Source organism: Dromiciops gliroides, chromosome 2, assembly GCF_019393635.1.
Source record: "Dromiciops gliroides isolate mDroGli1 chromosome 2, mDroGli1.pri, whole genome shotgun sequence".
Taxonomy (NCBI): Eukaryota; Metazoa; Chordata; class Mammalia; order Microbiotheria; family Microbiotheriidae; genus Dromiciops; species Dromiciops gliroides.
Window position 1 is genome coordinate 621489173 of NC_057862.1, and position 288358 is coordinate 621777530.

Here is a 288358-nt window from a genome sequence, read left to right on the forward strand (position 1 = left end):
ACTAAGGGAGAAAATAGTGTTTAAGAAGAACGAGTGGTCAATAACATGAGAAGCAGAAAGGAAGAATCAGAAGGAGGAAGATAGTTGAAAAAAAGACAGTGAACTTGTCTGAAAGTAGTTTCAGTCAAATGGTGTAGACTACTTTCTAGGGGGTTAGAAGTGAAAGAGAGGAAAGATTATAGGATGATGACTTGAGCAGAGGACAAGGAACCAGTAGATATTGAGAATTTGAAAAGGATTGGGAGAGGGAAGAGGAGTGAGAAGAGGAGAAGTGAAGAGAAGAAAGGAGAAAAGAGAAGAGGGAAGGGGAGAAGAGGAGAGAAGAGGAGAGGAGAGAAATGGGAGGTGATGGGAACAAGGACATGTAAAAGGATTAACTCTTGTCAAGGAAAGGAGACATACCACCTTATACTCTGAAACTGGAACAACGGAGCAGGGAAGAGATGTAGAGAGGTATTGAAGTATTGGAGAAAGGGAAATGGAAAGTTTATAACTTGAGCTGAATCATTTCAGTCAAGGCTGGAGGTGAGGTTATGTGTTAGGGGGTGGGGTAGAACATTAGTTTCTTATAATTCTGTGATTTTCTACATTTGGGGTTCTTAGATTGCTTCTACCTCCAAAACTCTCTGTTCTAAGGTCTTTCCCAAATTTAAATTCTATGTGTAGAAAGTTTACCTAGGTATTTTGTGTCATTTTGGGAGATTCTCACCTAACTTGCTCTCTCTTTCCAGGCAGTATCTGGGAGCTTCAGTATTTGTCACTCCTCCAATGGTTCCCAACAATTCTACTCTAGGGCATCCAGTAGAGGTCCCTCATTTGAACTACTTCATATTTATCTTCTACATTCCCGTTTATGTATCTGCCATCTTTCCCGCTAGAATATAAATTCATCATGGGTAGGGACTGTGTTTTTGTTTTTTCTTTGTATGCCCAGTGCTCAGCACAGTGAGTGATGGCACATGGTAAGGGTTTAATAAACGTTTGTGGACTTGTTGACCTGACAGATGAAGAAAAAGAGCCCTATCCAGGATAAGTAACTTAGTAATAATAGCCAAGGGTGTGCTGGAACCTGCTCACAAGGGCTGATTATTCAATTTTCAGTGTGAGCATTTATCTTTTTGGTCAACGGTCGCTATTTATCAGCACACCACTGATGAGAGCTATTATTCGCATAGCACCTTAATATTCACAACATTCTTCCCAAACTTTCTCTTTGATCCTCCAAAAGTCCTCATCAGGATACTGAGGTGACCCTGGGGTTACTGAAGTCCAATGCTAACAGAACACAAGCTCTGGCAGGTTCTACTATGTTGAAAAAGCATTGAGAATGGTTCTGGTAACAGACAGAATGTCTTCTAAGGACCAATCTAGTCAAACATGGAGAGGCACGTCTTCAACAATCTAGCCACCTAGTGATGTAATACTTTTGGCCATGGCAATGCATGAAACAAAGAAAAATTTAAAACAGCCCTTGGTTCACTTTTGATTATCTGTGTACCCCATTTTCACTTATACAGTGGTGGTAAAAGAGAAAAAGGGAATAAACATTTAAATAACATCTACTATGTGCCAGCCATTGTCTTAAGCACCTTTTCTTTTTTTAAACAAATATTATCTCATTTGATCCTCAACAACCCTGTCAGGTATGTACTATTATTATTCCCATTTTACATTTGAGGGAACTGAAGCAAACAGAGGTTAAATGACCCTATCTTGTAACCTGAAGAGGTTGGATTAGAAGATTTTTATGGTCCCTTTCATCTTTAATGTTCTCAGTATTCCTTGATATATTTCAAGGAAATTCTATCTGACTGACATCCTTTACATATATCTGTGGAGCTGACCCTAGTTTTTCAAAATTTATGCCTATTGAGCAGTCAGGCAATGAAGATTTATGTAAGCACTTCCCATATGCCAGGCACTATTCTAAGCACCGGGATACAAGATACAAGCAACGTAAGATATACTAAATAGCTGGAAGTTCATCTCAGAGGGAAAACTTTGGAGTAGGGTAGAGGTGGTGAAGAAAGGCCCCTGCAAAGGATGAAAGCACAAGTTTGGTAGCTGGGATCTATCAAGATGGAAAATCTCTGATTTCAGGCCTGATCTTGGATTATATGTCTGTTGTACAAGGATCAGCCTAGCAAAGTTGGGGAAGGCTCATCATCAAAGGGCTGTTGGATAGGAGACTGTATCTTTTTGGTCACAACTTTTGAAATCATCCCCTAAGGTGAGGAAGGATCACAACAGGAATCATTGGATAGAGCTTGGGATTTTTTCTTTCTTTCTTTTTTTTTTCTTTTTTTGCAGGGCAATGAGGGTTAAGTGACTTGACCAGGGTCACACAGCTAGTAAGTGTTAAGTGTCTGAGGTCAGCTTTGAACTCAGGTCCTCCTGAATCCAGGGCTGGTGCTTTATCCACTGCTCCACCTAGCTGCCCCCATGGGATCTTTTAAATGATCAAAGTACAAAATTCTATCACAACAGAGTTAAATTAATTTTATGAATGATTCTCCCCCTCTAATTTTAACTTATGCTAATATAGTAGTGAGGAGAATAACAGGTTAAGGGACCATTATGCAGAGATATTCCTAAAGACATTGGCTGAAGCATCTGTCCCATAAGACAAATTTCACTGATTCCTAGAAATATTTTTTATTTCTAAATTACTAGTGTAAGTTTCAAGTTTTAAAATTTATGAGATTATGAAATTCTTTTTCCTTCTCGCCAGGTTTCTATGAAGATGGAAATGTTTTCCTAATTTTTCTGAGCATTTAGTCCAATGCGAAAGAGGGATGAAAACTAGAAGGGGCCTTGGAAGTCTTCTGAATCAAATTTCTTTATTTTACAGATGAGTAAGTTGAGGCTCAGAAAGGGAAAGTGACTATGGCGCCCAAGTCCACATAGGTACAAGTAGGAATCTCAATTCATATTCTGACTTCAAATTCAGCCCTCCTTTTATACTTTTTCTGCTTAGCCGGATGGCTGAAGTCAGGATGGGTGAATAGGAGGAAGCAACAAAGAGACAGATTGCATTCCAACTTAAGGAAAAGTTTCCTAACATTCAAAGTCAAAAGAGTTCTCTGGATTTCTTCCTGTGGATGTTATAGGAGAGCTTCCTACTTAAGGATAACTTGGACTAGATGCTTTTTAAACTTTTTCCACTTGTGACCCCCTTTTGTCCAAGAAATATTTATGCAACTCCAGGTATATAGGTACATAAAATAGGTATACATAACTTTTTACTGTTGTCAAGTTTTTTACAACCTCCACATTCAATTATGTGACCCCATAAGGGGTCATGACCCACAGTTTAGGATGCTTTAGAGGTTTCTTCTACCTATGAGATCCCATAATTCTGTGTGGGAAAAAAAATGATTCTATGTGAATAGTCATTAAGTTCCAAATAAAAATTTGTACTATTTTGAAAAATCTTATTCAAGACTCAAAATTGAAAGGCAGCATAGTTTAGTGGAGAGAGGGCTAGACTTGCAACCAGGAAGATCTTGGTTCAGATCCCACCTCTTATATTTACTCTGTAACCATGGTCAAGCCATGAGACCCGAGTCTCAGTTTCCTCATCTGTAAAATAGGGATTATAATATTTATAGGATGTTGTGAGGCTTCAGTGAGGTAATACAGGTAAAGTGTGATCAATGCATGTCAATTATTATTTTTATTATTCCCATCATAGGAAATATCCCAACACTTCAAAGGATCTGCAGATTGCGGTGTATTCCCTCCATGATTTTATAATGTTTGTTAGTTCTTTGGTTTGAAAAAGTTCATTCCTAGGTGGTCAACAATCTGGGAATTTTAAAGCTATTTTGGTGCTGGATGCCTTGACTTCCAAGCCAAGATGGCAGCCAATGGAAAATTCCTGTTGTGGGAGTAGTTGGGAGATAGATTCTGGGTGTGCATGATGGTTGTAGCTTACTTCATAGAAATGTCTGGCAAGTGTAATACAAGGAAAGTGGATGCTGCTCTGCCCAGGAGAATGGAGAAGATGGATTCCTTCTGCGGTTTCTATGAGCTAGCTAAGTGACCTGGGTAAGCCATTTATCCTTTCTGAACCTCAGATTCTACATAAGGAAAATGAGGATAATAATATTTGCATTATAGAAACAGGAGCTGTTTTTGTTCTTGTTGTTGCAGTTGCTGCCTCTGCTCCTCCTCCTCCTTCTACTATTACTACCACTACTACTACTGCTGTTGCCACTACCACTCCTCCTTCTGCTGGATATTTCTCAATTCAGGAGTTACTTTCTCCATGAAGCTTTCCCTGGTTCTTCCCTTCCCCCTCCTTGCGCATCCCACAGAATGAATCTCTCTCTCTCTCTCTCTCTCTCTCTCAACATTCACTATGTTTATCACTTTACCTCCATAACATTTTCCCTCAGATCATACTGATTTTGTCATTGTTCAGTTGTATTCGACTCTTCATGACCCCATGAACCATGCTGTCCATGGGGTTTTCTGACAAAGATTCTGGAGTGGTTTGCCATGTCCTTGTCCAGTGGGTTAAGGCAAATAGGGATTAAATGACTTGACCAGGGTCACGCAGCTAGTAAATATCTAGGGCTAAATTTGAACCTCAGGTTCTCCTGACTTCAGGTCCAGTGGTCTACCTACTGAGCCATCTGCCTGCCTCTATGTGCCTAGCACATAATAGGTGCTTGTTAGATTTATTTTTTGGTGAGGCAGTTGGGGTTAAGTGACTTACCCAGGGTCACATAGCCAGTAAGTGTCAAGTGTCTGAGGCTGGATTTGAACTCAGGTCCTCCTGGATCCAGGATCAGTGCTCTATCCACTGCACCACCTAGCTAACCTGCTTATTAGATTTTTAATGAAGTTAGAGTGGGAAGAGTACAGGACTCAGAGGACCTGGGTTCAAATCTTGCCTCTGATTGCTTACTCCTTGTGTGACCATGGGTAAGTTACTTAACATTCTTGAGCCTCAGTTTCCTCATCCACAAAATAAAAGAGTTGGACTAGATGGCCTTCAAAGTCCCTTCCAGTTCTAGATATTGATAGGAAAGGAGAAGCAACTTGATGGTGTTCATACAGCTCAGTGTTGGAGGTGGAGGCTGAAGCTAGTTCCTCTGGTGCCAAGTCTTGGATTCTTTCCCTGCAATCTATTACCTCTGATACAAGTTGAATTAAATCCCCTATTCAGATGTGGGATATGGAATAAAGATGCAGATAAACTGGACTGAACTCCTAGGCATCCAGCAAGCCAAGGGAAGGTTGGAAGGAGAGCATTACTGAGTGAGGAGAGGGTAGAATAAACAAGCCAGACTAGAGCAGTCTGAGATGGACAGCTTGTGGTGCCCATCTGAGTGAGTGTAAGCTCAGCATTTATGGGGCTGTCTGTCCTAGCCCTTTGTAATGTGGGTATATAGCCATGGGCACTCCTGCCCTAGAAAAACATGTTGCCCATTCCCTAACTTCCCGAGTACACACTATATTTAAGCTATGAAAGATCTCTCCACAACATGATTACAGATTTCAATGGGTGCTGTCCAAAGGGACATAAATTCTAAAACCAACATCTGAAAGTTTCCCTAATGTTGAAATTGTTATAATAAAAGATGCTTTTTAAAAAAATAGACAATAGAAAACACATGTCTTATTGGGCAAAATTGATTGCACATGTTCTTTAATCGGTCTACAGGATCATTTAAAACCAATCAGATCCATCCAACACTCTTTCCTATTTCTTCCATGCGTTGGCCTTTTTTTTTTCTTAAAATCTATACTTTATGAGGAATATAGGATCTGGATCAGGAAGGGGCTTTTGGCATCATTCAATAACAGTCCCCTCATTTTATAGTTGGGGAAACTGAAGCACCAACAAGGGAAAGGACTTGCCCAGAGCGATATTGTTAATAAATAACAGAGGCAGGATTCAAAACCGAATTAAGTGATTCCAAATTCAGGGCTTTCCTCTCTATGGATTGCAGGAGAGCACACGTTATGTGATGTCTTAACACATACAAACAAATGACAAAGTGATAGGCTAGATTTCATTGAATATTAAGGCTATTTGTTAGCATTTATAAAGCACTTTAAAAGATGCAAAGCATCTTATGTATCTCATGACTTTTTTTTTTAGTCGTTTTAGTAGTGTATGACTCTTTGTCATACACTACTAAAACTCCATTTGGGGTTTTCTTGGCAGAGATACTGGAGTGGTTTGCCATTTCCTTTGCCAGCTCATTTTACAGATGAGGAAACTGAGATAAATAGGGTTAAGTGATTTGCTCAGGGTCTCACAGCTAGTAAGTGTTTGAGGCTTTGTTTGAACTCAGGATGATGAATCTTCCTGACTTCAGGCCCAGAACTTTATCCACTGTGTCACCTCACTGCCCCTAAATGTTATGATTACAAGTGAGGAAATTGAGGGAAACAGGTTATCTGACTTGCCCAGAGTCACACTGCTAATAAATGTCTGAAACAGGATTTGAACTCAGGTCTCACTGACTCCAAGCCCAGAAGTCCGTCTATATTATGGTCTGTCTATATTATCTATCTATCTATCTATCTATCTATCTATCTATCTATCTATTCATTTAACATATCCTAAATTATAATCCCAATAATGATAATAACATGGCACTCTCTCCACAGCTACCTTATAAGGTAGGAAATGCAAGCATTGTTATCCCTATCACACAGATAGTGAATGACAGAGCCAATATTCAAACCCAGATCTCTTGACTCGAATTGCAGTGTTATTTCTACCACTTGTGTTTATATAGACATATCTGTATATATGTAAAATTATTCCTCTTTATATATGTGAGAGGCACAATGGTGCCATAGAAATAACATGTGCGTGTGTTTAGGTATAAATGCTTCCTTTGATGTCTCTACCAGTAACACTAGGAACTAGACTCAGTTCTTATTGTCCCCTCTCCTCTCTGCTATTTTCTCTGTAGCCTGGCTCTTGTCCACTGACTTTTTTCATCTGAGTCCCTGACCAGTGATTTTAAAATTCCTGATCTGGGAGCACTCATTACCTCGAATGTTGGTGAAGTTTCCATGTTTCTGAATCTCACACAGACTTCTAGGGAATGAAGTTCCTAAAGAGATGCAGAATTTCTGATCCTTCCCAACCACATCCTTTTGAGTGCCTCTCCATAAAAACATGTGAAGTAGATGCAGATTAAATGGGACACACTGGTACATCTTTAATCTGACATACCAAACATTCATCAATCTGCATATAACCATAGGCAATTGTCCTGACTACACAGTACTCATTCATGCCACTAGGACATTGAATTCACATTAAAATTGCATGTGTCAAACAGGGCACAGGGAAAAACATACCAAATTCCATGAAAACATGAAGTGCATTTTTACTTTGCATATGATTCTAATAGGTAAGGGCAGTTTTCTCCCATGATTTGTTGAAATATGGTCTCCAGGGCGGCTAGGTGGAGCAGTGGATAGAGCACTGGCCCTGGAGTCAGGAGGACCTGAGTTCAAATCCGGCCTCAGACACTTAACACTTACTAGCTGTGTGACCCTGGGCAAGTCACTTAACCCCAATTGCCTCACTAAAAAAAAATATATATATATATATATATATGGTCTCCAGGCCTTTTCTTAGGTCATGATTTTTAGGGATTCTGATAATTCTTAAACTATTTCTTCCCAATCTATTTTCCAGGTCAGTTGTTTATGAGGGTTCATAGGAGAGATCATTAGGATAGATTTACATGTTCTATTTTTTCAGTCTTTTGACTTTGTTTTACTATTATTTTTTTTGTTGTTGTCTTATAGACATCCTATTGGCTCAGTTTTCAGGGATTCCACTATTTGGTTAAGGTTTTCCACTTTCTGTTCTAAGCTACTTATTCTCCTTCCATTTTCCCCCTCAACAACTCTAATTTCATTAAAAAAAATATCTTGTTTCATTTCTTTTAGCCACTCTTGGAATCCTTGTGGCCAAGTCACTCTTTTTTCTGATGTTCTACTTCTACGTGTAGAATTACTCTATTCTTCTGGCTTAACATCTTGGACTTCTCTTAACCCAACTATTTCTTTATGGTGTTCTATGTTTTCCTTTGTTTGCTCATGTCTCCAAACTCATTATCTGTATTGAGACTTTGTGTTAAGGACAGGGTCCTCCTCCGATGGGCAGGTCTTGTTTGTTTATATTACTGGATATGGTTCCAGTGCCATTTTGATGAGGCATCTGAGGCCAGGCTCCACCCTCTCCTACAATCTCTGGTTTCAGGGAAGGATTGTGAGTGGGACCATAAGGAAGCTGAGGCAAACTGAGGTTAAGTGACTTGTTCAGAATGATACAGCTAGTAAGTGTCTGGGGTTAGATTTGAATCCTGATTTTTCTTATTCCAGGTCTGGCAGTTCTAGCCACTGTGCCAGTCTTTATCTCTTTCTCTTTCCAAGGTCCTTGACAAGGACTCAATTCCATTCCCTGATGTGGCCCTGGTAGGCCCTAATCATATGTTGGAGATTGAACTAGCTTCTCACCTTTTGTAAAGATCCCTTTGCAAGTGTGTTAGGTTATTGGGCTGGGCTGGTTCAGAGGCATGCATAATCCTAAAGACTGGCTCCATCCCTTGCTCCTTCTTTGTCTCTCCAGGGCCCAAATCCCCTCTGGCTTCAGGTCCCTATTACTGGAGCTTACTCTTTTATCTCACTTGGCAAGTCCTCACTCAGAGCATCCGAAAGCTTCAGGCCCTGCAGGATAAGGTGAGGTTCATATCCCACTAGACAATCCCTACTTGGAGAGCCTACAGGTTTTGGCTCTTGACTATAGCTTGGGTTGGCTGCAGCTTCCTTTGTTGCAAATCCTTTTCGGGTGCCCAGAAGCTTCTGGTCTCCTGGGCAATCTGAAACTGTATAGAGGAAGCAGTTCTTTGCTTTTCTTGATCACTGATCTTTCTGTTGTCCTTTTTGGTATTTTCTGGAGTGTGCATGGGAAAGCTGGGTTCTCCTATGACCTTTTCATTTTGACAATCTATTTATTTATTCATTTATTTGTTTGCTTTTTTTGTGGGGCAATGATGGTTAAGTGACTTGCCCAGGGTCACACAGCTAGTAAGTGTCAAGTGTCTGAGGCCAGATTTGAACTCAGGTCCTTCTGAATACAGGGCCAGTGCTTTATCTACTGTGCCACCTAGCTGCCCCTCATTTTGACAATATTTAACCTGTACTAGAAAAGTCTTTTCAATACCTTCTTCATCACCATCAGAAGGTACTCCCATGAGTGGTAATGTTGCCTATGGTAATTAAAAAATGTGATGTGCTCATCGTTTCATAACGTCATTCTTAACTATCATCTATGTCACTTCAACATAAATCAGTATAATATTGATTTTTAAATCAACTGTTGTGTCCTACAAAAGTCAAATCTGAAAACTTTAATATCCTTGTCCTCGATAGGGTAAAAAATAAGAAAAAAAATATCTTGAATGAATCCCTAAGGGAAAGTTCAAATAAGCACCCCAAAATATAGCTTAGGTCCCCCTGAAAGCTGTACCTATAGTTCATAGTATTCAGGGGACAATCATGAATGAATAAATTAATGATTGAAAAAATATTTATTAAGTATTTCCTATGTGCTAAGCACAGTGCTAACTGCTAGGGATACAAACTCAAAAAGCAAGCCAGTACCTTTTCTCAAAGAGATCACACTCTAATTGAGGAAGACAACACATAAAACATGGAAAGGCCTGGAAATCTCAAGGGTTCAGCAGTAGGGAAGAGGGCAAGGCCTAGGCCCATAAGTTATATAAATAGGTAAGATGACAGGTTCAGTGGCCCTACATTTAATTGGAGTTAATGGGGCTGTTGATTCCCTTCTCATTCAAGTCTTATGAGTAGTCAAGCAATCCAGGTGAAATTGGAAGGATGTCCTGAGTGTTGGAGGGTCCTCCTACTGATTGGTCCTGTTGAATGGATTCTAAAATGGTCTGGGGCCATGAGAGAGGGTAAGGGGGGAACATACTTTAATCCACTGCTCACAAACCCCCATTTCCACTAAATTTCCCCCAATTAAGCCAGAATGAGACAAATGACGTGCATAAATAAATTAGAAAACATTTATTAAGCACTTATTATGTGACAAAATTTTTTAAAATATAAAAGCAAAGAAATTTTCTGCCTTCAGGGATCCTACATTCTAATGGGTGAACCAAAGCACACAGGGGATTGTTGGACAAGATGAGGCTTTGGTAAAAAAAGTAACAGGGAAGGATTGTGAGTGGGACCATAAGGAAGCTGAGGCAAACTGAGGTTAAGTGACTTGTTCAGAATGATACAGCTTGTAAGTGTCTGGGGTTAGATTTGAATCCTGGGGCAGCTAGATGGCGCAGTGGATAGAGCACCCGCCCTGGATTCAGGAGTACCTGAGTTCAAATCCGGCTTCAGACACTTAACACTTACTAGCTGTGTGACCCTGGGCAAGTCACTTAACCGCAATTGCCCCTCAAAAAAACCAAAAAAACAAACAAACAAAAGATTTGAATCCTGATTTTTCTTACTCCAGGTCTGGCAGTTCTAGCCACCGTGCCACCTAGCTGCTCCACAAGATCCCTACTCCAGATCTTTGTAATTTTCTGTGCTAGGAATATTCTATTCCCTGGAGTCAGGATGATATCTCCAAGCCCAGAGATCTCTCTACTCTATCATTTATCTGCCTCATCTGATTAGGATGATTATAGATGGGAGTTGGGAAAAACCGTCAGGAATCAATAGCACAAGCAGTTGGCAACATGGTTTAATACGAGAGTAAGGAAAGCATTTTGTTATCCTTAAAAAGCTATGAAAACATGAACTGTTGTTAGTTTGGAAAAGCAAGGAAATGGTATTTATTGAGTAAATTGTCAGATTTGTATTATAGGAAGATACACATGATACTTTATACAGGTTGGATTTGTTAAGGAGTAGAGACAGAGAAAGAGGTTTGACATGGCATCTTATAGATACGGGAACTTAGAGATTTCTGTTCTGTCTATGAGACAACTGGGCAACTGAGAGGAGTGTGTGCCTAATGGTTTGATTCCTGCTAGATTAATGTATAAACTTTAAATTTTCCCTGAGGCAATTGGGGTTAAGTGACTTAACCAGGGTCACATAGTTAGTAAGTGTCTGAGACTGGTTTTGAATTCAATTCCTCTTGACTCCAGGACCAGTGCTCTATCCCCTGCACCACCAAGCTTAAATTCTTTAAGCCAAATCTGACAGTAAGAACTGGATCTGAATATCTGGGTAACTGTACAGTCACAGTCCATAATCAGCTTCTTTCTTTCAGTCTAATTCTAGACAGACCATGGTATTCCCCCCCACCCCATGAACTGAACCATGATCTAAACACGATATGTTATCATTTTAATGGCTGTGGTTGAAGTCTCGAATATAGTGACAAAAACCCAGGACACGTGACAAATTGTCTATGGTCAAGGACTATATTGAGAATGTGGTTAGGGATAGATTACATTAATTGGATCCAGGGTAATGTGGCATATGAAATATTTCAGTCAAGTTCCTAATTGTATTTACAGCACTCACTCAGAATGTAGTTTTTGTGCTACATGGGATAGAAGGGGAATGAGATTAATTTTCTAAAGTAATGAGATAATTAACAGAGGAAAAGATCCAGAGAAATTTATGTTGATGGTGATGATTGCAACAGATGTATTCATAGGTTAATGGCATTTAGAGCTGGAAGGAACTTTAGAAATACTATGTAAAAACATCGAACAGCAACCAATCAATTAATCTCACATTCAGACCGTCTATTCCTCAGCTGGTGAAGTGATGTACCTAAAGTACTGGTCGATTGCATCACTCCCCTGCTCAGTAAATTATATTGGTTCCCTATTTCCTCTGCCACAAGCAAACTCCCTTGATCGGCATTTAAGTTATGATCTCTTTACTTTTCACAACTTTTCTCCAATCTACCTTTCTAGACGTATTGTACATTACTCCTGTTAATTCTTGGGAGGCCAGACAGACTGACTTTCTTGCTGTCCTTCACATGTGACAATCTATAACCCCCAATACCTAGAATGGAATCTTCCCTCACCTCCACCTTTTAGAAACTGTTGTTTACTTCAAAGTTCAGCTTACCTATATGATGTCTTTCCTGATTCTCTTCGTCCCTAGAGTTTTGTCTCACAAATCACCTTGTGTTTATTTTTGTCTGTATTTATATGTGTACATGTTGTCTCTCCTGTTGGAATATAAGTTCCTTGAGTACAGGAACTGTTTATATTTGTATCTTTGGCATCTATGACTATGTTCAACACATAGTAGGTGCTTAATAAATTCTTCTTGATTGATTAGAGTAGGAGAAATTATGAAAAGTCATAGAGAGGCAGATTTTTTCTTGATAAAATGGTGGGGAGAAACTTCTAATGATTACAGCTCTTCAAAACTGAAATTGACTGATTTAGTAGGTAATGAGTTTCCCATCACTGGAGGTCTTCAAGAAATTCAGCAAATTAAGTTAAGGAACATTTATTAAGTGCCAATCATGTGCCAGACTCTGTGTTAAGAGCTGAGATAAGCAGGGACTAGATGTCTAATTGTGGGAAATGTTAAGGCAACCATTCTTGTTCCATGTAAAGTTAGGACTAGATTAAAAAATCAAGTCCAGGCTGGTGCCATCTTGCAACATACTTGGTCTGGACCCCTGTCAATTGATGGATATACTGAGGCTCAGTAACTTGCCTAAAGTTACATAGTCAGTAAGTATTAAAGTCAAACTTCAAACCCAGGTTTTCAATTTTCACATCCATCATATTTTCTACTATATCACACTGTCTAATAATCAACCACTTCTAGATGTACTTGTCCTAGTAGTCCATACCAGTGTAATTTTGACCACAAAACTAATATGAGAGATGATGTCAATAATTGTTGAAATCCATTTGTGTATTTCTAGTATCTTTTTGCTTTCTTCAAGTCTGAGAGTCCTATTATTAAGGAAAAAAATCGTTGCTAAAAGGATAGTGTGAGATTATTGTCCAGTCAAAGATGGCTTAGAAGGTCGGCAGGAGGAGTCTGCTGTGCTGGGGTGGGAGTGGAACCCAACCCCATGGCCAAGCTGACACAGATCCAGTCCCAGGCAGGCTGAGCCAGAGAAAGAGACCTCCAGAGCCTCTGAATTGGCTGCAGTGCTGGCATCTTCTGGAACTAAGCTCATGGTCTGGTGAGAGGGCTGAGTGGTTGGCTGGGAGGAGATTAAAGGGGTCTTTGCTGGCACTGAGGTGGAACTCGGTTGTTTTACCCCTGCTGGGAACCAGAAAGCAACTTTGAGTGTTGGTGGTCCAGGTGGGAGAGGGGCGCAGGCTCACTGGAGATATCAACCCAGTGAAACAAAAATTTTGTTTTCTGGTTGAAGAGCAAGTAGGTCTGGGGTTATTTTTAGACCAAAGCACAGGCTAGGTGAGTGCAGAATGTGCCTCTCCTTCAACTGTACTACCTGGGACCCCCTGAAGCTTGGGACAGTACAGCAAGGAAACAGTGCCCCACTTTAAGAAGGAGTTAAAAGTCAAGTAAAAGACAGGCAAGATGAGCAGACAGAGAAAGATGTGGACCAAAGAAGGTTTCTTTAGTGACAAGGAAAATCGAGGTGTACCCTCAGGAGAGGATAGCAACATTAGGGCTCCTATATCTAAAGTTTCCAAGAAAAATATGAATTGGTCTCAGGCCTTAGAAGATAGGTAGACAGGTAGAGGAAAAAAATGGGAGTGATGCAAGAAAGTCATGAGAAAAAAGTCAACAACTTGAAAAGCCAAATGGAAAAGCTCTCTGAAGAAAATAATTGACTAAGAATTAGGATTGAACAAATGGAAGTTAGTGACTTTATGAGAAACCAAAATCACATCCAAATTCAACAGATATTTATTAAGCATGTACTGTGTGTAGAGCATTGTTCTAGCTAGTAGATGATCTCCAAGGTTTCTTACAAATCAGGGATCCTAGGATTGCATGATTCTGTTGCAATAAGTCACCATGATTACAATGTTTTGTCACTAGGTTGATGCTGCTATGAAATAAAGAAGAAATTCTTGAGGAAATAGGAACATAATGGATAGGAAGAAAAATTTTCAGTTTTTATCAACAAATCATCATTTTTCATAGACAAAATTATTAATGTCAAGCAGGACATAAAACAATGATTCATGCTCACCGAAGGTGTTGGTCACTATCTTTTAGAATGTCCTGTACAAAATCCAAATGCAATGATTCCTTATAGATGACAAGGCCCTCCAGATGCTCCTGTTTTTGTATTACTAGGCTGATCAAAATTAGGAGTAAGAAATGAGAAAGACCAAAGACTTGTAGACTATGTAGAAGCCTCATGCCTAGGAATCATGATTAATTTTTAAAAGAAAAGAATAGGAAGGCAATGGATATGACAAATACCATAACATCACACACATAAAAATTAAATTGATTATATCTTGGAGCAATCATGTCATGAGTTCAAGAGCTCACTGCCTTTCCTCTGCCATCTTGGCTCTGCCCAGAAGTTGATTGTATCTTAACAAACAAGAAATGATATATTTTGGATCACATTACTAAGGTAGCTCTCTCTTTCACCACAAACTTGGTAGCACACAGATCAAAACCAATGCAGTGGGTGAAAAAATGATAAAAATGGGGAAAATGTGTGTAATTAAAACAGTTCCATACTCATCTATGTAAACAACTTATTAATGAATGAGATGGGATATGGAAAAGAGAAAGGACATGGGAACAGACTACAATACTTTCATGAGAAGTTTAACTGATATACAGCAATTGTCTTAAGTAAGAAGATCAATAGAGACCCCAAACCATCTATTTATTCAGCAAACATTGACTAACTTGCCAAATAGAGAAGTATGAAAGCTAACTTTAGAATATGAACTTGTTTGTAAATCTTGTGGATAATTATAGTGAAGACTACAAGCCATATAGTAAACAGAAAGACAATGGAAGACTATATTTGTATTGCATGTATGTATAATAAACCACAAAGAAACAGTGGAGTATAAAGTCAATTTAAAGAAAGATTGGAGAGACTCATTTAAGGAAAGTCATCCTTAAGCACTTAAAGATGAAAGTGGAGGGAGCAAAACAATCAGGGAAAAAACCAGAAAAGATCTGCAAAGATTTTTATACCAATTTTTTTCACCAACATTGACATGGAAGCCTCCAAATGCATGAATTGCAACATTAAAGTTCTGGATAGAAGATAAAGAATGGCTTTAAAAAGAACAAAGGTGGAGAAAGTGCTAGATTTTACCAATGAAAATTGTGTTGGGAAGTGATATAATTGTGAAGAGGTTGAAGGATCAATTCACAAGGTATCTAAAAGCATGGAAGAAAAAAACACCTCAGACATCATATTAGTTTCAAAAAATTGGTGACTGAGATATCAATTACTAACTTCTTTGTCTACTTCCAATTTACATATTTTGTTCTGGGAATAGTCTTTACATGCATTGAGGGTATCTTTAATGAAGGTATTAGCAGGAAATGGACAGGCTTTCAAACTGTCATTCCACAATTGACTATATCTTCACTAAAAGATTGAGAATGCAAGATTCTGCTATGCTTTTTTTTTCTGTTGACTATAATAAAACATTTAATTCCTTAAATTGTTGGTTTAAAGGCTTTCTTCCTAAAAAAAACCACCTCCCATGCATACATTGAATGTTGTTAAATAACCATCTAAAGATCATTAATGTCAGATGAGGTATAAAACAAGAGAGATGTATGCTCACCAAAGGTGTTCGCCAATGTCATGGAGGAGAGCCAGCCAAGAGATTGGTTTGAAGAGGAATGCCTTATGCATGATTCAATCCTACAGCTGTTCCTGTTTGTGAACAACACCATGATGGCTGCATCAAATCTCAGAATGCTGAAGATTCCTGGACTAAATCTATAGTTACTCAAAAGAATTTGACCTAAAAATTCATACAAAACAAAAAAGTAAAGAACGTCTTTTGTCGAGATTATGACAATTGATATGACAGTTAGACAATTTATGGAGTTCTTCCATAAGTATTTTAGACACATACTACAAATGTACAACTATTTTGGCCCAGAGTCAAGGAAAATAAGCAGAATGGGCAGTATTTGGGGAAATTTGGGAAATTACAAAGGTCCTTTAATGACTCCAAACTTCTCCCAGAAACAAAGACCCATCTTTTTATATCAATATTCTATCAGAATTATTGCGTGCCTATGAATCATAGATCACTTACACTCTCAGAAGAATTAAAAAAAATAAGTGTCAATCAAAGGGAGATGGAGAGGCTGTTAGGTGTGTACAGATAACAATGCATAACCAAAAAGAAACAATGGAGAAAAATGGGGAAAAGATATCATCAAAGAAACCCATTGTTAGAAATGGAGATGAACTGTTAACAAGGTGAGAACAAAGGATAAGCACTGCTCTGCTGGAATTCTTTCAATATGAAGAATTAAGGAAGGTCTTTGGTTCCTTGGGTCTACTCTCCCCTCCTCCCCAACAGACTTATGGGAGAACATAAACAAAAACTACATAGGATGAACAGATGTACATGGGTTGTGATCTACATTGTTGGAGGAAACATCCACATCAATGAAATCACAGATCAATTTAATTATTTCACTGATTAATATAAAATCCTAGAATGTTTCAGGGCTTCTTCAATGAGTCCATAAGCACTCAAAAGAATCCAGCCTAACAATTCATGCAGAAAAAATAAAATGTATGAAAAATGCCTCTTGTCTGGATTGCAACATATATTTGCATGGTTGGTTCACCAAGTTAGATTATTATTGCCATATATCTTGGACAGAAGATGTGTGTAGACATGATCTGGTTCCAGAACTGAATATAAAGAATAGAACATCAGGCTAGATTGAATCTGAAAAATTGTGCAGGACTTTAATGATCCTCAAATGCTCCTCAGCTCAACTTTTTAGGACCACTGGAAAAGGAAGAGAAGGAGAATAAAGAAGAGGAGAAGGATTCAAGCCTATCAGGGAGATCCTCCTTGTAGGTTCTGTGGCAAAATGTAGATAAGAATCACACAAGACACGAAGTTATAGATACATTGTGATCTACCATAGTGGAGAAAATCAATGCAAATCTAGACCAACTGTATTAGAATAGCAATATACAGCACTAGATGTCTCTGTAGAGTAAGGTTTGGGAGATCAGCGTGGAAGATAGTCAATAAACATTTATTAAGCACCTACTATGTTAAGTATTGAGACTACAAAGAAAGGCAAAAGACAGTCCTGTTCACAAGGTAATTATAGTCTAATGGGTAAGACAATATGAAAAACAACCATTGTATTGGTTAATGTGGGAATTTGTTTTGCTTGAATATAATCATTTATATCAGTTGTTTTTCTTGCTTGAGGAGGGAAAGGTGGGAGAAAGTGAATTAGGAGCTAAAAATAAATTAAACTGTACAAATAAGATATTTACAGGATAAATTGGAGATGATCAGCAGAGGGAAGGCAGTAGCATTAAGGGGACAGGTGGGACTTCTTGTAGGAGGTGGGATTTTAGCTGGTACTGGGTACTTTAGCTGGGAAGAGGAGGTGGAGATGGAGAAGGAAAGAATTAGTCATGGAGAATAGTCACTTTAAATACCCAGAGTTAGAGGATGGTGTGACAGCAAGAAAGCCAGTATCACTGTTTCACATAGTGCATGGGGGTGAGTAAGGTGTAAGAAGACTGAAAAGGTTGGAGTGTGCCAAAATGCCAAACAGAGAATTTCATATTTGGTCTTAGAGTAGATAGGAAGCTATTGGAGTTGACTGGACAGCGGGGTGACAATATGGTCAGACACTCTAGGAAGATTAATTTGACAGCTGAGTGGGGAAGTTGGATTGGAGCAGAGAGGGACTTAAGGCAGGAAGAAGAGGAGGAGGAGGATGAAGAGGAAGAAGAAGACCATGCATTTTGATGGTTAAATTTTACAAAATACCTTTCTCACAAAATCCATGTGAGGTAGATAGCAGATGAATTATTCTTTCCATTTTTACACAAAGGAAGTCTTTTACACAAGGAAAACTAAGGTTCAGAGAAATTAAGGGGTCTGCTTGTGGTTACATGGCTAGAAATCATTTGAGCCTGGACTTGAGCCCAGGTTACCTAAGTCCAGTTCCAGAGAGATCTCTCTATTACATCAGGCTGAAACTGGTAGAGCCAGAAAATGGGTCCCAATTTCAATCCTACAAAGAGGAAACTGAGCATTGTAGCAAATGATCCCATTGCCAAGGTCAGCTATTTTTCTGCCCTCTAGGCATGCAAATCGTGGAATGGAGTTTTTGAAATTGTACACATTCATAAATATTGATAGGCTCACAAAGAATTTTAATTTTTAGATGTCTGCCTCTGATTGTCCTGGATTGTAAACACCTTTTACTTCCCCCGCCCCCAGGCCAAAGATCAAACTTCTCTTGTCATCTACCAGATAAGGCATCTGGCTTTAGGATGTACCCTTGATTTAAAGGCATCTGTGCTCATAGAAATTAACCATTCCTCTGGCAAAGAAAGGAAAAGCCTGAGCTTTGCTTAGAGGAATATCCCTGTTTCTTTCCTTGTTTGTATTCTGTATCTCTGATAGGTAGAGAACACTGTTCTTTTCAAAGTGTGTTCACATCTCTAATCTCACTCAGTCTTTATAGAGGTAGGCAAGGAAAAAAAGTATTAGCCACATTTTATATATCTGCAGTGGAAAGAACACCAGATTTGGAGTCAGAAGACCTGAATTCAAGGTCTAGCACCATTATTTACTTGCTGTATAATTTTGAGGATGGCATTTCCTCTTTCTGGGTCTAAAAGGACCATAAAAGTGAGTGAGGGTTGATTTTTCTTTTTAGTAACAATAATAGTGACAATAGCTCACATCTAAACAGCACTTTATGGTAATAAAACCCTTTGTCTCCCTTTCTTCCTTACAAGAAACTTGTGAGTAGATAATACAATGTATATACTATATTACATATATATATATATGTGTGTATATATATATATACACATACCCATGCATACACAGTGCATGTATATTATATAGTATTTCTATTGTGTGTTTGTGTGTATATATATACATACATACATGCTATGTATATATGTATATACACAATATATACTATATAACATATAAATACATACACGTGCATATATTATACATGTATATAAATATTCACACATATACACAATATGTGAATATATGCACACTATATGTACAATGTATATACATGTGCTTGTGTGCATACATGTATATATGTTTGTGGCAACTCTTTTGTGTGGTGGCAAAGAAATGGAAATTGAGGAGATCCCTATCAGTTGGGAAATGACTGAATAAGCAATGGTATATGATTCCTTCACTTTTAGGGGTCCAAGCACCCCAAATCCTTTTAACTTTTTGACAGATTAGTTTTTACAAAATCACATTGACTTCAAAGATACATACATATACATACACATACACATGTACCTACACCTACACATATACATATACAACTTCCTTTTCCTTTTAAAAAAATCTCTTTGGGATACAGACCTAGTAGTGGTATTGCTGGATCAAAGGATAAATGCACTTTTATAGTCATTTGGGCATAGTTCTGAAGTATTTTCCAGAATAGTTAGATCAGTTTACAACTCCACCAACAGTGCATTAGTGTTTCAATTTTTCCACATCCCTTCCGACATTTATTATTTTCTGTTTTTGTCATATTAGCCAATCTGATTGGTGTGAAGTGGTACCTCAGAGTTGTTTTAATTTGCATTTCTTTAATCAATAGTGATTTAGAACATTTTTATATGACTATAGATAACTTTAATTTCTTTGAAAAGTTCCTGTTTGTATCCTTTGACCATTTAACAATTGGGGAATGACCGGTATTCTTATAGATTTGACTCAGTTCTCTATATATTTGAGAAATGAGACCTTTATCAGAGAAACTTGCTGTAAAAATGTTTTCCCAGCTATCCTGTAAGGATATTCTTATACTCGTCTACCATATCGTTAGGTGTAACCTCTTGCTGTAGGATGTGTAGCATCTTTTTTTGGCGGGGGGGGGGGTAAGGCAATTGGGGTTAAGTGACTTACCCAGGGTCACACAGCTAGTAAGTATAAAGTATTTGAGGCCATATTTGAACTCAGGTCTTCTTGACTCCAGGGACAGCGCTTTATCCACTACGCCACCTAGCTGCCCCAGATGTGTAGCATCTTTAAAACTACCTAATTCTCTGTCTCTCTGTCTCTCTGTCTCTGTCTCTCTTCCTCTTTCTCTCTCCCCCCCTACCCCATGCAGTAAACTCACAACAGATGACATCATTTGGTAAGAGGAGGGAGGGACAACAGGCCCTGATGGCCAGTACCCTCCCACATTTGTCCTTTCAGTTCTAGGTACAGAAAGTGGAGTCCCTAACACAGTAGTTTGCATCATGAGGATCTTGGAACCCAGGATTCTAGACCCAATAGATGTTACCATTAGCCCAGCAGGGAAGTCTTGAAAGAAGTCAGGGTCCCAAACAGAGCTGGGGAATGGGGAATGGTTGAGATTGAATTTGGTGGGAATAATGCTATGTAGGAATTAAATTAAGTTGTGAATCTAATCTCCCTCCCCTTCCAGGGCCTGAGGATTTAAGGTAAGGAGGATTATACCCCAGCCACAAGGTGTTATGGCAAAATGTTTAATCTTATTATATCTTTGAAGCCAATATGATTTTATCAAAACTAATCTGTCAAATAGTTAAAGGGAATTGAGATGCTTGGACCCCCAAAAGTAAAGGAATAAAATCAGTGAGAGCTCTGGCCAATGGCAGAGAAGAGAGACCCCCTCCTAACTCTGCTTTGGGTATTAGAGAACCATGAGGGAGGGTGAAATGTAACATGCCTGGCTTTTATGTAGTGGGAAAAGGGCAGAGAAGCCATTTCATTCTCAGATCACTAAAAGGTTAAGTGACTCACTTGCCCAGTGTCATATAGCTAATATGAGTCAGAGGAGAGACTTGAACATAGAACTTCTGACTTAGAAGTCCGCTCTCTACCCACCACACCATTCTGCTGTGTTCATTAATAACAAGCAACATTTACATAGCATCGTAAGGTTTGCAATATGCTTTATAAGCAATTATATTATCTCACTCGGGCCTCACAGCCATCCAGTGGGACGGATACTGCAGATGTTATTATCCCCATCTTACAAATGGGACCATTTAAGTGACTCAATGGCTGGTGTCTGAGTCAGAACCTCCTTGGACTTCCTCTGAGCTCTCTAGGAAGCCTACTACCATACCCGTCCCACCTCACACTAATTATTCACACTCATTTCACACTTGGGCAGTTAGTGCCTCTACTAGGAAATTTGCAGAACTCGGAGCCAAAGGTAGAAGTTGCAAGGAGGCATATTTCAGCTTGGCGTGAGGAAAGACTTTCTACCCATTAGAAGTGTCCCGAAGTGGAATGGTGTGCCTCAGGGAGCCGATGTGTCCTCCCTCACTTCAGGGGAAACTGGAGGCCCACTTCTCAGCCCTGGTAAAACCATTTCAACCAACTGGCTAAAGCTGTCAGTGAGTTAGGGGGATGTCTACCCAAGCATGCGGGGGCTTCCCCTGGCAGAATGCTCAGATGAGAACAATTTGTCCCAATGGCAATGAAGGCAATGGAGCACTTAGAGCTTGGTCAGACATTGAAACATTGAAGACATCAAAGTCACCCACTGCCTCCCAGGCCACCACCAGTCGTCCTGACTTTTGTCTTACAAATGGCGCGTGCTCTCTCTCTCTCTCTCTCTCTCTCTCTCTCTCTCTCTCTCTCTCTCTCTCTCTCTCTCTCTCTTTTTGCGGGGCAATGGGGGTTAAGTGACTTGCCCAGGGTCACACAGCTAGTAAGTGTCAAGTGTTTGAGGCTGGATTTGAACTCAGGTCCTCTCGAATGCATGGACTGGTGCTTTATCCACTGAGCCACCTAGCTGCCCCTGCTTACTACTTTATTTCAATGACTCTGGAAGAAAGCATGAGGCTGATGACTCTTCAACTACCTAAATCTGATTCATGCACAAGTCAAGGCATCACCCATGTTGTCATTGGTGCTATTAGGAATGAAGGATGAACTCTGTGTGTGTGTATATATCTCCACACACATATATACATATATATATGCACATACATATATACACATGTTAATATATGCCTATATACTTAAATACTATAAGCTTTTATAATAAGTATCATTTTATTTGTGTTGTCTCTGCCTCCTTCTCCCATTAGAATGAGAGTTCTTCAAGAGCAGGGACTTACTTTTCTTATTTGTGTCTCTAGTGCTTAGCATACTTCTTTGGTGTGTTTTTTAGCATGCTTCTTTGCACCTACTAAGCACTTAATCAATGCTTTATTCATTTATTCATTATATTTCTCATAGGGGACTACCCCCCATCAAAACACAGAACCAAAAGGAATATACTCACCATTTGGTTTTGGGAGGTTCTGCTGAGTGGGAATATTACAGTGGGTGAAAGTTCCTTTCTGTTGCTACAAGTAATTCAAGGATAACTGCCCCCACCCCAGCAATAGCTTTGGAGAATCACTAACAGCTCCTATTTCTATGTCCCTGTCAAATATACAAAGTGCTTTCACCACAACATCCTGGTGGTGGAGGGAATGAAAGAATTATTGTCCCCATTTTGCAGATAAGGAGACTCGCTTAGAAGGGTCAGTCCCTTTTCCCAGCTGGTCTTCATTCCACTGATTTCCAGCTTCTCAAGCTACTTCCCCACCTCCTCTCATGCTGGCCAGCGTGGGGAGAAAAACAATCAAGCCATCACCAAGAGAGTGAATAATTAGAGGTCAGAGCCAGCAGGTTATAGCTCAGTGTGGTCTGGTTTATTATTACACTCGCGCCCCAGACTTGTTTTACTCAGGAATAAGTAGTAAGCAGTGAGGTCAGATCCCATTCATCATCCTGCAAACATGGCTGGTCTTGGCCCTGAGGTCTCCTCCTTATTATCTTTTCTTGCACCAAGCTAATGAGACCTCTGAAAAAAGGTAGGATAAGAATGTTTGTGGAAGAGAAGAAAATTAAGCAAACTTTCTCTCTATCTCTCTCTCATTTCCCTCTCTCAAGTCGGACGTCTTCCTCATCCAAGCCTGACTGTGTGTTCTTACAAAGAAGCTGCCAACACAGAGGGAAATTTTTTTCTTAACCTCTTGTTCTGTTGTCTTCCTTTTAGCATTGGATGTAGTCAGGACCTTAATTGCACAGAACAAATGGGCCAAAAAGACTTTGGGTTTGGGCTGGCCATGATTCCATTGTGTCACCACCTCCTGGAACAAGGCTTTCCCATCTCTGGGGGAAGGTAGTCATGGGCTTTTTGGAGAGTAGCCACCCCTGGCTGGCCTTTTTCCATTTAGGATTTTAAAGGAAGTTGGCAACCAGGTAATGAATTTGTTTCAGCTGAAGCATGAGGAAGGCAACACCGACATAGGAAAAGGACTGCATCTGGCACCAAAGGACCTCGATTAGAATCCACTTTCTACCACATGTTATCTGGGTGATACTGCCAAGTAGCTGTCTCTCTTGGGGCCTTTGTTCCCTCATTCGTTAGATTAGATTACCTCTATCTCTGATGTTTTGCAATGCACTATATGGTATTGATTGATTGTAAACTGAGAAAGACTGTCTACAGGGGTCTAGGATTGTGAATTTAGAGTCCAAAGGGACCTCAGAGTCCACCTAGGCCAACTCCTTGGTTTTGCAGATGAGAAATCTGAGGCCCAAGGAGGTTGTGATTCTCCTGAAGCCACAGGGGTTGCAAGTGTCAGATGTGAGATTTGAACCCATTTGGGAATCACTCTGCATAGAGATGATAACTATGGCTTCAGTTATCATCTCCAGGCAGAGTGATTCCCAGATGGATCTCTCTCCCTCTCTCTCTCTCTCTCTCTCTCTCTCTCTCTCTCTCTCTCTCTCTCTCTCTCTCTCGCTCTCTCTCTCGCTCTCTCTCTCGCTCTCTCTCTCGCTCTCTCTCTCTCTCGCTCCATATCTCTCTCTCTCTCCATATCTCTAACGCCTCTTCTGAGCTCCAGCTGTGAAACTTCAGCTGCCCCTTGAACATCTCCTACTTGGTGCCCCATAAATATCTCAAACTCAATGGGCTCACTATCTCCCTCCAGTCCCAAGTGCTCCCCTCTTCCAAATTTCCCTGTCACTGTTGAGGACACCGTTGTCCTCCCAGTTACCCAGGCTCACAATCTCAGTGTCGTTCTCGACTTCTCTCTCACACTCGCCTCATACACACACACACACACACACACACATGCAGACAATCTGTTGCCAATTCTTGTTATTCCACCTTTCACAGTTTCTCTTCTCTTTACTCACACAGTTGTCTCCTTAGTATTGGTCCTCATCACATCATACTGGACTTTGGCCATAGCCTTCTAATTGGTCATTGCCTCAAGTCTATTCCTGCTCCAATCTAGGCTCCACTCAGCTATGAAAGTGATTTTCTTTATTTTTTCTTTTCTTTTCTTTTTGTAGGACAATGAGGGTTAAGTGGCTTACCCAAGGTCACACATCTAGTAAGTGTCAAGTATCTGAGGCCGGATTTGAACTTAAGTCCTGACTCCAGGGCAGGTGCTTTATCCACTGTGCTGCCTAGCTGCCCCAAAGTGATTTTCTTAAAATACAAATCTAACCATGTCATTCCTCTGCTCTATAAATCACAGGGGCCCTCAATTACCTCCAGGATCAAGCATGAAACCCTCTGTTTGGCTTTTAAAGTCCCTCACAACCTTGCCCCTTCCTAACTTTCCAATCCTGGTCCTCTTTAGTTCTTTCCAAATACTCTACTTTGCAGGGTGACACGAGCACAATACTCCATCTCACAACTCCTGGCATCTTCACTAGCTGTCTAACAAGCCTGGTGTCCTCAGCTTCCTTCGAGACTCAGTTCAGACCCCACCTTCTACAGATGTCCTTTCCCCACCCAGCATACCCCAGCCCAGAGCCTCCCATCTGCTGCCTTCCATCTGCTCATTATAATCTTATATGTACATTGCTGTTTGCCCGATGTCTCCCTCCATTAGACTGTGAGCTTCTTGAAGGCAGGGACTGTTTTGCTTCTCTTTATGGCACAGTGCCCTGCATATAGTAAGTGATTAATAAATGCTTGTTTATGAATTGAATGATAGGGAGATATAGTAACATAACTATATTTATCTGAAAAAGATCTAGGGATTGTCATGACAGCTAAGTCCAAACATCACCCATGAGTCAATATAGTGTGACACATCATTTAAGAAAAGACCATCTTAGGCTGCATCAACACAGGCAGAGTCTCCAAAATTGAAGTGGCAATGGTCCCTCTGAGCTCCGCCCTACTCTGACCTCATGTGGGCCATTGTTTTCGGATCTGGTTCACCAAACTTGAGGAAGCATTCTGATGGAGAGCAACTAGAGGAAAGTATACAGGATAGAGAAGGGGCTACTCACAATGAGACCTCCTAAAGTCCTGAATCTTACATTGATTGATACCAACTTGGGCCAATTTCTCCCCCTCCCATGGACCTCAGTGGGGCAGCTAGGTGGCACAGTGAAGAGAGCAGTGGGCTTGGAATCAGGGAGGCATCTTCCTGGTTTCAAATCCAGCTTCACACACTCACTAGCTGTGTGACCCTGAGCAAGTCACTTGACCCTGTTTGCCTCAGTTTCCTCATCTGTAAAATGAGCTTGACAAGGAAATGGCAAACCATTCTAGTATCTTTGCCAAGAAAACCCTAAAAAGGGGGTCGTGAAGAGTCAGAGATGACTTAAAAACACCTGAACAACAACCACCACAACATGAACCTCAGTCTCCTTCACTATAAAATGAGAGGCTATGAGAGAGCCTCTAACTGTCTAAATATTTTAATCTGATGATCCTCATTTAATGATCATGTGCTGTCAGGAAGCAGAGGAAGGAAGAGATTGGCCCAGTCAATGGACAGAAGTGGCAGATGGCTTCCTCCCATTTTATGACCTAACCAAAAATGTCTAGGAAAGGAGTCAGAGACAGGAGGTCATTCCATATGAGGCTCAATTGAAGGAACTGGAGATGATTAGCTCAGAGAAGAAAAGAAAGGGTGACATGCTATCTTGAAATATTTGGAAGTGGGATGTGAGCTTGTCCATCTTGGCTCCAGAAGGCAGAACCAGGAGTAAAGGATTGAAATTATAAAAAGGCAAATTCAGGCTTGATGAAGGCTACTTTGCAAGGCAGTGAGTTCTCTCCAGGGAGGTGGGCTGCTCAATTTTTAACAAGTGGTTCCCCGACTACCACCACCAAAAAAAGTACCCACAACACATTTCTTTTCTTTCTTTTTTTTTAAGTGAGGCAATTGGGGTTAAGTGACTTGCCCAGGGTCACACAGCTAGTAAATGTTAAGTGTCTGAGGCCGGATATGAACTCAGGTACTCCTGATGCCAGGGCCAGTGCTCTATCCACTGTGCCACCTAGCTGCCCCCTGCCACAACACATTTCTAAGTTTATTCTATATTATTAATAAGTTCTCCATCACTTTGTCAAGTCTAGACAATCAGCAAAACAATAAATCCAACCATGATTTATAGCATTTGCTGATTTCCGAGGTATAAATACTCACATTGAAAATTTAACAGTCAGCTCTTGGAAGCTTTTCTGAACTAAATCAAGCACACCACTGGTTCTCCCTCATTTAAAATTCTAAGCAAAGGTTGAGTGAATCCTGACCGTTAGTACTTAATAAATGCTTATTGATGTGTTGTTCAAATGGTTATTTGGGGGATGTGGGTTGGACTAGTTGGTGTCTGAGATTCCTTCCAACAATGAGATGATGCAATTCTGTAATCCAGGCCTGGATGGGGAAGGAATCCCAAGGCTTCTTCTGCCCACGATTTTCCCCTCCAAACTCATCTGCCCCTTCCAATGCCTCTCTTTCTGCCAATTATACTCAGGCTTGAAAGTTTGGAGTCATCCCTCATTCTTTCTGTCACACACCCACATCCCATCAGCTGTAAAGTCCTTTTGGTTCTGGCTGAACATCTCTGGAGTCAATCCCCTTATCTCCCTCAAACACCACCTTCCTTCAGAGCCTCATTATTTCTCCCCTGGGCTATTGTAATAGCCTCCTAACAAGTTTTCCTGAATCTGGTCCCTGACCTATATCATACATCTTGCACATTTTCCTTAATGCCCTGCTTTGATCAAGTCACTCCTCTGATTAAAACCTAACTTATAGGGGCAGCTAAGTAATGCAATGGATAGAGTACCCAGCCTGAAGTCAACAAGACTCATCTTTTGTTCCAGTCTGACCTCAGATATTTACTAGCTATGTGATCCTGGGTGAGTCACTTAATCTCTATTTGCCTCAGTTTCCTCATCTGTAAAATGAGCTGGAGAGGGGGCAGCTAGGTGGCACAGTGGATAAAGCACTGGCCTTGGATTCAGGAGGACCTGAGTTCAAATCCAGCCTCAGACACTTGACGCTTAACTAGCTGTGTGACCCTGGGCAGGTCACTTAACCCTTATTGCCCTGCCAAAAAAAAAAATGAGCTGGAGAAGGAAATGGCAAACCACTCTAGTATCTTTGCCAAGAAAACCTCAAATGGGTTCATGAAGAGTCAAACACTACTGAAACGACTGAACAACAACAGCAAAATAGTCTGAAATACAAACTCCTTAGCTTAGCATTCAAGGCCTTCTACAATCTGCTTCCAACTTAATTTCCAGCCACAACTCCCCCAGTTTCCTTTCTCAGAAACTTCCTCAGTTTCCACATATGCTATACTGTGTCTGGGTCAGGAAGACCTGAGTTCAAATCCAGTTTTAGACATTACATAGTGTGTGACCCGGGGCAAGTCACTTAATTTCTGTCTGCTTCAGCTTCCTCCATGGTGAAATGCGGATAATAATATCACCTATTTCCCAGGGCTGTTGTCAGGATCAAATGAGACATTTGTAATATGTTTAGCTCAGTGCCTGATACACAGTGGGAACTTAATAAATGCTTGTTCCCTTCCCCTCCTCTCTTCCCCTATAGATGCCTTGTGCTTTCCTACCTTCTGTCCTTTGCTCAGGTTATTTCCTGTGACTGGAGTATCCTCCCTCCTCCTCTTCACCTGCCTTTGCACTTCAACTCAAATTCTACCTCCTCCAGGAAGCTTCCCTGATTGCTGACATCCATAAGGACCTTCCCTTTTGCCCCAAATAGCCCTTTGTTTGTACCTCTCTAACATACTTATGTAACACTACATATTAGAGTTGCAGAGTTTGTTTCTTATTTTTCTACATGAAAACAGGGGCCATCTCTTATTTCAACTTTGTGTCTCCTTTGGCGCCTAGCATAGTGCTTGGTATACCATAGACACTTAATAAATTTGGGCAGTATTAATGCTATGGGCTAAGATGGAAGGAGCAGCAGGTCTCAAGTCAGAAGACCTGGGTTCATATCCTAGCTTTGGTGCTTACTAACTGTGGGGGTCCTTGGGCAAGTTCCTTCCTCTCTCTAGAAATCAGTTTTCCCATACATGAGATGATGAGATTGTTCTAGGTGATTTCTAAGGTCTCTTCCAATACTGCATCCAAAGACCTCTCCCCTGGAAACAGACACCTTCGAAATTCTCTCCTGAGGAACATGGTCATTGCCTCTATCACCTAGGGACCATCAATTTCTACCCATACCAGTCTTCTTCTAGCTCCATCCAGTACTGAAGAGGACCCATCCCTTTGTAGTAGGGTACAGGCAGGAGTATGCTGGAGCCTTCTCTGACTGGTTCATGAGAATCAATTGTTCAATTTTCAATGTGAGCATTTATACCTTAAACATCAGCAAATGCTACAAATCAGGACTTGACTTAGTGTGTTGTTGATTGTGTAGACTTAAGAAAGTGAGGAAGAAAATATAAATAATGCAGATTAAACTGAAAGATGTATCCTGAGTACATTGTTTTTGGGGGAGAGCCTCTTGTTAAACATTTACCAGCAGACTCCAGGGGTACAGGAGGCCCCCTCTTAGTGAGGCCTCTCTAAAGTTTTGAGTCTTAAATAGACTCCAGATATATCCAACATAATACCCGTCACCACGGGGAAAACATTCTGACTTTGCTTATTACTACTACTGTGTGACAACCTTGAGATAGTTTCTTCCCTTCTCTGAACCTCAGGTTTTGTGGCTATAAAACAAGATGGTTGGATGAGATGGTCTAGAAAAGTCCCTTTCAGCTGTAAGTCTTTCATCTGAGATGATCTTAGGTACTGATCATGTGCCATCAGGAAGACAAGGAAGGGATGGATTGGCCCAGTCAATTGATGGAAGTGGCAGATGGCTTCCTCCCATTTTGTAATTTACTCTGGAATGCCTAGCAAGGCAATCAGAGGCAAGAGCCAATTAGTGCTGGTGTGACCTGCTGCTTCCTGTGTCTGCACACAGAAGCAGAAAGGTAGGAGAGAAAGCCCTGGGCTGAAAGTTAGGAGACCTGAATTCTGGGCCTGGCTCTGCCCCGTATCAATGTTGGGGCCCTCAGTAAGTTGATGAATCTTCCACTATCCCACACTGCCTTGGTAGTACTGACAGATTCCAGCTGGATAGAAGGAAGATGTATTTCTCTAAATACTAATTGTGTTCCCTAGGCCTTATTGACCTTTCTGATAGTGACAGAGAGTAACAGCCGTTCTCAGTGCTCATTAGTGAATAAGAAAACATTCTGTCATTGTTCTCAGGGACCGAGTTGTTGTTTTCAAATATCTGAAGGCCTGTCATGTAGAAGTGGGATCAGGCCTATTCTGTTTTGTTCCAGAGGACAGAACCAGGTTGGGATCAGGGGAAGTTAGCGGGACCTGAATTTCAACTCAAGATTGGAGCTATTCCACAATGCAATAGGCTGGCATTATAGAGTAAGTTCCCTGTCACTGGAGGCATCTAAGCCAGGTATCCACTTGTCAAAATTGCTGGTGTGATAGGTAGTAAGTTCCCAGTTGGGGCAGCTAGGTGGCACGGCAGATAGTGCATTGGCCCTGAAGTTGGGGGGACCTGATTTCAAATCTCTCCTCAGACACTTACTAGTTGTGTGACCCTGGGTAAACCTCTGTTTGCCTCAGTTTCATCATCTATAAAACGAGGATAATAATATCATCTACCTCCTACAGTTGGGAGGATCAAATGAAACAGTAATTGTAAAGCTCTTAGTACAGTGCTAGGACATAGTGAAATTCTATATAAATGTTGGCTCTTATAATTATTACTTTCAGTGTTACTCCTGGTCACAAGACTTTCCATACTTAGCTAGGCTTGTTCTTGTATAATAGACACAGAATGTACTGAAGACTTTCCAGATTGGAGGGACATGCCAAAAACAACAACAACAACAACAACAACAAAAAACCCAACAGTGTTTTGGCAGAGCCAGTGGCATACCTAGGCTATTGGATATCTGGAGCAGATAGATTTTTAACACCACCCTCAATTATTTTCAGTAAAAATCATGAAATGAGGAGGACCTGAGTTCAAATGTGGCCTCAGACATTTCATACTTACTAGCTGTGTGACCCTGGGCAAGTCACTTAACCCTGCAAAAAAAAATCATGAAATTAATAATAATAATAATAACAAGCTAATACAATGAAATTTTCCTTCATTGAACTTCATATATGTGATACTAGTAAAAATTCTGAAAAATAAAATAAATATTATAACACAAAAGGAAAAAAAGTAATGGATTGAAGAATACTTTATTTTAATTTCAAAAAGTTTCTTTCACATGAAGCAAAAGATCTCAAATATAAAGATGTTTGGAAGGATTCATATAAATCACATTTCAGCAGTGAGTTGTAATAAAATTGAAATGTCGGCAAAAAGGAAAATCTAGACAACTGTAAATCACACCACTTGGGTAATCTTTTGTCTTATTGGTTTGTTCTTTCATTTTAAAACAAGAATTGAAAAAATAAATTTCACTTTAAAAATACCCAATTCAGTAAAGTATTTCATATATGAACTAAAATTTGTGCTTACTAAATAAAAGTATTATACCTCCCACTTCACATTGTTTCACTGTTTTAAATTATAAGTACAATGAAAAACTCCAAGTGGTTAGTCACGTAGAATGACAGAATTGAAGTAACCCAAATTCTCATTTCCATCTTTTTTATTATTTATTATTCAGTGCTATAATTTTTAAAATTTCAGATGTACTTTTAAAATCTCAGAATACATAATATCACCGAGGTTGAAGACATTGAACTTTGTTCTAAGTGAGCTTGAATAGTTCAAATCATTTTGAATTTACTCTTGAAACAAGACATGTAGCTGAGTCTGCATATGTGGGGGGGCTGACTGTATAACTGGGAGTTCTCTAAATCAACTTCCATGTAGAATACAATGTTTATTAAAAGATGAGTAATAAAAATGTGCTAATTTGAAGCTTACATACATTTTATTAAAACTCAACAGTGAATGCAGAAATTGTTTAGAACTTGGTCCAGCAAAAGATTTTTTGGGGGAGGAGTTTTTTATCACTGACATTGTTTAGAATTGCATGGTGCGTGGTGATAATAAAAAGCAGACCAACTTTTAGTCGTTTTTATTGTTGTTGTTAAATTCTCCATAGACAATGCACCTCCTTATTTCCTGCTCAGGGACAGACCATCCACTCCACCCATGGTACACCAGGGGTAAGTACACACCAGAATGATGAATGGCATTCCATCCACCATCCCTCTATTTCCCATGCTCCCCTCCTCAGCTCTTGAAATTCCCAGTCCCCTTCAAGACTCAGTTCAAGGGCCATCAATACATTTACTAATGCTCTTCTCTTGAAATTACTTTGGATCCATTTTGGATTCATTTTGTACCAATTTATATAAATGTTGTTAGCTCAGTGCCTGGAACATAACAGGTACTTATTACGTGCCCTTTGAATGGAATGATGCATTGGAGGAATACATTAGTGATGGTATTATTAAAAGAGAAAAACTATATTTCATTTTCAGTATGAATAAGACCAGCTTATAACAGGATCATGGATTTAGAAATGAAAGGGAATTTAGTCATCTGGTTCAAACTCCCCACCCCCACGCCCCCACCATTTTAAAGATTAAGGAAACTGAGGCCAAGTGATTTCCCCAAGGTCACATAGATAATAAGGAGCAAAGCTGGGATTTGAACCAGGTCATCTGATTCTAAATCCAGTATTGCTTTTGTTGTTCTCTATTACACCATATGACTGCTGACAATGATGGAATCCTTCTTTCTGTTGGCAGTGCTTGGCCATCAATTATGGAAGGCAGAAATGATTTTCTTTAAATTGTTTCCAACAGTGTGCCAGGACTGGCACACTGGTAGACAGCAGGTTTATATATGGAATCAGACTTTTCATATCATGAAGAAACACAACAGGAAGGTTCTACCTGTTGGTTCTCATAGAGGATGGAAGGGCAGAAGGTTTTAATTACCAAGGGAATAGAATCTCCCTGTGAGACAACTTGACAAATGGAGAGCTTTGAAAAATAATAGGGGGCAATATGTCCTAGGTATAGGTTATTACCTCAAAGGAAGTGGCAGGTCAAATAGCTAGAATAAGAGATGGTAGATGGATCAGCCTGATGTGTCTCAGATTCAGAAGCCCTGGATTCCAAACCTGGCATAACAGGTTTGGAATCCTGGTAGTACTACTACCTAGGTGACCTCAGTCAATTACCTAAACTTGCTGGCTCTCATTTTCTTCAGGAAAATGAAGGGGTTGTGTTAGAAGTTCCTTCTAATTCTGACATTGTGTGATCCTATGCTTTCCTCAGCCGATTCCAATTAGGACGAGAAGTTGCCAATGTTTATTTATTTGTACAAATCCAACGTAGGAAAACCTATTAATTCTGGATTATGTCGGTCAGGCTGATGAAATGATAAAAGCAACCTTGCCTCTGGACTACTCTTAGGCTCATACACAACCATGTGTGTGACAGTGTAAGAGCAAATGGGATTTTTCTCTAAGCTCTCTATTTATAATTTAAACCAAATATGGGCCCTCTTCCCAACCCCCGCCTTCCCCCAGATGAATTTGGCTCAAGTAGTCACACCCTTTACAACTGAGCAAAGAATTAAATATGAATAACATACATTTCCAAAGCACTTGAAGGCTTACAAAGCATTTTCTTCTAACCATCTCTCTAGGTTCCACAAATATTGTTATCACTATATTTTTTTTCAAGGGGAAGATGTGATTCAGAGAGGGGATTTTACTTATATTGGTCAAACAGCTAGTAAGTGTTAGGAGCCAAACCTTGACCTTTTGACTCCAAGAGAAGCATTTATTGACTCCCATTGCTCTCCTGTCCGTTTCCTCTGTATTCCCGTGAGATCCTCTAATGGATGATGAGAATCAGAAGCTGAAGAATGACCCTTCTGAACCCCAAGAACTGATGGGCACGCTGGTGAGATTGTAAAGTTGCCGGAAGGAGTTTTGCTTCCCCACTGTTAAAGGAGCTCAAAGCTTCTAACTCTGTTAGGGTGGTCATTGATTTCTTCCTTTTTTATTCCTTTGCAAGATGTTCTCTTGACACTCAACTCTCTCTGGCATGCCACAGAAACCTCTTCATCTTGGAAGTTCACCCTATCCCTGGACTTTTCACACTGGAAGTACCCTCTGTCTTTGTGGCCTCTTCCTGTTATTGATTCCTTACAGAAATCCCATTTTAGGGAGAGTACTGGTGCCAGCCACATCTTCATTTTTCTCTAGGCTGTACATTTGACTCTTCAGACTTTAACCTATACCCCTTCCAGCTTCCTTGTATCTGTATTCTTCCCCCATGAGAACATAAATTCCTCGAGTATGTTTGTATTTATATTTTCAGTGCTTAACACAGTACTTGGCACAATATTAAGCACTTAATATTTGTGGACTTTACTTGATTTCTTGGACCCTCCTTGCCACCAGAGAGGTCAAAGTTGAGGGAAAGAAGTGAATTCTAAATCCTCTTGAAGTCAATTATTTCCTTACAAATTATTTGTTCCTCAACTGTTTATCATTATTGTTATTACTTATGAATTTGTCCTATCTCCCCACATATATATGTGTATGCATGTACATATATATGTGTCTATATATGTATACATGTACATGTATGTGTGTCTATATATGTACACATATGTGTATATGTACATATATTCAGGAAGAGGTTTTGATCTCTATAGAAATATTGTAGATACTTCCCAAATTCTGAGAAATGAGGAAGGAAGAACAGATATTTATCCCATAAGGAAATTCCATAAACAAAAGAGCTATATTAATGTCATATCCTTAAGAAAGTGGGAATTTTCATAAACAAAAACACTTATAGAGAACATTTTATCTGTCTATAAATATCTATACATAGATTGTGTGTATATATATATATATGTATATGTGAGAGGTGTACACATGTGTATGTGTGTGCATAGGATCAGCTCCCCAACAGAGATACAAACAAACCATTGGCTAGATAGAGTAGGGGGAATGCTTAGAAAAACCACAAAGAACATATTGATTTTTTTTCTTGACATATATAGATATAGATATAGATATAGATATAGATATAGATATAGATATAGATATAGATATAGATATAGATATAGATATAGATACATATATATTTTGGCGAGGCAATTGGGGTTAAGTGACTTGCCCAGGGTCACACAGCTAGTAAGTGTCAAGTGTCTGAGGCCGGATTTGAACTCAGGTCCTCCTGACTCCAGGATCAGTGCTCTATCCACTGCATCACCTCGCTGCCCCAACATTTTTTTTTAAAAAAAGGTTTTGCAACTCTGTCACTATGAAAGAACATATAATAATAGTATCTAGAGTTTCCATGGTGCCTTGGGCTGGGTTTACAATCTTGGATCTCCTCATCTTAGTATATGTTCTTTTATTGTAAAGAAATGTATTTAAAGAAATTATATAATTTCTTTTCATATTGCCTAAATTCCTTCCTTTTATTTTTTGCGTCTTTTAAAAATAATATTTTTATCAATTTGTTTTGTTTCTAATTCACTTGTGTGTATATTCTTAATATGCAATGCTACTTTGCTCCCTCTGAATAGTTTCTATTTCTTTTGAATAAGGCATATCCTCTTCTGCATCATATTCATCACGAGCTCTATCCCACCAAATCTCAGTTAGACCCATGAGATCTAATTTGCTTCCTTGCATCCATATTTCTAATTTACCCTGCTTATTATTTGTACTATGTGAATTTGTCAGGCAGCATCTGTGATCCTGAGTTTTATTGCTGACTCTCTTTTTGGATCTTTTCTCTCTTGAATTACTGGTCCTTTCAATGAAATCATAGATCTTTGAAGCACTAAGTTTTATGCATTGTTATTTTTTACCCTATTAATAAGTATTATTGAACCCACATTCATGTAAAAATAGAGAATTGAGAGGCAGAGTGTTGGTGGTAGGGGGGCAATTCCTCTTTGTTTAATTCATGAGTCAATCTATTTATTTATTTATTTATTTGTTTGTTTGTTTGTTTATTTGTTTGCTTATTTATTTATTTATTTATTTTTGCGGGGCAATGGGGGTTAAGTGACTTGCCTAGGGTCACACAGCTAGTAAGTGTCAAGTGTCTGAGGCTGGATTCAGGTACTCCTGAATCCAGGGCCGGTGCTTTATCCACTGTGCCACCTAGCCGCCCCCCCCCCCCCCATGAGTCAATCTGATCCCTTTACATTAGACAAAAGTTGAAGAGGAAGCTTTCAGAAATTGTCCTTGAACTGTCTCCACATTATTTTTTAAAATATTTTTTATTCTGAATTTAACATAAACTCTAATCTGAGCATTTCTATATAGAGAGTAGAACACACACAGAGGATTATATATGAAACTGTGAATCTCTATTGCATACTGCTTACTTTTTTAAAAAGTATATAATAAATTCAACCTGTTATTTTCAAAAGTGTCCTGTTTGTGATTCCTTCTGAGCTAACTCTTAAATTATTTTACATTTACATATCTGTATATACCATGTACCCTTCCTGGATCATTGCCTTGTCATGGTGGAGAGGCTTGCATAGCACAATGAAGCTATGAGTTATGTCATGCAGAATTACCTAAGACAGACAGGTCATAGTGGAGAGTTATGACAAAAGGTGATTCACTGGAGAAGGAAATGGCAAACTAACCCAGTATCTTTGCCAAGGAAACCCCATGGACAATATTTTGTGGTATATGGGGTCACTAAGAGTAGGACACAATTGAACAACTGAACAACAATATACCATGTAACCCTCAATAGAATGTCTTAGCTTATATTTGAAAGGAAAAAGATCAATAATCAATGCCTTGAGTGCTTTGCTTTGTATTGCCTTGCTAATCTTCTATCAGCTATAATCATTAGGATAGGAAATAACTGTGATTTATAAAGTGTGGCTCTTAAGTATGTGACTATAATAATCATGCCTATATATTATTTATCTTTATATTAAAATGATTAAGAAAGTTCTGTAAAGGGCTGATTGAGACATTTTGGAAACTACAAGTTAGGATGTCACAAAATTAGGACATAGTGACCTATAAAATGCAGTCTTACATGAATCAGCTTCTAGAAGACATTGTTGCAGCATACATGAATGAAGAGACCTCTAAATGTCTATGAATTATATATCTCTGGGTCTCAGACTGTACAGGGTGGACTGTAGACCATATCTTTGTTTCTTTTAATGAAGGTTGGTTTCTTTGCTTCCCAGTTTCTTTTCCTTTCTTTCTTTCTTTCTTTCTTTCTTTCTTTCTTTCTTTCTTTCTTTCTTTCTTTCTTTCTTTCTTTCTTTCTTTCTTTCTTTCTTTCTTTCTTTCTTTCTTTCTTTCTTTCTTTCTTTCTTTCTTTCTTTCTTTCTTTCCATATTCCACCTTCTGCTTTAGGACTTTCCTAGTCTTTGGCTTCTTACTCCCTCCTCTACCCCACTTCCCTCTGATGTTACTACATATTTATCCCGTATATATCTTGTGTGTAAATAGTTATCTGTATGTCATCTTCCATGTTAGAGAGGACTGATTTTGTACCTTTATATATCCAGTGTTTAGTATAGTACCTTGCATGTAGTAAACACTTAATGCTTGTTGATTTGACTTCTTGACTTAAGAGAAGGAACTGCTTTTCATTTTTATCTTTAGATCCCTGGTGCTTATTACAATGCCTTTGCTCATAGTAGACACTTAATAAATGTATATTTTAAAATTGAATTAAATTGAATATGTTTTACTGGCCCTTGTTCATTGTACTCCATCCCTTGCCAGTTGCCCATCATTCTTATTTCTAGAGCTATGATTCAGAAATCCAAATGCTATTTTTAAGATCATCTTCCCAAATCTACCTCTGTCTTCTAAATCTCCTATATTCAATTGCAGCAGTGATGAAATTACAGCTGTGCCCTTAAAGTGACATGCTATTATTGCTTTGTTTTTGCTTTTGGGGGGGCATTTGGTCAGGATTTAGTAATGCTTTTTAGATTCCTCACATTGGTATCATTAGTCACCAACCTGTATCACCAGAATTAGGTAATGGTTGTCAGGTGTGACAGTTTTTGAGAAGTTCTTCATCATATCTCAGATGCATACTTTGCAACTCAATAATATTTTGAGTTATCCATTAGTTCCTAGGTATGGCTCCTTCTTTGCCAGATAATAAGCATTTATTAAGCCACTAGGTGCTAAGTACTATTCTAAATATTTGGATACAAAGAAAGGCAAGGGACAATCTCTGCTCTTGAGATGGCCACAGTCTAGAGGAGAAGACAATATGCAAATATGTACAGATAAGATACATACAGAATAAGTAGATAATAATCAACACAGAGAAGACACTAGAACTCTACCCACACACTTCAAAATACTTCCCTCTTACTTGTGGGGCATTCATCCATATTTTCCCATAAATCTTCCATAGAAGAATGATGTCTGTGACCCAAACCTGTCTCCTGACTTTTTTCTATTATTCCACACTTTTTTATTGTAGGTTACTTTGTCTACCTGATGGTGAAAAAATGTTTGCTGATGAAGGAGGAAAACAAATTGCTCATTATCCATGGACATGGTGGTGTTATTCTATTAAGATCTGGAAGTGATTTGCCCAGTGTCACATGAATTATAAATAACTGGGCTGGGATCAGAACTCAAAGACTTCAGACTCTAAATCCAGTGCCTATTCCATGCTGCGATAGTAGGAAGGGAAGAGGTGTGACAGTCCTAGGCATGTGCTGGAACCAGATCCTACCAGGTGGTTGTTAAATTTTCGATGTGAGCATTTATATCTTGGAAATTGGCAAACATTACAAATCAAGGCTTGATTTATTGTTTTGATGGAGTTTAAAAAGTGATGGAGAAGAGCAGCTGGGTGGCGCAGTGGATAGAGCACCAGCCCTGGAGTCAAGAGTACCTGAGTTCAAATCCGGCCTCAGACATTTAACACTTACTGGCTGTGTGACCCTGGGCAAGTCACTTAACCCCAATTGCATCACTAAAAAAAAAAGTGATGGAGAAAATGTTAATAATGCAGATCTAACTTAACAGTGTGTGATACATATATGTGAACACACATACATATTATACACACACACACACACACACACACACATTTTTTCCCCAGCCAGTTGTTAAACATTTCCCAGCACATACCTGCCTAGGCCTTGTCAACCTTTTGAGAAAGATGACATGAAGGTGTTGCCAAAGGGCAACAGGACAACAAGATTCTCTCTGAGCCCCTTGTCCTTAGCCATGGGCAGGAACAAAGGTTCTTTCAAAATTAAAGTGTCAACTCTCTGCCGAGTAAATCCTATTGATTGTACTCCAGTTGGCAGCCATCCTGCACACAAGCTTTGTCCTCTGAAATTTTCTACAAGAGCAAGAACCAACATGTCTCAGAGGCAGTAACAGGCACAGGACAAAACCCTTCCATTCGCTCAGGGTTCTTTTGTCTCCTTAACCCGAACAAAGCCAAAAAGTGCCATCGTCGGAAATGCTCGGGGAGGGGGAGCTCATGCCCACGTTATGGGATACGATCAGTCAAAAAGCTGTCTAACTGGTCTCCTGCTGCCTTCTGGACTTGCCACTGGGTGAATCGCCCGGGAGAAGCAGCACAGATAGTGGGAAAAGAAGCAGTTCTGGAGGACTGAATGAATTTCAGTCCTAGTACTGGTACTTACCAACAGGCAAGTCATTACCTTTCTGAAGTCCAGTTCCTCAACTGTAAAATGCACATGATGACATTTGCAGTACCTGTCTCCTGGGGTCTTAGAAAGAAAACGTGTTTTAAATCTTCAATGCCCATGAGAATGGGAGGCATTGTTGTTATCATTGTTCCTAATTCCTGCTCTGGTCAGTTGGTCAACCAGCATTTATTAAGTGGTTATTATATGCTCAGTTCTGGGGATTCAAAGAAAAGAAAAATTAGGTCCTGGCCTCTAGGAGCTCACATTCTAGTTGAGGAGCAACATTCAAAGAATTGTACATACAAGATTCATACAGCATGGGTGGAAGGTAATCTCAGAGGGAAGGTTCTGGAAGGGGGAGGACACCAGTAAAGGCCTTCTGCAGAAGGTACAATTTGAGCTTAGTTTTTTTGTTTGTTTGTTTTTGTTTTTTTTAGTGAGGCAATTGGGGTTTAGGGACTTGCCCAGGGTCACACAGCTAGTAAGTGTTAAGTGTCTGAGGCCAGATTTGAACTCAGGTACTCCTGACTCCAGGGCCGGTGCTCTATCCACCGCGCCACCTAGCTGCCCCTGAGCTTAGTTTTTAAGGAAGCTAGGTAGCTGAAGTGAAGGAGGTAGCTTGTTCCAGGCATGACAGGTGGGGGTGAGTGGGAGGAGTGCAGCTCCTAAAAAGACAGGATACATCATCACTTCACTCAAAATCCTTCTGTGGCTCCCTATTACCAAACAAATAAAAGTCCAAACACAAAATCACAGAATCTGAGTTGTAAGGGATCTCTCAGCCTATCTAGTCTAAAATAAACCTCAATTCTTCTCTACAATATTCCTAACAAAGGAGGGCAATTGGCCTTTTCCCAGAGATCTCTAGTGAGTAGCACTTAGTAAATGTTTATTAACTAACTGATTGTGATGAATTCATTACCACTCGAGGTTTTTCCTTACATCAAGCTTAAACCTATCTTTCTACAGCTTCAACCTAAGCAAAACCACTCTCATCTTTTCCCCTCATGACAGTCCTTCAAACAAATACTTGAGGGGAGCTAAGTCTTCTCTTCTTACATATTATTATGTTATTATATTAAAAGACCCCAGTTCCTTTTAGTCTTTCTTGTATGGTATAGTCTTGTTTTGTTTTTTGGGGTTTTTTTTTGGTGAGGCAATTGGGGTTAAGTGACTTGCCCAGGGTCACATAGCTAATAAGTGTTAAGTGTCTGAGGCTGGATTTGAACTCAGGTCCTCCTGACTTCAGGGCTGGTGCTCTATCCACTGCACCACCTACCTGCCCCTGTATGGTATAGTCTTAAGGCCTCTCCCTATCCTGATCGCTCTCCTCTGGATTCTCTCCAGCTCTCATGTTCTATTGTTAAGTTGTACTGGGCTTGTGGTTCACTAAAACCCCCAGATCATTTTCCAGAGGAGCTGTTTTTTAGCCTTATCTCTCCTGTTTGGGGCTCATTTGGTTTTTGATTCATCACTTTATGTTTATCCCAATCTTAATTTCATCCTGTTACATGGTCCTCTACTATCTGGCAGCAGTCTACCTTTCCAGCCCCTTCTTGCATCTATGTCCCTTCACTAATCTATGCTCCAACTAGACAGGACTATTCATCCTTCTCCTTTTTTAATCTTCATTTCTTCATTCCCAGGATGTCCACTATCACTTGGATGGTCTTATCCCCTCTATCTTTATGTGTTGGATTCTTATCTATCCTTTTAGGTACAGCAATGCCACCTCTTCTGGGAAGCCTTCCCTGATCAGATCAGGGTTATGACATATGAATGTAATGTACTATAAGAAATGGTGAACTGGATACCTGAAAGACTTGTGTGAACTGATGCAGAGTGAAGCAAGCAGAATCAGCAAAATAATTTCTACAATAGCAGCATTGTAAAGAAAAATAACTTTGAAAGACTTGAAAACTCTGATCAGGGCAATGACCAATGATAATTCCAAAGAACTGATAATAAAGCATGAAGCCCACCTCTCAACATAGAGGCGATGAACTCAAACACTAACCAATTAGTAAACACCTACTATGTGCCAGGTACTGTGCCAAGTTCTGGGGATACAAAAAGAGGCAAAAGACTGTCCCTGACCTCAAGGAGCTTATAATCTAATGGGGGAGATAACATGAAAAGCACATATATACACACACATATATACACATGCATACACATATGCATGTGCACATGCAAATACACACATATATAAATATATATACATATATATAAACATATACTATATATACACACAGAGAGAATGAGCTAACTACATAAAGGATAAATAGGAAATAATTAAGAGAGAGAAGGCATTGGGTTGGGGAAGTCTTCTGTAGAAGGTAGGATTTTAGTTGAGGTTTAAAGGAAGTTATGGAAGTTGAAAGATGCAGAATGAGACATTTCCCCCCCACAGCTAGTATGGAAATTAATTTTGCTTGACTATGTATATTTGCTACAACAGCTATGGGTTTTTTTCTTGTTTTTTTCAGTGGTAAGGGATGAGGTGGGGTAAGGGTAGATGGGAAGAAAGTAGCAAAAGTAAAAAAAAAAGGAAAGGAAAAGAAAATGAAAGAAAAGAAAGAGGGGCAGCTAGGTGGTGCAGTGGATAGAGCACCGGCCCTGGAGTCAGGAGGACCTGAGTTCAAATATGACCTCAGACACTTGACACTTCGTAGCTGTGTGACCCTGGGCAAGTCACTTAATCCCAATTGCCTCACCAAAAAAAAGAAAAAGAAGAAAGAAAAGAGGATCATTGAGACTTTTTTTTTTTTTTTAGTGAGGCAATTGGGGTTAAGTGACTTGCCCAGGGTCACATAGCTAGTAAGTGTTAAGTGTCTGAGGCCGGATTTGAACTCAGGTACCCCTGACTCCAGGGCTGGTGCTCTATCCACTGTGCCACCTAGCTGCCCCAAGAGACATTTTTAATAAACATTTTTATTGAGTTCCAAATTCTATTCCTCCCTCCCCTTTCCCCCTCCCTCCTCCCTGAGGCAGTAAGCAATCAGATATAGGTTATACATGTACAATTATGTAAAACATTACCATACTATTTATTTTGTATAAGAAGATTCAAATAAAAGAAAAAAAATGAAAGAAAGAAAATGAAAAATAAGAGACCTTTTAAACAAAGATAAAAGAATAGAAGGAAGACCAGAAGAGGACAGCTTTGAAAGCTGCAGATTGATCTTATGATGAACCTTAAAAGAAAAGTAAGTTGTATATAATGGAGACCTGAGGTTTCATTCTACTTGGCATTTGATAAGTTCAGAATAAAAATTAAATTAATTTTAAAAATAAAAAAAAGATTCAGGGTGGGCTTTCAGAAAAACTGTAAGGGCTCTTCCCCATCAACTATCTATCCAAGTACAGTCCCCTCTTGCTCTCTTTGTTCCCTCCCTTCTGTCATAGTATCAACCTGTTGTCCAACCTCTCCAATCCTTACCTGAATAGAAATGTCCTCTAAATATCCCAGACAAGTAGTAATTCAGCTTCTGCCCAAAGATCTCCAGGAACAGGGAGCTCAAGACACATGAAGGAAGCTAATTCTACTTTTGGATAACTTTAATTATCGGCAAGTTCTTCCTTATACAAAGCTAAAATCTGCTTCCTACAACTCTTCTCCATCAGCCCATCCTTAAGTATTTTTAAGTAGAGGATTTGAGATAAGTAATTCTCCCCTGGGTGGGAACATCTACTCCTGGCACACGCCCCCTGACAGATTTACACTGAAATCCCATTTCTCCTTGTTTGCCTCCAGCCTAGAATTTCAGGTCTCATTAAGCAGTTTATGATATTCTATAATTATGGCAGGGGTAAGGGACAAGGCCTATGTGCAGACTGCATTTGAAGACTCATCCTGGCCCAATGGGCACACAGAGCAATAGCGATAACAACAATTCCTAATTTACTTGCAGCTTTACAAAACATTTTCTCAAAACAGTCATGTTTGCTACTATTGGGTAGTGCAAATGATCCCCATTTTATACAAAAAGTATTTTATTCAATCTTTCATTCTTTTAGAGGAATGTGCTTTGTGATCTTAGAGTAAAGGGATTTTGGGGGGGTTCAATAGCGGGTGTTTTATGTGAGGAGAAAATTGCATTAGGATAATAAAACAATTGGAACATAACAAAGCAACAAATCATGATGTCATTTTTCTTTCTTTGGTTTCCAGAGTATCCAATAAAGACCTTTGTGTTTTCCTTAGCATTCAGCAAGAACCTTCACTCATCCGGCCTTTAACAGTTCTTGAAGGACCAAGGCTTGGTTTTTGTGTTTATCCTCTCACCCTTGCTGCCAGCTCTCCTGGATATCCTTTGTAAATGTGAGTTCAGAGATGAGCAGTGTGTGGTCATATCACTCTTTAAATACCCTTTTCCAAGCCAGAAGAAAGTCTTCCATTAAGACGCCCAATTCTAGGATTAATATCCCAGTGTCTACAAGGGGAAAGAGGCAACATGGAACCAAGTGCTTAGGTGAATCAGAGAGAAGAAGAAGAGAGGAAAGATAGGAAGAAAAAAAGCAAAGGAATCCAGTCAGTGTAATGAAAAGAACACTGGTCAGAAGACATTAGCTGTGGGACCTCAGGTAACTCACTTCTTTTAGTTTCCTTCTTTGTGAAGTGGATAAACAGACGGATATATAGAACATGTTTTAAGGGAAGATAATAATACCAGCTCTATCTCAGAGGAAGAAAGCACATTGTAAACTTTAAATTGTTATAGACATTTTTGTTGTCATTCAGTCATTTCAGTTGTGTCCAACTCTTCTTGACCACATTTGGGTTTGTTTGGGTTTTTTGGTCAATTTTTGCCATTTCCTTTTCCGGCACGTTTTACAGATGAGGAAACTGAGGCAAACAAGGTTAAGTGACTTGTCCAGGGTCACACAGATAGTAAGTGTCTGAGGCAGACTTGAGCTTGGGTCATCCTGACTCCAGGCCTGGCACTTTAGCCACTGTTCCACCTAGCTGCCTCCCTGTTATATTGTAGACATGCAAGTTATTAATATTAGGATCATAGGATTTTGAGCTACCAGTGGCCTTGCAGATGATCTAATCCAATCCTATCATTTTATTATTGAGAAAACTCAGGCCAGAAAGGCAAAATTACTTTTCCAAGGTTACCTAGGCAATAAATAAGTGGCAGAGCTGGATTACTGTTATTGTTATCATTAACACTAGAAGGACCAGACGCATAATTGATTTATAACTTTACTTTGAAATCCAACTTCTCAATTTTCTTTTTTATGGATCAAAAAATGTACTGCATCAATTGACTCAGCTTGGTCCTTCAAGGTACTCTTCAATTCCAGACCTTCTATTAACAAAAGTGATGTTAATAAAGAACTATGTGAGCCAAGAGTGGTTTGTTGGGGACCCCAAGGCTCTGGTGAATCTGTGCTTAATCCCTGGCCTCTACACAAAGGAGGGCTGGAAATGCCAAAATCATAGCCAAAGGCATCAGCCTCTGTTAATTCCTGAGAAGCCAGACTCAAACAGAGAGTTGCCTTTCTACAAATCTTCATTCCGGAAGGGACAAAAAACAACAACCCACGATCTTCCTAGCTATTTGCTTGTCCCAACTCGTATTTAAGGAACGTTTTTCTCTGAGAGGCCAAAAGCCCTTTTGCAGGCCCCAATGTCAATTCCATTTGGAAGCTGTTGGAGTGTGGGTGAGACAGCAGGAAAAAAACCCGAACCCAAAGTGACTTTTCTCCTCCTGGGACACAGTTAAGGATATTAGAATCTCAGATTTAGAAGGGACATTTGGTGGTTGTGGGGGCTACTTGTCTGAGGAGTAATGTGATTTCCTATTCAGATATGAGTCGAACTATAGCCCCTGAGGTCACTATGCATTCCAAGATTCTTTGAACTTATACCTAAATTATGAAATCTTTTTTTGCATATCACCAACAAATGGTCATCCATTTGCATCTTTCCATCCACAAATTTCTTTTTTTTTTTTTAAACACTTCCAGTAATGGGAAACTCCCTCACACTAGTAATAGCAAAAACAATAATAATAGCTTACTATGATGTAGTGAGTTAAGGTTTGCAGAATGTTGTAGTTAATCTCATTTGATCCTTACAAACTCCCTGTGAGGTAGGTAGTACAGGTATTATAATCCTCCCTTTACAAAAGAGGAAAATGACTAGCTGTGTGACCCTGGGCAAGTCACTTAACTCCCATTGCCCCGCAAAAAAAAAAATAATAATAAAAAAGAGGAAAATGAGCGTCAAGGAGGTTAAATGGTCTATCCACATTTAAGTAGCTAGTAAGTTCCATAGGCAGGATTCACACTGAGGTCTCTCCTGATTCCAGGTCTAAGATTCTTTCCATTAGAGCATTCTGACTCCGGAGGCATCTTGGGATATCCTTCCTCTTTTGAGCCTGGCAGAAAACTAGTCTTTCATCAGTCTGTTAATTTTTGTACCCTACAACATCAAACTTTCTTAGCAAACTATGTCTCTTTGTTTTATGTCTTGACAACAAATGATCATCATATCATCATTTGTTTGAGCTGGAGCTGTTGCAAGGTGGTATGCTACTGCCTGCTTTTCTCTCACTCATGAGGCACTGTTAGTGAGAAGCTGCATTTTCTTTATTCTCAGAGACTCCAAAACACAAGTCAACACTTAGGTGTGGTTTCATCCAAGCACCAACTGACTAGCATCATTCCTGTGGAGTTGTACAACCTGTCCTAGAAACAGTGTGTGTTCACACCACTGAAATAACTTTTATGCATTAGGGGGTGGGCATTTGATTCCCTTGGCCGGTGGGTGGGTGGGGGGGTCAGATAAGGATTATAAGGAACATCAGTGACCACCTAGTCCAAAACTCTCTTTTTTTTTTTTTCACTTTTTGCAGGGCAGTGAGGGTTAAGTGACTTGCCCAGGGTCACACAGCTAGTAAGTGTCAAGTGTCTGAGGTCCTATTTGAACTCAGGTCCTTCTGAATCCAGGGCCGGTGCTTCATCCACTGTGCCACCTAGCTGCCCCCAAAACTCTCTTTTTACACAGATAAAAAAACTAAGGCTCAGGGAATTTAAATGACTCTCCTGAAGTCACACATATAGAAAGCATCAGAAGACAGTGTAGCCCGCTGCCTCTCCTCCCCTTGCCCCTCTTTGAGAGTGGTAAGAGACATTCTAGCTTTCCTGATGCCAGCCTATGCTTAAACTTCTTTGAGTCCTGTGCTTTCAAAGTTTCTGCCTGGGTCTGACTGGATCCTGAAGACCACAATGCTTCTCCCTCAGTGCTTTAGCAACTGTGGAAGCTTTCTGCTTTGGGGCTGGGTGTTCCTATGAGAATCTTGTGAAATGGAAAATCACTGCCAAGGTTAATGGTTTATGTTCCTACTATCTCCTTCCAGAGATAGAGAGCTAATACAGACAAGTTCCATGGGTTTGTTAGCTCTTATTTTCTCCCATTATGCGGCATGAGTTGGGAGTACTTTTATTTGTCCCTAAATATAAGTTTCTTAGTGATGTCTACAACCTTAGTGGCTTTTTCTTACTAGCTCAAGGGTCCTCTTTTGACTCATATATCCAAAGTCATCATTATTGTGAGTCTTGGCTCTTCCATGGCATTTCTGGGCAGCACCAGCTTTGTGCTTCTGTGTGTGGATTCAGTGATGGTCTGGTACGTACTCTGCCCTACAACTCCAACTTCTGTCATTGTGTTAATGATAGGGGGGACTGGAATTTGAGTCCGCTAACATCATTGTCCTGTTTCTTGGCTTTTTTACTTCTTGCTGTCTTTCATCAGCCACCCACCATGCTTTCGCAGACAACTAAGGGAAGAAAGATTAGGTCAATGAGAAAATGTTAGTAGCTGTTGCTGATATTCTGGTGGCGAACTATGCTGTATGGATGCAGGCTGGCTTCTGGGAGTGGGGAGGGATTGCCTCCTAACCTAATCTGGCTGTGTATCTAACAAGAAGGTGCTATGTATTAATATATTCGGATCAGAAGCCCAGCATGGGAAAGAACCTCCAGGGTCATCTAATTTAACCTATATCTGAGCATGGATCTATTTCACAACATACCCAAAGAATGGTCAAGCTGCCTTGGTTTGAAGATGTCTAGGGAGGCTAAACTCCCTACCCCTGAAGCAACCCATTACACTTTCAGATAACACGAATTTTTAGGTAGTTTTTTTTTTCTAACATCAAACTTATACTTAACTTGTTGCAACTTCTCTACCTTTTGCTACTGGTTCTACCCTATAAAGCCAAACAAAATTAACTCACTTTCTCTCCTACATTATAGCCCTTCAAATACTTGAAGAGAGATGATCACTGAGGCTTCTCTAGGCTAAATATCTCCAAGTTCTTCAACCAATTCTTATACAGAATGATCTCTAAGCAACTCTTCAGCCTCTTTAGAAATGTTCTTTATAAAATGTGGTGAACAATGTGGTCTGACTGTGGAAGAGTATGGCAGAATTGTCACGTTCCTAGTTCTGGACTCTGCCTTTCTTAATACAGCCTGGATCTTCTAAGCATTTGGGGTTACCCAATAACACTATTGACTCACATTAAAACCCCCAGACTTGGGGGCAGCTAGATGGTGCAGTGGTTAAAGCACTGGCCCTGGATTCAGGAGTACCTGAGTTCAAATCCGGCCTCAGACACTTGACACTTACTAGCTATGTGACCCTGGGCAAGTCACTTAACCCCCATTGCCTGCAAAAAGACCCCCCCCCCACACACAAAACCAGACTTTTTCAAGTGAACTACGACTGTCTAGCAAGTCCCTTCCCTGGCCCATCTTGAATTGATAAAATTGATTTTTTTTGAGCCCAAATATAAGACCGAATTTTTGTGGTTGTTCAGTCATTTCAGTCATGTCTGACTCTTCCTTCTCTTTCACCTCCATATCCAATCAGTTGCCAACTCCTGCCAATTCTACCTCCATAACATCTCTGCTATTTTCCCCTTCTGTCCACTCATATCATGTGTCCATCACCCCAGTTCAGACTTTCAGCACATCCTGCCTGTATTTTCATAATGATACATAATTGGCCAACAATTTATAATCCCTTGCTGGCTATAACTAGGTTAGTTTAGACAATACAACTGGAATCCTTCTACTCCCTCTGCCCCTATTCAGTTGGTTGATAGGATGGTCCATTTACTTTCCTTCATCCTTTCCACATCTTCCAAATATGTCCCCCAAGACCATGTGATACCCATCCAACAGTGTAGTATGGTATGATGGAAAAACTTTAAGCTTAAGAGTTAGAAGAGCTAGGTCCCAGGCATGACACTCTTATTTACTAACTGTATGACCCGAGACAAAATTACTTTCCCTCTCTGGATTCATTTCTTCCTTCGCAAAATGAGAGAGTTTGATTCAATAAACTTTAGGAGTCCTTCTGGTCCTGATGTTCAGACTTATAAGGCATAGCCACACTCTGAAATTCCATATGGTTCCCTTGAAATTTTAATATCCTATGTTCTAAAGTTTCTTTCAATTTTGACATAATTTTATTCTTCAACATGTCCCGTATTCTGGTCATGTCCTAGTAAACATATATACTTGGTCTTCTCATGGATTAACTCTCAAACAGTTGATACATTTCCTTAATAGAAAGGATAGGAAAGATAGAAAGAAATGAAACGAGGGGAACTTAAATATTGGGAAGAAGACTGAAGTCAATACATTGCAACATCAGTATATTTATCCCTTATGCCAGGTACAGAGAGGCACTTTGAATGCCATGGATTTAGATGAATCTATAGACTCTTAGATCTGTAAAAGCCTTTAGAGGGGCAGCTTGGTGGCGCAGTGGATAGAGCACCGGATAGAGCACCTGCCCGGGAGTCAGGAGTACCTGAGTTCAAATACGGCCTCAGACATTTGACTAGCTGTGTGACCCTTGGCAAGTCACTTAACCCCAGTTGCCTCACCAAAAAAAAAAAAAAAAAAAGCTTTTAGAGACCATCCAACCTAACCCAAACCTGAGTAGGCATCTTTTCTGTACCTTTTCTGACAAGTGATCATTCAACCTTTGGTGTAAAACTGCAGTGGCCAGCAGCTTGCTATCTCCTGAAGAAATTCCTACTCTTAAGACAATTGTAATTATTAAAAGATTTGTACATACATAGAACCCAAATCTGTCCCTTGCTGACTTCCACCTGTTCTATTTCTAGTCTTTGGGGCCAAATCCTGGCTTTTCTTCTTATTAACAATGTGCTAGGGGGCAGCTAGGGGGCAGCTAGGTGGCGCAGTGGATAGAGCACCGGCCCTGGAGTCAGGAGTACCTGAGTTTGAATCCGGCCTCAGACACTTAATACTTAACTAGCTGTGTGACCCTGGGCAAGTCACTTAACCCCAATTGCCTCACTAAAAAAAAAAAAAAAAAAAAGTGATCTACAACAATGTGCTCTTGGGCAGGTTACTTCTCTCAGGGTCTCAGTTTCCTTTTCTAGAAAATAACATATTTGACCTACGTGGTCTCTAAGGTCTCATTCAGCTCTAAATCCTTTAAATCTAATATTTCTTCTACATGACAGGAAGCACTTGAAGAAAGTGATCATGTTTTTCTTGATAGGTTGGTAAATACTACAATGATAAATCAAAATCCTCCCCCCACCAGGGCCTTAAAAATACAGGTCCCATTCCCTCCTTTCTTACAAGCAAACAATTTAAATTCACCTAGGATTATAGGATCTGGAAATACAAGAAAACTTAGAGATCTTCTTTTCCAAGCCTTTCATACGATAGAGGAAGAAACCAAGGCCAAAATAGACCCAAGATCACACTTCCTGTTAATAGAATATCTCAGACTATTATACCAGATCTTTTCACTGCTAGTCCAGAGCTCTTTTCGCAACCTCATGGCTGCCTCTAGGAACCTGTTCAACTTATAGCCAGTACTGGCCTGTTTCCTCAATGTGGGTGTATCCTTGATTATTCAAATAATTTTAACAAGATTCAAATATAAGGAAACAGAGTCCTTTATTGTTAAACTTAACAGAAGAATTAAATACCATGCCTAAATGTTGATTTTTTTTCCCATTCCATAACATTGTTTTATTCAACATTTCTCTTTCTAATTAACATCACCCACTTTAGGAAGCAAGTGCAAACATAGGACAGGTTATGAGTTAATAAATTATTTTTACATCAAGTAATAAAATAGTAATTATGAAAATAATTTTACTGGGGATAGGGGAGAAATACAATATGCATTGTTTTTGTTTTTAAATAATACAACCATTTGTACTTCAAATCGAGTCCAGGAGATAATTATCATTTCTTGGATAATATGAAAAAACCCCAACAAACCCAAACCCAGTTCCCATTTGGAGAGTTACAAAGGGAACTGTTAATTTCAGTGACCACTGTCTAGCTGGCTATGCTGAACTAGCCAGTCTTTATTTGAACTGGTGCCTTTGAGGCAGAGAACTGTAGCAACATTCATTTTTTTTTAAAGTTGTGGGATGAAGTAGAACATAAACACATATCCTTTGAACAAAACCTCCAAAAATTACAGATGGACACAGGCCTGCCCGCTTTCTTGGTTTGGGCGACTAGGCTGGTATGCTTCCAGCTGAAGACTATTTTAAGGAAAGCCTCTCCACCATGGATACGTCTTCCTGGCAAGGAGGCGATAGCTCCATTGCCAACTTGACAGTTTGGATTGGCAAACCCTGGAAGGTGCCACAAAACTGGAGAGGCATCAGGTAGCGGCAAACGACAGACTGTCTAGCTCAGTTCTGAAGGACTCAGTAGTGGATCTGGCCACCTAGGAATGGATTTCTTGGCCACAGAGACACAAGAAACAACTTTAAAAGGTGTGGAGGGGCTTGGGGACCTTTGATGGTAGAGAAGCACCCAATGACAAAACAAACAGACAAATAAACAAAAACATGTATCAGCTTAAGCACCAAACCCAGTTCTCTGGGTAAAAGAGATAATTCACTAAATGGTTGTTGAATTAATTTGAAATTGAATTTGTCCCTAGATAGGCTCCTTTGAAGATGACCCTGGACCTGTGGAAACCTGGGTAGAGGTGGTATAGTCTTGTGAGGGGAATGTTACAAAATTGGAATATTTTCTCTGTTGACATTCATTTATTTAAATGTAAGTACTTGTTGAATAAGTATACTATTAAACAAACTGAATTCAACTCAGATAAGGGGCTTTAAGACTACATCATGTGAATATCAGTTGGAAGAACTGGAAATAGTTAAGCTGGAGAAGAAAAGACTAGGGAGAACATAGTAGCTATCTTCAAGAATCTTGTATTTCAGGGACTGTTATGTGGAAGGGAAATTAGATTCATTCTGGTTGGTCACAAAAGACAGAACCAAGAGAAACGGGTGGAAGTTATAGGGAAGCAGACTTAGGTTGGATTTAAGAAAAAAACAATCTTAACAAGAGCTTAACAAATATTTTTAAATCTTTTTAAAAAAATCTTAAGAAAGGGGCATCTAGGTGGCACAGTGGGTAGAGCACTGGCCCTGGATTCAGAAGGACCTGAGTTCAAATCCGACCTCTGACACTTAACAATTACCAGCTGTGTGACCCTGGGCAAGTCACTTAACCCCAATTGCCTCACACACACACACACACACACAAAAAAAACCCCTTAAGAAAAGTGGGATGGGCTGCCTCAGGCAAGAGCTGAAGGGAATTTGTGTATTCATGAGTAAATGGCTTTGAGGTCACTTTTGGCTCTGACATTCTAGGATTCTGAATTGAATATGTCACATATCCCTCCTGGAAATTAATGTCCATGGGGGCTGGAATTTTTGTATTTAAAATTCATATATCTCCCATTGCTCAGAACATTGTTCTACACACAGGGAAAGTTTACTATTAAACTATTAGACTGCAAAGTTCTCAAGGATGGAGACTGTTAGAGGGAGACATAAGTATGGTGGAAAGAGTACTAGATTTTTACTTAAAACACCTGAGTCTGGATCCCAGCCCTGACACTTATTAACTATTTGACCTTGGTTAAGTTATATGACCTCATGGGCCTCATCTTATCCTGTATAAAATAATGGAGTTGATCAAGATGATCACTAAGATCCCTTCCAGGAATAAATATTGAACAATTATTTAAAGAATAATTCTGTGTAGGAGGGATTCTATTTCTTCAGTATTGCACTAGAATCCAGAATGTTTGAGAGGGGTCAAGCGTAGCTGGGATCCATAGATGGAAGTTATGGGGAGGCAGATTTTAATCCATCATATAAGTAAAAATTTCCTAACAATAAGAGCTATGCAAAAATGGGAATGCACTGCCTTGTGAGGTAGTGAGTTCCCAGTCACTTGAAGCTTCCAAAGAGAGACCAAATAACCCTGTTGGGGAGGCTGCCAAGGGGAGTCATGCATGGTGCAGGTGGTTGTACTAGATCGTCTCTAAGGTCCCTTCTAACTAATCATGACATGATGACTTAGCTTGCTTTCTTCCTCAGAACTGAGCCAGAGTTCCCATGTTGAAGGTGCTTAATAAATATCGAATTCAATTATTTCAAATGTGGAACTATCTTGAGATGACATGGGTGTGGGGGGGCAGTGAAGGCTTTCTATTTATAACTTATTCAAAGTGCAAAGTTCAATCGACCGATTGTCCTAAATGGTCTGCATACCCTGTTTCCAGAATGTTTTTAGAAAATGCTTCCCAGATTACCGTTAGTATGCTTGAGCCTTGAAACAGGCAGAATATATACTTCAAAACCACCTAAACAGTCCAACAGGAAGCCCCAAGAGAAATAATAGATCCCTTGTGAGGACAGCTAAGTGACGCAGTGGATAAAGCACCGGCCCTGGATTCAGGAGGACCTGAGTTCAAATCAGGCCTCAGACACTTGACACTTACTAGCTGTGTGACCCTGGGCAAGTCACTTAACCCTCATTGCCCCTCCCTACCCCCCAAATAGGTCCCTTGTAAAGTTTTGTGATCAGGATGTTCTCCTGCTCCAGTTAGTAGAAGTGTTAAATCCAGGGCCCATAAAACCCCGACCAAGTTTCAGGCCGACAAATCCCAAGGTTCTTATTCCAGCAGAAGGCTGTCCTGGCTCTGACATTCACTTGCTGTGTGATCTTGAACAAGCCCCTTCATCTCTATATACCTGAGTCTTCTCAGCTGCAAAATGAAGGAGCTGGAGTTCACCTTGATCCGATGACATCTGGAATAGTGTGTTCAGCCCTGGGTACCACATTTTAGGAAGGATAGTGACAAGCTAGATCACAGTGTGACCAAGATGGAAAGGGGACTGGAGACTAAGCTATCCAAAGATCACCTGGAGGAATTGAGGGTGAAGAAAAGAAGACACCTAATTGCTGTTTTCAGGTGTCTGAAGGATAATCATGTAGAAGAGGGTTGGGCTTGTTCTTCTTGGTCTCAAAGGATAGAACTGGGAGCATTCAATGTAAGATGCATCCAAGCAGATTTAAGCTTGATGGAAAGAAAATCTTTACAACAATTTAGAACTGTCCCAAAGTGGAAATGGCTGTCTTAGGAGGTAGTGAGCTCCCCATCACTGGGGGTCTTCTAAGCACAGACTGGATAACCACGTGTGGGGAAACCTGTAGTGTGACTTTCTGCTCAGGTAGGGGTTGAACTACATGACAACTGAGATCCATTCCAACTCTGAGATTTTGTGGCTCAATGATACCTTTCAACTCTGTCTATGACTTAGTGAATCTACAAGAAGAGGAGGTTTCTCAGTTGACTCAATGTATCCTTTTGACACTTGTAGAAATGGCTAAATGTCTGGGTTCTGGTCAGTAACTCAGCACATATTGGTCTGATAGAACTGTATGTTCAAAGGACAGCTCAGGCTGAAGGGATTTCATGAAAGGGGATCCAACATGGCATCTCGTGTCCAAAGGCTCTGAAGTGGACATGGTTTATCAACATGAACAATTTCTTGTCCGTTATGCACTTCACTATGGCCACACTCCTATAGCCCAGTTCTCCACTTGCTTGGTGAGTACTGTGAGTGACCCAGGGTAGAGGTGTTCCCTATAGGTAAAAGGGGAGACCAATCCCACCCCAATCTCCAAGAGACATTTAAAAAAATTCAAGAGGCAGAACAATGTAGTGGTAAGAATAATGGATCTGGAGCCAGATGACTTGGATTTGAATTTGCTAGTCTTGTGATTTTGGTCAAGTCACCTCTCCTCTTCTTCTCCAGGCCTTAGATTCTTCTTCTCAGAAATGGGGATAATAATTCTTGCACTACCTACCTCACAGGGCTGTTTTGGGGAAAGCGGTTGTAAACTTTAAAGCACTAGAGAAATATGAGTTGTTATCATCATCATCATCGATTCTTCCTTGAGCATGACTTGCAGCACTGTTTGCCATAAAACTTGTGGTTGCAGACGCCATGTTGGGGAACCAGATGGCACCAACTGAAGAAATCCACACAAGGTGGCTCATCTAAAATGAGAAAGTGCCAGTTAAATTATTGCCAGGGGTCTCTGGTCATTTTTCTTAGAGACAAACTCGTACTTGTAATTATTGGGACCTAGTTTTGATTGTGATGCCCCAAATCTCCACCCTTCTAGAGAGGCAACTATATTCCAGTAGAAATATTTCTGTCCTCAGAATCAGAAATATTGGATTACAATCTCAGCTTTGCCACAAACTTGCTGTGTGGGTTTGAGATATATGGTGACTAGGGTACCTTCCATTCTGTGTTCTAAGGTTGTTTCCAACTGTGACATTCAAGGTCCCTTTTACTTTGGGTATTGTTAAGTTCTAAAGTGTCATCTATCTTATTAGGTCACTTTGTTTCTGACCTTCTCTGGTCCAAGGTCTCTTCCAGCTGGGACATTCTATACCCTAAGGTTTATAAGTTCCAAGATGTGTTGTCCCTCTTATCAGATCATTTTATTTCTGATCCCTCATCTAAGGTCTCTCCCAGCTGTGACATTCTATGGCCTGATGTTTTCTCTAACTCTGAGGCATTGTGTTCCAAGTTCTGAGGTCTCTGACAACTTTCCAAGCCCTTCATAACCTGACCCCTTCTTACCTTTCCAGTCTTCTTATACATTCTATGATGCAGCAACACTGACCTTTGCACTAGACCCACTCCCCAGGGTAACATAGGTATTTAGATAGTTCTGGTACTACAAAATGTAAGTTGCGGTTATTATCATTCCAATAAAGTCTTCCTTTTGTGCCATGTCATGGTGAAGAAGGCACTCTAAGTTCTCCAAAGTTAAGCTAGAGCAAGTGAGGGACTTTTTTTAAGGATGGAAGAGACATGGGCATGACTATAGGCAAGAGGGAAGCAGCCAGTAGAAAGGAAGAAATTAAAAATTATTGAGAGAGAAGGGATGATAGATGGGGCAATTTCCACACATACAATATATTCTTAATGTTTGATCAGTGAAAAAGGGCAAAGTTTTAAATAGACTAACAGAATTCTAGAACATATTGATACAAATCAAATTATCCTGAGAAATATTTTCTTCTAAAATAATGAACTAGCCCAATTCAAGTGCAGGGTTTGTTACCTCTATTCATAGGTAGAGGGCAAAAATTTGTATTACAGGCTCTGACTGCTGATGGCTTTTGGTGAATCAGACAACTGGCTGTAGGCCGACCTTGCTGGAGACACTGCACTGTTCGGGTCTGTAGGCCACCTCCACATGTCACTGTGCACTGTAAAAGGGGAAAAAAAACCATGGAGAGTCAGTAGAAGTAAAATGATGATCTCTCTGGATGATTAGCAGGGGGAGAATGATTAGGAAAAGGAGATAAAGAAGAGGATGAAGAAGAGGAGGAGAAAGAAGACATGGAGGAGGAGAGGAGGAGGAGAAAGAAGAGAAGGTAGAAGAGGAGGAGGAGAAGGAAAAGGGAAGGAAGAAGAGGAGAAAGTAAAAGAGGAGAAAGAGAAGGAAAAGAGGAGAAGAGAAGGTAAAAGAGGAAGAGGAGGAGGAAGGAAAGGAGGAAGAAAAGGAAAAGAAGCAGCAGAAGGAAGAAGAGAAGGAAGAAAAGGAGGAGGAAAAGGAAGAGAGAAGGAAGATGAGGAGGAAGAAAAGGAGGGGGAAGAGAAAAAGAAGCAGCAGAAGGAAGAGGAGAAGGAGGAGGAGAAGGAAAAGAGAAGGAAGAAGGGAAGGTAAAAGAGGAAGAGGAGGAGGAAGGAAAGAAGGAGGAGAAAAAAAAATTTTGGAATGCTTAAAATATCAAAGGTTAAAGGCCCCAGAGAAAATAAAATGTCAGAGCTGAAAGGGCACTGTTGTGGGCAGTTAAAATGTGCAAACAGGGAGACTTGAGCTAACTTCCCAGACTCCTTCAGCACTGGCCAGGACTGCTATAGTCCCAGCTCATGGCAGTTTGAATTAACTTTGTCCTCAGATGGATTGATTGGGTCCTTGCTGTGGGGGCCCTTTGGGCAAGCAGGTTAAAGAGGCTCTAAGACTCTGGCAATGAGTTCTGGAGGCTCCAGGGAACTTCCTTGCACATTGCTCTTAACCTCCTAGCCAGGGCTTTTATTTGCTTTTATCTTCTTGTGACCTGCTTTTTAACTGCCCTGGGAACTGCTTTTACCTGAGGGCAGTTGAATTTCTTTTTATTAAATGGATTGTTTATTTAAACCCTCAGGCTCTGAGCTATCCATTATTTGAGACTATAAGCCAGGAGCAAGACAGGCCCTTAGAACATGGAGTGTCAGAAATAGTAGATGGGACCTTCAGAACTCACAACCTAACATTTTAGTGCTGGGTGGCAGGCAGTCAGACCTTTAGGGGCTTTTAGAATATGAATTGATCATCTATAATATAAATGGGTAGGATCTTAGGGATCATCTGGTCTAGCCCCTTCATTTTATAAAGAAACTGGGATGCCAAGAGGGGAAGTTACTTGCCTAATGTCAGCTCTTATTTATTTTTGTACACTCTGGAATGGCCTAGTACATTGCTTTTCCCATCCTATCATTAGGCTATGGTCCTCCTCAAATGCTGGTCTCTTGGATGACTAAGAGGAGAAGAAGGAGGAGAAGGAGGAGAAATAATGATGTGTTTACATGAGCCATTTTATAATAGCTAGGCATATCTGTCCCATTACTATTGTTCCAAACAGAGAATGTTTTTCAAAGATTTATGATCAATTCCACAAGTGACATAGCCTAGCAAAAAGAACCCTGGATTTGGATTCAGAAAACCTGTTTCTTATCAATTATGTGACCCCTGGCAAGTTGTTTTCCCCTGAGTTGCAATTTCTCCATCAGTAAGATGAGGCAGTTGGACTAGATGGCTTCTGTCTAGTCTAACCCTAAAGAAAAGGATGAAATTTTAAATGTCTTGGCCAAACGCAATATGTCTGCTGTCTAGAGGGATGGGCATCCCATTCCTGTTCTCAGGAATGTAGAGACAACTGCAGGTACAACTAGTAATTAATCACACCGGATTAAAATAAACCCAGGTAATCCTTGCACATGCAACAGCCCGACTCCTCACTGAGAAAAAAAAATTGGGGGTGCTCTGAAGCGGAGGAGGTGATGAGGTGCCCAGACTGTGAGCTCTCATTGTCAACCCCGGTAGTTCCTTCTGAGAGCCACAAACATCCCCAAGAAGACCCTCCTTGACTGTCTAAGGCTGGAGGTAGAAGCGATGGGAGGGGAGCCACTCAGTGCCAGAATCCAGTCCATTTTCTCAGAATAGTTCTGTCACACAGAACCCATCTGTCAGGGTATTTCTCCTCCTCCTCCTCCTCTTTTTTTTTTTTTTTGGCAGGGCAATGAGGGTTAAGTGACTTGCCCAAGGTCACACAGCTAGTAAGTGTCAAGTGTCTGAGGTTGGATTTGAATTTAGTCATCCTGAATCCAGGGCCGGTGCTTTATTCACTGTTCCACCTAGCTGCCCCCTGCTGTGAGTGAGATTTTCCCCATCCCTTAGTTATGAGATTTAATATAGTTATAAGTGATTTAATTAAGAATAATCAGAATATTAACTAAAATTGTGATTTATTATATTTCGATATCTTATTTTAATTGTATTAGTAGATTGTCTCTCTTCTTACCACTTAGTAATGTCAGATGATACTTTCCACTGTTAAGCATTAAGTAATATCACAAGATACAATAGTCCATAATACTATATTTTAGAAACCACAAGTGTTATTCTTGACTCAGGGGGGTCATCCAGCTCACTAGTGATATATTTGATTAGAAGTGATCATGCAGGGGTAGCTAGGTGGCACAGTGGATAGAGCACTAGCACTGGAGTCAGGAGGACCTGAGTTCAAATCTGGCCTCAGACACTTAACACTTACTAGCTGTATGACCCTGGGCAAGTCACTTAACCCTAATTGTCTCACCAAAAAAAAAAAAACAAAAAAGAAGAAGAAGAAGTGATCATGCAGCTTATGACCCTGTTGCCACAAGAAGGCTGATATGAGTAATGGAAAATGCTGACATTTGTCATGTAGGCAGTTCCTCTATTTCCTAATAAGATGCTTTAATTTTAGATACTTTTTAATTACGATTGTACAGAAGCATTCAAGCTCTGGGAGGGGTATAAAACCCGTTGATTTTGTAATTCAGGGTCTTTCAGGTCCAACCCCTAACTGATCAGCTTTGTTGTGAGACGAGGCCTTCTCTCAATAAACCTATTTTCTATGGCTTGGAGACTTTGTTGTTTCTGTTCCTCCATTGGACTTAGAAATTTTCCTGACACTGCCAGGGTATTTCTAGGAGCAAGTCTTAGCCTGGTGGTGCTCTTTCCTCTGTCACTGCCAAGTATTTTCAGTGAGGCCCAGCACTGTCACTAGCTGTGCAACCTGAAGCATTATTTTATTCCTGGACGACAGGATTTGACTCTAAGTCTGGCTCCTCTTTCTTCAAATGCAGGTTGAATAGGTGTCCTGTAAGGTCTCTTTCAGCTCTGATATTCTTGGATTCTAGGAACCCATTAGCCCTGGCTTGGGAATTAGGAGAAGCGACCTTCAATTCTGGGTTTGCTACTCACCACCTGTGTGACCACTAGCAAGTCAATTCCACTGTCTAGGTCTCAGGATCCTCATGTATAAAATGAGGCAGATGGCACAGAGCAGGGGGTTCTTAACCTTTCATGTACTGTGGACCTCTTTGGCAGTCTGAGGAAGCCTAGGGGCCCCTTCTTAGATGAATGTTCTTAAATAATTGAAAGAAATGTTTGAGGCTAGTGAAAATAAGGATGTATTTTTCCCCCATCCAAGTTTACAAACCACCTGAAACCTATCCATAGACTACTTATGGGTTAATTACCCCTGGATTAAATCATCTTTAAGAAGTCTTCTAATGGTGTATGAGAACCTAATCACAGCTCTACCTTTTGTGCTTTGCACACAGTAGGCAATTAATAAATGTTTGTTATATTCAACTGAATAGCTCTTTCTGATATAGGCCTCTCCCAGCAGTCCCCAACCTTGCTATATAGCCTTACCCACAAGCTGCTGGATGGTCAGTATGACTATTTCTGAGGGAGGAATAATGATCCTTATGAGAGAGAAGGAAGGAATCCTTCAACAAGCTTCTAAAAGTCCTTGGCTATAAGCTGAAAGACTAGTTTAACCGAGAAAGTCTGAGGAGGTGAGATCTCTAGACTGGCAGTTAGAAGAAGAGGCTTTGAGTCCTGGCCCTGTCGTTAATTTGCTATATTACCTTCTAGGAGTCTCATCCCCTCTCCGGGCCTCGGGATCCACATCCACAGTAGAACTTGTTGAATCAAAGCTGGGATTCAAACCTATAGGTATCTTGTAACATCCAATTCCCTACCCTTCCTGTTCCACCAGGCTGCCCCTCCAACCCGTATCTATATCAACATAATGTACTATTTATTAGACATGGAAAAGGGTGACCTACCTGTTGCCAAGGGGAAGAATACCACCGGGCTACCAGGGTGGACCTAATGGCCACTGGGCAAGCTCCTTGGTGACAAGCCTCCTCCAGGTCTACCTCTGGTTTCTTGATGTGACGACATCTGCGCTCAGGGAAAGTCATCAGTTTTCCTGGCAGGCCTTTCTCGCTGCACTGGACCACCCTCTTCTTTATGCCCGGACCACAGGATGCAGAGCACTAGAGGACAAGAGTAGGGGGTGAGAAAATGATAGTCCCACTCAACTATTATTCCCCAATGAACTGGAATGATTTGGTTTCACCCCATGTTTGTATTGTGGTAAAAATTATTTTTTGTAAAGATTAATATTGGAAGTTTTAGGTGAATCATTTGAGAGATTGCGCATGCTACTGAAGCAGCTTTTGAAGGACCTTCCTTTTGGGGAAGAGAACTCAAGGAACTTCCGGGAAGCCAATTTAAAAGTGAGGGCAGGAACGGAAGTTCGGTCTCTCTGGTGGCGAATTTAGCAGCGACAGAGTGGGATTGAAAGGAGTGCATGTGGTTTGGTGTTCAGTCTTTTCATGGGTTCGCGGTCTGGCAGGCAGTTTGGGATTTGGTGAGTTTTATAAAGGAATAGACTAAGCTTAGATCTAAGATTATTCATTTGTATTTCTCTTTCCTTATTTCCCTAATTGGTTTCAGCTCTTGTTGTCTAATTAATTCCCAAGCAATAAAAAAAAAAAAAAACTGATCCCTCACAGATTAAAGCTCAGGGGCTCCTTTTTCTTATTGGTTTGTGATATATATATATATATATATATATGTGTGTGTGTGTGTGTGTGTGTGTGTGAGTGTGTATAAAAGGGAAAGTTTAAAGGGGGAGATTAATGCTCTGTATATCCAATTTGGCTCTCACAGTATAATTCAAGGAGGTAAAAGATTCAGAGAGCTTTCTATAAGAAAGCCTTTCCTGACCCCACCCCCACCCCAAACTGCTAGTATCCTGCCTCTCAAACTACCTTGCATTTATCTAATTGCATTGTAGATATTGATCTTTATGTGCATTACAAGTATGTTGTATTCATTTATTTTTATATAAAATGAATTTTTTTCATTTTATATAAAATTAATGAAGCATAAAAGATGTCTGAGCTACACAGCATCTTAGAAAAAAGCTAGTCCAGCCTTCTCAATTTTAGATGAGGAAACAGGTTTTAATGAACTTGCTCAGGGTCAAATGCCATTAGTAAGTAGGTCTCCTATATCCCAGTTTAACTTTACTCTACGTGACATGATATACAAGTAGATATTGTAACAGCAAATGTAGGATTAGCATGATGCTGATCACTGGAAGATAAGCAAGAACAGCTGCCTGTCACTTATTGGGACAGGAAAGAAGGGAGTTGGCATGGAAGCCTCCAGTCCACCAGACTTTTATAAGCCTTTCCCAGAAATAAAAATGAAGTCCAAGATCCTACCTCACTCCAAGAGGAAACCACCCACTGAAGACGGTCATTCCTGGGGCAGCGGCCTAGCACACAGCCTTCATGGGCTTCTGGCTTTGGGGCAGAGCCACACATGTTGTCTGGTAGGACATCACCTCTGGCAGGACTTTGACAATAGACTTCCCGCTTCTTCACCCCTCGCCCACAGGTCTTGGAACACTTTGAAGAGATAATTGCACATTCAACAGGCTCTAGTGTGTACGGGTTAAAATAGTGTCACAATATATGTGACCCCCAAACTCCAAGTATATTAGTGTTATGGGGTTGGGACATATCAAGGAATCTGGGACTATTAAAGTTTAAACTGGCCAGCTAAACTAAAGGACATGGGTCTGGGGTAACACTCCTTGAGAAGCCAAGCTATCAGGAGGGACACACCAAACAAGTAAGGAAGATAAGCCCATGAGGGGTGGCTGCTGCCTGATCAGCACCAGAGACAGAGACAACTCCAGAAGTCAGGACCACCACCCCTCCCTCAAGCTTCCCCCCCCCAAAGGGAACTTTACATTGTCAGGTGGTCACCCCATCAGCCCACCCCATCTACCATCTATAAAAGCTTTTGCCTTTCTTCTGTTTGAGGAGATAGGTATCTCAGAGAATCATGTCTCTGAACCATCTCCCCTTGAGAGAAGTCCTTGACTTCTCTCTTGGTTCCTTTATCTAGCTCCTAAATAAAAGATTATTTTATTCTAATTGGATTTGTGTGTGAGAGGGTGTAATTTTTTAAAGAGGAATACCTAAGGACCCCCCATCACCAATTCCCTGTGACATTAGGAACTCCACCCCCAACAGAAGTCTCTTAATCAACAAATTCAATGCTTTGAACAAAATTATTGGGGAGAAAATACAACACATTTTTTCTTGGCTGAGATTTAATATCAACATATGCAAAGATTCGTGATCTCAAGACTATTGAAGAACCAGCCCTAGAATCTAGGTCTTCTGATGCTCAATCCAGCGCTTTGGCCTTTATATGATGCAGTCACTAGCTTCAGTGCTCGTGGGAAATTTCTGAGACCTTGTGATTTTTAAGAAATTGAGCATTTTGAGACTAAAATGGGGATATCCTTTACAAGGTCAAACCATCAGACATCAGTAGGAGTTTGGATAAGAGGGCATGGGGAGGATTTTCCAGCTATCTCTGGGAGCTCCTGCAGCTTTGTCTCCCACCCTTCCCCCATAGGAATGAGAAGAATTCAAATCCAGCGATCCCTCAGGGAGGAACGGTCCACACTGGTGCCTGCTTGCTGGCAAGAAGCCAAAAGAAAGTTTTGTATGCTCTGAGGCTTTTTTTTTTTTTCCTGAAGCACAAACCATGGTCTTGTCAGTGAATAGATCTTTAGCTAAGAAGATAGGACACCTATTCTCCAGACATGACTCTGCTATTGATTAGCTGTGTGACCTTGGCTAAGTCCCTTGCCTGCTTTGAGGCCTCAGCATCCTCCTCTATAAGTTGAGGTACATGGACTAAATGATATCTAAGGTCCTTCCCAGTTTTTCATACTCTATATTCCATCATCCCCTGTACTGTAATTAATGACTGGCATTGCTATAGCTTATAAGCAGTAAAGTGCTTAAAGCACATGCATTATAGCATGACCCTTCTTTACCCTGTATCTGTGGTCTTTTCAGGTGCCATCCTCCATGCCTGGAATGCTCTCACTCCTCATCTCTTCCTCCTACCTTCTTCAACTTCCTTTAAGACTCAGGTCTTTGCAGACACTTCATATCCCTCCTCCCCCACAACTAGTGCCTTCTCTCTGGGACTCTGAGATGACCTTCCATTGACACTATAGGTATCTTTTTATGTACCACTTTTTGCATGTTGCTTCCCTCTTTAGAATGTGAATCACTTGAAGGTAAGGACTTTCCTTTGCCTTTTTGCTGTATCGCCAGCGCTTAGCACAGTGCCTGACATATGATAAGCTCTTAATAAACGCTTATTGACTTGATTCGACGATGGTCTATTTCTTAAGGTTTCTTCCTACTCTTATAGTCTAGGAGTCTAAGAGATTTAATAAGTCAAGAAGTAATAGGATATAACAATTCCCTGGTGCTCAGGATTTTCAAAAGAAATGCCTTTATTTCCAACATCATAAGCTGATGTTGCATTGAAACATAGCATATGTGTGGTCCAATTTTATTGAAATATTCATAGGCTCTATAGAGTTTGATTTAAATGCCAACCACCATGTAGCAGAATTGGCTGACTTTATACTGCATACCAGAGTGGGTGCCTAGATGTGTCTGAGGTGACCTATATAATAAAGAGTGTCCTGGACTGTCAGGCAATCTGGGTTCTGTTCATGACCCTGTCATTGATTGTCTTACCTCAAGCAAGCCCTTTACCTTCTCTGAGCCTCGGCTTTTCCCTGTATAAAGGCATTAGGACTAAGGAGTCATTGTGGTATAGTAGAAAGAACACTGGCTCTGGATTCAGAGGACACGGGTACAAATTCTGCCTCATACTTTTTACCTGCGTGTCATTGAGGAAGTCATTTAGTCTCCCTGAGCCTCTATTTCCCTCATCTCTAAAATGAGAGGGTTGGACTAGGTGGTGTTTGAAGTCCTTTTAGATCTATAATTCTGGGACTGTAAGATCTTCAAGGTCCCTTAGTATATGCTTTAAGAAGTAGACTTGGAGGGGCAGCTAGGTGGCACAGTGGATAAAGCACCGGCCCTGGATTCAGGAGGACCTGAGTTCAAATCTGGCCTCAGACACTTGACACTTACTAGCTGTGTGGCTCTGGGCAAGTCACTTAACCCCCATTGCCCCACAAAAAACAAAAAAAAAAAGAAAACCAAAAACCAAAGCAAACAAACAAAAAAAGAAGTAGACTTGGGAAGTTCCCTCCTCTCATTGACTGCAGATGATCAAAGATTGTAGATACCTGATATAGCTTTGAAATTGGGGACTAGGGCATAATCCATACTGCCTGCTCTGGGTTAGTGATTCCTCTGTTCCTGACCTTTCTTCCCCTGAGTCCTCAGAAACATCAAAAAGATTCATTAATTGGCTGTTGACTCCAGACTAGGTGCCTCCTCCTCTCTCCAACAAGCAGCAACCTGATATATCCCCCCGCCTTTTACCTTCCCCAAGGTCAAACTCCATATAACTTCCTGTGTAAGCTCAAGGACTCTCACTGAATCACAGAATTTAGCACTAGAAAAGAATGTAGAGGTTATCTTGTTCAACTCTTTCATTTTTCATTTCACACAGATGAGGAAATTGATCCTGAGAGGATGTGATTTACACAAGAGCCAACCATCATTAGTGAAAAACAGAGCTGAGATCCCAAACCTGATCATCCCACCCAAATCCACTTCTCTTTCAATACCATGTTATCTTGCTGCAGAATGCAAGAGCCAGGAGGATATTAGAACATAAGCCAGCAGAACTGGAAGAGACCCTCACCTCTCCCTTACTTGGAGAGAGGAATGCCCTCAATGCAAGATGCCTGGCAAGTGGTCTTCCAGTCAATAGATCAATTTCAGTTTTGTCTTTGTATACAGAGTGCATAATTGGTGCTTATTACATGATGATGATAACTATTTTCTTGTCCAGTCAAGTCAGTCAGTCAGTCAGTCAGTCAACTAGCATTAAGTACCTACTATGTGTCACACACTAGAGATACAAAGAAAGCCCCCCCAAGGTCAAATATTCTTCAAATGTTTTTCATCTGTTCTAATTTTGGAGCCTCACCATGCTCCTGATCTTCCTTTGAAGTGCCCGAAGTTGGACACATTTTTTTCTTTCTTCCCTCTTTCCTTACTGTGTCCTTGGTGCTTCTGGTGGTGGTGGAGAAATATAAGGCAACAAATGCTTATTTCTTACCTGAGACCAGGGACCAAGGCTCCATTCTGGGGGACAGGCATGGTTATTGCAGACTTGGATCTGGGATGGGGTGCTCACTGGGCACCGAGAATGTACTACAACCTCTTCCTTTTGGAAACTCCTTTTTTGGACACACTGAATAAGCCGGCTTTGCTGGCCTCCCCCACAGGATTTGCTGCAGGAACTCCATTCACCTGGGGCCCAACTATCAAGGGAAAAAGGCATTTGGGGATTAAGAAATTAAATCTATGAGAAGTCCAACAAAACTTCCTTAACATGAAAATGTAATCAATTCAACAAATATATATATGACTAGAAAAGGAAGTGATCCAGGCATGTAGCAACAGGAAGCATGAACAGTGTTGCAATGGCACCCAAGGGGTCTGTGATACACAGAAGGGTAAGAACTTCTGCTCTATGATAATTTGTTGAAAGATATGGATAAGGAATTTACTACATGAAATGATATGGAGGAATTGTTATTAGCATTGGTAAAAAAAAATCATTTATCCATTGAAATAAATGCTCTGTTGAACTGGGACACAAATATGATGACACAATCCCTGCCCTCAGAGAACTTACAATCTAATAAGGGATATGAAATGTGCACAGATAAGTATGTCACAAGGTAGAATAGAGCAAAGAGTAAAGAAGACATCTAGATATATTCTAAGAAATGTGAGAGGGGCAGCTAGGTGGTTCAGTGGATATTCATATTCATTGGCCCATGGATTCGGGAGGACCTGAGTTCAAATCTGGCCTCAGACACTTGACACTTACTAGCTGTGTGACCTTGGGCAAGTTACTTAACCCTCATTGCCCTTCAAAAAAAAAAGAAATGTGAGAGAAAAGGTAGGAGAGAGAAAGAGGTTTTTTGAAGAAGAGAAGATTCCATTTCTGTGCCACACAGACAATGAGCTAGGTCCAGAAGTGAACTGGAAGAGTTCAGGCTGTATCACAATTAGGAAACTGTGTGGCACTTTCAAACATTCTAAGCTGCCAAAGCCCATGTCTTTAATGCCTATATTCTCTCGCTGATACAACATGGCTGCAGATTATGAAATACCATAAACTCAGAGGAGTCAAGATTGGAGGTGACCAAAAGAGAAAGTTGTTGTCTGTTCTAGAAGAGGATCATGACACTGGGGAGATATAATGACTTATAGTGAATTGGATATAAGTGAAGGAGGGCTGTGCAAGGTCACCAACCTTACTCTCTCTTCCAGAGCCATCTGGGTCCAGTGGCAAGATATATATTGGCTCCAGATGTTTAAGGCAATTGGGGTTAAGTGACTTGCCCAGGGTCACACAGTTAGTAAGTATCTGAGATGAGATCTGAATTCAAGTCCTCCCAACTTCAGGGCCAGTACTCTTCCATTGAGCTTTTGGATTTGGAGTTATGGGAACGGATCTCCACTATTTACTACCTGTACAACCTTGGGTAAGTCAATTAACCCAAGTATCTAGAAAAGAAAGTGGTGATCACAAAGAGTCTACAGGTCATTCTGGAATAGCCTTTTTAATTTCTTTGAGGGGTCACTAAAATGGTAGATCAAGGGAATATCACAGACATTGTTAAAACAGATTTTAGCAAAGCAACTTATAATGTCTCTCATGTCATTCTTGTGAAACTTATGAGTTGGACAAGAGGACAATTAGATGCATTTAAATCAAGGGTTTGATTTCAATGTAAGAGGAAGTCTCTATTGGAGTAGCTTTGCCCTGGACTTGGATAAAGGAATAGTTGTTATACTTAACAAATTTGCAGGTGACACAAAGCTGGTGTCATCATATCACCAGGTCAAGATTTTGAAAGATCTCAGTAGGCTGGAATATTGAGTCAAATCCAGTAAGTTAGCATATAATGGGGACAAATATAAAGTGGCTTCAAAGAAATCAACTTCACAAGTTGAGATGGGAGAGGCACATCTAGTCGAGCATTCATCTAAAACAGATCTATGAGTCTGCAAATGCATAGAGGTTAGCTTCAGATACTAGAGCAAAAGGAAAGAGTAAGAAAAAAGAAAAGGTATGGTGGTTTTTTAAAGTATGGAATAGAGAGAAGAGGGGATGGTATTAGATGTTCCCAAATTATGTATGTGTATTTCTCTCTCTCTCTCTCTCCATATATATACATATGCATGTATATATACACATACATATATATACACACACACACATATATATATATACACCCATATTCTGTATATACATATGTAATATTTTATCTAATAGAATGTAAGCTCTTTGAGATCAGGGATTGTTTTTGGTTTTGTCTTTGTATGTTCAGGCCCAGCACAGTGTCTGACCCCATAGTAAGTGCTTAATAAATGCTTGCTGGCTGACTGATTGATTCCAAGGTCTCCCCATCAATGACATCCATCGATCCAGAAAAAGGACCAAAGAAGGCAGATATTGGAGGCTACATTAACAAAGCTTGAAGAATACCTGGAGGACATGGGAATAAGGGATTCAGGGACTTCGGTTCAAATTCTATCTCTGTCACTTAAGTATCTGTGTAACCTTGGACAAATCACTTAGAGCTGTGTCTTTTCAGTATTCTAGATGAATCTCAGAGCTGGAGGGACTGCAGAGGTCATCTTATTCGAACCAGGAATCCCCTCAAATAAAGACCCTGGAGGAGGCTTGGCTGAAGTTGTGCTTTCATACTACATGGTGCTCTCAAAGTAAACAACTTTTAGCACCCGAAGATAAAGAGCCTCTACGCAAGTTTTCCTCTGTTGCCTTGCCATGGTTTAGATGTGAGCCTGGCTCTCAAAAGCTATGTCAGTGTTTCATCAGTTTCCTCATCTGTAAGATAAGGGAGTTTGACTAGATGAACTTTAAGGTCACTTCCAGCTCAAAATCCATGAGCCTGTGAATCAAAGGTCTATTTACAGTCATAGTTGAATTGTGGGATCAAGAATCAAAAGGGAAGAAGGGGAGGCCATAGCCATGATAATGGATTGGGAGAACAATGGATGGTGATGAGACTATAAGCCATGGAGAGGATGAAAAATGGGTTTATGAGGCATACAACAGAGGGAGAGATGGCAGGGAGAGTTTAATCAGACAGGGAAATTTCAGATTTTAATATTGTGCAGGTGTCACAATTATGAATGATGGTGAGACTAAGGCATGGCCACTCCTGTGTGTGACTGAGACAGAAAAATGAGTTCATCAAGAGTTGGACCAGATGCTCTGAAAGTCTCTTTCAGCTCTCTAGATCATATAGTAGAAAACAATTAGGGTGGGGGCAGGATTTAAAATAACTTCTTCATTGAGGTTTTAAAGCTGGTGCAAATGAAATTGATATAGTAAAAATAAAAAAAAGTTTCCATATTTTTAAGAATAAAATTTGTTAACAAATACATTCCAAAAGCAACAGAAAAAATTAGCTTTCCTGTGTCTCTCTGTAGTAACTTAGGAATTTTTTTTTAAAAAAGTCATCCTCTGAGTTCTTGGTTTCCCAAAAGGGCTTTCCCCTTTATGATGTGCAAGTATGCAATAAATATATACACATACATTCTTGGAGTGTATCTAAAAATGAGGATAATAACAGCATCTACCTCCCAGAGTAGTTGTGAGGACAAAATGAGATAATGTTTGTAAAATGCTTTGTAAACTTCAAAACACCATATAAATACTATCTACTTAACTTCCTTTGCTTTAATCCTTTGATCATCAAGTAACTCTTTGATGCATAATTTGCATTTCCACCTGGTAGGAAGATTTCAAAGATTCAGCTGTTTTTTTTCCTCCCAATTGAATCAACAGAATTATCTTTTGATATAAATTGGCCCCATATGAGTTTCATTTAAATTCAGTTCAACTCAGGCACTGTTGTGCTAGGTGCTGGATATTCAGAGATAGCTCCTTGAAGGAGCATACATTCTGTGGCTGACTGGTGAAGGTTGTAGTGGTGCAGTCTACTATGTATACAGAAAAACTGTACTAGGTAATCTGAAGAGAGGGGGGGGGGGAGAGAAACAGAGAGACAGAGACAGACAGACAAAGACAGAGAGAGAACAACAGAGAGACAGAGAAGCAGAGACAGAGACAGAGACAGACAGACAGAGAACAACGGAGAGACAGACATAGAGAGACAGAGAAGCAGAGACAGAGATAGACAGACAGACAGACAGATAAACAAACAGAGACATAGAGAGAAGAAAGAGGAGGAGAAAAAGGAGGAGTAGGAAAAGTGGGAGATGGGGTAGGGGGAGGAATTGAGTCTTGAAGGAAGATTAGGGTGGAAAGAGTGCTAAACCTGGAATCAGAAGATCTGGGTCTGAATTTTGGCTTTACCACTGACTCAATTTGTGATCTTAGATAAGTCACTTCAGTTTCTTCCTCTGTAAAATTCAGGGTTTGGGCCAGCTGCTCTTTAAAAAACAAAACAAAACAAGAAAAACCCAACCTTATGAAGTCCCCCAGCTATAGGAATTTTTAAATGACAGTACACCACAGACCATGAAACCCAAACTGCAAATTATACAGTAGTAGGATACTCAGACTCCCCAGAAACAGACAAGGCCTGGAGGTGGTGCTTGGCTCAGGGTAGAGGACCACATGCCTCTTTCAGCAGTTTTTCTGAATTGCCCTTGGCTACACTATTGTTGGAGAACTCACTAGGATTAATTTTTCTTGCCAAGCAGAGCCCTTTTCTGCATGACTTTCTCAGTAATTTGATAAAGACTCTTGTAAGGCAGCACTGTGTCCTTCAGTGTTCCAAATGAATCTCAGAGCTGGAGGAACTGTGAAGGTCTTCTCAGCCTAACCTAAACCTGAGCAGGAAATCCCTCACATATATAAGTAGCTTACAAGATGTTGGGTTGACATCAGTACTTTTGTGGTGCATGGTGCTCTTTCCAAAGCTAACCATTATCACATTCTGATACCACTCTCCATACCACTCAAGTCTTCATGGTATGAAGGTGACCCTGGACTCTCCAAAGACTATATTAGTGTATCATGAATTCTCCCTTGGATTGCCTTAGCACACTACAAGTGCTTCAGAGTTCCAGCCTGACAACTAGCCAAGTGCAGTCTGAGGACTAGCCTAGCTAAGCTGGCAGAGGATCATCACCAAAGGGTTGGCCACCAGGGGATGAAATTTTCTGGCCATGGCAACTCATGAAAGCATTTGCAAGTAACAAAGGGGCTGCAGTCTACAGCAGTCATGGGGAAAGGGAGTATCCACACTGATGATGAAAGATGGATCCATTGGTGTCCTGAGCTGGCATGTATAGGCTTAGAGAGCTGATTGCTAAATATCCAGCATGAACACTTACACATTGGGGATAAAAAAAACACTAAAAAGGCTTAATTTATTGTTTGTTCATTGTCTAGAGATTCTAGACATAAGAAAGTGATGGAGAAATATTAATAATGGGGATGTTGGGTACATTTTTTCCTCTTCTCTTCTCTTCTCTCTCTTCCTTTCTTCCCTCCTTCCTTCCTTTCTTCCTCCCTTCCTCCCTCCCTTCCTTCCTATAGCTAGTTGGTAAATACTCCTGCATGGATCTTTAATTTTTTTTTTTTGCGGGGCAATGGGGGTTAAGTGACTTGCCCTGGGTCACACAGCTAGTAAGTGCCAAGTGTCTGAGGCCAGATTTGAACTCAGGTACTCCTGAATCCAGGGCCAGTGCTTTATCCACTGTGCCACCTTGCTGCCCCCAAGGATCTTTACATTTTTAAAGTAAGAATCCATAGGCTCTTCACTTATTTGGGTCTTGAACATTTTTTTAGAGAGCTGGGCTGATTTCTTTGCTGATATATTCTAGCTTTGTGGCCACAAAGTTCCTTCCTCTTTCTGAGCTTTAGTTTCCTAATCTTTAAGATGGAAGATGAAAACAAATCCTTTTACTACCCACCTCACAAAGGTCTGAGGCAGCTGGTGGCACAGTGGTTAGAGTGCTAAGCCTAAGGTCAGGAAGACCTGAGTTCAAATATGGCCTCAGAACACTTACTAGTTGTGCGACTCTGGGTATATCACTTAATCTCTGTCTGCCTCAGTTTCCTCAACTGTAAACTAGGGACAATAACACTTACCTCTTAGGGTTATTGTGAAGATCAAATGAAATAATATTTTTAAAGTGTTTTGCACAAAGTAGGTGCATAATTTCCTTCTCTTCTAAGACTAGCACTTTTTCTACTCCTTTATGGTCTTTTTGGACCAGAGCTGTGCCATTATTACTATGAGAAGCTTCCTATGAGGAACTTCCTCTTCCCAGGTTGATTGTCACTTTTCCCACAACTTATAGTCCTAGACAATTTCCTAGGGGTCCTGAAAGGTTGAGTTATTTGCCCCCAGCAATTTAGCAAATGTGTAGATAAGGGGGGACTTGAACCCAGGTCTTCCTAAGGTTGAGGGCAGTTCTCTAAAGACTATTACATTCTGCCTGTGACTATACTTTGTCTATACATACTACATTATCTACACACACTACATAATACAGGGTATCACAAAAGTCTTAGTGCAGGTATCAGTTATAAGAGCTTAAACCCCCATTAATGGATATCTCCTCAGTTTCCAGTTCTTTGTTACCATAAAAAGAATTTCTATATTGTACATAAGGACTTATTTTTCCTTTTTCTTTGAACTCTTTGGGGCATAAATTCATTCCCATGAATTTTAAATGCATTGGGTAGAACCTCCATGGAAAATTCATGGGAAGACCTTGATGAAAATCACTAAGTATGAGAATGCATAAATGGGTTGGGATCCATACTGTTGGAAGGAGGAAGTAGTACATTGATGAGATCACAGATTCACTGAGTTATTGAAATATTTTTGCAAAATATCCTTGGTTGGAGCAACCCAGGGTATTTTTGTCCAGAAAAGAAAATAGAAAAATAGTTCAAAATTGAAAGATAGTTTTGGTGGCCATATACCAGTTTCTTTTGAAGAAGTAAAAGTTCCTTTTTGGGGAGTAGAGTAATATATTTGTAAGCACCTATGCTATTTTTGTTCTGAATTCCATACTTATTTCATTGGCTTTATCATCTCATTTACATAAATAAAATGTGCATAGCCCTAAAATCCTGGAGCTGCCTGTTTTACTTAAGAATATTTTGGGTTTTTTTCTATGAGTTGAAGAGTATCTGATGCCACATTTTGAGGTACCCTGCCTCAAAAACCCTTGTGAGAAATCTCTTTCATCTCAATCCAAAGAGAGTTCATAGAAATTAAGCTGGAAGAATCCTAAGAATCTAGCACATTAGAACATGGCATCTAAGGCAGAAGCACATGGAAAAAGCAATATCCTAACCCCTTCTCTCTGTGCAAGTTATGCTCATTTTTCCTTAAAAGGTATGGTGACAATCCTTAAGACTCAGATTGTTGACATCACCTCTTTATCACCTGAGTAAAAATCAGCCATGAGGAGTGCTTGGCTGATGGATCACAATGGGCAAGTTGAACATTACTCAAATGAATCAACTTGATGTTTCCTTAATACCTATCCTTGTTGAATGTCCTTCTCTTTCTTGGGCCAAGTAAAACTTTTTTGTTAACTGTTGAAGGAGCTACCAGTGTCTTATTCTATTCTGGTATCAAACCTAAACTATCAAAGGACTGATTTGAGTCAGGGCCAGCCCAGAATGGGCCTTTAGAGATGATCTACATGAGTTCATGAGGATGGAAGGGACTTGGCCAAGTTCACACAGAAAATCACTGGCAAGTTTGGGCTGGTATCCAGATCCTGAGTCCAGATCCAGGGTTCTTTCCTTTCCACTGTGCAAAAGTGACAGTTCTGGGTAACACTTACTATGCAGGGCAGGAAAAGATGTTACACGTTTGGGGTTCTGTCACAGGTTTGGTCTTCGTGCTACAAAAAGATGAATTCACTTGCTTCTGATGATCTTGGAAACAAATGATCTTTACCATAATGTGACCTAAAGAAACATTGAAAATTTTTTTAAAAAGAAGCATCAACAGTTGTCTAGCATGAGACACAGACCCGAAAGAGAACATTGGGATCATTTAGTTCCAACCCCTCATTTCAGAGATGATGAAACTGAGGCAAAGAGACAAGTAGGTGGCTCAGTGGATAGAGTCCTTCATAAGTCAGGAAGATGAGTTCAAAGCAGTCCTCAGACACTTACTAGCTGTGTCACCCTAGGCAAGTCACTTAACCTCTGATTACCTCAATTTCCTCAACTCTTAAATGGGGATAATAATGGCACTTACCTAGCAGATTTGTTGTGAGGATCAAATGAGAAAATATTTATAAAGTGCTTAGCACAGTACTAAGGCATTATAGCACATAGTAGGTACTATATAAATGCTTATTTCCTTTCCCCTCCCCCCACAGAAAAGAGGGATCTATTCCAGCCTTAAATTTATCATGTTTTTGGGGGGCATTTTTTTAATGCATTGGCAGCATTTTTAAAAATTGGAAACACTGAGCAAAAAATGTAATAGGGAAATACCTCCCATGGGGAAAACTGAAACTAATCTAAGACATTTTTCCTCCAAGAGAATATTTTCATATTTGTCTAGTTTCAATTTTCAGTCTGCAGGCCTGATTTGAGGGCTGGTCAAAATATCCCACTGGGAGAAGGTAATGAAACAAAGCAAATATGTTGTGAAACAGATGGCTTTGCTGGGGAAAATGAGTTGCCAATCTCTGGAGGTACTAAATAGTCTTCTGAAAATGGAGGCCAACATTGGAGGAACACTGCCAATCTTGACTCATACTACACTCAATTTGACAGAAATGTTCCTCAAATCTAAATTCTATTGATTTCATAGACTCTTAGAGCAGTCCTGGGCCCCAGGGATCATTTAAACTAATGTATAACTGAGTAGGAATCCTGTCTATACCATCCTCAAAAAGATCTCATCCAGCCTCCAGTGACAGGGAACTCAGCCCCGTCCAAGGCATCCCCTTCCACTTTAATACAGCTCTAATGGTGAGAAAGAACTTCCTTCTATCAAGCCAAATTAGGATTCTCTGCAACTTCTCCCCAGTGCTTCCAGTCCTACCCTCTGGGGCCAAGAAAAACAAGTATCATGGCTCATGCCCCTTCTCTTCTCCAGCCTTCACACTCTTCATCCATCCTTTTGGGGCACGGGTGTCAATTCCTTACTCTCCTCTAGATTGGCTTCCATATAGCAATGTCATTCTTAAAATGTGGCAGCCTGAATACAATACCCCAGGGTTGGTCTTGCCAGGGCATCTAGCGATGCAACCATCAAAGGCTTTCTTTCCATCTTGGTAAGGCTAGCCATAGTTTGTGCTCCAGTGTCAGAGCCTTTCAAGATCTCAGAGTCACCTCCATACCAAAAAGGGGCAACTGTGAAAGGCCTAAAATACCTGATATTTATATTGGCTTTCTATAGCAACGAGGCTCCTATGAAAGACCAGTCTTAACATTGCCTCATTTCACTCTTGTCCTAGATGAGGACAGCCAGAAGGATGGGGTTTGAAGAAGACCCAGAGGAAGAGGAATTAGGAAAGTTGTCTACCTCCACCACACGAGACTGAACAGTCTGACTGCACTGTCTTCCATGTGTAGATGTGTCCTCTCGTCCCGGTCTGCATTGTGCTCTTGACTTTCGGCAGGGTGTATTTCCATGAGATCCCTGGATTTTTGCCTTGCATCAGAATCTGTACAGGGGTAGATGAAAGGAGAGGGATGGAGGGCAAACATTAAATCTAGGCCTTAAATCTCCTTTGACATTTTAGAGATGGCCACACAACCCTGGGAACTTCAAAGGTGTTTTGTACTCTGCTTCACAGCACACATTCATGAGATTTAGGATTCCAGATTTTAGATTCAGATCTACCATTTACCAGTGGCTCTTTAAAACACACACGACTAAAATATTATTTCAACAGAGATGACAGTAAGAAGCACTGCATGATATTTTCCCAAAGCTTCTCATCCTCATGTGATAATAATAAGAAGAAGCAGAAGCAGAAACAGAAGAAGAAGAAAAGGAAGAGGAGGAGAAAGAAGGAAGAGGAGGAGAAACAGCAGTATGACATCATGGAAAGCGTACTGTATTGAAAGTCAAGTGGTCTGGATTTGACCTGGGCTCTACTACTATCTTTAAATTTGGGGCAATTCCCATCCTTCTCTGAGCCTCAGTTTCCTTTTGTATAAAATGAGGGGTTTGGTCCTCTAATTCCAATTGCTTACACTGTCAGAGCACTCTAAGATTTACAAAAGTGTCAGGGGAAAGAACTTCTGATAGAAACTTAGAAGAGACAGGTTCTGGCTCCAGCTCTGCCACTAAATACTAACAGTGAAATTTGCAGAAAGTGACTTCCCTTCTCTGAGCCTCAGTTTTTTCAGATGCAAAATGTTGTGGTTAGTCTAGGATTGATGACCTTTATGATCATTTATAGCTCTTAATCCTCTGGCTCAGTTTGAGGCAGCTGGTGGTACAGAAGAAAGAGCACTGGGCCTGGAGTCAGGAAATCCAGGCTAGCTGTGTGACCCTGGGCAAGTCACTTAATCTGTTTGCCTCAGTTTCTTCACCTGTAAAATGAAGATAATTCTAGCACCTACCTCCCAGGACATTTGTGAGGATCAAATGTGATATTACTTTTTTAAAAAATGGCTTAGTACACTGACTGGCACATAGTAAATGCTTATTTTCCTCCCTCCCTTTATCTTATTCTCCCATTTAATACTTCTTGTTGTGCAGATGAGTAAACTAAGGCTTAGAGGAAGAAAGAGAGTTTCCCTATGTCACATGATTGGATGGCAGAGCTAAATTTCTATTCTAGGGCCTTTGACTTAAAGTCTGATCCTTCCACCAGACTAGAAGAAGGTCGTTTATACAGTATGCAGAGTATAAGGTTGCAATACCCTGACCACACTCTGCAAGCATTGCCTTGGGTCTTAGCAGAGACTGTTACTTTAGCAGATCAGAAGTAAATATTTGCTTGCTAGTTCAATCAATCAATCAATCAATCAACAAACATTTATGAAGTGCCTGATAGGTACTAGGCTTAACTACGTTAATTAGCTCAATAACTGCTACCCCAGGGCAAGTGTCTGATCAGTAAGCTTTAGAATCCTAAAGTATTAAAAATATATCTTTCCTAATAACCTGTGTCCTAGAACCTAGGATGTGAGGGGTTGAAGGAAAAAAAAAAAGATGGTAGGGAATAGAACAATGGGTAAAGCATTTGGTTCAGTTCAGAGACTGTCCGAGAAAAGATCAAAAGAGCCGAGGCAAATCTGATTTATGTTGCTTATACAAGGGTATCCTCTATGTCTCTCCTTTTCCTCTTTTACTACTCCAACATCGTTCAGGTTCAAACCCTGAACAGAACCAGCGGTTTTCTCCTTTCAGGAGTTTTTGAAGGGTCAAGAAACTCTTTCAAGGACTGATCACCAGAGCTGAGGTGAATGTGTACCAAGGAGGTAAGGATGGTTTTGATTATAAATAGAAATCATAGAATCCTAGAATTGTTAGGGGCCTGAGAGGTCATCTATGCCAAAGCTTGTTAAACTGTGAACCCATATGGGGTTCCCATATATGAACCCATATGTGAACCCATATAGGGTTGCATAAACAAATGTGGAGATTGCAAAATATTTGGCAATAGTAAAAGGTTATGTATACCTATTTTATATACCAGGGTCACAGAAAAATTTTGTGTTCAAAAAGGAGTCATGAGTGGAAAAAGTTTAAGAAGCCCTTATCTAGTCCTCCTGCCTGATGCATGAATTGCCTATATGACATTTCTGACAAAAGTTCTCCTCTAATCTCTACCTGAACAAACCCAGCAATGGGAAATTACTAGCTCCTGAGGCAGCCCTTTCCACTATTGCAAAACTCTAATTCTTATGGGGAACTTGCTCATAATTGTGTCAAAATCACCTTTCTGCAGCTCCCCAGAGGCATTAACTTATAGCTCTACCTCCTGGGGGCCAAGCAGAGCAAGTCTAATCCCATTTCCCCATAATAGTCCTTTAAATACTCAAATACCACAATTATGACCCCCCCCCAAAAAAACCCTTCTCTTTCCCAAGCTAGATACTTCCAGTTCTTTCAACTGATTCCTGCATGGAATAGCACTAGTGCCCTCACCATGCTGGCTACCCCCTCCTCTGGGTAATGGTCTAACTCATTGATGTCCTTCTAAAAACAGGATGTCTAGATTTGAACACAGTGCCCTAGATGGGATCTAACCAGGCAAAGAGCAGGACTATTATAGAGTAATAGGATTCCAAGCTGGAAGGGACCTCACTGAGGATCTTAGCCTGACCCCTTCATTTAAATATGATGACACCAGGGGGCAGCTAGGTGGTGCAGTGGATAAAGCACCGGCCCTGGAATCAGGAGGACCTGAGTTCAAATCTGCCCTCAGACACTTAACACTTACTAGCTGTATGACCCTGGGCAAGTCACTTAACCGCAATGGCCTCACCAAAAACAAAAAACAAACAAACAAAATAAATAAAATAAATATGATGACACCAAAGGTCACACAGGTAGTAGGTAGCAGACCTAGCATTGGAACCAAGGCCGTCTCCAAATTTAGGATTCTTCCCACCATTCTTGGCTTCCTTCCACCTTCCTTCCTTTAGAAGTATTGGTCTTATCTAACTCCTAAGGGGTCTGTACCCCATTGAAGAAGGTTGTGTGGTACCTGTCCCAAGAATATAACTTTAGGCTCTCCATTATTTTCTTGGCTACTATAAACATAACTTGAAGTTTCCCACTTCCACACCCTTCTTTATCTGTTGAAGTCTTACCTGGTCTCTGAAACACAATTCAAATGGCTCTTCTTCCTGGTGTCCCCTCCTCCCAATCTCATCAGTCCCACACATAATTCTTTGTTTATAACTTACTAATGCACTCACATAGTGGTCAGAAAAAGCAACACAAGGACACTTTCAAGGTCTCTTAAGAACTTTGGAATTAATTGCATGACATGGGAAGTGTCTCAAGGGCACAAGACCACCCAGCATGGCATGCCCTCAACCGAGGTGCTGTGCTCTATGAACAAAGCAGAATTGAAGTTGCTCAAAAGATATGCAAGATGCTCAGACTTTAGAGAATCTACTTCAAATGTTCACATGGACTATTTGTGCCCTACCTGTGATAGAGCATTCCAAGCTTGTATTGGTTGATTGGCCACAGTCAGACATACTTGACTCTAACATAGTAATGTCATTTTGATCCTCTTCGAGAATGAAGGATAACAACCAGCCAACCAACCAACCAACCAACTAGTGCATTAATCATATTAACTCTTTTATATGATATTTATATGTTTTGCCTTATTCTCCTACTACTAGACTGTGAACTCTATGAAGAGATTACATCTTATCTGAACTTTGTATCCCCCCCTCCCCAATAAAGCACAGTGCTTTGTACACAATAGGTGTTCAATAAAGATTTACTGAGAGGGAGTTTATGTATACAGAGAATACTAGGATTGGAATTCAAGGACTAGGGATCCAATACCAGTACTTTTCCTTACCGACTGTGTGACTTTGAGGAAATCATCTCACCTCATTCAAACTGGGACTTGGTTTTCTCATCTATAAAAGGAGATTTGGGGCAGCTAGGTGGCACAGTAGATAGAGCACCAGCCCTGAAGTCAGGAGTACCTGAGTTCAAATCCAGCCTCAGACACTTAACACTTACTAGCTGTGTGACCCTGGGCAAGTCACTTAACCCCAATTGCCTCACCAAAAAAAAAAAAAAAAAGGAGATTTGACTAAATGATCTCTAAGTTTCCATCTAGCTCTAAGTCTTATAATCTTTTAATGGTGTCATTGATGCTCAAGGACATAAGAACAGGAAAGGAAATGCTGGTCATATAGGTCCCATACTGAGTAAGGGACAATAGATGGGCAGCTTTTCAACCTGATAGAAGCAACAGAAGACATAACCTCAAATGCTATTGGGGTGTGGCTTGTTAGAGATAAGATCAGGGAGAAAAGCCCACTGCAGGGAAGAATCACATGTCAGTGGCTTCCTATTTTCTTTAAATATTCTTTTTTTTAAAAGTGTTTTGTACTTCTTTTTGGTTTTGTTTTATATTTTGTTTGTTTATTTTCTTGTTTGTTTTTGCAGGGCAATGAGGGTTAAGTGATTTGCCCAGGATCACACAGCTTGTAAGTATCAAGTGTCTGAGGCTGTATTTGAACTCAGGTCCTCCTGAATCCAGGGCCAGTGCTTTATCCACTGCGCCACCTTAAATATTCTGGCTAAATAATAGTTGCCAAATGCATTTGTTTCTAGTTGGCCAGAAGAAAGCGATGTCAGTATCCTGTCAATCCTGACACCAAGGGGGAATGCTCCAGTCATCCCATGGACCACCTGAATACTGTATTCAATGAATGTTAAAATGACCAGAAAAAGGCCTGCAGGATGGTGAGTATGGATGGGATCCTGATGTTCTTGATAGGTTTATGGAAAGATAAAGATAAGAATATCATAAGATGAAAAACTTGGATAGCTCGTGATCTGGATCTGCAGAAGGGAACCCAACACAAAGGGAGAACACAGAATCCTCAGTGAGTATAAAATTAGAAAAAATTTGTAAAGGGTTTTGCTAACCTTAAAGTACTAACTACATAAGTGTTAGCTATTATAATTATCATTATCAAAGTAAAGATGAAGTGGTAACATGGTGGATTGGAAATAGCACTTCTCATTGGTGTAAGAAAACCAGAGTTTGATGGCCAGTCCTGTTACCATCTATGGAATTTGAGAAAAATCACTTCTCATTTCTGGACTTCAGTTTATTTTTCTGTAAAGGGGGGGTTGGGATGGAGTTGAGCTTGATGACCTCTTAACAACTACTTTATTTCTAAATCTTGACACCCAACTTCTTTCTCAGAGAAACAGCCTTTTTGCTAATAGCAGAGACTAGAACACACCAAATAGTTCATAAATGCTTTTTCATTCATTCATTACTTCATTTTTTGATTCATTCATTCATTCAACAGATGAGGGTATGTTTTCCATGGATGACTCCACTAAAACCCCAAAATACCAGGGCCTCCATGGTCAGAAATGGAAACCTTTTCAGTCAGAGCTCTAATGTCTCAGCTAACTATCTGTGGCCCTTCTCAGAGCTTTTTCTTTTTTACCAGAGCCCATTACTGCAACCAAGTCATGCAGACATCCTAACCGAGCCATCTGTTTGGGTTAAGATAACATTTCATACATTTTGAATAAATATTATACTTTCCATATTTAGGATTTTCGCCATGTTTTGGTGAATGTTTTAATGCTCTATTAAGTAAAAACAGGCACTTCAGAGACTTTACATATAATTGAACATGAATTTCCACAGAAGTATTACATTCACAGCATATTCGTTATGGGAGTTAACATGTCACTTCATTTCCCTTATAAATTGAAGAGGTATGACAAATGCAGCTGTAGACAAGCCCAGGGTGAGCCTTAACCTTTTCCTCCTCCCCCTCCAACCAACTGGGCTGACTTAGAAGAATTGCAGTCAAGCTGGGGCAGGAGGGGGTCTGGGAGCAAGCTCAAGAAGTATTACAGAAACACAGTCCTATCTTCCCTTGCTTGATTTGAATCATTCCATCCATTGACGAAGGAAGAGGAATTAGGAGAGCACTGGGGGTGACTTTTGAGACACTAGACCCTTAGGGACTCAACCTTAACATGGAGAGGCCAAAAGAGTGACAAGACTTACCAAAAAAAATTTAAATGGCTTTAGTCTGCATTATGAGAAGCACCTGGAGGAGGGAGGCAACAGTCCCACATTCAATGTTACCAAATCTCAGTCCAGCCTTCAAAATGTCTGTCACACCCATTCTCTCATTTCCACTCACTGCCAACAAGTTAGTTCACTACCTCTCACCTGAGCTACTGTAACATGTTAGCTGGTATCTCCACCTCCAGTTCATTGGTTTTTGTTTGTTTGTTTGTTTTGGTGAGGCAATTGGGGTTAAGTGACTTGCCCAGGGTCACACAGCTAGTAAGTGTTAAGTGTCTGAGGCCGGATTTGAACTCAGGTTCTCCTGACTCCAGGGCCAGTGCTCTATCCACTGCGCCACCTAGCTGCCCCAGTTCATTCTTAACATCAGTGGATGCTTCCTCATCCATGAGTCTGCCATGTCAATTTACTGCTCAAAAGCCTTCCGTGGCTCCCTATTGCCTACAGGATAAAATGCAAATTCCCGAGCCTAGTGTTTTAACTATCGTCTCACTTACCTATAGTGTTCCAATCTTCCTTTTATAGTATTTACCTTCATTCCCTCTACATTCTATCTATGATGTTCTAGTAACTATTCCCCAAATGTGCCCCATCTCTGTGCACTCTTTTGGACTCTATCCAATCCTTGGAAAACATTTCCTCCTTATCTACATCTGAAAGAATTATTCCTTTCCTTCAAGTCCTGGCTTAGGTGGTGGTAACTCCTCCAAGAAGCCTTCCCTGATTTCCTCAAGCCAAACCCACCCACCTAAAATTCCATTAGAGTGATTTGTCTGGATTGCCTCTTTGTTCCTATTGCAGACTTTTTTACTGGGGTACAAGCAGTATCCCCTATTAGACTGAATCATAAAGGCTTACACATCTATTCGATTAGTTCTTTCAACAAACATTTATTAAACAACTTCTCTTTGCAGAGCACTATGATAGAGCTGGGAAAGATAGTGAGTTTAGAAAACCAGGGTCCTTGCACCATAAAGTAGGCTCTTAATGAATGCTTGTTGAATACATCGAACTGGATCAACTCCAACTATTAAATGAGAGTAGAGGGGTCACCAGAAAAAGGCAGTAGAAGATTATCAGTATCAATAGGTATAGGATGACAGGGGTACCACCCACCCCCCCAAGGGCTCATGGAGAGCCACAGGTGTCAAGGAGCCCTTGAGGTGGGACCATGATCTTGGTGTCTGCTCCATGAGGACATTTGTACATTGTGTTGTTTAAAATCTAAATGTGGGTTCTAATCTGCCCCACCCCCAGTCTTGGTGGGGGCGGGGTGGGGAGAAGCTGGCTAAAATCACTGATAAATTCAGCAAGAGCTTAGGCTTTTAAAGATTTATTAAAGTTTGGATCTATTTGGCATAGCCAGAGAGACAGAAACCTTTCTTTTCCTAGCAGCCCATGTGAAATTCTGCAACCAAGCTGATGTCCCAAATGACAAGGAGGACTGCTGTTCTCCTTCCCTCACCAGGCACCTATTCCTCACCAAAAAGAGGCTCAGGCAGCCCGCTAAACTCAGCTTCCTAGTTCCTCTCTCCCTCTCTGAAAAGTAGAGGTCCTTCAAGCAGATTGGTTGAGAGTGGTCTCCTACTGAGAACAGTCTGAGAACAGTCACTTAGGGCCAGCCAGGTATGGTCTACATTCAATCACCCTTAAGTAGGTACTTAGTTTCTCATTCTCACCCAATTCAAACAATACGAAATCAATCAGGTGGAACCCCTGGGTGTCTGCCAAATTCCATTATTTTATCACAACATCTTGGGCTCACTAGAATGTATTTGTAGGGTATCCACCTAATTTTTATTCCTTTAAAACACTTTTTCCACATCCTGTCCTCCATGTTGCTTGTAGTCCCTGACTTTGGAATCAGAGGATTTGGATTCAAATCTCCACTCTGATTTTTGCCACCTATGCCTTTGGCAAGAATAACCTCTCTGGGCCTTGGTTTCCTCCTTGGTCAAACAAAAGGGTTAATTCAATGTCCACTGAGGTCCCTTCTAGCACTACTCTATGATTCTTAGCTATCTAGGAGGGAGATTTCTCCAGGCTTTGTAAATTATCTCTGTCATTCACAGACTAAACATGGAGAGGCTTATTACCAGAGGGTTAGCCATAGAGGATTTTTTCAAGGTGGGAGTCTCTTAAGAGCAATGATTTGTAGAGGTGGAGAGGGTCCCTTACAATGAGGAAATCATAGATTTTTGAAGTACTGGCATATTGTAAGTCCAAGAACTTGGTCAAATTCCTCCCCCATGTTTTCTTGTGCTGTGGCCTCCCAAAGGCTATTGGGACACTTTGGCAAGTCCTACTGATCTCAGAAGGCCCCCAGCAACCAAAAGGATATCATTTGTAATTTGAGTAACTTCCTAGCTAAGCACCAAGAAAAAGGCTTGTTGACAGAAGGATGGACATCACAGCTGGGCATCTTTTTAACCACGACATCCTATAAAGACTATCTACTAAGGTAGGGAGGTCATAGAACTGCAGTGGCAGAACCTTGAAGTTGTGACATATTATCACTCTAAACATGAAAGAAGTGTGAGCTTTTATTATCAATCTGGTAAAATAATTTTATTATGAGCTGGACCTTAGAGGAAAAAATTTGAAACTCATTATCACTGGACCAATTAAAGAAACATTTATTAATTGTTTACTATGTGCAAGGTGCTATAGATGTGGTAAAACTAAAAGTCCTTCCCCTCAAAGAACATATATCTCTTGATTAAAAAACAACTTGAACTTAAATACACATACATACACACAAAAGAGTATTTCCATACACAAAACTGAAGGAGCTCTTCTTCCAACAAACTGTCAATGAAGGAGCTATCTCACCATCAACTACAATTCAAAAATACTATCCCTGGCCGCATTTTTCATGACTGGCATCGGGAGAATAAAGAAGAAAATATTAAAAGAGAATGATATTTAAATAACAACTACTCATGTTTCTAGGGCACTTTTCAATTTACAAAGTAAACTGTACAAGAGTACCCAAAGTAACTCTACAACTTCTTGGTCTAATGATCATAGTCTTAATCTTTTTTTTTTTTTAAATATTAAGGTTTTTTATTCTGAACTTAACAAACACTCAGTGAAATGAGCATTTCCTCACACATAGTTGACAGAAAAAAATGATCGTATGTGGAAAATCTTTTTTTTAATGATCACAGTCTTAAGAGAGCCGATGGGACAATCAGCCACCAAAACTTTGCCTCCCAGACCCTAGTAGAGTTGTTTAGTTGTTTCAGTAATCTCTGACTCTATGTGACTCCATTTGGAGTTTTCTTGGCAAGGATATTGGAGGGGTTTGCCATTTCCTTCTCCAGCTCATTTTACAGATGAGGAACTGAGGCAAACAGGGTGAAGTGACTTGCCCAGGGTCACCCAGCTAGTAAGTGCCTGAGATGAGATTTGAACTCAGGAAGATGAGTCTTCCTGATTCCAGGCCTGGCTCTCTATCCACTGTACCAGCTACTAACACAAGAGTTTAAAGCAGGATGTGTAGCATTCTTTTATCTTTAAATCCTGAATTAACTCACAGGCTTTCTTTTGGAAATGACAACCCAATGTCTCCTTTTGTTTTATGGGCTTTCCCATTTTTTTTCCTTACACAACTGTCTCTGACATAATAATAAAAGCTGGCATTTATATAGTGCTTAGGCATTATTACTTTCATTTTATAGATGAGGAAACTGAGGCTTGGGATTTAGGTAAAGTTATTAAATATCAGAGTCTGCATCCATACCTATGTCTTCTTGACTACAAGTTCAGCACTTTTTCAAGTGGATTTTCCTAATGAATAAATGTAAAAGCATTTAGTAACTGCTTACTATGAGGCCGCTAGGTGATTTAATGGATAGAGTGCTGGTTCTAGAGTCCAGAAGACTTGAATTCAAATCTAGCCTCATACACTCACTAGCTATTTGACCCTGGGCAAGTCACTTCACCTTTGTTTGCCCTAATCCATCAGAGAAGGAAACGGCAACCCACTCCAGTATCTTTGCCAAGAAAACCCCATACCAGGTCACAAAGAGTCGAACATGACTGTAATGACTCAACAACAACAACAACAACAACAAGTGCTTATTATGTGCCCTACACTTTCCTAAGTCTTGGGGAAAGAAACAGAAAAACTGACATAGTCTTTGATCTCAAGGAGCACACACTATAACTGAGGGGAGAACCTATCTAATATAAAGTTTTATTCTTAGTAACTCTAACTTACAAAATGACAAACACCTAGCAAGAGTTAACCCCTATCTTCCATCCAAATATAAGTGATCTACCTTAATTGTTTTTGATTCAACTGTTCTTTTTCATTATTTCCCCACCTTGCCCCACTTTATGGTTCTCCATTCACTTTTTTTGGCTTCCTTTCATGGGTTTTAACCCTCACTTTTCAGAAGGAGATAGAATGAGGCTCCCCTCTTTGTTTCCTCCCCCTGCAAGTCCCTTGGGTAGAATTCATGGATCCAGGGATTGAGCAATATGTTTAACTGGCCTCTTAAGCTTACCAAGAACACCGTGACAGGTCATTTCCTAATGTGCACTCAAGAGGTGACTATATTTGTTCACTAATATTTGCTCCCAAATTTTTGGTACACTGTTAACTCAACAGTACTATTCAACAGACTTTCCCCCAAGACTTAAGTGTTGGGATAGTATAGGGACAGAGTCATCATTGTGCAGTGGTGAGAATATCAGCCCTAGAGTAGATAGCCTGGGTTCAAATTCTGGTTCTGCTACTTTGAAAGATTATCTCCCCCAATGGGTCACAGTTTTCTCCTGTGAGGTTAGACCAGCTGATGCCCAAAGTTCCCATAAGATCTAAATCCTATAATTTGCATATGCACTTACATATTGTAGATTTATTTTAAGATACATTTGGAAATAGAACCAAATCAATAGAGAGAGAATAGTAGCTTACAGACACTGTTTGCTCAAGTATTAGCCACCCACAAATATAGGCTGCACCCTTAAAATGAGTTCTCAGTGAAAAGATGTATAAGTACACACCAAAAAATCACTGATAATAGACTGCATTCAGTTTTTATACGTCAGAGTTAGGGAAAAAGTGCTACCTATATTCAGAACGATACAATATATGTAGTTTTATGGCTCACAAATGAGTTTTCTCACAACTGCCTTCTGTTAGAGGAAGAAGAATTATTATCCAACCCATTTCACATAAATAAGACTGAGGTCCAGAAGGGTTAACTGAGCTTGTAAGTAGAAGAGCCAAAACCTGAACTGATGTCTTTTTGGCTCCAACAAAGTCTAGTGATGTTTCCCCAAGCACTATAGCCGTGTGTGTGTGTGTGTGTGTGTGTGTGTGTGTGTGTGTGTGTGTGTGTGTGTGTGTGTGTGTGTACAGACAGGCACCCTGGGCGTTAACATTTTGTGGGTCAGTGGATACATCAGAGAATCTGTGATTTCCACTGGTGCAGATCACAAGCCAGCTGTGTCTTCCCATCCAGTGTGGTGGTCATCCCGGTTCTCCCACAAATCCTCCATAGAAGATCTAACCAACATTCTGGAAGCCTTTCTCCGAGTCCCTTTCTGAATGCCAGGGCAACATTCAGAGCAACCATCTGTTCTCCCTCTTGCTGGCAACACGACCAGGCTATACCCCTTTCCAATCATACAATTCCTCAATAATTTTAGGAGTCATCTGGGGCACAGGTTATTATAGGGCCGATGCTCTATCCACTGGGCCACCTAGCTGCCCCCCATGGAGATTTCTTGACAAAGATACTGGAGTTTGCAATTTCCTTCTCCAGTGTGTCTCCATTTTACAGATGAGGAACAGAGGCAAATAGGGGTTAAGGGCCTTGCTCAGAGCCATTTAGTTAATAAGTGTCTGAAACTAGATTTGAATTCAGATCTACCTGACTCCAAACCACGTGCTCTATCCATTGCACCACTAGCTGCCTAGTAGAAGAGACAACAAGCAAATAGTAGATACATATAGGATATATAATAATAATGCAACATGATATAATTATATAATAGCTAATATTGATTTCAAAATAGCTAACATTTATAGAGCACCTACTGTGTGCCAAGCACACTGAGGCAAACAGAGGTTAAATAATTTGTCCAGGGTTACACAGCTATTAAGGGTCTGAAGCTGGATTTGAACTCATATTTTCCTAACTCCAAGCCTGGTATTCTATCCATTGCTCCATTTGGCTGCCCCCACCCCACTCTACCCATTCATCCCAAGATCCTCCCTGTAGTTGTCTTTTCAATTTCCTATTTTGGGCATGGACAGTTGCCTTGGCTAGGCCAGGTGAAAACAGTTGCAGTTGTATACAGAGTTGTGGTCTCATCCTTATTTTTCCTTCTAATCTGATGCTAATTTGGCATCTTCTCTATGTAGTTGATGATCTGACCACATGCATACAATTAAGTCTAATGACTTCCATATCAATGGCCATCTAGTTATTTCCTGCCCATGAAGACATAATCAATTTCATTTTATGTGATTTTCTTTAGTGCTCACTATATCCAGAACCTTCCAACTTTCTTCTGGAGGGCAGTCCTCCTGCCATATAGAGCTGTCTTCTGAGTAGTCTTCAAATCCTTGGTCTTTTCCTTTACTCAAATTGAGCTTTGTTTTCCAACATGCATTTGCCACTGTCCCATGTACCCATCTTTACATGGAACATTGAAGCAGATGTTGACTTGGACTGAAGATTTTGTCATATTCTTTCCACGATTTCTCTTTTTCATCCTGGGCAAAAGATACGTACACTGCAACTGTCTTCATATTAGTCTTTCTATTTATGCCCATTATGAGCAATGCTAGATGAAACGACAAAGCTTCCAGGGAAAATATGTTTCTAACTGTCTTTGGAGACACAATGAAACCAATCTCATTGATTCTGCTGTTGCACAAAATGTGTCAGAGTTGAGAGGAAACAGCTGAATGTGGGAGCATTTAAAACAACATGTGAGAGCATGTTAGAGCATTTAAAACAACATAAGCAGAGGGGTATGATAGCAAGAGTACCAGACTAGGTGTCAGAAGCCCTGGGTTTAAATCGTGGCTTCCAGACTTGTGAGCTGTGTCACTGTGGACAAATCAGCTAACCTCCATACCTCCATTTCTCCATACTACAACCTACCTTGTTTGTTGTTTGTACTTCATTCTCAAAGACATTGGGAGGTGATGTCATGACTTGCAGTGGATTGGATTTAAGTGAGGCAGGACTGTACAGAGTCACAAGCCTCACTCTCTCCTCCAGAGCCATCTGGGTCCAGTGGCAAGATAGCTATATATCTATATATCTATATCTTAGGGTTAGGGTATATATAAGATACACACACACACACACACACATACACAAATACATATACACGTACACACATATACACATATATACATATACATACATACATATATACATATATGTCAGGACAACTGGAGATGTCCCTGGATGTTTAAGGCAATTGGAATTAAGTGACTTGGCAAGGGTCACACAACTAGTAAGTGTCTGAAGTGAGATTTGAACTCAGGTCCTCCCACCTTCAGGGTCAGTGCTCTATCCACTGTTCCACCTAGCTTCCCTACAACCTACCTAATGGAATTATCATCAGCAAAGTGCTGTTTAAATCCAAAGCACTATGAAAACATGAGCTATTATAATAACAAGACAATTCTAAGAACAGGATCCAACCCTACTGGTCTTCTTACTCTTCTTACATAGCACCCCATTTCCCATCCCTGGGCCTTTGTCTCCATTGCCTAGAATGTCCCTCCTCTTCACCTCTGCAACTGAGAATTCCTAATTGTTTTCAATGCTCATCTCAACTGCCATCTTCTACATGAAGCGTTTCCCTATCTCCATCCCCAAAGGCTAGTGTCCTCCCCCTAAATCCCATTATATGTTTGTATCATATATATATTTTATATATATACAGAAATGTGTCTATTTATGCATGTATGTATAAATATGTGTACATGTATATACTTGTATGTGTGCATATACATATGTACACAGGTACATGCATACATGCATACTCAGTGATAGAACACTGGGCCTGGAGTCAGTAAAACCTGAGTTAAAATTCAGCCTCAGACACCTATTAGTTGTATGATCCTGAGCAGGTCATTTAATCTACCAGGAAAGGAAATGAAAAAACCACTTGAATATCTGTCGAGAAAACCCCAGGGACAGTATGGTCCATGGAGTCACAAAGAGTCAGACATGACTAAATGATGACAAAATATATGCACATATACATACACCTATGTGTACACACACACACACACACACACACACACACACATGTTTTCTTCTAGCAAGATTGTAAGGAGGCAAGGAACTGTTTCACTTTTATCTTTGCATCTCCTGCATGTAACCCGATGCCTAGTCTGCAGCAGGTACTGAATAAATGTTGATAGATTGATGGATTCAGGATACAATATTTGGATCTCTATGAGAACAATTCTCACGAGCCTTGTCATGATTGGCTCGTGGCCACTTTGTATAATTTGAAGAGCCCTAGATTTGACGTTGGAACATCATTAGAATTTGGTCACCTGTGTGACCCTGGCCAGGTTCTTTCACTCTCCTGAGCCTCAGTTTCCCCATCTGTATAGTGATGGAGTTGGATTTTCTAAAGACCCTTCTAGCGCTAAATCCCATGATCCTAAGATTTATTTGCAGCATTAATTCAAGAAAATCTATCTTCCCTAAGCAAGAAGAACTGCATGTAAGAACAGAACTTCCTAAACAATCTGTTTTGAAACCTATCCCAACAAAGCCATTTCTGAACAGCCTCACACTGAATGTGGAATATTGCAACTGAGTTATTCAGCAGACACATCCAGAAAGAGCTCCAGGGACTCTGTCTACTTAACTGGACGCAAGCCAGAGAATGTCCAGCCCACTGGCATTTGCTCCCAAGCCTACAGCTGGCAGACAGCCCTGCAAATGTTTCCAAGCCCTCAGGAGAGCTGGTTAATGTCTCCCTTTCACACACGAGCCACCTGACTTCAGACACAACCCTCAGCTGCTCTGACCGCAGGGCACAGAATTATAAAATTTACGGCTTCTTTAGGCTGAAAACCACAGGCGGGGCTGGAATTGAATCTTCCAACCCCATTCGACAGGGAGGGAGCCTGGGCCTGGCCCTGGGCCCATGGAGTTTAAAACAATGGATAAGCAGAATCCTCTGGAGGAAATCACTCCTGTTCTTCTGCTGCTCATTTTAATGTGAATGTTAAAACAATATATTTCTGAGACTCAGGGGTAGATTAAGATGCTCTGGGGAATCTTGGCACTAAGATTGTGGATGTTTTTCCTCATTGTTTATGATGTATTGTGGGGGGAAAGAAACAAAAACTCTGGTATCAGACTAACTTTTTTTGAGAGTTACAACATTATTTTTAATGGAAAACAGGCTCATCATTCAATTACTTTATTTATATTTAAAAAAATATTTTGTTTCACTTAAAGAGGCAGCCTGATGTAGAGCAGTGGCTTTGGAGTTGGAGGACCTGGATTCAAATCCAAATCTTAATTTTTTTGTATTCATTCATTCATTCTTCATTCATTCATTCATAAAACTTGAAGTATTTATGGTATACAGAGCACTGTGCTTTTAACTGAGATGTTACAGAGCTTAGATATTTCAATCAACTCAACAAACATTAGACGATTACTATGTGCAAAGCACCTAGGTGGTACAGTGCCAGACCTGAGTTCAAATTCAGCTGTGTGAATGTATGATTTGAAGTTCCTTACCCTCATTAGTTCTATTTTTTTCCTTTTCTGGAAAATGAGGAAATTGGATTCTTCTTTTTCTATGGATCTGTGACTCTGAAATATATTTTATATACAGGTCCTTCCATCCTTGAATACTACCGTGGGTTCATGGGCTCATTAGCCTTGGCACTCATTCCATTGCTACCCCATCCAAGCCTTCTCATCCTATGTGATCCCTCTCTATGTCTTTCCATAAATACTCCAGAAATGATACTGGAAGCCTTGCTCTGAAGCTCTTCATATTTTCTGCACTCCAGAACCATACTCAAAGTATCCATCTGTAATCTATTCTCTAACTGTATGATGGGAATGTCCTCTTCTATGTCCATGATGATGTCTCTTCATTTCCCACCCTGCTTGGACTTCTACATCATTCACTCAGAAACCTCACCTGGAATCTCATCATCCTGCAAGATGGCATCAGCCTTGATACTCACACCTCATCAGTACCCTCTGCACCTCTGATTGGAGAGAAGAGCAATGAGCTCCTCCCCAAACTTCCATTTAAGGAGGGAATCCAGACCAGTTACCTCTTCATTTCCTCTCTGACTGTACTCCCTTGAATTTATCTTCTTCCTCCTCCTGCCCCACAAACCCCATCACCACCAGCTTTTCTTCTGGGGGATTGCTTTCCCTTGTTAGATTGTCCTTGAGGGCAGAGCCTGTCTTTTTTCATACTTGTATCCCCAGTGCATAACAAAATGCCTAGCACATAGTAGGCACATAATAAATTTTTATTACCTGAATTATTTTGTGCCACTTTTCATATGTAAGTCATTCCTGGAAATAGTTAACTATGAAACTTTATAAACCATTATTATATAACTCCTCTCAAGTTCTCCTCTGAAGCTTTGTAAATGTAGAGGTGACAATAGGTTCTTAAAGACCCAGAAAGTGGGAAAGACTTCCACTTCTCCACCCTGAATTGTTCTCTCAGATGACCTCATCTCCTACTTTACTAGGATAAATGCCATTCAAAGTGAGCTACTACACTTCCATTCATTCATACCTCAAGACCCCTCCTCTTTTTCACCCATCTTCTCTTATTTTGCATCAGACTCAAAGGACAAAACAGTCCTTCTCATTGCAAAGGCTAACTCTTTTACTTGTCTTTTGTCCACCTTCTGAATCAGTCTCCAACAGAACACTGTTGAGTCAGTGTGGGGAGTATATGTTTAAATTCCATAAAACTCCCATGTACCCTGTGCCAATCACTTAACCTCTCTTTGCCTCAATTTGCTCAGGTAAAATGTGGGCCTTTGAGGCCCCTTCTAGCCCTAAATATATGATCCTGTGATCCTTCAAAAGACAAGGAATATCCACAAAACTCCATAAAAGCCACAGAATATTTGAGCTAGAAGAGACCTTTGAAATTATTTCATTGAACCCCATAATTTTATAGATAGTGAAACTGAGGCTCAGGGAGATGAAATAGTCATATGACCAATAGTAGCTGATCCTGAATTTTAACCCCAGTCTTCTAAACCCAAATGCTGTTTCCTCTGAGGACCAGCCTAGATATTTATGGAAAAGTTCAGGACCAAATGGTTGGGGACCAGGATATGAATAGTTTTTGGCTAAAGCTACTCATTAAACTATCTACTAAGGTGTGGAGGGCTGAGGTCTGTGAACACAGCCCTGCCTGATGAAATCAGAATCCCTGAAGTACTGAATTATATTCTGAATGATTAGCTGAACATTGCTCAAAGAACAAATGCAAGCAAAATGTCCGTGGTTGAGACTTATTTTATGGGTGCTTGTATACATATAAATAAATACAAAGTAATTTCAGGGGTCACTGGTGAGTAGCTTGGGGAAATCATAAAGTCCTCACATAGGAGTAAAAAAAACCACATTTGTGATCTTGTCCTATACCAAAGCTTTAGTCACATTTTCATCCTGTAAGTAGTTCATGTAATCAGACTCAAAGATGCCAGGGCAAAGGGGGCAAGTGGAATACAGAACACAACACTAGCCTCCTTGCTCTTCTCTACACACAATATTCCATCACCTGACTCCCATGTCAAAGGTGAGAGGACCCCTGGAATATAGAACATAAAGCATCATCCCCAGAAATAGCCTTAGAACATAGAACACAGAGCATCAAAGCTGGAGACATGATATGATCCCTCCCAGCCCTCTTGCTTTTCACAGGAAGCAGATGAAGTCTAGAGAGGATAAGTGACTTCCCTGAGGTCAGAGGAAACTAGCAATAGAACAGGGGCTCAAATCCAGGTCTCTGGTCTCACAGCCCAGGGCTCTTTCCATTTTACTGTGCTTCCAGACATTCCATATTACCACTGAGTCCACAATGCCATTTCTTTCTTTCTTTCTTTTTCTTTTCCTTTTCTTTCTTTTTTTTTGGGTGAGGCAAATCGGGGTTAAGTGACTTGCCCAAGGCCACACAGCTAGTAAATGTCAAGTATCTGAGTCTGCATTTGAACTCAGGTCCTCCTGAATCCAGGGCCAGTACTCTATCCACTGCACCACCTAGCTGCCCCAATGCTATTTCTTGAACTTCAGAATTCCCCTTAGCTGTTCACTAGTGAATAAGAACATGTTTTTAAAGAGTTAAACATTTTCTGATTCCACCTAAAGTGGAAAAGGGTCTTAACATGTGAGATATAGTGGAGGAGGAAGGAAGAGACAAGAGAGCAATACTAATTAAGAAATACAAGAGATTGAATTTCAGTAATAGCACAACAGGCCATGCTATTGTGACATCATTCATGCTGTTTATCAGACAGGCATTCGGTTACTTTATGATGGAACACTCACAGCCAATTTCCTGGCCATCGGCTCACACCTGGAGACAGTCTTGATAAAGAACTTGGCACTCACAGAATCATTTATCGTGGCCCTTACAAGGGGCTACATATTCTGGGGCCACAGAAAGATGCCCGCCCCCCCTTCCCAAATGAACCTTCCAGCTAAACTTAAAACCAGTTTGGCTCTCCGCATGACCAATCCTGATCCCAAACAGTGGTCTGCATGACGCTTGAACAAAGAACAAAGTCAGCGACCTTAAATTACCTCCAAGTCTCCGGAGGGGAAGGCATTAAGCTCTCTGATGGACTCGGATTCCTTCCACGGCTCCACTTAAGATGACATGACAGTTTTACCACAGCCATATGTAAAATTAAGTCCTGAATCCTAGGTTATCATGTTTCCACCACTTTGAAATATATCTCCTTGACTCCTCTCGGCCATCTGGGCGTGGGGCTTCTACAAATCTGAGGTTCAACCAGCAAAAACAGATAATGGTAACTGAACTTTTGTTGTTGTCATTATTGCCGTAGGTGAGGGAACGCATTTCAGATGCTTTTAGCCTGACATTCAAGGCCCTCTGAAATCAAATGTTACCCTACCTTTCCACACATCTAAAATCACTCCTCTGTGCAAACTTCAACAAAACCTGACTACTCATCGCCCCCCCCCCCCATCCCCCCGCCAGGCGCATCTCTAGAGGGCAGGATGCTGGGGTTGAGAATTGGGAGCGACCTAACGGATCACCTAATCCAACCCCTTCATTTTTCAACAGAAGAAAATTAAGATTTAGAAGCTAGGTGACTAAGTCAAGGATTTAGCAAATAGAGTCAGAGAAGAGGTTTGTAGTCTTTGGACTCCAAATTTCATGTTCTTTTCACTCTTGTCATGTTACTCATTCCACTCTCCCGTCGACCAGAATCACAAAATCTTAGTGCTGGCTTCTGTGTCCACTGAATCCAACCTGTCCATGAAAAGGAATCTCTGGTGGTTCTCCAGCCTCTACCTGGAGAATGCCAGGGAAGGATCATTCACCACCACCCAATGGATAACCAAGCAAGTATTTATTAAACACTATGTGCCAGGGGCAGCCAGGTGATGCAGTGGATAGAGTTCCAGGTCTAGAGTCAGGAGAACCTGAGTTCAAATCCAGCCTCAGACACTTATTAACTGTGTGACCCCGGGTACATCACTTAATCCTGTGTGCCTTAGTTCCTCATCTGTAAAATGAGCTGGAGAAGGAGATGGCAAAACGTTCTAGTATCTTTGCCAAGAAAACCCCAAATGGGGTCACCAAAAATCGGACATGACTAAAATGACTGAATATCGACAAAGTTTCCTGGGCAGGTGGGTGGTGTAGGCAGATAGAGCTCTGGGTCTGAGTTCAAATCTGTCCTCATAAACTTACTAGATGTGTGAAGCTGGGCAAGACCCTATTTGCCTCGGTTCCTCATCTGTAAAATGATCTGGAGAAGGAAATGGCAAAGCATGCCAGTATCTCTGCCAAGAAAACCCCCTAAGGGGCCACAGAGAATCAGACATGACTAAAAAGACTCAGCAACAACATGTGCCAGGCACTATGCTAAGTGCTATGGATATAAAGAAGATAAAGAAGGTAAAAACAGTCCCTGGCCTCAAAGTGCTCACAATCTTTTTTTTTTTTTTTTGGCAGGGCAATGAGGGTTAAGTGACTTGCCCAGGGTCATACAGCTAGTTACATGTCAAGTGTCTGAGGCTGGATTTGAACTCAGGTCCTCCTGAATCCAGGGCCGGTACTTTATCCACTGCATCACCTGGCTGTCCCCTAAAGTGCTCACATTCTAATGGAGGAAAGAGGTATGAATACTGTGTATAAAAGATGCATACAGTGTAAATGAAAGGTGATCCCATGGAGAGGGAACAATCAGGGGGCAGAGCGGAAGGGGATTAGGCAAAGGCCTCCTGCAGAAATCAGCCTCTCCCTTCAGACAACTTTTATTTATTAGAGTTTTTCATAATATATCAGGAAAGCTGAATCCCAGAGATGTTTGATAAGGTAGCACAGGTAAGAACAGAGCCTGGCACATAGTTGGCGCTTAATAAATGCTTGCTGATTGACTGATCGATATATAAAGTTGAAATCCGTCTCTCAACAACTTCTATTCAGTACTCTTAGTTCTGTACTCAAGTCACAGAATATAAACAAGTTACACAATTACAGGATGTCAGAGTTGGAAGGGACCTTGCTGGCCATCTCTAAGTGTCTAAAACAGAATTCAGATTCAAGTCTTTCTGACTCCACGTCCAGAACACTATAAGATACATCATTGAGCTGCTTCCAGTCTCATGCACAAAAGGAATATTCGCTCTAATGCAACCAGCAAGTGGTCGTCTGACTCCATTTCACAGTCAAGGAAACTGAGGCTGGAGAGGTTTCATATGGTTACACAGGTAAACCTGGGTAAAACCCAGGTATTTTAACTCTCAGTCTAGTTTTCTTTGGATCTGGCCACACTAAGCCCATCTGACTGGGAATCAAATCTAAGTCAACAGCTTAGAAAGGCATCTCTGTTAAGCACCATTCCACCAAAAAACGAAACCAAAAAACCCCCAAGTCTGGGAGCATCTGAGATCACTGGAGGACTCTGACTTGATATGTAAGAACAAGAGAAACTTTCCTTACAACACCATAATCCTGTTTTGGCAAATGAGCATTTTTCCTGAATATGATACCCTAATAAGTCCCTGAATGTCTGCTCATTGAACTTCCAGGATCTGTGGTCTTGTCACATGGGCCAACACAGATCACAGCCTCTCCCTCCTTTAGTATATGGTCTTCAAGAAAGATATAGGGGCAATAGGTGGCGCAGTGGATAGAGCACTGGCCCTGGATTCAGAAGGACTTGAGTTCAAATCCGGCCTCAGACACTTAACACTTACTAGCTGTGTGACCCTGGGCAAGTCACTTAACCCCAATTGCCCTGCCCCCCCATAAAAGATATAAAAGAGTTCATCTCCCTTTGACTAATCTGATGATGACCATCTCTGCCCTTAGCAAAGCTGGTCCTTAGGCAATAGCCACGTGATCCAATATTGGGGCCAGTCTTTAAAACTTTCAGACCTAATAGGATTTGTAAAAATATGCATTTTGACAACCTTGGGCCACTGACACATCATGAGGAAATGTCAGAGAAGAATATAAGAAAGTCATACAAGCTGAAGCTTCATTTATAATTGGGCAAACAGTACAAATTACTTTCTCCATAGCTCCAACACTTAGATTTGCAAATTACTTTCCTCATAAAAACTGTGCTATGTTAGTTGTTCCAAGTCTTACCATCATCCTCATTTTATAGATGAAGACACTGAGGTCAGAAGAGGGAAAGTGACTTGTGTAAGTCCACAAGCTAGTAAAGGGCAGGGACTGTATTTGAACCCTTGTCCCATGGCTCCTGGTCCCTTGCTTTCCATTATATCATATTTCTTCTCTCTCTTTTTTTTTTTTTTAGTGAGGCAATTGGGGTTAAGTGACTTGCCCAGGGTCACACAGCTAGTAAGTGTTAAGTGTCTGAGGCCGGATTTGAACTCAGGTACTCCTGACTCCAGGGCCGGTGCTCTATCCCCTGCGCCACCTAGCTGCCCCCATACTTCTTCTCATGTGCAAAGAAGGTCAGAACTAGACTGACTTGTCCCTGATGCATAATCCCCTTCTCTGAGATCCCTGGTGGACATGGCCACATTTGGACACATCCAGTGGTAAGAGACTCATGGTCCCTAAAGCAGCCCATCCATTGCTAGAAAGTTCTAATTATGGAGAAGTTTCTCAATAATGTCTTCCTGTTGGGGCAGCTAGGTGGCGCAGTAGATAGAGCACCGGCCCTGGAGTCAGGAGTACCTGAGTTCAAATCCGGCCTCAGACACTTAACACTTACTAGCTGTGTGACCCTGGGCAAGTCACTTAACCCCAATTGCCTCACTAAAAAAAAAAAAAAAGATGCCTTCCTGTGACTCCACCTTCCCCAACTACTCCTACTTCTGTCTAAAGGCATTAAGCAAAACAAGTCTAATCTGCCACCCTAGATATGACAACCTTTCAAATACTTAAACATCCCTGGTTCTTTCGACTGATTCTCCTAAGGTATGGTTTGCAATCCTCTCTCCATCCTGGTTACACTCATAGGTTTTGTAGTTCTTAGAGAATTTAGAGCTCAGAATCACTCTAAGAAATCACATAGTTCTACCTCCTCATTTTAAAGGTGAGGAAACAGAAACCCAGAGCACAGAAGTGATACAGGTAATCACTGGCAGAACTGGGATTCAAACCTAGGTTCTTTGGACATGCCACTATTTGCCAGTATATTTTAATGATTCTGAAATTTAATTCAGTTCAGTTCAGCTCCAAATTATAAACATTTATTACACTCCTGTTATGTGCCAGGTGCGAGGACACAAAGGTGAAAACAGTGTCTGCCCCCAAGGTCCTTATGTTCTACTGAGAGCCCAGAGACAAAGTACACAGTCACACAAACACACACACGCACACACATACACACACAAAGAAAACAAAAGGTAATTTGAGAAGGAAGAAAGCATTAAAAACTGGGAATATCAGACAAATTTAAAAGACTTAGGAACTCTGATCAACACAAGGACCAACCACAGAGGACTCATGATGAAATGTACAAACGTCAACAGATAGACAGCTGATGGACTCGCAGTACAATATATACACATACACACATATACACATATATGTACATATACATACAGATTATATGCTACTTCCATATATGCTCAATATATAGATATAGACATAGACATATAGTTATAGGTATAGATAGAGATGGAGATGGAGACATAGATATACATAGAGATGGCTAATGAGGGAATCTGTTTTGCTTATCTAGGCATATTTGTAATGCATTTTGTTTTTCTTGCTTTCTTAATGGGTGGAGAATAGGTGAGAATCAGGAACTGAAAATAAAATAAAATTGATTTTTTTAAAAAATGAGGGTATTAGGAAAGGTTTGATTAAGAAGGTACTATATGGGGGCAGCTAGATGGCGCAGTGGATAGAGCACTGGCCCTGGATTCAGGAGTACCTGAGTTCAAGTCCGGCCTCAGACGCTTAACACTTACTAGCTGTGTGACCCTGGGCAAGTCACTTAACCCCAATTGCCTTACTAAAAAAAAAAAAAAAAAAGAAGGTACTATATGAGTGAAACCTTGAAGGAAGATAATGAATCGGATAGGCAGAGATGAGGAAGGAAAGCATTCACAGGCATGGCAGATAGTTTGCCAAATGGGCTGGAGAAAGGATGTTGAATCTGTACAATAACAACACTCATACTAATTAGCATGTATATAAGGCTTTAAGATCTACAGAGGTCTTTACAAATATTATCTTATTTTTTCCTCACAATAATCCTAGGAAGCAGTAAGCTATTATTATCCCCATTTTACAGATAAGGACACTGACTGAGGCAAGCAGTTTGAGAGACTTATCCAGTATCATAGAGCTAGTAAGTATCTAAGGCTAATTTGATCTTGGATCTTCCAATTTCAATTCTACTGCTCTATCTATTGTATTACCTAGCCAGCAGCACTGTTTGGCTAGAACATATTGTAAAAGAGCAATGGAAAACAAGGCTCAAAGAATAGATTGGACCCAGATGGTTGGAGGGGCTTAAATGATTGATTAAAGAGGTTTCATTTTTATCCCAGAGGCAATAGTGAGCCCCTGAAGATGCTTTGCCATGGAAGTGACATGGTCAAACCTGTGTCTCAAAAAGATTATTTTGGCATTTATGCAGAGGATGGATTGGAGAGAGGTGAAATTGGAGGCAGGGAGACTGGCTGGCTATTGTGGGGAAGTGAGGAGGTGATGAGGGCCTGAAACTGAAGAGGAGGGAGGACATCTCCTTATCCCTATGGGAGATCCCATGAAGGTACAATCAATAAGAACTGGCAGCTGATTGGATGAGGAGGTGATGGTGGAGGAGATGGAAGCATCAAAGATAATTCAGATTACAGATCTGCATGATTAGATGATGGTAAATACCTGTGAAAGAAATAGATAAGTTTGAAGGAGGAGCTGGTTTAGAGGGAAAGATAATTTGTCTCATCTCAATAGTAGTGCATTTCTATGCACACATTCTCACACTTGTACACACATGTGCACACACAAACATGGAAATTAAATACTCATGAGATGGGACCAGTCATCTTTCCCCCTAAACCAGCTCTTTCTCCAAACTTAGCAGCTATATACATTACATAGAGTCACATAAAAGAGAGACACAAGTTGTATATAGAGGACCTACATGCCTCATCTCAGCTTGTTTTCAGCACTGCTATCACCATCCTTCTAGATACAAATTAAGCACTTCTATATTACAGAGAAGGGTGTTGGCTCACAAAGCTTTCATTTTGGTATCATTCATATTTCTGGTACAGAAAGTTATTTGAGCTTTATTTAGATTGGAAGGCATGGATTCCATAGACACTGACATGCTGTGGTTAGGAAAAATTAGGTTTCTGTTTAAAGTCATTTTGACTTTCCCCAAACTTCTCAGACCAAGGATCCTGGGGTGATGTGGTCACTTTAAGGAATTTGTCAACTCCCCCAGAAACAATAATGTGTAATTTAAATATTAAAGTGATCAACCAAAGTGATTCCAAGAGACAAAAATAGCCAGACCACTAGACTCCCAAATGCTAGGTCTTTCTGCTCTTCTAAACTGTACCCGCCTGTCTTTATTAATCATCATTATGCACATAAATGATCTTATCATTCCTGTTCTCAAAACCATTCAGGAATTCCTTACTGTCTATGGGATAAAATCCAAGCTTCTCATGTCAGCATTCAAGACTCTCCACAATTCCACTCTTTCATAAGTCTTCAGTCTCAACCCATCCTTTTCCTTTCCACGAACACAACCCTAACCAAGCTGGAATGCACTTTGCTGCTTGTGTACAACAAAATACTTTCCAATCTCTGTGCCACTGCTCATGTTCACTCTGTTTCAAACACCATTCTTTCTTTTTTCTACTCATCCTTCAGTGTCCAGCTTCAATTTTCTTTCTTCCAGGAAGCCTTTCCATATCCCAAATCAGGAATGTATGTTATCTTTCAGGTCTACTCAATCAACCTTCAATCAAGATAACCTGTGGGAACTGAATTAGCTAAACAGTCTCTATTAAGTTATTTGACGAAGATTGTCTACAGGCTAAACATCCCAATTTTTATTTATGATCCTCATAGGGCCTGGTGTCTGGACCATTTAACATTTTAATTGTCCTTTGGATTCAGAAAGAAAACACACAAAGAAGTGATGAATTTTCTTCTAGCTCTAACTCCAAACGATCAACATGTTCTAGAATCTGATGCCACCAATTCCCTTCCCATCTCTCTGTCCACAAAATCACTCTACTCACTAGCAGAGGGTAGTATCTCCATTTCATAGCAGAGTAACAGGGGCAGCTAGATGGCTCAGTGGTTAAAGCACCGGCCCTGGATTCAGGAGGACCTGAGTTCAATTCTGGCCTCAGACACTTGACACTTACTAGCTGTGTGACCCTGGGCAAGTCACTTAACCCCCATCGCCTCACAAAAAAAACCCCAAAACATAGCAGAGTAACAGAGGTGATAGAAACTTCTAACAAAGAGTTTATCTATTGTACATGGTTGTCTTCATGTCTCTCTCATTTGTTTATGAGCTCTTTGAGAGAACGGATTGTCTTTTACACACACATGCACACACATATGTATACATGTGTATGTATATATGTATAGGTGTATATGTGTGTATATCTATAGATATACACACATATATTAACCAAAAAGAGTCAAAAGATAGTTCTTATAATCAAGGAGATCACAAACTAATGGGAAAGTCAAGGAAACAAACCAGCATAAACATGCTATATACAGAATAAATAAGAAATAATTAAGAGGGAAAGTACTAGAATGCAGAGGACTTGGGAAAGGCTTTTTGTAGGAGAAGGGACTTTAACTGAGATTAAAGGAGCCAGGGAAGCCAGTAGGCAGAAATTAGGAGGGAGAATCCTTCAAGCATGGTGGACAAACAGAGAAAATGCCCAGAGCTGGCAGGTGGAGTGCCTTTATCAAAGAATAGGCAGGAGGCCAGTGTTACTGGACAGAAGAGCACATGTTAAGGAGTACCGTAAGAAGACTGGAAAGATAAGAGGGGGCAGGTCATGAAGGGCTTTGAACACCAAGCAAAGCATTTGTATTTGATCCTGGAGGCGATGGGGAGTCAATGGAGCTTATTGAGTGAGAGTGGGGTGTGTGTGGATGATATGATTAGACCTGTACTTCAGCAAAATCACCTTGGTGGCTGAATGGAGGATGTATTGGAGCGGGGAGAGACTTGAGACAGACCTTCCCCGCCACCACACAACCAATCCACTATAATAGTCCAAGAGTGAGGTGATGGGGGCCTGTAACAGGATGGCAGCAATCTCAGAGGAGAGAAAGAGGCATATATGAGAGACGCTGCAAAGGTAAAATCAGTATATGGGGGTAAGAGATAGCGAGGAGGTGAGGGTGACACCCAGGTTACGATCTTAATTGACTGGGAGGACAGTATTGCCCTCTACAATAATAAAGAAGTGAGGAGTGAGGAGGGCTTAGGGAGAAAGATAATGAATTCTATTTTGGAATTATTGAGCTTAAAATGACTACAGGACATCTGGGCAGTTAGAGATACAAGATTGGCAGTCAGCACAGAGATTAGGGTATGATAGGTAGATTTGAGAATCATCTGAAGAGAGACAGTAATTAAATCCATGGGAGCTGATGAGATCACCAAATAAAGTAGTATGGAGGGAAAAGAGAAAAGGTCCCAGGACAGAAAGAACCCAAAGGATACCTATGGTAAGAAAGCACAATCTAGGGGCAGCTAGGTGGTGCAGTGGATAGAGCACCGGCCCTGGATTCAGGAGGACCTGAGTTCAAATCCAGCCTCAGACACTTGACACTTACTAGCTATGTGACCCTGGGCAAGTCACTTAACCCTCATTGCCCTGCCCCAAAATAGAAAGCACAATCTGGATGAGAATCCAGCAAAGGAAACTGAGGAGTTGTCTGATAGGTAGGAGGAGGACTAGTAAAGAACGGTGTCCCAAAAACCTAGAGTGAAAAGAGTATCAAGAAGAAGAAGAAGGTAATCACCAGTGTTCAAGATTGCAGAGAAGTCAAGAAGGATAATGATTGAGAAAAGGCTACTGGATTTGTTAAATAAGAGATCATTGGTAATTTTGAAGAAAGAAGTTTCAGTGGAATGATAAGGTTAGAAGCCAGATTTTGTGGGTTGAAAAGAGAGTGAGAGAAGAGAAAGTAGAGGCATCTCTTGTAGATGGCCTTTTCAAGAAGGTTATCTACAAAAGGAAGAAGAGATATAGGATGACAGTAATTAGGGATAGAAGGAACAAGTGAGGTTTTCTTAAGGATGGAGGGAAGGTATGGACCTGTTTTTTGGTAGTATAGAAGAAGAAAGCACAATGAGAGAGACTAAAAATAAGTGATAGAATCGGGGTTATAGAAAGGGCAATCTATTGGAGGAGACAGAATGGAATGGGGTCACTTGTGCAAGTAGAGAGGTGAACCTTGGTAAGAAGTAAGGCCACGTCTTTTTTTTTTTCAAAAGTGAGGTCCAGAGAGCTTGTATTTATTTTATTTATTTATTTATTTTTGCGGGGCTATGGGGGTTAAGTGACTTGCCCAGGGTCACACAGCTAGTAAGTATCAAGTGTCTGAGGCCGGATTTGAACTCAGGTACTCCTGAATCCAGGGTCTGTGCTTTATCCACTGTGCCACCTAGCTGCCCCAAGGCCACTTCTTTATGTGAGACAGAGGTGAAGAAGGATATTGTTCCAGAAGGCATCTGAGTGATATAAGATGAAGGAGAGGGTGAAAAGTGAGGCAAAATCCTCAGTAGAGAGAGTTGGGGGACAGGGAATCATGGGAGATTTGAGGAAGGATAAAAATGTTTGGAAGAGCCAATGTGACAAGTTGGATAGTGAGTTGAAAAGGGAGGTGTAGCAGGATTGCCTGGCAGCAGTGATGGCCCAATTGAGGGTATGTAACATAAATTTATAGTGGACTCAATCAGAACAATTGCAAGATTTTTCACATGAGCACATATGTAAGAATAAATGTGGAGGACAGTAGAGTAAGTCAAAGCTGACTCATGGAAGGTGCAGTCAGCAATATAAGAGGGTCAGGGACACAAGAGAGGACAGTATAGGGTTTAACTGGTTCACCAAGGGATCAAGATGGAGAAAAGAGATTGAAAAAATGAAAAAAGAAAATGAGTGATGGAGACAGGGAGAGAACTTGGAAGTGGCAATGGGGAGCAAGGAGTTTTCCAACTCCCCCACCTCAACCAGTTATTTGAGGGGAAGGAGTGAAAGTGGAAAGGGTACCTGGCACATAGTAGGTGCTATGACACAAGCTAGAAGAGCCTTAGAACATAGCACATAGGATATATGAAATGGAAGGGACCTTAGAACCAAATATGGAGAATTTCATAGCACAAAGAGCTCTTAGAACTTAGAACATATCGTTTAGAGCAAAAAGGGATTTCAGAACATAAAACAGAAAATATCAGCACTAGAAGGACCGTTAGAACATAGAACAGAGCATGTTAGAACCAAAAGATGCCTTAAAATGTAAGACAGTGCAGGGCAGCTAGGTGGCGTAGTGGATAAAGCACCGGCCCTGGATTCAGGAGGGCCTGAGTTCAAATCTGTCCTCAGACACTTGACACTTACTAGCTGTGTGACCCTGGGCAAGTCACTTAACCCCCTTTGCCCTGCAAAAACCCAAACAAACAAAACCAAAAACAAACAAAAAGGTAGGACAGAGAAAGTCAAAGTTAACAAGGACTTTAGAAATAAGTAAACACTGGAAAGGACTTTTAGGATTTAGAAGACTGAATGCCAGAACTGAAAAATAGGCTCTTAAAACACAGAACACAGAATGTTAGAGGTAGAAGAGCCATTCGATCAGAGAATTGTCAAAGCTGGAAGGGACTTTAGAGATCATCTAGTCCAAATCCCACGACCAGTTTTTCATAATTTAAGAAGGTGAGGAAGTCTGGTTCAATCAAAAGAATACTGGCTTTGGAGTCAAAGGATGTGGATTCAAATCCTACCTCTTTCAATTACTACCTGAATGATGTGGAACAAGTCACTTAACCTCATTTTGCCTCAAATCCCTTATCTAAAAAAATGAGTAGTTGGACTAGATTGCCTCTAAGTTCTCCCCAAGGCTTAAATCCACGATTGCCATAATTCTATACTCATTCCTATCAAGAGCCAAGCCTCTGGATTGCTGGCTCAATGCTCTTTCCCCTAGGGGTATCCATGGTGCCTTCTGCTATACTGGTCACTGCCTAAGAAGGATACACTATTGAAACCCCTTCTAAGGGGTAACATTGCATCAAACAGAAACTTTCTGAAGAGTGGTCCAAGGATATTTGGTGCTATTCTCATCAATGAAGTATGATGAGGAAGAATTGATATAACTGTATGAAAATCAGAAAACTTTGTGAGGTCCACTCATCGTCTAAGGGACTGGGTGACTATTGTTTCTCTTCCAAATAATGGAACACTTGCTGACAAACAATGGCATCTATTTGACCCAATCTATTATCTCTGACAGAACATGAGCTCATATAAGGTAATCTAAACTCCAGATGGAATGACAGGAAGCTTTATTAATTCTGAATAGAATCATAGCCCCTCTGGTTGTTTGTTTGTTTGTTTTTTACCCAGCCTTTAATCCACCTGAGAGCCATGGTGCAGAAAGATAGCTGTCCATGCTGATTTTGTAACAAACATGAAAGTCAGAATCAACAGAAAAAGCTTACTTCAAAGACCAGTGTCTCATTTGTAGGTCCTGCTGCATACAGATGTTCAGGGTGGTTCTGAGGACGATGGTAATCAAACACAGTCCCAGCAAATTGGAACTCCCCTGGCCAATCAATAGTCCAGTCTCCTGTGAGATAATACTTTTTATTCAGGTTGCGAACCGCAAGATAACTTGTAGATATCTGTAACTCCTGAATTTCAATACTGTGTGCACCCACTGGAATGGTTACAACTGGATAATATTCTAAAAGAAAGAAATTAAACATTTTTGTTGTTGTTTTCTTCTGTTATGATAAAAAATCATGCTTTCTCACCACCATTTATGCTTAGTGTTTTGAAGATGAATATTCAATAATAACAATAATAGCCACGCTTTGTTGTTTAAAAAATTGTTTATGTAAATTATCTCATCTGAGCCTCCCAACAATTCGGTGAGACAGGACAGATGTCATTACTCTCATATTACAGATGAGGAAACTGAGGTGCAGAAGGGTGAAGAGACTTGACTATGCTCACATGAGTAAAAAAACATAGAATCAGAGAATTCATAGAGACCTCAGAGAGCATCTGGTTCATTCCCTCTATATCCCTGATAAGTGGTCATTTATAAAGGGCTTGTCCTTGGACAAGGAACCCAGTTCCTACTGAGGCAAACTATGCTGCCTTTGGAAACCTCCAACTGTTAGGATGCTTTTCTTCATATTGAACTTAAATCTATTTCATTGAAACTTTCATCAATGGCTCATAACTCTTCCTTCTGCCACCAATTCCATCCCATTCAATGTACCATTCACAAAGTACCTCTCAGGTACAAGGCACTATGCTAGGCTCTATCGAGACAAAACCAGAAATGAAACAGTCCTTGTTCTGAAAGGAGTTTACAGTCTACTGCGATGAATGTCAAACAAAACAACCTAACTCCTCTTTCAAATGAGAGCCCATCATATACTTTGAGGCAGATGTTATGTGCTTCACTCTCTTCCTCTCCCACATCTTCACATCTCAAGCTAAATACCACCAGTTCTGTAAATCAATCATTCTATGGCAAAGCTGCCATTCCTCTTCCTCATTCTATTTGCTGCTCTACCTTGTTAATATTCCTCTCAAATATGGAGCCCAGAAATAATCACAATTCTTGAGGAAGAGTTGGGGGAGAAAGAGAGAGACAGAGACAGAGACAGAGACAGAGAGAGAAGTAGAGAGCAAGTATCACCTCTCTCCTTTAATACAGCCTATTATTAAATTAATTTCTTTTGACTTCTATGCCACACTATTGACTAAGCCCATATCTGTTTTCAGAATAGCTGTTATTTAGCCATGCCCATCTTATACTTGAAGTTAGATACAATAGAAAGAGGGACCCTGGATTAAAACCCTACCTTGGTCTCTTACTAGCTATATGACATTGGGCAAGTCATTTTACTTCTCTTGGTCTTGTTTCCTCATCAGTAAAATGAGGAATTGGACTAGGTAGCTTCTAAGGCTTCTTCTAGCCTTCCATGTATGATCTCTGTGACTCCACACCTACCTCTATTAACTTCTATCTCACTAGATTCTAGACTGTCATTCCGTTACCAAGTCAAGTCAACAAGCATTTCTTTGTTGCCTACTATGTGCTAGGTACTATGCTGGGAGCTGACATTACAAAGAAAGGCAAAAAAAGCAGTTCTGCTTTCCAGGAGCTCACTTTCTAAAGGGGGAGACAAAGGCAAACAACTATGTACAGACAAATTACATACAAGATAAATTGGAGATAATCAGCAGGAGGGCTTGAGAAGGGTTTCCTGTAGAAGATGAAATTTTAGCTCAGACTTGAAGGAAGCCAGGGAAATCAAGAGGCAGAGATGAGGAGGGACAGAATTCCAGGCATGGGGCACAGCCAGAGAACAGGCCTTTAGTTAGCAGAGGGAGTGACTTGTGGGGGGAACACCAGGGAGGCCAGTGTCACTGGATCCCAGAATACATGGAGAGGAAGTAAAGTGTAAGAAGATTGAGAAGGTAGAAAGCAGCCAGGTTATAAATAGCTTCGAATGCCAAAGAGAGAATTTTATACTTGATCCTGAGGATTATAGGAAGCCAACAGAGTGTATGTGGGTGGGGGGCGGGGGTGACATGGTCAATTTGACAGCTGAGTGGAGGTTGGTGTGGAGTGAAGAGAGATTTGAGGCAGGATGATTCAACAGCAGCCTATGACATCATTTCAGGTGAGAAGAGATGAGGGCCTGCACCAGAGCAGTAGCTTGATATTCTAACCCGTAAACCTAAAACTATCATCCAAAGAGTTTACTATTCCTGCCATCTGTCATCTGCAAATTTAAAAAATATTTTTACTCCAAATCTAGCATTCTTTCCACTAAACTCCAGTGCATTCGTCCCCTGTCCATTGTGCTCCTCACAACATACCAAATCAATCAATCAATGGTCAACGACTCCACTTTCTGAATTGATGGTTACCAGTCCTCTTCCAAGTGAGTGGTAGGATGAATGAAAATGCATTTTGCTTGCATAATGCTGACATTTTAACATCCAGATTTCCTCCAAGCACTGAAAAGCCATGTGCAATGATCCTGCCCACCTCTAATATTCTTCTGTTTTCTAAGGTTCCTTCCAGCTCTGACATTCTGTGAGTCTCCATCACTCCCTCTAGGGCACAAGCCATCAAATCCCTACTCATCAATTTGCTCCATAGGCCAGCAAAGAGTCCCAGTTTGTTTCCCAACAAGAAAACCAGATACATGGCCAACAACTGATTGAAATAATCTCTTACCATTTGCTTTATGCTGGTCAAGGTATAGGCCTTTATAAAACTTGCAGGTTGAATTATCTCCTTTGCAAATACCACAAGCATCCAAAGTTGCTTGGGAGCCCAGTTTGTGATCACATCCTACTGGCTATAATAAAAAGCAAAATGACAAAACTCAAAGACCAAGGAAAAGGAAGTTTTTGCTAAATGTCTTTTGATATTAAATTCATTATGATGATAATGATTATAATTGACACATACAGCACTTTACGGTCACAATGTTCTGTATGTGTCCCTTATCTTATTTGTTCCTCACAAAAACAAGCATTATTATCTGCATTTTAAACATTAGCAAATTGAGGGCCAGAGACTGGAAGTGGTTCAAACAGGTTTCCTAACTCTGAATTGGAGGAGTAAGGATATACCCATACTACTGTGCACCTCCAACAAGTAAACGGTCTCTCACCTCACAAACGCCATCAATGCAAACGTCATTTTTGTTTGGGGAACAAGAAGTGCCATCTTTCACCTTGGAAGACATTGCAAAGAAAAATTCAAAATGTTCAGCCTTGCAGTAAAGCTTGCATCTATCCTTCTCTGAAAACAAACAGATGGAGAGAAAACAGAGTCAAGAGCAAACACCGGGAGCTTCATCTGAGAGTCATCACATCACCCGATCCACTCAGAATGATCAGGACCAAGCTTGTGAAGACTCTTCTGGAAGTTTTGGGCAGTGTAATAGCTATCCAGAATTCACATAGCACTTTAAGGTTTGTAACTATTCTCAGTAATATGATGATCCAAGACCATCCCAAAGAACTATGGATGAAATGTACTATCCACCTCTAAAGAAAGAACAGATGTTGATGGAACAGACTGAATGAAGCATGCTACTTTTTCACTTTCATTTTTTTTAATCAAGTCTTTTTGTCCAAAATGATAAATATGGTCATGTTTTACATAATCATACACGTATGACCCATATATGATTGTTTGCCGCCTCAGGGAGGGGGGAGGGAGGAAAAGAGAGATAAAAATTGGAACCCAAAACTATAAATAAAAATGTTTATTATTTTAAAAAAACCACTTAACACAGGTTACTTATTTGATCCTCACAACTCTGTGAGGTAGGTGATATTACTATCTTCATTTTATAGATGAGGAAACTGAGGCTGAGAGGTCAATTGACTTGCTCATGGTTGCACATAGGAAGTATCTAAGGCAGGATTTGAACCCCAGATTCACTTATTGCCAGAAAATGGCTCCCTTAAGATTTCTGTGAGATTGGAAACAAGCAAAGAGTATCTGTACATGGCCCTGTAAAGCCCAGTCTCACCATGTTACACTCTCCACCCATGCTATACTTATGTTTCTATTTTTGAGTTACTCTTTGTATCCTGACATTTTATATAAACAGTTAGGAGAAGCAGTGGCCAGAGTATCTTGAACTTGTGAAGACTTGGGTTCAAATCCTGATACTCTCCAATTGATAAGCAACTCTAGTGGCCAGTATTTTTGCTACCACCAAAAGTCCTGCTGCAAACATTTCTGTATGTTTGAGACCCTGTATATCCCTCCTTTCTTTGCTGAGTCAGGGGGACTACAGGTGTGAGCATGGACTCCATTGTTAAACTAGGATGGCATCCTGATGAGTTTTTCTAAGCCGCTGCTTCTCTTTCTCTTTTCATACTTTTAGGGCACAGCATGGGAGAGAAAAATGGGATACGTTGGAAATAAAGGTGATGAAAACGAAGGAGAGAAATAAAATTAAAAAAATTTAAAGAAAGAAACACAGCCTTCAGTAGAAGTCTGAAAGGTCTTCTTTAACTCTGGGCTCATGTAGTAACTCAGGATTCCTGTGAAACAATGGCTAGCCTGCTCCAGGCTCCTCTAGGCCTCTGCTTCTTAAATACCTCATGTGTTCATTATTGCTTCCTTGGAAGTTGGATGCCACATTCAGCAGATGGGGAGAAACTTTGCATTCATTTACTGTTACATTTGTTGTTATTTGTTGTTGCTGGACAGGGTTCCAGCCTTGGGGCTTTGTTGTTTCTTTCATTATTTTTTTTTCTTCATTTTTACTCTTACTCCAAAATAGTTTTTTTGTCATGTTCTTTCCCCATGGGGTCCTAGGTGCTAGTGGGTCTCCTTAATTTTGTTCACATCTTTTTTCTTTTCTTTTTTTTTGTGGGGCAATCAGGGTTAAGTGACTTGCCCAGGATCACACAGCTAGTAAGTGTCAGGTGTCTGAGGTCAGATGTGAACTCAGGTCCTCTTGACTCCAGAGCCCGTGCTTTATCCATTGCGCCACCTAGCTGCTCCCTCATATCTTTTTTCTTATTACAATCTATTGGAAAACTTTTTGTTACCTTGAATAAATCTGTGTTGTAAACATACACACACATACACAGTCCAGCTACGTGGCACAGTCTGGTCATAGCTACATTAGTCAACCCAGCTTGTATTTCTTTGGCATTTTGCTCAATATTTATCCTTTCCAGAAGAAGAAGAAAATACCCTGCAGGATTTCTTCCAGTGGTGATTTTAAAAAGTGAGGAAGAATGAGAGAAATGCCACAGGACTGGAGATGAGCAGCTCTGGATGCCATGTTCTGGGAAGGATATTGACAAGGTGCCTAAGAGGATAACCAGGAAAAGGACCATACTATACACAGATTATTGAAGAAAATGGGGGTGAGGGTTGTAGCCTAAAGGAAAAAGGACTTAAAGGAGCTCTCAATCAATCAACAAAAATGTATTGAGTACCTAATATGTGAGCGTACAAAGACAAAAATAAAATCTTACCCTCAAAGAAGGAGACACTTAGATACATATTAGTACATATAAAATATATGCTATCTTCAGGCACTAAAAGTACTAATATGCAGTGATGCAGTGAGTGGAAAGAGTGCTAGACCTAGAGTCAGGAAGTCTTGAATTCAAATCCTGCCTCAGTCACTTATTGGCTATGTGACCCTGGGCAAGTTACTTAACCTATTTGCCTCAGTTTCTTTATCTACAAAATGGGGATAAAAAACCCACAAGACTTCCCAGGGTTGTTGTGATGATCAAATAAGATAGCATATGTAAAGTTCTTTGTGAGCCTTGAAGTGCTATATAAATGGTTATTGTTGTTGTTAATTATTTAATGAAGGATTATACTTGTTCTGCGTGGCCTTCAAGAGCAAAACTAGCAGCACTAGGGCTGCCTTTTTATACTAGCTCTTTTCCTTTAACACAAGGCTGCCTTTGCCACTGTTTTCCATTCATAGGTCCTGTCCCATCAAGTCTTGTTGATGACAAGAGCATACTTATGTCTTGGAATTAAACTCTTAAGCTTAACTTGTTTGTAATTCATGTTCTCGATGTTTAGACATCTAATAATTACATCCGACCTTCCACCCAATCAAAGCAGAAACTAGGGCAGTGTGGCTTGGGAATTGTCCTGGCTTGTTTAATTTAGAGGGTATTGAAAACACAGATGCCACTCCGCTGCTTCACCTCCCTGGTGCCTCTGAACCCAGGGTCTTTACCAGAGAGAAAAATAGAGGCAAGAGAGGGCAGTTAGGTGGCACAGTGGATAAAGCATCAGCCCTGGATTCAGGAGGACCTGAGTTCAAATCCGGCCTCAGACACTTGACACTTACTAGCTGTGTGACCCTGGGCAAGTCACTTAACCCTCATTGCCCCGGGGAAAAAAAGAAAAAAGAAAGAAAGAAATAGAGGGAAGAAACTATGATATGCCATGTAGTTTCAGCCCCAGGGTGGACACAAATTGGTGAGTCCAGAGGATACAGACACTGTAGAGGAGAAGGCAAACACCCTTCTCCACCCATCCATCTCTCTCAATTCTCCAGGATGCATTTGTACAGATGTCTGTCTCTCCCTCTACATGCTGATGGAATATGAGGCCTAGCACCATAAAAAGTCTAGCAATCCCCCCTGTCAAATTGTGGAGGTATTGGAAGAGTTGGCCTAAGGCGATACCATTAAACTGAGCCAAGCAGACACTTACTGACAATACCGCTGGTACATACACGTACATACACATACATACTCACACATATATACAATCCTCCCCATACCTTTCCCTGACAAGAGTGAGAAGGAACCACTAAGAGAGCACCTGATCTCACCTCCACTGGGTTCTCTTTTCCCCACTCTAAGAAGATGACCTGAAAACAGGTTTCATGTCATTCTTCCTGGGCAGTTTGAGCCTGCCCCAGGTACAAATATTGCTCTGTCTTAGGTTATTCATCCTATGAATTATTCAGGTCCTCCATTTTGTTAATCATATCTTATGCAATGTCATAATCACTGTCTTTCATAGGTCTTTGAACCTCCTGATTTTAAAACACAAGATTCTATAATTGGGGCATAGCGAATCCCAAAGCAAACAGCACCATCTGACAGTTCCTCAACTAGGGAAAGGGGAAGAACAGATAGGCTGGTCTCCCTAATCACATCAAATCTCTCTTTCAAGCTCAGACTAACTCCTCTACCTGGCATTCATTGCTGTCTACAGTCTTGCACTACTCTTCTAGCCTTAATTCCTATTATTTCACTCTATGTACTACAAATACTCCAGCTAAATTGAATAACTCTTTCCTAAGAAAAGCTCTCCCTCCACACCTTTGCCTTTGTTCACATTGTTCTCTAATTCTAGAATATCCTTCTTCCCTTTCTTTTGTTTTGTTTTGTTTTTTTGTTTTTGTTTTTTCGGGGCAATGGGGGCTAAGTGACTTGCCCAGGGTCACACAGCTAGCAAGTGTCAAGTGTCTGAGGTCGGATTTGAACTCAGGTACTCCTGAATCCAAGGCCAGTGTTTTATCCACTGTGCTACCTAGCTGCCCCTCTTCCCTTTCTTTTTACCTCCTGAGTTGCTACCCATTTTTGAATGTTCACACTCACCTGGGACATCTTTAAGAAAGCTTTCTGATCTCCCATCTTCCTCAGACTTGATGTGACACTCTGTACTTCTAATGCACTTGTCATATAACATACATCAGTTACCTGTGTTTGGGATTTATCTTCCTACTGGACTGTGAGATACGAGTTTCCTTGAGGGCTGGGAAACTATATCCCCTCAAGTGCCAAGCATAGAGTTCTGTGCTGTGGTAAAAATTATATATGGTAAAGATTAATATCACAAGTTTTAGCTGAATTATTTGGGAGGGGCCACACCTGGCCCACCCTGAGATTAAGTATGCTACTGAGGTCAGAAGGAGAACTCTCCATGAGCAGTTTTTGGAGGACCTCCCCTTTTGGGGGAGGAAAGATTGAATGTGACCTGAAGGGAGGAGAGGCACTTCTGGTAGACTAAGCTCTCAGGCACTTCCGGAATGCGGAATTCTCTCTCTGGCGGTTGACTGAGGTCGCGGGGGCACGTAAGCAACCTTAGACTGGCGGGCTGTTCAGGTTGGTGAGTTACCTGCTAAAACACTAAATTCCTTTGAACCAGCTTAGGCTAAGTTTAGAGTTAAGAGCATCTATCTGTATTTATATTTTCCCATTTCCTTATCTTTGATTTTTATTAGTTTCACCTTTGTTGTTTAATCAATTCCTGAGTAAGAAAATCTGATCCTTTTGTGAACTAAAGCTTAGAGGCTCCTTTCTTATTGGCCTGGGAGAAGTATCTAAAAAGAATAGTTCAGAGAGGAGATTAAACCTAAAAAAAAGTCCCTCATATTTCTGGGACCCCAATATTAAGGCGAGTCACCCAAATAGCTCTCAGTATATCCAATTTTGGCCCTCACAGTACACAGTAAGCACTTAATAAATGTTTATTTAATTGAATTAAAGGCAATAACTTTTGACAATTTTTAATTGAATTAAAGGTAATAACTTGACAATTCCTATTACTATTCCCATTACTCTCCCAGAGATATAGAAGGGTGTAGGAAGCTCCATTTTCTGGAAGTTTATGACAGAGCAAAATGTGTACAATGGTTCATTTAAAAATCCATTGAAATATATGTGGCTCTCTATTATCTCTAGAATCAAACAAAAAAAATCCTCCGTTTTGCACTTAAAGCCCTTCATAACCTGGCCTACCTTTCCAACCTTCTTATACTTTACACCCTCTACATACTCTACAATCTGGTGACACCAGCCTCCTTGATGTTCCCCACATACACACTTCATCTCCTAACTCAGGACCTGGAATTCTCTCAGTTCTCATCTCTGCTCCTTCCGGCTTCTTTTAAAGTATAACCTTCTGCAAGAAGACTTTCCCAGTCTTTCTTATTCTTAGTACATTCCCTCTGAGATTTTAATTTTATATGTATGTTTGCATATAGATGTATCTCTATATATCAATATCTTTGTGTGTGTACATATATGTATACATACAATGCATATGTATATATACAAGTGTATGTATGTGTGTATATATTTATCTTTTGTATTATATTTTGTTATATAATATTGTTTTTCTATTGGTTTGTTTTTGCCTTTCCTTGTAGCCCTGGTCCTTAATATAGTGCCTGGCACATAGTAAGTGCTTAAGAAATATCTACTGACTTGACTTCATATGTGGTATGCTGAATATGAAGTTGGAGGACCTAAGTTTGAATCCTAGCTTTGTTACCTATGTGACCTCAGCTTCTGTGGGCCTCAGTTTCCTCCCCTGTAAAATGGGGGTGAGTGTGATGAGAGGGACTAAATTATTTAAGATCTAAATCTAAGTTTATTTTGACTCATAATGCATTTATATAAATTCCTTATACATTTCCTATAGAGCTTATTATAAGTCTAGAGCGCTAGCCTTTAGAGGTCACCTAGTCCAACCCCTTCATTTTACAGATAAGGAAACTGAGGCCCAAAGAAATAAAGTAACTTGCCTAATATCACACAAGTCCAGTCATATTTCTACTATATCATGTTGCCTCGTGGATATCCATAGAGATGAAATCGTGACTCTGTTGAAGCCCTGAAGAATGAGTAATACACTGACATGTGCTTTGTTGAACATACTGCAGTTACTAGGCATATAGAATTTCATGAGATATTTTGGTTGGACAATTCATATCAATTTGTAATTAACATTCTCAGGAGACTGGTCAGCAGAAATGTCAGCAATAAGTTTAGATCCAAGGACGTTCCAAAGGAAATTGTGGTTTACTGTTGTAGGACTTGAGGGGCATCTTATCAAAAAGAAGTGTAGAAAAGCAAATAAAACCACATGGAATGGAGGGGGGTGGGGCACTGCAAAGTCCAAGGGAATAAGAGGTAACTCAGAATGTAGTTGCCAAGCCAAAGGCAGTGATTTCATCCGCTTTGCTCAACCAGAGCTACTATTCATACTGTCTTTTACATGTTACGTGTAGAAGTTTTCATGACAGCCCCCCAAAAGGAACCCTGAATAATTTTTGTTTGTATTTGTCCACAGTGGGCAGTGCCAAGGGACCCCAGCATGGTGCACAAAAGAAGGAGAGATGCCAACTACGGAGAATTCTATTTAATGGGGGTGGTGATGAAACACCAGAAGAGCTCTAGCAACAGGAGATTTCTGGTAATTTCAAAACAGTCCATTCTTAATATTCTTGAGTCAGAGGACCAACTAAAACAATCTGGAATTAAGAGTGAGAAATGGGCTGACAGTGTGTGAGTACCCTACTCCTCACATGAGTTCCTGTTGCTCTCCGGGGAACCAGTTGGCTCACTTGGACCCCCCCCCCCAAAAAAAAAGCTGTATTCATAGAATCGGAGAAGTTAGAGCTGGAAGGAACCTTAGAAATCATCAAGTGTAGGAGTCTGTGTATAGATTCCAGGGGGTCTGTGAACTTAGGCAGGGAAAAAAATTAGAGCTTTTTTGTCATTATTTTCTTTTTGTTTGTTTTTCTTTTTTTTAATTTTTGCAGGGCAATGAGGGTTAAGTGACTTGCCCAGGGTCACACAGCTAGTTAAGTGTCAAGTGTCTGAGGCTGGATTTGAATGCAGGTACTCCTGAATCCAAGGCCAGTGCTTTATCCACTGCGCCACCTAGCTGCCCCCTTGTCATTATTTTCTAATGGAAATTTCACCTTGCCTTGCATCATGAATGTAGGCAACAGACCACTGTTCTGATAAAGGGCCCATAGGCTTTTGCAGACTACCAAAGAGGTCCATGACACCAAAAAGGTGAAGAATCTCTGATCTGGTGCACCTTTGTCACTCAACAGATGAGGAAACTCAAGTACAAAATGGGAAATTGAACTGCCTGTCCCAGCAAAGAGAAGAAACTTTTCCAAGGCCACCCTGTAAGTATTGTTATTAAGCTACAGAGTCCAGATTCAAACCTTAGTTTCTGCCTCCAAATTCAGGGTTCTTTCCATCAAGTGTGCACCTGGAGGACCTGTCAGGAGCCCCAGCTCACAAACCAGGGAATCATCTCCCCTGGGAAATGTCATAAAAGAACCATCCATCAGGCTTAGAAGCAGCCTTATGGAGACATTCACATTTCCATATCAAAGTAACCAAAGCAAAGGGGTCCAGTTTCTGCTATTAAAATCCAAATATGACTATTGCTCAAAAAAACATCCAAATAATGCCATAGGACAATGCCTGGAGCAGCAAAACCCATGGAAGAATGTCCTGAAATCATCTTCTAACCAAGAACTGCTTGGAAGGTCAGAAGGAGGGAGCTGCTGTGCTGATACAGTTGAGCCCAACCCCACAGTCACCCTGATACAGATCCAGTCCCAGGAAGGCCTCACCAGAGAGGGAGACCCCCAGAGCCTCTGAATCAGCTGAAGCGCCAGTGTCATCTGGAACTAAGCTCACAGTCTGGTGAGAGGGCTGATCCCTTAGCAGGGGGAGACTACAGTGGTCTATGATGGTACTGAGGCAGAACTTGGATTTTCCACCCCTGCTGAGCAGCAGTGGCCCAGGTGGGGGAAGGGCACAGGCTCGTCAGAGCTGATGACCACAACACACAAAGCTGGTTGATTAGCAAATTGGTCTGGGGGTCATCTACGGACCAGGGAACAGACCAGGGGTGTGAAGAACCTGATCTTCCTTAAATCATACCACCTGGGACTTCTGAAGCTTGGGATACTGCAGCCTGAAAACAGTGCCCCACTTTAAGGAGCTAAAAGTCAAGTAAAAGAAAGGCAAGATGAGCAGACAGAGAAAGGTAAGGACCATAGAAAGTTTCTTTAGTGACAAGGAAGATCGAGGTGCACCCTCAGAGGAAGATGTCAACATCAGGGCCCCTATATCTAAAGCTTCCAGGAAAAATATGAATTGGTCTCAGGCCACAGAGGCACTCAAAAAGGACTTTGAAGATAAAGTTAGCAATGTAGAGGAAAAAATGGAAAGAGAAATGAGAGTGATGCAGGAAAGACATGAGAAAAAAGTCAAACAGCTTGAAAAGCCAAATGAAAAAGCTCTCTGGTGAAAATAACTGCCTAAGAATTAGGATTGAACAAATGGAAGCCAGTGACTTTATGGGAAACCAAGACACAGTAAAGCAAATCCAAATGAATAAAAAAATAGAGGGCAATGTGAAATATCTTATGGGAAAAACTGCTGATCTAAAAAATCAGTCCAGGAGAGATCATTTGAAAATTATTGATCTACCTGAAAACCATGATGAAGGAAAGAACTTAGACATCATCTTCCAAGATATTCACAGGGAAAATTGCCCTGAAATTCTAGAAGCAGAAGCTAAAATAGAAATTGAAAGAATCCATTGATCACCTCCAGAAAGAGATCCCAAAAGGAAAACTCCTAGGAATATTATAGCCAAATTCCAGAACTCTCAGGTCAAGGAGAAAATATTGCAAGCTGCCAAAAAGAAAGAATTCAAGTACTGCGGAGCCCCAGTCAAGATAGCACAAGATCTAGCAGCTTCTACATTAAAGGACTGGAGGGAATGGAATATGATATTCCGGAGGGCAAAGGAATTGGGATTACAACCAAGAATCACCTACCCAGCAAAGCTGATCATAATCTTTCAGAGGAAAAAATGGGACTTTAATGAAAAAGAGGACTTTCAGGTATTTGTGATGAAAAGACCTGAACTGAATGGAAAATTTGACTTTCAAATACAAGACCCTAGAGAACCATAAAAAACTGGAGTTGGGGGACATACCTACAGTCGTGCAGTGGGTGACTTGTGTCTGAGGATAGGTTTGGGCTGGGATTCCCTTGGGTCCAAGGTAGATGCTTTGTCCACTGTGTCACCTAGCTGCCCCATGATGACATCTTTAGAGTTAAATTGAGGGGTGAGGGAAATGCACTGGGGGAGGGGGAAGGGCAGAGGTGAAATCCTACATGAAAGAAACAGGAAAAGGTTTATGGAGTGGGGGAAGAGATGGGAGAGGAGCAGGGCAGTAAATGAATTTTACACTCATCAGAAAAGGCTCAAAGACCCTAAACTCATCAGAGTTGCCTCAAGGAGGGACTAACACACACACACACACACACACACACACACACACACACACACAACTGGGTGGAGCAATCTATTTAATCTGGGCAGTAAATGAGCCTAATGCTCATCAGAATTGGCTCAAAGACCTCAATCTCATTAGAATTGGTTCAAGGAGGGAATAGTACACACTCAATTGGGTAGAGTAATCTCTCTAACCCTGCAGGGAAATAGGAGAGGAAGAGGATAAAGAGAGAGGGGCAAAAGAAGGAAGGGCAGATTGGGGGAGAGAACAGACAGAAGCAAATCCCTTTTGAAGAGGGATAGCATAAAAGAAGATGGATAACAGAATAAATATCATGGGGAAGGGAATAGGATAGAAGGGAAACATTTAACAATAGTAATCATGAAAAAGAGAAAAGGGGGAAAAATTGTACAAAAAATATCAATAGCAACTCTTTGTGGTGGCTAAGAATTGAGAATCAAAGGAATGTCCATCAGTTGAGGAATGAGGGAAGAAGCTGTGCTATATGATTGTGGTGGAATGGTGTTGTGCTATAAGAAATGACAAAAAGGATGATCCCAGAAAAACATGGAAAGACTAATGAACATCGATGTATAGTGAAGTGAGCAGACCTGGGAGGACATTGTGCAGAGTGACAGCAATATTATTCAATGAGCAATTGTGAATGACTTAACTACTCTCAGCAATGCAATGATCCAAGACAATCCCAAGGGACTAATGACAAAGCCCCAAAGAAAGAACTGATAAAAAAAATACTTGTGGATTGTACATATACAACCTGGTTGCAATCTTTTGGAGAGAGGAGGAAAGGGAGGGAGGGAGAAAAATTTGGAACTCTAAATCTTATGAAAATGAATGTTGAAAACTACCCTTACATGTAACTGGAAAAAATAAAAGAAATGTTTGTTGCTAAAAAAAAAAATCCAATTACCTTCCACTTTAGTATAGGGTTTCCACTGGTAGTACCATCCTCGGAAAGGCTTACTGTTATACTCAGCACACTGCTGGGCACGGAAGTCCACACTATTGGCTGGACAAGGGTGAATGTTGCACAGCTGATATAGGTGACTAGACCCTGAACAGAACTTGCCACCATGTTGTGGTCTAGAAATAAAAGAAAAAAAAAGATCACTAATAAACCAAATTAAACTAATAAATAAATGGTTTTATCTACAGATGCTCAAATGGATGAGACTTATCTACTCTCCACCTGTACCTCTGCTCAGGTAGATTAACAGTTAATACCTAAGTGACCAGGAATGTCCCCTTCTATTTACTCTGTATGTATCAGATATAGTACAATATACATGTTGTCTCCCCAATTAGAATGGAAGCTCCTTGGGGGCAGGGATTGTGTTTTTACATTTTCCTGGTGTTTCCAGTGTTTAGCATAGAGCCTAGCATATAGTAAGTTCTTAATAAAAGTTTGTTGATTGATTGATAATAGCAAAGGAGAAGCCTAGGCAAAATGCTATATGGAGAGGGAATTCACTTTCATTTGGGGAGGATCAAGAAGGATTTCATGAAGGAGGTTGTATCTCATTGGGATCTTCAAAGAAGAGTTTTCAGCAGAATGAGGTTAGGGAGTTGAGAAGAGACAATTCCAGGCATGACAGGATGGTAGAAGCAATGGCATGGAGACACAAGAAGGCAAGAAAAAGACAGGGGAATGGGATTAGGACAGTTGGACTAAAACATATAGTAAATAGAAGGGAATCAAAAGAGACCATGCTTAATAGGTTGAAGTAAGATGACAGTAGCCTTAGAATGTAAAGATCTGGGGCCTGTATTTTATTTGTTAGGTAATGGGGAGTCATTAAATGTTTTTGAAGAGGAGAGTGACACAATAAGAGCATTACTTCAGAAATGTATGGAGAACAGATTGGAGAAGGCATAGATTTGTAGAAGGGAGACATTATGAGGCTACTACTATCCAGGAAAGAGCCAATGAGAGCTTGAATTCAGGCAATGAGAGTGTGAATGGAGAGGAATACATGGAGTAAGAGTCATTCCAATCCTCCCAATCAAAAGTTGTCTTTCTCCTAACATTATCCTGCAGAGAACAGTTAAGGAAAATGAGGCTCAGAGATGGTGATCTCTTCTGCCTCAAATGTTCTTTGAGGCTTCTGGAGCTCCCCTTTGGCTCCATCATACGGTACCCTGTGTTATATGAATCTCCTTGAGGACAGGAACCATCTCAATTTTTATCTTTGCCTCTCCAAAGCTTTCTACAAAATAGGTACTTGATAAATGTTTGTAAAATTTAGTCGAATTAGCCAATGATCATGTGTTGGCTAAGGGAGAATCTCAGGTTTTGAACCTATGTGACTGAGAGGTTGGTAATGCCCTTAGTTGACATAGAGATATCAGGGAGAGGGACAGGCCTGGAGGAAAGATAAGGGATTCCATTTTAAACATGTTGGATTTGGTTTAAGATGGCAGGGAAATGGAATTTTGAAACTCAGGGTAGAAGTTGAAGGTAGAAATAGGGGCTTGGCATTTATCTATCTAGATTAACAACAGAAGCTATAGAAACAGATCGGATCACTAAGTGAGAGGGTGTTCCTGACATTCATGACGAATATGATTTTAAATTCCCAGTGAAATAATTTGTCTGAAGAAATCTTGAAGACTCAATCCATTGCTTTGGAAGAGTACAGTTCAGCAAAGTAAAGAAAAATCATGAATGATGAGAATACCTGCCAAGAGGACAGCCTTTTTTTCCCCCACAACAATTCTGTGAGGTAGAAGGCACTGAGACCCAAATAAGAGAAATGACTTGTCCAAAGTCATATAGCCTAGAAGAGGGATTGTAATACAGGTCTCAACTTCAAATCTAGAGTTCTTTCTACCATATTTCTCTTGGATAGAGTGGATGAACTCAGAGGACTTCATGAATGTAAGGCAGTGATACAGTGACCACCCATAAAATGTGTAAAGAAAATAAAAGACGATGGACAAACTATAGTATATTAATATAATTATTCAATGAGAATTATGAGGAATACAAAGAAACCTAGAAAGATTTCTTTAAACTGATACAGGACAAAGTAGAACCAACAGAACAATAATACGGAATGACTTGAATAAAATAAATAGAAAAAACCTACTATAAAACATCAGAATTAAGGTCAATGAAAAAAATTGTAATGAAACATCTACCTCCCTCATCTTCATGGAAAGGTGGTGGACTACAGGTAAAAGACAAGGACTCTAACATTGTTAGAAATGGTTAATGTGTCCATTTGTTTTGCTTAACTGTATTTTGTTTCAAGGAAGGATTATTTTGGGGTAAAGGGATGTTATTGGGGAACAAAATCAATGTAAAAAAACATGCATTAAGTAAAACATTCAAAGGGGGTAAAATGATGCATTGACCTGGGAAAACCATTGAGCTGTGAAAAAGGAAACTCCCAAGGATCCTTGTGTGGGAAAAGGCAAATGTTTATATTGAGTGAAGTGGACACAACCACATGCTTCAGATTTAGTAAGAAGCCAACCAGCAACTTGACAGAGGAAAAAACATTTTGCTGGAACAGAGCCAAATGAGATATGGGAAGGATTAAAGCAATCACCTTGGGACAGTCAGCCAAAAAACTACTTTTATTTGGGCCTCCTATGTAAGTTAAAATAAACAATGTCTTGATTAGTTTTCATTCTGTGGAAAAAAGATAAGGAATGCCTTTAGTGATTATTTCTATGATTGAGCCTTTCTCAAACTACATTATGCTATTTCTCTGAACAATGCCCCATTAGAAGGGAGTGGTTCTCAATCCCCAGATAGGAATCAGGCATGAATTTAAATCTCTCTGGTGTCATTCCCTGCTTCTTACCATCTGAGCCATTAAATTAGATCATCTATTTCTTTCTGGGGAAAATATTGAGATTGCAAAATGCTGGGGAGGATGCAACCAGATCCATGAAATGAGCTGCAAAACTGTCAAAAAACATAGTTGGGATGGTATCCTGGAAGGGTAGAAAGGGTATTGAATTTGGAGGTGAGACCTTAATTTGAATCCTTCCAGGGCTACATGCTACCTGTAAGAGCCAGTACCCTTCTTCAGGTCTCAGCCTCTCTCACTTGAAAAATGTTCAACTGGATCTTCCACATTCCTTCCAGCTCTAAATAGCATGATTTTAGGGCCCAGGTTTAAATCCAGAGTTTGCCATTTACTACCCATGAGACCTTTGTAGGGGTCCTTTACCTGGACTCCATAAACTTCTTTGTTATTTTAAAAAATGTTTTGATGACCAAATTCTATACATAAGAAGGCTTGCAAACCCTGTGAAAACCTAAATTACCTAGCACATAGGCACCCTGTTTTCCTTCATTCCCTCCCACATGGGTGGGGGTAGCTGCCTTTGTTTGGCTGGACAAATGAAGAAAAACAGAGAGATACCAGGTTCATTTCTCAGAGCCAAGGTAAAAGGGGAAGAGGAGTATTTCCCCTCCCCAGTTTAGTTCATGGATCCTGAGCTGTGGGCAAACTGTGATCTTCACACTGTGGATACAACAGGAAAGAACTGCAGCCACTCTTCCAGGCTGGTTAATTTTAAAGATGCAACCTGTTCTGGCCATGCAGCCAGTCAAAACAAGCTACCTCCATCCATGTAGTAGGGGAATAGAGGAGAGCAGGATGCATCTAGGTATTCATGGAACAAACCATTTATGTCCTATTTTATTTTATGAATATAAAAACATCATTCTGAGAGGGGGGGGTCCAAAGGCATCACCAAACTGCCAAGGGGGTCCCTGCCTTAGAGGAATCACTTAATTGAATTTGACAAATATTTACTAAATACCCAATACTCAACTTGACTGTTTTCAACAATGCAATGATCAAAGACAATCCCAAAGCACTACTGATGAAACATACTATCCACCTCCAAAGAAAGAAGTGATATTGATGGAACAGACTGAAGCATGCTATTTTTCACTTTCTTTCATTTTTTCTTTTAATTAGGTTTTCTAGTACAAAATGACAAATATGGTAATGGTTTGCATAATCATACATGTATAAACTACATCTGATGGCTTACCGCCTCAGGGAGGGGGGAGGAGAGGGAGGGAAGGAGGGATAAAAATTAGAACCCAAAACTATAAATAAAAATGTTTATTACATTAGGAAAAATAAATAAGTACCCAGTACTCAAAAGGGTAGAGCATACAAAGGTGAAAAATAGCATAGATCTTGCTATCTAAGAGCTTCTACTCTTAATAGAGGAGATGTGTCTACACTTTAGTGAGATAATTGAATGATTATTTCATTCAGTGTGTACATAATTCCCAGATTTTCCAACACTTTTTCCTCACAATCATCCTAGGAGATAAGTAGTACAAATAGCATTGCCCTCAGATTACAAATTTGGAAACTGAGGTTCAGAGAGGTTCAGCTAATAAGTAGTGTCAAGTAGAGCCTTGAATTCATCTAAATTTGACTCCCAGCTCAATATTCCTTTCACTACATATTACTTCAATAATTTGAAAAGAGTAATAACACTGATGGTTGACATTTATGTAGGTGTGGGAAAGTTTCCGTCTAGCCTAGTTATAAATCATAAGAGACCAGTAACAAAGAGACAAGCATAGTGAATGAAGTGCAAGGACCATCTATGCTTTATAATGAAGAAGTTTTCCCTGATACCATTAGAGGGATGACTTGCCATTGGTGAATCAAAGACTGTCCATTATTTCCGGCCTTTAAAAAACAAGTTTGCCAGCCTGAGAGATGATCAAGACTGGAAACAGTTGTGTGAAGTATGAAGTTCATGCCTCTAGCAGAGAGCAACAGAAGGAGACAGTATTCCTTTCTCCTCCCCACCCCTGCCATCCATGGCATCTTGCAATAGAGCCACCTACCCAGGAAACACCAAATCCAATAGGAAGAATAAGAGAGGGGGAAAGAGCAAACTGCTTCAAGGAGAGTGACACCTGGAAGCAAAGGAAAAGACCAACCATGAATTCAAGAGAAAATAATCTCTAACAATTGAGAATGGAGCTGATGCAAAGAGCAAAGCAAGGGAGGCAATTTTGGGGATGCTTCTAGCAAAAATACTATGCCCGGGGAGGACAACTGTGAGAACCTTATAAGAAAAGAAAGGGTATCAAAGCCCCTGCAGTACCAGAAGCATGACTTGTCTTTGCCACATGTAGCTCTTTATCCGTATGCTACTGTGGACTCTAAACTTTTCCCCATAATTTCCACTTCTACCATATATATTTGTGGGAAGGTAGACTCCAGGTTGATGGGGAAGGAGGGAAAATGTTGTATAATGACTATTGTTACTATGCCATCTTAGTAAATGCTTTTGCTTTGAGCTAGTTATGCCTACTGGATGACTATTAAAGGTAAGAACACTGACTGGGGACTCTTGAACTACAGTTTTAGGAGTAGATTTAGAGTGCCCTTGAAACTGAGAGTTGTGATTCTCCTGGGAATCCAACCTGCAAACCTGTAACTAGCAAATTGAAGAGGTAGCCCAAAGAGGATAGACTTAAGGTTTACACAGAACTTCTGAGACATGCTTCCATTTGATCTTCAGAACAACCATGTGAGGTAAGTAGTACAGGTATTACTATCCCCATTTTAGTTCTGGGGAAACTAAGCCTGAGAGAGATTAAGTTGCTTGCCCAAAGCTAGCAAGTTTCTATAGCAAGATTTCAACTCCGGTTTGAGGTCCAGTGAGATACCCACCATAGTATGCAGCCTAAAGACCCATGATTTCATCAGTGTCTGTTACCTGTGTTAATATGAATGTATGGACCACCTGGATTTGATGGAGCTGCCTTATTATCCAAGAGTATTTTAGGAAACTCTGGATTAATAGGAGCAAAACCCAGATTGCTAGCAGATAAGTCCCTACCTGGTGACTTCTTTCCCCAGGATAGTAAGTCCCTGCATTATGGGGACATCTAGACATCCTCATCCTTACCAAATTCCTTTTTGGAATCATGTAATCTTATCATACTGTTTCTGTATTTCTTATATACTTGTTATAACTGAAATTGTTCAAACTGCTTTGTATTACATCCCACCTTGTTACAGTATTTGCTTTGGGGTTGATTTGTATCATGCTAATGAAACTGATAACACCCTGAAACCAGTGAGCAAAGAAACCTTAGAAAGAGGGAGTCTTTGAGCTCCTTCTTTGGAAGGGGTCTCCACATGATTCATGGCTGCTTGTTCTTGGGATAAATAAACTGGCACTATGTTTTTCCTGTCTATCTCTGATCTGGTTTTTCCTGTGGGAGAAATTATAAAAATAATTTCTCTGATTTGTTTATTTTTTCTGTAGGAGACAGGCAATAAAAAACCAATAATTGACTCCTACACCAATACAGATCCCAATCCCTACACTATGGCCAACTGTTTCATGAACTTCTGTGAGCAAAAAACCTTCCTCTCTTAGTTACTAGTTCTTTAGTAATGAACCTTTCCATACTTAGTTAAATTGACCTATGGATGACAGATAAAAATAATCCATTGTTTGGTCTGTATGTGAAACTTTTAAAGCTTCATAGTACTTGCCAGAGCTTAAGTCACTACCTTCAAGAACTCAGGGCTCCCTTTCCAACAAGGAGGGAAGAAAATCCTCAAGAACTAACCCCTGGATGCTCTAACCACACCTGCACACTCTTCTGCTTCACAGAGAGAAAACTCTCCAAAGATTATTCATATCATTGTGTGAGCCCTCTACCATTTTGCAGACTGGGAGACTAGAGGTAGGCAAAGATTTCGTGCATGAGGTTAAAACAGAAGCATGCTAGGGGAGGTAGTGTGGTATAGTGGAGAAAGCACTGGCTCTGAATTCAGAGCAATGGGCTCACAGCTGGTCTCTGATATGCCCTTGGGCAAATCACTTTATCTCCCTTGAACTTGGTTTCCTCAACTGCATCAACATGAGGTGGTTCAACTAATGGTCTCTGAGGACCGTTCCAGAGGTAGTTCTCTGATCCTCTATCTCTTCCCTCTCTCCAGTTTCATGAAGTCTAAACCATAGTTTAGGCCATCATCCCTTCACACCATCATGGAGCCATGGGGAGCCTCGGAATGCATCAAGTCCAATCCCTAACCGAGCAGAAACCCTATCAGCAGCATCCCTGACAAATGGCCATGTAGCTGTCACTTGGGTGTTCTTTCCTCCTCTTCTGAATAATCCAAGGATTGGGACACAATGCCATTATGGTGAGGTTTAACCAGACCATAGTGGGGTTTTACCGAAATGAACTAGTGGTGTTTATAGCGGGAAAACTGAATCTTAGAGAGAAGTGACTTACCTAAAGTCACACAGCTAGTGAGTGATAGAAGTAGGAATCAAAGCCAGATCTCCTGACTCTAAGGCCAGCACATTTCCCACAATGCCATCCTGCCTACATGCTTTTTCCTCAGCTGTCTTACTTGGGGTTAGTGCAGTGCCTCTCTTGCTGAGTGACTCCTCCCCCGCAGGTCCGTGTGCACTCCGACCATGCTGACCACTCCGACCAGTGGCCGTGTATGGGCCGGGGTCCATGCTCACCAAACTTGACACACTGACCTCGCCGACACCACTGTCAAAAGAATAGGGACATGTTTCCCATCAGAACCTGGCAGGTAAAGAATTATGGAGAATAAACAGGCAAATGCCTACAGGGTATCTAGAAGCATGGCTATAACCAGGGAGGAATCTTCAGGCTGATTTCCCAGGAGCATTGCAAGATCCAGAAAGGATTATTTCCTCTCCTTCATGGTCCCCAGTCTTTATACCTTGCTGTCCTTCACTGGCCTAAAACCTAAGATGAAAGGCAGACCACAGAAGCTAAAGAACACATACAGTGGAGACCAGCTGGTTGCAATGGTCTCTGAACTGCCTTTGCTAACCCCACCACCCCCCTACCCCATTCATGCTCTATTACTTTCTTCATCTCACACACACACACACACACACACACACACACACACACACCCCTAACTATTTTTACCCGAGGTGAAAAGAGCCAGAAAAGCATTCACTGTCCCAAAGAGAAGATTCTTCTTACATTTTAGTTTTAGTTTTTTTTTTAAATGCCTCCATGGTTGGGGGGAGGGAGGTAAGCTTACAGAGGGACTCAGAATTCATGCTGTGCATTCTGAAAGCCTGACATCTAGAGAGGGCTTCTCTCATCAATGGGATCAGGATTACATATGTGGGAAACTGTCAGGGCAAGATGTTCAGATAGGGATCCATAAGGCAGCAAATGCCGTCAGAGCGTAGCCAAGCTGACAATCTGTCCATACCGATGGATGAAAAATAAAACCACTCTCTTCCACTTCCCCCCCCCCCAAAGTCTCAGCTAGGAAAGGTCATGAATTTTTCCAAGCTTGGCCACCACTTGGGAGGGAATAGATACTGTAAAAGCACTGTGGGCTGAGAGGCAAAACTTTTTCAATTGTTAATTTCCTGCTGGGGGAAAGGATTAAACGATGAATGGTTCTACTGAAAATATGTCTTTGGCTCTTGCCTGTTTTACACAAGAGGTGAAGCAGATTGATTACCCAAAGGTCATATGCCAAATTAGTGGCAGAGCTCAGCCTTAGATAGAGGGTCTCTGGACCCCTGGTATGGACTGCTTTTTCAACTGTTACTATATCGTCTTCCTGAAGCTCTTTTACTCTACACTTCTCCAAATCAGGAAGCCTGTGTTCAAATCCCAGTTCTGACACCATCTCAATGGGAAATCACAGGCAAAGTGTTTCTACTCTCTTAGCCTCAGTTTCCTTGTCTGCAAATGTGAATAATAATCCTTGCACGTCTTCATTTATAGAGTGGTAAGGAAAGCACAACCATGCATTATTAATGTTAGAGTTATTATTCTTCTCTCCCCCATCTCCACCCCCCATCTCAAGAGTTCCATTATCATTAGGGAGCACTATCTTAGGCATTTTTATTATGTGAGATTTCTGCATGACTTAGCACAACTTACTCTATTCTCTTAAGTCCTTGGTGATCAGATTCATCAGACTGGGTTTGGGATGGGCCAGATTTTGATGAGTTAGGATGGAGGGGAGGGTCAGGCTCAGTTACAGAATTATGGGGAGTGGGTTAGGTTTTCAAATCCTTATTTTTCCCCTGTGATAACTTTGGCTTCACTACTATTTAGCATGGAGTTGGCTGCCAATACATATTGTCAACACCAAGATCCTGCTTCTTCTCTTCCAATTCTTGCCATCTGTTAATTAATTTTCAGGCTTTTAATTTTCCTTTCCCCAAAGTGCAATTGCCATTTCAGAATTTTCATGAAATCATGAAACAGAATCACAAGATCGCTGAGCGGAATGGGACATCAGAGGTCATCTAGTCTAATGTATCCCTGAGTAAAGATCCCCTCTACAGCAGTGCTGACAATATGTCACATTCAGTTTTCATGTGAATATCTCCAGTAAGGGGAGCTTGCTACCAGTGTAGGCAGCCTATTCCATCTCTGGAATGCTCAGGAAGCTTTTCCCTATATCAAGCTGATATATGCCTCTTGAAACTGCATAGATCTGGAGCCAGGACGCACCTTGGAGGCTGTCTAACCTCTGGGATCTGCCTTAAAGCTCAGTGCCTTCCCTCTGAGATGACCTCTGATTTACCCTGTGTATGTATATGTACACACATACACACATATATATATATTGCCAAGCAGAAGAATATGAATCCATTTTTCATGGGACTGCCCTCCAAAGAGCTGAAGGCAGCAATCTTATCTCCTGCAAGTCTCTCTTCTCCAGGATAAGCATCCTTGATCTATCTTTTCAATTACTCTTCTATATTCACTGTAGTGCATCAATGACTCTCCCCAAATTTAACACTAAGAACCAAACACGATGATCCAGATGGGGTTTGTCCAGGGTGGAGAAAAATGGAAGTATTCCTAGTCCTTTAAACACTGGCTTCTGCTTGGCTGTAAGTCTGTGTCCAGCTATCACTACAGCAAGGGGTGACAATATAGATGGAGAAGAGAGAAGGAGAGAAATGGGCAGCTTAGAGTGGCCGGTCTGCATTAGGGTCATCAAGTAAACTAGCCTTCTTCTAGTAATATGATGATGATGATGCTATTCGTTCTCATTTCAGGCATCCATGCTTTTTTCCAGTGAGCCTACTCCCTATTCTAAAACTGACCCTATAACTTCTCCATGCCCTAGCAGATGCTCCTTGAGTGATGCTCAAAATCATTCAACTCTCAGAAGATGAACCTTGTTATACTTACCTAGAATCCTCCACAGGCAAGTGACACATAGTCCATTATTGGGTGCATACTAGAAACCTTTCACTTATACTCTGCTGACATAGCTCAGGCTCCCTTCCAACATACAAGGCATCAGAAGTGGCCATCATCCGAGATGACATAAAACTATATGAACAAATGAACTAGGGGCAGCTAGGTAGCGCAGTGGATAGAGCACTGGCCCTGGATTCAGAAGGACCTGAGTTCAAGTCCGGCCTCAGACACTTGACACTAGCTGTGTGACCCTGGGCAAGTCACTTAACCCCCATTGCCCCAGGAAAAAAAATATAAAACAAAACAAAACAAAATAACAAATGAACTACAGAGGTAGTTTCATTTCCTAACAAGGAGATTCAGCCCAGAGATGAACATATCTAAAAGATGGACAGATACAAATAGATTTAGATCTGGAGGAGATCTTGGTCACCATTTAGTCCATACCCCTCATTTTACAGATTAAGAAACAGGCACAGAATGGAGATGAGACTTCCACAAGGGCATCTCTATAGTAAATTGCAAGTCCAGGATTCTAACCCACATTCTCTGACTCCAAATTCAGAGCTCTTTCAAATACACCATAAAAGACAAAATTAGCTAAGGGGAAGTGGATTTGAGGAGTACATTAAAAATGGAAGATTAGGTTGGTTCAAGAAAAATTTTTTCTAGAGAATTACAGTATGATAATAAGAGAAATATAAGGGGCTTCAGAGCACTGGACCTGAAGTCAGGAAGACCTGAGTTCAAATTCAGCCTCAGACATTCATTAAATGCTGCATGACCATGGGTAAGTAACTTATAACCTGTGCCTCAGTTTCCTCAACTACACAATAAGGATAATAATGGTACCTACCATCTGGAATTATTGTTAAGGATCAAGTGAGAAAATATGTGTAAAGTGCTCAGCAGGCAGTGCCTAGAATGAAGTAGTTTAATAAACACTCATTTCCTTCCTTCCTTCCATTAAGCCTAAATTTGTCTTTTTGAACTTCCACTCATCACGTTAGTTCTGCCCAGCAGAGCCAAATAAAACAAGTCTAATCCTTCTTCCATACTATAGTTCTTCAAACATTTAAGATCTTCAGTGTGGACTCACTCATGCAGGACCCAACCCCTTCACCTCCTAGTCAAAGGTTTATTGATTCATTGTGGTGAGAAACAGTCACCTGTTGGTGGTCAACAACAATCACCACAGCTTGCATTTAAGGATTATACACATTAAAGTTACAAGATGCTTCCTTCACAGCCCTGTGAGGCAGTCATTCAGGTACAGTGAAGTATTTATTGTATTCATTAAAGCACGTACTCCCTGCCAGCCACTGTGCTGAACACTGGCCCTACCTCAAGAAGCTCACATTCTAATGCAGGGATATAATATAAAAGTGACCACACACACACACACACACACACACACACACACACAAGATAAGAAGTGATCTCAGAGTGAAAGCACTAGCAGTGGAGAGCACAAGAAAATACTATTACAGGTGACATTTGAGTTCAATTGTGAAAGAAGCTAAGGGAATCAGGAGGCAGGCTAAGAAGGAAGAGCATTTCAGGCATGAGGATAGAATGTAAAAATCCAGGGGGTCTTCAAGGTCACACAGCTAAGTATTATTTTATAGTTGAGGAAATTGAGGCTCAAAAAGATTAAGTGACTCGACTAGAGTCACACAGCTAATAAATATCAGTGGTCTTACTGGAACCCATCCCTCCCATTATAAAACCAATGTTTTTTCCACTATACCAGTAATAATAATAATAATAATAATAATGATAATAATAATAAAGCTAGCATTTATATAGCAGTTACTTTATGTTAGGTACTATGCTAAGTACTTTAAGAATATTATCTCATTTGATGCTCACACCAAACTTGGGAGGTAGGTACTATTATTATCCCCATTCTACAGTTAAGAAAACTGAGGAAGACAGAGTCAATTAGACTTGCCTAAGGTAGTACAGCTAGTACGTGTCTGAGGCCAGATTTGAATTCAGGTCTTCCTGACTCCAGGCCCAGAGTTTGATTCATTGTACCACACCAGGCTGCTTATCTGTTTAAGTCAATCCTTTGTTGTATCAATCAATCAATAAACATTTATTAAGCAACCATGATGTACCATACCCTATGCCAGGCATGGGGAATACACCGACAAAAAGGAAACACAAAACTAAAGATCATGCAGTTTACCTTACTCAGACCACAAATGGTGCCTTCTGCTGCTGGCATGAATTTTGTTTCACATCTATGGCCCGTTCGATGACACCAAAGGGATTTACAGATATCCTGAAAGGGAAAGCAAAGAATAGTTAAGCAAAAGTGAGAACTAAGGCAATCAATATACCATATATACTAGCAGTTCTCAAAGGATGGCTCAAGGACCGCTGGGGGTTCCCAAGACCCTTTAAAGGGGCTATAAGGTCAAAACTATTTTCACAATGATACTAAGAAATCTTAAGTTATATGTCAGTAGATATTGATGTGATATCTGGGCATTGCAGTGGTCAGGAAGACTCATCTTAAGTTCAAATCTGGCCTCAGTCACTTACTAGTTATGTGACCCTGCATAAGTCACCTACTCCTGTTTGCCTCAGTTTCTTCATCTATGCTGGAGAAGGAAAGGGCAAACCACTCCACTCTCAAAGGCCCTAGGCATGGCAGAGGAGTAGAGAGAGGTGAAATGGGGGGAAAAGACACACCAGAAAGACCTGTTTCAGAAGATGGGATGTGAGCTGAATCCTCAGGAAAGCCACAAAGCAGAGGTGAGGAGGGAGGATATTGAAGACACAGGGACAGCCAGTGAAAAGACTCAGAATTCCAACCAGATAGAGCAAGTAGAACAATGTCACGGGTCTGTAGAGTATATGGAAGAGAGCAAAGTATAAAAAGACTGGAAGGGTCAGAAGAAGCCAGGGTGCGAAGAGCTTTAAAAGCCAAAATAGAAGATTTCATACTGGACCCAGGGGGTAATGAGAAATTGAACCATGCTTTCAAAACCCACGAACTGCTCCCTCCTTAACACAAAGAGTCATCAATATAACAGATACTCAATACTCAGTGATGCTGCCCAATTGGCTTATCATGATCTCAGAAGAATAAAAATGGGGTATGATCCAAAAGGCAAAAGAAAGACTCATAGTGAGTAAATGGGATGCCTCCTGTGCCCAGTGATGATTTGTGCACAAGAAATGGAGTAAGATGCATCACTGAGGGCACCTACAACTAGAAAGGAAATGGTCTGGTCATGGAACGGAAATGCAATATAACAGAGGCATAAGCCAAGTACTGAACTGATTTTTGTTTGGTCCAGATCTATTATTTCATCAAGGTGGTGAATCTATGTGAAAACTCCCTCTACCGATACAGATGCACAATCTGTCTATAACTGATAGTATTTGCAGAGATGTCTAATGGTGCTGAGAAGTGAAGGATGTGCCTATGATTATAAGGTTGATGTGTCAAAAGGGGGACCTGAACCTCAGTTGTCCTGACTCCAGGGCCAGCCCTCTTTCCGCTCTGCCATGAGGACTGTATTATACTAATACCCATGAAATACTGGAGAAAAAAACAGAAAAGGTCCCCAAAGTTTAAGGCAAATACTCTGTGGAGGATTTATGTTACACATGGACTAGGATCCTACAGGATGAGAGAACATGGATGGGTTGTGATCTACATTGGTGGAAAGAGTCTAATTATATAATACTTTAAGGTTTGAAAAGTGCTTAACACATATTATCTCATTTGATCCTCAAAACTATTCCATGATGTACCTACTATTATCATCCCCATTTTACAGATGAGGAAATTAAGGGTAGGAGAGGTTAAATGATTTGTCAAGGGTAACACAACTACTAAGTTAGGTAGGATTCAAACTCAAGTCATCCTGACACCAAGTCCACCACTCCATCCAGTATATTGATGAAATTATGGATCTACCAAAATACCAAGAAACCATTTTAATTCTCAATTTCAAAAAATTCAATTGTTATAAAAGCAATAAATATCATATATGTCATCTTTAGTGAAGATATGAAAATCCAAGAACATAAATTTGAAAGGACCTTAGAACATAAAATGTTCTACAATGAGCCTTAAATTGTTATCTATTTCAAATTCTCACTATACAAATGAGGAAATTGAAGCAATGGAGGGGAAATGACTTGCCCAAAGTTAAATAACCACTTAGAAGCAATGTGTCTCTTGACTCCTATGTCAATGTCCTTTCTGCAACTACTTTTTCATTTGTTTGATTTTTTGTGTTTTAATATTTAATAAAGGCTGTAATTCTGGGACAATTTTAATGAAGTTTTCAAAGAACTTACATTGCTAATACAATCATCAGGGATCGAAAATAGGAAAGCACTCAGAGTTAATATTATAATCTGAAGTTTTTGTCTTATTAATTCCATAAAACCAAGGCTTTACTAAGCATTTTAAAAATCATCCAGGTCCAGTTCTCTCAGTCCCCATCCCAAGGTGAAACTGACAGCATAGTGCCAAAACGGCCAGGACCAGATTAGACAGGGCAAGCTGCAACAATGCTCTCTGAGTTAGTGAAGGGACAGGGTCAGTAAAAGCAGGTCAAGCTAAGAGGCAAAGGTTGATTACCAGCTTATTTGTGAAAGAGTGACGCAGCCAAGAAGTCCATCTATAGGGAACAGTGAGATCCAAGAGAGGAGGAAGACACAACAATCTACAACCAAGCAAAGGTCACAAAAGCCAGACACCAGATAAATCAAGGAAACAGTTCCAAGCTGGTGTAAAAGGTTTCCCACAATCTTTCCCCTTCTGGGAGTGAAAGTAGCCACTGTGAGGGTTTTTTTAAATTTTTTATTATTTTTTTTAATGGAGTATGGAGGGCTAGCCAAACCTGACTACGTATTTCCTATTAAGCCACAGCCATGGAAGCTACCACTCACTTCCACTGCATAGAAGGTAACTGCTATTAGCAGATGGCATGGATGAGCAAATTGCCTAATATTTCATGGTATAGATCTGGGTCAATGGTGAAGGGAACAACTTAATATGGAGTGTCTTGTGAGAGTTACTGGGATGAATGAAGGAGTGAAATAGAGGCTGGGAAATAAACTTCAGTGGCATTCATGTTATTGATCTTGGTCTCTTCTTCCTTTTGTGTATTTGATGTGTATATATGGGTGTCTTGAGGTCTCTATGTTGATCTATATCATGTCTTACATTTCTATTTTGCCCACTTGTAGCATGACCCAGGAAAGCCAAGTGATGATGAAATTATGTTATAAAATCTAGTCTACAGCTGCCTATCTAAATGGTACCACCTAATGGTACCTGTTTTCTTATGGCTTCCATACCTGGAGCATAGTAGGTGCTCAGAGATATCAAACCACCCAAGAATCATGGCATATTAGTGGTTGACAACCCTGGTACGTGAATATTTCATAGATCATAGATTATTAGAGATAGAAGGGAATTCATTGGCCATTTTACAGATAGAAAAACTGAGACCCTGAGAAATCTCATAATGTATGCATGGTCACACAGCTAATGAGTAATAATGTCAAGATTCAAACTCGGGTCTTCTTATTCCATGTTCCAGGCTTTCTATAACACTAGCATATTCATATTTGAAGGTTTATAAAATGTGGCTTAAGTATTCAGTTTATATTTAAAGCACTGTATAAATGTGAGATTGTTGTTGTTCAATCATGGAGAGGAGAATAGAGGATAATCACTATGATTATCAGCTCACAAAAAGAGCAGTAAAATGAAAAATATACTTCAGGAAGCTGAACATAAACATATCACACCAAGGACCCAAGCAAGATTATCCTCAAGAGAATCGATAAATTAAACTGGAATGACAACAAACATGAAAAATGTGACAGATCTGTCAGCATTTCTATAACAAACTATTTTTTCCCTGATAAAAAGTAGATCCATCACATAAGAAAGTAGAAATGACACTAAAAAAATACAAAACCAAAAAGGGCAACAGATCAAGTGTACACTGAAGAAATGTGTGCTGAGGGTGAGAGAATTTCGAAAGCACTGAGATACTAATTTTCAAAATACCTGAAAGAGGTAAAGATATCAAACAAATGGGAAAAAATCACAGAAGGTGATTTCTCTCCCCCCAAGCTATTGAACAAATTTATCATAGATCAATAATTATTGACCCATCTAATGTACTTTCCAGTTTCTATAACATCTTTATGAAATGTTATACATACATATTGTATATCCTTGATGAAAATATAAGCTAAAACGGGTTTTTACGATCTCCTATAGGAAAATGCCTCTTCTGTCAGTGAAGCGAGTGAAAGATTTGAAGAATGTGCCCTCCAAATGTGCCTTTAGTTTATTACAAAAATACTTGACTTAGTAAAGCAAGAATTTCTTCCATCCAGAACCTCCCATTCATAGGTTAAAATCACATAAGAATCCTTGATCAAGACAAACAAAGCAACAATTTTGTTAATTTATACTCTGGTTATCCATATGAAACAAAGCATAAAAATCAATCAATTGGGAAGGATTTATTAAATACCTACTGTGTAGCAGGCAGTATGGTAGGTGCTAGGAATGTAAAGACAAACATGGAACAGTCCCTGCTCTCAAGCCCACGTTCTATATCTGGTGAGACAACACATATATAATCATACACAGAATATATAAAAATAAAGTCTTTTAGAGAGGAAGGTCACCAGGGATCATGAAGGATCGAGAAAGGCTTCATGTAGAAGGTCATGCTCAAGCTGAGGCTTGAAGGAAGTAAAGGAATTTAGGAAGTGGAGGTGAGGAAGAGGTGCAATAAATGGGGAATGGCCAGTGTAAAGGCTTGGAGACAAGAGATGGAAGGTCATGTGTGAAGAACAACAAGAAGCCCAGCTTCTCCATAGTTTCAGGAATTAGAGTAGTGTATAATGAGGTGGGATAGGTAGATTAGAGCCAGTTTTCAAAGGGCTTTGAAAGCCAAACAGAGAAATGTTGATTTTGTCCTAGAAACAATAGTTTATTCAGTAGGAGAGCTACATGGTTAGACCTAACTCAAGGAAATCAGTGGCAGCTGTATGAAAGATGGATAGGAGGGGATAGAGGTAGGCAAAATGATCAGTAGGTGATTACAGTAGTCTAGGTGAAAGGTGATGAGAGACTGAACAAGAGTGGAGACTGCTTGAATAGATGTGAGAGATGGTTAGAGGTAGAAACAAGACTTGTCAACTGACCAGATATATGGGATGAGAGAGAGTGAGGAGCTGAGCATACTTGAGGTAGAAGGATAATGACTTGGGCTCAGAATGTAATAAGAGAAAAGAAGGAACTTGGTTATATGTAAGGAACAGTATGGTACTTTTAATTATCCCAAGTAGCTACCTAAAACAAAACCCCAGATTTTTATTACCAAAAAATTTTCCAGAGATTGGCATCTCAAAGCCACATGCTTTGTGCCATACCTCTCTCCCCATGAGAAGTCCAAGGATTTCTTTCATGGTTTCCCTTCCCTTCCCTAAATAAATTGCCATCTTATTTAAAAAATTTTTCCAGTGATGTGGTATGACTGTGAGTTATTGAATACCACAGTATGCTAAGAAATGACCCAGAGGTCAATGAGGAGATGTATAGTGGCCATAAGTATTTTGGAAGGTACCATGATGACTTGCATGAAAAAAGTGGCAAAAAGGCTATTGTCCAGGAAATGTATCTGAAAAGATGTGCTGTTCATGTAGAAATATTGAGCAAGCATCGCATCATGGTAACAGTCCAAGTGCTGCATTGGCAGTCACAAAATATAAAAAGACCTAAAGGAAGTGCACCATGGGGATTTCATACAAGTAAACATGGACAAGATTTACTTTGGTTGAAGTGACAAATAGGGGGATTTTTATTTGCAGCATTGGAAGTACTAACATGGTCAAAGTTTCTGTTGAAATATAAATATCATCAGTATATTACCATTATTTCTCCCATTATTTTCTCTTCCAGTCCAGGGTTTATTTCTCAAAGAGAAAATGGCATGCCTATAGTCAGTCAATCAACATTTATTAGATTTTATTGTTAGCATTGGTAGAGAAGCAATCAACACCATGGCTAATGGTTATGGTAACCTTGAGAGTAGCCCCCTGGTTCAGTATGAAGTAAATGACATCAAAGCCCTAGGAATCCTGAACTGAATCTTGTTATTGATGTAGGTGGTAGTTGAGGTGGCTTCCCATGGGATACTTAAAAAGTAGTGTAGCTGACTACTGGTCCTGGTAGGTTTAACTAAGGTACCTGATTTTGGTACCTTTAGGTAGGTGTTTTTTTGTTTTTTGGTGGGTTTTTTTTTGGTGAAGCAATTGGGGTTAAGTGACTTGCCCAGTGTCACACAGCTAGTAAGTATCAAGTGTCTGAGGCCAGATTTGAACTCAGGTACTCCTGACTCCAGGGCCATACTCTATCCACTGTGCCACCTAGCTGCCCCAGGTAGGTGGTTTTGATTGCCCAAAGAGTGGAAGACCTGGTTGAACACCCAAGGTGTAGAAAATCCCTAGTCTGGATTTTCTGGGGAGAACTGTTCCTGGCATGGGGGTGTCTTTGGGTCACTTCTCTGATGTAGTGACAAGCAAGGAAGCAGCTAGGGAAAGGCATGTGTCTGTGTCCAGTTTCCAGGGGCCTGCTCTTGTTGCAGTAATTGGCACTGTCCCCCCATGGTGACAAGTAGAAGTTCCAGTAAGGGCTGAGTCTGATGAAAAGGCTGTTAAGACATGGTTTTGACTACTTTTCAAAGACTACTCTATTACCCTATGGTCTCAGAGAGCTCAGATGTCACAATTCTATACTCTAGTATGTTCTATACTATAGAAACTGCATCTTCTTTATCTGTCACTTCTAGAAGACCTAGTGCAGGTAGTTCACAAACAGAAACAGTAGGTTGTGACATGAACATCCTATGCTTGGAGTCAGTATCCTTGGTTTATGTAACTTTGGACCTAAATGGCCATTTGGGGAACAGGAAGAAAAGGCAGACTCGGGGCTGGAAACAGTCCTCCAAGGCAGAGAGGTGGTGGACTGCAAGCAAAGGAAGTCCCTACATTACCAGATGAGATTGATGTGATTTTGCTTAACCGTTTTTGTTATAAGAGAGGGTTCTGTTAGGGGTGGCTACTGGAAATGATCATGGTATAAAAAACATGAGTAAAACATTAATTTTTAAAATGAAAAAAAAACCCCAACAACTATTGTGCTATAAAGGTAGGGGGAAATTGCTCAGTTGGTGCCACTGAAGGGAGGGGGTATAAATCAGACACTGCGGTAACTTAGCGGGTAGCAATACTGGGCTAGCCAGAGCCTGTGTTTCCATCGCGGCACCCTGGCCACCCTGAGTCTCAGCTTTCTAATGTGTAAAATGAGAATAACTGTGCCTGGAACTTGCACTTCATTGGGTTTTTGTGAGATTCAAGTGAGGGAATTTTTGCAAGTCACATGTAAATTTCAGTAACTAGATAATAGATGCTTAGTATTTGTTAAATGAACTTAATACACTTATTGGAAAGTGAAACAAGTTCTTTCTCAACTCAACTGCTGAGCACTTTGCATCTGTCCAGATATATGTTTTTATATACCCATAGAAAGATTCAATTCAGCAATCATTTACTAAACACCAACCAGGTACAGAGCACCATGCTCGATGCTGGTGAAACATTCTGGTAATGATGTTCTGTAGACAATTGAGATGCAGAAGAACTCAGAAGAAAAATCAGAACTATTGATCCAGATTTGGGAGTGATCTACTTGTGGCGGGAGGAGAACAGCTGAAGTTATGGGAGTGAGTAAGATAAACAAGGGAGAGAGTGGAAAGGAAGAAAAGACAGGTTCCCCAAAAAGACACTCTTGGGGAACATTGACCTACAGAGGTCATGAAGTGCATAAAGAGCCAGGAGGGCTTTTTGGAGGGGTTGTGGAATGATAGGCACCTTGGTGTTTTGTTAGTGGAGCTATGAATCAGCACAACCATTTTGCAAAGCAATTCAGAATTAGCAAAAGTCCATATCAGAGATTCTGTAATTGAGTTTGTACATCAAAAAGAACATTGATAAGAAGTCCCTGTATACACCAAAATAATTCTGGCAGCACTTTTTGTGGTATCAAAGATTTGGAAGCAAAGTAGATGCCCACTGATTGGGAAATGACTAAACAAATTGTGGTACATGAATGTAATAGAATATTACTGTGCTATAAAAGTGATGACTATAATGAGTATGGAAAAGAATGGAAAGAGTTACAATAATCTAATGCAAAGTGAATTAAGAAAATCCTAGTAAATAATATACACAAAGACTATAACATGCAAAAGGAAGGGACAGCCACAAAATAATAAAAAAAGAATGTTGCAAAATTACAACAAATATACATGGCACCAAAGAAGAGATATGAACAAACACCTCCAACCTACTCCCTTGCAGAGGTAGATGCCACAAATGTGGTATATTGTATATATTTTCAGACTTTTTCCATACATTGATTAGTTTTTCTGATTGTTGCCCTTTTCTCTCTTTTTTTTTCCTTAAAAAATAGTACATGTTATTAAGAGCTGGCTCTTTAAGAGGGAGGAGGATAATGGATACTGGAAGAAATTTTGGTAATGTGAAAACAAAAGATATCAATAAAAGTTTATTTTCTAAAAAATAATAGGATCGGGGCAGCTAGGTGGCACAGTGGATAGAGCACCAGCCCTGGAGTCAGGAGTACCTGAGTTCAAATCAGGCCTCAGACACTTAATACTTACTAGCTGTGTGACCCTGGGCAAGTCACTTAACCCCCATTGCCTCACTTTAAAAACAAAAAAAGTAAAAAAAAAAAAATAATAGGATCATACAGCTAAAACTAGAAGAGACCTTAAGGATCATCTCATCCAACTCCCTCACTTTATAGATAAGAAAACTGGGGCATAGAGACATGAAATGACTTGCCCAACATCACACAGGTAATAAGTGTTAAGGAGATTCAAAGTCCTTTGACTCCAGATCCAGTGTTCTTTTCACTTTACCAAAATGAAGACCCAGAATAAGTAGTAAGAAAGATAGGAAAGCAACCAGGAGAGTGTGGTATCTTTGAAGTTAATGGAAGAGATGGGACAGAGAAAGGAGTAATCAACAATGCCAAGAATTCTGAAAAGGTCAAAGAAGAAAGTCTGAAAAAGACTATCAAATTTGATGAGGACATTGGTGACCTAAAGAGAAAACACTTTGAGCATTGGCTGGCAAAAAATCAACTGCAAGAGATTGAGGAGTGAATAGGTGGTAAAGAAATGGAGGCTCTAGTAGTGAAGAAAAAGTCAGATATTGGACAATAGCTGGATGGAGTCGAAGGGAGGCTTTAAAAAATAAATGAAGGGGGGCAGCTAGATGGCGCAGTGGATAGAGCACCAGCCCTGGAGTCAGGAGGCCCTGAGTTCAAATCCGGCCTCAGACACTTAACACTTACTAGCTGTGTGACCCTGGGCAAGTCACTTAACCCCAATTGCCTCACTAAAAAAAAAAAAAATGAAGAATGAAGAGACATAAGCATATCTGTAGGCATATGGGAAGGATTCAAGATGGGGAAGGAAGGAGATACTACTACCTCATGTTCCAATTGGTACAGTTCGCCAAACTGAAAGAAATTAGCAACTGGTAAAATTTTCTATTGATAACTTTGCTGTAGCGAAGAGTGCTAGATTTAGAGCCCAAAGCCTTGGGTTTGAATCCCAGCTCTTCCACTGATCTCAGCTGTGTGACTTTGGACAGGTCATTTAACCCAGAGCTAACACTGAGGAGGCAAAGGAGGCAACCACCTAGAGCAAGGAGCAACAAGGAACATGTTTCAATATGACTTGTACCTTCATATCTTCTTATTGTCAGATAATTCTGCTCTCATTGGCACATGGGTCTTTATTTAGTGATGCCAAATTGTACGTGTTAAAGTGAAAGCTCACTGAATTTCTTCCATTTGCACTAAAATTTACGTGACTGCCCCACTCCCTTTATCTTATGACTATTTCATGATCTTGGAAGCAGCTTTAATGGGCTTCCACAATATACCTCAAGCCCCAAGGTGTTCCCTGACCGAATGAGTTTGGTAAATGGTGCTCTAGATGTCTTGAGAACAGGCTGTATCACTTGTTGAGGGCTACCTGCCTCACAGGACCGAGTGGTATCATGAGAACATAGGATCTGGAATCAGAAGACTTGGATTCAAGTCCTTTCAATACTTTTTTACACGCTATATGATCTTAAGCAACTCACTTTCTCTGAAACCTACTGTCCTCATGGGAATGATGATATACCACACACATAGTTTTAATGTAACCTCTAGTTGAACCTTATTTCAGAAGATGTAATTTCTTTATGATAGAATAATGAATGAATGAATGAATGAATGAATGAATGAATGAATGAAAGGAAAAAGCATTTGTCAAACATTTACTATATGCTCAGAACTGTGCGTAGGTCCCTAATATTTGTATAAAACATAATCTTTAAAGAGTTTATCGCCCCATTTATCCTCGCTACAGCTCTGTGAGTTAGGCAGGGCAGGTGTTGTTAATACCTCTTTACTGAGGAAGAAACGGATGTAGCAATGTTAACAGACCTAGCTAGGATAAGGCATGTGTGCACCCCAAAGTTTGAAAATGATCCATACACAACACTGAACCAGCTGTTGCGCCTCTTTGAGAAGCCAACACTGTTGAAGCACACAACCCCTAGTGCCTATTTTTAAAGTTCCTTATGGTTTACAAAGTGCTTTCCTCACTCTGCTGTTTAAAATTGACAGCACAAACATCATTATCCCCATTTTAGAAGAAATTTAGGCTTAGACAGAGGAACTGACCTGCCTAAAATCCATTCATTGTCAAAGGTCAGACCCATCCACTTTTTACCAAAAATGCAAAATGAGGTTAAGAATCATAAAGTGACCAGGCATGGTGCATCATGCCTACCAGATGGTTCCTGCTACCAGGGAAGCTAAGGCTGTTGGGTCTCTGGAGCTCAGTATTTCTGAGTGGACTAATCTGATCAGTGTATACAATAATTCTGGCATCTATATGGTCAACCTTCAGGAGTTGGGGATTGAAGATGAAGCTACCAGCTTATATAAGGTCAGGAAAACTAGAACAGGTCAGAAACAGAGCAGGTCAAGGTTCCCAGTGCCAATCACTTTGTGGGGGGGGTGGGGATCAGGCCCACAAGTAGTCCCTGCACTTTCAGCCTGAGTGAGATAGGGAGACCGAGCTTTAAGAAAAAAGAATCATGGGAGGCAGCTAGGTGGTGCAGTGGATAAAACACTGGCCCTGGATTCAGGAGGACTTGAGTTCAAATCCAGGCTCAGACATGACACTTACTAGCTGTGTGACCATGGGCAAGCCACTTAACCCTCATTGCCCCGCAAAAAAGAAAGAAAGAAAGAAAGAAAGAAAGAAAGAAAGAAAGAAAGAAAGAAAGAAAGAAAGAAAGAAAGAAAGAAAGAAAGAAAGAAAGAAAGAAAGAAAGAAAGAAAGAAAGAAAGAAAGAAAGAAAGAAAGAAAGAAAAGAAAGAAAGAAAGAAAGGAGGAAGGAAGGAAGGAAGGAAGAAAGAAGAAAGAAAGAAGAAGAAAGGAAGAAAGAAAGAAGAAAGAAGAAAGGAAGAAAGAAAGAAAGTAAGAAAGGAAGAAAGAAGAAAGAAAGAAAGAAAGAAAGAAAGAAAGAAAGAAAGAAAGAAAGAAAGAAAGAAAGAAAGAAAGAAAGAAAGAAAGAAAGAAAAAAGAATCATGAACTGAGTTGCCCAAGGACACATAGCTAGTAACTAGCAGGTTCAGCATACAAGTTCATGTTCTCTGACTCAAATTGAACAATCTTTCCTACTTCACCTTTTTGCCAAAGCTTTTCCCTGAGGAAAGATCATGCTGGTCCATTAGACCAACTCATTTTGTGGACAATGATTCAGGCAGCTTCATTATTACACCAGACACCACACTCTTGACTTCAGCACACCAAATCTCTTCCAGTCTGTGATGAACGAGCCACTTCAGAATCATAAGACAAGCTTAAAAAGGCACCCTCCCTCTACTCCTTCCTCACCTACCTTCACAAAACTTAGGCTGCAAAGTTTGGCTTTTGCTCCAAATTGCCACTTGCACTGAACATCTGCATCATAGATCTGACCCGGGAGCGTGTCTGGGTATTTATACTGTCCTGTTTGCTTTGGTTCATCAACCAGGCAAGAAGCCTGGGCTGTGCTGGAGGAAAAACAGATGTACACTAGTTATTGCATCTAGTTTGGGATTTTTAGATTTTTTTAAAAAGCCCACACACACTCTACTAATACATTGGTGCAATGCTTACTTCAACATTTCAGAGCATGTGAGATCTCATCTATATGAATACAACTTCCAAAGATACATATCACAAATCATCCACTTTGTTCCTTATCCTGAGTGTCCTTCCATAAATCATTCATTTAGAATTCACCTCTTGTGCTTGGGGACTTCCCTTAGATCCCTTTATATTCTGTGGAAACCCAGTGGAGAATGTAGCCTGTCCATCTGTTATCTCATGTGGATTCTTGCTATATGACTGTATTACCTTTTCCAGACATCTATCTCTCTGTAACAGGAGGGGTGGGAAAGACTGAAGCCACAGTGGGTGAGAGGGCAACAAAAAATAGACCAGGGGTTCCCAAACTGTGCTCTGTAGAACTGTGGTGTTCCTACTAAAGTGAGTGGAGAATCTGAAAGGGAACATTGCAATGCTAGCAGTATTCTTCTATTAGAAAACTGAAATGTGAAATTATCCAGGCATGGAATCCAATTCAGAGGATTTGGAGTTTGAAAGGGGTCTTAAGGATCATCTAGCAGAGTGGTGTCAAACTCCCAGTGGAAGGCAGAACTCCCAAGCAGAGTTCCCAAGTGAAGCCCAAACCAGATTAAAATGGAAGATCCATTTCTATTTGAGTTTGAGACAACAGGTCTAGTGCAACACCTTAATGGTACACTTGAAGAAACTAAATCCCAGAGAGGAAGTGACTTGCCCTTGATCACACAGGTAATCAGTAGCAGAACACATGGATGAACAACACTGTAGACTGATGTATTGCAGACAAGTCTCACTCAGTCTCCCTCTGTGTTTATGTTTTCCGAAGTGCCTTTATCTGCACCAGTTCCTTGTACAAATACAACATAACTGTTCAACTGGAATGTCCCCGTAGGTTGCTGAAGTCGAAATAACTTTTTTTTCCTTAACCACAAGATTTTAGCAAAGATGAGCATGTTTAGAAGCTTCAGTATTCCAATGTGTCTCATGTGATTAGGCTCTTCCCTGTTTTTAAAGATTTTAGCAAAGATGAGCATGTTTAGAAGCTTCAGTATTCCAATGTGTCTCATGTGATTAGGCTCTTCCCTGTTTTTAATTATGATTCTAGGGTTTGAATTCAGTTCACTGAGCTCAATTCAGTTCAATGATTTGAGGTTTTATCCTTGCTGATGAGGCAGCATATTATAATGCTTAATGTGCTGGGCTTGCCATTAGGAAAAGTAAGATCCAAATTTGACCTCTGATGTTATCTGTGTGACTCTGGGTGTCATTTAACCCCTATGTGCCTCAGACAATTTCCTAAGGATTATCTACTAAATCATAATTGGGTTGTAGTCTACATTGGTGGAAGGAATTTCCATACCAGGAAATCTGTCTTTATATATTAAATCCCTATTCACTTTTGTCTTCAGAGCAGGGTTAAAAACTACAGTTTTCACTCTTTACATAGTATGTCTCCATCCACTTTTTTATGCAGAGAATCCTCCAAGTCAAAACGTAGACAAGTTTAGATGCCTATCTTGATAGAAATGATGACCAACAAGACAGACGACTCATTTAATTAAATGATCAGTTTGGTTCTTACCTTCCACTTTTCCTACTCTTGTTTGATAGAATCGACTCAATTGATGTTTTGTCTGTTGGTGGGGGTGGAGAGTGGTGGGGAGTGGGGAACCAGATAGTAACAACCAAGAAGTGAAGCCGTTCTCTTCTAGAACAAACCAGGAGCATGTGTCCAATCCAAGAAGTACCATACTATGTAGGGATGAGGGCTGGTCTCAGAATCAGATCTAGGTTCATATATTGGCTTTGCCACTGACTCATTGTGTAGCCATGTACAAATCACTTAATATCTCCTGAATCTCAGTTCCCTCAAGTTCATATTGGAAATAATATTTGACAAGCCACTGAACCCAAAGCTGAGACTTAGAATTGGCACCTACTCACCTATATCAGAAGGCTGAAGAAGTCACTGAGCTATTGTCATTGTCATTGGCTCACCATTCAACAAGGCAGCGGGAGCCATCTTTTGTGAACATTGGCCTCCACCCTATTTGTCACTGCTTGCAACACTACCCAGAGAAGAATTCTATTACAATCTCCTTGGTTTCTTCTGGCCATACCTGAGGAACTTGGTGAGATATTGCCTACTGCAAGAGGACCAAGAGAACACCCCATTGTTTCCAGTCAGAGTTGGGGACATGATGTTGCCTTCAGCCTTTCTGCATGGATTCCCTTCTCCATCATGAATCATGCCAAAGCTGAAAAATAAGGATAGTAACAAAATTTTTGTTGTTCAATCGCCCTATTTATTAGTTACAAATGACAATAGGTATCTATATAGAATATCAAGAATCAAAATGGAAGAAAAGAACAAGACAAGTTATCATTTAATTGAAAGGTATTATATAGGGATAGGCAGGAGCCATCTATTTTCTGTGTAACTTTGGTCAAATTCCTTGCCCTCTCTGAACCTGTTTCCCCATCTGCTAAATAAGGGTTTTAGACTGTCCATGAACTTAGATGGGAACAATTATACCTTTATTTCAATATAATTGGTTTCCTTTTTAATCCTATATATTTTATGCAATTAAAAACATTATTCTAAGAAGAGGTCCTTAGGCTTCACCAGATTGTCAAATAGGTCTATGATAGAAAAAGGTCAATCCCTTGGACTAGATGATTTGTATCAAAGGTCCCTTTCATTTCTAACATTCCATGTTCTATAAAGGTCCCTTTTGATCTTATATTTTAAGCCTCTCTTCTAAGGTCACAACCAATCAATCAAATATGTATTTTAAAGCATATAAATACAGTGAATGGAACAATCCATCCAATACTCAATATAGTGTGTTCGAAGGGCCCTGGCAAATCTGGCATACTATGTTCCATATTCTAAGGGTTCTTCCAGCTTGGACATACTATGTTCCATGTTCCAATAACTTATGTTCTGAGCTTCCTTTTAGCTCCAAGAGTCTCTGAATCTGTGAAGGCTTTTTACAGTATGTTGGAACAGTAAAAGAAATGAAATATTTTTTCCTACCATATCCAACTTAATTCAATAAACTCACATTAAATGCCTAATGCATGAAGACCACTCTAGTTGGTACTAGGCAGAGGTGGAGGGGGTGTGTCACAAAGACAAAAATGTGATAGCTCCAGTACTCATGAAAAGTTTATATTCTATCACAGGGAATAAGACATGTACATACTCCAAAACTTAAATTGAACCTGTATTTCATACACATGAGTACTCCCTTCATGGATGCAAATGGTATCCATACCTTAGTAAAGAATCTTCATGTGTTACTGTGGCCAAAACAATCTTGCTCAAGCTTCAGGTGATAAAATTTAGCTATGTTGGTCCTTGGATGATAGACATAACTCCAGGACCACCATTTGAAGTCTTTCCAGCTTGTAAAAGCAAAGAGCTTATGTTCCCTTGGAATAGCCTTTGAGAGCCTGGGGTCCTCTTTATACCACTATGAGGCCTCAGAAGAGGACAGGACTACCGGTACACCAACCATCATAAGAGAAACTGAAATGTGGCATAATGTGGCCCAGTAATGAGGTACAGTCCGAAAAAGGAGCTTTGAAAGATGTAAGCAGGGAGAGAAAGATCATTAAATCTGAATAATCACCACCTGGAACTCTTGGGTCCACACAACTAAAACTAAATGAAAGTGGAAGATAAATTCCATCCAAGTGGGAAAATGGGTTCTATATATTATACTGGGGCTTGTTATGGATATCCAAGACTATGTTGCTAACAACAATGACTCCCTTTGGCTTCCTAATTCATATTGGGAAGTAGTAGAAGGGTATGGAAAGATTTTCCTAAATAATAATAATAATAATTTTTAAAATTGCATTTATATAACACTAAATATATTGTCTCCTAAATGGTGGCGAGTGAATCCATAAAAATTAATGAGCATGGATTGTTCAAAACTGTGAAGAGTTGCCTCTGCACATAATTAATTCCTTCACTACCCCAAAAGTCTTGAAGCAGAGGCTAGATAACCCTTTATTAGGGATATTTTAGGTGAGATTCATGACTTGGGTTGGAGCTGGACTAGATGGTCCCTGTGAATCCCTTCTAGCTCTTTTGGATCATTCCATAATTTTAATATCTTGTTTATTTTCACTATTACTTTATAATATATCCCCAATTTTACAAATGGAGAAACTAGGCATAATGGAGTTTAAGTGAAAAAGAATCATAAAATGGTGGAGTTGGAAGGTATTAGAAATATCAACACATCCAACCTCCTTTCACAGATGAAGAAACTGGGGCCCAGAAAAGGAAAGTGACTTTCCCAACATCACACGGTTAGTCACCAGAGATCCAAAGCCAAGTAAAAGGATAATAGCATTATAAAATGTTGAAACTGAAAGACTTGGAGATTATTCAATTCAGTCCCCACATTTTATAGGCAAAAAACCTGAAACCAAAGAAAGGATTCATGACTTGGCCAAATCATGAAAGCAGCTAGTAGCAGAGATGGCACGCAAATTCAGTTTACTTGCCTGAAAATACAGGCTCTTTCTATTATATTACACCTCCTCACCCATGAAATGCTGCCCATCACAGATCCTGAGAGAGAGATCAGGCAGTATCTCTCATCCTGCCCAATCCCCATGACTCAGATTGCCAAAACACAAGAACAGCCTTACCCTGGGCCACTTTGATGTGCATCCTCTGAAATTCAGATGGGAAAAATAATGGACCACAATGCAATGATTTATAGACACTGCAGGAAATTGATCAAAAGGAATTTGAGGATGACATTCTATATTGAGGAAAGGAGAGAACTGATGATTAAACTAATATATTCAAATTGGGTGGTTAGTCATTCTGGAGACTCAGGGGGAACATCGGTGTTTATTTCTTTTTGTCCAAAAAAAAAAAAAAAAGCGTCTAGCTGATATATTTTTTGTTTTGTCTTTTTTTCTAGCTGATAATTTATAAATTTATCTCAATAAATAATAATAACTTGCATTTGCATAGTGTTTTTAAGGTTTAAAGAGCTGCAGATACATTATCTCATTCAATCCTGACAAGAACACTGTGAGGGAGGGGCAAGTAGGTTATACAACTGATAAAGCACCAGCCCTGGAGTCAGGAGGATCTGAGTTCAAATCAGACACTTGACACTTACCTGGGCAAGTCACTTAACCCCTATTGCCTTGCCAAAACAAAACAAAACAAAAACCCTATTGTGAGGGAGGTACTACAGAAATTACGAACATACTAAATTCACCTATCTATAACAAAATCACAAAATGTCCAACCTGAGAGGATCTCATACATCATCTAATTAGACCTTACCTAAGCAGTAATCCCCAAATTTCTTCTTCCTCCAAACTTCTGTTTCTATTGAATCCACCACCATCCTCCCAATCACAAAGGTTCATGACCTTGGGACCATCCTGTACCTTCAGTACTTCTCCCCTTCCCCCTGATACCTAAGCAACTGCCAAGTCTTATAACTTCTACCTCTACAGCATTCTTGTCACCATCCTCTTCTCTCCAGTAACATGACCCTAGTAATCAGGTCCTTATTATATTTTGCGTATAGTATGGCTCTAGTCTCCTAAATGATCTCCAAGCTTCTAGTTCCTCCCCTTTCCAATCTATCTTCCATATAGCTGCCAAAATAATCTTCCTAAGACCAAGATCTGACTATCACTCATCTACTCTAAAACTACCTACGATTATATCTTGCCTCTATGATAAAATTGAAATTCTTTAACTTGACATTTAAGATCCACCAGCCTTGTTCTTACCTGCCCTTAAAGCCTTATTCCACACTATATTCCAGAAAAAATTACACTAATTGTTGTCTGAATTCAACAATCTATATCTGACTCCCATGCATGGGCACAAATCACCTTCCATAACTGGGATACATTTTTTTCCTTACCTCTATCTTTCAAAATCTGTCACCTTCTCTAGGAAATTTTGTTTGACCTTTACCCACACAGAGATTTTAATATTTCCCTCATTTATTTACTTTGATGCTTATGTGAATAATGTATGCATTATTTGCATAACTGATGTTATTTCTCTCTTTGTTTCTCTCACACACACAGAGGCTGAATATAAGCTCCTTAAAAATAAGGACTTTCATTTTTTGTTCTCATATCTACAGTACCCAGAACAAAGCCTTATACATTAGTAGGTACCTAATAAGTGTTTACTGAATTGAATTCCTGATAAGGGATCATCTAGTCAGCATCTTTTATGTACAATGGTACTTGGAGTTAGGAAGATTTGGGTTCTAACCCTACCTTGGATCTTTGCTAACTGTGCAGACGTGGACAAGTCATTGGATTTCTCTGTAAGATGGAGTCAATGATAGCACCTGTCTCAAAACAGGATTACTGCAAGGATCAAATAAGATCACATGTAAAGTGTTTTGAAAACCTCAAAGTACTATATAAATGTTTGTTAACTGTTATTATTAGAATCTGCTCGAAGTCATCCAATGAAAAAAACTCCCCAGGAACTTGCTCTGGAGGAAGACCATTCCATTCCATGGAATGAAGGATTTCATTCTTGGTTCTATTCTAAGGACACCGGGTCACACCCAACATTTTGGTGTGACCCTTTGGACAGATAATTATTCAGCAGTTTTTCTTCACATTGAACTGATTTCTGCATCTCCAGCTTCCAACATGTTTTCGTCTGGGGACAAGCAGGACCCGCCGAATTCCTGTTCCATGGCCAATTCCCCTATTTCATTTTATTTTAGTTGTCAACACCTTCAAATTGTAACATGCTATAAGGCAAAACAGTACTGTGGGAAGAGCCTTGGATTTAATGTCAGGAGACCTGGATTCAAAACCCAACTCTTTCTTCCCAGATGACCCATGACAAGTGATTTTTCCATCTCTGACCTTCGGTTTCCTTATTTCTAAAGATGGGGATAATAATACTTACACCCTCTCCATTACGGAGAAGTTGAAAGGAAAGCATTTTATAGTCTACAAAATGACAAACAATTGGAGATGTTATGAAAAAATGAGACTTTTTAGAAGGTGCCTTCTCAAATTCCTCAAAAAGAAGAAACTGTGGACACCTGGCTGGGTGGTAGGGTTCTTAATCCCTTCGACCTTCATGATTCCACCACAGGGGGTGCTCCTCATCTCCCAGGCCTCCACTATTGAACTCCTCCTCAACTCCAGTCCATCCTGTACTCACCTGCCAAGGTGATCTTTCTAACATGCAGGTCTAAGCACATCAACCTAAAGCACAATGGGTTTGGAGTTACAGGACCTGGGCTAAAACCCTAACTCTGTCACTCACTACTTGCCTGGCCCTGGACAAATTTCTTCTCTGAGTTTTGGGTTGTAATATTAGAGGATTGGACTGAATAATCTCTTAGGCTCCTTCCAGCTCTGGACACTGTGATCCTCTACCTTGGTAGGATGAGGAGGCAGATTCATGGACGAAAAGCTCATATTTAGAAAGTGCTGGGAGATCCCTGGAAAAAAGACTAAAAAAATGCAAAGTATTCTTCCGAGTATGAGAAAGGTCACAATTTGGATTTCCTGCAGAGGGATGCGTCAGTGTTGTGGTCTCTGAGCAAACTTTAGCATGGAAGTAGGATTTGTGGTTTATGAAAAAAATGAACTTTTTTGCTGGAAATTAAATTGATGCTTTAAAAAAATCTGGTAAGAAGTCTCCGGGGCTCAGTTTCCACTTTGGTACAATAATGGGACTGGACTCCATGGCCTCTAGGGACCATTCCAACTCTGATTTCCTGTATTCTAAGGTCTCTTTCAATTCTAACAGTTTATGAATCTTGTTTTTTATTCAGACATGTGATTTTATTTGGGTTGGGAACTCCAGGTGAGGAATTTACTCTACCCCTTCAGATCAGCACTTTCTTTGCAATTTATAGCCTTAGAGTTGCCAGGGGACCCTAAGAGGTTAAGTAACCTGCCAAGGGTCACACAGACCATACGTGTACAGGGTAGAAGGGGGACCCATACTTTTCTCACTTCAAGGCCAGCTCTCTATCTACTACAGTACACAGCTTCTTTTATGGGTCTAAGTAGAACAAAAGGTGGCCCCAAGTGTTCCACCTCTCCCCTTCCTAACAAAATCCCTAACACAATCTGAAAACACATTTTACATGTCCAAATATCCATGATATCAGAGCTCTATATTTTTTTCTGTTGTTAAAATTCTAACAATGTCAAAGGAGACCTCGAAAGAATCCGATTCAACCACTACCTAAATCGTGAATGATAATAAGTGAAGTGTATATGTAACTTTATGATTTACCAAGCACTTCACAAACATTATCTCATTTGGCCTTCAAAACAACCTCATGAGGCATGAGCTACTGGTATTTTTATCCCTATTTTGTATATAGAGACGTTCATAAAGAGAGAGTAAATAAGCATCAGAGACAGATTCAAACTCCCTGATTCTGATGCTCTCTCTGCTAATACCATAGTGCCTCTTCACCCCCTCTCTGATATTCCCAACAAGTGATCATCTAGCTTCTACCAGAATCCCTCCAGGGATAGAGAATTTATCAACTCTTCCTACCATGAAACAATTCATGACCACAGATTTGTATGGATTCATTGGCTATCTATCATTTAGGAGCTTAAAGATAAAAATCTGTTGACTGGAATTGACCAAAAGTTTTGGAAGAAAGGGCTTATTGCATTCAGTTATCCATTCCAATGCTATCACAGTGGCAACTGTATGCCCATTCTTGATGAGAAAGAGAAATGATAAGTGGATGACCCAAATGCAAACCTGGCATCCCCAAGATACTACTAAAAGAACCATAAAAATGGCTTCCAGAACTTTGGGAGAGTGGATTTACATTTTAGGGAAAGCACAGGATCTGAATTCAAGAGACCAGGTTTCAAATCCTAGTTCTGACACTTTCTAGTTCAGTGACCACAGGCAAATCCTTTGAATTTGCTTCAATTCCATTCAACAAGAATTTATAAAATGCATCCTAAATGTAAGGAACTGTGCTGGGCACTAGGATTATGATTACAAAATTGAAATGAGTCGGTTACATTCACTGTTATCTCCCTGGGCTTGTTTACCCATCTATAAAATGGATATAATAGTACTTAGGCTACCTATGTCAAAAGGCTGCTGTGGGGAATCCTAGAATTGAAGAATTTAGAGTCAGAACAGTAACTATCTATTCCAACCCTTACCTGAAATTCCCACTATAACATAGCCAGCGAGTGGTCATCCAGTTCCTACGTGAGAAATGTGAGAAATTCCTCTATCAGTGAATAATCCATAATCTACTATGTTCTACGACAACTAATTCCATTTTTTAGACAACTCTAATTGTTGGGAAGACTTTTTTCTCCCTGACATCCTGTCTAAGATACCTTTGCACCTTCCATCCATTGTTCCTGTTCTTTCCTATGGGGCCAAACAAAATGAGTCTAAACTCTCTTCCATATGACAACCCTTCCAATAACTGAGCATAATCATAATGTTTTGAAAACCTTAAAATGCTAACAAATATGACTGTTATTATGATGATCATAAATCTCAGAACAGAACCTCAGGTCCCAACCCCGAACTGAACAGGAATCCCTGATGGTTGAGCATCCAACCTCCAAATATCAATATTTATAGACAAGGAACTCACCTTTCTGGGCCCGAGTTTCTCCCTTCTCTCCACAACAGTAATCCAATCCTATACAAGTATTTATTAAATACCTACTATTTGCAGAGCACAGTATGAGGTACAAGAGATATGAAGACAAAACGTTTATGTCCCTGACCTTTAGGAGTTTACATGCTACTGGGGAGATACAACTTATAAACAGACAAATTGGGGTAATGGAAGGAGGACTGGATTTGGAGTCAAAGGACATGGGTTCAAATCCCAGCTCTATCATTTATTATCTATGTGAGCCTATTCAAATCACTGAAGCACTCCGTTTTCTCATCTATGAAATGAGGGCGTTTGACTAGATGTCTTCGAGCAGAAATGTGAAATGGAAAAGGATGTGCTATAGGAAATTATAAACAGGATGATCCCAGAAAAACCTGGAAAGACTCATATGAACCGAAGTTTAGTGAAGTGAGCAGGACTGGGAGGATATTGTGCATAGTGACAGCAGTATTGTTCAATGAGCCAGTGTGAATGACTTAACTACTCTCAGCAATACAATGATCCAAGACAATCCCAAGGGACTAATAACGAAGCATACTATCCACCCCCATAGAAAGAACTCATAAAAAGAGCACTTGTGGATTGCACATATATAACCTATATCAGATTGGTTGATGTCTTGTGGAGGGGGGAGCCCCTTTGGGGCTTTTAAATCCCTTCATGGCTCCAGCCTTACTTTACATTCGTCTCCACTTACTCCACACTTTGGACAAACTTCAGTTTGTTATTCCCCATTTTAAATAATCCAATGGTCATTCCTTTGCCTCTGTACTGTCTGCTCCATGCAATGTGCCCATACCTCTTCTTCATAAAATCCCTACTTTCCTTCAGTGCTCAAATGTCAGCTCCTGTTCTGATCCTCCCAGTTTCTAGTACCCTTCCCTAGAAATTTCTTTATGTTTATTTTTTATTTAATTTTCTGCACATGTTGTTTCCCCACAATAGAATATAAGCCCTTTGAGGGCAGTGACATTCATTTTTGTCTCTGTACCCAGCATCTCTTACATACATATAGAGCCTGGCACACAGGACACGCTTAAATGCTTGTTGAATAAATGAATGAATAATAATAAATAAATGACAACTCAAAGCTTCACTTACTTGTGGCCTGACTCATGAGCTATGGTGAACGCCAGACCAAGCCCTGTGTCTTCATTAATGGTGCAACTTCGATATTTGCTGCACATTCCACTGATGGGAGCAAAACCTACAGGAAACACCAAAGCCAGATGTTATTCCAGTTTGTAATGTATCACCTATGCAAGAGTTTTCTTAGATCTTAAGGATTCAGGAGAGACTTGGCTGTGTGTACAACTGTATTTAGCTCCCTTTTCTATAACTAATATCAGACCAATTTTAAACAGTATGAAACCTGCACTCTTCCATTCAAGTCGCTAATGCTTCCTCAGACCATGGAAAATTTCCTTCAGTCAGTTCTTGAAGGCCATGCTATCAGAGCACATGCTTTTAACAGATCTTAACTAGCTAGAAAGGCTTCAGATAGGGCCTCTGGTGTCAATGATTCAATCAATCCAACAAGCATTTAATAAACACCTGCTGTGAGCCAGCTGTGCATGGGGATACAGAACCAAAAATGAAAACAGTCCCGGTTCTCAAAGAATTTATATTCTATAGGGAGGATATAATTCATACATATAGATAAGTAAATATATAATATATACAAAGAAAACATTACATGTCCATTTAGGAGAGTTAGCTCCAAATAGATTTGTTCAAGAAATTCTAACAAATGGATTTCTCCAAACCTAGTCTCCTCTCTGAGTTCTAGTGTCTCATTTCCATCTGCCTGCTCTACATCTCCACCTAGATGTCCCACTAGCCTCTCTAACTCAACATATTCAACATAGAGTTCATCATCTTCCCTCTGAAATATTCCTCTGCTCCAAAATTACCTATTTCTGTTTAATTGAACATCATCCCCCCAACTACCCAGACATCAAACCTGAATCATCTTTGAATCCCATCTTCCAATTGCTAAGTCCTGTCATTGCTACCTCCACCAAATCTCTCCCATCATTACCTTCTCTATTCTCACACTGACACTACCCTACCTCTCACCTGCACTATTGTACCAACCCCACTAAATGGCCTCTCTGCCTCCAGGGTCTCTCCTCTCCAATTCATTCTTTACAAAGCTGTCAAAATAATCTTCCCAAGGCACATGTCTACCCATTTCACTCCAATGCTTAAAAACCTTCAGTCCTTCCCTATTGCCTCTAGGACAAACTACAATCTGGCCTGGTATTTAAGGCCCTCTACAATCTGGTTCCAAGTTACTTACCTAGCTTTAGGAAACATGTCTCCATCTCAGGTACTCTGAACTCCAGCCAAACTGGATTCTGAGTTGTTCCTATGTTTTCCTACTTCTGTGGATGTCCCACACTCTTTCAGTATACTTCTCTTCTTTAAGGTTCAGCTCAGATGCTACCTTCCTCATAAGACTTTCCCTGATTCTTATGCAAAGAGGGATCTCTCCCTCCTTATATCTTTCTAGAGTAAGTTGTCTGGATCTCACCTTTGGCCACTACCACCCCCAACACCAACTCCACCACTCCTTTATATCATGTGTATCTATGTACATGTCACGCCCTACCACTCCTACCCACAAATTTATAAGCTTCTCAAGGGCAGATGATGAAAGATAGATGGATAGATGTATATAAAGATGACAGACAGATGATTGATAGATAGATGGGTTGATAGATGGATTATATATAAATAGAAAGAAAGATAGGTAGAAAGAGAATTTATTAAGAGATTGTTGGAGATGTTGTAGAAGGAATTCATGGGTTGTTCAAGTTGACCTCAGGGATCTTGCTTCATTTTGTGATGAGGAAACTGAGACTGAAAGGTAATAGTTTTCCCCAAGTCACACAACTGCTAATGTTACTACTGCTGCTGCCTTCCCTACTGTTGCTGCTACTACCATTGCAGTTGCTTTTGCTGCTGATGCTACTACTGTGACTACTATTACTAGTGGTAGTAGTAGTACCTATAACACTTTCTATCTATATAACATCTATATAAAACTGTAAAACATTTTGTATATGTTATCTCCTTTGTTCTCAAAAATTCTGTGAGGAAGGTGTTACCTTCAATTTACAGAAGAGGAAACTGAGGCTAAGAGGTTAAGTGATTTTCATAGGGTCACAATGACTAGTAAGTATCTGAAGCAGAATTAGCATTCAGGTCTTTCTGACCCAGGTTCAATGTTCTATGCACTATGCCACCATAAGTGATATGGCATTTTAATCACTTTCTTCACAGTAATCCAGTGAGAAAAACAGTGCAAGCATTTATTATTCCCATTTTACAAGTGAGGAAACTGAGGTTTGAAGAAGTTAAATAACTTGCCCAAAGTCACCCTTCTACCAAGGGGTACATACCACTTGTACTCAAATCTAACTCATTTGGCTCCTAGTACAGGGTACTTTCTCTTGTAGCACATTCCTATGGATCACTAGTTGTTAATAAAAAGAAAACAGTCTAAGCAACACTAATATACTGTGAGACATTTTTGGTACTGTACCTAGAGTGTCACATGGCTCATTTTTCCAAGAACAGATATCCAGTCCTGTTAGTAAAATAGCATGATCATGCCGCTTGTTGTTTTTCCCGATGAGAGCAGATTGCCACTGACAGAAGCTATTCAGAGATTGATCTGCGTGGTGATTGATCAGTAATCCACCCTATGGGGAACCCACACAAATCAGAAATATTAATAAGCAGCAAATGACTGTAATCAGCTGAAACTTGAACTACATTAATTCAAAAGAAGAAAAGTAAACAAAAGGATTAATGTCATTCCCCTGCTCATTAACCCTCCACAGCTCTCTACTGACCATCAGATCAAATACAAACTTCCTAACAGAGATACCCTAAGATCACTTTGGTTCATTCATTCAATAAATATGTGTTAAGTACCTACTATATTTAGGTATTAAATGGTGGGTGGTAGCAGTGCCAGAGCATAGAAGGAAGCAAGTACAAGAGATATTCTGAAGGAAGAATTGGCAGGCCTTGGCAACATTATTGAGAGCATAAGTGACGGGGAGGATGGTGGCGCACTTGACAGAACAACAAGATTAGGAGGAAGTATTTGGGGGCAGGAGAAGATAACGGGTTCAGTTCTGGATATGTTGCTTAATATGTCTGCATGCCATCCAGTCGGAGACATCCAATAAAGCAGTTGGAGATGAGAGACTGGAGGTCAGTAGTAGGGCTGGATAAAGTATATATGAACATCATCATTTAGAGATAACAATTGGATCCATTAGAGTGAATGAGGGGAAAACAAAATAAAGCCCAGGATAGAACCTTGGGGGATATCCACAGCAAGTGGACAGGACCTTGATAAGGATCCAACAAAGGAGACATAAACCTAGGAAGAGAACCAGGAGAGAGCACCGTCACAAAAACCTAGAGAGAAGAGAGTAGCATGGAAAAGGTGACTGACTGTGTCAAGGTTTACAGAGACGTCAGGAGGGATTGAGAAAAGGCCATTAGATTCGTGGACTAGGAGATTATTGGTAACTCTAGGAAGTACTTTCATCTGAAGGTCAAAAATCAGATTGTAGAGAGTTAAACCCTCTATAATCCGCCCATCTGTAGTATTGTATTTAGATCTGGGCAATATCTAAGGGGAAAAACAATGACAAACTAGAGAGCAAAGGGGAGACTGAGTAGTGCCTTGAGAGTATTCTATATGGGGATTGGTTATAGGAAAGAAAAGAGAAGAAAAGACTTAGGAAGGACTTCAAGAATTTCAAGGTGCTCCCCCGACCCAACTCCTTTGCAAAAGTGGGGGTGGAATATTGGATTCCATGGATATGGAACACCACCATAGAGTTATGTAACTACATTTTCTCAAGCTATCAGTTTCTGCTGATTTTCTTCCTCTTCTTTTTCTTTTTTTCCTTAAAAAAATTGTATAAAACAAATTTTTTTTGGCTCTTTATTGGTTTGGCTCTTTGGGAGGAGAATGGGGGGAAGCGTATAGAAAGAAATTTAAAAATACAAAAAAATCCCAAAAGATATAAATAAAAAATTTCTTTAAAATAAAAATTATTTCAAAGGCTGCCATGTGGAAAAGGTAACTAAGAACAGACAGACATGTTCTGTTTGGCTTCAGAAGGCAAAACTCTAGGACGATGGGTAGAAATTGCATTAGTGGCAGATTTAGATTTGATACAAGGGGGAAGAGAATCAGTATTTATTAAGTGACTCTTATGCCAGGCATTGTGCTAAGCACTTTAAAAATACATAAGGAAATCTAGATATTCAATATATATATAAAATATAAAGTATATATAAGGAAAAACTTCCTAACAGTTAAAACTGTTTGAAAGTAGAATGAGTTGCCTGAGGAAGAACAAGTTCCTCATCACAAGTCTATAAATGACCACTTTCCAGGTATGCTATAAGAGAGATAAGACTAGTTTTACCCTGAGGCTATGGTGGGAGATACCTCTAGGACTGGCCCTCATTGACTCTGTTGATATGTCCAAGCACATGACCAAAACAGTTGGGGAAATGTTATGGGAGGCTGTTTGGCCTTACTAAAGACTATTTAAGAGTCTCATGTCTATATATCATAAATATTTTCTTCAAAAAAAATTAGAAGATATTGGACACGGAAGACAATATCACTGCATTAATTAAGTGAAATTGACTTTACTTCAACAATAAATGACTCGTCACTGATCTGGAAGTTATTCCTGAATCAGCTGTCTGGGTATATGAAAACAAAGTGGTACAATGGATAGAAGCACTGAGCCTGGATTCAGGAAGGCCTGAGTTTGAATCTGGCCTCAGACAATTACTAGCTGTGTAACCCTGGGCAACTCACTCAACCTCCATCTATCTCATTTTGCTTTCCTGTAATATAGGGATAATTATAGCAGCTACCTCCCAGGGTTGTTGTGAGGATCAAATGAAATAACATTTGTAAAGTGCCTGGCACATAGTAGGCACTATATAAGTGCTACCGATGATGATAATGATAATGGTAATGTTCATTGCATCAACTTCTTTGAGCAAAGACCAAAATTAATATAAGGCTAGAGGAAAGAATTAAAACGAAGATGCCCTGGTATGTAATTGAAAAAGTAATAATAATTCCAACATGACCTATTCAAACTGAAGCATAAAGAAACTAAGACTCACACAGGGTAACCTAAGTGGAAAGCAATTGGAGGCATGATCTGAACCCAGATCTTCTGGCTCCAAAGCTAGAGCTCTTTCCACTATATTCTACTGCATTCTGGAGAGCATATCCACACTGAAGAGACCATGCATAGTAGGGGCTTAATGAATGTGGGTTGCATTGAATTCAGCTAAATTCAAAGACGTGCTCAACTAAGGCTATAAAATGTATTTTTATATAGCTTCCAGAAGAAATATGTCAAATTTGGTAGGGGCACATTTTGATGTTTCTGACATCTGTTTAGCCAAATGCTATTTCCCAGTTTGACAAAACACATGAAAGCTGGAGTGAGCTCTTTGTGACTTCAAAACGCCTGCTGTTTCCATGACTCCATGCTGCTTGCTGATGCCACAAGGCAGAACCACATCCTCTCCCACTCCCCAAACACACAGACCCATAACTTTAAGACAACGTGTTAAACTTTATATGAGGTTAATAGTTTGATATCTTTTCTGTCCAAAAGTGGAATGGGCTGCTTTAGGCAGTAATGAACTCTGCCACTTTGGAGAGCACCAGGAAGAAATTGGACAGCCCATTGGCTGGGGCTAGCTCCTTGCTGTTCCACAAACAAGACACTCCATCTCTTGGGTCTAGGGATTTTCTCTGCCTGTCTCCCATACCTACAATGTTCTCCCTATTGACTTCCCTGGCTTCCTTTAAGGCCCAACTACAATCCCATCTTCTATGGGAAGACTTTCCTAACCCCACTTAATTCTAGTACCTTCTCCTTCTTAATTATTTTCTGTTTATCCTGTAATATAACTCATTTGTATATGTTTGTTTGCTAGTTGTTTTCCCCATTAGACTGTGAGCTTCTGGAGTATAGGCACTATCTTTTACGTCTTTTTGTACTTTCAGCACTTAGCATTGCATCAGGCACAAAAAAAGACATTTAATAAACATTTACTAACTTACTGAAAGAGGAAATTCCTATTGAGTCCAAGTTTGGCCTAGTGCAAGACTTCTTAAACTTTTTCCACTTGTGACCCCTTTTTGCCTAAGAAAATGTTACATGACCCCAAGTAGGTATAGAAATCAAACATTGACTGCCAAATATTTTGTGACTTCCACATTCAGTTATGTGACTCCATATGGGATTGCAATCCACAGTTCAAAAAAATTTGGTCTAGTGTAGTTTCTTCACCTTTTTTGTGTCAAGCCCCCACTGTCAGTCTGGTGAAGCCTATAGGCCCCTTTTAAAAATAATGTTTTGGGGGCAGCTAGGTGGCGCAGTGGATAAAGCACCAGCCCTGGAGTCAGAAGTACCTGAGTTCAAATCCGGCCTCAGAAACTTAACACTTACTAGCTGTGTGACCCTGGGCAAGTCACTTAACCCCAATTGCCTCACTAAAATAAATAAATAAATAAAAATAAAGCCAGTAGGCCTGAAGTCATCAGCCATGCTTTGGACAAATTTCCTACTAAAATGTTTCTTTGCTATGAGGAAGAATATCTGAAAGTCCCTAAGCTATTATCCACTTCCCCCAGTCATTCAGTGGTTATGGGATTTAAGAATTAAGGACATGCTTCCTTGGGGGGAGGAAGTCGCTATCCTTTCTACTATTTGTCTAAGAGAGAGTTTCTACCTTCAGGGAGCCTACAATCTAGCAGAATAAGATAAGGCCATGTCCTGCCACTTACAGGTTCCTGTTCCAGAAGGAGGAGGCTCACCACAACAATGTTTATGTCACTTCCAATGGTACCATCTTTAAAAAGACTGGAAACCTGATTGAATAACAAAAAAACACAAAAAAATCCAGTAAGAAAAAACAAACTTTTCCCAAAGAGTAAAGAAAAAAATCATTTACTTTATATCAAAATATGAGAATAAATTTTACAGCTGAAAATCAGAAATCAAAACTGTTGTTGTATGCATTGATTTGTTCAACATTTACTAAGATGTATGTTGAAGGGTGAGGGATATATGAGATGGAGACAGAGATAGATAGATGAATGACTAGATGGATGGGTGGGTGGGTGGGTAGGTGGATGAATAAGACAATTCTTTCCCTCAAGTACTTTGGATTTTAGTAGGGAGTTAATACACATGGACAAAGAATAATAGCTTTATACATACATACGTACACAGCACTTTAAGCTTTGCAAAGCATTTTGCAAATATTTTATCCTGACTACAACTTTGGGAGATAGGTACTACTATTACCTTTGCTTTTGCAGATGGGAAAACTGCAGCAGACAGAGATTAAGTGACTCGTGCAGGGTCACATAACTGAGGAAAGATTTGAACTCAGGTCTTTTAAGTAAGGTACAGATATAGGACAAGGTAGAATAAGAATAGCAAATGACAAGTTGGTCTGTTTAGCTGTATGATGGGAAATAGTAAAAGTCTGAGAAGGTAGATTGAAGCCAGATTGTGGAAGGCCTTGAAAGTAAAGCTCAGTAGTTTGTACCTCTATTGAAATACTGTCATGGAAAGAACTAGACTGTCTACAGAGGTTATCTAGTCCAATCTGAGCAGGAATTTCATCTACAACATTCCTAATAAACAACCATTTATTGGGCAAAGTAGTGAAATGGGTCCAGAGAGATGAAAGGATTCTGCTTAAAGATGCTTATAAACTTTATTTTAAGGAATATTGGGCTGGAAATCCATGTCCCCCTGGCTGTACTGTAACTTGGGGACTTCTCTGACTTCTCCACCATGTCCCATGGAACTTGTTACTGAGGGAAAAAAATCTTAGCATCCTGCAAAACCTCCACTGAAGGAGGGAGCTCAGCTCAGATGCCTCATTTCTCAGCTGGCTGCACTACTTTGGGACTTCCCTGACTACTCCCCCAAGTCCTGGCACAGAGCACCCTTTCCCTTCCCACCTCGTCAGCCTTCTTTTGCTTATTGTCTTCCTCCATTAGACTGTAAGCTCTTTGAGAGTAGGAACTCTTTTTTCTTTAATTAATATCCCTAGCATCTGCTACATAGATTCTTAATAAATTTGTATTGACTATTGGCGAAGATGGGGGAAGTAGACCACTTTGGATCTCTCTCTCTCTAAGCCAAAAATGATTTCAATATTTGATTAATGTTAAATTAATTGAAAATCTCTGGCAGATTCATGTCTAAAAGTAGAGTACAATATTAACATTTTTTTTTCTTCAGTAGCATCCATATCTTCATCATCTGTGATTTGGAAGGGGTATAGACCAGTCACGAAGCAAGAATGAGGAATAATCCATAGACAATCCAAGAACTATAGAGGTAGCTTGCCATGTATGAAAACTCAGAAGAAGGCCTCCAGGCATGGTGGGTTCATCATGTACAGAGGAGTCATGCAAAAATATAGAATCAAAAGCATGGAGCTGCTCTAATCTGCATTCAAATAGATGGGTTGTAAGCTCCTTGAGAACAGAGATTATTTTGTTGTTTTTGCATCCTAGGGCCTTTATAGTGCCTGACATATAGTAGGCACTTAATAAATGCTTTCTAATTCATCGATCGATTGATGTAGGAAGCACCTACACCAATGAGACTATGGACTTACCATTTTTTGGTAAATATAGTTTCATCAAGATATATTTTCTAATATCTTTATGCTTATGAATCTTCTGCAGTTCAAACTCCTTCCTTTTTAGAGGATGGAAGGAAAGGAGGAAGGAAGGGAAGGAGGGAGGGAGGAAGGAAGAAACAAAGGAAGGAAGGAAGGAAAGAAGGAAGGAAGGAAGGAAAAGCAAGTGGGAATGGTGGAGAAATGGAGGTGAAGAAAAGGAAGGGAAGGGATGGGGGAAGAAGGAAAAAGGTAAAAAGAGAGGGAGAAAACAAGCATTTGTTAAGTACCTCCTATGTACAAGGCACTATGCTAAACAATTTAAAGATATTATCTCACTTGATCCTCACAATGAAGTTGGGAGGTAGATGCTATTATTATCTCCATTTTACAGCTGTGGAAACTGAGGCAGCCAGTGGTTAAGTGACTTGCCCAGGCACGGCTAGTAAGTGTCTGAGGCTAGATTTGGGCTTTTTTGTTTGTTCGTTTTGTGGGGCAATGAAGGTTAAGTGACTTGCCCAGAGTCACACAGCTAGTAAGTGTCAAGTGTCTGAGGCTGGATTTGAACTCAGGTCCTCCTGAATCCAGGGCTGGTGCTTTAATCCACTGTGCCACCTAGCTGCCCCCATGAGGCCAGATTTGAACTCACATCTTCCTGACTCCAGGTCCAGTGCTTGATCCACTATACCACTGAGCAGTCAGAGGTCGAAAGTTTGGTGTCAGTCCATGCTGGGACTTACCATATTCATTACAGTTAGGATGTATGTGGTCACATTTTCTTTGCCATGCTTTTCCACCATTTTCTTATCAGCCACAACAAGAGTTTCCACATTGAGGCCTCTCTCGGATTTCCCAGCAGACCTTCTAAGCCGTCCAGTGCTGATGTATTCATCTACCCTTACATAGGTATCATCTGTGGGAGGCTTGGGGGCATCTGTAAAGAGACAAAGACACTTTGGCAGAGGGTCTGGAAGGAGCACACCTCCAAAGGAAAGAGGAATTGTTGTAGGAAGCCTCAAGCCTCATAACCACCACCATATGCTGCTGAACAGCAGGTATAAAAATCCATCCTGCCTCAGAAAGAAAGAGAGAGAGAGAGAGAGAGAGAGAGAGAGAGAGAGAGAGAGAGAGAGAGAGAGGGAGGGAGGGAGGGAGGGAGGGAGGGAGGGAGGGAGGGAGGAAGGAAGGAAGGAAGGAAGGAAGGAAGGAAGGAAGGAAGGAAGGAAGGAAGGAAGGAAGGAAGGAAGGAAGGAAGGAAGGAAGGAAGGAAGGAAGGAAGGAAGGAAGGAAGGAAGGAAGGAAGGGAGAGAGAGAGAGAGAGAGAGAGAGAGAGAGGGAGGGAGAGAGAGAGGGAGGGAGGGAGAGAGAGAGGGAGAGGGAGAGGGAGAGGGAGAGGGAGAGGGAGAGGGAGAGGGAGAGGGAGAGGGCGAGGGAGAGGGCGAGGGCGAGGGCGAGGGCGAGGGAGAGGCAGAGGGAGAGGGCGAGGGAGAGGGAGAGGGAGAGAGGAAGAAAGAAAGAAAGAAAGAAAGAAAGAAAGAAAGAAAGAAAGAAAGAAAGAAAGAAAGAAAGAAAGAAAGAAAGAAAGAAAGAAAGAAAGAAAGAAAGAAAGAAAGAAAGAAAGAAAGAAAGAAAGAAAGAAAGAAAGAAAGAAAGAAAGAAAGAAATGATGGAGACAACTTGAGACAGTGGAATAAGTTGAGAATCAGGTTTTTAAATGCATAAAATAAAATACAAAGAATTACAAAGGAAACTATACTAAAATACAGTTATCAAAATATATTAAAAAACAAGTTCATGGACCCCAGGTTAAGAATCTCTGCTTTAAGGTCAGCATTCCCCAAGGGTCTGCTCTGGGTTCTCTTCTTTTCTTTCTTTACCTTCTCCCTTGGTGATTTTATTTACTACTCCAACATCAATTGCAACCTCTATAAAGCAGTACTATTGTAGACCTGATTCAGGAATCAGAGGAATTGGGTTCAGACTCTGCCTCTAATGCTTACCCCAATGTCACCTTGAGCAAGTCTCTTAATCACTTCACTATTTCTGGGTGTGGTACCAAAAAGCACCATCCAGTCTCCCATGTTTAGTACTTTGGCATTAATACTTCCTCCTTGACTCTCATATGCAATCATTGACTAGGTCCAGTCAATACCATCTCTACCATATTTTTTTCCACCTGTCCCTACCATGTCTGACTAGACTACCACAATAGCCTCTTTACATGATTTCTCATTTCGGTTTTCTCCAATCCATCCTTTGGACCAATATCAGAATATTCTTTCTTGTACAGAGATTTGGTTGTCACTCCTTTGCTCAAAAATCTTCAGTGACTCCCTACTGCCTACAGAATAAAGTTCAAACTCCTTTGCCTAGCATGCAAGTCCTTCTGAAACTTGACACCACTTAACCTTTTCAGCCTTCTCTCATATTATACCCCTCCATGATCTCTATGTTCTGGGCAAACTGGACCCATAATAATACCTTGAACTTTGTTGAATGCCCAGGACACCCTCTCCTATCTCCCTTTTTGCCTGTTGAATGACCTCTTATTCATTAAAGCCCAAATCAAATATAATCTCCTTTAGAAGACTTTCCTCATTCCAGTAACTGGGAACACCCTGTCCCCTCCCATCTCAACTCTGTATTGTACCATGGTGCTGACCCTTATCATGCAATGTAAAACTAGAGTTATTTGGGTTTGTGTTGTATCCCAACAGTAAAAATGTGAGTTCCCTGAGGCTGGAGGCTGTGTCTTATCTGAACTTTCTCTCTCCCTCAGCAACTGGCATAAGACCCTGCACAGTAGATACTCAACAAATTGGCTGTAGTTGTAAATAAAAAATCCTCTGCTTGGCATTCAAGGCCCTTCCTAACCAAGCCCCCTCCCACCTTTCCAGTCTGCTTACATGTTCCTCCCTTCCAGGTATTCTTCCTTCCAGTGATGCTGGCCTCCTGTGTGTTTTCTCTCAACTCTAGGAATTTTCTCTCACTGTCCCCCAAGTCCCAACTAAAATCTCCTCTTCCACAGGAAGCCTTTCTCAATCCCTCTGAATTCTAGTGTCTTTCCTCTTTTAATTATTCCCTTTTGATCCTACATCTGTATACATGTTTGTTCCTCGTTTCCCCCATTATGCTGTGTGTCCCTTGAGAGAAGGTAATGTCTTTTGCCTCTTTTTGTGTTCCCCAGTGCTTAGCACAGTGCCTGTTGCCTAGTAGGCATTTATTGACTGATTGACTGCTAGCACTTAAAATATTTGAAGATGATGAACATGGCTCCACTATGTTTTCCTCATAATTTTGTCCAACACACTCATTTTACAAATTGGGAAACTGAGGCACAGAGGAGAAACAACTTGTCCAAGTGCATATTTGTCCCACAACAAAATAAACAAGTGAATTAATAAATAAATGAGTAAATGAATGGGTAGATAGGCAGATAAATAAATGGATGAATGAATAAGTAAATAAAAATGATCACCCAAATTTTTTCCCAGGAGGTCTAGGTTTGGGTTTTATTCCTATACTTTTGGCCTTAAGCCTTTTCCTTCATTAATATCCTTCCCCAATCTGTGTTTTTAACTTCTCTAATGAGATTAATTATGTAATATTTTATATTATCATATCTGTGTTTGTTCTCTTACTAGACTGTGAGCTTCATTAACACAAGGACTGTGGATTGGTCTTATCTAAACTTTCTATCGGCCTCAGGCATGGCCCAGTAGATACTTGATAAATGTTTGTCATACAGTTGTATTTGTTGTATTTCCTTCCCAATTTCTAATGGATTCCCTGGAGTGGGATTAGTCCCATTTTAAACAAGCAGCCCCACTCCCAGCCCTGTCAGCACTGCTGTCTGCCCTTAAGCAAACACAGACACGTCTGTACAGGGTCCACATTTAAAACTAGAACAAGAGAATGTTCCCTTACATACATTTCTTGCGCCTTCCACAAAAGTGCTGCTTTTGCACCCTTCGATGCTGAGAAGGCTTCTCTAGGCTTGGAGCCTCCTGGGGGCTGTGACTTCGGGGATGAGCCGGCAAAGGCAGACTGGATCCAGGGAAGCCCTGATACCGCTGGATTTTCTCCTCTGCTGTTCTTTTGTACAGTACATGAGGATGGTGGCCTGTGGGGGAGGTGTAGTTGTGTTCCTGGGCTAGCAGCACTGGCAATGGAGATATGAGGAACTCATTTTCTTGGGTCCTGATTAAACCTGACTAAAAAAAAAAAAAAAGATAATTCTTTACCATGTGTCTTATACATAAGTGTATTATTTTCTCTATCTGTACTTGTCTCAGTCAGCTTTAATCTAATCCAAACAAATCCTTTTTGTTTATGTCTCTCTGATATACAGAAACTCACATAAATCGTTCATTCAACAAATATTTAAGCATTTACCATGTTCGATTTTGCATTTTGTCTCTGTGGGGACAGTTGTAATAATTATACACGTGTATGGATGGATGTGTGTATGAATATATGTATGTATGGATGTGTGGATGTATGTGTGGATGTATGTATGTATGTTTTAACTAAACCTGTGATTTCATTGGCATGGGGAACTCCTGGTGAGTAAATTCCCTTTTCCAATGCAGTTCATCAACTTATAGTCTTACTTATAGAGTTGCCTGGAGCACTGAGAGGTTAAGTCATTAGCCCAGGGTTACAATGCAAACAGATATCAGAGGAACAATAGACCCTGGGGCCTGCTTTCCATTCAACAAGCATTTTGACTTGAAGTTAGAAGGTCCTGAGTTCCAATGTAACCTCAGACACTTGCTGTGTGACCATAGATGTCATTTTTAAAAAATTCCCTCTGTGCCTCAGTTTCCCCATCTGTAAAATGAGATTATAATAGTTCTTACCTTCCAGGATTGTTTTGAGGATCAAATGAGATAATATTGGGCAAGTGCTTTGCAAACCTTAAAATTCTCTATAAATGCTGGCTATTATGATCAAGTGCCTACTACGTTCCAAGCACTGTGCTATCATAAGATTCCATATCATCTCTGGGAACAATAGTAATTTTAAAAAAATAATAAAAAATAATTACAATAAATGCTTATACTTAATATTGTGCTTTGTTTTATATATTCAAATATATGCAACTGAGGAAAGCCTCCCCCTCTACTTGCAAAGCTCCCTCCCTAATGTAGAAAAAGAAAGAGATAACAGATGAACAGTTTGCATACTGGATGGATGGACTAGGATCTATTAATCCACTGAAGTCATAAGATCTTGATACCTCACCTTTTTGTAACACTTTTCTGTATTTCATGAGCTGCTTCCCTCACTACAGCCTGCGGGGTAAGAATAGTTAAAAGGATTCTAACTCACATATTACAGAGAAGAAAACTGAATCTCAGAGAGGGGCAGTGATCTCTCTGAGGTCACACAGTCAGGAAGTATCAGAGCCAGGACTTGAACCTAAATCCTCTGACTTCAGATCCAATGTTCTTACCATTACACATACTACTTCTTCCACTTCTGCAAGGAACTATGTAGATGATAGTGATGATCAACAAGAAACATGCATTTATTTATTATCTACCTATCTATTGCTATTGATCCATCAACAAATATTTATTAAGTCCTTACTATATGCCAGTCAATGTTTTAAGCCCTGGGAATACAAGCACAAAGAATGAAATAATCACTACTTGTAATAATGATAATGATGCTAATTCTATGGTACTTTAAAGGTCTAAAAAGGATATGAAAGACACAGGGTGATTTTAGAGTGAAAACTGGATGTGTTTATTCATTTTAAAATGCCCTACTAGGTGATCTCAGGTCATGCCTAAGACTGTGAAGTGCTTTCCTCCCCTCTGGGCTCCAACTTCCTCTTCTGCAAAATGAAGGGGGTTGAGCTCAATAATGCATTTCTTTTTATAAGACTGATTCCTCTGAGGACCTGAATAGACTTTTATAGCTACAAGGGATATTGGAAACCAGTTTCACCACTTCATTTTTTAGATGAGGAAACTATTTTTGCCTTTCTTTGTACCTTCAGTGCTTAGTTCAGTGCCTAGCATATTATCATAAATGCTTCTTGACCTGACTTGAGGAAACTGAGGCACATAGAGACGAAGTGACTTGTCCAAAATCATAAGATTATTAAGCAGCAGCACAGGGATTCTGATCCGGGTCCTGTGTCTTCTAATCTAGTGCGCCCTAAGGTCCCTTCTAGCTCATATTCTATGTCCTTTTGGAACATGCTGGCATGGGGGTTTATAGAGTTTCGAAGTTTATTAAGAAAAATCTTATACATTCTACGCTGTTATTCTAGACCTGAAAAGTAACACATTAATGAAATCACTGCCAGATGTCTGAGCCCCTAGTTAAAAACAGAGGGATGATCACTAATTCTTTCCACACTGGATGGTCTCACTTAACCCAGAGCTTCTCAGCTCCTCTCCAGGGTAAGGGCTATATCTCTCAAAGTGGCTTCCACTCTTCAATCTACAGTCCCTCCCTCCCTCCCCTCCCCCCCTCCCCCAAGCCCTTGTAACTTTAATTCCATAATCTTTTACAGGGCTTAAAAGTTGAATGGAAGAGTAAATTACAGGAGGTCCTACCGAAATTCGCTCTCTCTCTGTCTCTGTGTCTCTGTGTGTGTCTCTGTGTGTCTCTCTCTGAAATCTAAACATGGCTAAACATGGTTTTTAGATGGGGAGGAGGGGTGAATACTGTGGAGGGAGAAAAGAGAAAAGAGGGACAGTGTAGAGTCCCTCTGACCCTTCTCTGAATCACCCTTGCTGGTGAAAAGATTTTTTTAGAAAATACTTCCAAAGCTGAGGAAGATCATTTAGTATCGCTTGATAGAATCTAGAGCTTCAGGAGCCTTAGAGATCACCTCATCTAGTTCTCTCATTTTACAGAGGAGGAAACCGAGGCCAAGGAAATGGAAGGTATTAGCTCAATGTCACATGGAAAGCAGGTAACTGAACTGAGATCTGAAACCAGGTTCTAAAAGGAACGCATTCAGCAGAGAAGTGTGGGGTCCTGCCTCAATACAGAGTGCAAGAAGATACTACTAGAATTCAACTCAACAATTTAGTGCCTATGCAGTACAGTTCACAGTGGAAAAGACCTGAAGGTCTTAGTAAGCTACCAAGTCAATATGAGTTAATAGTATTCCATAATGGACCAAAAAAAAAAAAGTAAATGTGATCTTTGGTTGCATTAAAAAAAAAAGTGTTCAAAGAAGATGTATTTATTTATTTTTTTGTTTTTTTGTTTTTTGCAGGGCAATGGGGGTTAAGTGACTTGCCCAGGGTCACACAGCTAGTAAGTGTCAAGTGTCTGAGTTTGGATTTGAACTCAAGTACTCCTGAATCCAGGGCTGGTGCTTTATCCACTGTGCCACCTAACTGCCCCCAGATGTATTTATTTTGCTATCCTATCTTGTTTAGACCACAGCCTGAAAATTTTGTCTATTTCTGGGCTCCACGTTTTTAAAAAGGCATTAAGAAGGGGCAGCTAGGTAGCATAGTGGATAAAGCACTGACCCTGGATTCGGGAGGACCTGAGTTCAAAGCTGGCCTCAGACACTTGACACTTGCTAGCTGTGTGACCCTGGGCAAGTCACTTAACCTTCATTGCCTTGAGAAAAAAAAGGCATTAATAAGATAGGAGGATTGAATATCACTTAAAATAACTGGAGATATTTAGGATGGAAAAAGGAAAACTTAGAAGAAACATGATAGCTACCTTCAAGAACTGAAAGGACTGAAGAGGTAAAACATTGTTATTAAGTCCTTACTCTGTGCCAAATTTCGTCCTAAGTACTAAGGATACAAATGCAAATACAAGACAGCCCCTGCCCTCCAGAAATTTTTATTATCACAGAGGAAAATAAAACATGAAGGGGAGCTGGAAAGCAGGGGGATTCCCACAAGAGGAAGGAGGTGGCATGAGAGGTAGGAGCAGACCAGAGAGTGAGTTGAACCAATAGTGAAGTGAATCACATGGTGCTTCAAGAAAGTAGATGCTAGAGAGGCACTCATCAATCAGTGAGGGTGTCTCAAGGAGTAGTTATCCATATTTGATGTAAGACTGTTGTGAGAAAGGATTCATTTTGTACTGTTTGGTCTCAGAGAGCAGAACTAGGAGCAACCAATAGAAGTTACTCAGGCGAGTTGTGTAGTAATAATATTGATGTAATGCTTGCTATGTGTCAGGCACTGACTGGGCTAAGCACTTTACAATTATTATTTCATTTGATCTTCACAACAATCCTGGAGAATAGGTGCTGTTATTAACCCCATTTTACAGTTGAGGAAACTGAGATAGACAGAGGTTAAGTGACTTGCCCAGGGCCACATAGCTAGAAAGTATCTGAGGCTGGATTTGAACTTGGGTCTTCCTGATAGCAGGTCTAGCATTCTATTTCCACCACCAAGCTGCCCCTTCTATAATATTTAGAAATTAGGTAAGAAAAAATATAAGAAAAAACTTCTTAACAATAACAACTGTCTCACAGTATAAGGGAATGCTTTGAGAAATAGTAAGATCCCTATCACTTGAGGTCTTCAGAGATGTTTCAAAGGCCATTACTACTCAAGGATAGATTGATTTAGGAACCCTCCTAGGTCATTTCCACTTCTATATGATTTTATTAATTTGAAGGATAAAGGGCCCAAGGGACAAAGGGCTCCCAGAGAGGAAAAATCTCATCAGCGCCAATTAAATTCAGTTCAATTCCATTCAATTCAACATTTAGTAAGCCCCTATCCTGTTCCAGAAGTTGCTCTATGAAAGGAAGGTAAAAATGAAAGGCTCCTTGCCCTCAAGGGACTTCAGTTCTACACAATCTTGCCTAGAGCAGGCCAAATATAGCTTTCAGCCTCTATCATAAACAAACCCTTAGTACGTTTCCTTCCTAAACTGTATAACTATTGTTTACCTGACCCAGAAAATCCACTAATCCTGTCTACCTTTCTAGACCTCAACTACCACCCATCTGACCTGTTGTCCTTTTGTGAGACCAACCTTCCGTCCTGACCCCCTTGGGCCAGACTTGTCCTACAGCTACCAGGCCCTAGATTGCCATAAAACTCTAACAGACTTACAAAAGACTTATCCAATACTCCAAGAAGTCATGATTTCGTCAATCAATAAAGCAATTAAATGCCTAAACTATGAGTGCTACACTAAGTGTTACAGATAGGAAAACAAAAGCAATGTGGCTCCTCCATATTTCCCTAGAAAACAGTTCTAGCCACAAGCAGAAAACATTTCCATTTCGATGGCCCCACTTCTGGAGGGAGATGAGACTCCCTGCACTTAGCTAGGCTGGTCCAGGTGGCAGACACACAGTATGTTGCTAGGCCCGCACTCCAGGCCTTTTTCAGCTGGTAGGACCTGCCAAAGGTCCTGCCTTCATTGACCTTGGTACACCCAGAGGCACCTCCATATCCTAGGGAGATATCAGGGAAGAACTTAAATGGAGGGGACATAACTCATAACAGAAATAAATGCCCAGGTGCCAGAGCGGGTGGACTTTTGTGGCTTTCAGAATATACATTGCATCTGAGCTTGTGCCTTGCACAGAACACTCCAGCTCCTGACTCAATACATTTTTACCAGCTATCCACCATGCCTGGAATTCTCTCTGCTCTGCTCTACCACCTGGCTTCTATGCTTGCCTTCAAGGCTCAGCTCAAACCCCACCTTCTGCACAAGGCCTTTCCCAGTGCCATGGGCATCTCTAGTAGAGGTATTGGCTCAGGAAGAGGACATTAATGGGAGAGTATTCATGTGGATGTTTCTACTTACCTATAATAGGCACAACGTGAAGAACTGGAACGAGTCACAAACCTGAGGGCTATATAACTAATGAAAGCAGTCCCTGGGCCATAGGGATTACAAAAAGATACAAGCCAAGATTGGAAGTTAATAGAAAACTGAGCCACCCTAAAATACCAAGGCTGCTTATTCAATCCAACACACACTTACTACTTGCTATGGGCAAAATGGCACAGTAGATAGAGTCCTGAGCCTAGAGTCAGGAAGAGTCATCTTCAAGAATTCAAATCTAGCTGTTCTAGCTAGCTGTCCCTGGGCAAGTTACTTAATCCTGTATGCCTCAGTTTCCTCATCTGTAAAATGAGCTAGAGAAGGAAATGGCATACACTCCAGGATCTTTCTTAAGAAAACCCCAGATCGGGGTCATGAAGAGTCAGATACAACTGAAAATGACTAAACAATAATTCACTAGGCACTGTACAAGATGCTGGGAAAACAGAGAAGGAAAATATCCATCTTTCTCAAGAAGTTTATAGTCTACTGGAGAGATAAAAGAGGTAAGTAAACAAAAATATCCACAGAGAAAAATAAAGTAATGGGGGACAGGAGGAGAACCACTAACAAATAGTTAGGAAATGGCTCAGGAAGGGACTGGCACTTGAGCAGAGCCTTCTGAAGTAAGTTACAAATTCCTACATGTAGAAGTGAGGAGGGAGAACATTTCAGGCATGGAGGACAACCCATACAGAGGTGGGAGATACAATGTTACATGCAACACACAACGAGAAGTTTGTCTCCTTTTCTCCCACTGTGGCCACCCTTCATCTACCACTCCAGATCTGGCAGCAAGAAGACTGAGAACTGAAAAGAACAATGAAACTCTCTCCACCTTAATACCTACATATACTCAGAGATAGAGAGTTGGAAGGGGATTTAGAAATTATCTAAGCCAACCTCCCTTCTTATTTCACAGAGAAAGAAACTGAGGTCCACACAAGTAGGATGTAGCAAAGCCTTATAATTGATTCTTCTGTAAGATGTTAAGAGTCCAGAAGTACTACAGAGGCATGTAATAGAGAGTAAACACTGGGGTCAGTCATCCTGGGCTGTGCACGCTAGGACTCCCTTCAGTACCCTCTGAGCTGCAGGAAGCAGGTGATGTGAGGCAAAAATTCATTGCATTGTACCCCACAAGGGTACATCAGGATGTCAGAGAGTAGAAAAGGGGCTGGTGTATGAGTAATTTGGCAGATAAAGAAACCAGCTGTTACTTTTGAAGTGTTTAGTGGGTGCAATATGTTACCTTGTGTGAAAGAAGCATTAGACGAGAGTTAATGAGGTGAAGGCATGGGAGATTTGAGAAAGCCCAGAAAAGGTTGGAAGGTAGAATGCAGCATGGTCTGTATTTGATCCTGGATCTTCAGCCCTTGTGTCACTATTGTGGTGGTGGTTGGCGGGAGGTGTGTGTTCACTGTTGGTATATGAAGATAGAAAGTCATACCTCTGGTGACAAATGAGTACATACATCCTGCATGCTGGAACGGTGAGCAAGCAACCTATAAAGCTGGGGAATCAGATTCTGTTTAACCTTGTGTATCTAAATGAAGTCATCTGAGCCTTTTTAAGATGTACATTGCTATGGCAGGGAGTTCGGCATTCTTACTTCAAGCAAGCTAATGCATACACCCCCTATGATTAGGAAGAATGTGGAAGAATCAACATGTCTCAGTTTGGTCAAGAAAACAACCCTTATGGGGGTAGCTAGGTGGCGAAGTGGATAAAGCACCAGCCCTGGATTCAGGAGGACCTGAGTTCAAATTCAGCCTCAGACACTTGACACTGACTAGCTGTGTGACCCTGGGCAAGTCACTTAACCCTCATTGCCCTGCAAAAAAAAAAAAAAAAGAAGAGGAAAATAAAAAACAACCCTCACCTAATTTCCAGTTTATCACTATTTCCTTCCATAATGTCCCCTTTTTAGGAAAATGTTTATCTCCAAATGCTTTCATAATTAAAAGAGAAAGAACAGGTCAATGAATTAGTATGACACTTCAAAAAAAACCTAGAAAAGCAACAAATCAAAAAGCCCAAGTAAATATTAAATGAGAAATTCTGAAAATCAAAGAATCTAACACAATTAAAAACAAAAAATGGAATTGGTGAAACTTGAAGCTATTTTAAAAAACTAATAAAAGTGAATGTGATTTTTAAAAGAAAGAATGAATTTAAATGACTAATATGAAAAGTGAAAAGGAACATTAATAATAATTTAAGATGAAACAAAGAAAATTATGAGAAATTATTGTGTCCAGTTATGTCAATAAAATTGATAAGAGATGAAATAGACAAATATTTATAAAAGTATAAGATAATTAAGTTAACAGAATAAGAAGTGGACAATTTAAGTAAACTAATTTCATAAAAAGAAATTGAACAAGCCATAAATGAGTTCCAAAATATAGTGCTAGATAGATTTACAAGTGAATTCTATCAAACATTCAAACAATTAATTCCAATATCACATAAATTATTTGCAAAAATCAGAATGAAAGGGACCTTACCAAACTAAAACCATGAAACAAGTATGGTCTTAATACTTAAACTAGGAAGAGACAACATAGGAAAAGAAAACTACAGACATATCCCTAATGAATACTAATGCTAAAATATTAGCATAACTTCCTCTTTTCCTATTTCTCTCATTCTATCATAAACTGAGAATGGGTTCTGAGACAGATCAAATTAAAAGAAACTCATAAATCACCTACTCATAATTCCAATAGAATGTAAGTTCTTTTAGGGGCGGCTAGGTGGCGCAGTGGGAAAAGCACCGGCCCTGGATTCAGGAATACCTGAATTCAAATCCGGGATCAGACACTTGACACTTATTAGCTGCGTGACCCTGAGCAAGTCACTTAACCCCCACTGCCCCGCAAAAAAAAAAAAAAAAAAAAAAAAAAAAAAAAGAATGTCAGTTCTTTGAGTATAGAAACTGTCTTGTTTTGTCTTTGCAGCCCTAGTGCCTAGCACAGTTCATGGCACACAGAAGCTGCTAAATGCTTCCTGAATTAACAAATGAATGGATAAGAAAATTTTTTAAAATATGTAAATAGTTGTTTCTTCTTTCATTTAGGTGACCCAAAGTCTCCTCTCCTCCTTTTTTCTAGGCCCTTAGGATTTTTATGATTTCAAAGAAAACTGAAGGATGTCATTCAGAATAAAGGTGAGAGTAATGATCAGCTAAAGGTTAATGTATGCCTAGCTATACTGTCAATTGCTAACCATAAGTAACAAATTGTGGGATGCCAGAATTTAATAAAAACCAGTCTTTCAATAAACTTCAGCTGGGAGCATATAAACAGCCTTCCTCCCTGGATTACTGCAGTCTATAGGGATGGGCCCAACTATTAACAGTCCTCTCCACATGTCGGCATGCACGGGATGAAGGGACCCAAAGTGCCCCAGAGAACCACAGGCCATAAAATATCAGAGCTGGAAGGCCTCTTTGAACACAAAAAATAGAATGTAAGAGCTGGAAGAAACATTAAAATATAGGCATGGAATGCCAGACCTGGCCTAAGGGGCCTTGGAAATCATCTAATGATATAACCAGCTTGTTTTATAAATAAGGAATCTGATGCCTAGAGGAAGGGAAGTGACTTGCCCAAGTTCACATAGTCAATCAGCAGCAGACTTAGGACTCCTAGTCCTATATTCCTTTCATTTGACCACAAATATTTGGAATACTAACAATGAGCCATTTAATAGTCAAATCAATCAATAATTATAGGAATAATACTGAGTCACATTAATTTGTTATTTTAATTCTTATGAAATCCAATTCAATAAATACTCATTAAGTCACTACTGTGTGCAGTTCACAGTGCTGGGACTAAGGAAGATTCATAGAGCTCAAGGTCTCCTGAGGGGATAAGACAAAAACCATAATACACATTACAAGATTTAGAGGCACCAAAAACAAAGATGTCTATGTGATGTCTGAAGCTACCAGAGAAAGATTTCTTCAGGGGGATGACATTTTTCAGCTTTACAGAATGAGGGGCACAGAGTTGTTCAGTTTGGCTGGAGTACAGAGTTTTAAGGGGAATAATATGAGATAAAGCTGGAAAAGCAAGTGAGTGTCAGCCTGTGAAAGACTATGAATGCCAAGCAAAGGAGTCTGAATTTTATTGAGAATAATAATGTGATAATAATAGTAATAATGATAATGATAATGATAGAAGAAAGATGGTACTGGGATGGTGATAGTAGGAACAGAGCAGAGGGAACAGATGGCAGAAATGTTGATGACATAAGATTAACAAAACCTTTGACTATACATGTGAAATGAGAGAGAAGGAAGAGAAAAAAAATAAACCCAAGGTTTAACATGGGAGGGTTGAGTCCATGGTAGCATCACAAAAGAAAGGTAAAGTAAGAAGAAGATAGAATTCTGTCAGAATTCATTCTAATCCCCAGCATTTATCTCTGAATAGCTGCCATTTCTTTTTATCCTTCTAGTCTTATCAAACAGGTACTCTGTCTATTCAACCCTGCTCTTAGAACCATCATGCCCCAGTCTTAGACCTTGTCGTATTTCCTCCTTTGTGCTTCCTCTAACCCATGCTTCTACTCCCTCTTCATTATGCCTGAGTCTCTGACTTTCTCTCTCCTTCTCCACATCCCTCTTTCTTTCCCATTTCCTTCCCTTACTCATCTTATCCACCTGGTCCCAGACCCCATAACGAGCCATACCACTGAAAGGACAATGAAAAATGCATGCTAAGTGTAAATAAGATGCTCTATGTTAACAAAGATATGTATGTGGATAGGTCACGTAGTAAGAGTGAAAAATAAGAAATGGACAGTCTGAGTACACCACTGATACTCTAGCCACATGAAAGGAACAATCCAATGAGCTACTAGATCTTGAACTGAAAGGGATTTCAGAGAGCATTTGTCCCAACCTCCTTATTCTACAAATGTAGAAACTGAAGCACAGAAAGAAGTGATTTACCCAATGTCATACAGGAAATAAACTGAAGAGCCAAGTACTGAACTTGGATTCTGTCTCCAAATTCTCTTCCATCTACAACAGGGCATTTTACTTGATTCCTCCTCAATGAAGCCTTTCCTGGTCATCACAACTAAAAGTAATCTCTAGAGGCAGCTGGTGGACATAGTAGTTCATTGCTGGTCTTAAAATCAGGAAGACCTGAGTTTAAATCTGGCCTCAGACACTTACTGATTGGGTGACCCTCGGTAAGTTTGCCTCAGTTTCCTTAACTGCAAATTGAGGATAATAATAGTACTTACCTCCTGAGTGTGAGAAAATAATGGGAGTTGGCAGATGCCCAAAGACCCCACCTGGAGGTTGATTTAGAAGAGATTGAATTAAGTGAGACAGACTGAGAACCTACTTAAAGTTAATTAAATTGAAACCACACCTGGCCAGCCCTAAATAGGGTATTGTTCTCAGAAGCTAAGGACTTTGAACTCAACAACGAGACCACCCTAAAGTCCAGTGAACCAATCTAACCAATCAGCTTGAAAGACAGCCTCTTCCCGGGGAGGGAGGCAGGAAATAGGAAGTAAGGCTGGCTCCCTGGCTCAGTCTTTTTTTTTTCTGTGGCTGGAACCTTGTAGTGGCAGAAGGGAAGGAGAAGAAGGAGGCCAGGCTGAACCCTAGGGTAGATAGGCTTCTTAACTTTCTGAACTCCATGTGTTCTCTCTTGACTATGCTTTAATAAATGCTTAATGCCCAAAGGCTGGTGTTAGCAGCTTCTAATTTAAGGCAACCACACATTTAGTTTTACTCGTCACATGAGGTTGTTGTGAGGCTCAAATGAGATAAATGTAAAGCATTTAGCACAATGCCTGGCATAAAGTAGGTGCTATATAAATGCTTATTCCTTCTCTTTCTTAGGTTTCCTAGAGCACTCTTCCTGGATCTCTCCTTTTTCCCTATTAGTTCCTTCCCTGTATCATGCTAAATTATATGGTTTGTATCATATCTATCTCTTCCACCATATTGCAAGCTCCTTGGGGACAATGCTGTTTTCCCTCTTGGCATTCCTAGCATCTTGCAAGTGGCCTGAAGCCCAATGGAAACATGCTCAATGATTGGAAGCAGGGGAGCTACTGTGAGTTACCACCAATAGCTTGTACACAAGACGTGACCTAAAAGACCTCATTGAGGAGCATGTGTCACTAGGAGAGGAGGCAGGTCTTTCACCCAATTCATGAGAGGTGCAGACAATCTGAGGGATACACTGGTGTTCATGATACCCAGAGAATCCAAGGGAAGCCTTCACCATGTTGGGCAGATTCTCTAGGGAACAGTGCTTCATATTCTTGTGTGTCATGGACCCCTCTGGCAGTTTGGTGAAGCCTATGGACCCCTTCTCTGAATGACATTTTTAAATGCTTAAGATAAAATACACAGAATTACAAAGGAAACCAATTATGTTGAAACAGTTACTAATGTGTTTTTTTAAGTTCACAAACTCCAGGTTAGGAACCCTAGGTATGAAGGATATATGAAAAGATATAGATTAAAAACTAGACTGGATAGGAAGATATGGAAGGTCTGCAATCTACATCTGTGGAGAGAGTGCTCACACAGATGAGATAATGGATTCATTACAGCACTATCATCAGAGTCTCAATGAGAGAATCTCAGAGTTGTAAGGGAGCCCAAAGACCATGCAGTCCAACTAACCTATACCTGACTAAGAATCCTTTCTTCCACATACTTAACAAGTGGTCATCTTGCCATTGCTTAAAGCCCTCCAGTAAATCATCATCATCGTCGTCGTTGTCTTCATCATCGTCATGATAACTAACATTTATATAGAGCTTATTATGTACTAGGCACCATGCTAAACACTTTACAATTATTATTGCATTTGAGCCTCCCAACAACTCTGGGTGGTAAGTGCTATTATTGTTCCCATTTAACAGATGAAGAAACTGAGGCAAACAGAGGTTAAGTGAATCACACAGGGTCACAGTTATTAAGTATTTGAGGTCAGATTTGAACCCAGGTCTTCCTGACTCCAAGCCCAGTGCTCTATCCACTGTGCCACCTAGCTAAAGAACATACACTATCTCAGGAACAGCCATTTCATTCTGGATAGTTCTGATTGCTAGAAAATTTCTCCTTATAGCAAACTTCAGTCTATATCTCTACAACTTCTAATATCAAATTTCTAGTCCTGCCTTATGGGAAGAAGCATTCAGTATAAGATTAACATCTCTTTCATATGATAGCCCTTCAAATACTTCAGGAAATCCTCTCTACCCCTCATCCCCACCCCCAAGTCCTCCTTTTACTAGGCTAAATATTTCCAGTTACTTCAACTACTCCTGAGGTGGCATAATCTTCAGGCCCTGCACCATCCTGGCTACCCTCTTCACACTCTCCAACAAGTAATGCTCAAGATATGGTCTGACCAGAGTTAAGTATAATAGGCCTTGAACCCAGTAAGTGCCTATTAAACTTTGGTTGAATTGAATTGAATTCAGAGACAAATTAAACCAAAAAGTGTCACAGCTGCCAGAGAAATATTCACATTTAGACGAAGAACATTAACTCCTGCGGACATCCATTCACCCCATTGTGTTTTCTTGAGTGGATTGGGAAGATCCCCACCCCCACCCCCCATGGAAATTTATGGAAAGTCAAAAACAATAATCAGACAGGATGAAAGGGTATCAATGGATTGTATTTTGTGTCCGTGGGAGGACACAAAGGAGATCACAGATCCACCACAGTCCTGATATCAATCACCTCAGAAAGATTCATCCCTATGGTCTCTTCAAGGAAATGAACACTCAATAAATAGCTACTAACAAGGCTAAAAATTAGGAGACCACTACCTTGTAATTGTACTTATGCTCTTGCCATTTTGAGAATTCTGCATTATTCTCAACTATTGTGTTGAAAGTACACAAGTTGTGAAAAACCTGGAAACAAAATGGATACCTATCAATGAAAGAAAGGCTAAATAAATGGTGGTACATGAATGTAATGGAATATTAATGTGGGCTATAAAGAATTATTCACGCGATGAATACAGATCTGCAGGAGAAATTTTCAATTAACTGATGCAAAGTAAAGTAGAATCAGGAAAAGTATGTGTGTGTACATATACATGGATATGTATATTTACATGTCTTTTTAATCATATTATGATTATATATATACACACATACACACACACACACATATTTGAGAGCAGACATTTTCTGACATGTTGGTTAGCTTGGCTGTACTGGTTTTTCCCCCTCTTTTTTCATTCTTTCTTACAGCTCTCTGGGAGAGGAAAGGACATGTTTGGAAGTGTAGGTGATGTTGAAAAAATACATTAATAAAACTTTATTTTCAAAGAGACATGTGCTTTGGGTTGTTTTTGAAGTGGTGCTAGGTTGTATCAGGCTATTTCCTCTCTCCGGTCCAGACCCTGAGACCGTTAGCATGCATTTGTTAAGACAGCCGCTTGGAGTTAGAGCAGAGTCATCTAACCAGCTGTTACAGATGTGATGAGGCGAGCCACCACAAGATTCCACTCATTCTGTAATTGCACTGAGGGACAGAAAGATTGACCATGTTTCATAAAAATCTCCCAAAGTTTGTCTGTGTGTGTGGTCACCCCAGAGATGAAAAGCAGGTGTCCAGGACCCTAACCAGCACCCTCTCCATTATAAGGTCACCTAATCTAATCAATCACCCAAGATAAATCATAGGATTTCAGAGTTAGAAGGAACCAGAGAAATCATAGAATCTAGCTCTGGAAAGGACTTTAAAGACAGAGATCATCCAGTCTCATTTTATAGATGTTCTCATTTTACAGATGAAGAGACTGAGGGCCAGAGTCATGAAGGGATTTGATTCAAGTCATACAGATGAACTGGCAAAACCAAGATTTGAAACTAGGTCCTCTTATTGCTCATTCAGTGCTCCCTCCAACACAATATATAGCCTAAAGTTTGTATTAACACCAATTCAATTCAGCAAGCATTATTAAGCATCTATTGTGTGCAAGTCAACAAGTATTTACTACACATCAATTACAAGGGAGACTCAATAAGTGGAGAAGTATGAACTCCTTGAAGCATTGTCTAGACAGGCCTTAAAATGAGGGAAGAGAAAGTTATTTGTGCAGAAGAAAAAAAGGCTTAGAGGGGACAGAGAGGGGACTAAAGCTCCCATTTCTCTATAGCTTTAAGGTTCACTAAAAGTGCTTTCTTCCCAACAGCTCTATGAGGAAGACTATGCAAGGGTAATTTTCTTCATTTGACTGATAGAGAAACTGAAGCTGGAGAGGGGAAGTATCTTACCCACTGACTGCTACACAGCCAGTAAGTGTCAGAGAGATTTGATTCCAAGATCCTAAAGTTAAAACCAATGATTTGTCTACTATCTCGCAATAATCAAAACCTAACCAAGAATCCCCACTATACCCTTCCTAGCTTAGATGACTCCATTACTGGAACACCCACTACCTCCTGAAGTACCTAATTCTATTTTTGAGATTAGTAATTTTTCAGTCATGTCTGACTCTGTGTGACCCCATTTGGGGTTTTCTTGGCAGAGACACTGGAGTGGTTTGCCATCTCCTCCAGATCATTTTACAGATGAAGAAACTGAAGCAAACAGAGTTAAGTGACTTGCCAGGGGTCACACAGCTAGGAAGTATTTGAGATCACATTTGAATTCAGGTCCAGTACTCTATCCACTGTGCCACCTAGCTGCTCCAAATTCTATTTTTAGACAGGTCTAATTGTTAGAAAGCTTTTCTGTATATTGGGCAGAAATGGTCCTACCTGCAACTTTGGTCTTCTGGGTCTGAGAAGAACACATGTAATCGCTCTTCCATAGGCACCACCACCAAAAATATTTTATTTCAGTTACCATGTTTTCTTTTCTCCCTACTAAACAGTGGACCAATAGAACTTTATGTACCATGACCTCTGGTCTTCGCTCCATCCTGGCCATCTTCTGGCTTTGTTAATAACTTTCCTACAATATAGCACCCAGAACTGGGATCCAGATGTCATCAATCAGAGCAACAGACTGTCAACCTCCTCATCCTGGACACCCTAGAGGCCATTTCTTACAAAACAAAAAGATATTTTAATTTGTACTCTATCACATCCTCCACAGCTACTTTCCACACTAAGGAAGCCTTGTCTCCACCTCAGTTTCCACATCTGACTTACGCATTCAGAGGCTGGAACCAGTGGGAACAACTATTAATTTGTTTTAACCCAACCAACACAGCCATTTTTGAAAAGGAAATTCTAGGATCTATGCCTGTACTAGAAAAACAGATAATAATATAATAACTCAGGAGAGACAGAGACCCAGGTTCACACAGATATTAAGCACCTGAGGCAAGGTTTGAACTCAAGCCCAATGCTCTCACCCCTGCACCACCAAACTGCTGATTGTTTATGTTACTTTCTGAGGTTCAAGAAGAGCCAGTGGGGGGGGGGTCTAAACAGCTGGATCTGGAGTCTAAGGACCCAATTCTAGCCCTGCCCTTTACAAGTCATCAATTGCAGGCCTAGCTCTGAGAATTACTTTCTGTGTGACCTTGGATAAGTCACCTACCTCCTTGACTTTGACATTTCCTTATCTATAAAATGGGCATAAATAGATAAATGGGCACTGATTACTGAAGAAGATTGTATGGGAGGAAAACCTGTTGTAAACCTTTAAGCCACAGGGAAATAAGAACTAGCATTCTGATTGACTGTCCAGGCTGTCAACCCCCCTCCTCCTCCCAGCTAGACTGTGGAAAAGGAGATGGGTTATTTGTATTCAATTAAATAATAACTTCCTGCCTTAGTCAACTTGAGGAAAACATAAATATAATAAGGCCTTTAGGCAAACATATATTCTCTTAATTTGCTAATGTGGAACTGAGGGGTTGAAGGAACCTGTGACCTTTATTTCCAGATGCCTTTTGCAGCTTTCTGAGCTTTGGCTAGAGGAACTGGCTTGCTAGTTCCCATAGAACACAAGAGAGGTAAGAACATAAGAGAGAGCAATGACTTTCTCACCAGATTTCGGGCCTTTGCCACTTAGTGTTAAATGATTATATCAGCGTCTGCCGTAGACCACAGGTCAAGTTCAAATTGCTAAAAAACAGTTGTCAAAATAGAAGGTGGCCCAGGCCACCCCTGTTCTATGAGAAACTGTATTGCAAAATCCTAAACTGTGCCAATATTTCCTGAGTGCCAATAAGAGCTAGTCAGAGCTGTAAGGGATCTTAGCACATAGAACACAGAACATAAGATCCAGAAGGAACTTTAGAACACAGAATATGGAATATTAGAGCTGGAAGGGAATTTAGCACCTAGAACACAGAATGTTAGACTTGGAAGGGTCCTTAGAACATAGAATATAGAAAAGAATACACACTACCAGAGGAAAGAGGGGCTTTAGAGCTCATCCAATCCAGCTCCTTCACTTGACAAGGGGGCCTACTTGTATCCTTGAGACTTAATTATTAGTCCAAGATCACACAGAATCCTAGGCTTTTAAAAGTATAACTCTACAGGAAAATACACCCTGCCAAAAAATTAGGGGATGGTTTCTCTTGCTGTACACAGATTCTCCACTTAATATAAGTATTCCTTTAGATGCCAGTTTCCTTGTATATTTAAGTGTTGTTTGTTTGTTTATAAGTGAATAGCTATGGGGCAGAGAGTGAGGGAAAGCGAAGATAGGAGGCAAGTAAAGAAGTCTGTGGTTGGGGCAGCTAGGTGGCACAGTGGATAGAGCACCAGCCCTGGATTCAGGAGGATCTGAGTTCAAATCTGGCCTCAGACACTTGACACTTACTAACTGTGACCCTGGGCAAGTCACTTAACCCCAATTGCCTAAGGAAAAAAAAAATAAGTCTTGTGGTTATGGTGTACTCATCTAGCCAATGGTTAAATTTTCAATGTAAGCATTTACACCTTACAAATCAGGGTTTGATTTGTTAAGTGTCAATTATTCACTTTAATAATACACTTTAAGGGGGCAGCTAGATGGGGCAGTGGATAGAGCACCAGCCCTGGATTCAGGAGGACCTAACTTCAAATCCGGCCTCAGACACTTGACACTTACTAGCTGGGTGACCCTGGGCAAGTCACTTAACCCTCATTGCCCCACATCAAAACAAACAAACAAATAAACTAAATTAAATAGATAGATAAACTGTTTAATGCCTGTGTTATGTGAAGAGTAAAAATATAATGGGGTTGCCCTATAATTGTCCCAAGTGTTAGGGAATTTAGCTGGGATTTAGAATATATTTGTTACTTAGAAATTAGAGGTTGCTGCACCAGTTTGGGGGCATTAAGCATTTATTAAAGTATATTAAATATTACTAAAGAGACAGAGCATGTGGCTCAGAAAATTAAGCCCTATATACCTAGGATAGAGGGGAAAGAGAGAGAGCAGCATGGGAGAGGAAAAAGAGAGAGAGAGAGAGAGAGAGAGAGAGAGAGAGAGAGAGAGAGAGAGAGAGTCCCCTCTCCAGGGTTTTTAACCTTTCTCAGGTAGAGGTGAGTCACTCCACCTTGATCCAAGCTAATTGGCTGGTAACATTCAAGTCCATTGATTTACATGACTTGAAGGTGGTCTTAAGTTAGTTAATTTCCTTTAGTTAGTTAGGAAAGTCGATCTACATTTCCTTTGAAATTCTCCTGACTCTGGGCTGGCCCTGAAAAACCACCCAGAGTTCCTGTGTGTGTGTGTGGGGGGGTGTCTCTGAGTCCCCCAAACCCTATTATTTTCTCACAGCCTTACAGAGGGGCTAAAAACCCTTTGTTAGAGAGCAAAATGAGTATCATATACAGATGGGCAAGCCCTGCACACTCACATAAACCATAGAGATTACTACTGGGAGGGCTCTAAGATTATACCCAGCAGAGTCTGACCTGCAAGTTATAGCAAAATGGTGGTAAAATCCCTTGACTTTGAGTCAGAGGGCTTGGGTTTGAGTCAGTCCTCTAACCATGTTGAATGGTGGGTTGCTGGGATGTGGCTAAAGTTCTACCTAGACTGTCTAAAAATCTAATGAGTGGTCACCAATAAATTAGAAGCTTTAGCAAGAGTTTAGACTTTTAAGCATTTATTAAGGAGCATAAGAATTTGGTGAAGAGAGAGAAAAAGGCCTAGATCCACTCTCCACGAGGTTCTGAAGAAAGAGAGAGAGAGCCTCGCCCCTTCTTCGTCCCACAAGCCTCCTGTCTAAACCGCAAACGTGACTTCCTGACACCAAGGAACTGACCTTCCAAGCCACTGATGCCTTCTCCTCATGGCGGAGCTTTCCTACAGTATCTCTCCAGCAGGGGCCATCACTCCAGTTATCACAATGTAATTTTGGCCATGTCACTTTGACCTCACTGGGCCTCAGTTTCCTCCTCTATAAAATGAAGAGCTCATATGAGATGATCTCTAAGGACCTTTCTAGCTCTAACTCCTATAATATTGGGATTCAGGGAAGGACAGAGATGTGAATCACACTGTAAGAGAAGGTGCATGTGACAGGACTTTGCTCCACACCAATGGGGGTATGTACAAGCCCATGATCTCACAGAGCCATCAGGATTTAAGCGCCATTCCCCTTAGCTCCACCTCAGCCATGTCCTACCTGGAGTCATAGAATTCTGGTCTGGCAACATTCCAGTCAAGCCGATACATTTCTCTATGATATGTGGGGAAGCTGAATGGTTAAGTGAAGGGCTGAATTTGTCATGAAAGAAAATTTTAAATATCAGCAAAAAAAAATCTTGCATGGATTCCAACTGCTCAGATTAAAACCAGATCACAGACTTTCTCCCCCCATCCCCCCCCCAAATGATCAGACTTCAGCAGAAAATCATTTGACAATAACCATTTCCAGACAGGCCCATGGGTTATATGCCAGATTCACATGATCAGGGTAATTTTTGTAGGGAGTTGTTATCAGAGCCAGACAGTCAAAATCATTCTATATTATAACCACAGGAAATGTTCAAAGGTAAAATCATAATGTGAAAACAGGTGCATGGGGGTGGTGAGTTCCCTATCACTAGTAGTCTGAGTAGAGACTGGATGAACATTTGTTTGGGTTGTTACAAAGAAGGGTCAAGATGCATGCAGTGGCCAATCTAGTTGGCCTCTGAGAATTGCTGGTTCTATTATTTCAATTGTCAAACAAAAGACTGAGAAGGAACAAAAAATGGAAACCACCATGTCAGTGGAAATTAAATTTATGGGAAAGATGGTGAGAAAACTGAAATGGCTTATGGAGAAAAAAAAATCAGGGTTATAGAGATCCAGAGAATTTTAAGAGCAGTGTTATCCTGGGAGAGCCTCAGACTAAAAGATAGCTCAGACTTCAAGCCAACTTCTACACCAGTACATAGCACCATTTAACCATAGTCTCTAAGGCTCAATTTCTTCATCTATAAAATAAGGATAATAACTTCCTGTGTGGTTGTTAGGAAAGAACTTTGTAAGCTACAAAGACCAAATACAAATGTGAGCTGCTACTAGAACTATTATTATGACTACCACCTAGGGTATTCATTTTATTTTCACCCTGTGACAGTGCCTGGCACATAGTAATCTCTTAAATGTTTTATCTATCTCATTCACCCTGCATCCTTCACCACAATTAGGCAATCTATTCCCAAAAAAGAAATGAGGAAACAAAGAACTCAGAAGCCCAGGATTCAGACACAGTGTATGAAACAGAGTCTAATCTTGTAGGCTTTTTATTTAGCCCAACTAATTCTATTTGTTGTTGAGTTGTTTTAGGCATGTCTGACTCTTTGTGAACCCATTGGGGGTTTTCTTGGCAGAGATACTGGAGTGGTTGCTGTTTCCTTCCTCAGCTCATTTTACAGATAAAGAAATTGAGGTGAATAGGGTTAAATGACTTGCCCAGGGTCACACAGCAAGTAAGGGTCTGAGGTTAGATTTCAGCTGAGGAAGATGAGTTCCTAACTGCAGCCCCAGAATTCTACTCACCTAGCTGCCCCAACACACTTATTTATTTCCCCCATGTATAACTGAAACTGCCTCTTATGAACCTATTCCCCAAAGCACAGAACCCTCATTCTGTAATCTCAATGCAATATACGATCAGAAAATACTCTCCCTATAGTCTTTCACACTTCTTCCACACTTCCTGAATGACTGCCTCCAACTCAGTTTCCAACAAAATTAACATTTGCCCTGAGGTAATGTCCTGATATTTCAAAAATATCAGTGGATCTGATGACATGCCACCTCATCCATGGCTTCCCATTCAGTGATTCTTATTCATGCATTCCCATAAAGCATCTACCTAAAATGCTGAAGGCCTGATCCCAAGTCTTATATTCCATGGGTACCCCCAGTACTATACTCCAGTTGACCTTTGCTCTTGCAGTATGACCAGGTGACCTTTCCTGATCATACATTTCCTAGGTGATATCTTTCACGTGACCTCTAATGCAGAAAGAGAAAAAGATAAAGACAAAGAGAGACAAAGAAACGGGGGGGGGGCAAAAAGAGACAGAGACAGAGAGACAGTCAGAGTCAGACAGACAGAGAAACAGAGAAAGATCTAATTCAATAGACCATCCATCCAGCTGAATGCCATAATATAAGTAATAGACATTCTTTGTCCATTTGGTTTTCCTGTATTGATAGTTAATTTAATCTGCTTGGAGTGATCATGGATCCAACTGATGAAGTTCTCTAGTATTAGAGAGTACAACGTCCCATGGCAAACAGAAGCATCAGAAGATGCTTCTTGCTCTGTCTGAGCATCCTCCATGACAATGGCAAATCCCTTTGCCAAACATCAACCTTTTTTCCTTCAATGGATATTGATAGATCATAATTGAACAAATTTGTTTTTGTAGTTGGAGCTATCATGGAAGGTTGCATGATTTTCATGTGTACATGTAAGACATAAGGTTGGAGGAGAGCTTATCTTATAAAGCTGGAGTTAAAATCATGCTATGTTTTTTAAAATATTTTGATAACCATATTGCAATATAATTGGTTTACTAAATTATTTCATGCACCTAAAAACATTATTCCAAGAAGAGGTATATAAGTTTCACCAGACTGACACAGGGGTCCATGACACACACAAAAAGTTAAGAACACCAGCTCTAAGGTCACATTTTGCTCTATTGAATAAAAAATGTTTAAATAATCAGTCTGTAATAAACACTTTTCATTCCCCACACTTTTAAATCAAGTGTGGCACTATGAAGATGTAGTCTACTATAGAAAATCATCTGCAAAAAGCAAATGTGCTTTGCAAGCTCCAGATAGGGAGTTGTCTACTTCTAACCAAGTTGCTTAGAATTCTCTAGTGGCTTTCCTGAGTGTTTACCATTCTATCCCTTTTCCAAACTTTTACAGTTACTCCTCCAAATTGACCTTCTCCCAGATAACTATATACTGCTGAAGACTTAATTGGACCCTTCTCTTAGTCCTTTCTTCCTAAGGGTTGCCACTAGAAAGGGAGGTCCTGTTCCTCAGGGGTCTTCTTCCTCCTCACTGCGAAGTGATGCCTATATCAATAGATTAATTGTCCCAAGACTCTACCCTACAAGTATAGGCATGAACAAATCTAATATGGATATCCCCTGGGAACTAAGGCCTCTGTCTGACTCCAAGTAACTGACTGTCCACCTTCTTCCAAATCTCCATCATCCTAAACCCATAATCTTGAGCAAATTGGTGGCCTCAATGACAAAGGGTTTCATGTAGAAAGTACATTCTCTGGCTTGCCTCCAGCAAGTCTGCCAACACTGTGACATCTGATTGTTCCTGGTCACTACCAGTTGCAAGGGCTATAGACTCAATTATCTGTTCCTGCATCCTTCCATTCCCCATTCCTATGACTCTGGACTCTGAGCAGTGAGCTCTCATCTTAATCTTCCCAGCACCAAAGTACAACACTACTTCCTAGACATTTCCAAACCTTGTCTCCTTCTCTCCCTCAACACTCCTTCCATTCCCTTTCTAACTCTAGCTCCCCTTAATTATTTTTCTTTCTTCTATTAGAATACAAGTTCCTTGAGGACAGAAGCTATCTTGTTTATTTGTATTTGTCTCCTCCCTTAGCACATAGTAAGCCTTTAGTAATTTTTTTTCATTCATTTACACTCATCCCTTCTTTTGATATTGTAATCTATTCTCCACTGGGTCATCATACAGATCAGGTTGTCAAGGATAACCTCATAGATTGTTTTGAGGTTTGATGTTCTTCCCTCCCTTAAAAGTCTCTCCCCAAACTGTCTCCTCCCTGCACAAAATGGCACCCAAATGGAAGAATTCATTCCTATGCTCCAGCAGGAGCCTCACACCTAATGTACTGCTTAGCACTGATGCTACAGCATCCTGCATACTGTGAGGGTGACCAAATACTTCTCAGAACTCTACTTTTATGTGCTGATAGCTGTGGTACTCTTTCCACTATGCCATGATTCAGTCAGCAAAATGTCATTTGCAAACCAAAGCATCTGGAAGAACTATCTATATGGAGTCCTTCTCTGCCATGTGTCCTAATTTCCTCCCACCCCAACAGCAGCTGCTTGGCAATAAATGAGCATAAAGGTTGGAGAGTCCTCTGGTATGTACAAAAGCACATATATGTATAGGAAAGTACCTTTTCCTCTCTCATTCTCCATCCTCTCTCTGTTGTTTTGTTTTTCTCTGTTTTTCTCAAAACAAGGATAACCCAAGCCCAAATACACACAACATACACACAAAAACACACACACATACTGCAGCACTTCAAAGCTTACACACTATTTTCCTTACAATTACTCTGTAGGGTAAATAGTGCAAATTTAACTCCAAGGTGCCACTGTCAATCATTAACTTGATCACAATCAAACAGAAAAATCAGGAAAAGGAAGCACCATGCTTACCCAGGGACTTATGTCTTTTACTATGCTGAGTGGACATGTTGGAGAGGGGCTAAGCTCTTTAGGACTCTCAGAAAGTAAGCAGACTTCTCTCCCCCAGCTCTACGTCATCCATCTCTGGCCTGCCACACATCCAGGTGAGCCTGAACCAGCTTTATTTAACTGGGAAGTATTTAACAAAATAGATTTCAAACTACAATAAAGCATAAATAATGTTAATATGTGATTTTCTAAGTCAACATGTGTTTGACACCACTGGTCTAGAGGGTGTGGGTAATTAGACTGTGAATTTCTCTATCTCACTGAGTTAGATATCCTTAACATAATGGTAATGTTTCCCATAGGAAGAGAACATGACTGCATAGTGTTTCTATTCTTTCCATAAATATAAAACAAAATTAAATAAATAAATAATAAAATGGCTTCTTTGTAGCTGAACACCCATCAGTCAGTCAAGAAATATATTAAATGCCTATTATATGTCAGGCTCTATGCCAAGTTCTGGGGATACAAATAAAGGCAAGACAGTCCCTGATCTTCAGGCGCTCAGTCTGATGTGGAAAACAGCATGCAAACAACTACAAACAAACAAGACATAGACAGGATAAACTGGAGATAATCAACTGAGGAAAGATACCATAATTAAGGGGATGGGGAAAGGCTTCCTATAGAAAGTGGGCTTTTATCTGGGACTTGAAGGAAGCCAGAAAAGCCAAAAAGTAGAAATGTAGAGAGGGAACTTTCCAGGAATGGAGTGGGGGGGGGGGTAGGGGGATCGGCCAGTGAAATCAGACGACAGCCAGGTAGCCCTTAGACCATGAATAAATAGGCTAGTCCATGCCAAGGAGCTCTAGAGAAGATATAATTTGGATTATTTGTGGTTCCCTGAGCCACAGTCCTGCTGTGACTGGGTCAAGAAGTGTACAAAATACAGCACAACTCCTAAATGATGTTTGACTCCCCCATTCAATGCCCTATCACTGTCAGGAACCTATTTTCTTCTTGCCTTGGATGGATCATGGCTTGTGAAACAATGGGGTATCAAGGGCAGACCAGATGTGAAGAGAAACTTCTGCTCTCATCCTCTTGCCTCCTATGGCCCCATCACAACCTTTGATCTTAAACCTTCAGTTCAAGTGTCTGAGAGATACGTGTCACCCCCTCTTAGTCTCCAAGTCCTTGACCTTGTCCACATCCCCTCCTCGTGACCGCCATGTCTTGTCATTTCTACTTGTATACTTCTTTTCTTGCTATCCAACAGCCACCAAATCTTCAATATTCCAAGCAGCAGGGAAGGGACAAAGAGAGAAAAAGAGTTGTTAGACAGGTCCTAACATGCTCACTCTATTGAGAAGGAAACAAGCCGGGTTTCAGCGAAAACCTGCGGCTTTCCTGGAATTATATATAGCTAGTAAGGATCAAAGAAGGATTCAAGGTTTCTTTTCACTATATCATGCTGTGTCTCTGCTGTATTAGGAAGAGCTAAACTCAGACCCTTCAGCAGGGACCAAATCCCTTCCCCATTTAGTTCTCAGAAGGAAAGATCTAGAAGAGAATTAATCTTTGAAACTGAGATCCTGGCATTAGAGTTTCAACTGACAGTCAATCAACAAACATATATTAAGCACCTACCATATGCCAGGCTTCAAGCTAAGTACTGTGGATAAAAAGAAAAAAAAACACAAAAAACAAAGCATTTCATGCTCTCAAGCTGCTCACAAACTAATAGGGGAGACCAGATGAAAGCTATTTATAAACAAAATTTAGACAGGATAAATCGGAGATAATCAGTGGAAGGAAGGCACTAACATTAAGAGGGAATGGGAAAAAGCTTCTTATAGAAGGTGGGATTTTAGCTGGAACTTGAAGGAAGCCAGGGAATGCATGAGCTGAAAACAAGGAGAGAAAATATTATAGGCATGAGGGGCAGCCTGAGAAAATGCCCGGCCGGTTGGTCTCATTCAAATAACAACAAAGAGGCCAGTGTCACTAGACTGCATAGCATGTGGAGGGGAATAAGGTGTAAGAAGAATAGAAAGATAAGAAAGGGTCAGTTTATGAAGGACTTTGAATTATTTTCTGTTTAATCCTGGAAGCAAAATAGGAAGGCACTGGAGTTAATTGAATAGGTAGTGACATGGTCAGACCTGTACACTGGGAAGGTTAATATGATAGCTGAGGGGAACAGGTAGGGATAGTAGTGGATAAAGCACTGGCCCTGGATTCAAGAAGACCTGGGTTCAAATCTGACCTCAGACACTTGACACTTACTACTGTGTGACCCTGGGCAAGTCACTTAATCCTCATTGCCCTGCCCCCCCCTCCCAAAAAAAAGCAAAACCAAATAAACAAAATATGACAGATGAGTACAGATTGGATTGGAGTAAGAACTCAGAGGCAGGCGGGCCAACCAGTAGGGAACTGCAATAGTCCAGGCAGGAGGTGATGAGGGTCTCTACTAGAGTGATGACAGTGTCCGAGGAGAGAAGGGGGAACATTTGAGTTATGCTGTAAAAGTAGAATCAAAGAAACTTGACAGTAGACTCGACATGGGGGAAGGAAGACTTGAGTATTGTGACAATTGGAGTGATGCCACCTGCTGGAGAGTTACTGTAGGAAAGCTCTGCCTTGAGGAGAAGGAGTCTGAGGGCAAACCATGTGGCTTGGAAGGTCAGTTCCTTGGCATCAGGAAGTGACGTTTGATGTTTCTGTTTCAGAGAAGAGGCTTCTGGGAGGAGGAAGGAAGCATTCGGTCTTTTTCGTTCCTGACCTCACCATGGCAGGTTGGATGATGGGGTCTCTTAGAAATAGTTAGATTTTTACCTTTCTCTCTGATCATTAGATCCTAATGCTCTTTAATAAATATTTAAAAGTCTAAACTCTTGCTAAAGTTTCTAATTTATTGGCGACCACTCATTAGATTTTTAGATAGTATAGATAGAATTTTAGCAACTTTACAGTAGGGCACCTATGTTGTGAGCCTGGGTAGCCTGGAGGATGGTGGTATCCTTGACAGTAATTAGGAATGTAGTATAATGTATATAGATGACTTCTGAGCTCCCAACTCTTGAGAGGAAAAAGCCCTGCTTCCAGCATAGTCCCCACAATCACTGTCTGTCTAGGAGAGTGATTCCTGTGGAAAAAGGACCTGCCCACCACTCCACTACCAGCACCAGTTGCTGACCAACTGTTACTGATAGGGCGAGAAAGCCAGCCTGGCTAAAGCCATAAGGAACCCTGAGGGAGAGAGCCCCCAACAAAGACAGGCCAGGACCCTGAGCCCCAGGGCCCCAGGAATAGCAATACCCACCTTACCATCTGTATCACTTCCATCCTAGCTTCTGTAGCTACCATTAATGGGAGCAATGCTTGTGGAAATAAGGGCTATTGTCCCTGCTACTACCAAAGCAAATCATCAACCAATGGCTGCTGCTGGGCAGATGAGCACAAAAGCCCCAGATATAGCAGCAACCCTCCAAACCACTGGCCTTGCTTCTAGCCTGACCACCCATAACCATCACTCAGAGAGTCATGGAGACCAACCTGGAAGTTGCTTCTTCATCTTCTTAAGCCTCTACCTTCTAAGCTGTCACAGCTACTAAATACCAGGAAAGAAAGTTCTCATCACCAAATGCCTTGGCATGACCAAACATCTCAGTGCCAGAAACAAATGGAAACAACAGTAAAGATGTATTACCATCAGCTTTGTTGCTGCAGCCTGAGGATCACTGGAACTTTCCATTTGCTTTGGAACTGCACCCTCATATATGTATCATCTCTCCCTATTAAAATGTGAGTTTCTTGGGAGCAATGACTGTCTTGCTTTTCTATCTGTATCTCCAGTGCTTTGCACATAGCAGACCCTTTAACAATACTCTTTCATTCATTCAGGGTATCTTTAGCCACAAGGATTAAAGGTTCTCAAACTGAGGCCCATTCATTTGGGATTTTTAAATATTCTAATGACTATGTTTCAATAGAATTCATCTCCTTGGTCATACTATGCATTTTATTTTGTTCATTTAAAAACAATATTCTGACAAGACACTAGTCTGACCAGACTGCCAGAGGGGTCCATGAAACAAAAAAGGTTAAGAATCCTTGCAATAGATAAAAGAATATAGTATCTGGACAGGTTGAGCAGTAGAAATACAAAGAAGGCCAACAAAAGATCTGAACTCACAAGAGGCAATTCTCTCATTCTTCTTCTCCCTGTCCCTCTTTCTCTCCCTCTCCTTTTCCCTCTCTCTTTCCTTCTCCCTTTCTCTCTCCCTCCCCACCTTTTCTCCCTCCCCCATCTCCATTTCTGAGCTCCATAGAAACTTATGTTTCCTACTAACAGCAGGCAGTGAGCTGAATGACCCCTTCTATGCCCAGCCACTCTCCTCTAGGAATTCAGGAAGCCATGATTTCATAAGTGTATTTCCCCCACCAAGGCAGATCCCAGCTGCTACATGCCTTAGTAGACAGTTTCATCAGCTACTGTGGTCAAAATAATTCATCCTCTGGTGATGAGCCTCTCCACCCTTAAGTAAGCTGGTCCTGTGACAACAGACACTGTCTGTTGTCCAGTCCCATACTAGAAGCTTTTGAGCCTCCCAGAATTTGTGCTCCATTGGCATGGTTTTCAAGAACCCAAGATGAGGCATCCAAAGGAGGTCTTAGAGGGACACAACTTCAATATGTAGATAATCTACACACACAAACGCTGACACATCATGGGTGGGCCTAGAGGTGGGAACAGCTCAACAAGAGCATCATGTGTGGCCCTTAAAGTAATTGTATGTGTTTGGGGGGATGGGGAGGCGCCTGGGAAAGGGAGGGAAAGGGGGTGGGGAGGGCAGAACTGCCAACAAAGTAGAAAAAACTAGCAAACCATTTTACAAACTACTGAAGAAATAGATGAACAACAAAAACCTTCACTGTATTTATTCATCATAATAAATAAATTGGTTATTAACACTAATTAGGAACACAAAAGAGAGGATGGCCCTTTGTCAAGAACAATGGTGAATTTTAGTAACTATAAAAGATAGTTTTAATCTCCCTCACTAAAATGTGAGCTTCTTAAGGTTGGGGACTGTTTCATTTTTGTGTTTGTAGCCCTGTAACCTGGCAGGGTGCTTGGAACATAGTAGGCTCTTAACAGATGCCTGCTGAATTGAATCTCACTGCCCTGGTCTACTGGGAGGCCAACTTATCCCAAATGGAAAGGAAAAGCAGAAAACTTTGTGTGAGGGATGACATGGAGAGGGAAGCTGGGAAAAGTGCTGTACCAGAAAGCACTTAAGCAGTCAGGCATGGAGTAAAGAAGCATTTATTAAGTGCTTACTATTTGCTAGGTACTATGCTTAACACCAGGGATATGAAGAAAGGCAAACACACCATCTCTACCCTCAAGGAAAACATATTCTAATGAGGAAGACAACATGAAAAAAACTGTACATATAGCAATACTAATAATAGCAGCTAACATTTCTATAAAGCCCATTTACAAACATCTCATTTGATCCTTTCAACAATTCTGGGAGGTAGGTGCCATTGTTATTGGGATTTTATAGTTGAGGAAACTGAGTCAGGCAGGGGTTAAATGATTTGCCTAGGATCACGTAGCTAGTAAATATTAGAGGCTGGATTTGAACTTCGGTCTTCCTGATTCCAGACCTGGCACTCAATCCACTGTGCCACCTAGTTGTTCTATATGGTATAAGGAAAAGGTAGTCTCAGAGGGAAGAGCGATGGAGAAACAGAAGGAACAAGGGGAAGGAAGCACAAGAAAGGCTTTGTCTATTTAGCTCAGCAGAAGTTTGTGGCAGTTCTTTCTTTGAGGTTGGAGAAGCAAACTTTTTCTGTCTCAGTCCAGGGGAGAAATGGAAGAAAAATGAACCCTAGAGAGAGAATGATGGCATATATTGAAAATGCTATGGTCCATTATGGCCAAAGAGAAGTATACTGGGGCAGCTAGGTGGCACGGTAGATAAAGCACCGACCCTGGATTCAGGAGAACCTGAGTTCAAATCTGACCTCAGACACTTGATACTTACTAGCTGTGTGACCCTAGACAAGTCCCTTAACCCTCATTGTCCCCCCCCCAAAAGAGAGAAGTATACCCAAGGTTGTAGGGGCACACAACCATCAGCTATTCCCCAAATATGTTGAAGGGCATCAAAACATAGTCCCAGGGCTAGAGTTGGTCTTTAGCAGTTAGAAACAATTCTGGGGGGGGGGTGGTGGTAAAGGAACAAGTATTGGCTAAGAACATTTGTAGTAAGTGAGATTTAGTGTTTGGAGAAAGGGCACAGGAACATGAATGAGAGGTAGTTTGGCATGAGAAGAATTTAGTTTGAATACAGGATAAAGCAGTGGGACAAAGATAATGGGAACCTAGAAGACTAAGCAGAAGGTGGGTGCAAAATAAGAGGACTGGATCTGTGGGGGAAAGAGGGAACTGGGGACCAGGAAGAGAAGTGAAATCACATGTCTCCTAACAGTCAAAACAGGTGCTGAGCTCTTGAATGAGATGAAGGCATAAGACCAAAGATTGGGAAGTTAGAATATGATCAGGTGATGAGTTGTCTTTTTTTGTGAGGCAGTTGAGGTTAAGTGACCTGCCCAGGGTCACACAGCTAGTAAGTGTGAAGTATCTGAGGCCGGATTTGAACTCAGATCCTCCCAACTCCAGGGCTGGTGCTCTATCCACTACACCACCTAGCTGCCCCCAGTTGAGTTAAGTCTTAGCACCCTACTTTGCTTCATGCAGAAATTAAAGTAGAAAAGTAGTGATGAGAAGCTGTCTATCTAATATACTCTTGTGTAGTTTATCTAAATTGAATCTTCTCTGAGCTCTCAGCTCCTTTTGGGAAAAAAAGAATTTCTGGGGGGCACTGGGTAATCTTGGCCAAGGGATAAGTATGACTAAATGACAGTGGTGTGACATGTAAGGCTTGTCAAAATTAAGACTAAACACTCAGCAGGGGATAGGGATCAAGGGATTCAGAGCTAAAATGGAACTGGGGGGTGGGAGTGAAGTCATCTTGTCAGACCCTGCCCCTCTCCCACTTTACAAAAGAGAAAAGTGATGCCCAAAAATATTAAGCAATATGCTCAAAGTCTCCCAGCTAGGATGTGATCACAGGCTAACTCTAGATTCAATATTCTTTTTACTATAGAGGAACAAACATTTTTTAGCTCTGATTTCTTGCAGATTATATGTATTTTTGTATAGCTCTGATTTAATTCTATTAATTCTTGGAACATAGAGAGAGCATTACTATCCAAGAAAAACAGATCTGATGAAGATGAAGAAAGGGGAAAGATGTCTAAAAAAATGCATGTGGATGCATAGGCAACTCATTGGGCAAACTGAATTTCTAAAAGACCCATCAAGAATATGGAGCCCTGTAATATAGGAAGAATAGAAAAAGTGTGGCATGGAGTCCTGCACAGGATGACCAGATCCCTAAAGCTTAAAGTGATCTGTACCTGGTGAGGAAAGCTACAAACAACTAAGAGGGTTGTACTATGGATGTGTTTGTTTTAAAGCTACAATGTGAGAGAGGAGCGTTTTGCTTTGGCTCAAAGAGATGATGATAACTGACAATAGAGAGAAGACAGAGATGCTCATATCGTCTTTCACTCCTGCTCCTTCTGATGAAGAGAATGAGATTTGGTTTTGACAAAATAACCAAAGAGCTGAAGATTCAGGTATATCTAGAACTGGTTAAATGGTCAACCCCAAAGACAATTAATCAACAAATGGTTTGCTGTCAGCTTGGAAGGCTGCTTATGCTCCCAGCTAAAATCTCTTCCTTCTACAGGAAGCCTTCCCCAATACCCCTTGATTATTTCCAATTTATCCTGTATTATCCTATACATAACTTTTTTTGTACATAGTTGTTTACATGTTGTTTCCTCCATTAGACTGTGAGCTCCTTGAGAGCAGGGACTGTCTTTTGCCTTTCTTTGTATCTTTAATGTCAGGTACTTAGGAGGAGCTTCATAAATGTTTACTGACTGACTAGTAGGCACTCTCCCCTGGTGAGACATCAGGAATACTGTAGTCAGTACTGGGGCACCACATTTTAAGAAGGGCACTGAAAGGTTGTAGCTCATCTAGCAGAATGTGACCATGATAGTAAAGGCTTCTGAGATTATACCATAAGAAGATAAAAAAAAAACCAGAGATGTTTAGCCTGGAGAAGAGAAAACTTAGGGGAAACATAATATCTCTCCTCAAGAATTTGAAGTATTATTAGGTAAAAGAGGAATTACACTTGCTCTGCTTGACCCCAGAAGGCAGATGGAAGAAGCATATTTAGGGCTGACATAAGGAAAAACTTTCCAATGAGTAGAGCTATCTACAAGTGAAAATGGATTCGGGTCATAGTGGATTCCCTTTCACTAGAAGTCATCCAGTGAAGGCTATGTTCTAAAAGACATTCTCACTTACATAAGGATTGGAGTAGATGGTATTTAAGGTCCCTTCCAATTTGGGAATGCTGTGAGTACTTTGAGGCCACAGTCATTTTTTCTTTGTTAGCAGAGCTCTTAACAGTCTTCCCATGCAAGACATGGCTTGTTGTGCAAATCAAACCTGTCATGGAGCCACATAGTAAATGCTACACAATGTTGATTTAAGGCTTTTGGTCATCAAATCTCAAAATGAGCACATGGTTTTTGATCAACCCAGCATTTATCTCTCCATTGTCAGTCTGTCAGATACTGCTGGTGAGTCAGCTACTGAGAGCCAAATGTCTGCGATGCTGCTCATCCTGTCAGAGAGGCTTAAGGGAGAGGGGTATCCTTTGTCGTTGTGCCTGACTAAGCCAGTTTATTGTTAAATGCTATATTTTACCCTCATGCATTTTTAAAATGTCCATTTCCTTCCTAGGGTATTTTAATGGAGTAGGGGCCCCATGAGTGTCACAAAATTCTAGAGCTGGAAGGAACCTTATAGATCATCTATTCCAATCCCCTGTTGTTGTTGTTGTTGTTTGCTCTTTGTTCTCAAAGAGGACCAAAGCATTGGAAGGTGATGTCATGAATTGCTTTGAATTGGATTTAAGTGAGGCATTTGTGGGCAAAGTCACCAGCCTTATTCTCTCCTCCGGAGCCATCTGGGTCCAGTGGCAAGATCCAGATCTAGACAACTGGAGATGGCCCAAGATGCAGTGGAAGACCTTGACCTTTTGAAGCTAAGGTCTTTCCCTGGTCTCAGTGTGCTTGAGGCAAAGCCCATTCAGTGATTAAGGTTGGGTAAGAAATGAGGCAAAGAATGTCCTCCTTTACCTAGTCAAAAATTAATGAAGGAATGAATAAATAAAAGAAATAAATCTAGGAATGAAAGACCCTCAGGGTTTCTGGCCAAAACAAAAACAATTACTATTTACATTCACTATGAGCCATTAAGAGGCCAAACAATGGCTCTATGACATGGCAAGAAAAATTACATCAAAACCAAAATATTAGAAAGGATTCTTAAATATTACAAACACAAAAGTCCAGAGAAACATAGAAAGATAAATTTATTTGAGCAATATAATGATGTAGTGCTAGCATTCTAACAGAGGGAGAAAAACAAAGGTCCTTTTGAAACCTGAATATCTTCTAAGGGCACTGAGGGAGTTAAATAAGAACAAGAGAAGTTCTGAGGGTAGGTTGGTTCTATTCTGATGGTTTGAAGTAGGGAAGGAGAAAAGGGGTTGGAGAGGTGGTGTAAAAAGAAATACTAGTGTAGAAAGCAGGGGAGAAGGGGCAGAACCTGTTATTTTTCATGATTGGGGTGCATGAGAAGACCATACACACATGGAGAAAGAGGTAAGGAGAGTGGACATTAGATGAACCACACTCTTATCTGAAATGTACAGAAGGTACAGACACTCAATCTGTTGGAAAATACACCAAACTCAACAGGGAAAGGGGAGATAGGAGGACAAGTAGGTTAGAGCAATAATGACACAGTGGAAATAGTAACAAGCAGAACAAACTCCTTGATCCTAAAAGGGGAATTAGAAAGGAGAGAAAAAGAAAGAAACTAGAATCTAAGGGGTGCTTTACATTGTTTCTTGGGCAACTTGGGAGGGGATGAACAGACTGTGGTATATGTGATTTAATGGAATATTAATGCATCACAAGAAATGATGAAAAACTGATTTCAGAGAATCATGGATACTAAATCATGGAAACAAAGAACCAGAACAATTTATACAAGGAAAACAACATGATTTAAAAACAAAGTAAAGACTAAAGAATTCAGATCAAAGCAATGTTCAACCATTTCTCTAGAGAACATATGATAAATCATGTTATGGACATGACAATGGTGGTGATGATGGTGATGACTGCTGGCAAAAATATGCAAAACTATAAAATTTGCAAAATGCTTTATAAATATTACCTCATTTGATCCTCACAACAACCCTAGGTAGGAGGTGCTATTAATCTAATCTAATCCAACAAACATTTATTAAGCACCTACTATGTCCCTACTATGTGCTAAGCACTGGAGATACAATAAAAGGTAATCCCTTCCCTCAAGGAGTTTACAATCTAATTGTGGGGAGACAGCACTCAAAATGAGGCAGGAAAGACAGGTGGGTTAAGCCAAGAGGTACCCAGTGTGATGACGTCTTGTTCTATGCAGTTGAAATGAAGCAGACCTACAGATTCAGAGTAGAGTGGGCCAGAAAGTTCAATTTCTGCCCTCTATAAAAGAAGGTATTTGAAGGAGTTTGATACTCCACCATCCAGCCCTCCAATCTGAGGGGAGAGGAGGCTGAGGGAGGTGGTGTTGATCAAGGCTTTAGTTAGTAGCATAGTGATGAGATTGAAGTGATGAACTTATCAAGGCCTATAAAGAAGAGACTAGAGCAGAAAATGCAGAGTGATTTTTACAGATGAAACTGAGTCAGTCAGAGGTTAAGTGACTCACAAAACTGGTGCCTGAGGCTAAATTTGAACTCAGGTTTTCCTGACTCCAGACTGCTCTATTCACTATGCCACCCAAACAGACTGTCAACACCCAGAATAGAAGCCTCTAGTATTTAACATACAAGGCATATAGGACACATTTTTTTTAGACATGGTGAATGTGTTGATTCATTTTGCATATTTGTTACAGCAGGGAGGGGGTTCTATCCTCTTAGGAGAGAAGGTAGCAATAAATACATAAAACCATATTCAAAAAAGGAATCCTTACTATAACATATCTGATAGGAGGTCATTCAGCCTCCACTAGAATGCCTCCTGTGAGAAGAATCCCACTATCTATAGAATCAGTCTATCCCACTTTGGGATTGCTATGATTGTTAGAAAGTCTTTCCTGACATCAAGCCTAAAGCAGCCTCTTTGCAACTCCCACTCATGGCTCTGGGTTCTGATCTATAAGGTCAAATAGAACAAATCCAATCCCTGATTCTACTCAAGTCTCTCCTTCTGTGGGAGGCATTAACTGGTCCTCCCAGGTGCAAGGACCTTCCACTCTAAGATTACCTTCTATCTTCTCTGTGTAGATCTTGTATGTACCTAGTTATTTACATGTTGTTGCCCTCCATTAAAGTATATGCTCCATGAGGACAGGGACTGTTTCTTTCTTCATGTATATCCTCAGCACTTAGACAGTGCCTGGGTAAGTTCTTATTTCTTGTTAACTGACTGATTGATTCCACATGACTGTCCTTCCAACTCCTTGAAGGTGATTATCGTGATGTTCTCTTTTACAAACTAAACATCCCCAGTTTCCTTCAAATGATCTTCATATATCATGGACTCAAGGTTCTTCAACAAATTAGTTTTCCTATTCTGCACATTCTCCAGTTTCTCAATCTCCCACCTAAATTGTAGAGTACAGAACTGAAAACAATATTTCAGTTGTTGTCTAACCAGGGCAGGGTACACAGAAAAACCATGATTGTTTGTTCTTAAAATTTTTTGCCTTTCTTATAGTAAAGGCTCTAAGTAATAAGCATCAGAGGCTGGATATGAACCCCCAGGTCCTCTGACTCCAGAATCAAGTGTTCTTCTCACTATGCCACAGTGCTTCCTTCAAATCAGTCTTAATCCAACCCAAGCACATTAGGTTTTTTGGTTTCCATATTATACTGCTGACTCGTTGAGCTTACAGTCCACCAAAACCCCTAGATCTTTTTCAGAAAAAAAAACTTCTGGCCATGGCTTCCCCATCCTGTAGTTTTAAAGTTCTTCTTGTCTTTTCCTTCTAGCCTCTGCCCTTTCTGAGCTTTAGCTCTCCTGATACTGTTTTTACACGATGGTGACATGCTCTTATAATTCTGCCTCTGCTAGCTGCCCTTGCTTCTATCTTCCAAATGGGTATCTTTAAAACTGAAGTTGGTTGGTGCTGTGTACATCAACATAGATTTCTTCATACAATTTCTTCTTGATGTTGTTTTCATTTTATGTCTTCAGAATTTGATCCTTAGGAGATTGCTATGCCTCCTAGACTGAATTCTCTCTAAGAATTTAGTTTATGGGATCTTACCTTTCTTTCTTCTGAACCCCTTGAAATCTGCTTTCTCAATGGAATAAAGGTTGTTCTTTGTCCTCATCATGACAGAAACAGTTCCAGTTCCAGTTAAGTCTCTGGGTAAGAACATCCTTACATTTACAGTCAGTTAATCCAGAATATCAAAGCTGTCCTCAGGACACAACCCAGGATACTGAAAGAATTGCTGGATATGATTGCTGAACTGATGTAGATGACTTATGAAAAATCACAGACTTGCATGAATAATATAAAGTGAAGAAAGCAGAACTAAATTACTGCAATAAAATAAAAATGGAAGACATCAAAAACCTAGTTGGTGTCAATAAAACATTGTCAAAGGCAACTGATTCATCCCTCCTTCATATTAACAATGGTAATGTGCTTGGGTGTGTAGGGGGGATGAACTTTGTAAAAGGATTTATTTGGTTATTTATTGGGACGAGTCTGTTTTATCAAAACAAAAGATATCACTAAAATTCTTAATGGTTCAGGGACAATTGGATTTTTAAAGCTTCAGGACTAACCAATTCTTTTCTTCATATAACATGGTCCTAAATTTCTCTAAGTAGGACAATATTTTAGTATTTCCACTGAGTCTATATGTTTTAAATGTGTTTCACATTAAACATAAATCTTAAAAATCAAACCTCCCCCCCAAAAATGATAACAAATATAATTTCACTTATAGACCAGTGGACTTGATGTCAATTCCTGGTAAAATTCTAGAACATATTATTAGAGGAACAGTTTTTGAATCGTTTAGAAAGAAAAGTAATGAACATTATGAGTCAGTCTGGGTTCATCAAGAACAAGTCATCCCAGGCTAACCTCACTTTTTTTTTGGACAGGTTACTAGACAGAAAGACCATTGCAATGTCATAAATATAATATATTTAGGTTTCAGAAAAACATTTGAGAAAGTCTTTTACACTATTGTTGCTATATAGGTTCAGAAATAGTTACAGTGCCAAGACCCAAAGAGCGGTGCTTGTCAACCTGGAAGGAGATATCTAGTTAAGAACCACAGTCCTTGGACCCATCTGTTATGAGTAAAACTAAATCTGTGGTCGCCAAACTGTGATGACTAAAATCTAATGTGTGGTCACCTTAAATTAGAAGCTTATAGCAACAGTCTTTGGGCATTAAGCATTTATTAAAGTATATTAGAAGTTAGCAAAAGAGAGAGGAAAAACATGTGGAGTTCAGAAAGAAAAAACCTAGCTATCCTGGTCCTGCTGCCACCCCCGAGACCTCCAACAGCAAGAAGGCAGATCCCCTGTCTCCTAGAGTGGAAGCTCCCTTCGGGACACAAGAGGGGCAGTTCCCACACACAGCTCCAAGCTAATTGGCTGGTAGAATTGATTGACATGACTTACAGGCAGTTCTATGAATAGATGTAACTTCCAGACACCAGGCAGCCTCCAGATGCGAGTCACATGATTTCTCCTCAGGGGGGCACTGCCCTGGTTCTCACAATGTCTTTTCTCAGCAGTGGGGTGGTGCCCTGATTCTCACACTCCAATTCATCTTTTCTATCAAAGAACCTGGATGAAGGAATTGGGGCCTTCACCCTCTCATCCTTTAGTTATCATTTTATGACACCAATAACTTATAAACATGAGTTTATCATGCTTTAGTGGCAAAAGCACTAGATTCAGAGTCAAAAAACTGGGTGGTTGAAAACCCAAGTCAGGCGATTATTGTTTGCGTGACCTTTACGTCTCTAAGAAGTAGTTTCAACTCTAAAATGAGGATGTTGGACTAGCAGACCTCTGAAGTCCCTTTCCATCTCTAAATGTATTTGGCATCCTATGTCCTTCCAGTGCTAACATTTGATGGCTCTCTGATTCTAACACACTCTGATAGGGTTTGTTTCACAAGTCCTTCAGAGTAGATCTCATTTGACTAAGGTTGCTATTTGATTTCCCAGTGTTTCCATCATTTCCATTTTTTTTTTGTCTTCAAGTTTAATTTTTACTTAGGCATCAATCTTTTAAAGAGGCAGACTGTAGTAGAGGCTAGGTTTTTAGGCTTGGAATCAGGAAGATAGATAACATTAGAGGCAGAATTTGAAACTAAGTGACTCTAGGCAAATCCCTTAAATATTCTATTTTTCAGAAAACTCCCAGAGCTTTATCTACTAAGCCACAGATGGGTTTAGATCTGGTGAAAGAATCCCCCCAAAAGAGTTCCCCACCATGATAGTATCATAGAGCCTCCACATATACCCAGATCAATCTTTTAATATCTCCCCCATAAAATCCCCAAAGCACAAATCTGCTACTGCTGTGTGAAAATCATGTATTCCCAACCAATCTGCAAGATGCTTCAAAAGAACTCCAGAGCTAAGTCACAGAAGCAAGTCTATGTTTTAGACACTTGGGGAAGCCTGAGGATGTCAATTTTTAGAATACCAACTAAGGGAACAAACTTCTATTTAAGTTCCAGTCATTGTCTGAGGCAGGCCTGAAAGGAAGGAGGGGTCTAGAGGGAAGGGCTTCCCAAAGAAAGAGAAGGATTTCATAGAAGAAAAAAAAGAAGAAAAAAAACTTTTGTTGTCATTTTTAAATACAAATCCATTGCAAACTAAAATTAGATGCTTTAAAATAAACTCCTTCAAAGACACAAAATGAAATGCATATGAACAATGAGCAATGAAACCTATCAATAGACATTTTTGTTATACAATGTTACCCCCAAATGTCATCACCCAAAACAATCAAAGAAAACAAATTCAACAAAAAGTGGTGACAGAATGTGAAGTCACCATGGGAGCCAACCATGTCAATTTCAACCCTGCTCTGATCACTCAGTGACAACCACATAATGTGACTGCTTGTGTTTTACTCTTGCAAGTCAGCTTGCATTATTGTTGACAGGCATGGAGAGGTGTATAACAACAATGCAAGTGACAGGCACAATTGTAAAATGACAAGATCGGTAACATGTGTTGTTACATGTGTGGTTCACATGTTGAGAATCCATGATTCTGATCACAGCCTCTAAATCTCAAAAGACCAATCCAATGCAACAAGCAAATATTGAGGGGGCTCATTTACTAGAACACACACAAAAAAATCCACTTTCAAGAAGCTTAGATTCTAATAGTCTTTTATTCTTTCTTTCTTCCATCACTAATTAACTGAGTGCTTAATATGGGAGAGGCAGCATGATAGACTATAGAGTGTTAGATTTGGGAGGCAGAAAGACTTGCATGCAAATCCTAGCTCAAACACTTAATAGTTATGTGACACTGGACAAGTCCCTTAACTTCTTAGTGTTCTAAGCCAAAGCTTATTAAACTATGGGTACCGACCCCATATGAATGGGGAGGGGAGCATCATGAAAAATCTCGCAATAAATGTTTGATTTACATAGCTATTTTATATACCTACATTTGGAGTCATGTAAAAATTTCTCAGACAAAAAGGGGTCATGAGTGGAAAAAGTTTAAGAAGCCCTGTTCAAAGCAATTCTCTACTGAGACCATAAATTACAAAGATGGTAACAACCTGCATTAATAAAAAGAGTTTCCTTTTCCAGGAATTTTCTGTAGCAATGTCCCAATCTCTTTCTTCAGATACCCATGATGGAAGTTACATCTTCATTAGACTGTGAGCTCCTTGAGGACAGGAACTGTCTTTTGCCTTTCTTAGTATCAGACTTAATAAATGCTTATTGACTGTCTGATCTCATACCTTACCAAAACTAAAACCTTCTTTTTCTCCCAAGATTCTGGATTCTAAACTAACTTTCTCTCTCTCTCTCTCTCTCTCTCTCTCTCTCTCTCTCTCTCTCTCTCTCTCTCTCTCTCTCTCTCGGTCTCTCTCTCCCTCCCTCCCTCCCTATGATGGATCCTATGCCTCTGTGATCTTTTCTCTCCATTAAATGTAACCACCACACTAATTCAGATCTTCTTCACCTCTTACTAGAACCTACTGTAAATAACCTCCTAACTTGCTTCTCTGCCTCCAGTCTCTCCTCCTTCCAATCCATCCTTTACACAGGTGCCAAAAATAATCTTCCTAAGCTACAAGTCTCACCATAATTTTGACCTTCTCAAAAAATTTTCAGTGGCTCACTATTACTTATAGAATGAAATACAAAGTCTCTCACCAGGTATTTAGGGTTTTCCAACAATCTAATTCCAACTTATCCTTTTATGTGTAACTCACATTATTTCTCTTCACATACTTGTAAGGGCCCAAATTTAATATGGGGAGTGTTAATTGGGTAGCTCACCATAATACTGGGGTAAGAAAGGAGATTAACATCCTTTAAAAAAAAAACAACAAAACAGGGTTTATTAATGGGAACAAATTTAAAACACAAGTAAGAGTAATAGAACTAGGGACAAAGAAAAAGGGAATAGGGGGAGGAAAAAGATACAGTCCACAACTCACTACCCCTCAGAAATCAGCAATTTCAAAGAGAACCCGCTACACAGCTCCCTCCACCTCTCACAGCAGAGTCCTCTCTCCTCCCTTCTCTCTCCCAGAATTCCCCTCTCCCACAGGAAATAGGGCTGACCACACACACATAGCCCCAAGCTAATTGGCTGGCAGCCCTGATTGACAGAACTAATAAGCGGTTCTACAACTGCCAGCCCCCCAGCTTCCAGACACTGAAGATCACCTGACCTATCCTCACTGGGCTTCTAATCATCGTAGGGCTTCTTCCCTCATTATAATTTGGCCAAGCCCATGCAGGCGCATGGGTGTCTGGCACAAAGCCAGCACACACGGGCACACACACTAGGGCCTTCAATCCCAGCCATAGATGGGGTCACAGAAACCCCAAATCACAGCCAATTCCTTACATACTCTACCACCAAATCAAGTTACTTGCTATTCCTCAAATTCAGTTTATCATTGTCCACTTCTGTATGTTTGCATAAGTCATCTCCCAGGCTTAGTATGTATTCTGTCTACCTCTCTGCATGTTGGTATACTTCCTTTCCTTCCACCTGGGCACTACCTCTTCCTTGAAACCTTCCCTGATCATCTTCTTCTTCAGTATCTTATAGTGATTTCTCCCTCCTCAAAATTTCTTACAATATTTTTCCCGGATCTCTTCTTTATCTGAAGCACAATGTACCTTGTATATTTGTGTTAATGTCACAATGGATTGTAATGGATTGTAAACTTTTTGATGGTGAAACCAAGGCTTGTTTAATCATTTTTGTCCCTAATATTAAGCAGAGTTACTTTGTACAAGGTATATACCTAATAAATGCTTATTGAATTGAATTTATAGGTATCTAATAGTTATATATTTCCATCAATGGAAACACATATAGCAATATTGCATAAATCTTGATGTTCTCTTGCTTTGCAGTGAAATTTGAATACCACTACCATTGTAGGATACAAAATAACATGGAAATTCTATCCAGGAAACTGTTAAAGGGAGGTATAGTACATTAGAGTGTAAAGAACATTGGAATGGGAGTCAAGAAACTTCAATTCTGATAGTAGCTCTAAAACATTAGTTTCACTGTGTTACTGTGGCCAAGTTCCTTAACATCCCTGGGCCTTTATTTCTTCAAATGTAAAATGAAAGCATTGGCCTAGATCAAGGATCCTTAACCTGAGAACCACAGAGCTCCAAAGAGTTCATGAATAAATTTCAGGGGTCCATGAACTTAGGTAGGAAAAAAAAATCACACCATTATTTTCACTAACCTTTGGTTTCTTTTGTAATCCTATGTATTTTTTTGTGGGGCAATGAGGGTTAAATGACTTGCCCAAGGTCACATGGCTAAAAAGTGTCAAGTGTCTGAGACCGGATTTGAACCCAGGTCCTCCTGAATCCAGGGCCAGTGCTTTATCCACTGGGCCACCTAGCTGCCCCCAATCCTATGTATTTTATACTAGGCATTTTACAGACAGCTAAGTGGTATGGCAGCTAGAATTCCAGAATTAGAGTTAAGACCTTAGTTCAAACCCTGCTTCCTATATTTACCATGTGACCAAAGGCAAGTAACTTAACCATGGTCAGATTCAGTTTTATTATTTGTAATATGTAAGTAATGATAGCACCTACATCTCAGGGCTGTTGTAAGACAAATGAGATGATTTGTAAAGTGCTTTGCAAACCCTAAAGTACTATATAAATGCTAGTTATTATTATTTTATCTTATGAATTAAAAATACTATCATGAGAAAGAATTTATAGGCTTCCCAGTTGGCTATAAGGACTATAGGAAGGAAGAAAGGAAGGAAGGAAGGAAATATACATTAAGCACCTACTATGTGCTAGACATTATGTTAAGCACTTATAAATATTATCTCATTTAATCTTCACAGCAACCCTGAGAGGTAGATGCTATTACTATCCCCATTTTACAGTTGAGGAAACTGAGGCAAATAGAGGTTGAGTGACTTGCCCAGGGTAAAATGTTAAGAAGTGTCTAAAGGGGGCAGCTAGGTGGTACAGTGAATAAAGCACCAGTCCTGGATTCAAGAAGACTTGAGTCCAAATCTGGGCTCAGACACTTGACACGTTTTAGCTGTGTGACCTTGGGCAAGTCACTTAACCTCACTGCCACACAAAAAAATAATAGGAAAAGGAAGAAGAAGAAGAAGAAGAAGAAGAAGAAGAAGAAGAAGAAGAAGAAGAAGGTGCCTAAAGCTAAATTTGAATTTAGAACTTTTTTACCCTGGACCCAGAGCTATGTTCATTGTGACCCTTAGATGTCTATGAACCAAATAAAGTTAAGAACTCCTGGTCTAGACATCTCTGAGATCTTTTCCAGCTCTGGGATTTTATGCTCTAAAGCCCTTTTACTCCCTGACATTCTGTTCTAAGGTTCCTTCAAGCTCTAATTACCTCGTGACTACCAAACTACTCAGTGCTTCATTGCTCCTTGAAATGTGCTGGAAATTGTTTCCTCTGTCTCTTATAACTTAAGAAAATGGAAAAAATAAAAAGAAATAAAAAGAAAATTAATTAATTAATTTAAAAAAAAAGAAAATGGAGAGCAACTAAATAAGGTTAATGGTCAAACTAGGAACAGAATACACAGCTCCAAGGAAGTAGTCCATTCTGTGTCCCCAGACAATGCCACTTCCTTGTTAAGAATTCCAGTGCATTTTCTCATAAATATAGCCCTTTTTTTTTCTAGAAAGCCAATTATTTTCAGCAACTTCAGCTGGCATGCTATGGAATTCGAAAGCAAACACACATGTCTTCCAAAATATTTCCAGATGGCCACACACACACACACACACACACACACACAGAATACTTCTGCACAAGCATTCCAATAATCTCCCCAGATCAGCTCCTCAATGTTAGTGACAATACCTGAACCTTTCCCAGAGGCATTAAAAATGACAATCCCTCTGTTCTCCATAGTGAAACATAAAAACCTTATATAATATTCTCCAAACTGGAAGCTAGTTTATGACTACTCTGAAAATAGATCTCATTTGGAAATATTAAAGAGGCAACTATTCTAGAATAAAAAGTACCTACAATGCTTTTTTAAAAATCCATGATATCATACATATGGATGCTCCCTCCCTCCTGAAATTTACTAGACAGTTTAAAGAGTTTTTGCAGGAAAAAAAAAATTGTATCCCCTGACAGCTAGCACTATGGTAATGAGCTTCTTATTCAAGTCAGCAAGGCTGACTAAACAATGAGTCTGTCCATCACCAGGCCCCTTTTCAAATTCAACAAATATTTATTAAGCATCTTTGTTTTGTTGTTCAGTCATTTCCAACTCTTCATGACCCCATTTGGGATTTTCTTGACAAAGAAACCAGAGTGGGTTGCCATTTCCTTTTCCAGCTCATTGAGGCAGAAAGGGTTAAATGACTTGCCCAGGGTCACATAGCTGGTGTCTGAGGCCAGATTTGAGCCTTTCTGACTCCAGGCTAGGCAATCTATTCACTGTACTACCTAGCTGCCTAGGGTTTACTATATATTATATTTATAAACCTATGTACAAAGTGCTGTTCTGGGCACTACGGAGTCAAAGATTTTAAAAATCACATAGCTTTTGCCCTCAGTGAGCTTGAGTTGAATTAGGATTCAACATGTACTCAAATTCATGTTGAGAAAAATGCTTTTCCTTTTCAGATTACCTTCCATATACTCTGCAGATAACTTGTATATACCTAATTATTTACATTGTCTTATTCACTGGAATGTGAGCTCTTTGAGGGCAGGAACTGTTCTTGCCTTTTTTTTTTTTTTTGGTAGCTCCAGAGCTTAGCACAAGGCCTGGAACAAATTAAATACTTACTATGTGCTTGTTGACTTAATGACAGACTAATTATAATTAAAAAAGCAACACATGATGAGGGAAAAGGAAAATTCCAAACAAAATGCCCCAGGAAATTTTAAAGACTAGAAATAATTTTTCATTGGGAAATCTACATAAGGTGGCCACTGAAATAAGCTTTTCTGAAAGATAGAAATGAAAAGGGACTAGATTCCAAGTCTGTGAATGTGCCATGGGAAGAAATACTGGGACAAACTCAGGGAACAATGAGTTGTTCAACATAAGTACATAAATGGAGAATAACGTGAAATTTGTCCTAACAGATAGGTCAAAGTCAGATTGCAGAGGGCCTTAAATATAAATGCCGAACTAATGAGTTTCTATTTTTAATCCTGTAAGAAATAGGGAGCAGGGGCAGCTAGGTGGCGCAGCAGATAGAGCACCGACCCTGGATTCAGGAGGACCCGAGTTCAAATCCGACCTCAGACACTTAACACTTACTAGCTATGTGACCCTGGGCAAATCACTTAACCCCCATTGCCCACAAAAAAAAAAAAGAAAGAAAGAAATAGGGAGCCGGGGAAGCCAGGTGGCACAGTGGATAGAGCACCAGCCCTGGATTCAAGAGGACCTGAGTTCAAATGCGGCCTCAGACACTTAACACTTACTAGCTGTGTGACCCTGGGCAAGTCACTTAACCCCCAATTGCCTCACCAAAAAAAGAAAAAGAAATAGGGAGCCCCTAAACCTGGGAATATCAGCTCTAATCCTTGTGAAGATTATTTTGGCATCTGTGTAAAAGAGAGGTTGGAAAGGAGAGAGATGTATAGGGAGACAATAGGGAACTCAATTAGAATGTTACTATAACAGATCACATGAGAGGTGTTAAGGTCTGGAACTAGGGCAGAGGCCTTACAAAGGAAGAGGAAATGAACGTGAGAGATGCTGTGGGCAGCTGAACCTGGAAGGTGTGTGTGATGGAAAAGTCAAGATTTCAGACCTAGGAAACCAAAAGTGTGGGGATGTTCTTACCAGAAGCAAGGAAGCTGAGTGGGTTTGGTAGAAAGAAAATGAGTCCCATATTGGACATGTAGAGTTTGAGATGCCTTTAGGACATTCAGGTTAATATATCTAATAGGCAGTTAGAGATATGGGTAGGAGTTCAGGAGAAAGATTAAGGCTGGAGAAGAAGATTTTGAAGTTACTACCCAAAGATGACAAAGACAAGCATGAGAGCAGATGAGATCAAGAAGAAAGAGAATTTAGAGAGAAAATGAGGCCTAGGATAGAGCCATGGTGCACTCATTCCTAATAGATGGAAGATGGATTACAACCAGAAATATTTTCCTCAGTACTTTGAAATATGAACAGGTTTCTTACCTTGAAATTCCTTTGAAACTTAAAGGTAGTGTTTTCTAATTTGCTTTTTATTTTCCTAAGCAGTGGGCTAGGAAGCTTATAACAAAATTGACCATGCTATAAATCAAGATATAAGAAGTTTTGCTTGAATGTAATGACAAGAAGAAAAGGGACATGTAAATGAAAAGGGACATGTATGAGGAAACAAGTACAGCGAAGCATCATGGAGCACGAGGAAAGAGAGTTTCTAGAGGGGGTCGACAGTTTCAGAAGTTGAAAAAAAAGGTCAAATAAAATCAGACCTAAAAGAAAACTATCAGGTTTCACAGTAAAAATGTATTTATATAGTACTCTATAATATATAGCATATTAAATACAGTATATATACAATACATAATATATCAACATTTATGAAGATAGACCTTAAAACAATTACGTTATTCTTAGTATCCTCTGCCCTCTTTCCCACACTCTGTCACCATCCCTGAAGAGGCAGAAGAGCACTGGAGGACTTTTTATATTTTTCTTTGTGTCTTCCCCTAGTGGCCAAGATGCTAATGATGAGCTTCTCTATAATTAACTCCTCACAAAGTAAACACAGCCTGTTGACAGGAAAAAGTCTTTCCAGCATGTTAAAATGTGACAGAACATGTTGGAAATTGCACTATCTTAGTCACCTCCATGCCATGAGATGTGCCATCAGACATTCTGGCGTGCTAGATGGATCCCCTGTGGTGAGCTTCAGAGAGGACATAGTAAGAGTCACACTAGATAGGAAGGCATGGATGAGGTGAAGTCTGTGTCATCGGAGAGATGGAATTATAGATTTCACATGTTATGGAAAGTTAATATTGCCTGAAATCAATGTTTTGTTTTGTTTTGTTTTACTTGGGATGTCAGTACAAAAGTTTACAAAATTCTAGGGAATTAATAATTAGAAAAAAATGTTTTGCATGTTACCAATTTTATTTTGTGTACTGCATTTATGGGTTATTTCATGGTTACTGTGTTAGAAAAGGTATATATTATCAGAATCAATGGACTGTTACAAAGAATTGTGTGCAGAAAGGTATGTTTTCAGGAATCTCTAGCAAAAGACAACAGATTCATGTGACTACATAAGCAAGAAAGCATAAAGATAGATAAAGATAGAAAGAAACAGACATAAACAGAATGATAGAAGGATAAGCAGACAGAATGATATGTTTGTAGCTATGATGTAGTTAACAAATTTTGACATCATTAGCAAAGATGTCATTTTTCTATGTACATTTATATATACATTATGTATATTTAAGGTGTATGTTTAAGGCATGTGCTTTAGGTGTGTGTTATAGACATGTGTTTTAGGAGTGTGTTTAAGGCATGTGTTTAAGCTGTTGTTGGCACTGGTGCACCTTACATGCCTAAAACACATGCCTAAAGCACATGCCTTAAACACACACCTAAAACACATGCCTAAAACACACACCTAAAACACACGCCTAAAATATACACCTAAAACCTGTGCAGGTGTGTGTTTTAGGTAATGATGGAAGGGTCGGGCTCATGAAGGCAGTAGAAAGGGATAGAAGGAAACACCATGGACAAGGACTGGCCTTACACACCTACACACACCAACACATGTCTACACATGCCTACATGTGGCTATTCCAACATAGGCTATGATACAGTTAACAAATTTTGACATCATTAGCAAAGATGTCATTTAAGGCATGTGTTTTAGGCATGTGTTATAGGTATGTGTTTAAGGCATATGTTTTAGGTGTGTGTTTTAGGTGTGTGTTTAAGGTGTGTGTTATGAAAATAAAAATGAGGTTCATGTGAATGCTTGAAGTCGCAATGTTGAGGATTAACCATGTGTATATACATATATATACATACATATATATATATATATATTAACTGTATACATATATTAAGATGGCTAGATGGAAACAGACAGACATAGATAGGCAGACAAATATCCCCCAGTTTAGTAAAAAGTGCATTGAAGTTAGTCAGAACCTTGGCTCTGCCATATGAACAGGAGTAAGTCACTTCTCTCTAAACTTTTCCTTACAACAGGTTTTGATTTCAAATCCTTATATCTGTGACATTCTATGATTCCCTTGAAGTCAAACTTCAAGAAGTAAAAGAAAAATTGTGAAACTTCAAGCCTAAAAAGATCATAAAGATGCAGACAATCACTGCAGAAAAACCCAGAGCAACCCTTTGCTAGTTTTCCACACTCTCTTCTAAATGCACACTTCTCCCAATGTATGACTGACTTATTTTAAGGTAACTGTGTACTGTACAATATTTAAAAGAAAGGTTTCTTTTTAAAATTGTTTTCTCAATAATAAAATTAGAAAGAAACATTCGAAGGCTCAGCAACGATGAATTTTTTAAAAGTCTCAAAAGAACCCAAGGGAAAACCAAGTTTTATTTACATCAAAGGCATCTCTTCACAAGAGGTCAGCTCTCTGTCCAGACAGATCTCTCTTCCCAGGCTTGTAGTCTGGCATTTGAGTATAATCTCCCCTATAATTGGATAGAAATACTGTGGGAACAGACTTTCATGGGAAGTACTGGATATAGTAAAGAAGAACCCAGTGATTTATCAGATAGATACAGATAAAGCCCAGAAAACTGTTCTTGGTACTTTTCAGACCCATCAGTAGATGTGGTATTCTGAGGCTTCAACAGGTGGTCACAGAAATAGGGGAGATTTGTATGAAATGGTACAGTATAAGCAGAGCCCAAATAAAATCTACATGATCCCAACAATGCAAAAGAAGACAATAATAGTTCATAGCAACTATGGAAAGCTTGAGTTCAAATTCCAGCTGCTCCTTACAACCTGGTGTGTGACCTGGGATGATCACTGTAGCTAGCATAGTGCCTCACAATCTTGTGAGGCAGGTGCTATTATTACTCCTATTTTACAAATGAGGAAATTGAAGCTAAGAAGTTAAGTGACTTACCCAGGCAGGGTCTGTAACTGACTGAGAAGATTCTTCTCTGCCTCCAAGTGCAGTGCTCTTTCTGACATTCCACTGACTGCCCCTTGGCCTCCCTAGGCCTCATCCTTCTTTGCTGGATCTTTCCTATGCACTAATTATATTCTGACTTGTACTAAATGATTATTGGCCTGAACTTTATAGATGTGAAAAAACAGGCAAGCAGTGCTCATTTCCTTTCTGTCACCTTTCTTTAACATCATCTGTGACTTTTTCTAATCATTAGGCATCTTCCTTTTCAAATACCTTGGAAATTATTTCCTCAAGCTTTCAAACTTTGCTGCCTCCTGAACAGATTGATTCTTTGTGTTCTTGGACTGGTCCCAGTGACAATGTCTGACTTCATTTTCTAGGGTTCTATTTTCACTTCCTCTTGTATCAGGGACTTATTCCACCTCCATTCTGAATTTCCTGCCTCCTCAGAAACCCCAACTTTAAAAAAATACTTGAAAATAAAAAGTCCTGAGGCATCTAGATGGTGCAGTGGCCCTGGATTCAGGAGGAACTGAATTCAAATCCAGCCTCAGACACTGTATGACCCTCATTTTCCCTCAAAACAAAAACAAACAAAAGGAAAAGAAAAGAAAAAGTCCTTGTCACCAAAGTCCTTGATACTATCAAATGGCTCAACATGGAATATGGAGATGGCTTTAAAAGTGGAAATTACATAGGAGAAGATGCAGAGCCATCTGCTCTGCCACCGAGCTCTAAAACAGACGAGACCTTTCCATCTGTCCTATTGTTGATACTTCCTATATGTATTCTCTCCCTCATTAGTGCATCTTGAGAACTGAGATAGTCTTGCTTTTCTTATTAGAGTCTCAATGTTTAGTAAAAAAAAAACATCCACATGTTAAACACTTCATTCATTCATTCATCATTGGTTAGAAAATATTGCTATAGGAAAGCTAGCAAATTTGTCCCATTTTCTATCCATGTGCAGTCCTAACTTCAACTGAAGAGAGTGGACTAGACTTTATTTGGAAACTGCCCAGCTTTCGGGAGCAGCTAGGTGGCATAGTGGATAAAGTGCCAACCCTGGATTCAGGAGGACCTGAGTTCAAATCCAGCCTCAGACACTTGACACTTACTAGCTGTGTGACCCTGGGCAAGTCACTTAACCCCAATTGCCTCACTAAAAAAAAAAGGAAACTGCCCAGCTTTCAATGATCCCAAACTATTCCATAACACAAAAAGCTAGCTTTTCAACATTAATGTTCTTTCAATGGTGCCATGTTGAGTGACTCATGGAAACACAATTTCTGAAGAATCAAAATTGCAGGTGATTCCTATTCTATTCCATTCCATCCCCTTCCATTCCCTTCTATTCTAAACCCATTTATGAAGTACCTGCTTCATGCAGGGCACTGTGCTCACAGACAAAAATGAAACTCTCCCTGCCCTTCAAGAACTTCTGTTCTACTGGGCCTTACATAGGGTAGGTGCTTAGCAGATGTTACTTTTATGGGTTTGCATATCCCACATCATGTAGCACAGAGCACAAGGCACAATAGGTCCTTACTAAAAACTGGCTGGACCAAGTGCAGTGACTTGATTTAATAAAATCATATTTCAAAAGCTGCTGCTATGAGTATTTTTAACCATAAAATATCCTAGCCTAATGTATCCCTCTCTTTTGCTATTGTTGTACGTTACATTGGCTTGGATGAGTATTCCAACATTCCAAAAAGCACTGTGTTCAGTACTGTAAAATGCATGTTTTCCCTGGAAAAAATTAAAATAAAAAGAAAGTACTGCTACAAAAAAAGCTGACTGAAGGAGCTTCAGTAACAAATAGGTAGTAATCTTGGACTTTTCTAAAAGAATTTTCTAGAATACTTCAATCTGGCCACTAATTTTAAGGTATTAAAGTCAAGTCAAGCATTTATTAAGTTCCTACCATGTGACAGGAACTATGCTTAGTGTTAGGAATACAAAGAAAAACAATTACAGTCCCTGCCCTCAAAGAGTTTACAGTCCAATGGGGGAGAGACCATATAGGCAACTGTGTACAAACAAGATACATAAAGGATAAGTTGAAGTTAATTAAAGGTGGGAAAACACTAGCATTATAAGGGTCCAGGAAAGGCTTCTTGGAGAAGGAATTTTAGTTGAAACCTAAAAGAAGCCAGAGAAACCTAGAGGCAGAATTGAGGAGGCAGAGCATTCCAGGCAAGGTAGGGAAAGGCACAGGCAGAGTGTCTTGTGCAAGGAACAGCAAGAAGACCATTGTCAGTGGAGAAGAATAAGGTATAAGAAGATGACTCAAATATTATAGAAATGAGAACTGTTCATATTATAATTGAAAGAAATGATGATAGCCTCATTTCTATGGTGTTATGGTGGAAAAACCATTTTCCTTACCACAACCCTGTGAAATAAATAGTGCAAAAGTTACCTCCATTTTACATATGAGGAAACTGAGAGAGGTAAAGTTATTTGTCCACTGTCATTAGTTTAGGAAATGCCTGAGTCAGGATTGGAATACAGACCTGACTCCAAATGCAGTCTACTTCCCATGAGAATGAATACAACATGATAATCACAGGGAATCCTGGGCAATGAATTTGAAAATATACAAACAGGGGCAGCTAGGTGGCGCAGTGGATAAAGCACTGGCCCTGGATTCAAGAGTACCTGAGTTCAAATCCAGCCTCAGACACTTAACACTTACTAGCTGTGTGACCCTGGGCAAGTCACTTAACCCTCATTCCCCTAAAAAGTAAAAAAAAAAAAAAGAAAATAGACAAACATCTGGAAGGATCATCCAACTCTAACTGTCATTAGACAGATGGGGAAATTAAGGCCAAGAGAGTTGGGAGAAGAAAACTAGGACTCAACATCATAACGTCTGGACTCAAGTCTAGGTTCTGTTTGTGACCTGCTTGGAGTCTCAGTTTCCTCACCTATAAAATATGAACTAAATCTTTACTGATGCCAATTTCTGAATTTTATCCACTGTGCCACCCAGCTACCGCTATAACAGGGAACTCTGGGCAATGAAAGTGAAACAATAAAAACACAGACTGTCATGGATGCAAGGGATCAGATACACCACCCCTCTCATTATACATTTGGGGAAACTGAAGCCCTGGGAGTAAGTAGAAAAGGATGACTCAAAGTCATAACACCAGAGATTAACGCCAGGTTCTGCCAGTAATTTATTCTGTGACCTTAGGCAAGCTACTTTCCTTCTCTGTGATGATAAAAAACCTCATGAGGGTGTTGTGAGAAAAATGTTTCATAAACCCTAAAGCAACATATAAACATGAGTTGCTTTTGATACAATCTGTAAAATGGACACAATGATCTTTGTGCAGTCTACCTTTCAGGGTTATTGTGAGAGAAAAAAAAATCCTTTCTAGAGAGGTAGTGTGGTTTAGTGGGAAAAGCACCACATCTGGAGTCAGGAGAAAGCCTCATTTGAATCCCAGCTCCAGTATTTTGTGACCTTCAGCAACCCACTCAACCTTTCATAGCCTCAGTTGACTTTAGTACAAAAAAGGGATAATGATACATGAGCTATTTATATCACAGGTTTGTGAGGGAAGCGCTTTGTGGGCCTCAAAGGGCGACAGAAATTTGAGCAGTTCTTTCCCCCAGGATCCAGCACAAAGCTAGTTGCACATGCACCAGGTAGAGGGTTTTAAGGATGGCTACTAGATCTGGGAACCTTACTGACCCTGCAGTCAACCTTGAAAAGAGACCCTTTGAATTTAGCCTGGTTGGTCCTGGGACAACAGATCTACAACTGGTTTTGCCATCCTCGAAGCCTTCCCAGCTTGGTTGAACCTTCCTGGGTTTGTTGGCGTGGCCTTGCATCCTCACTCCCCCCCTGCACCTCCACATCACAATGAGACACTTCAGGGAAGCATCTGATGTGCTCTGATCATAGTAGGCACTAAATAAATAAGGAACAAATGAATGAATGAATGTGGTTCAGTGTCAGCTGCTCACAGCTTCCTGACAAAGCCATGAACCCCTGTGCTCCTTTCTGCTATACACTAATGCCTTTCGGTTCAGTAGTCCTTCACAAACGGACTTTTCTCTCCAAGCTCCACTATGGTCAACAACAGAGAACTCAGTGATTGGATCCTCTGAGGCGTGAAAAAGACAACCCAGCCCAGATCAAAGAGTGTCTGGTGCCTACGGAAATACAAGTGCTTCACAATCTTGTGCCCCTTCCCCATTCCCAGCTTGGCAGAATGGGTCTCTGCCCTTAGGAGCACAGAGTGGTCCCTGCTAATGAACAGTCCAACAGAAGGAGGAGTGGGGCCAACCACGGAGAAGAAGGACAGCTTAGGACTTAATTGCTAGAGAGCAAATCCAGTGATGAGGAGGGGGGAGGCCAAACCACAAAATGAGGTCCAGCAGAGAATACACTGGCTGTGGCCTGGGCATGAGATAGGTGCAATCTGAGTAGATTCCACACAGGATCTCTGATAACAGGAGCTGGGTCATAATCCAAAATTATCGTGCTGTCAGTATAAGGAGGCCGTGCCACCAGTGAAAGAATGTAATGGAAAAAGCTCTAGACCTGGAACCAAGAGTCCTTTGTTCAAATCCCAGCCTTGATGCTTATTGACTGTGTGATCATGGGCAAATCACTTCAAATCACTATCTGAGCCTCAGTTTCCTCCTCTGGAAAATGCAGATAGCAATATTTGCCCTTGCTGCCTTATAGGGTACTTGTGCTTTGTAAAGCTTAAAAGGCTGCCATAGCTCAATGGAAAATGCAATAGTCATTAATCAATAAAGATTATTAACTAGTAAGTACCTCTATAGGTGAATTCTAGCCACAAGTTTGTAATCAGACATAAGAATGAAAAGAGTCAGGGGCAGCTAGGTGGCACAGTGGATAGAGCACCAGCCCTGGATTCAGGAGGACCTGAGTTCAAATCTGGCTTCAGACACTTGACACATACTAGCTGTGTGACCCTGGGCAAGTCACTTAACCCTCATTGCCCTGGAAAAAAAAAGAATGAAAAAAGCCATATTTTCATGGTGCTTTGCAGTTGATATGGAACTTTTCTCCACAATAGCTTTGTGAGGCAGGTAGTTAAAGGAATAGAACCCCCATTTAAAGATGAGGCACCAGAGGCACAGAGAGAGGTTCGTGTCTTGAATGGGACACACAGCTACTAAATGCAGAGCCATTAGTCAAACACAGGCATTCTGTTAACTTGTTTTGGTCTAGTTTTGTTTGGGTTTTTAAATTAGATTATTATTCTCCTTTTCTATTTGTTAACATGTCTTATCAGAAATGCTATTTCTCTTCTGAGGACTGCTTTAGCCACATATTCAAGCTTCTATTATCTTGTCTCAACAGTGACAAAGAGGCACCATACCACAGGCTGTAATTATTTCTGTGATTTGTTCTTTTACTGGCTCATTGTTCAGTGTCATACTTAGTCTCCATTTAGTACCTTTGCTCAGTACGGTCTTTTGCCTCCCCAGTTGAGGGCTCCTTCCATCCCCTATACTACCTCTCAAGAGAATTCTGATTCTCTGGATCCCAAATCCTCTTTGCCCTGCTTTGCTTAATCGCAGAATGTGCAAAGCTTATTCAGTTTTCACATGATGTAGTGGAGAGAGCCCTGACTTGCAGTTCAGTTCCCAGCTCTGACATCTACTAACTGTATGACTCCATTTTTCAGGTTATTCTTCTGAAAAATGCTAATAAGAATATTTGCACTACCTACCTGAAAGGCATGTTGGGAAGAAAGCACTTCATAAAGCACAGAATGCAAGAGAAATGGGAACAATTTTTTTTTTTACTAGCTCTAAGCCCTAAATTAGACTTTCTCTAGTTCTCTTTCCATCTGGCCATGATGTTCTGGCCAACACATTTAGCACCTGTGTTTCAACACACAGTAAAATATTCTGCTGGTGTGTGAAACAGCTCATTGGCACTTCAGACTCAAGCCAACCTCAAAAGATGTTTACACTCGCCTACAGTCAATCAAATCCCACAAGTGCTATCCCTCACCCCAACAATACCCACCCGGACCCCCAGCAGGACTGAGAACAGAGAGGAACTCTCACTTATTTCAAATGCTTTCAGGTGTACTGACTCTCTCCAGCTGCCTTATTAAATGACAGCATCACATCATGACAGCTGGCAGGTATTGAAAAAGGCCTTATCTTTTATCAGAAGACCTGGGTTCAAGTCTGGACTCTGCTACTTAACAGATGTATGAGCCTAGGTTTGTCTCAGCTCCTCTGAACCTCAATGTTCTTCTCTGCAAAGTGGAGATAATCATTGTACCAACCTCATGTTGTTGCTAGGAGAACCAAGGCAATATATTTGAAGCACTATGCAAACTTTAAAGTGTTATGTAAATACCTATTAGTATCTCTATCACCATCATCATCGTCATCTCATTCTTTTCTTTTGGGGTACATTTGGAACTGGTCCTGGGACAAGTTGCTATCTTGTTATGATTCTCTTATACTTTGTGTTCTGTAGTTGGCTGCACAAGTGGATGAAATGACTGCTTTTTGCAAGTGAATAAAAGTATTAGAATATACGTTCATGGGGCAGCTAGGTGGCGCAGTGGATAGAGCACCGGCCCTGGAGTCAGGAGTACCTGGGTTCAAATCCGGCCTCAGCCACTTAACACTTGCTAGCTGTGTGACCCAGGGCAAGTCACTTAACCCCAATTGCCTCACTAAAAAAAAAAAGAAGAATATATGTTCATTTTCTGTAGGTGCACCAAAAGCATTTATGCTGTGGTTCAACTCCAGCAGCAGTGAGGACAAGAGGGGTGATGCACACGTCATCCATGTGATTTTGACTTGCTAGGTTCCTATATTTTGAAATATATTTATTTCATATTTGGAGTGGACTCCATTCCTGGATCTTTTATAAACTCCACTTGGAGGTAATTGCCTCTTAGTTACATTTTACAAATCCAATGGTGGGACCTTGTTATACATCTTTACAATTATTCAGCAAAGTGATGTCTGCTTGTTACAAAAGTATCTCTATAGGTTTTTTAACTGGTTATTGTGTGCTATAAGAATGCCTATCAATACTACTACTACTACTACTACTACTACTACTACTACTACTACTATGGAAGAAAGGGAATAAGCGTTTATAAATTATTATGTACCAGATAGGCTGCTAGGTGACTCAGTGGATAGAACACCAGGCCTAGAGTCAGGAAGACCTGAGTTTAAAACCTGCCTCAGATACTTACTAGCTTGGTGACCCTGGGCAAGTCACTTTGCCCTGTTTGCCTTAGTTTCCTCATCTATAAAATGAGCTGAAGAAGGAAATGGAAAATCACTCCAGAATCTTTGCCAAGAAAACCCCATATGAAGTCACGAAGAATCAGACACAACTGAAATGACTGAATAACAACAACAAAAATGTGCCAAGCACTGTGCTAAGCATTTAACAAATGTTATCTCATGTGATCCCCAAAACAACCCTCTTACACCCTTCAGGGATGTTACTGTCCCTACTTTACGGTTGAAGAAACAAAGCAAACACAGGTTAAGTGACTTGACCAGGGTCACACAGCTAATATCTGAGGCTGGCTTTGAACTCGGGTCTTCCTGACTCCAGAACTAGAGCATTATTCACTATGCCACTTAGCTGCCTTAATATTATTTCATTCTCATTTTTTTCTGATAGAAGCTATCCTGGAATAAGTTATAACTTCTTCATTATCATCGCCATCTATAAAATAGGCATAATGTTACTTACAATAGCTTTTTCCTGGGGTTGTTGCTGTTGTTTTGCTAGCAATTATATAAATATATATGCACATATACACACATATGTATATACATATATGCACACATATATGTACACACACACACACACACACACATATATATATATATATATATATATATAAAGCTTTGAGGGCTGGCAAAGCAACCCTCAGCAACAACTTCAGGAGGCACGTGCAATTATGATCCCCATTTTTTAGATGAGAAAACTAAGACAGACAGAGCTTAAGTGACTTGCCCAGGGACATACAACTAGGAAATGTCTGAGACAGGATTTGAACTCAGGATTTCCTGACTCCATGTCCTATACTCTTTCCATTGTACCACCTAGCCACTGATATGAGGAAAATGCTTTAAAAATTTAAACATCAAAAAAAAGAAAAGAAAAGAATTTAAACATCATTAAAATGGGAGTTATCATCATTTAGCTGATAATAACAATAATCAGAGTAATTTAAAGTTCTATACCCTGTGTAACATGGGAAAAACTTCTTAGATTTCCTGAGCCTCAGACAACCCTTTAAGATGATCAATTTATATATGGACTACAATATATAATGATGAAGATACTTAGAACACCCTAATCCAATAAGAATCGATCAAACACCAAATATGGGTAAGGCACTTTCTAGGTACTAAGTATACAGAAACTATGAAAAACAGTCCCTGCCCTCAAGACTTTCATTCTAATAATTTTACAACATTTAAAAAGATGGGTAAATGTATAATATATGTACATATATGCAAACATATGTGTCTATGGGGATGGATGGACGGACCAACAGATAGATAGAGAGATAGAGAGAGAGAGAGAGAGAGAGAGATGATTAGATAGATAGATAGATAGATAGATAGATAGATAGATAGATAGATAGATAGATAGATAGATAGATAGATAGATAGATAGATAGATAGATAGGTAGGTAGGTAGATAGATAGGTAGATAGATAGATAGATCGATGATTACTAACAGTGGGGCATGGAAAGGCTGTCATTAAAAGTTCTTTCCTGAGCTAAACCTTGAAGGAAATCAGGGATTCCTAGAGGTGTAGCTAAAGGAATAAATTTTTGAAATGGGAGACAGTCAACACACGCAGAGATAGGGGACAGAACATCAAGTTTTGAACACAGCAAGGAGGCCCATTCAGCTAGAAGATAAAGTAAGGGATGGGAAGAATGTCAATCAATCAGTCAGTCAAACATGTATTAAGCACCTACTAAGTGCCTGGTCCGTGCTAAATTCTGAGGATACAAAGAAAGGAAAAAGACAGTCCCTGCCCTTGAAAAGCTTCCAATTTAATGGAGGAGATAACATTCAGACAATTATGTACAAAAAGACTATATGCAAGATAAATAGGAAATAATCAACAGAGAAAGGGCACTAGAATTAAGAGGGATTAGGAAAGGCTTCCTGAAGGAGCTTCAAGCATCCTGGGAAGGATTTTAAGTGCCAAGCTAAAGAATTTGTATTTGACCCTGGAGGCAATGGAGACCACTTAGGTTTCATGATACACGTTCAGACCTGTGCTTTAGGGAAACTATTTTGGCAGATGTGTAGAGGATGGTCTAGAATTGGGAGTGACTAGAAGTTAGGATTCCAGTTAGGAAGCTGTTATAATAATCCAGGAGAAAAGGGATGAGGACCTAAACTCCAGTGGTGGCCATTTTTTAGTGAAGAAACAGGGATAAATACAAGACAAATTATAGAAGAGGAACTGACAAAACTTGTTAACTGAGTCAGAAGACCTGGGTTCAGGTCCTGTCACTGCATCTAATTAGTTGCATGACCTTAGGCAAGTCACATCATCTCTCTCAGCCTTGGTTTTTTTACCTGTAAAATGGGCACAAGACTCCTAGTACAACCCATTTCAAAGGGTTATTGTGAGTAAAGCATATTGTTCACCTTAAACCACTGTAGAAATAGGAGTTTTCTTCATTAGCAGAGAGGCAGCATGGTGTATTGAATATAGTACTAGATTTGTAATCAGGAAAACCTGGGTTCAAATTCTATCTCCAGCACTAGCTCTGTGACATTAGGCAAGTCACAACCTCGCTGAGCCTCAGGCGATTCTCTAAAATGATAAGGTATAGGCAGGTCACAATCTCTGTTGGAGGAATGTCTTCCTATCCTGAAAGCTCCCCACTCCACTGAAATCATAGATCTTTGCCATACTGATAGATATTTCATCATCATTGACTTTAGTAGTATCACTGATATCTGGATACATCACAGAGCATCCCAGATACCTGATAGGGAAGGAGAACATTCAGTTCAATCTAATAAACAAACAATTATTAAGTGCCAACTTTATGCAAGGTGGTGTTCTTGGCCATGGGAATGCCAGAGTGAAAAATGACACGATCCCTGACCATAAGGAGCTTTCCTAGAGGATTATAACATGAACTGAAACAAGTATAAGACATAGCAGGAAAGATGGAGGCAAAGGACATATGCGGACAAAGTACTCCAAGGGGAAAGAATGAGGAAGGGGCAAATATTTTCAATGGTAAGGAATAAGAAAAAAAAAACTGCACAGAGGAGATGGCACCTGGGCTGAGGCATGAAGGGAAGAAGGATCCCCAGTAAAATATTACGGTTAGACTTAGCATATTTCTGAATACAATTTAATTTTTTCCCCTGACTCTGGGCATGCTGTTTCTTCTGCCTTGAGTGGTCTACCTGGGTTTCCCCTCATCTCTGCCAGTTGAAATCCTAACCATTCTTCAGAAGCTCCAATGCCATCTCCCTCTTGAAACCTCTCCTGAACGACCACCAGCACTATAGTCCCCCAAGTGGGAAGGTAGATTCTTTCCTCCAACCTCACATAGTACTTTCCTCGAGCTTTCCCCTTTCAGCCCACCTTCATCTGCTCTGCCTATGTCTTCTGTGCCTCTTCTATTAGAGTGGGACCTCTTTGAGGGGCGGGGACTGTTCTGGCTTTCTTTGTATCCTCAGTATCCTTTGTATTCCAATACCTAGTGCATAGTCAGTGTCTGATAAATGCTTATTGATTGGCATCTCTTGAAGTTCTTTTGTTCTAATCTTCATTATAATTATTAGATAACTGAGAGGTAGTTTAGCGTGGCAAAACAAAAAGGGGAGCTTCCTTTAAAGTCTATGAATCAGGGGCAGCTAGATGGTGCAGTGGTTAAAGAACCGGTCCTGGATTCAGGAGGATGTAATGATTGGAATGATGCCACCTACTGGAGACTTGCTGTGGGAAAGCTCCACCGTGAGGAAAATGCCTCAGAGGCATTGTGGCTTTTCCTTGGCATCAGGAAATGATGTTTGCTCATGGGTGCTGTCTATCAAGGCTACTAGCCAATCAACTTGAGGAGCCTCCTATTTTCTGGGAGGAGACAGGAAAGAGGAAAGGGAGCCTGCGTGGAGAGCTCTCGCGCTTTTGGGTTCCTGACTTGATGGTGGTGGTGGCAGCAGAGGACTTCACAGGAAATTTGAGGAAAGATAGGAATGCCAGGCTGTTGGAATTCTGTTCTCAATCTTTTTCTTTCTATTTTCCCATAAACCCTTAAAAACCTAAACTCGTTTTATCAGTGATTTTAGTCAGTTTCCCCCAAAACTGGGGGAACAGATTAGAATCCACATTTAGAATCTTAAATTACATAAGGACTTGAGTTCAAACCTGGCCTCAGACACTTGACACACTAGCTGTGTGACCCTGGGCAAGTCACTTAACCCTCATTGCCCTGCAAAAAAAAAATAATAAAGTCTATGAGTCATATGTGGCACAGTGGATAAAGCACTGGCCCTGTAGTCAGGAGGATCTGAGTTCAAATGTCACCTCAAACACTTACTAGCTATGTGACCCTGGGCAAGTCATTTAACCCCAATTGTCTTAAAACATCCGGGGACCATCTCCAGTCATCCTGATATATATCTTGCCACTGGACCCAGATGACTCTGGAGTAGAGTGAGGTCAGTGACCTTGCACAGCCCTCCCTCACTTAGATCCAATTCACTGCAAAGTATGACATCATCCCAATGTCATGGTCCTCTTTGAGAACAAAAGACAAAGAACAACAGCAACAAGAAGTCATAGAAGAGAATAGAAAATCCTAGAATTTAGGAATAAAAGAAACCTTAGAGATCATCTGTTGCCCAATCCCCCGATTTCATACATGAGAAAACAGAGCCCAGAGATGTCAAGGGACTTACCCTCCCCAAGTATCCCATATCCTCCCCATGGTTCTAGCCATTCACAAGAGCTCCCAGATTCACCTCCTCCAGGAAGCCTTCCCTGAAGGAGATGGGACTATTAGAGTAAGGGATATGCTGGATTTGTTTTGTTTGTGTGTTTATTTTCAGAGTGGTGTGGACAGGGAAAGGGGAGAGCTTGGTCCAGATTTGTGATTCAGTAATATCGGGGACTCACCCCCAGTGAAGGAAGCAGCTTGGCATAATAGTGGGCAATAGAGGCACTGAATTTGATGTCAGGAAGACCTGAGTTCATTCTGATCCTGCCTCAGACACATAATAACTGTAGGACCCTGGGTAAATCACTTGATCTCTTTCACTTCAGTTTCCTTATCTATGAAATGGTGGTAATAATGGCACCTATCTCACACAGTTGGTGTGAATAGATTACAGTATGTCCCAAAAGTCTTAGGGTAGTTTTTTTTGGGGGGGGGGGGCAAGGAGGGTTAAGTGACTTGCCCAGGGTCACACAGCTAGTAAGTGTCAAGTGTCTGAGGCCGGATTTGAATTGAGGTCCTCCTGAATCCAAGACCAGTGCTTTATCCACTGTGCCACCTAGCTGTGCCCCCCAGTTTTAAATTGTACTTTTCAAACATCCTATATTTTGCAAACCTTAGAGCTGTGATATAATCAGATAAATGTCAGCCTTTATCGCCAGTGAAGATCAGCAACTGTTCTCCAACTTATAGTCTAGGAGAGTTATGTGGGGCACTAAGTAAAGTGATTTAACAAAGGTGACAGACCCAGTCTCGTATCAGAGACCAGGGTCTTCTTCCTGACTCCAGGCAGAGCTTTCTCTCCAGGATTGCAAGGTGCCCCTTACTTCCCCAATACCTACTACATTTTACAAGAATCAGAAAGGAGTGTCTGAGGAAGTACACAGAAGCTTCTACTAAGGGTGTTTTGGAAGGACAGGGGCAAAAATCACAAAGGATGAAGATGACAGGATCTGAAACTGGAAGCGACCTTAGAGGCTGTGGAGTTCAGTTAGCCCCACAGAAGAGAATATGACACACTCCCAGTCACACAGGCAGCAAAAACAAGATTGGAATCCTGTTCTGACCCCAAATAGGGGACTCACCCCCAGTGAAGGAAGCAGCTTGGCATAATAGTGGGCAATAGAGGCACTGAATTTGATGTCAGGAAGACCTGAGTTCATTCTGATCCTGCCTCAGACACATAATAACTGTAGGACCCTGGGTAAATCACTTAATCTCTTTCACTTCAGTTTCCTTATCTATGAAATGGTGGTAATAATGGCACCTATCTCACACAGTTGGTGTGAATAGATTACAGTATGTCCCAAAAGTCTTAGGGTAGTTTTTTTTTTGGGGGGGGGGCAATGAGGGTTAAGTGACTTGCCCAGGGTCACACAGCTAGTAAGTGTCAAGTGTCTGAGGCCGGATTTGAATTGAGGTCCTCCTGAATCACACCACTGACAGTAGACTGACTCCCCAACCTAATGAGATCACACACTCTCAACTGAACTAGCAACTCCAGTGCCTTTCACAGGGCATTCCAGGCACACAGTAGGTGGGTCCTTACTTAATATTTGTTGAGCTGAATTTGCTGAGAGGAAACTTCTGTCATGAGAGGACTGGACCTGGAGTAAAAGTTCCGGGTTTGAATCCCACCTCAGACACATACTGACTTGTGTGACACTGGACAAGTCACTTACCTTTCTGGGCCTCAGTTTCCCCATCTGTAAAATGAAGAGGTTGAACTCAACAGCCTTCTGACTATAAATCTATGACCCATTGAATTGTCATTGGAAAACAAACTAGACAAGTTCAACTGGGAATGAGATGTATCAAAGCTGCTGAAGAAATGTGCCATATTTAGCAGGAGAATGTTTAGATTACCCACATCTGTTCTCCCAATTGCATTTCCTAGTTGCACAAAACACATGAAAAAGCTGGCACACGTGTCCTCCAGCAGCCACACTCACCAGTCCCATGCATGTCGACAGTGCCACTGAGGAGGTGCTGTCATTCCAGATGAATCCCTGATAGAAGCACTGCTCGACGGCAAGCTTCCCAGACTCAAGGACTCCATCTTTTCCTAGGACCTGGACGATGAGATCTTGGCCAAGGATGGCAGAAGGTTCAAGTTCTAAGTGCAGCTCTTGCCCAAAGGCTGCAAATTGATAGTGCAAGGAGCCCTTGGGTCTCTGGGGTGATCGCCTCCGTCGTCTCCTGTGCAAAATGTCGTGGGAAATGTAGGCCCCGCCAGGATCCACTTCGATAGGTGTCACAAAGATATAATCTGCAGTGGGAAAAAATGGGACCATCAATACCTCTTGGCCAAAGCCAAATACTGTTTGAGTCATAATTATTTCTCACAGGACATAGAGCTAGAAGGAATCACCAGAGAGGATCATTTGTGCCTGTCTCTCTCTTTTTCTGTCACTATCTCTCTTTCCCTCTCTGTCTGAGACTCTTTCTGGATGTCTCGCTATGTCTTCCTCTGTCTCTGTCACTTTTCCTGTCTCTGTCTTTCTCTGTGTCTATTTGTCCACCTGTCTCTCTGTCTATCTGTCTCTCTCTGTGTCTCTGTCTGTCTCTGTCTCTCTGTCTCTGTCAGTCTCTCTCTGCCTCTATCTCCATCTGTCGTCCCCCGCTCTCTGTCTGTGTCTCTTTGTGTCTCTCTGTCTCTGTATGTCTGTCTGTGTGTCTGTCTCTTTCTCTCGCTTTCTCTGTCTCTCTGTTTCTGTCTCTGTCTCTCTCTGTGTCTCTGTCTGTCTCTGTTTCTCTGCTTCTCTGTCTCTCTTTGTCTTGCTTTCTCTCTGTCTCTCACTTTGTCTCTGTCTCTCTGTTTCTGTCTCTGTCTAGCTGGCTGTCTCTGTCTCTGTCTCTCTCCCTCGGTCTCTGTCTCTGTCTCTGTCTCTCTGCCTCTCGGTCTTTGTCAGACTCTCTCTGTGTCTCTATCTCTGTCTGTCTTCCCCTCTCTCTGTCTCTGTCTCTCTGTGCGTCTCTCTGTCTCTCTCTTTCTCTGTCTGTCTGTTTCTGTCTCTCTGGCTGTCTGTGTCTGTCTCTGTTTTTGTATGTCTCTGCGTCTCTGTCTGTCTCTGTGTGTGTGTCTGTCTCTGTCTGTGTCTGTCTCTGTCTCTATCTCTCTCTGTCTCTGTCTCTCTGTCTCTGTCTCTCTCTTTCTCCCCTGAACTTACCATGTAATATCATGGACTATAATAATCTGTATTGGTGCTTTACCCAATGAAAGTTCCCTGACAGTAGCTGTGTATCTTCCTTCCCCAGCACTTATCACCATGCTCTTACATATGGAATAGATATTTATATTTATAGTAAATGTTTGTGGTAGGATTGTATTGTGTCTAGACCAATGCCTTTCATTTTACAAATTAGAAAATTATAACTAATAATAATAACTAGCATTTATATAGTTCTTTAGGTTTGATACTCATAACTCTGAGAGGTCGGTATTATTAACATGCTCATTTTACAGATGAGAAAACAGAATGAGACACAGAAAGGTTAAGTCACTTGCTTATAGTTACACAACTACAGTTAATGTCCAACAAAGGAGTTGAACTCAAGTCTTTCTGACTCCAGTTCTATGTTCTAACCACTAAGCAACATCACTGATTTCTGCCATTCAGCTACCTCAATTAAGGACAAAAGATATAAAGCGACCTTCCCAAGATCATCCAGCTAGTTATGTGTCAGGGTCAAGATTTAAATCCAGATCCTCTGATTGCTGATAATCTGCCTCCAAAGGGCTAATCAGCACATTTCAGCTTAACATAAAGGCCCTCCTCAGGACAAGAACAGAACAATAACAGTTGTCTCAGGATGTCCTCCCCAATCGCTAGAGATGTCCAAGAAGAGACTGGAAGGCCTTCTACTAAGGATACTGTAGAGGGAACTCAAGACCCTGGTGAGAATAGGGCTAGATGCCCTCTGAGATCTCTTTAATTTCTGATACTCTATGAATTATAAAGAGCATGAAATTACTAATTTAAAATAAAAGGAACTGGAATGGTCAAAGAACATAGAATATCAGCAAAATAGGCCTTGAACTGAGCTGATGGGAAAATTCTAGTCCAACTCCCTTATTTAAAAAAAAAAGGAAAGGAAGACCAAGAGAAGATGAGTGACTTTCTTTCTCAAAGTTGCACAGCTAGTAAGGAAGGAAGGGGAAAAGCATTTATTGAGTGCCTACTATTGTGCCACGAACTATGCCAATTACTTTACAGACATCTCATTTGATCTCCACAACAACCCTGGTAGGTAAGTGTTATTATTATAGCCATTTTATAGATAAGAAAACTGAGGAAGACATCAGAGAAGTGACTTGACTATGGTCACACAGCTAGTAAGCATCCGAGGCCAGATTTGAAATCAGGTCTTCCTGATGCTAGGCCCAGCACTCTATCCACCATGCTACCTCTAGCAAAAGGCAGAAGCATGATTTGATTTTTGTATAAAACATTTCTTACATATAAAATACCTATTATTTGGAGCCACAGAGAGTTCACTGAAAGGCAGAGAGATGTAAGAAAGTGCTCTAATATATCAATGGAGAAGCATCAGGATAAGGGGATATCTCATAATATTTGGTTCAAAATGCCTTCAAGGATAGAGCACCGGCCCTGGATTCAGGAGGACTTGAGTTCAAATCCAGCCTCAGACACTTGACACTTACTAGCTATGTGACCCTGGTCAAGTCACTTAACCCCCATTGCCCCGCAAAAACAAAAACAAAAACAAAAAAAATGCTTTCGACCTTGTCCCTAAAGGAATACTTAGGGGCAGCTAGATGGTGCAGTAGATAGAGCACCAGCCCTGGATTCAGGAGCACCTGAGTTCAAATCCATCCTCAGACACTTAACACTTACTAGCTGTGTGACCCTGGGCAAGTCACTTAACCCCAATTGCCTCACTAAAAAGAAAAAGAAAGAAAAAAGAAATACTTAAGGCGACCACATATAGTTTTACTCACCATACTAGCAATGATTTATGGTTTAATTTTAAAATAAAAAAGCTCTAGACCTGAAGTCAAGTGACCTGGGTACAAATTCTGACTCTGCTACTCACTAGGAAGGTAACCTAGAGTAAGTCACTTGTCTTCTCTTTGAGAAAATCATTTCACCTTGGCGGGTCTCAATTTTCTCTTCTCTAAGGCTAGAGAGAGCACAGTGTTGTCATGAGGCTTAAATAATCAAAGTCCCCTTTGACCTCCGAACCCTATTTTCCTATGAGCATCATAATCACATTTATTATTACCCTCATTTTATAGATGAAGAAACTAAGTATGTGAGAGGGGAAGTGATTTGAATATGATGGCACAGCTGGAAAGACGGGTGTCTGGGAATGGATCTCAAGTCTTCCTAAGACCTAAGCTCATGTCATTATATAATAGAGTTTCATAAGACATGCATTCAGCATGAATTCACTCACTTGTCTCCCTAACTCTTCCCTCTTCCAAAAAAGAAGGGAGTGGGAGGAAAAAGAAATAATTGAAATTGTGTGGGTTATCAGTCCACTAAATCAGAGGATTTTCATCTTTTTTGTGTATCATGAATTCCTTTAGCAGCATGGGCAACATAAGGAATTTTCAAGGACAATTTTAACAATACACATTTTTAACCTTATGGAGTGACTTTAAACCTTAGCTAAGCCTCTGCCCTGCCACAGGATTCCTATAAGATAAGGATTCCACTCTACACTGGTCAGCCACAGGACAGTAGTATTACTGTATAGTACTATATTTACCTGAGGATATATAGGCCACTCAAAATACTGGCTACAATCTTTATATAATATTTCTTGGAAATGAAAGGAATACATAATAATACAATGAAAAATAACTCCTATTATAGACTACACTCATATATTGTACAAGTCAGAATGGGAGGGAAAACATACAGTCTTTATCTGAACCAATTTTGGAAAACCTCATCTGTATATAGTGACTTGGTGCTCTCAAAGCCCTTTCATATGTATTATCTCATTTTAGTCGCAGGACATGTAAGGCAAATATCTTTATGCTCATTTTATAGATCAGGAGTCCCTTTCTCCTTTAATAGGCAAAAATGGAAGCCTGAAATACATATACATATATATATATATATATATATACACATATATACATACATATATATTTATATGTACATGTTAAAAATCAGATGATTGAACTATATATTTCTCTTTTAAAATAACACTAAATTTGGGGCAGCTAGGTGGCTCAGTGGATAAAGCACCAGCCCTGGAAGACCTGAGTTCAAATCTGACATCAGACACTTGACACTTACTAGCTGTGTGACTCTGGGCAAATCACTTAACCCTCACTGCCCTGCAAAAAAAAGCCCAAAACACTAAATTAAGTAACTCTCACTTGGATGGCTCTTAGTTAATTTATTTTTGGATCTTAATAGGAAAAGGACTTCCTACTCCCAATATAAAAAAAGATCTACCTGACTTTGTAAAAATTTTTCCTTGGAATATAGAATCAGAGAATGCCAGAGCTGGAAGCAACCTCAGAAATGAGAAATGAGAACACAGAGTACAATGTTAAAGAACACTAGACAAGAAAATGTTGGAATACAGAAAGTTAGGATAGATTATAGGATGTTAAAGCAGAGTATATATAACCTACTGGGTCAGCTAGATGGTGCAGTAGCTAGATAATTAGTGCTGAAGTCAGGAAGACCTGAAGTCAAATTCAGCTTCAGACACTTACTAGCTTTATGACTCTGGGCAAGTCACTTAACCCCAATTGCATATGTGTATATGTGTGTATATATACACACACATATATGTGTGTGTGTGTGTGTATAATTTTTTTTTTTTTAGTGAGGCAATTGGGGTTAAGTGACTTGCCCAGGGTCACACAGCTAGTAAGTGTTAAGTGTTTGAGGCCAGCTTTGAACTCAGGTCCTCCTGACTCCAGGGCCAGTACTCTATCCACTGCACCACCTAGCTGCCCCTATTATATATATACACATATATGTGTGTGTGTATACACACACACACACACACACACACATCCCACAGAAGGGCAGGACTGGAAGAGATCTTAGAAATCATTTAATCCTGGAAAAAGGGAGGAACTTGTCCAAGCTAACAAACTAGTAAGGGACATAGCTAGAACTAAAACCAAGGTCTCAACCCCACTTCTAGACCTTTTCCCTAGAGGGCCTTCCTTTCTTACTATGGACATATAATACTTATGAGAAGCAGGGTGGTATAGTGGTTAGAGTTGGCTTTGGAGCCAAGAAGACTATTATATTTCTCTATATTTCTCTTTGAAAATAATATGAAATTAGCATTTCACTTGATTAATTTTTCTCTGTCTCTGTAGACAGGTCCTGCCTCCACCACAAACTGGCATTTCTCAGTGCTTTTCTAGGCAACTAAGATGATCAGTTTTGGAGAAGGTCCCAGCCTGATTGGGTAGAGTGAGCTTCCTTATCTGGGAGTCTCCTATGCCAGTGAAATCCCAGTCTAGTCCCTATCTCTTATACTTCCTGCCATAGAAAGAGGCAATAGGGATAGACTTGGGGGAAGGCAGCCTAGGATTTGAATCTTACCTTGGATGGTTACTAACTGTGTAACCAAGGGCAAATGCGTTTACTTCTCTGGGTTTCGGTTTCCTCATTTGTAAAATGAAGATGATATAATTTTAAATCACAGTGTTGTCATGAGGTTTAAATAATCAAATCAAAAAATTAAATAACATCTGTAAACTATTTTGTTTACCCAAGAGCAATTTATAAATGTCACTGATTGTTATAACTGTGATTGACAACTCCCATGGGAAAAGGGCTACATAATTAGAATTATAATATTAGATCTACAAGGGATCTCAGACCATAAAAAGGCCTAATGCAGAGGGAATTTAAAACATAAATAACATAGAATGTCAAAAATAGAAGGCACCTTACAGATCATCTATTAGAGTTTCTTGACCTTTCTAGTATTAAAAGTATTAGTATTAATAAAAGTATAAATGTATTTAAAAAGTATAAAAGTATTTAGTATTAAAATTCCTTTGGCATTCGGGCAAAGTCTATGGACTCCTCAGAATAATGTCTTAAAATGTATAAAGTAAGATATATAGTATCACAAAGGAAATTAACAATACTGAAATGCAGTTATCAAAATATTCTTTAAAATAAGTTTATGGGGGGCAGCTAGGTGGAGCAGTTGATAAAGCACTGGCCCTGGATTCAGGAGGACCTGAGTTCAAATCTGGCCTCAGACACTTGGCACATATTAGCTGTGTGACCTTGGGCAAGTCACAACTCTCATCACCCCACAAAAATAAATAAATAAGTAGATAGATAGAGAGATAGATAGATAGAGAGATAGATAGAGAGATAGATAGATAAGTTTATGGATCCTAGGTTAAGAACGTCAGATCTATTCCAACCCCGTTATTTTGTAGAAGAGAGAACTGAGACATAGACAAGGGGAGATAACTTACCCAAGATCCCAAGGCTAGTAAGTGGCAAAGGTATGGCTTGATTGAATTCAGGTGTTCCAGCTCCAAAACTAGGGTTCTTACCACTACAATGCAACTTCTTTCTAGATGTTGTTTTCTGAGGCGTCCTCTGCCTTCTTACTCCAGTTTGCCCTCACGGTCATGTTCCTTTTTCCCTCCACTTTCATCTAATACCCCTCCTTCCCACTGTCTTCAAATAGGTGCCCTGATTGTTAAATTTTCAGTGTGAACATTTACACGTCAGAAATCAGCAAATGATACAAATCAGGGCTTAATTTGTTGTTTCGATCATTGTCTAGACTTAAGAAAGTGAGGGAGAAAATCTTAATAAAGTCGACCAAATTTTAAAATGTGTCAAGCCTACAATGTTGGGTTGTTTTTTTCAGAGAGCTGATTGTTAAACATTTACCAGCACACCCCTGACTATATCCTAAAGGAGTAGGAGGCAAGTCTTTAAGGATGGAAATTCTAGACTCCAAATCTCCAGATTTGGCTCTCTCTCTTACTAGGTACACAGAGACAGAGCTATGTTGTTCTCTCCAAACTGCCTGAAACAATGCATCAAAGGTTTTCCTTCTTCCCCAGGGGGGTTAATAAGTGACAGAAGTGAAGGATGCTTAAAAAGCTAGTGGTCGGGGCAGAGAATCTCCAAACTCAGACAAAGAATCTATGCTTACAGCAGAATCTCAGAAAGCCAAAGCCAGAACCTCCTATAAAGGGGTTGGGGGTGGGGGACAGGCTGGCTAACTTTATGAAAGGTTTTCTCCAAGACACAAAATCAAAGAATTTTAGAACTAGAAGAATCTTTAGTACATAGAATGTCAGCAATGGATCTTAAACCATGGAACATAATATGCCAAAACAGAACTTAGAAACCATTAAGTTATCCCCCAATATCCTATATTCACTATATCATGCTGCCTTAATAAAAGAGATTGGAGATATGATCTCTAAGATCTTTTCAATCTGTGAGTCCTTTGATATAGTCAGATGTCTTCTACATAGCCAACCATACTGGAAAATCCAAGTAGATGAAGAATACATATTGCCCATATTATGACATTCAGTTGGATGGACTTCCCATTGAGTTTATCCCCCAGTACATACCTACAGGTGGGTAGCTAGGTAAATCAATGGATAGAGTGCTGGACCTGGAGTCCTCAGGTCAGGAAGACCTGAGTTCAAATTCAACCTCAGAGACTTGCTAACTGTGTGACCCTGGGCAAGTCACTTTGCCTTGTTTGCCTCAGTTTTCTCATCTGTCCAATGAGTTGGAGAAGGAAATGGAAAACCACTCCAGTATCTCTGCTAAAATAATCCCAAATGTGACATGAAGAGTAGCACACAACTGAAAATGACTAAACAGATATATACTAGACAGCCCCCTTACAAATGGAATTGGACACAGAATTTAGTAAGAAGCAATCAGGCAATAGCCTGATTACATTTGGGAAATTGTACAACTTTTCAACGATCCCAAATACCCCCCCACCCCACCCCCCTGCTCAAATCCATATCTTTTTTTTTTTTTTTTTTTTTTAGTGAGGCAACTGGGATTAAGTGACTTGCCCAGGGTCACACAGCTAGTAAGTGTTAAGTGTCTGAGGTCAGATTTGAACTCGAGTACTCCTGACTCCAGGGCTGGTGCTCTACCCACTGCCCCACCTAGCTACCCCCAAATCCATCTCTTTTAACAACCACATTCTCTCAGTCTTTTGACAAACTACATTTCAAGGTATACCACAATCACAAGAGAATCCGAATTACAAGCAAACCCAGTGATCAATTGAAAGATGCTGGCAGGCATAAACATATTGAACAAATGGGACTTGAACTCCAGAAGAAGCGACCATGACATCTAGAGTTACAGCGAATTGGATTAAAATGAGAAAAGGCTGTGCAAAGTCACCAACCTCACTCTCTTCTCGAGAGACATCTGCGTCCTGCGGCAAGATATCTAGATCTAGATATCATTAAGACTGGAGATGACCCTGGATGTTTGAGGCAATTGGGGTTGTGACTGGATTTGAATTCAGGTCCTCCTGACTCCAGGGCCAATGTTCTATCCACTGCGCCACCTAGCTGTCCCCCCGACCATGTCACCCCTCTACTCAATAAACTTGAGGGGGGTTATCAAATAGAAAGTTCTCTGTTAGGCATTTAAAATTCTTAAAAACGTAGCTCCTTCCTACCTTTCCAAGTGTTCTTCCACTTTACTCCCCTTCGTTATACAATAATTTCTCCAACGGGACAGCCTATGTGTGGTTTAAGACATGGGCAGTCTCTCCCCATGTCTGGAATGCTATCCCTCCTCACTTTCCCTTCTTGGTTCCCATACCTTCCTTCAAGTTTCAGTTCAAATCCCACTTTCTATGGGCCTTTCCGACTGAGATCACGGCCCATCTACTCTGTCACTGCTTTTGTATGCACCTAGTTGTTCACTAGATTGTAAGGAGTAAGCTATTTACTCCATTAGAAGGGAGGAACGGTTTTGCTATTACCTTTCTTTATAGCTCCAGCACTTAGCATTAGCACAGCGCTTGGTACACGGTAAGTTCTTAAATGCTTTCTGATTTGAGACATGAACGGGAATCCCACGGACTGGGGAGGCATGGGGAGGCTGTGATGTGTACCAGCGGAGAGCGCACGCACAAAGCTGAAATACTACGTTTTTACAGGTTGCAATGGCCCTATGCAGCAGTAGCTCCCATTTCTATGATGTTTCTCAGGTTATAAAGCAGCAACAACAGCAGGCTCATTGAATTCACTGGCGTCAGGGGCTTAGAACGTTACGGCGGCAAGGGACCTTAGAGATCACCTAGTCACGCTCGCCCTCGTTTTACAGAGGAGGAAAGAAGTTAAGACTGCACACACACCACACCGGTAGTGAGTAGCAAAGTCGTTCTGGTTCCATCCGAGTATCAAGTGAGTGGAAAAGCCCTTTGGAGGGAAGGCTGAACACCAACCTTGATTCAAACCGCTGCCGCCGCTGCCGCTGCCACTGCCACTGGTCCACGCGGCTGCCCAAGCCGCGGAGCAGAGGCTGCACATCTGGAGCGTCTGCAAGAGAAATCGGACAATCCAGGCTGAAATTGTTTGGGAGGGGCATGGGGAGCGGTGTATCCTCCCCACTCCTCGCTGCCCTCAACCTCCAGCCCAGACCGCCAAGTGAAGGAACCTGCCTTAGCTCCGCTCCCGAGTCCCCAAAGGCTCCACAGCTGCCCGGGGCCGCCGCCGCCCAAGGTTGCCGCCGCCGCTGCCTCGGAGAGCGTCCGGAGGAGGAAGAGGAGGAGGAGGAGGAAGAGGAGATGGGGGTGGTGGTGATCCATTATGGCCCGGCAGTCGGGGGGAGGAGAAGGGGGGTTACCTGCCCCTCTTGGGATTCGGGCGGGGCGCCAGCATTCTTCCCTTGGGGCGGGGGGACACCTCCCGGGGCGGGCAGCCAGGCCAGGTGTGTCAGGTAAGCCCCCCCCCCTTCACTCCCCCCACTCCCCACTCAGCTGCCGCCGCTGGTTCTACTGCAGCCTGGGGGAGACTGACAGCAGCCCCGCCCCGCGCAGGGACAGACCCCCCCCCCCAACCCGTGGGGAGGGTGAGAGAGGAGCAACCAATCAGGAGGCTGCGCGGCGGGCGGGCGCTCCCTTTCCAAAGCGCGACCCCAAGAAGTAGGACTTGTAGCCCTTCTGCTAGTGGAAGAAAGTCCTGCTTGCCTGTTTGGTGACTGAACAGATCTGAACCCCAGCACCCCCCCTCCCCCAGCCGAGGAAGAAGTGCCAGCTGGATTACACACACACCCCCTCCCTCAGCTCTCAGGGGCCACGCCGCTGCCTATTGGCTGCCTATGGGTGGGATTCCCGTTTTGAGCTCTAGGGGAGGAGAAAAGGGGAGCAAGGTCTGAGGGAGGTGGGGAGGATTCACCAGATAGTTGGGTTTAAAGCCTGAAGAGTCCGTAGGGACTATCGGAAAACTGATATGAGAGGTCCTGAGAGGTGAAGGTCACACAGGTAGACATCGACAGAACCGGGACCCAAACGCAGACTAACTCCAAATACACTGAGGACAACCCAAACCTTGGGTCTGGCCTGGGAAAGAGGGAAGGTGGCGGGATGGGGAGAAGAGGAATAAAAACAGAATCTCTTAGAATTGGTACAGTCCTTTAGAGGCCATCGGATCCAAGTGCTCTGCCCCACATTCATTTTACCAGGAAAGAAACTGAGTCTCGGAGAGGTGAAGCGACTTACCTGGAGTCAAACAGCCAGGACTCAAAGCCAGGTGGCCAGAGTCCCAGCCTTGGGTTCTTTCCACCACACTACAAGGATTGTGGGGCACTGGAAAGAACTCTGTCTCTGCACTCAGAGGACTTGGATTCAGAACCTACCTAGGATCTTAATCTGTGTGAACTTGGGTAGGTAGGTCACTTGACATGCCATGCCTGGCCTCAGTGTCCTCACCTGTAAACAGGAGGTTGAAGTCCCTTCCATTTCTAGATATCTGATCCTATGAACTTTCTCCTAGCTCAGAATGAACAGTTGGGGGAGGGGGGGAGTGAGGAAATCATGAAGATCACTGACAGGAAGACCTTAAAATAAAGAGTGTGACCTCCCAGATAGAACTCCCTACTGTCTGTCTGCCCTAAGCATCAAAGAAGGTACCCCATGAGGACTTAGAAACTTAGGGCAAGAGGGAAAGTATAAACAGTGTTGGCCACTGTTAACAAAGCACTTTCACACACCCAGTTCTTCTTATATAGGCTCTCCCACTTTGTCCTCAGAAAAATCCTGTGTTGCCTTGCTGACCATAGTGTCTAGCACATAATAGGTGCTTAATAAATGAGTATTGATTGATCAATTGCCTTTTTCTTTCCCTTAGATGCTGGTTAGGTCTAAGGATGAGAGTGTTTCTTACCCACCCCTGCCTACCGAAACTGCCTTCCCTCAGGAAAGGAGAGGAAATTTTATGGACTAAAGGCAGAGTTAAGAGACCTGCATTTGCACATACCTGGTTAATAGGAACATAAATTTAGGCTCTGGAGAAACCTTTGAGGTAATCTATTCAAAACTCCTCATTTTAAAGAAACTAGCTGAAGTTCAGAGAGGTTAAAGATCAAGGTCACACTGCTACAAAGTAGCAGAACCAGGGTTTGAACCCAGGTATTCTAATTACAAATGCAGTGTTCTTTCTACCTTGTCTTTCCACCTTCAATTTAGTATTTAATAATTCATACCACTTGATGGAGATACAAAGAAGTATAAGATTTATCCTTCAAAAATGTATTGGAGTTAGGAAAACAAGATATGAATACATGATTGGTTGGGTTTTTGGAGGGGGGAGGAGGTTGGTATGTTTTTGTTTTTGTTTTTGTTTTTTGCAGGGCAGTGAGGGTTAAGTGACTTGCCCAGGGTCACACAGCTAGCAAGTGTCTGAGGCCGACTTTGAACTCAGGTCCTCCTGAATTCAGGGCCAGTGCTTTATCCACTGCGCCATCTAGCTGCCACAACCCTGAGGTTGGGTTTTTTTGAGACTGAGCCACTCTACTGCACCCAGACCAGAAGTGCAACAGCTACTCACTGACCTGATCTCACTATTGATCTTGGAAACTTTGACCTGTTCCATTTTCCAACCTGGGTCAATTTGCCCCTTCTTAGGCATGCAGGTGTTCCCCAGCTACAGGAAGGACTCATCATATGGATCTGGGACTTAGTATGGACACCAATGGACTTAGCCCACCACAGCTCAGACAGAACATCTGAACACAAGAGATGTTCCTGCTTCGGCTTCCCCCATCATAGCTATTACAGACATTTGCTAATAGATCATGTGGCACCTACATGCTTTTTTTAAAAAAATCCCAATTTATGTCACAAAGCAGCACATAAAAAACTGCCAGATGAGGGGATCCCCTCTGAGTTCAGGAGTTCTATCTGAGCAGCAGTGCACTAAGCCCAGGTGTCCACACGAAGTTCAATTCAATTAAGTGAACATTTATGAAAGGGTTGGACAAGATGATGTCTGAAGTTCCTTCCATCACTATGTTCTGGAATCATTAATTCATTTTAACAGACCTGTTCACTTGGGGGGATAATATAAATTGGGATCTTCTAGTCCAGGTACAGGCTGGACTGCTTTTCTCAGGTCTCTCTTATCTCTGAGATTCTGTGATTCTTTGAAATGAAATACCATCCCCAAGAGGATAGTTGAAGTCTAAGGGCGGATTTGACACCTATGCAAGTACACGATAAGCGCAAAGTGCTACAGGAAATGGACTGGCTGGCCCCAATCAACAAGGCATCTTGAAACATCAGTTACATCAAATCTTTTAAAATTCTTTTAGGAACAATTTTATGAAGCAGAGAGAATTCTTAAAGTCGAATCCCGGTTTTACAACAGGACAAAGTAGGTGTTAACTTTATTTGATTGCAACAAAGAAAACTGATTTGAATTCCTGAAAACTGATGCGGTTTATTCTCTGTGGGGAAAGACAGTTAGCCAATGAAAGAATGATTTTTATACTTCTGTTGTTAAGGTGTGTTGATTTCTTTTCTTTTTTTTCAAGTAAGCTCTTTATTAGATGCCTTCATTAGATGCATAAACACTCCACAAAATCAGGAAAAGTTCTAACCTTCCATGGAGGAGACTCTTAGTCCTAGGATCACCTAATCCAACCACCTTACTTTACAGGAGCTCAGGGACGGGTTGCCTAAGATCACACAGCTGATAAGAAGAGCTGAGGACTTGAACCCAGGTTTCCTGTCTCCAGGTCTAATGATTATTCCATTTGCCACTTCAAAAGGTTATTTCGGTTCAGTTTCTTGGCTTAAAGTTCAAGACTGAAGTTCAAACATGGAAGGCCAAACTTTCTCTTTTGTTAATAACTCTGATACATGTCTCTGTCATCCTTTATTAAAAAAAGACACGTGTGTACAGAAAAGGAAGAGGTAGACACATAGCGAGATAAAGACAACGGATGTATTGGGCAGCTGCTGCTTTGGTACACTCAGATGTCAAAGAGGAAGGTAGGTATCTCATGCACTGGGTACGTTTCCTCTGGATGATTTCTGGGGGAGCATGGATGAGAGTCCCAAAGGATGAGAAGGAATGGAGACAATGTGACCTGTCCTGGTGAACAGTGTACCCACAGCAAAGGAAAGGAAGCAATCATCATTCTGAGCATTCTAAGAAAATGTCTAAAATGGAGGCATGATTTGTTATTGTCAAAACAGCCTTAGAAATAGTCTGTCAAACAAACATAATGTTTAATATTTCCAACTGTTGTTCACTAGTTTATACCTTGCCTAATCTCCTGGTTTTCAGCCTAATTTATCAACTCCTTAATTCGGTAAACATTTATTACATGGCAATTATGTAGCTGGCACTGTGCTAAATGCTATAACTATTGACCGTGATTGAACAAACTTCAAAAGGCATGTGGGGCGGCAGCTAGGTGGCGCAGTGGATAAAGTACCAGCCCTGGATTCAGGAGTACCTGAGTTCAAATGTGGCCTTGGACACTTGACACTTACTAGCTGTGTGACCTTGGGCAAGTCACTTAACCCCCATTGCCCCACAAAACAAAACAAACAAACAAACAAAAGGCATGTGGTCCAACCCTCTATAATATTTATTCCTGACTAGTGGTCATCTAGACGGACTGTCTCTTCAGCTTTCTTTACTATGATCGAACAAGTTTTACATCTACTTCCTAAGGTAACCCATTGTACTTTTTTGCAGCTCCCCCCACAATATCAAGCCTAAATCTGTTCCCTTTTACACCTGGTTCTGCCCTCGAGGATCAAAGTAAAGAAGTTAATTCCTTTTCCATAGGGCAGCCCTTCAAATATTTGAAGACTGCTATCCTCATCCCCACCTCTGTCTTCACTCCCAGCAACCACCAGGGCTTCTCTTCTCAAGGCTAAACATCATTGTGCTTTTAACTGATATAGACTCTGGTACAGTCTCCAGCCCTTTCACCCTCCCGTCCGCCCTCCTCTGTATTCACTCTGTCAATGTCCTTCATGACATACAACACCCAGAATTAAATAGAATAATACCTACATTTTATGGGGCACTTTAAGGTTTACAAAATGTTTTACCTACATTGTCTCATACTTTCAGGTAGGTGCAAACAAATATTATTTCCATTTTAAGATGATCAAGGTGAGGTGAAAGTGACTTGCCCATAGTCTCACAGCCAGTCAAATGCTATCAGTAGGATTCTCACCCGAGTCGTTGTTGATGCCAGGTCTAGTGCCCTGTTCTCTATAGCATGCTGCTGCTTTAATGTGGTGTTCCTGCTCCACTGGGGCAGAGGGCCAAGGAACTCTCTTCCATTTCTAACCACTATGCCTTTCTAATGTGTCCTAGGATTGCATTAACTTTTTACTAGCCATGTCAGACTGGTGACAGATTGAGCTTGTAGTTTAAGGTCCTACTCCATCCTGTACTTGGAGAGTTAAGTTTTTGAACCTGATTGATGAACTATATTTTTTTCCCTTTAAAATTTTATCTTATGAGACAACTAGGTGGTACAGTAGATAAAATACTGGTCCTGGAGTCAGGAAGACCTGAGTTCAAATTCAGCCACAATCAGTACTAGCTGTGTGATCTGACTCTACCTCAGTTTCCTCAACTGGGAATAATAATAGAACTTAATTCCCAAGGTGGTTGTGACAATGGAATAAGATATCTGTAAAACACTTAGCACAATGCCTGGCACACAGTAAGCACTCAATAAATGCTTATTTCTCATTTGATTTCCTTATTTGATTCAGCCCATCTTTCTTGCCTACAGATATCTTTTTTTTTTTAATCTAGACTTTGCCACTGGAGTTAGCTAGCCCATCTGAGCTCTGTTTCATCCACACAGTGTATAAACATGCTTTCTAAGTCTTTCCCTCCCTTTCTGCCATCCATGCAATGGCTTACAATTTTAAAACATTAATTTCAGCCTTCCTACATTTATCCGACTTTTTGGACTGGTTTCATATATTTGCTTTCTTTTACTCTCTTCAGCCAAGCTATTTATAGCCCTTTCCCAAGGCCTACTATTATATGGGGCACTTTGCCTAAGAAGTGGTATTAGTATTGTACTGTAATTTTTTTCAACAAATGAACTCAAGGCTGAAATTTGGGGTTATTCTCTCTCTACATTGGAAAAGTCGATTGTATTAGTTCCAAAAGCTCTTAAAAATACTCTGCTCTCTACGGAGGGAGTTTTGGTTATTTATTTATTTATTTTTTTTGCAAGACATCCTTCCTCATTTTTCTACTTTTCTGGTATCTGGAAGGAAAAAAACAATTACTATCCCAGCCTGTCTGGAGAGAGGCATAGAATCCAGAACAAGAAAGGCAGTAGCTTGATTATACTCTGCCCTTATATCTAGTTGGAGAATTGTTTTCAGTTCTGGCTGTCACATTTTAGGAAGGACCTTGACAAACTGGATGGACAGGATCAAGCTTATGACATCATAACAGGCTCAGTCTAAGCCACTAGGATTGTTTAGCTTAAAAAGAAGACTCATAAAGAACTGAAGAACTGTCATGTAAAAGAAGGACCAGTCCCATTATTTGGGACTCTAGAAGAAAAACTGGGGGCAATAAGAATGGGTGGGAGGGGATTGCAGGAAACCAACCTTGGACTCAATATACAGAAAATACTTTTAAATAATTAGTGTTGTTAAAGTGTAGAATGGGATGCTTTGAGAAGGTAGTGAAATTCCTTATGACTGGAAGGGTTTAAATAGAAGCTAACTGACCATGTGTCAGTTACGTCATAAAAGAGATCCATGCTCAGATATACATAACAGATAACACTCATTTACATTTCTATAAATTTTTTTAAAATTTATTTTTTTTTATTTTTATTTTTGTGAGGCAAGTGGGGTTAAGTGACTTGCCCAGAGTCACACAGATAGTAAGTGTTAAGTGTCTGAGGCCGGATTTGAACCCAGGTACTCCTGACTCCAGGGCCGGTGCTCTATCCACATTTCTATAAATTTTGACAGGGTGGGTAGCTGGTACAGTAAACATAAAACTGGGCCTGGAGTCAGGAAGACTAAGGTTCAAACCCAACCACAGACACTGACAAGCCGTGTGAGTCTGATCAAATCACTTAGCCTGTCTGCCTCAGTTTCCTCAACTGTAAAATGGGAAATCATAATAGCACCTACACAACAAGCCGTGGTTTTCGTGAGGATCAAATGAGAAAATATTTGTAAAGCCCTTAGCACAGTGCCTGGCACATAGTAAGTGCTTAATAAGTGACTGTTTCTTTCCTTGATTTCTTCCTTCATTCCTTCCTTCCTCTCTATAGTACTTCATGATTTACAAAGGATTTTTTTCTCACAGTATCTCCACAAGGTAGGTAGAGAAAATCACGCAGATGAGGAAACTGAAACCTAGAGAGCTGATGCAACTTGCAAAGGTAAAAAAAAAAAAGTTGTTGTTCCGTCATGTCCAAGTCTTTATGACCCATCTGGGATTTTCTTGGCAAAGGTACTGGAGTGGTTTGCCATTCCTTCTCTAGCTCATTTTACAGATGAGGAAACAGAGTTGAGTGACTTGCCTAGGGTTACATAGCTAGAAAGTATCTGTGACTGGATTTGAACTCAGGTCTTCCTGATTATAGGCCAGGCGCTCTATCCACTGGACTACCTAACTGTCCTAATGAGTACCAACATGGAGATTCACACAGATCTTTTTGACTCTAAATTCAGAGCTCCTTCTACTCTACTGTGCTAATTTCTTTTTTTAATAATAAACATTTTTATTTAAAGTTGTGAGTCCCAAATTTTATTCCTTCTTCCCTCCCTTCCTCCCCCTCCCTGAGGCAGTAATCATCAGAAGTGGGTTATACATGTGAAATTATGTCAAGCATTACCATAGCAGTCATTTTGTACAAGAAAACTTGAATAAAAGAAAAAAGTGAAAGAAAGTGATAAATAGCATGCTTCAGTCTGTCTTCAGTCAATATCAGTTCTTTCTTTGGAGATGGATAGTATGCTTCATCGTTAGTCTTTTGGGATTGTCTTGGATCATTGTATTGCTGAGAATAGTTGTCATTCACAGTTCTTTATTGTGGTAAAAAATATGAAAGTTTTTAACAGTCGGTTAGGATAACTGAAAGACGCCAGTTTTTGAAGGACCACCCTTTTGGGGAGGAGACGAACAGTCCGCCTGCTGTGCACGTCAGACTGCCTACGGCGCACTCGACTTCGGGGGGTGGAGAGAACGGAAGTGAGGCTTTTTCCTGCTTGGCGGGGCTCCTGACGGCGCGGCACAGATGGTCTCTCTCCAAAGGTGGCCTTTTCGGTTTGGTGAGTTTTTATAAGGAATATAGACTAAGCTTAGACTTAAGACGATTTGTATTGTGTTTCTACTTTCCTATCCTTCTAATCAACATCACCTTGTGACTACCTTGACAATAAAGATCTATCTAGAAAACCAAAAGCTTCTTCCATCTACTAGTCTGGGAGATAAATTAAGGGAAAGGTTAAGTAGGGGAGATTTATGATCTAATATCCAATTTTAAATCTCACATTATCAAACAATATTGCTATCTATGTGCACAATTTTTTCTTGGTTCCGCTCACTGCACTATATATCAGTTCATACATGTCCTTCCAGGCCTTTCTGAAATTATCCTGCTTGCCATTTCTTACAGCACAATAATATTCTATCACCATCATATACCACAGCTTGTTTAGCCATTCCTCAATTGATGGGCATTCCTTCGATTTCCTATTCTTACTGTGCTAACTTCTGAGATCCCCATACAATACTAATAGTCTATGATATCATGATTCTGCATTCTCTTCCTCAGGATCTCATCTCATATTTGTATTTGAAACATTCTTATCAGATGGCATTTTCCCCTCCCTACAAAAAGACAATAGCTTATGAAGATCAAGGACTGGCACTGAATGATGCAGATTTCATCTGGACGGTTTTCATTTCTCCATCCAGGAAAATCATTCTTGAACCAAGCAATTGGTGTGTACCCAGGGGTATGCTAATAAATGTTTAACAAGTAGTTCTTTCTCTCTGTCTCTGTCTCTCTGTCTCTGTCTCTCTTCCCCCTCTCCCTTCCCCCCTCCCAGATCTCTCTCCTCTCCCCCTCCAGTCTGTCTCTCTCTCTCCCTCTTTCTTTTTCTTTCTTTCTCTCCACACATATTTGTATATAAAATACATTTTTAAACTTTAATCTGCATTATTAACATTTTCTCTATCACTTTATTAAGTCTAGACAATCAACAAAACAATAAATCAAGCCCTGATTTTTTGGCTTTTGCTAATTTCCAAGGCATAAATGCTTACCCTGAAAATATAACAATTGGCACTTGAGCCAACTGGAACTGACTCCAGAATACCCTCTGTAAAAATGTTTCCAGGACTATAGAAATTATTTGCAATGATTATTCATCCACTTTTTTTTGTTTAGGTTTGTTGCTTTTTTTTTTTTTTTTTTGGCGTGGCAATGAGGGTTAAGTGACTTGCCCAGGGTCACACAGCTAGTAAGTGTCAAGTGTCTGAGGTCAGATTTGAACTCAGGTCCTCCTGACCCCAGGGCTGGTGCTTTATCCACTTCAACACCAAACTGCCCCCCAGGACTATAGAAATTAAGGAATTCCTCCCTTACAAGATTAGAATCCTCTGTCTTTGGATAGGAAGTCAGAATGGCTCCCTCAGAACTTGTTCATTCGATCCTTTTTCCAAGGCACTTTGTCTTGACTGAATGTTCCTAAAATAATTAGGATCCCTTGGGAAGGGATTTATGTCTATTATTGGGCAATATAAGTGATCTAGGGTGCCATCATGAGATAATTTGATTACAAAGGTCAGCTGTCACTGATGAAATTTTGTTCTAGACTAGTCCCTCTCAATTTATGTCTGAATGAGTAGTTGTGAGATACTCCCTCTCCACCACCACCACCTTCTCTACTCTTTTCCTATAACATGAAAGACAGGAGGAAGAAGTCTCAAAATTGGCCTTTCACTCAAGCTCTACTCTTGTATCTCCAATTCCTGTAGCATTACTCTACTTAAATATGCAACCATTACCTCAAACTCAACACATTCCAAACCAAACTCATCAACTTCTCTTCCAAACCAGATCTGCCTCCTAATTCTCCTTTCTTCTCAATGGCATCCTAAAATTTAAGCAAGCTTAGAACCTTAGTCATCCTTGACTCTTCCCTCTTCATCACTTTCCTTATCAATTCTTCATTCATATATTCAATAATCATTTATAAAGCACCTGCTGTATGCAGAGCAATGTGTCAAGTGCTGAGGAAGATACAAAGTTTAGGTAAAACAAAATGTTGGAGGGGCTATGGTAAAAATCTCATTGACTGACTGTTGGTTGGTAGCTGTAAAATGGTTAAGTCACTCTGGATAACTGGTACGCTATGCCCCCAAAGTTACTAAATTGTGCATACCCTTTGGCCCAAAAATACCATTAGTAGGTCTAAGCCCCCAAAGAGATTAAAGAGAGGAAAAGAACCTAAATGTACCAAAATATTCATAGCAACTCTTTTTGTGGAAGCTCAGATTGCCCACATGGGATGCCCCATCAATTGGGTAATAGATAAATTATGGTATATAACTATAATGGAATAATTTTGTGCTATAATGATGAAAGAGACAGTTTCAAAGAAACCAGGGAAGATTCATATGATCTGATGCAGAGTGAAATGAGCAGAACCAAAAGAACAATTTATTTATTCTATAATATCAATGTTGTAAAAATGAATAATTTTGAAAGACTTAAGAACTTTGAATATAATGATCAGTCATGATTCTAAGGAGCCAATGATGAAGAACACTATTATTCCCTAGTCCATGAAAGTGAGAGGTATATGAATAGAGGTAAGGAAAGTGAGAGATATATGAAATATGAAGCTATTCTTTAATAGCTTAATACCACACTAAGACTTTGGGGACACCCTATATCTATAATAAACACACTAATACATGAAAAACACATTAGACAGAAGCAAATCAAAGTGCTGTAGGGGGAATGAGAGAAAGGTTGTTATCATTAGCAGAGATTGAGGAAGGCTTTCCCAATGAAGGGACTCTAATAACCTCCAAAGGACAGGTGGGAATTCAACAGGCAAGAACACAGAAGGCAATCATTCTGAGCAAAGGAAACAACAAAATTACAGAGGCAGGAGAGTTCAAAGGATTTTCCAGAGACAAAGAATAGGATCATAGGACTAAGAACTAGAAGAGATCTCAAAAGGTTATTTAGTCCAACCCTCTAGTTTTACAGGTAAGAAAACTGATGCTAAAAGGAGGCAACAAGAGACTTGCCAAAAGTCTACTACCCAGTATGCAGCACCACCAAAATTTGAACTCAAAGTTTCTAACTTTAAATGTAAATTAAATCTAATTTAAATCAAAAATTATTTCTTCCATACTAGGTTGCTTATAGTTTGGCTGAAGTATATCGCCCATGGAGGGCAATAACATGAGATGGGGCTGGCAAGATTGATTGTGGAGAGCCCTGAATGTCAGGAAAAGGAAATTTAACCTCAGTAGGAGGCAATAGTAAGTGACTAAAGTCAATTGAGCGGAGAAATTGACATGCCTGGGGGCAGCTAGGTGGCGCCTATATATATATATAGAGCACCGGCCCTGGATTCAGGAGGACCTGAGTTCAAATCTGGATTCAGATACTTAACACTTACTAGCTGTGTGACCCTGGGCAAGTCATTTAACCCCAATTGCCCCACAAAAAAAAAAAAGAAAAGAAAAGAAATTGACATGCCTGAATCTCTAAGTAAGAAAGATTATCCAGGGGTGTTATGAAGTATGAATTCAAGATTCTTCCTTAGAAATAAAGGTCTCTCACAGCTAGTCTCTCATTTCCAATCCCACCATGACCATCCTGCTATTGAAATAACCTCTTCACTGCTCTTTCTGGCTTGATCACTTCCCTCTCAAGTCCATCCTATCCATTGGCACTAGATTATTTGTTTAAAAACCACTTCTAGGGGCAGCTAGGTGGCGCAGTAGATAAAGTACCAGCCCTGGATTCAGGAGAACCTGAGTTCAAATCCAGCCTCAGACACTTGACACTTACTAGCTGTGTGACCCTGGGCAAGTCACTTAACCCTCATTGCCCCACACACACAAAAAAATCATAAAACACTTCTACCATGTCACACTCCTGCTTAGAAACCTCCCCTGAATCCTCACTACCCATAAAATGAAGTCTATCTGGACCCTCCTTACCTATGCAAACTTTTCCCTACTGTGAATACATTGCCAAGTAGGAGAATCTCTCATAAACACACTAACTATGCTTAGACTTTTCCCTAAGTGTGGATGTTTGTTTGGCCCGTCTCCTGTTCAAACCCTACCCATCCTTCAGAGCCTAGATGAAGTCCTGCCTCCTCCATGAAACCTTCCTGACATCCCAATTCACAATGCTCTCCCTTCTCTGAGCTATAGAGTGTTAGATGTCTATCTCACTCTACCTGACACTTAATCATAAGCCATGTGACCTGAAACCTCTCTGTTTTGAGGATGTATGCCCAGATTCATAGGGTAGGTGCCAAAAAAATAACAGTCACATAAATGAATGAAAGAAGAAATAAATGGATACATGACCGGATGAAGCCAGACAACAGAATGTGGCGAAGGGGACTTGAGAATAATTTTTTTTTCCCTAAAGGACAATTATGTTAAGACAAGATCAGTAAGAGAGAGCATGTGACTTTTGTATTTTACACCAAGCTTTAACATTCTTTCGAACCATTTTCTTCCCTCTTTGTTTGCTTGTAGTCATCACATTATATAGCATTCATGATCATAAGTAGTATGGTAGATTTCTTTTGCAGAAAGTTTATTTGCATTTAATGCAGAAACATAACACAGAATTATAGGTTGCTTTAGAAGCAGCTAGGTAGCACAGTAGAGAGATCACTCAATTCAGGAAACCCTGAGTTCAAATCCCACTTCATCCACTTGCTAGCCCTGTGACCCTGGGTAAGTCACTTAACCTCTGTTTGGCTCAGTTTCCTCAAATGTAAAATGAAGATCATAGCAGCACCTACCTTGCCAGGTTATTGTGAGGAACAGTTGAGATAACAGTACCTGGCACATACCAGGTGCTTAATATATGATTATTCCCTTCCCTTTCCTGAATGAAAAAGGTTTCTTGATTCCCATGGCTCCTAGATTCATTGAAAGGCAGTATGGTACTGTATACTATGAATGCAAAGTGGAAATAAGGCCATGTGGATCCTTGTCTCAATTCTGCCATTAAGTAGTGGCGTGATCTTGTCAATTCACTTAACCATTCAGTCAAGAAGAATTATAATAGCATTTATATAGTGCCTTAAGGTTTACAAAGTACTTTATAGATCTTTCACTTTATCCTCACAACAGCCCTGGGAAGTAGGTGCAATTCCTACTTCCATCTTTACATTTGAGAAAATGAGGCAGACAAAGCTTCAAGGACTTGCTCAGGGTCACACAGTTAGTATCTGAGGCTAGATTCAAACTCAGGTCTTCCTGACTCCAGGCCCAGAGCTCCATCCACTGTGCCACCTTGCCATCTCTATGAATAATACTACTTGCCCTACCTATCTCACAGGTGTGTCATAAGGAGAGTACTTGACGAATCTTTTTTTTAAAAAAGTGAGGCAACTGGGGTTAAGTGACTTGCCCAGGGTCACACAGCTAGTAAGTGTTAAGTGTCTGAAGCCGGATTTGAACTTCAGGGCTGGTGCTCTATCCACTGCGCCACCTAGCTGCCCCCCACTGCACCACCTAGCTATCCCCACAAATCTTAACGTGCTATAAAAAAGGAAGCATTGTTCAGTGTTTAAGCAGGAACTTCAGGGAAAGAACTATGCGCTGACTGACTCAAAAGAGAGCAGAAATGGGCACATGAAAGAAAGATGAAGAAAGAAATGAGCAGAAAAAGGATGAGAATAACAGGTTTCCTTGGTATAATAGAAAAGGAACATTAATATGGGAGAGAAGAGACCCAGGTTCTAGTCCAAGTTTTATCATAATTGACTGTGTTACATTACCAAGATGTTTCTCCCCTCTGGAACTTTGTTTCCTTGTGTACAATGACATGTTGAATTTGATTATTTCCATAGGTCCTTCTAGATGGAATGTAGAAAGAGAGTGTCATCTCTGTTCTGAAAAGAGAACAACAAAAGAGGAATGAGGTCAGGGTGTTGCTGTTCACATCATACATATGCTATATACATAACACATGAAATATACATAGGAATGTGGCCCAGGTGCTTCATCTAATATTTTTAATTTTGCTTTAAGTTCATTCAAATCCCAATCAAAGAGGATATTGGAAATAAGCCTCCTCCTGTGGGGATTTTTTTGGCAGAGAGCTAGGTATGAGTTTGGGGTATATGATATACCAATCAGGGATGTACAAGTTACCTCTTTTTTTTTTTTTTTTTAGTGAGGCAATTGGGGTTAAGTAACTTGCCCAGGGTCACACAGCTAGTAAGTGTTAAGTGTCTGAGGCCAGATTTGAACTCAGGTACTCCTGACTCCAGGGCCGGTGCTCTATCCACTGTGCCACCTAGCTGCCCCCTACAAGTTACCTCTTAATTCTGAGTTAGTCAGTTGTCTGGGAGTGTGGCCTTCTATTCAGTGAGAGAATAGAATTAGCCTTAGCCTGGCAGTTTTCTGATGGCTTTTATTGGTTAATGTTTGGTTGTGTTTTATGATTCAAAGGCCTTGGATATGCTTTAAAAGAGGGTTATTCCTTGTCAAGAAAGACTTTCTTGCTATTACAAACCCAGCAGATGGTAGCAGTGAGCAACAGTTGATCATGTCCACCAGAATCGAGATTATGAGACTAGCAGAAATACCCAGTAGTAATAATATGATGGAGAACAGAGATCCAATGCCAAGAGAAAAATCCAGTGCCCACAAAACAGAGAACAGAGATATGGTTGTTGTTGTAGTTTGTCCTTCATTTTAGAAAAGGATCAATGACATCAAGGGTGATGTCTTGACTTGCACATGGATGGATTTAAGTGAGGCAGAGTTGCTCAGAGTTGTTAGCCTCTCTTTCTGAGTCTTTGAACTCTATTGGCAAGACAAAAAGTCAGAACAACTTATGTGCAGTGGACAACCTTGGCATCTACGATACCCTCCTCTCTTCCTAACTTCTATGTTATGTTCATAATAATAGCTAACATCCAGCACTTACTATGTGTCATGCACATTTTACAATTATTATCTCATCTGATCCTCACAGAACTCCCAGGAGGTAGGTACTATTATTATCCCCATTTTGCAGATGAGGAAACCAAAACAAAGTGACTTGCCTAGGGTCACATAGCTAGTAAGTGTCTGAGGCCATATTTGAACTCAAGTCTTCCTAGCTCCAGGCTTGGCACTCCTACTTGCCACCTACTTGACCCTAATGTCAAGCACAACCACCCTCCCAGTCACCCAACTCTCAACCCAGGGTGTCATCCTCTACTCCTAACTCTCTCAGCTCCCTGCCCCCACTTCCGTATCCAATTGTTTAAAGTCCTGTCAACTCTACCTTTAAAACATCTCTAGTGGGGCAGCTAGGTGGCACAGTGGATATAGCACCTGCCCTGGATTCAGGAAGACCCGAGTTCAAATCTAGTTTCAGATACTTGACACTTACTAGCTGTGTGACCCTGGCCAAGTCACCTAACCCTCATTGCCCCACAAAAAAAAAAATCATAAAACATTTCTAGGATAAGCCTCTTTTTTTTCTGACGATGCCACCACCCTGCTGAAGGCCCTTATCACCTCACACCAGGACTACTGCAATAGCCTCCCAGTATGTCTCCCAGTCTCAAGATGCTTCCAACTTCAATCCATCCTCCACTCACTGATCAAAGAGTTCCTCCTAAAGCATAGGTTTCACCGTTTTACCTCCTATTCAATTAACTCTAGTGGCTCCCTATTACCTCCAGGATCAACTATAAAATCTTTTGATTTTTAAAGCACTTCATATGCTGGCCTCTGTACACACCTATTTTATTCTAATTGAATTGTATGCAAAAGATGTAATTTTTCTCTCTCTCTTTTTTTTTTTTCAGGGCAATGAGGGCTAAATGACTTGCCCAGGGTCACACAGCTAGTGTCAAGTGTCTGAGGTCGGGTTTGAACTCAGGTCCTCCTGAATCCAAGGCAGTTCTTTATCCACTGAACCACCTAGCTGCCCCCACTCTTCATATATTCTACAATCCAGTGACTGGCTTCCTTGCTGTTCCCTGAATGCACTCCATCTCTCTAGTCTGGGTATTTTCACTGTCCGTCACTCTCACCTGGAATTCTCTCTCTACTTTGTTTCTTGACTCCTGGCTTCTCTTACTTCAAGTGTCAGCTAAAATCCCACCTTCTGCAAGAAGCCTTTTCTAGTCTTTTTTTTTTTTTTTAACATTTTATGCCTTCTCTCTGAGATTATTTCCAATTTTTGCCATCTATATCTTGCTTGGACATATTTTGCACATTGTGCTCCCCACCCTTGTTACCTTCTAAACTCCTTGAGGACAGAGATTTTTGCTTTTGTATCCCTGGCACTTAGCATGACATGGGCCTAAAAATCAATCAGAAGTGGGGTTTTTCCATGAGAAACAGAATCAAAGATGCAGCAGGGCCTGGGAAGTTCTTCCTGTGGAAAAAAAAATGATTAACTTCCCAGATTACAGAGCAAACATATCAAGGAATCAAGGACTATAACAGGATAACAGGAAGCCAAATGTTAATCAGGTGTGTCTAGTACCTGGCTGGGGCCAGGTGATTGAGGTAATCCCAGAGGTGAGGATTATCATATCAAAAGTCCCTCTTGACCCCAGTGCTCAGGAATGTGACAAGCATACTGTTCCCCTCTCCTCCCCCCACCCCTTTCCCCATCTCCTCCCCCCACCCCTTTCCCCAGAGTTCAGGAAATGTAATAGCAACTGTTTCAGTATCCCCACCCCAAAACTATCAAACACCATACCCCACCCCCATCTATCCTCTATAAAAGGTTTGCCTTCCCTCTGTCTTTCAAGGAAATTCTTTTGAATTTTTTTTCTTCTCTGAGAGGATGTCTCTAACCTTCCTCTTGTCACTTTCCCTAGCGCTAAATAAAAGATTACTTTAATTCTGATTGGACGATGTGCAAGAGTTAATTCTTTAATGGAGGAATATCAACGAGCCAGTTTTTTTTTCCATGTACATAGTAGGTAATTCTATAAATGCCTGTTGACTTGACATGTGGCTACTGACTAGTGTGGCAGAGGCAACTGGAAATCCCTTTCCCAGCTAATGAGAATCCATGCCAAGCTAGAGAACAGAGCTCTGTCATGCAGGGTTAAGTTTAAAGCTTTCCTCACCTATTAGGCCAGTAAGACTAATTGAGGTGATACTATCTAAAATTTGTACCAGATCCAGCTGGTGAAAGCCAATTGTTAAATTTTTTCAGTGTGAGCATTTGTATAATATCATCAAGCACTACAAACCAGGGCTTGATTTATTGTGTGAGGGTTTTTTCTTTCTTTCTTTCTTTTTTGTCTAGACTTTTTTGTTTTTGTTTTGAGGCAATGAGGGTTAAGTGACTTGCCCAGGGTCACACAGCTAGTAAGTAGCAAGTGTCTGAGTCTGGATTAGAACTCAGGTCCTTCTGGATCCAAGGCTGGTGCTTATCCACTGAGCCACCTACCTGCTACCTTTTTTGTCTAGATTTTTTAAAGTGATAGAGATAATGTTAATAATGAAGATTAAACTTAAAAGTGTTCCATGGGTACTTCCCCCCCCCCCCCAGAGCTGGTTGTTAAACATTTGCCAACATATCTATCAAGGGAACAAGATATCTCATGTGACTTTCCTGGGACCAAACTTGTACCAGAACATCATACTCCACATCTTGCTAGAGTCATAACTAGGAATAGTTGAGCCTGGGATAAGCACTACAAATGAATCAGTCTGATCATGTCAGGAGAAAGCCCTTAAAAGCTCAATCAATTAAATGGGGACAGGTGGCAAGAGACTCCAGGTGAGGAGAGCAAGGTTGCTACAGTGGAATTGCTATACAGAAATAGAGGAAGACGGGGAAGAAGTGCTTGCTACAGCCTGCTGCTATCTAGAAGTTTCCTATTTAAACTTGCTAAGCGCTAAGCTCTATTTGTTTCTATGCTGCTGAGGGACTGGTCAGAAAAGTCCACCAATATTATAGCTCTGTCTCTACCTTAAACTCTTTTAAAACCAGATTTTATAAATCTGATTTTGGTCTTCTTTCCAATGAGGCCACTCATCTGTGGTCCTTCAAACTTCTCATCTTGTCTGCCTTGATCTTAGTCTTAGGCCATTTGCATTGCATTCTGCACACCCTACACACAACACACCAGGGGCCCCTTCTGGATTTAAATAGTCCCATGGAACTGTCTCAATTATAGTTCTAGCTGTGCCAAGACCCAGCTAAGAGAAAAGGCAAAATAGTATCCTATTCTAGGCAAATCCACTCCCACCTCCCACCCCACACACATACACCATCTTGAAGGGGAAACTGTTAGCCTTGTTGAGAGTCAACCAGCTGGTCATCAGAACTACAAATCCAGAATCTGACTGAACCATTTGTGATTTTTTAAAAAATAAATAACTCACATTTTTATGATATTTTCCTCTTTAGAAAGCATTTTCTTCCAGCAACTCTCTGATATAGAGCTGGAATTTGAACCCAGGTCTCCTGACTCTCTCAATCCAGTGTCCTTTCCCCTATATCATAACTGTTCCTCATTTGTGGAAAGTTTGTTTGTTTGTTTGTTTCCTATTTCCTAGGACCATTTGATTACAAAAGAATTCCCAAATGCTGGGTCAAAGTACAGAGATGAGCCAGGCAACAATTGAGAACACTCAGTTCCTCTGTAGGAAAAGTAACTCTCCTTGGCTTGAAGCCAATCTGGCCACTGCTGTAGACGGTCAAGCAGCTGTGTGAGTGTTCCTGAAAAGTTTTTTGGCCAGGCTGTGGAACTTAGATAACTCCCAATTTAATTCAACAAACACTTATTTAGCAGTACAATTGCCATGACACCCTTGTGTGGTATTGAGGGAAGACATTAAATTATCTCCACGTAACAGAGAAGAAATTAGGTTCAGACATGTGAACTGATTTTCCCAGGGTCACAGAACTGGTAGGAGACATTTGAACCCAGGTCTCTTGATTAGATGCCTACCACCAGGGAAAGGAGCACCCTGTCCCCATTCCTTCCTCCTTCAATTCATCCCCCAGGCTTCTTGACCAATCACACAACTTGGAGGAGATAAATTTGTGATTCCATGAGATGAATTCTATTCCTGAGATGGAGGACCATCAGGCTTTCCCATGTACCCTGCCTCTATTCCTTGAAGACTTCCAGCACTGTCATCTAAACTAACCCCTAGGACTTATGGGACTTTCTAGCTACCCTGCTCTTTAATGTCTTGCCTCCCACAAAGTATGAACCCTTGAGAAGAGGGCTGTTTCACTTTCTTTATTGTATCCTCAGTTGCTTTACAGTGTTTGGCACAAAGCAAATGCTTAATTTCATTCCTTCAACAAGAAGCAAGAAAATAATATAGTGGATAGCTGGGAAAAATAATAAAGTGGAAAAATCCTGAGTTTGAAGACAGTAGACCAGGGTTTGAATCCTTACTGTGAGAGTTGAATGCCTGTGTGACCTGAAAAAAATCATTTAACTTTTTTCAACTTCTCTCAGCTGTAGTGAGGAAAATACTTTGTAAACCTCCTATCGTTAGTATTCAGGCCATACTCTAGATGTTTATTTGATACTGTTCTTTCCAGGTCCTCATGGATTAGTTGATCTCATCACAATGATGAGGAATTTCTTGTTCAGTAATTAGCTAACTAGTTAGTCTCTGTGCCATCTGTTGTCAGTAGAATCATATAGAAAGCCTCCTGGAAGCCATAACAGTAGTATTTATATGTTTATAGCATCAAGATAAATATCCCGGTGTCCTCCCACCTCCAACACACACCCTGGAATTCTTATTGATGTGGTTCCCCAATATGCTAATCCCCTCAAAGTCACATTTATTCATTGTCTAGATAAAGAAAAAGAAGAAATGGAAAAAGAGGGAGGAGGAGGGAGGAGGAGGAGAGGGTGGAGGAGGAGAGGTGAGGGAGGAGAGGAGAGGAGGAGGAGGAGGTAGGAGGAGGAGTGAGGAGGAGGAGGAGGAGGAGGAGGAGAGGAGGGGAGGAGGAGGAGGAGGAGGAGGAGGAGGAGGAAGGAGGAGGAGGAGGAGGGAGGAGGAGGATGAGAGGAGGGCAGCTAACGTTTACACAGCACTTTAAGCTTTGCAAAGCCCCTTATGTTGATAGAGAAAACTGGGGAAATAAGGGTTCTTTCATTCCTCTACCTCCTCAAATGGATCCCTTTGTTCTGTTAATAGAAAAAAAGATCAGGGAGGAAGGTTTTTCAGCATACTTGGGACATAGTAGCGATATATTATGGAGTCAGGATATTCCACCCTTTATCACCTCTCTGTTGGTCCAACAGCATCAAGAAGTCTTGTCCATTAAGCTGAACCTGCCAGTGTTGGGAAGAGTGTGTTATAATTTAATTATGAATTAGTAGGGAAGTGATGGAAAAAGATTTTTCATATTCATTAAGCCTCAACAAGGGTCACACTGTCTAGGTTGGTAACATCTTTGCTACTTTTTGGTATTGTTTAAGGGTTTCAGGGCAAGATGTATTAGGAAGATAGAACTATAATTTCATGGATATTGTGAACTACTCATGGGACCCTGGCCTGAATAATGCCAGTCTTAGAGAAGCAGGTTTGAAAAGCTGGAGCAAGAAGAACTGAAGTTCCTGGAACTCTGGGATCATGATGGGGATAGAGTTACAAATGGATTTATTAAAAGTAGAGACATTACTGACAGTGGAGGGAAACCTATAACCAAACAGAATTACCAGCAATTTCTGAGGTTTATAGTATTAAATTCTGCATTTTTCTGTACTGACTATACACAATCACAGATCATCTCTAGTACCCAATGAATTTTGATTGGACCCCTATGTCAGAAAAGGATTTTAAGGAAGGAAAAAAGGGTGGTCTACCACAGACTGGTCCTAAACAGGTTTTAAGGCTTTGGTGGCTCTATGGTTTATGTCTCCACAGATCATATTCTCTCTACAGTATAATCTGTTGCTCCTTTTCACCTTACCAACCTGTGTGGTTCTTGTCATGGATCCTACTGCAAATCTCCCTTAAGAATGCACTCAATTCCTGAGAACTTTCCTCTGATTCTCTTAACATTTTGTGAATTCCAGTACAGGATTTGTGCTGTTTATCTCTCATTGAATGCTGGCCTGTCTCCTTTCCCTGCCATCTGTGTCCTCTAAAGATAGCTTATAAGCACATCTTACATGGCATCCCATCGTTAGTAATATGCAATTACCTACTTAGAGCCTACCATATGTTGTACTGCCTTGGGGGACATTTCCATTCTCCTGAGATAATCAAGTTCCATAGTTGGAAGATATATAGGGTCCACCAGTTTCACCAGTGAGACTGAGTCAGGTAAAGTACAGTTGATCTGACCTGTCAGAACAGGTAGCTATATCATGGAGGTAAATTACATCAGACAGTCATTTCACTGACACTCCTTTGTTGTATGTCTCCTCATCTAGTGCAGACCTCTCTGTGCTTTCAATCTCTGCTCCAGTCCCTGAAAGTGACTACTTTTACATCAATCCTTTGGATTATAGCATTCTGAGAAATCCTGGCTCCTGACCCAGCCTGGCATTTGTTTGATAATTGCTGGATTCCAGTTTGGACCTTTCCCCTGTTTCCATGACAGGACACTACTGCCCTACCCCTTACTCTGGGTGATTGCTCTAATCCTTGGCATGTGTCAGACCCCTGTGGAAGATAGGAAGTTTGAGTATCACCAAGAGAATGTTGGTGTTAGAGATGAACTGTTTATACCAGTAAGAACTTTGAGGTATATCAAAAAGGGTGAGCAGTTTCCCAACAGTAATGCAAGCCACTCTTTTCCTATTCAACTCTGGGTGAAGCGTCATTGCCCCTTTTTAATGCTGCCCAAGATATACTTGCTGATTAAAGGCAATGTGGAAAGACACAAGACCTGGGTTAAAGAGTCCCAGCTCTGACATTTTCTAGCAGTTGGAACTTATGCAAGTTAGTTCACCTCATTGAGACAGTTCCTATTTATAAGGTAGAGACAATAATACTTGTTATAAATGTTCAAGAGGGATCATCCAGAATTCGTAATTTAATCATTCAATCAAAGGTATGAACTAATGGCTCTCACCATTTCTATTGAAAACAATCACCTCACTCCAGTTAGAGTAATTCAGCAACCAGTGAGACCACCTCTGCTGAATCAATCACTAATCACCTTGAATACAAGTCATTTGGAACCTAGGCAATATTCCAGTGTCTATTAGCTAGTGGTAGAAATGGTCTCAGCCAAATCTCTGAGAAGTAATTGCTCAAAGTGGAGGAGAGCACTTCTGTCTCCTCCCACACTTAGCCAGAAGAACCTTGTGACCTTCATAGGGTCAGATGATTGGAATTCGTATTATCCCTAAGCATGTCCCTAGAACAGACAACCATAGTGTCTATGTTGAGAGCAAAGGATAAAGGAGATATCTTGAGGAAGGCAACTTCTCTACTCGATAAAGACTCCAGAATGAAATATACTACCCTAATGAGAATTTCTTGAAGACTCTACAAAAGGGGAAGAAGGACTTCCAGGAGTTGCTACATGTGTTTAGGCACAACCCTACCTTCCCTGGCCTCTGTACCTACTTGGGAGGGATCATGTGCCTCAACATGTTTTTATGGAGGGGCGAATGTTTTATACCAACTGTTCATACTCTCCTAAAGCAGCTGGGTGGCACCATGGATAGAGTGCTAGGCCTCTAGTAGTCTTAGTAACTTTGAAAGCCAGCTCTATTTCCTGCTACCTACCACACCATCTACAAAAAGAAACATTTGAAGAAGTTTACCATGAATATGAAACCATTATTCTATTTGGATTCTGTATGGAACTTACTCTATGATATCCTAGGTAGTAGACACCTTATACCTTCGGCTATCACAGACAGACAGATAGACAGACAGACAGATAGAGACAGAGACAGAGAGTGATGGTAGATGGATAGATGGAAGGAGGAATAGACAGACCATTAGCTATCTTTATATGCTTCACTTAATGGTCATACTTGGTGGGTTGCTGAACAAAGTAATTTGTGTATTTGAATGTCAGAATCATATATTACTTTAACATTATTTTAACATTTAACATTTGCATCTACTTTGAGTAGAGCCTATAAGGTGGCATATTCTTCTACTGAGTCAAATAATTTTTAAAAATTCAAAAACTGACCTTTATATTATGTTATAGTTTACAAAGTTCTTTCTTTACATTAACAGCAACATTTCCTGCCAACCAGAATACAGCCTAAAAGCCAGGGATTTTTTGGATTGTTGTTGTTGGCAGATATACATAATAAAGAAAGGAATGTTTACCCTCCTGGTAGATGGCAATGAACTCTCCTTCTTCGATTAACTTTTATTCTTTCTCAACTTTATTTATATAACCAGTCTGGAAAAATCTTGAGAAAAAAAGGTGAGATACACAGCCTCAGCATCCAGGTGGGACTATGTTTGTTTTTTGACAAAGTTTCCCTAAATAGGGATCCACTGTATCAAGCTGGTTAAGATTTTTCCCCTCCCACAGATAGAACAAGTCGACAAGCAAAAGTCCTCTGTCTCAAGGAGTCCCAGTTAAATGGGGGAGACAACATACAAACAACTATGTATAAATAAGCTACATATAGAATAAACTGGAGAACTCTCCAAGGGAAAACATTAGCACTAAGGAGGGATCAGGAAAGGTTTCTTGCAAAAGTGAGATTTAGCTAATACTTGCAGAAAGCCCCAGGGGGATCAGACAAAGAGGATGAGAATTCCAGGAATGGGAGAACAACTAGTGATGGGTTGATGGAAAGGGATTGTTGTGTGCCAGGGACAGCAAGGAAGCCATTATCACAGGATCCCATGTAGAATTTGTGGAGGGAGGAGAAGGTATAAGAAGATTGGAAAGGTAACAAAGGTTCAGTGTAAGTATCTTCCATCCTCTAATCTTTTATGGTATGCCATGGGCACAATGAATGGAGCACCAGGCTGAAATCAGAAAGATCAGAGTTCAAAATGCCCTCATACACTTACTAGATGTATGACCCTAGGCAAGTCAGGTGACCCTGTTTGCCCATTCATCATCGATAAACTGAGGTGGAAATGGCAGAATTGCTCCTGTAGTCTTTGCCAGGGAAAAATCTCATATGAGGTCACAAAGAGTCTGAAATGATTGCACAAGAATAACAAACCACCACTACAACATTACGTTTTATTCAGTTATTTATTTGTTTGTTTATTCATTCATTTGTTTGTTTATCTATTTATTTGTTCCAGTTATGTGTTTTATATGAGATAATTTATCCATTTGTAATTTACTGTGCCATATAGTGTAAGACTATGGTTTCAAGTTGTTTTCTCCATTGAATTGCTATCCTTTTTTCCCCAACTTGTTTTTGTTAGAATAAGTGTGATTGTTGAATAAGTTGATTCTTAGGTTCATCAAAAATTATATTCTGTAGACATTTGCTTGAAATCTTACTGTTTGATCTAGCTGAACAGACCTTTCTTTTTGAATCCACAACTATTTTGATAATTATTCTTTATAATTTATGATAATGTTATACTGCCTATTTTCCTTTTTTCGTTGTTTACCTGGTATTTTTGCTGTGTTCTTCCTTCATATAAATGTTTTGTTTAATCTAAAAAATAGCACATTGCTATTTTGATTTGTTATAGCATTAAATCTGGCAGACTAATTGTACTAGCATTGCCATTTTTATTCTATTAAACCATCCTAGCCATACACATTGAAAAACTATTCATTTTGATCTTACTTTATTTCTATAAAAGATATTTTGTAATTGGATTTATGTATGTCTTTTTTGTGTACCTTGGCAGGTTAACTCCCAACTATTCAATACATTTTATTGCATTTTGAATTATTTTCTATTTCCATTTTTCATGGTTTTTTAAGAATAATATATAGACATGCTAGTGATTTCTGTAGATTTATTTAGTATCCTAATATTTCAGTGAAGCTATTTATAATTTTAATTGATTTTAGTTGACTCTGCAATTTTCTAAGTAAACTATTATAGCATCCATGAACAGAATATTTTTTTTGCCAAAAAAACATATTCTATTAATTTATTTTTCTTGTCAGTCTATAGTTAGCATCAATAATTCTGGATCAAATAGGAACAGTGCTAGATAAGAAATCATTTTTATATTTTATTGGGATAGCTTTTGGTGTTTATTGTAGGCTAGATTTGTAAGTGGTTTCATAGAAATTATTTTTTATCACAAAAAGCAAAAATCAATTCATTCCTATATTTCTAGAGTTTTAATAAAAACAAATGTTGTACTTTTTCTTTACCTATTGATGTAATCATATGGTTTTTATTATTCTTATTAATATGATTCATTATCCTAATTTTTTAAATGTTCAACCAGCCTTGCATTCCTGGTATGTATCCAACTTGGTCATAATGTAGAGATTTTGTATATGTTGTTGCATTCTCTGCCAATGTTTTATGTAATATTTTTGCATCAATTTTTATTAGCAATATTGATCTCTATTTCTCTTTCGCTGCTTTAACCTTTCCTGATTTGAATATCTGGGGATCATATTTGTTTCATACATGAAGTCTGGTAGAGTACCTTCTTTCCCTGTTTTTGAAAACAATTTAAGTAGCAATTTAAAATGGCTTGAAGCTGCTTCAATACAGTTTGAGAGAATGATTTTTTTCAGTAGAACAAAATACAAATTTATTTTTAATTGTATTTTATTTTTTTAGTCAGCAGAAATCTGCCCACTCACCCTACCTCTTCAATCTCTGCCCCCCATTTGAAAACTAAAGAAAAACCCAATTATAAACATGTATAGTCAATCAAAAACACATTGGCCATGTGTATCTCATACAGGTATGTGTATTTCATTCTTAACTCTGAGTCCTTCACCTCTCTATCAGGAAATGATATCATATTTCATCATCATTCCTCTGGAATCATGGTTGGTTATTACACTGATCAGAGTTCCTAATTCTTTACAAGTTGTTTGCCTTTACCATTTTAGTCATATAAACTGTTCCCCTGATTCTTTCACTCCACTATGTATCAGATCATAAAAGTCTTCCCAAGTTTCTCTGAAACCATGCCCTTCATCATTTCTTATAAACAGTAGTATTCCATCATATTTATCTACCATAAATTGTTCATCCATTTTCCAATTTATGGTCACTCTCTCAGATTTCCCATTTTCAAAAGAGCTATAAATATTTTTGTACATTCTTATAGTTTGCTTTGCTTAGGACTGATCCCCTCCCTTAATGTACCCTTCCTCTAATTCCTCCTTCCCCTATCTCTTTTTCTCCTGTTTCCCTGTTGAATGAAATGTATTTCTTTATCCAAATGTGTGAACACATATTCTTCCTTCCTTTATCTAATTCAGATGAGAGTAAGGTTGAAGTTTCAAGTGCTCCTCCTCATCCTTACTTCCTTGTTATATAGATAACTCTTGTGCACCGTGATTATGTGACATAATTTTTCCTAACCTTCCTTTCCTTCCCTCCCACCCCTAGTATATTCGTCTTACCCTCTCTTTTCATTCATCTCTTAAGAGCCTCAAGATATAATAGAACTACTTTCAGGTCTTATCTAATTAGAGTTCCTCTATGACCACTGATGATAGGGCTCAGAGGGGAAATGTATCCTCTCCCTTTATTAGAATATAAGCAGTTAAAATAAATAAATAAAATTAAATTACAAAAAAAAAAGAATATAAGCAGTTTATCCTCTTTTAGTCCTTTATCATTGTTCTTTCACATTTACCTTTTTATGTTTCCTGTCTTTGAACATCAACGTTTCTCCACAGCTCTGGTTTTTTTATCAGGAAGGCTTGGAAGGCCTCTATTTCATTAAAGACTCATTTTTCCCCAGTAGTATTATACTCAGTTTTCTTTGTAATACCATATTCTTTGTCTTATGGCATACCATGTGCCAAGTTTTCTGCTCCTTTATGGTGATGAGTACTAAATCATGTGTGAACCTGACTGAGACCCCTCAATACTTCAATTCTTTCCTTCTGACTACTTGCAGTATTTTTTTTTCTTTCACCTGGAAATTCTGTGTTTTTACAATGATGTTTCTGGGAGTTTCATTTCGGGGTTTGTTTTAGGAAGTAAACCAATGGTTTCATTCAGTTTCCATTTTGCTCTCTATCTGTAAGAGATCTCGGCAGTTTTAAGATGTCTTGAAATAAGATGTCTATGCTCTTTTTTAGGTCATGATATTCAGATAGTCCAATGATATTTTTTTTTTTTTGCGGGGCAATGGGGGTTAAGTGACTTGCCCAGGGTCACACAGCTAGTGTCAAGTGTCTGCAGGCTGATGTGAATTCAGTCCTCCTGAATCCAGGGCCAGTGCTTTATCCACTGTGCAACTAGCTGCCCCCCCAGTCCAGTGATTCTTAAATGTTTTCTCCTCAGTCTATTTTTCTTCTAGGTCAATTGTTTTTGCTTTGAGATACCTTACATTTTCTTCTATTTTTTTCAGTCTTTTGACTTTGTTTTAATATTTCTGGTGGCCTCCTGGAGTCATTGGCTTCTATTTGGTCCATTTTAATTTCCAGGGAGTTTGTTATTTGGGCAAGGTTTTGTGCCTCCAGTGGTTTATTCCCTTTTGAAATTCTTTCTTCCATAGATTTCATTACCTTCTAATTTTTCCCTCAAGTACCTTCATTTCATTTTTAATACTTTTTAACTCATTAAAAAAAAACATACTTCATCACTTGCAGGAATTCTAGTCAAGTGTATATCCAATCTATGTTTTACTCTCAGGTACTGCTTGTAAATGTCTTAGAGTCATTCTCTTTTGTTTTTGTTTCTCGAGTTTCCCTACCACCATAATAGCTCAACATGGTAGGATGTTTGTATGGTTTTTTAACCATTCTTCCAATCTACTTTTTGACTTCAGATGTAAGGGCTGGACTCTGCCATACCTTTGAAGGAAAGGTTTAGACTGGTCTGTTGCTGCTTTCTTAGTTTATTGAATGCCGTGTTATTTCAGTATTTCGGCAATAGGCTGGGGGCCTACAAGCTTTCAGTGCACCCAGAGTGGTCTGATAAAGGGTAAATTCTGATTGCTTCCCCTCTGGTCTGAGGTCTGAGGTCTGTAAGTTCCTGACCTGGGTTTTGGTCAGAGCAATAACAGAATGCTGCTGGACTCCGCCCTTATCAGCCAACTAGAAAGTTCTGCTGTTGCTTTGGTCTGGGATTTCTACCCTAGTTATTACTCTGAAAGTAAGGCTAGATGTTGGAACTAAGATCTCACTGTAATTCTGGGTCTGAGACAAAAGCTGCTTGCTTCTAAACTATTTCCTTTCTCAATATACTGCCAAGGCCTAACTTGGGAAAATAGTGATCTAGTGTGGGTTTTGGGGTGTTCCATATGGTTTTGAGACCTCCTCTTACACTGATATACAGCTTCTGGGCTGTATTGGAGTGCTCCACACAACTGTTCCTGTCCCTAACCAGTCCCATGTCAGCAGACCTCTGTCTGTCTCCATAAGCCAACCTGGACTGGGCTTGCCAACTTGCTGTGACTTTTTCTGAATTTCCCCATCAGGATTCTATCTTGTTCATTTTCTAAGTCTGTTGGAGGAGTTTTGTGGATTGGAGTTCAGCTGCATTGCTTCCTGCTATTCTACCATCTTGGCTCCACCTAGATGTGTTCTTTAGATGTTTAAAAGAACTCACTTGTGCACTGGTAATTTCATTTAAATTGGTCGGGATTTTTTTTTCCCCTGGGAGAATTCATTTGTGATTTGCTCAATTTCTTTTGTTTAAATTGTTTCAGTTAATTGGGTTGTTTTGTTCACTTAAGTTTCTCATATTTGTGTAGATATTTGTTCCTTATATTTAAATTTTCAGTTTTTCTGGCATAGAACTGAGTATAATAGTTTCTGAGAATTTTTCTTCATTTCTTCACCTTTTGAAGGAATTTTTCCATGCTCTAACTTTTAAAAAAATGTTTTCTCTTTCAACAAACATTTATTTTATTTTCCATTTACATGTAAGGGTAGTTTTTCTAACTTTTTTTTTAATGGTTTTCTTCTTTCTTTTTGAGAGATAAATTTGGTAATAGTTTACCAATTTTATAGGTCTTTTCTAAAATAGCTCTTTGTTTTATTAATTCAATTGTTCTTTTTTCATTTTTAATTCTATTTAAAATTTTCCTTCTGTGTGCTTGGTTTGAGATCATTACTTTTTGTTGCCTTTCTAATTATTTTAACTTTATTACCATTATTATTATTATCATTAATCCTTTTTTCTCTTTTTTTCTAGAATAGAAATGTTCTTTTATAGAACTGATATTGTTTGAATACAGACTGAAGCATGCTATTTTTCACTTTTATTTTTTCTTTCATTAGAGTCTTCTTATACAAAATGATTAATATGGAAATGTTTTACAGAATTGCACATTACAGAATTGCACCTTTATCTGCTTACCACCTCAAGGATAGATATGGGAAGGGAGGGAGAAATAGAATCTGGAACTCAAATCTTTAAATAAAAACAGAAATTATCTTTCATGCTATATATGTATAAATACAGCTCTAGCTATATCCCATAACTATTGGTACCTTGGATTATCATTCTTTTTAGTATGATTTTTATGAGTTGATGTTTGACTCACTCTTTTTTCAGGCTATGGGGGATGGGGTTGTTTTCTGTTCAAAAGGTCTGAAATGTTTATTCATATTTTGCTTTATTATTATTTATATTACATGATCTATAAAGGATGTGTTTAGATTTCTACCTTTCCACATTTCTTTATGTGCTCTTTCTGCCTAACAACATATAATTTTCCCTATATTAGTTTAGTTAGGAATTTTTCTCTTGATCACAGATGAAACAGAAAGATAGAATCTTACATTCTCTAATTTTTTAATGGTATGACATTTTCTATTTAGATAATTTATCAATTTGTAATTTACTGTGCTATGTAGGATAAAAAACTAAACTCAGAGTCAAGAAGACCTGGATTCAAATCCTGTTTCTGACATTTACTAGCTATGTGTCCCCAAACAAATCCTTTAAACTCTGGATACCTCAGGCAGCTTTCTAGGACTTAAGTGATAAATGGATTGAGAGCTTCATTGGTGGAGGAAGTGCCCATATTTACATTTCCTATATTGACAAAATCTTATGTCTTTTATATATTATGGCCTAGAGAATGATCAATTTTTTAAAAATACCATTTGTGACAAAGAATTTCCTTTCAGATTTCCATTCGATTCCTGCCCCATCTGTCAAATCCAGTTTTTCTAACATTCTCTCAAAGCTTATAATTTTCTTCTTATTTATCTTTCCTGTTATAGTTATTAAATTCTGAAATTAAAATTAAAGATTAATCAATTAATTGTTTTAATTTCCAAATTTAAATTTTAAATTTTAAAATTAATTTCTGATCAGTAAATACCAAGTCTCCTACTATTAATTGCCTTGCCATCTTGATCTTTTTACAAGTTACTTAAAACTTTCCTTAAGTGTTTAATTGCTACGCTATTCAGTATACAAATATGCAAAGGATCTATTATTTTGTTAGCATTATATGGGAACAATCATTCCACTTATACAAACCACTATTCTATAATTTAGTATCTTTATTTAGTATTTTATTTTCCCCAATTATGTGTAAATACAATTTTTAATCCATTTTTAAAATTTTGAGTTCCAAGTTCTCTCCCTTTCTCCTACCCCACTGCCCTTTGAAAAGGCAAGCAATTTAGTATAGGTTATACATGTGTAGTCAGGCAAAACATTTCCATATTAACCATATTGTGAAAGAAAACAGACAAAAAACCTCAAGAAAAATAAAAATTTTAAAATATGCTTCGATCTGTTTTCAGATACCATCAGTTCTTTCTCTGGGGATGGATAGCATTTTTTATCTTAAGTCCTTCAGATTTGTGTTAGATCATTCTTTTGTTGAGGATAGCTGAGTCACACAGTACATTTCACTTTCCATCAGGTCATGTAAGTCTTTCCAGGTTTTTCTGAGAGCATCCTGCTCATCATTTCTTATACCACAATAGTATTCCATCATAATCACATACCAAAATTTGTTCAGCCATTCCCCAATTGATGGGCATCCCCTCAATTTCCAATTCTTTGCCACCAGAAAAGAGCTGCTATAAATATTCTGGTAAATGTGCATCCTTTTTCTTTTTGTTTTTTATCTCTTTTGGGATACAGACAGACCTAGTAGTGGTATTGCTAGGTCAAAGAGAATGCATGGTTTTATAGCACTTTGGGCATAGTTCCAAATTGCTCAACAGAATGGTTGAATCAGGTTACAACACCAACGGTGCACTTATGTCTCATTTTTCCCACAAACCCTTCAACATTTATCATTTTCCTCTTCTGTTCTATTAACCAATCTAAAAGGTATGAGGTAGTACCCCAGAACTGTTTTGATTTGCATCTCTCCAATCAATAGTGAGCCAGAGCATTTTTTTCATATGGCTATAGCTTACTTTTCATATCTTTTAATCATTTATCAGTTGGAGAACAGCTCTTATTTTTATAAATTTGACTCAGTTCTCTATATGCCTGAGAAATAAGGCCTTTGTCAGAGGCCTTTACCAATTTTGTTTTACAGTTACTATTGCTAACTATATTTTCCTCCATCCTATTCCTCCCTGTTTATTTTATTCTCTCCTTTCACCCTCTCCCTCCTTAAAAGTATTTTGTTGGGGTAGCTAGGTGGCACAGTGGATAAAGCACCGGCCTTGGATTCAGGAGGACCTGAGTTCAAATCCAGCCTCAGACACTTGACACTTACCAGCTATGTGACCCTGGGCAAGTCACTTAACCCTCATTGCCTCGCAAAAAAAAAAAAAAAGTATTTTGTTTCTGATTATCCCCTTCCCAAATTTCCCCTCCCTTCTACCTACCCACTCTTTTTTATCCCCCTCCCCTCCTACTCTCCTGCAGTGTAAGATAGATTTCTATACCCAAATGAGTATGTATGTTATTCCCTCTTTGAGCCAGTTCTGATGAGAGTAAGGTTCACTCACTCCCCCTTACCTCCTCTATCTTCCCCTCCACTGTATAAGCCTTTTCTTGCTTCTTTTATATGAGATAATTTACCCCATTCTACCTCTCCCTTCCCCTTTCTCCCAGTACATTCCTCTCTCATCCCTTAAGTTTATTTTTTTAGATATCATCCTTTCATATTCAACTCACACCTGTGCCCTCTGTCTATATATACTCCTTCCAACTGCCTTAATAATGAGAAAGTTCTTATGAGTTATAAGTATCATCTTCCCATGTAGGGATGTAAACAGTTTAACTTTATTAAATCCCTTAGGATTTCCTTCTCCTGTTAACCTTTTTATTCTTCTAATGAGTCTTATATCGAAAGTCAAATTTTCTATTTAGCTCTGGTCTTTTCATCAAGAATGCCCGGAAGTCCTCTTTTTCATTGAATACCCATTTTTCCCCTGAACGATTATATGAAGTTTTGCTAGGTGATTTTTTTTTTCAGGGCAATGGGGGTTAAGTGACTTGCCCAGGGTCACGCAGTTAGTAAGTGTCAAGTGTCTGAGGCCGGATTTGAACTCAGGTACTCCTGAATCCAGGGCCAGTGCTTTATCCACTGCGCCACCTAGCTACCCCGGTAAGTGATTCTTGCTTGTAATCTCAGTTCCTTTGCCCTCTAGAATATCATATTCTAAGCCCTCCAATCCTTTAATGTAGAAGCTTCTTAATCTTGTGTGATCCTGACTATAGCTCCATAATACTTGAATTGTTTCATTCTGACTGTTTGCAATATTTTCTCCTTGACCTGGGAGCTCTGGAATTTAGCTATAATTTTCCTAGGAGTTTTCATTTTGGGATCTCTTTTAGGAGGTGATCAGTAGATTCTTTCAATGTCTATTTTACCCTCTGGTTCTAGAATATGAGAGCATTTTTCCTTGATAATTTCTTAAAAGATGATGTCTAGGCTCTTTTTTTTGATCATGGCTTTCAGGTAGTCATATAAATAAATAAATAAATAAATAAATAAACAACCAACCAAATAAATAAATATATGTTGTCATTGGCAGTTTATTTAATACAAATAAAAATGTGCAAATTTTTACTCATTTTCTTCACTCCTCAGTCTAGCATTTGGATTGGTGATCTTGATGGCTAGCTGAGCTGCTCTCTCAACTATGACTTTCCGATTCTCCAAGGAAACATTGTGAGCAATCTCAGCACAGTAAGACTTGTTGCACATCAGCAGCGCTTCTAGCTCTTTGACGTTGTGCACCAGAAACTTTCTGAATCCACTAGGTAACATGTGTTTTGTCTTCTTATTGCTTCCATAACAAGATTCAAGATCTGGCCTTTGAATTGTTTTTGCACTCTGTTGTCAATACCTCTTGGTTTATGCCAATTTCTCTTGATCTTGACATATCAGTGTGACTGGTGGCAGATGAACTTCTCGGTCCTCTTCTTGATGATTTTGGACTTCATGAGTGGTCTGAGGGCAGGCATGGTACCAGTGAAGAGAGAGCAGCCCCTCCTCCGGAAGCACCAAGGAAAAGAGCCCAATAGTTTTCTTGTATCACTCTCATTTCTCTTCACAATTTTTCCTCTTCCTCTTTTACTTGATTTTCAAAGTCCTTTTTGAGCCCTTCCATGGCCTGAGACCAATTCATGTTTTTCTTAGAGGCTTTGGATGTAGCAACTTTAACTTTGTTAACTTCTTCATCTTTGTTATATTTGATTGTGTTATCTTTTATCTAACACATCTGAGGGTGTATTTTGATCTTCTTTGTCACCATAGTAACTTTCTATGATCAGAATTTTTCTGTTGTTTACTCATTTCCCTCAGCCTGTTTCTTGACTTTTAATTCTTTGTTAAAGTGTGGTTCTGCTTCCAGGGTGGAAGGTGTACTTTCCCAAGCTTCATGGATTTTTTCAGAGATACTTCTAGGGACCTCTAGCTTTTCAGTTCTTCCAAGGTGGTATGATCTAAGGAGATGTATGTTTACTACTCTCCTGGCCTGTGCTCTGGTCTATGAGCAACCACAATCTCTCTCTTCTGCCCTAGAACTATATGGAGGGTACCTGCTGCACTGTGACCACAAGTTCTGTTGTGCTAGTGCTCCTCCTTGTCCTAGGACTCCCCTCGAGGACTGCAACCTGGAACCAAGTATGGGAAAAGCAACAGAGTCCTGCCTCAGTGAAAGCAAAGAGACCCCTGTAACCTCGTGGTTAGTTGTTGTTTGATTCCCTTACTGTCTGTGGGGTGAGTGCTCTGGAAGTAGGCCCTATTGATGATTCAGTGGTTCTCAACGCCTGCTCTTGGTTTGCTGGGGCCTGGTCTAGGCTGACAAGGCCTGTGCTGGACTGTGCTCCACTCTTATCTGGGTGCAACAGACCTTTCTTGCTGACCTTCTAAGTTGTCTTTGACAGAAAAATTATTTCTCCCTGTCCTTTTGTGGATTTTTCTACTCCAGGAATTGTCTTATGGCATTATTTAAAGGTATTTAGAGGAGTTTGGAGTTGAGCTCAGGTGAGTAAATGTGTTTCCTCTTCCATCTTGGCTCCACCACACCACACCCCCTTAGTAATTTCTTAAGGTACATAGAGGATATAATTAATAAGCATGAGAAGCACAAGTTGAACATAGGTTTTTCAGAATCCACGTACAGCACCATTTCTACTATACCATGCTGTTATTCCATGAATAGTTAATATTATGCTGTTTTATTATCTACACTTCCTTTAAACATAAAATAATTCTCCCGTTTGTTCTTGATGTCATCTATTTTTAATTCTGCCTTACCCAAAACCATGATTGCAAACTGCTTTTTTAAAGATTCAGCTGAAGCATAATAGATTTTGTTTCAGCTTCTCATTTTAGATTTCTGTGTGTCTCTGTTTTAAGTGTGCTTCTTGTGAGCAAAATATTATTGGGTTTTATTTTCTATTCTGTCTATAACTTCTTTTTATTGGTGAGTTGAATACAGTTATGTTTAGTATTATAATTGTTATGTTTGATTTCCTTCCATCATATCATGGTACATTATTTGTTTTAATTTTTAAAAGGTAGAGTGTAGGTCATCTTGCTATAACAACTTATTCCTACATTGTACACATACACGTAATCCCATCCTCTTCCACCCATACCAAACACAGTTCCTGGGATTCTACTGCTATATTCTTTCATAAATTTGCTCACTTTTCTTTTCTGCACTTTGATAGGAGTGCAGTTTAAGAATTATCCTTTTCCCCACCTCTTTCTTAGTTTTTTTTAAATACACATCACTGAAATCCATTGAATAATAATTTTCTCCTCTTTTTCTTGCTTCTCAAGATTTTTTACTTCTATTTAACCTTTGATTTCTAACCAGCATTACTTGTGTCTATCTTATAAGGTAAGACTTCCAAAAATTGCTTTGCTAAACCTTAAGCATTTTTTAAAACACTGTGATTCATTACTTATTCATTTCTTGCTTTAAAGTTTTGCTTACCTCATAAAGCTTCCACATCATGGTTGTTCTCCAAATCAAAAACTCTGCACAGAACCCTGGGTTTTTGGGGTTTTTTAAGTAGAGAACTAAGGAAATACTTAGTTGTATTTTAACACCCTATTTTTCTATTAAGGAATAGATTTAGTTTTGCTAGATAGCCAATTTTGAGGAGCAGGGTGATTTCCCATACTTTTCAGCAAATTACATTCTATCCTCTCCTGTCAGTTCTCATTCTTGATGAGAAATCTTGAATAATTTGTATTGATACTTTTGTTATATGATTCGCTTCTTCTAAGGACCTATCAGATTCTGTGGCTGAAGTTCTAGAGTTTGATGACTACATTTGTGAGTGAGTTAAATTTGAAATTCTCCTTTAATGGCCATCAGTGGATTCCATAAATTAGCTCCTTCCTCTCACTGGGACATTGTCTTGTGTGATTTCTGAGAAGAAATTCTGAGTCTTTATTTCATCTTATTTTTCTGAAAACCAATAATTCTCAGATTATTTCCTTGATCTCTCTCCTCTAGAATCTTCCAGCCATGCTGTTCATTTTGGTTTTTTAATCTGTTCTGCCACCTCTGCATTTTTTGTTTTCCTTAGAGAATCCATCAGCTTGTTAAAAAATGTCCACCAATTGGCCTAAGCTGTCAAGTTTCATGTTTGTCTTTTACTATTCTTATTTCATTAATTTTATATTCGTCTTTACAAACACTAGACTCTCCTTACTGAGATTAACCATTTTCAAGGCTCTTACTATGGATCCAGTTAAGTTCCTGAGTGTCTTTCTTGCTATTGCTAAAGATGTCTCTTCAGTTTCTCTTGCCCTACATTTCTTCCTTTAAAGCTGTTTTTTGCACATTTGTTTCTCCTTTTTTCCTGAGAAACAATTCTTCTCTGAGAGGATTTCATTTTGTTCCATAGTTTTCATTGATGTTGCTGAACTCTTAACTTTATTAGGCATATTTGTTACTTCTTTGGCATGGGGAAGGAAGTTGGGCTTTATCAACAACTAATTAACTCAGTCATCTTCCTAAATATCTATAGCATTTCTATACACATCCTTAATTGTAGAATCTTTTCAGTTAACCTTTCTGAAATATTTAAAAAAACATACTGTGCAGAAGACTTTATGCCACAGGTACAAGCCACAACTCAACGTTGAAGAAAAAAAATACTGACCTTGCCTTCACAAAGCTTATACCCTAATGAAGGGGTGGATAGGGAAGAAAATAAATATGAGAAGCTTCATGGTGTAGTGGAAAAATATCAAATTTGGAATCAAAAGACTTGGATTCTAATATGAGTTCTGTCACTTATTGTTTGAATGATTTGGGGCACATAAATTTAGTTCAAAAATGGTTAAGTGCCCACAAAATGCAAAGAACTATTTTATGCACTGGGGCTACAAAAAAAAAAAGTTTTAAAAAATAGATCGTCCTCTCAAGGAGTATATATTCCGCTGAAGGGGTCAAAGCATGTATACAGAAAAGTATAATGCAAAATAGAGAGTGGTGAGGAAAAGAGAGAAATTCATATAAGGTACTGTAGAAATATCTAAGAAAGGGGGGAAATTCTTTAGGTGTAGAGCCCATAGTTTTCATGGAAGAAAGGGCACCTGAACTGAGCCTGCAAGCTAAGCAAGGATCCTGAGAGTCTGAGATTAGGGGGCGGTACATTCCAAACAGAGGAGTCATTCTATACAAAAGCACAGAAGAAAGAGATGTCAGTAGTTCAGGCTAGCTGAAATAAATATGTGAAGTGAAGTAAGGTGAGTGGAAAAATGATGGATCATGAAGGGCTTAATTAATTAATAAATTTGTGTTTTATTCTATAGGCAAATCAGAGCCACTCAAAATTTTTAAGAGAACAGTGGCATGACCATACCTATGCCTTAGAAAGATTATTTTTGATGGTTATATGAAGGATGAATTGAAGACAGGTATAGACTAGAGGCAAGGGTACCACCAGATAGGAAGCTATTACAATAGTATAGATCGGTAAAGGTGAACAACTGAACTACAGTGGTGGAGGTGGAAGCAAACAGAAAGAGATGGGTTTGAGAGATGTAGAAATAGAAAAAACAGAACATGACAACTGATTGAATATGCATTGGAAGGGAGAGGGATGACCCTAAAGTTTTGAGTCTCACTGAGAGCTTATCTAAACATATAAGTGTGAATGACTGATGGTGTCATCATCAGAAATTGGGAAGTTGGGAGGACGGTATGTTTAGGGGGAAATAATGGAATCACAAAATCTAAAAGGTCTAAGGGACCTCAGCCATCTAATCCGACCACACTAGACCACCATTTCCTTAAATGATGTTGACAAGTGGTCATTTAGTATCACTTGAAGACCCCCAAAAACATCCCTTCACACCTCTTCATGTAATAGGGGACTGGCTTATGAGGGCCCAGTCCTGGGACCATGGGTAAGGGACCCAAATGGATGTTTGATAAACGTCCTAGAAGTCTGTGATAACATGAGGCAGACTAGCTTGGTTCTCCACTTCAGCACATGCAGAGTTATTCTCTGGCTCTTTCTTGCCCAAGTGTTTTGTGCTAAACAAAGGGACTTTTAGTTGGCTACTGAGACAGTAGAGTCCATATAAAAGGCACTAATTGGACAGTTTTATCTTTCTCCTGGTAGTGACCAAGACAAGAACTATTATAAGCCTCAAGGTGAAGAGAGGGAGGTGTCACCAGTGATTTATTCTTCTCACTGATTTGAACACTTGGCCCTAAGTGTGGTGTGGCTATCTTTCTATACCTTATTCTATCCTTATTTTAGGTGAAGGCATATTGGAGATAGGTAAAACCTTGCAAGATTCAAAAGGCTGGAGGAACAGATGTCTAATAATAGGAGTCCAAAGCACTTGGCAAACAGCTGAACCCAGTGTACCGAGAGTGTCGTGAGGAGTGACTCAGTGAATTGGCTTCAGGATGTTAAGGCCTACTGTACCAAGGGTACACTTAATTCAGTGGCTATACGGTATTCAGAAGTGAACTTGGTGAGACAAATGCCTTAGCAAGCACTTTACATTTAAGCCCACTCTCCCCAAGGGTGGAGATGATAAAAGCTGGCTGGCACCTACCCGTTATGTTATACTTCTTTTCTTGCTATATCTTCTCAATAAATATGCCTTTGTAAAAGCTAATTGATGTTACCTGATCAAAATGGTGATAGGGTGCTTGTGAATGGGTTCCATAGAGGTGGTGCTAACTATCACTGGCTATTGATGTTGGGGAGAACACACCAGATGGGGGCTTGCTTGAGCTGATAGTATTAGAATCCCACTACTCTTCAAGGGTACCCCCTAGAAACCTGAGGGGAGACAATAGCTTTCTAGGGACCTGACTTGCAAGTTTGAGGAAGTTGAGATAGGGACCCCCAGAGACAAGGGCTGCTTAATATTGTTTTTTTTGTTTTTTTGGTTGGTTTGTGTTTTGGGGGGGGAGGGGTTTGGTTTGGTTTGGTTTTTGTTTTTACAGGGCAATGAGGGTTAAGTGACTTGCCCAGGGTCACACAGCTAGTTAAGTGTCAAGTGTCTGAGGATGGATTTGAACTCAGATTCTCTTGAATCCAAGGCCAGTGCTTTATCCAATGTGCCACCTAGCTGCCCCCTTAATATTGTTTTTTTTTTTAAGTTTATCCTTTTTCTTTCTTTTTTTTTTTTGTGGGGCAATGGGGCTTAAGTGACTTGCCCAAGGTCACACAGCTAGTAAGTGTTACCTGGATTTGAACTCAGGTACTCCTGAATCCAGGGCCGGTGCTTTATCCACTGCGCCACCTATCTGCCCCCTTAATATTGTTTTTTTTAAAGTTTATCCTTAACCACAAGCCTAAATTAGCTTCTCCACAGCTTCCACCCATTACACTTAGTTTCATTATCTTGGACTAAACAAAACAATTCCTCTTCCTTGTGAAAATCCTTCAAATACTTGAAGACTTCTATTGCGTCCCCTATAAATTGTCTTTTCTCCAGGCTAAACATTCACTCAACTGTATTATCCCCAGCGGACCTTTGGTGGACCTGCTCCAGGTAGTTGATAAAACCACTTTTCACTGCACTTAGTACAGTGTCTGGCACATAGTAGGTGCTTAATAAATGTTTGTTAAATGAATATAGATATTCAGATATGATGTGACCTAGTTAGAGAACCAAGGAAGTGTACTTCCCTTATCCAGAGCTGAAGTTCTTCCTTCTGTAAGAACCCTTTCTCAGTCCTTCTTAATCTTAGTGCCTTCCCTCTGAGCCTATCTCCGAATTTATCTTGTACATATTTATACTCCTAGAGGTAGATTTTTGGTCCTGTGGATAAAGTGCTAGAAACTGGAGTCAGGAAAACAAGTTCAAATCCAGGACACTTCCTAGCTATGTGACCCTAGGCAAGTCACTTAACCCCTTTTTGCTTTGATTTATTCAACTATATAATAATAATAGCATCTACTTCCCAAGGTTGTTGTGAGAATCAAATGAGATGATATTTATCTGTGTTTAGCACATCTCCTGCACATAGCAGGTTCTCAATAAATGCTTGTTCCCTCCCCTACCCACATAGTTATTTGCATGTTGTCTCTCCCATTTCACTGTGAGATTAGGGACTGTTTTTTTGACTCTTTTTGTATCCTCAGAGGTTTCTGGCACATAGTAGGCACTTAAGAAATGTTAGTTGACTGACTGACTATCCCTCTCTTAAATCGGCTTATATTGGCTTTTTGGGGGGGCTACCATGTCCTACTGCTGACTCATTGTGCTTGAAGGCTATGCCTTATCATTTTCATAGGAGCTGCCATTGAGACGCGACTCACCTATTCTATACTTATGAAGTCAGTTTTTGGTTTGATTTGGTTTGTTTTTTATGATGCTGACTACAATTTGGCACACATTAAGTTTGAGGTGTCAGTGGGACAACTAAGTGGAGATGTCCAGTTGGGATCACAAGGGGAAAAAGGTCAATAAAATTGCCTGTGGGGGGATACTCCTCGTGTCCTAACCCCAACCTGAAGCCTGTGTTCAGTCTCTATTGAATCGGATCCTGCTAAGTCAAAGCTAGTTCCTTGAATTCCATCTTGTTGGTTAATATCAGTTAGTAGTGGGATTGGAGGAGAAAGGTCAAAAGACTGATGAGGAAATACATCAACATACCTCCCACCTCTTGGCAGAGAGATGACAGACAAGAGGTACAGAATGAGAGATGCATTCTCAGACATGACCTACACATATTTTTAGGGCTTCTATTTGGAGGCTGGGGGGTGTGAAGTAATGATGGATATGAAAAAAGTATCTATAAAATGTCTCTAAAATGCAGTGAAGAAAACAAAAAGATGCAGAAGAGAACAGAATTAGGGCAATTTTGTTATTACATTTTTAAACCTGATATATATGCATATATTTTCTATATGCATATACAGGTATATGATTCTTTTTTTAAACTGCACATACCAAAAGTTATACTGTTTTTTTAAAAATAATTTAATCTATTCTTTCTTTTCTTTCTTTTTTTTTTTTGCAGGGAAATGAGGGTTAAGTGACTTGCCCAGGGTCACACAGCTAGTAAGTGTCAAGTGTCTAAAGCTGGATTTGAACTCAGGTCCTCCTGAATCCAGGGCCAATGCTTTATCCACTGTACCACCTAGCTGTCCCTATACTGTTTTATACAATCCTCTTTCTAGTTCTTTGAATCTTGAAATGATTATATTTATTGATGATTGTTAGGTTCACAATAATTCATTTTAATGCAAATGAAGGTGATATAAAAACAAGTGATATCAATAGATAATTTTAAGGAAAAAAAAAGATCTCTCAGCTCTCCAGACAAGTTACTTAATCTCTTTGGGCCTCAGTTTCCACATCTGTAAAATGACGGGATAGATAAACTCTAAAGTATTTTACAACTCTTAGTTTCATGGTAGGAAAAAAGTATGTATAAAAGACCTGAGTTTGCACTATGGCTCTGATGCATAAAACTGGGTGAGCAAAGACATGTCACAGTCTCTGTAAGTCTTAGTTTACTCATTTATAAAATGGATATAATATTTGTATTACCTCAGAGGGTCGTTGTGGGGAAATGTCTATTTTTATTGCCATTTTATAAATAAGAAAACTAAGGTTGAAAGGGGCATCTAGGTAGCACAGTGGAAAGAACACCTGGCCTGGAGACACAAAAACTCATCTTCCTGAGTTCAAATTCACCCTCACACACTTACTTGCTGTGTGATCCTGGGCAAGTCACTTAACTCAGCTTCCTCATCTGTAAAATGAGCTGGAAAAGGAAATTAAAAATCACTCCTGTATCTTTGTCAAGAAAAATCCCAAATAAGGTTATGGAAAGTTGAATGTGACTGAAATGAATGAACAACAATAAAGGCTAAAAGACATTAAATGCTATAGCACTTTGCCTAGACCTCCCCTTTGTACTCATCTTATTCTCTCTTATCACTGTGGGCAGAATGCTGGCCTTGCAGTGAAGAAGACCAGAGTTAAAATCCTAGCTTAGATAGGTCACTTTCACCTTGGATAGGGAAGAAGGGATGTTAGGGAAGGCTTCATGGGTTAAGAGCTTCTAGATTAGGAGCTAGAAAGAACTTTAGAAATCATCTAACCCTTTCACATATGAGAAAATTGAGGCCCAGAGAAGTTAGGGGACCCACCCAATGTCACATAGGTTAAGTAACAGAATCCATACTTGAACCAAGAACCTCTAACTCCAGATCCAGCACATTTTTCCATACACTACAAAGAGCAGGTGACTGAGTTGGAAAATGAAGGAAGGGACAGAGGAATAGATAGAGGCAGGGTTTAAAGGACTTCATTTTCAGGCATTTGGTAATGATATAAGCAAATGTAAGAGGCAAAAGAGTGCCTGGTGAGAATGTAAGATGCATAATAGAAGGTTGGACAGGAAGAAGATCCAGCTTTCACTGAGGGAGGTAGGATGGGCAATTTGTCAACCAACGCTTTCAGTCAAGATGACAGTAATAACTGCAACAATAATAGCTAGCATTGGCATGGTGCTTTGAATTTTGCAAAGTGCTTTACATATGTTATTTCATTTAAATCTCACAATAGCTCTATGAGGTTAGTGCTTATTAAACCCATTTCACAGATATAGAACTGAGAGAGGTTAAGTGACTTACTGAAGGGAACACAGAACTGTACAGGTCTTTAGAAGTCCAGTACTCTCTCCACTGACACCATCTCTCTGTCCCAGGGAGAGGCAAGACCTGACATGAGTGGTTTGTTCTGGCCACTTGGCTCTGCATCCCCTAAACAGGTTATTATTGGGTCAAAAGTAAATTCTGCCATAGTTGAGATGCTTTTAGGACCATGAGAACCAGAGAACTTCTCACTAGCTGGCCATTCATCAACTACACTGAAGTGGCAGGAGGAAGGTATTCAGAAATTGACCTCTATTTGAGTATCAGTGTGTTACCTCTCCCCCCAACCCATGGAGTGCTTTGGCTGTGGGGAGTTCTGCTATATCTTTCTATTCAATCTGGAAGAATAGGGATACCTCGGAAGGGGAAGGAGTCATTGATCTTTGCCTATCTGTTGGCAGTAGGAAGGGTCCAGGGAGCTGTTCAGAGCTGAAGGAATAGCTCTGAGGCACATTTTACTATTTCTTCTTCTTCACAAGACCCATAGGAACAGTAAGAATCCTCATACTACTTAATGGTTCTGGATGCTATGTAGCATCCCATCTAGTGTCAGCAAAAATTAAACATGTGATAATAAAAACAATGTGTACAATCATGGAAAATCAGGCTGCTTATGTGTAAGTTCGCCACTGTTTACCATACATTTAACTCCTTTTGAGAATCAATATTTATGCAATTTCTAAAGCGAGATTTTTTTTTTGGCCTGTTAAGTTGTAATGATTTTCTCCTGTGTTACTGAATTACCAATTTCAGCCGCCCTGGTACATTTCCATTATTGGAGTTCTGCGTGTTGTGAGGTTCCTGCTTTTCAGTTAAGTTTGGCAGACATCCAAAAAAGCTTTGTTGACGCTCTCTACTTGCAAAGCTTAATTGGGGCCACCCACATGGCAGTTATATTTCTCTTTGTACAGAGAGATGAACACTGTAACATGAATTATGACAAAAGCTTTAACTGTCCTCGTGGAAGTACAGGTGCAGACTGGCCAGTCCATCATAGACTCACTGCTGAATGTCATGATCAAATGAGATAATATATGTAAAGCTCTTTGTAAATCATAAAGTGCTATATAAATGTTATTTCTGTTAGTGTTTCAAATAATCCTCTGGAGTAGCTCATTTTAATCAGCAATCACAGAATACCTGAGCTTAAAGGACCCTAAGAATCACAGAACAGAGAAGAATTGTACAAGTCTTTAAAAAAGAGACTGTTATCTCTTATACAGCATCTCAGAGCTCAAAGAGACCTTAGAACTTGGACTGTTAGAATTTAAAGTGACTGAATTTTTATTTACATGAATCACAGAGCCAAAGGTTATACTTCAGAACATACGTCAAATGGGGAAGGGACATTAGAGGTTACATGGTCTATATTCTTCATTTTACATATAAAGAAACTGAGTCCTAGTAGAGGAGAATGATTTACCCAAGGTCACAACATGACTAGCATTCTAAGACTATGCTTCCTCAGGAAATAAGATCTTTTGGGTCTGAATGCTTGGGAATTACAACATTATAAAGTTATCATCAGGTGTCACTCTCTAGCAAGCTTTAGAAGTTTAGAGAGGCACTGGAGTCAGGAGTACCCGAGTTCAAATCTGGCCTCAGACACTTGACGCTTACTAGCTGTGTGACCCTGGGCAAGTCACTTAACCCCAATTGCCTCACTAAAAAAAAAGTTTAGAGAGAAAAGTGAAAGCAAAAGGAGGAAACCCTCCCTCTTCCAATTTCCCCTCCACTTTAGGAATGCAAGAAGGGGGGTCGGGGTTCTTTCCAGACCAAACTTGGAAACCTAGGAAGTTTTGTCCATGCCTCAAGAGTTTCACTGAGCCTCCTATACACTAGGTGACCTGAACTGGCTCACCAATGACCACAATGGCCTAGAGGTGCATGATCCCGAGTCACATGATTCATCTATATATTTTTGCTATTTAGTAGAGAATTATTAATAAAATGAAAATGACAAGAGTCTCTCATAATCAGTTCATCCCTGGCTAGGGAAAGAGAACTCTAGCATTCTGAGGAGAGGTTTAAACCTCTAACCTGTTCAGTTCTCTATATCCCAAACTAGTCACTGGCATCCTCCACTTCATGCCAGCACACAATTAAGTAATAGCGATGAAGGGCAGCTAAGTGGCTCAGTGAATAGAACACCATCCCTGGATTCAGGAGGACCTGAGTTCAAATCCGACCTCAGACACTTGATACTTACTAGCTGTATGACCCTGAACAAGTCACTTAAGCCCCATTGCCCTGCCAAAAAAAAAAAAAAAAAGTAATAGCGATGAGTCACTTATGACCAGTCAAAGCTTTTAGGAGACCACAAAATCAAGAAGCAGAAACAGCTAAAAGAAATAGAGAAAAGTATGTAGAAAGAGCTTGTTCTCTCTGGGCAACAGGCCTCAGCTCTACCATAGTTGAGCTTAAAAACTTCCTGGGTGGCAGAAGCCCACTCCCGCCTGCCTCAAGAGTCATAGTAGTCTCAGTACCTCTCAAGGCAATAAGAAGATGCTCTCTATCTAGGACTACAACTCCCATAATGCATACTTGGATTCCAAAATGTTTCCCTAACCATAGGGAACTCTTTCTGAATATTTACTTATAATTGAAAAAGAGAAATTATGTAAGATATTAAGCTGAGAGTATAATAGTGGAGAACTTTCAGATAAAGAAGATGAGCTCAGGGGCAGCTAGGTGGCGCAGTGGATAGAGCACTGGCCCTGGAGTCAGGAGTACCTGAGTTCAAATCCGGCCTCAGACACTTAACGCGTACTAGCTGTGTGACCCTGGGCAAGTCCCTTAACCCCAATTGCCTCACTAAAAAAAAAAAAGAAGAAGATGAGCTCACATCCTACCTCAGATACATTCTATTTGAGAAATCCTGGGGCCAGTCACTTAACCTCCCAGTGTCCCCAGGCAACACTCTAAGACTATTATAGACTCTGCCAATCTGCAAAGGTGGAAGGAATTTCTATACTCAGAGTTCCCTTTGCTAAGAGCTCCATATGTCAATGAAATCATAGGTCTAGACCAAACAACCAAAAAAACATACAAACACACAGAGAAAACTGATATTGGAAGTAATTGTGTTAAAAACATAAAATTCCAGAGTAACCTTCCTAATGCTTAGCCTTATTCTTATGCTGACTTTGGGGAAAATATTTTAAAAGCAGCAATTCTGAAAAAAATTAAAAGCGTGTCTTTTTTTTTCTCTAAATTTCCCTTTTGAGAAGTTGTTTATTTAATAATCAGGATCAGACATTGTCTTATAGGCTTGGCAAGTGGCTACTATTTTGGAGATTCATTTTGATTTGATTAATTAGACCACAGAAGAGACACTGGAATCAAATTGACTAGGTTCTTTTCTTTTCTTGGGAAATAAACATTTGGTTTGTTGACCACATTCTTTCACTCTTATACAAGAAACCACAGTTTCACATGGGTTTGATTTCTGATGTCTTCTTGAAGTGTGTAAAGATGCCCTTCTCTGCTACCTTCCCAGTCTCCATTACTAAATCTGATCTCAGTAGACACAAAATATTCCAAATCACAGGCATAAGCTGGATGGCTCTTGTGAATGAGTCAGAAAATCCCAGAGCATGCAGAGGTCCTAACATACAATTTTAGAACAAAAAACAAAGAATGTCAGGACTGGTAAGGACCTTATAGCATAAAATGTAGAATGTTACAACTGGAAGGATCATTAGTGCGCTTAGTTCAACATTTTCATTTTACATAAAGGAAAAATGAAGCCTAGAAAGAAGAATCACCTTGCTTGAAGATCATAGCCATAGAATCCCAGAATTGGAAAGCATATTCAAGGTCATCTGCTCTAATCCCTACCTGACACAGGAATCCCCTCAACAGCATGCCCCCCCCAAGTATTAATACAAATATATTGAGGGTTTGCTTCCAGATTACCACAATAAATAGAGTAGTGCAATAAAGCAAATCGCACAAATTTTGGGGTTTCCCAGTGCATATAAAACTTATGTTTATGGGCAGCTAGTTGGCGCAGTGGATAAAGCACCGGCCCTGGATTCAGGAGGACCTGAGTTCAAATCCGGCCTCAGACACTTGACACTTAACTAGCTGTGTGACCCTGGGCAAGTCACTTAACCCTCATTACCCTGCAAAAAACCCCAAACTTATGCTTACACTACTCTGTAGTCTATTAAGTGTGTAAAAGTACTATGTCTAAAAAGAAAACAATGTACATACCTTGATTTTAAAATATTTTATTGTTAAAAAATGCTAACCATCATCTGAGCCTTCAGCAAGTAGTAATCTTTTTACTGGTGAAGGGTCTTATCTAGATAACGATGGCTATTGATTGATCAGGATAATGGTTGCTGAAGGCTAGTGTGGCTGAGGTAATTTCCTAAAATAAGACAACAATGAAGTTTGCCACATTGATTAACTCTTCCTTTTACTTAAACACTTAGAGGCCATGGTAGGGTTATTAACTGTCCTAATTTCAAGATTGTCGTGTTGGGGAATAGGAAGGCCTGAGGGGTAGAGGGGAGTATAAGGAATAGTTGGTGGAGCAGTCAGGACAAACACAACATTTTTCAATTAAGTTCACTATCTTATATGGATGGGTTAGTTCTTTTGTGTATTCTCGCCACCTCTTCTTAACTTTTTCTGCTTCTGTCAAATCCCTACCATTTTGGTCTTTTATTGTGCCCATTCGGGCATGAAACTTTCCCTTGACATCTCTAATTTCATTGAAGAGATCTCTTGTCTTTCCCATTCCGTTGTTTTCTTCTATTCCTTTGCACTGCTCATTTAAGAAAACCTTCCTCTCTCACCTTGCTATTCTCTGGAATTTGCATTCAGCTAGATATAGCTTTCCCTTTCTCCTTTCCCTTTCACTTCCCTTCCTTCCTCGGCTATTTGTAAAGCCTCATCTGACAGCCATTTTCCTTTCTTGCTCTTCTTTTTCTTTGGAATGCTTTTTGTTGCTGCCTCTATTGCAAACCTCTATCCATAGTTCTTCAGGCACTCTATCCACCAGATGTAATCCTTTAAATCTATTAGTCACCTCCACTTCACATTCATAAGGGATGTTATTTAGGTTATATCTATATGGTCTGATGGTTTTCCCTACTTTCTTCAATTTTTTTCCTATTGTATGTAAAGGAGTAGCTGGGAGTGGGGGGGAAGGGAGAGGGGAGAGTTAGCAGCCTGCCTTCTGATATTAGGTAAATAACCTCCAAATAGGTTCTAAATGAATGCTTGGGGGCAAGTGCTTAGCCCAGAGCTAAACTACAGGCCTGGGTGGGTGTTAAGAGGCAAAGTGAGTGTGAGAAACAATTGTGTGAAAAACAGTTCTTCCTAGGCAGGTCAGGCCTTCTCTGAGATTCTGCTGCTGTCCTGCAAGGAGACCCGTGCTTGTGAGGCTGAGGACAGCCCTAGCGCTTGTACTCTTAAAGGTTTGCAAAAACAAGTATAAAATATGGGGTAAATACAAACCATGGAAAGGGAGGGTGGTGTAGTAGGAAAAGCATGAAATCTGGAGTAAAACAGCATGGCTATCAGTCCTAGCTCCAACATTTACTAGCTATGGGACAAATTACTTAACTTTTCTGAGATTCAGGTTCTCTATTACTCTGCTTCACTGGATGTAAACTACAAAATGTTCAGTAATACTAATAATGAAAAAAAAATAATTAAATAAATAAATATATATATAATAATACTAATAATCATCATCAATCCTCTCTCCTATGTACTTAAGATTCCTTCCATTTCTAACAAACACTCTGTTCTAAGAGCCGTTCCAACTCTGTTATTCTATCTTGTTATTACAATATTATTTTAATTTCATAAGAATATATTTTTGTTTTGTTTTGTTTTTTGCAGGGCAATGAAGGTTAAGTGACTTGCCCAGGGTCACACAGCTAGTG

General features: G+C 40.2%; 1 protein-coding gene across 1 annotated transcript; it reads right to left on the reverse strand.

Moving 5' to 3' along the window:
- Nucleotides 1-54465: 54465 nt before the first annotated feature.
- ADAMTS18 (ADAM metallopeptidase with thrombospondin type 1 motif 18) lies at nt 54466-242283 on the reverse strand. Its single transcript, XM_043981146.1, has 24 exons — nt 242207-242283; nt 240876-240943; nt 239601-239720; nt 230120-230436; nt 167373-167655; nt 164182-164375; nt 161583-161666; nt 157266-157425; nt 154817-154922; nt 146159-146296; nt 143809-143962; nt 131941-132036; nt 126925-127073; nt 119457-119629; nt 108614-108744; nt 108172-108295; nt 105404-105648; nt 74784-74925; nt 73081-73207; nt 65309-65513; nt 61447-61632; nt 59995-60207; nt 55667-55814; nt 54466-54584 (listed from the first exon to the last, which is right to left on the reverse strand). Exons 1-24 carry the CDS (start codon nt 242281-242283, stop codon nt 54466-54468), a joined length of 3759 nt encoding a protein of 1252 aa, XP_043837081.1.
- Between the last annotated feature and the right edge of the window lie 46075 nt (nt 242284-288358).

Excerpts from the sequence above, each read along its gene's own strand:
- ADAMTS18 (XM_043981146.1), bottom strand. The coding sequence starts at position 242,283 with ATGCCTAAGAAGGGGCAAATTGACCCAGGTTGGAAAATGGAACAGGTC. Across the intron at positions 132,037-143,808 it reads GCAGCCTAAGTTTTGTGAAG|GATATCTGTAAATCCCTTTG; the intron begins GTAGGTGAGGAA and ends TTTCCCTTTCAG. Across the intron at positions 61,633-65,308 it reads GCCTTGGTCCCTGGTCTCAG|TGTTCCAAGACCTGTGGGCG; the intron begins GTAAGAAATAAG and ends ATCTCTTCAAAG.